This window comes from Streptopelia decaocto, assembly GCF_964273445.1.
Source record: "Streptopelia decaocto genome assembly, chromosome: 23".
Lineage (NCBI taxonomy): Eukaryota > Metazoa > Chordata > Aves > Columbiformes > Columbidae > Streptopelia > Streptopelia decaocto.
This window is the reverse complement of record NC_138678.1, coordinates 734,448-1,007,180: the sequence shown is the minus strand read 5'-3', so window position 1 is coordinate 1,007,180 and position 272,733 is coordinate 734,448. Positions and strand designations below refer to the sequence as shown.

Genomic DNA, 272,733 nt, shown 5'->3' with positions numbered 1-272,733 from the left:
GGTGCGGATGTGCCCGGGACTCATCTGGCTTCACAGCCAGAGCTGGGCTTAAAATCATAGAATCATTTTGGTTGGAAGAGAAGCTCATGGAGTCCAACCGGTGCGGGGGCATCCAATCACCCCCTTTAAAGCCTGAGCTGGTTTTGGGGTTGTTTTCATTCCAGAACAAGCTCCTTTGGGCTTTATTTTATAATCACAGAACCATTTTGGTTGGAAAAGTCCATCAGGATCATCAAGTCAAACCATTCCCACCCCTGTCCCTGCCCCATGTCCTGAGAACCTCATGTCCGTCTGTCCAACCCTCCAGGGATGGTGACTCCAGCACTGCCCTGGGCAGCCTGTTCCAATGCCCCACAGCCCTTTGGGGAAGAAATTGTCCCTAAATCCAACCTCAACCTCCCCTGGCGCAACCTGAGGCTGTTTCCTCTCGTCCTATCACTTGTCACTTGCTCCATTTTATTGCTTTTGTTCACCACCAACCCACAGGAGCACTTCCCAGAGCCACGCTCGGCACATTTCCACACCAAGCTCTCACTGGTGTGAACTGGGAGGCACCGGGAGATGCTCTCTCTGGTGTTACCCCAGTACCACCCCAGTAACCAGCACTCACCAGCCTGATGGGGTGCATGGAGCAGATGGACGGGTCCTTTGCTCCCCACGCCTTTAAATTGGGCCCAGCGCCACCCACAGGCTCGGCGGACCGCCCTAATGATTCTCGACCAATCCGGTGCTCCCAAATTCCCCGCTATTAGCCAATCACAGCCTAGTAGGGGGTATATAAAGATTGGTGAGGGGGAGTGGCGCTTCCTGTCAGGCGAGGCCGTGGGAGGTGGGTGCTTGTTTACACTAGTGGTGCTGTATTGAGGGGATTTTCACACTCTGCAACCATCCTACCTGCCCGATGTGTGTTTTGATATCCCTCCCCGGCTTCAGAACGTAGGGATCATCATCGAAGAAAGGCTTGGAGTAAACCAGCCACCTTGCTCCACTTTATCGCTGACTCTCTCCTTTTCCTTTCCAGCCCTTCAGCCATGCGGAGGGGAACCCAACCAGCGGCCCCTCCACCACCGTAGCGGCACCCCAGGCCAACCTGAGCCCGCCCGGTGCCCGCGCCCCGCTCCTGTCCCTCGCCATGGGGCTGCTCGCAGCTTTCGCCCTGCGCCTCCGCTGACCCCGCGATGCCACCCCCAGGACGGCACCCGCTGCCCCGGCTCTGTCCTTCTTCAGCCTCAAAATCACACCCCGGAGCCCCCGTTCGGGTTTGCTTCGGGGCCCTGAGGAATAAAGTGCTGGTGTAGAGGCCTTTGGGTCGTCTCTGCTGCAGACCCCCGACCCCTCGATTTACCGGGGGCCCCGAGCCCGGCCCTGAGGCGCGGCCCCGGGCAAACGCCCGGGGCCGCGCCTCAGGGGCGGGCCCGGGGCCCAGCGCCACCCACAGGCTCGGCGGACCCCCCTAATGATTCTCGACCAATCCGGTGCTCCCAAATTCCCCGCTATTAGCCAATCACAGCCTAGTAGGGGGTATATAAAGATTGGTGAGGGGGAGTGGCGCTTTCTGTCAGGTGCGGCCGTGGGAGGTGGGAGGCGGGTGCTTGTTTACGCTAGTGGTGCTGTATTGAGGGGATTTTCACACTCTGTAACCATCCTACCTGCCCGATGTGTGTTTTGATATCCCTCCCCGGCTTCCAGCCCAGGGGTTGGGCTGGGTGAGCTCTGAAGATCCCTTCAACCCAAACTACTCTATGATTTGATGATGCATCTGGAATATTGTGTCCAGTTGTGGCCCCTCAGTTCCAGCAGGACAGGGAACTGCTGCAGAGAGTCCAGTGCAGGGCAACAAAGATGCTGAAGGGCGTGGAGCATCTCCCGTGTGAGGAAAGGCTGAGGGAGCTGGGGCTCTGGAGCTGGACAAGAGGAGACTGAGGGGGGACTCATTCCTGGGGATCAATATGGAAAGGGGGAGTGTCAGGAGGATGGAGCCAGGCTCTTCTGGTGACAACCAGTGACAGGACAAGGGGCAATGGGTGCAAACTGGAACACAGGAGGTTCCACTTAAATTTGAGAAGAAACTTGTTGGGGGTGAGGGTGGCAGAGCCTGGCCCAGGCTGCCCAGGGGGGTTGTGGAGTCTCCTTCTGTGCAGACATTCCAACCCGCCTGGACACCTTCCTGTGTAACCTCATCTGGGTGTTCCTGCTCCATGGGGGATTGCACTAGATGAGCCTTCCAGGGCCCTTCAACCCCTGACATTCTGGGATTACGTGATGGCTGTTGCCACAAGCCAGAGCAGTCACTGGAGACACCTGATTGAAGGACCTTGGTGCACCCAAATCTGCCGAGGAAACCTCCCGAGGAAACAGCGCTGCCCGAACAGCCCCGTTTTGCCGCGGGGTTGATCAGCGGTAGCTGCCCTAACACGGTGACTCTCCCCAAACTGGGCTCAACCTGCTCAGCAAACCGGGCCCGCGCCGGCAGCCTCTCCTCTCCCCGGCAGTGAGGACAGACAAGAAGCTCTTGATGTCTCCATGTGTGGGATTTCTCACCCCATGTCCCCTCTGGCTCTGAGTCACGTTCCCAGGGAGCTCCTGCCCTCACCCGGGTGAAGGAGACTGTCCCGGGGACACTGACGATGAGTGATCGGGGCTGTGATGCAGCTCTGCAGCGCGGACACCGACCGCGGCTGACACAGAGCTCACCCGGGTGACATGGCTGGAACGCCCGAGCAGGATGGGTTCCCACTGGTTCTCAGGGGGTCACAGCCTGGCCTGTGGCCCCTCCTCAAACCCCACATCCCCGGTGCTGCCCGTGGGCTGTGAGCACCAGAGGGCACCGGGATTCCATCCTGGGAGCAGGATCAGGCCCTCGATGCAGAGCTGGGGGGGTTGGAAGGTGTGAGCCCCCCCAGAATAAGGGCTGCCAGGCTGCGGCCGGTGCAAGGACAAGGACACCAACCACCCAGAGCTGGCCCGGCCGAGCGGGGCCGTATCTTACACACGTACATAAATACAGTTCAGGGGCGACGCTGGTGGGGAAGGGGCTCTGCTGCTTTCCGAAGGATCATGTCCATGGGGTCCTTTGTGAGCCACGTATGGGGCCCCCCAGGGGAGAGGTGGGGGATTCCCCTTGTGGTGCAGGGGATCGTGATGGTGGTGGTGATGGTGACGGTGACGGTGATGGAGATGGTGATGGTGATGGTGACGGTGATGGTGATGGTGACGGTGATGGTGATGGTGACGGTGATGGTGGGCATCCTTGACCCCAGCACCCAGGGCTGAGGGGTGTTTGGGGTGCAACGTGCATGGGGTAGGAGACAGCAAGGTGTCCCCATCCTGCTCTGTGGCACTTCTGGGTGTGAGGGCCGCATGTCCCCCCCTCATAGCACCTGTATGTCCCAGATCTGCGTGGGCCTTTCCTCAGCCATGTCCCAAACGATGGCGTGGTCCCGGTCATAGGATCGGCCGCCTGCGGAGCAAGGGGAGGGTTTGAGGAGCACAGACCTCGCTCCTGATGGCAGCGAGGGGGTGGGTGCTCCATCTCACAGCCAAATGCCATGTTTTGGGGTTTCTTGGGAAGGGTGCCGAGGCCTCACCCTTTACATCGAGGACCATGTCCTCGAACATCTGGCTGTGGATCCTTCCCTGAGAATCGATGCTCCAGGTCTGACGTGGCATCCGGGTCTCGGACCACAGCACGGCCTTGGCGCCCTTCCCGGCCGGCCCGATGACCTGCAGGCTCATGTTGGGGGCCACCTGCAAGGAGCGGTGGTGGCCAGGTCAGCCCAGTCCCCTCCAACACCCGCAGCAAAGGCTGGGAGCTCCGAGGGGTTTCTCTGTAAACACAGCTGCTTCTGGGCTTAGACACCGAAAAACCTCTTGGCGAGAGGTGAGGATGATTAGGGTGATGAAAACCCCTCCGGGGAGCCAGAGATGCTTTCAGGTCTCCAGAGGAGACTCAGGGAGGAGACAATCAACTGGTCTTTGGGGACAAGGCTGAGGGCAGACACTGGGAAAACCTGTTAGAAGCCCTCGGAGGTGGCTGTGGGGTGGGGAGCACCCAGCCGCCGTCCCGCCAGGGGCTCCCCGGCCCTGCGCAGCCCCGGCTGTCACACACACGAGCCCTGACCTGGTTTTTGATCAGCCCATCCTCGTAGTACCAGACGGAGCTGCTCTGCTCGCCGAGGCCGGACACCACCACGCGTCCCGCTTTCATGTCCTCCACGTCATCAGGGACCGAGAGGTAGAGCTCCAGCTCCCTGCTCCTGATGCGGAAATAAATCCGTCTCTGGAAAGAGAGAAACCTTTATTTGCACCAAAAAGAGAGTCCTGCTGCCTGCATCACCGCCCCCACGTGCTGTGGTTTTGGGGTTCACCCCCCTGGGTGTCAGCGTCCCCGTCCCAGCGCTCACCTGGCGGATGGGGTAGAGGGACGCCACGTGCTGGATCCCACTGTACGTCAGCCAGTTGGTGATTTCGGTGCAGTCCAGCAGCCACTGGCGCCCGCGGAAGTCACCGTGTTCGCACAGCACCCAGCTGAGGGGACGGGATGGAAGGATAGTATGGGATGGGATGGGATGGGACAACATAGGATAGGATGGAATGGGTGGGATGGGGTGAGTGGGATGGGGTGGGAGAAGATGGGATAGGACAAGATATGGTGGGATGGAGGTGGAATGGGACAAGATGGAATGGCAGAGGAGAGAATGGAATAAGATGAGATGGGGTGGGATGGGATGAGATGGGATGGAATGGGACAATGTGGGATAGGATAGAATGGGTGGGATGGAATGGGAGAGGACAGGATGGGATGGGGATGGGATAAGACAGGATGGATTAGGTTAATATAGGATAGGATGGAATGGGTAGGATGGACGGGATGGGATGAGTGGGATGGAGGGGATGGGATAGGATGGGATGGGATGAGTGGGATGGGATGGGATGAGTGGGATGGGATGGGATGAACGGGATGGGATGAGTGGGATGGGATGGACGGAATGGGATGGGATGGGATGAACGGGATGGGATGAGTGGGATGGGATGGACGGGATGGGATGAGTGGGATGGGATGGGATGGGATGGGATGGGATGGGATGAACAGGATGGGATGAGTGGGATGGGATGGACGGGATGGGATGGGATGGGATGGACGGGATGGGATGATTGGGATGGGATGGGATGGGATGAACAGGATGGGATGAGTGGGATGGGATGGATGGGATGGGATGAGTGGGATGGGATGGGATAGCATGGGATGGGCAGACCACAGTCGCCCCCCGGGCAGGCAGACACCACCCAGCAGCCGGGGCAGGACCAGGGGTCACTTACATCCCGCCTTTGACGCGCACGGACAGCACGTGGTTGTTGAACCCCTCGGCCTGGAGACTCCGCACTTCGCTGTTCAGCTCAATCTCCTTCCCCTCGAAACACTCCAGCCCGTGCAGGAAGATGGAGGGTTCTGAGAAAAACTGCGGGATGGGGGAGAGGCGCCGGGGGGTGAGCGGGAAGAGCGAGCGTCCATGGGTGCAGAAGGGCTGGAGAGGCAGCACCGTGGGAGGGGAAATAGGGGGTTCCGGGGGGGGGTCTGCCCCAGAGCTGGTGGGAAGGGAAGGGAAGGGAAGGGAAGGGAAGGGAAGGGAAGGGAAGGGAAGGGAAGGGAAGGGAAGGGAAGGGAAGGGAAGGGAAGGGAAGGGAAGGGAAGGGAAGGGAAGGGAAGGGAAGGGAAGGGAAGGGAAGGGAAGGGAAGGGAAGGGAAGGGAAGGGAAGGGAAGGGAAGGGAAGGGAAGGGAAGGGAAGGGCTGGCACCCACCACTGGGACCTTCTTCAGGGAGCGGATGGCAGTGGAGGAGGGGCAGCCCATGGCGCTGAGCGTGGGGTACTCGCCCTCGGACAGCACGTGCTGCTCCCCGGCGAAGGCCTGGCCGTCGAACAGGATCCAGCTGGCGGGAGGAGCGTGCGTGGGCTGTCATGGGGGGTCCATCCCTCCTGTAGCCCCCAGGACCCCGTCACACCCGCCCTCCTGGGGACACCCAGTGGGGCTGCTGGTCGGGGTGATGTCCCCGTCCCCAGCCAGAACACCCTACCTGCCCCCGCGGACTCTGCAGGAGCGCGGGACGAAGGCGGCGGGCAGGGTGTCCTGGTCCTCCTCGAACAAGACGTGATCCCCCAAGAAGTCGGGCTCTGAGAAGAGCAGGATCTGGGGAGGGGGAGCAGAGGGGCTCAGTGAGGTGGGACAAAGCATCATCACCGCCCCACAAGGAGCTGTGTCCCCTGGGGGGCACGTCCCGGTCCCCTTCCACCACTCCTGACCTTGGAGACGAAGTGGAGGTTGTGTTCCCCGACCTGCAAGCAGACAGAGCGGGGCTGGTTGTGGTCTCATCGCAGCCTGGCCCCCACCAGCCCCATGGGGTGAAGCGGGGGGGTCCCCGGTGCTCTCACCTGCAGGATGGGCTGCACCGAGGCGATGCGGCAATCCCCCGCACCCCAGTCTTCACAGTTGCGGTACACCCCCTTCTCCAGGACGTACTGCTCGCCAGAATAGTTGGTGCCCTCATAGGCCACCCACCTGCCAGGAAAACGTGGGTGCTGGCTCAGTGCCCCGCCATCCATCCCCCTGGCCCCTTGTCCCCTGTCCCCGCGCTCACACGCCGCTCAGCACGTGGATGGACTGGGTGACGGTGCCGTAGCCGGCCAGCTGCGTGTCGGGCAGCGCCTCGCTCAGCTCCACGCTCGCACCCTCCTCGAAGTCCATGGCCTCAAAAAGCACCAGCGCCGGGTCGGAGAAATCCTGCGGGGAGAAGGAGCCCCCGAGGCCCTCGGGCTGTCAGGGGAAGGGACCGCGAGCCGGGTGCTCTCCGTGCCCGTAGCCGGGGTCCGGGACCCGAGGGAGGGTGGGAGCAGCTCTGGGTTCCCAGATGTGATGAGTTTGGGGGTCTCAGGCCATGCCCAGCTCCCTTTGGGGGATGAGGATGGGGTGGGATTGGGGAGGTTGGCTGTCCCTGCCCGCACTGGCTCTGTCCCCAAGCGATGCCACCACCCTCACCGTCCGTATCAGCCGTAAGGACACCAGCTCGTTGCCGTAGCCTCCCCAGTGCCTCCAGTCCGGGTACTCCCCTTCCTCCAGCAGGTACTGGTGGCCACGGAAACCCTCCTTCTCGTAGCCGACCCAGCTGCGGCACAGGCAGACATGTCAGCGAGGGCTCCGGGGGACGTCCATGTGCCAGGGGACACAGGGACATCGCACCTCTCCGGTGCCACCCTCCAAGCTGCCCGTGGCCACCCCAGCTCCGGGCAGCCCTTTCCCAGGGGTGACCGTCACCTTCCAAGCTGTTTTGCCCACCCCGTGCCACTCACCAGCCACCCAGGACACGCAGGGAGCCCACGGTGGCCAGTGCCGGCCCGGGCAGGCGCTTCAGGTCGTAGATGTCTCGGCTGAGGGTGAAGCTGCGGCCATGGAAACCCGCGGCCTCGTAGATCAGCACCTGTGGGGACGCGGCGGGTGAGCAGGTGGGGACACGGCAGGTCCCACGGCCGCCCCGGCCCCACGGCACCCCCGGGGCTGGTCGGTGCTCACCTGCGGCTCCCCGGGTCTCTCCACAACCGGGCAGCCCTGGAAGGAGAAGGAGACCCGGTGAGGCTGTGGTGGCAGGAGGGGATGGTGCAGGGGCATCCGATCACCCCCTTTAAAGCCTGAGCTGGTTTTGGGGTTGTTTTCATTCCAGAACAAGCTCTTTTGGGCTTTATTTTATAATCACAGAACCATTTTGGTTGGAAAAGTCCATCAGGATCATCAAGTCCAACCGTTCCCCACCCCTGTCCCTGCCCCATGTCCTGAGAACCTCATGTCCGTCTGTCCAACCCTCCAGGGATGGTGACTCCAGCACTGCCCTGGGCAGCCTGTTCCAATGCCCCACAGCCCTTTGGGGAAGAAATTGTCCCTAAATCCAACCTCAGCCTCCCCTGGCGCAACCTGAGGCTGTTTCCTCTTGTCCTGTCACTTGTCACTTGCTCCATTTTATTGCTTTTGTTCACCACCAACCCACAGGAGCACTTCCCAGAGCCACGCTCGGCACATTTCCACACCGAGCTCTCACTGGTGTGAACTGGGAGGCACCGGGAGATGCTCTCCCTGGTGTTACCCCAGTACCACCCCAGTAACCAGCACTCACCAGCCTGATGGGGTGCATGGAGCAGATGGACGGGTCCTTTGCTCCCCACGCCTTTAAATTGGGGTACCCGCCCGGCTCCAGAACGTAGGGATCATCATCGAAGAAAGGCTTGGAGTAAACCAGCCACCTGCGAAGACGGGGAAAGCATCTCACCTGCTCCAGCCCGTGCCGGAGCACCCCCAGCCCCACGGACACACTCACAATCCCGAGTGGACGATGATGGAGGCGGCAGTGAGCGCCTGGCCCCGCGTCCGCGTGTCCTCGGCCGAATCGCTGAACCGCAGCCGCGTGCCCTCGCCGTTCTCCTCAGTGAACAGGCTGATCTCGGGGGTGCGGTAATCCTGGCGCGGGGCAGAGCTGCGTCACGGGGGGGCTGGTACCCCTGCGTGGGGCTGCGGGACGCTTGGGGGGTCCCTGCGCTCACCCGGACGACCCTCTTGAAGGAGCCGATGCGGAAGGGCCGGTTGCCGCAGGGCTCCCCGCTCTGCCCGTACGCCGTCCAGGGGTTGTCGATCTCCACGTCCCCCTCGGCCAAAACGCACTTGCGCCCGTGGAACCGCGGCTTCTCGTACATCACCCACCTGCGGGCGGGAGGGAGCAAGTTATTGAGGGAAAACCAGCCTGGTTTAACCACAGCCATCGGGAGCCTGGGGGCAGAGTGTGGGTGGGGATGTCCTGTCCGTCCCGTCACCGCTGGATCGCAGCCGCTGTCATTCGCACCGGCAGGACGGTCACTCGCCCCCCCGGCACAGGCAGCCCCCTGAGCCCTCCCGCCGCGTCCTCGCCCTGTCGCCGTCCCCTACCCGCCTCGGATGACCCTGATGGAGATGGTGTGCGAGAGCTCCCAGGACGTGGCATCAGGGACGTCGCCCCAAATCTCCCGTTTCTGGCCCGCGAATCCAGCCTCAGCGAAGAGGATGATCTGGGAGGGGTGACACGGGACAGGTGCTGCCACACTGCGCCGTGTCCCCCCCGGCCAGCCCAGCCCGGCCCCCACGCTCCCTGTACCTTGCCAGGTCTCGTGTTGATCTTGAAGCCATCCTTGTCCTCCTGCTGTGGACACGCGAGGGGACGTGAGGAGCACGGAGGGACATCGGCCGCACCAGCCATCTCCCCGCAGCCCAAAGAAGCCGCAGTCGCAACCTCGCGTCTGGTGTTTACTGCTCCCTCCCACCGCCCCGAGCAGCCACACCTGAGCATTCCTGCACCACGGGGACCTGCCTCCCGTCACCCGCCCGGGACCTCCTGTCACCACCCTGGGACCCTCCCATCATGCTTGGTGCCACCCACACATCACTTGAGCTGGTACCCTTCTGTCACCTGCCCTGGTACCCTCTGTCACCCATCCCGGAACCTCCCACCACCAATGCCAAAATGCTCCGTCACCCATCCCAGTACCCTATGTCACCCGTCCTGGTACCTCCCACCACCCATCCCAGCACTGTCTTGTTGCACCGGGGGCTGTCACCCCATGTCCCCTCTGATGGGGAGCACTCTGGGGGTTCAGCCCCCCCGTCACTCACCAGGACATCCGCAGGGCACAGGGCCATGACACTCTCCAGCTCTTCGGTGACAAGAGGGATGCAGCCGGCACTCGGAGCCTCCAGCACGGCCATCTCGGGGACAGGGTGGTCACCAGGTCCCAGCCCGTTGTGGTCCCCGGGGGTGGGCAATCCTGTGTCCCCGCCATCTCTGCCGGGCAGCTCGAGCGGGGCGGCGCTGGGGGCCATGAAGCGGCTGTAGAGCACGCTGTTGTCCAGCCGGGAGTACGGCTTGAGCTCATCGGCCGCGGCCGCCCGGTGCTCCAAAAAGTGGGAGAGCAGCGCCATGCCCTTGAGGACGTTCCCTCGGAAGAGGACGCTCCGCTCGGCCAAACCCCCGGCTGCCGCTTTGGCCTTTTCCTCCGCTCCCGCCTGCCTCAGTTTCCCCAGGAGCGAGTTCCCCTCTGCCCGGCTGTCACCGGCCGCGCTGTCCCCAGGTGCCCTGCGGAGGGTCCTCGCCAGCGCCCGCTCCTCGGGGCTCAGGTAGGGGTTCTCGATCTCCTCCTCCTCCTCGGGGTTCTCGTCCCGCCGCCCCGCCGGTCCCCGCGCCAGCAGCTCGCGCAGGGCCTCGGGCAGGGAGATGGGGGCCCGGGGGGCCACCCGGTCCTCGTGGATGGGGGGCAGAGCGGCACAGCGGCCCAGTGACGACGGCCGGGGCTGCCGCGGGGTCTTGGGCGCCTTCCGCATCTCCGAGGGCTCCATGTTGCGGAGCGTGTCCACAAAGATCTCCATGTCCACCAGCAGCTCGGGGTCCTCCTCGGTGGCATCCGGGGGGCTCTCGGCTGGGGGGTCAGGGGCTGGGGGCTTGGCAGGAGGGTCTGGGCTGGTCTTGGGCTCTTGGGTTGTTCCCTGGGAGTTCCCCGTCGTTTCGCCCCCATCCAACTCAACCTCAGCCTTTGGAGGTGCAGGTGCTGGTGCTTCGGGTGAAGGCTCTGGAGCATCACTCCCCTCCGAGAAGGGGTTTTCGGGGGTGTCACCAGGATCATCGCTCCCCTCTGAGGGGTTTTCGGGGGTGACACCAGGACTATCAGTCCCCTCTGAGGGGTTTTCGGGGGTGACACCAGGGCCATCGCTCCCCTCTGAGGGGTTTTCAGGGGTGACACCAGGACCATCGCTCCCCTCCAAGGATGGGTTTTCAGGGGTGACACTGGCTCCTGATGGGCTGTCTGTCCTTGTTGGTGTCACTGAAATGCTGTTGTCCCTGTCTGCCGTGCTTCCCTCTCCCGCGTCACCCGGGCCGGCCTGGCCGCCGGCCTCCTCCGAGGGACACTGCGCGGAGCTGGTTATACTGGTTTGCGGGTCCCCCGGCCTGTTGCCATCTCCCAGGGTTGCGTTCACCGGCGTGGCTGCGGCTTGTGGTGAGTGTTTGTCCCCAGGGGATCGCTCGGCAGCCTCGGCGGTGCCCGGTGAGCCCTCGCTGCCCGCTGCGTCCCCAGCGAAGCCACCACCCTCCTGCCCGCAGCTCTCCCGCGGTGGCGGGGCCGTGGTGACACCGGCAGCGTCGTGCATCCCGTTTTGGGTTTCCCTTCCCTCCGCCAGCCCCGGCTCTGTCCCGGCGGCGTCCCTGCCCGTCCGCAGCACGGTGACGTGCCTGGCCCTGGGCACGGCAGGGGCGCAGCCGCGCTCGGCTGCGCACGGGGCACCGGGACTGTCACCAGGAGCCCCCGCGGGACACTCGGGGGGTCGGGTGGGGAGCAGGGTGCCGTGCACGTAGCTCTCCCTGTGCACGGGCGCACCCACCGATGGGGAGATGCCACCGCCGCCGGCACCGGTCCCCACCTTCCCCCTCTCGTCCTGCCGCCGCGGCTTCTGCGCCGGGGAATACACCTGCGAGAAGATGGGGCCGTGCGCGGTGAAGTCCTTGAGGAGGCTGATGGAGGACGAGGAGCGTTCCCGGTGGGTCAGGGTGGTGGGGCCGGACCCCGTCTGCTCCACGATCTCCCTCTCCCAGGCCTGCAGCAAGAGGGAGACGCGGGAGGGACTCCCGTCCCGGCCCCGCACGCTCCCCGTCTTCTCCAGCCGCCGCGACACCAGCGAGACCTTCTGGAAGCGGGACCTGCCCTCGGTCCCCGGCGTGCTCGGCACCGCTTGTTTCATGCTCAGCTCGGCGCTGGAGACAAAGCCCCTGGACTTGGTGTGCCGGAACGGTGAATCCATGCCGGGGGGCCGGGGAGCGGGGGCTGCTGCTCCGTAACGCCCCGCACCACGGCGCTCGGCCCCCACGGATGCTGGGGAGCTGTGGGGAGAGGAGGAGACGCTGGGGGGCTGAGAAGAAACCACCTGCAGGAACCAGCCCCAGAGTCCAAGCCAGTCCCTGAGACCCCCCCCAGACCTGCTGGTGGTCCTGCAGGGCATTTTGGGGTGTCCCGTGAGCATGAGAGATGGTTTTGGGGGTTCTATGCAATTCTTGGGGTGCTCATGACACCCCTCCTGGCACACATGGGTGCGTGGGGGGACCACTGGGCCCTCCGCTTGTGCATCCAACAGAGATGCTGGGGAGCTCAGCGATGCCATGGTGGTGGCTCCAGCAGAGCGCGGCGCAGCGCGGCTGAGCATGCAGGATGCGGCCGGGCCGTGCCCCGAGCGGCGGGATGAGTCAGGAGGGCGGCCGGGCTGCGCTGAGTCAGCAAACGCAGCAAACAAACAAGCCCAGAAAACAACAGGGCAGCAAAAGGGCCCGGCCGGGGCAGCCGTGGGGCTTGCGGAGGAGGTGGGGACCTGAGCAGCATCTGCCCTTGTCCCTTCCCTGTTGCTGCTGGGAAACACGGGGTGGCTCCAGCCACCTCTGCAGCCCCATCGGCAGGAGATAATGAGCTGCGCTAATTACCTGCCACTTGCACCCTGATCCAGGCTCCCAGCCCTGGATGCCCCATCCCTGGAGACATCCCAGGCCAGGCTGGATGGGGCTCTGAGCAACCTGGGCTGGTGAAGATGTCCCTGCTCATGGCAGGGGGGCACTGGATGAGCTTTGAAGGTCCCTTCAACCCAAACTACTGGATGATTCTGTGATGAAGCTGGTACCCAGCATTCAGCCCCTGTGCCTGCTGCTGCAGGGTGGGCTTCGCTGCGGTCCCTGGTGCTCAGGGCAGGGGACAGGGCAGGGGACAGGGCCACCTGTGCCACCCCAGCTTTGGAGGGGACGCCGATGCTGTGCCGTGGCCGAGTCCCTGCCCCGGGAGGGTTTTATTGCTGGGCTGGGGCTGTGGAAGCTGCTGACGCAGCAGGTGCTGTGCAGGGAGCTGGGAGTGGGGCAGCGTATCCCCAGGTCCCAATTAGGAGCTGTGCAGTGTCAGAGAATCATAGACTAGTTTGGGTTGAAGGGGCCTTCAAATGTCCCCCAGTGCCCCCCCTGCCATGAGCAGGGACATCTTCACCAGCTCAGGTTGCTCAGAGCCCCGTCCAGCCTGGGCAGTGCAAGGGACGGGGCTTTGGGCTCAGCCTAAAGACAGGCTGACTTTCAGGTGTCCCAGGTGGGAACGGGGACACCTCCCTGCACACCCCAGGGGGCTGGGTTCCCAGGGGACACCTCGGGAGAGACCCTCATCCTGCACCACCTGGAGCTGGGTCCCCTCCCACCATGTCACTCCCAATGGCTCCAGTCCCTAAGGGGGCTCGGGGGGGCAGGGGCAGGCAGGAAGGCGCGGGGTGCAGGCAGCTGCCTGCCCCTTCTGCCCGCCCGCCACGCGCCCTCCGTGTCTGGTTCTCCCCGGCCCGGCAGGTCTTTCCAGTACAGATAGGAAGGGTTGGTGTCATCTTCCAGGAGGAGATGAGACCTTGTCTGGGACAGCCAGCGCGGCTCCAGGCTGGGACCAGCCTGGCTGGGGCCACATATCTGCATTGGGAAAGCCTCATCTGCCTTGGGAAATCCACAGCTGGATCAGCAAAGCCACAGCTGGATCCCCAGTGTCCCAGCTGGATCCCCAGGGTTACAGCACCCGCCAGTGGAAGAAGGATGGGTGCGCACCACAATGTGGAGAAAAAGCTGCTTAAATACACTGGGGACAATCTGGGTGTCAGAGAAAACGGGTACGAGCGGGTCAGGCTGGAGGGAGCCCCAGTGCCCCAAGCTGGGGACTCTGCGGTGGCACGTGGGGACACCCGCGCTGGGGACGCTCCTGCCAGGGCAGCACGGTTTGCACAGGGATGTGTCTCCTCTCTGCCCTGTGATGTGTCCGTCCCTGGCACCCCGTTGCACCCCAGGATTGCTCCAGTGCTGGTTTCTCAAGCACTCGCTGGCAGTGCCCGGTCCCGCCGTGCCCATGGCCCTGGGGTGGCACTGGGCTGGGGACACCAGTTCTGTGTCACACGGGGCTCTGGGGGGAGGTGGGAGCTGCTGACTCAGCATCACGGCTGCCTCTCGCCCGCAGCTGGATTTCCAAAGATCTGCTCGTCTGTTGTTCCCATCCCAGCCCTGCAGCTGGATCCTGGGCCACCCAGTGCCACCCTGGGCCACCCAGTGACCCACCGGCCCTGGGGAAGGAGTTCGCCCTGGGGTCCTGTGCTGCCTCAGCACCCCAATTTCACTATGCTCTTTTCTAGCACAACAGTAGGTCAAGTTCACAAGGACATGAGGACACAGCTCCTGTCGTCCCTGCCCGCCAGGACACGTCTCCCACTGGTGTTGCCACACCGGGGCACCTGGCATGGCTAATTAATCCCCCCCGGCCAAGCCAAACCAACCTGCTCAGCTCTTTTGCTGCCTCCTGTCATCCCGAAGGGTCACCCAGCACCCAACCCCCGTCTCCCAGCACCCAAGTAAAAGGCACAAGGTGCCATTTAATAATCAGAAGGGACAAGGGGACCGAGGGCGGTGGCTGCGGCTGCCTTTGAGCCGGTGACCACGGGTTAAGCCGAGCCTGGGGCCACGCCAGGCTGAGCCCAGTGGCCGCGGGCTGCGAGCGGACCTGCCACCTCCAGGAAAATCAGGGATTTGGGTTGGGCGGCTGCTCACGGGTGGGGGTCACAGGGAGGGCAGGGGAGCCGCCATTGCCCCGCGCTGCCCCGTCCCCCCCCTGAGCTGTGTCACCAGCAGCCACATGCTCTGCGGGGAGAGGGGACAGGGGTGACGGGGGAGCCCCGCTGTCCCACCAGCCTGCACCATGAGACCACTGGAGTTGAAGGAGCCCAGCTTTACTGGTGGCCCTGGGAACACACTTTGGTGGCAGGAGTGGGGTTACAAGCCCAGCAGCCCCCCCAGATTCAGGGACCGGAGGTGAGAGGGGCAGAGCCAGTCTCAGCCCCACCTCCCCTCCCAGTGCCCCCTCCCTGGCTGGTTCCGATCCCCATCCCAACTGAGCAGGGACCCATCCCAGTCCCCGCCAAGCCGGGGCGCGGGTCCCAGCACCGGGCAGCCCCCACGGGTGGCAGCCGGTTTGGTGTACCGGTGCTCTCCAGCTGGAAGCCGCCCTCCCCACCAGCACCCCTGCAAGCCGGGCTGGCCCGCGCAGCACCCAGTGTCCGGGGTTCCCCACCCTGCACCCCCATGTACCTGCCAGCCGAGGGTCCCAGCGGGGAGCGGGGCGCCGTGCCGTGCCGAGCGGGAACCGGGGTGCTGCTCCCTGCACGCCGCGGCTGGGCGGACCGGCAGAGTCACCCAGGGAGCACCCAGCCCTGAGCACCCAGCCCTGAGCACCCAGCCCTGGCGCAGCGCAGGTTTGGCATTCCTCAGGTGCTGACAGCCGGGGAGCCGGTCAGGCTGGTTCCCCAGCACCAGCTCCGCCGTTTGCTCCGACTCAGCAGCGCCCGGAGGGAGCCTGGACAGACTGGGTGGCTCTGAGCCTCCCCCAGACCCCTGCCCGGACACCCCCTCCCCGCCACCCATCTCGCAGAGGGTGATGGTGACCTTGGAGGGGACAGCACTTTGTCACCAGCTGGGGCACCACACTGGCCAAGCCACGGGGCTGGGGGGTCCCAACACGCTGCAGCCCCCAGGGATGTGATCACACCTGGATTCATCAGTTGAGGGGGGTCCCATGTGGAGCCCCCACTCTGCAGCGCATTCCTGGGAACCTCCTGCTGTGGGGGGGGGCTCCAGGTCTGGGAGAACTGGGGCTCTGGAGGGGATTGGGGACACAGGGACACAGGGCCCTTACCCAGCCGGGCTTGGGGTGACAGCAGAGCCAGCACCAGCCCTGTACCCTCGCCCTGCCCTCTGCTCCTGCCCAGCACCCATGGGTGCCCCAGCAGGGTGCCAGCCTCACCTTGGGGCCACCATCCTGGCTGCCAGGAGCCTCCTCGGCCACCACTGGCCCAGCACAAGTGGACACTGTTGGGCTCTGGTTGGGCTGCCAGGGAAACTGAGGCAGAGCCGAGCTGCCTCTGCACCTTTGCCAGCAGCACCGGGGTCCGGAGCTGGTGAGGGGCTGGAGCGCAAGTGTGATGGAGACTGAGGGACCTGGGGGTTCAGCTGGAGAACAGGAGCTGAGGGGAGACCTTCTGATCTCTGAACTGCCTGAAAGGAGCTTGGAGCCAGGGGGGGTCGGGCTCTGCTCCCCAGGAACAAGCGCCAGGAGCAGAGGAAACGGCCTCAAGTTGCGCCAGGGGAGGCTGAGGTTGGATTTAGGAACAATTTCTTCCCCAAAGGGCTGTGGGGCATTGGAACAGGCTGCCCAGGGCAGTGCTGGAGTCACCATCCCTGGAGGGTTGGACAGACGGACATGAGGTTCTCAGGACATGGGGCAGGGACAGGGTGGGGGAAGAGTTGGACTTGACGATCTTGAGGGGCTTTTCCAACCAAAATGGTTCTGTGTGTGTACGTGCCCGAGCAGCCGAGTCAGCAGCCGTGGCTCTGTGGAAGCGGCTCTGCCGGGGCCGGCCGGGGAGGGTTTAGTCAGCGCTGGGGAGGGTCCTCCCTGGGGCAAAGCAGCGCCCCAGGCACCGGGGGAACTGGAGGGACACTGGGCTGAGCCCGGGCCTTGAGTCACTGTGTGCAAAGGGAGGGATGAGGTGTGGGGCAGAGTGTGGGGACGGGCTCAGCCACAGCAGCCGGGACGGGACATGAGGCTGGAGGGTGGCACAGGGGGTCCCTGCTGTCACTGTCCCTCCAGGCAGGGGAAAAACGGAGGTGACAGGGAGAATGGGAAAAAGGGAAGGGGAAGGGGAAGGGGAAGGGGAAGGGGAAGGGGAAGGGGAAGGGGAAGGGGAAGGGGAAGGGGAAGGGGAAGGGGAAGGGGAAGGGGAAGGGGAAGGGGAGGGAAGGAAGGGCTGTATCAGCTGCAGGCAGATGAATGGGTGAACACTGGGTGCCCCCACCCTGTCCCTATGGAACAGGCACCTGGAGGGTGCTGCTCTGGCCACAACTGTAATGAGTTTCCAGGTCTCAGCACTGGGGAAGGGGCGGTGTCGGCTGCTGCTGCCACCATTTGGAGGTGAGGGGCTGTGGATGCACCAGCCAGCCCGGCTTCCCCAGGGTCACCCAGCCTGTAACTTTGGGTGCAGGGGTGTCTCTAGCACCCTGAGAAAGAGTTTTCCATCCCACCAGTGAGAGGAAGGTGATGCAGGCAGGCGGGTGCTTTGGAAGGTGAGATTCAGCCACAGGAGGAGCAGCTCTGACCCCTCTTCTCCACACCATGGCCCCCCCCAGAGCAATTTTCTCTCCCCCCTGCCTGGGTTTTGCTGTTGGGAGGAACAAGGCTTGGGGCAGGATTGAAGGGGCAAGGGAAGGATGGTGAGCCCTGGTCTGCTGGAGGCCGCTGCCTCGGAGGAATATCTCGTTCAGCTATCGATTTCCCTTTATCAGCGAGCAGGAATATGTATGGGGCTGAAATCCTGATCAATCCCCACTCTGCAGCCCATCGATCAGCTGCTGCCCAAGGGCTTTTATCAAAGGGGAGCTGGGGGTGCAAAGAGGAGCTGCTGAATTAGGAAAGGCCAGGACTGACTCTACCTGCCTGTACCCCCTCCTGCCTTATCCGAAAGGCAGTGGAGCTGCGGGGAAGCCTGGGCAGCGTCCCAGCACCAGCAGCATCCCTGTGGGTCACCCCCTGGCAGGTCACCCGCAGAAACGCTCCTCACCCTCCCTTCCCCAGTGCCGATGCCCCAGGGAGCCCCATTTCTGGCAGCAGCAGGATGGCCACGCTCCGTCCCCACCACGGGCACCCTGAACCCAGAGGTGTGCAGCACCCACTGACACCCCAGAGGTGGAAAGCAGCCTCAGGGAGACATTTTTGGGGGTGTTGGGATGGGGATGCCTGGTCAAGGGCTTCCTTGGGAGCACACCTGTGTCTCCGGTAGGTTGATGCACCCCCAGCCCCATGTCCCCAGCACTGGGAGTTACCAGAGCGTTCCTCAGTCCCAGCCGGGCTTGTTGGCGGCAAGGGGTGAGTGGGGGGCGCGGGGGGCCGGCAAGGGGGAGGAGCGGCTCTGTGGCCTCCGTTATTGATTGCTTCATAGCCAAAGGTCAGCGGCGAGCATGCAAGGACGGGGAGGAGGGAGGCGGGTGGCTCTGGGATGCGAGGGGCTGGGGGACAAGTGCCAGCCGTGGGGAGCACAGGGCGCTATGGGGAGCCTGGCGTGGGTTGCCCTTGCACAGCCACCCACTGGCCACAGATGCCCATTGTGCCTCAGTTTCCCCAGCAGCAGCTCGGGAGGCGAGGCTGTGGCAGTGCCGTGTCGGCAGCGCCCTGGGCTGTGCTGGGGGCTGCGGGGGGACCGGTGTCAGTGGGAGGGAGGTGGGTGATGTGGGGCTGGAGGAGGTTTGTGTGTGCCTGTGGGATGGGCAGGGAGTGGGCTCAGCTCTCCCCAATGGAGACTCGGAGGCTGGTCTCTACCTTCCCAATGGGCAGGTGGTGATGGTGACAGTGCTGGGAAACGGCGCTGGAGCCACAACTCCCGTAACACCATTCCCAGTGCCCTTCAGCTTCCCGGGACCAGCCCCTCACGGGCTCTGCAGCACACTGGGGGCAGCAGACCCCATCTCTGCCAAAGCTATGACCCATGTGCCCAGGATCTGTGCATCCCCCGGGCCTCATCCTGCTGGGACAGGACCTGGCCGCCCCCAGGCAGCACCGCGCTGCCTGCACAGGGGTCTGCGATGCCAAACTGGGCAGCAGCGCCGGCACGGGGCTCCGGCAGAGCTCTGCCTGCCCTCGGCGCGGCTGTGCCGGGAGAGGGAAGATTTACAGGCTGTCATAGCCAGGGCCAGAGGTCAGCAGGGGTCAGAAAGTCCATTTCGGAGAGGTCACTGTCCACTTCTTTCAATCTAATGAAGCCATTATTTGTGAAAGCGGCCGCTTTGCTGGCTATTCCCTTGAAGCCGAGCAGGGCACAGCGACCGGCTCTGAAAGAACAGGAAGGAGTCCCCTTCCCTTTCACATTTGCCATTCAACAGGCCCCAAAAAACAAATACACCACACACAGAAATATGACATGGGACTGTCACCGCTGCAGGGCTGTGTCACCGGGGCCGGGGGAGATGAGGTTGAGAGGTAAAGAGAAGCCGCCTGGAAGCGCCGTGCTCAGGGATGTGACTGTGTCGCTTGGACGGAAAGTCACGGAGGATAGGCAGAAATTGGGGGATGCTGAGAAACCTGCTGCTAAGTTTAAATAGAATAGAGTGTCGCTAGGGGTTGCCAGTCCCTCCCCTCACTCAGGAAGGGGCTGGCGGGAGGAAACTGGTGCACGGTGATGGATTATTTTTGAAGGATTCATTTTGGAGAAAGCAAGGGCTGATTCCTCACCACATCCTTCCCCCGTGCCTCTGCCCACCTCCCGCCCCACTGCAGGGAGTCCTGCCCGCGCAGGACACTGTCCCCAGGCTGTGTGGGTGCTGGCATCAAGGTGTCCCCTCTGGGGACAGAAGGGACAAAGCCGTTTCTCAGGGCTACTCTACAAACCTTGGCCTCAGCGCCAGGAACTTGTTCAGGTGCTTCTTATCCCCCATGAGCGGGCTGGGGGTCGCTCGTGGGGTTGTTTGCAGAAGCATGGGAGTGACATGCACAGCCAGCCAACTGCACCCTCCCCAAATCCCAGGTGAAAGGAGGCAAACGGAGAAGGAGATGGGCTGGAAGGAGGGATGAACCAAGAGGAAAGGAGCGACCTGGAGGGGTCTCCTGCAAGTCTTGGGGTTTTTTTCCCTCTTCTTTCCTCCTGCAAACAAGAGGAGGAGAATAAATGCGACCCGCGGCCCTGGCCCTCGCTGGCCAGGAGAGGGGGCCAGATGCGCCCCGGCTCCCGCAGTCCCGGGACGGTCCCGCAGCGCATCTCCGCCCCGGGAGGAATGTGGGTGCCGGCAGGGAGAGGGGGAGCGGGGAGGTGAGCACAGGTGAACACGCACCGTGGTTTCCTTCTTGCCAAGACTGTCCCCAGCCCGGCGTCCCCTCCCGTTCCTGCTGGAGCAGGAGGGGGATCCCTGGAAACCCCCGCCAGACCCTGCGCTCCTCTGGTGCAGACGTGGGACTGCTCCTCGGCTTTAGGGACTTGACTCAAGAGTGATGTTGTGAACAAGAGACCAGGGGAGTTTTCTCCCCGCGCCCCCATCTATCCCCGTTAAAACGAGCATAAAGATGAGGTGACACCCTGTGAATGTCACAGAATTATTAACGCTGCTGCAGGCTCCTTCTGCTCCACCCGAGCCCCATGGGACCCTGGTTCACCTCTGCCGCGGGAGATGGCAGAGCCCTGGGGGTGGCAGTGGGGGCAGGTTTGGGGACATCTCTTCCCCAGTCCCGGCCGCCTCCTCCCGAAGGCTCATCCCTCTCCCTGCCCTCGGGGTACCCATGCAAAAACCACCCTCCTCTTCCTCCTCCACCCTCACCCTGGGCCCGCGGGTGGGGTCTGTGGGACTGCTCGGCTCTGCGGGGAAGGGGCAACGCGGAGCCCCCGGCTGTGGGGAGTCTTGGTGTGGGGTGTGCGGGGCAGGAAGAGGAGAAGGGCAGGAGGAGGAGAATGGGCAAGAGGAGGAGGAAGGGCAGGAGGAAGAAGGCAGCGCCCAGGACCCTGGACAGGGGCGCTCGTTCAGCACCACGGCCAGCGCCGGCTGCCCTGGGGGCTTCGTGCGTGGCCGCCCCACGCGGGACGTTACCGGCAGCACCGGGCCGGGCCGAGGGGACCCTCCGGGTGGCACCACGGTCCCCAGCACGCCCAACCGCCGCACGGTGCCACCCCCCCGCTCCGCTCAATGGCACCACGCGAGAGGCGTCCCGCGTGGGGCAGCCGCGCTCAGTTCAAATGTCCCCCCAGCTCATCCCTGCGGCGGGGGACGGGGTACACTGTCAGTTCCCCCTAGTTTGGGGGCGGTGGCGGGGGCTCCCCCCACGCACACCCCACAGCGCCCGGGAGGGGCGGCGGGCGGCGCTGTGCCCCCACGGGCCAGGGCATTGTCCGCCCGCCGGAAATGGAGCCGCTGGTCACTCGCCCTTTGTTCCCGCCCGGCCCAGGGGGCGACGGGTCCCCCCGCCCCCGCCGCGCCCCCCGCCCCGGCACCGGCACCGGCACCGCCTCGGCACCACTCCGCCGCCGGCGGGAGGGCGGCCTGTGCCGCCGGGCCGGAGGGACACGGCCACGGGGGGGACACGGCCACGGGGGTGCACGCCCCACTCGCGGGACATGGGATGAGGCTGAGGGCGCAGGAAGATCCCGGTGTCCCGGAAAACCGGCCCTCCCCTGCCCCAGTTCCCTCGCCCCGCCGCGTCCCGGGGGCCGTGGCTCGCAGGTGGCTCCGCTCACGGGGACAGCTACGGGGGGGGCGCGGAGAAACGACGTGGAAATTCCCCCCGGTCCTCGGGGGTCCCACCTCCCCCCACCCCCGGGGGTCACGTCTTCCCTTGACAGGTGGCCTCGCCCCTAAGCGGGGGGGGTGGTCAACCCACCACCCCCCCAAATCCCTCTCGGAATGTTTCGCTATTACCGGGGGGGGCGTTAATTAGGATCACGTGGGGGTAGGATGGAGGAGCGGGGCCCGGCGCCCCTCGGCCCCGCGGGTGGGTCCTGGGGGGGGGCGGGGGCTGCTATTGTCTGCGAGAATTTGGGAGCCTTTGAAAAAACCCTCCCGCTCCCTCCCACCCCTATTGTTGGAGTGAAGATGGAGTCAAACCTCTCCCGGCTCCCTCCCGGCGGGGTCTAAGCTGGGGTTTTTTGTTGGTTGTTTTTTTTCTCTCTCTTTTTTTTTTTGGCCGGTCTGATCCCCTCAAAGCTGGCCGAGGAGGAGGAGGGAGGAGGCGGTAACAGCCACAACTCGGAATTTGCAAGCGAGTGTCGGGATGGGGTCTGTTTCCAACCAGCAGTTTGCAGGTTAAGTTATATTATTGTCGCAGCCCGCCTCGGCTCCGCGATTATTAATAACGACGGCTGAGCCCGGCCGGGGGGCGCAGGGACCCCCCCCTCCCAGCGCCGGCCCCCCCAGCCCCGCTGCGCCCCAGCAGCGCGGCCGGGCCCGGCGCGGTCCCGCTCCCCCGCTGCAGCTCTTTGGGGGGCTCGGGGTGGGGGGTGATTTATATATTTACCCCCCCCCTCCCCTCCAGCCTCAGGATGAGCCCAGAAGTTTGGGGCCGGTGGCGGCTGCTGGGGTTGTTTGGGAGCGGGGGGGTCCCCGTGCAGCGGGGGGGATGCTGACGGCAGGGGAGACACTTTCTCCAGCGTGGCTTGCTGGGGACAGGGGGATTTCGGGTTGGTATTTTGGGGGAGTTTTTTTCCTTTTTTTTGTGGTTTTTGTATTTTTTTCATTTTTGCCATTTTCCCCCTTTTTTTTTGGTTTGTTTGTTGTTCACGTTTTTGACGGGAGAACGGATTTAGGGCCCCCACTCCACGCAGCGCCCGGGTCGTGCCGGCAGGAGCTGCCTTCACTTCCCGGTCTCCCGGGGTGATCCCGGCGCACACGTGGAGGCAGCGCTGACCGCTCCGCTCGGCTTTTTGGGGACGGTTGGGATTTTTGTGTGATTTTTGTGGGGTTTTTTTTCGTTGTTTGATTCGGGGTTTTTTTGTTTGTTTATTTTTGTTTGGTTTGGTTGATTATTTTCTTTTTTAAATTTCTTTTCGAGCCTGGGGAACCCCGGCAGGATTTGGGGCTCCTGCCGCGGGCTGCCCGGTGGGGTGTGGGCTGGCTGGGCCGGGGGGATCACAGCTCCCCCATCCTCTCGGCTCAGCCGCTCGGTGGGTCTTTCCCCAGGTGAGAAGCCGGGCGAGGAGCCCGTCGGAGACTCGCCCAAGGCCGAGAACGAGTCGCAGCCCCTGCACGGCTCCGGCATCTGCAAGTGGTTCAACGTCCGCATGGGCTTCGGCTTCCTCTCCATGACCGCCAAGGGCGGCGCAACCCTGGACTCGCCCGTCGATGTCTTCGTGCACCAGGTACGGGGCCGAATCCTGCGTGGGGCTTTGGGGAGAAAAGGAGGCGCAGCCCTTAGCATGCCCCTGGGAGGACGCGACATGGGATGGGGATCCCCACGGCTCCCCACATCCCAGCCCAGCATCATCCCGCGGGAGCCGGGGTCCCCCAGGCTCGTTTCCCGTTGCGAGGCGGGTGGCGAAGGGCAGCCCCGGGCTCCTCTCCGGGGACCGGCCCTGTAAGCTGATCCCCGAGCGATTTCATTTTCCCATCATGGTTCCCTGGGGAGCCAGGGATCACGGATCCAGGGGAGCAGGTGCCCACGGGATGTGTCGGAGCGGGGATGCTGCTCACCCCACAGAGGGACCCGGGGAAGAGCTGGTTTTCCCTCAGGGACCAGGTTCTGGGAGCTCTGAGCCGCGTAGGGATGCAGGGTTGGGCTTCCCCCAAATGTAGCTCATCCCCAGGTGAGGGAAATCTCTGTCCTGTCCCCTCGTTTCGGCTGCGGCTGGCACAAAAACCTGCGGGGTCACATATGCGCCCCAATGGATTCAGTACGATAGTGACAGTCTCGTGTCCGGATTTGACCCGCACACACCTTGCTGAGGGGGAAGCCCCACGCGTGTCGGTGATCTTGTGCAGAGCGAAGTCGTGGATTTGGGGCTGCGGCTGCTTGAACCCACCCGGTTGGCAGGGGAGGATCTGCTGGGGGACCCCATTTAGGGGCTGGTGTTTGGAGGTGATGCCCAAAATCAGGGCAGGCGCTGGGATGGAGATGTGGGGCTCAGCACCGACTGCCGTGTAAAGGGCTGGGTGTGATGAGTGTGCCCTGTGTCCCCACACGGCCAGGGAGCAAAGTGACCACAAGTAAAGAGGTGTTGGGGTCTCCGGAGCAAACATGAGTGATTTGGTGGGTACAGTTGGGAGCAGCCGTGCAGGATTTGGCGATGCCAGCTCCAGGGAGGCCCTGGACCAGCCAGCTTCAGTGGCTGTCACTCACCACGGGCCCAAACCCTCCAAAATTGGGGTCTGTCCCATGGAGGAGCTGAGCTGGGGGTACAGGACGGAGCTGAAGGGGGGGTCTCTCAGCCCCTGCCCACGAGGCTGTGGCTGCTCCAGGCAGGGCTCCGCTGGTTTGGCAAGTGAGTGATGATCAGCGGAGAACAAATCCCTTCTCCTTTGGCTGCGGTGTGGTGAAAATGCCTTGGTAGGAGCTACCGTCCCAGGCCAGAAACACTGCTGAGTTTGGAGGCAACAGCTCCAAATCAGCTGGGGAAAACAGAGATTCTGCTGCTTCAGAGGCAGCAAATGGGTCTTTGCATCTCAATGTAGCACAGCGGGACCCAGTGCCCATGTGGGGAAGCCTCCCGCCCTCCCTCCCTTTTTCCTGGGGTTTATTGCCCCCAGACAGTCTGGTTTCCCGATTGCTCTCGCTCGCATTCCTGCAGAAAAAGAGAATTAAGCGGGGTGTCTCTGCCGGGAGCATCCCAGTGCTCGGGGAGTTGTGCAGGTCCCTGCGACCTGCCGTTCCGGGGCTGGGGGAGCCACGGGGTCCCGTGCGCAGCGTTTGCTGTGTTCGGGCGGTACGGTGAATGCTGGGTAAAAACGGGCTGTTTGGGGCAGCAGAGGGGCAGCGTGTGTTTGTGTCATTCCCCGCCCGGTGCCGCGCTTTGCACCACCAGAAGCGGGTGGCTTTGGGCTGGTGCCTAATCTTTCTCCCCCCGGGTTGATCTTCCCCTCCTGCCCCGCTCGCGGGCGGCACAAAGTCACCGCTCGCCTGCAGCGAAACAGCCGGGGCTGATGCCGGGGGCTTTGCCACCACGGAGCGTCCCGGCAGCTGCGCAGCCCCTCCTCTCCTTGGAGAGGGACTGAACTCCCTCCCTCCCTACTTTTGGGGAACGGGCTCTTTTCCCGATGCTCCCCCAAACCTGGTGCTTCCTGAGAGCCCGTACCAGCTCCACTACCCGGGGAGGGGTCAGGTCTGGGAGGGCAAAAGCCGTCACTGGTGGGGGATGATGACACACGGGGCTCAGGATGCTGTTCCGGGCACCCACTGCCAGCACCCCACGCAGCACCCCAAACCAGCCTTTGGGGTTTAACACCCCAGAGCCCCCCATAACTCACGCCTTCCCCTCTTCATTTACATATGTGAATGATGACCCACAGGAAGTAATTGTGGGAGAAAGAAGGGAATTGGCCTCTTTAGATCTATTAAATCACTTTATTACAGGAACCAGGTCTGAATGGCCCTTCTCTGCAGGGAGCGCGTCTCCATCTCCCTCTCCCTTTATCTGATCACAAAGAGATTAAAATCTCGGCAGGACAGGAGACTAACAGGGCTCCTCGGGGCTGCTTTTCCCTCACATTGTGAGCTAAAAATGAGGCATTTGGGTTCAAACGCCTCCCCTGGACACTGGAGATGGATTCGCTTGGGGGCTGTGAGGAGACAGGGGAGATGAAGCAGGGAGAAGCAGAGCAGGTTGTCCCCGGGGAGGTGAGGGGCTGAGCAGCACCCGTGAAAGGTTGGGGGTCTGGGGGTGGCAGAAACCAGGCTGGTGCTGGGGAAGACCCCAAAGCTGTGTTTGGTCCCCTGGGCTCGCACCGCAGCTCTGGGCATCACTCCCGGGGGTGTGGGGCTGCTGGGGAAGGCAAAAGCCAACCAGCCTAAATCCTTGATGAAAGCAATGTTAGTTGGGGGTTTTAGTTTCTTCTTGTGATTTTGGCAAGAACACTGAGAGCCTGTGGCTGCCGTGGCCATGGGACATTTGGTCACACCTCGGTGACACAGTCACACGTGTCCTTGCGGGGACATAAGGCTGTACCCGTGGTTAGACCCACTGGGGCTGGGATGTGGCGTTCCTTGAGTGCCCAGGGTGGTGTGGGCACAGTGGGGCTTCAGTCCCCCGTGGTCCCCTGGGTGCTGCCGTCCCCAGGAGCCTGGCGGGGGTTGATGGAGGGGACAGGGCGGAGGGTGATGACAGCTGCCACTCGGCCACGGGTTTCGGCTGAGCCACCCTGGGCTGTCCCCCACCCGCACTCGTGCTGTCCTGAACAGAGCCGGGCAAGATGCCAGCGTGACGTGGGGTCTCAAAAGAAAACACAACCCCAAAACACGTGTTTAGAGGCAGCTCCATCCCTGAGAGTGCAGCAGAGCAAAGGCACAAGGGAGGATTTCTCTGTCGGGGAGCAGGGTCCTGCCTTGCAGGGTCCCCCCGTGGGGCAGCGGGGCAGGATCCGGCCATGGGATGCAGTTTGTGCAGAGCTGGGGGGGCAGTGGTGCGAACGGGGACCTGCTCAGAGCAGCGGTTTGAGTGAGCCCGTTGGTTCTGCGATGCTCCTGGAGGCACAGGACACATCTGATATCTCACGTTTACTCCTTTCTCATGTGCACCATCGCTCCTGCGTTCGCTCTGCAGGACCTGGGACCCCTGAAGTTATGTGTGGTAGAGAAGTGTCCTCACCCTACGCATCTCAAAGTGTGTCCCTGGGGAAGGAAGTTTTTGGGGTAGAAATGCAGGCTGCCATCCCTGCTTTCGGGAGGCGGGGGAGACGCAATTTTTGTTGTTGTTAATTTTTTAAAATAACTGCTGGAATAAAATCATCTCGCACCGCTTGTGCGCCGCGTCCTGATGGCAGAGAGGGAAAGAGAGCGGCTTTATTCCACCCCTGAAGCTCCCTCAAGATGCACACACACACAAAAAAAGCCTCCTGTCTCTGTGTAAAGATTAACTGATGGCTGCAGGCACATCCCTTCCCCCAGCTCCCCCTCCCCGCCCCAGGGCATGGAGAGAAAACACCCTTAAATGGTCTCCCAGATAAAACGGCCCAAATGAATGGGATTGCGCCTGTTGGAGCCGGGAAGGGCCGGGATGGAGCCGCTGCCTTGGCGACCCCCGTCCCTGCTCCCCCCAGCTCCGATGTTTCCTTTTCCGTGTTTACTTGGTCCTAAGAGTAAGTGGGTTGAAGCTGAAATCAGCCAGGGAAGGTGTGTGCTGCTGCCCCCGCTTTAAGACGGGACTATGAAATTATTATGCAGCAGCTAATCCTAATTAGCTGCCCCCTGGGAAGCGCAGGAGGGTTTTGGAACCCTCAGGGTGGGGAAAAATCCAGCTGAAGGAGTGGGGATTTAGGGCAGGTAGTTGATGGATTAAACTCTGTGGCACATGTTTTTTTTTTTCCTTTCCAGAATTAGTGTATGATTTTGCTGGCTTACGGTGGGAAATTAAGAGCAAGCACAGTCAATTTGGCAGGAAAGCGGCTGTGCCCCAGAAGACCAGGCATCAGCCCCTGCCCACCGGTTTATTCCCGGTGCAGGAGCAGAGGAAGGGGCTGCTCGGAGCCCGCTGTGCCGAACCTGAGCCCCGAGGGGCTGCTCCCCCTGTGATGTGCCTGACCCCCCACGATGGGTCCTCGGGCGTCATGGGGTGACAAAAGTGTCCAGGGCACGTGTGGCTCCGTGGGTTGTTGCATCAACCGCAGCAGCTGGGGGGGTCCAGCTTTCCTGGCCCCTGTGGCCATTTCCCCTGCACATGTGGGGGAAACTGAGGCACGGGCACTGCCTGCAGTGGAGCTGTGCTGCCCAAAACGCTCTGAGCAGAGTTTGGCATCGCCGCTCGTGCTCCCGCAGCCCAGCATCCCAAAATGACTTGTTTTCGGAGGGATTTAAGCGGCTGCAATGCTGTGGTGCGGGTAGCAGGCGAGGTGCAGCGGCCGCTCCGCCCCAGGCCCCTCCGGACACAAAGATGGTTTGATTGAGTGGCCAGGGCTGGCTGGGAATAAACGTCCCCTTGTGTCGCGCTGGGGAGGCCGCGGGGACAATGGTGACCCCGGGGCCGCTGAGCCCCTCTGGAGCCCAGCGGGGTGGGGGTGAACCAGCGGCCGGATTTGGGGAGCAGTGGCCAGATTTGGGGTGCTCCACGGTGTCACCCCTCCGGGAGGGGACGCAGGTCTAACGTGGGGTCTGTGATGAGGGATGAAGAGGAGGGATGAAGGCAGCCACGTGCAGGTGGGGAAGGGGTGAGGGTGGGGGACAGCGCTCGGCTGCTCATGTGCTGTGTCTTTGTTTGCCGTAAATAACCACGGAGCTGCCAGGGTGCCGGATGGTGGGGGGATGCAGAGAGGTGCCCACCATGCTGCCTGGCAAAGGGGGGGGCCTGGCAGGCCATAGGGAGCTTGGGAGACGTGGTGCCAGCTCTGCTGCTGTTCCTTTTCCCACTGGTTAACTCTGGATCCTAATGACAACGAATGAAATCCTTGCTCTAGGATATACTTTAAACCAGTTTTATTCTGAGGATGGCAACACTTTGTGGTCCCAAGCCACGGGTCATCCTACACCCCCCTGGTACCAAAACCATCCTCCCCCAAGACCAACCCCTGAGCTCAGCCCTGGACCCAAACCGCAGCACCCAACAAGGGCCGTCTGTCCGTCTGTCCCGCGGCGGGCGAGCTGGGCGCAGGGCTGGTGCGCAGAGGGGCTGCAGGGGGTCAGAGGGGCCTCGGCCATGCCGACCACCCTTCCTCCCCCCACCGTGGCCTGGAACTCCTGGAATTTGGGCAGCGGGAGCGCGGCCGCCGCCGGCCCTTTGTTCTCGCTGGCCGGTGGCTCCCGGCCCTGGCCCTCCCCTGCGCTCCCCCATCCCCAGCATCCCCGGCTCGCTCCAATCCCCCCTTCCTCTCTTTATTTTTTTGGGGGGGGTGTGTGTGTGTGGAGGCCTGGGAAGGCTCGGGCTTTGTGTGTGGTGTGGGACAGGGGCTCTGGGCCCCTTCCTTTCAGATGCAGGAGGTATGCAGCTAATTCAATGGGCTGCAGTTTGATTACCTATCTGATAACAGAGGAATGCCAGCAATGTGTGTGTTTTGGGAAGGGGGCAGGGGGGGGATGCGCAGGGGCCACCAGCCACTCTGCAGCCTCACATCAAAAGGTTGCGGTGGGGGGGGAGAGCTGGGGGTGCCCTGGTCGCTTCCCCCCCCCCTTCCCTGGGGAGAGGGCGTTTCCTTTGGCCTTTTGGTGGAGGTGGTTGTCATCCTCACCCGCTCCTGGAAAATAAATCGCTTCCCCCCACCCCATCATGTTGCGGCAGCTTCTGCCTCAGCCCTCCTCTTCCTCTAGAAATTTGGGTAACGGATGGATCATGGGGGGACGGAGCTGAACCCCAGCACTTTGGTTGCCTACAGGTGGTGATGCCCAAGGCACGGGCTGAGCTGGGGGGCATTGGGGTCCCCCCATCAGGGCTTGGCTTTGTCCCAAAGCTTGGGGCTGTGTGCCTGGGAGTTTTCATCTCTGCAGTGTAAACACAGCTGGGGCTGTAAACACCCCCGATAAAGAGGATCTCTGGCTCTCGTCCCCCTGCCGCAGAGTGATGCTCACCATGGAGTAATTAATGCTCACCACGGAGTGATGCTCACCATAGAGTAATTAATGCTCACCGTGGAGTAATTAATGCTCACCATGGAGTGATGCTCACCATGGCGTGATGCTCCTTGCCCCCAAAACGCTGCAGCTGCTGCTGGAGGGGGGTAAATTCACCATCCACGGCAGCCTCATCACCCAAACCACCTCACAAAGGGGTTTGAGAGGGACCATGGGGTGGCACATTGGGAACGGGGCAGGGTTAGTGACCAACCATGAGGTGCCAAGGCTGAGCTGCGCACCTCCTGTGTTGTGCTGGCAGCTGCTATGCACACAGAGCTTGGTTGATGCTCAGCATCCTCCCAGCGATGCTCAGCACCAGGGGAAAGCTGACGTGGGGCTGGGGAGCAGCCTCTGGCTGTTGTGCTGAGCACAGGAGGGTGTTTACCAGCGGAGGGTGGTGATGGGACTGCCCAGATCGGCCCTGGATGGGCTGAGGTTGCTGTGAGACTCTGTCACATCCTTTATCTCACTGGGGACCTTGTTGCTGGTGGTTTGGCTCACCCTTTTGGGAGCAGCAGCAGGTCAGAGCGCAGGTGGTCCCATCTGGACCGCCCTGCACCCCATCCCCACAGGCAAGTGGGCTGGGTGAGTGTGGGTGACTTGGCTCATCCCCAGGGCACAGAAAGGGCAGAAAAGTTGCAGAAACAGGGGCCTTGAGGACTGTTCCTCGAGCTTTGCCACGTTCCCACTTCCCTCATGTGCCCACAGACACACACACGGGTCCTGCTGAAAACAATTCACTCCTAAAAAACAACAGCTCCATTTCCTCCCTCTTGTAAAAACAGAGATGGGGTGTTTCCTCGTGGGTCCTGTGGGGTGGGAGAGGAGAACTGACCGTGCCCGCCCGTCCACGGGCAGCGTGCGCACGGGATCGCGCTGTGGGAAGAACGGGCGACCGCGGCCCCACGTGATGGGAACTGGCCGGGCCATGAATGGGAAAGATGCTCCATTCATAAATGCAGGTCCTGCTGCAGCCGTGGCGCCGGCTTTGCTGGGAATCCCCAGCCCGCGGGAGCTGCTCCTCCCTCCGCCAGCAAATCCCCCTTAACTCTTTGCTCACGCTCGTTTGGGCTCCGCTAACGAAGCCGAGCAAAAGCGCTGCTGTGAATCATGGTCCTGCTCACGGGGGGGCAAGAGATGACGGCTACATCGCCCATCTCAGCTCCTCCCGAATTGGTTCAGCTCAAAAGGACGGAGCTCGTGAAAGTGGGGTGGATTTTTCTGTCATCTCACAAACCCAATCCCGAGTCTGAACTCCCGGCTTTGATTGCACAGTGATGAGTGATGTGGTGATCCTGGGCAGGACAGGAGATGCTCCCAGGAGCAAATGGCTGCTTAATGAATGACTGGGGGTATTTAAAGGGCTTGAATCGAGGTGAGCTGCAGTGCGGGGGGTGGCTGGGACCCTGGGGTGACAGTGCCACCTCCCAGCCTCCTGGTCCTGCTGTGGGTCCTGCGTGAGCAGGGTTTCATGCGCCTCTGCAAAGCCTCAAGATCCTTTTGTCTTTTAAAAGAGATATCTTGGGTCTCCCATTGAGCATCCCCAGGCCGGGGTGGCACGAGGTGCAGGGGCAGCTCTCACTCCCCAGCCCGGGGTGTCGGTGGGAGAAAAGGGCTGTTTCGCAGTGCTGAGAACCAGCGTTTTACAGCAAATACTGCTGAAATTGGGTCAGGGCTGGCTCTGCTGGCCCTTGCTTGCCAAACCCATGAGCCCCATTCCGCCAGGTGCCCCAGCTCACTGAAGTCCCAAATTTTTGGGGAGATGAAGGTGCCTGGACGAGCTTGGTCCCCAATGTCTGTCCCCTCACACGGGGCAGGCACAGGGGGACGTTGGCAGCCATGGGAGGTGTCTGCGGGGCTGGGGGTTGTGTGAACACCCCATCTCAGTGCTGACCCCCATCCTTTCCCTGTGCCACCCCAGAGCAAGCTCCACATGGAAGGTTTCCGCAGCCTGAAGGAGGGAGAAGCTGTCGAGTTCACCTTCAAGAAGTCATCCAAAGGTTTGGAGTCCATCCGGGTGACCGGCCCAGGGGGCGTCTTCTGCATCGGCAGCGAGAGGAGACCCAAGGGCAAGAGCCTGCAGAAACGCAGATCGAAAGGAGACCGGTAAGGTGTGGCTGGGGCTGATCCAGGACGGGGCCCGAGCCCATGGTGCGGGGACGGGCCGGGGTCCGCTGGGCGGGCAGCGACCCTTCCTCGGGGAAAGCGGCTTCCTGGGGCGGTTAATGAGCGGCAGATGCAGTTTGGTGGGGAAAGGGCAGCAAAGCAGGAGCGAAGGGGCAGAGGTCAGGGACACCCCTCGTGTGGGGGAGCCGCCCTGGGCAGGGGTAATTTTCTCAGAGATAAAAACCCTTCCTTGTGGGAAGGAAATGGCCGGACGTCCTGGCAGCGTCTCCCACGGTGGGGAGCCCCAGGGCAAGTTTCTGGCCAGCCCTTCATCCCTCCCTTCCTCTCCATCCTCTCCATCGCGGCTGCCCAGGAATGCCTCATCCCGGCTCTCCCAGCGGATGCCGCGCTCCCCACTTGGCTCTTTTCACGAGTGGGTTTTGAAACGGGTTGTAAAGGAATTGGGAAGGAAAAGGAAAGAGCAAAGGGTTGTCATTGTCCTAGAGAGATGCAGGATTTAAAATGGACACAAGGCATCTCCCTCTGCCCACACGGCTCTGGTGGGAAGGTGGCACACAGGGGACAAGTGCTAAAAGCTGTAAGAAAAGCCACTTTTGGGGTTGTCCCCACACTGATGGTCACAGTCCCTGCAACCGTTCTCCTGGCTCTCACTTGTCCCATTGCCTGTTCCTGCTCTGCCCAGGCTCTTGGTGCACAGTGTGTAACCTGGCCGGCTGCAGGGTCCGTGGACACAGGAGCCAGAGGGATTGCAGCCCCCAGCGCCCGGGTTTGTGTCCCCCCGTGCCTCGGTTCGGTGCAGGGGTTTGCTGCCATCTCCTGGGTACCAGCAGCACCACCGAGCCAGGTCCAAACTGGCCGTGCTGGAGCTGGGGGTCTGAGGGGACCAAACCCACCAGCCGCCCCCAAACAGCAGACCCCACATTCCTGCAGAGGCCGGGCCATGTTGAGCTCCTCATGACAAGAAAGACCTTGAGGTGCTGGAGCGAGTTCAGAGAAGGGCAACGAAGCAAGTGACAGGATGAGAGGAAATGGCCTCAAGTTGCGCCAGGGGAGGTTGAGGTTGGATTTAGGAACAATTTCTTCCCCAAAGGGCTGTGGGGCATTGGAACAGGCTGCCCAGGGCAGTGCTGGAGTCACCATCCCTGGAGGGTTGGACAGACGGACATGAGGTTCTCAGGACATGGGGCAGGGACAGGGGTGGGGGACAGTTGAACTCAATGATCTCCTTTCCAACCAAAATGATTCTATGATTTTAAGCCCAGCTCTGGCTGTGAAGCCAGATGAGTCCCGGGCACATCCACAGCAACATCCCACCTCATTTTATTTCTCCTCCTCGAATCTCTTTTCCTCCCCCCTCTGGCAGATGCTACAACTGTGGGGGGCTGGACCACCACGCCAAGGAGTGCAAGCTCCCGCCGCAGCCCAAGAAATGTCACTTCTGCCAGAGCATCAGCCACATGGTCGCCAACTGCCCCGCGAAAGCACAGCAGTCCCCCAGCTCCCAGGGCAAACCCGCCTACTTCCGAGAGGAGGAGGACATGCACGGCTCGGCCCTGCTCCCCGAAACCCGGGAATGATGGTGGGTGACAGGGAGGGGGGGGCGTCCACCGGGATGAAAAGGCTTTGGCAAGGCAACGGGCAGGCAGGGAGGGCAGGGTGAAGGGCTCGGGGAGGGAGGGTGGCAGCACTAACAGTGGCGACCCGGCGTTGGGACAGAAAGGTCCTGCCGCAGTGTCCCTGCACGGAGCTCATCCCATGTCCCCAGCGTGCCAAAAGCCCTGCTTTAATTGGGATGGCTCCTTCCAAAAGTAGGAGGAGGCAGCACGCAACACACCTTAAAAAAATACTCATATTTGATTATTTTCCAAAACGAAGCCAGTAATGTGTCTGGGAGGAGGAGCGGAGAGGCAGCACCTCTGGGATTCGCTTATGGATCCTTGTTCTCCTGAGCTTCAAACAGGCTCCGGCACAGCCTGGGTGAGCTGTGGGGACCCGCTCGGAGCCCGTCCCGGCCCTCTGTGCCCCACGGAGCGGGGCGAGAGGGACAAGGGGGGCAGGCTGGCTGCAGAGCGCCGGGGAGATGCCCGTGGGCCGGCCCCACGGGTCCCTCTGCTCCTCACAGCTTCTCACTCGCAGGTCGGTGCGAGGATTCGCGTTTTTTTTCTGTGGTCGCTCCATTGCTGAAAGCAGCAAAGCCCAGGTTTGGAAGGACACGGGGCATCTCTCAGGGCTGGGCTAACGCTTCAGGGCTGCGAGCCGAGGCTTGGGGAGATCAGGTCAAAAGAAAACCACTTTATTTTTAAAATGTTTTTCCCCTAAGGCTTCCCAAGTGCCAGCCCAGAGAGCACAAGGTGTTTCCTGCAGCCAGCTCTTCCCCTCTACGGCTTCTCCCTGCCTCCGAAACGCGGAGCCAGGGAGCGCGAGGGCATCATGAGCAGAAATGCTCTTGGTTGAGTTTTGGGAGCTGGACACGGGGCAGAAGCGGCTCCCGGGGGTGTTGCTGGCAGCGTTTCCCACCCGGGGCTCACGCAGATCCAGGCTCCCCAGGTCTGCGGATCAAACCCACACAGGACAAAGAACATGCACGTTTCTGCTCCTCCTGCCCATCCCACGCTCCAGAAACGTCCCCAGGGGCACAAAAAGAGGGTCCCTAGGGCGTTAGCAGCTGCTGCCCTCCCTCCCCACCAGCCCCCCAAGTCTTGCCTTTATTTATTGGCCCCGGTGACAGCCCTTCTCCGGGGCCGCCCCCCCGCCTGTGCCGAAGCCAAGGCCAAGTGAAACCTGCACTAGGACGTGCGTGAATGACGTATCTTTGGGTTTATTTGTTGTCTTTGTTTTGTTTTCTTTTTCTTCTTTATTTTTTTTTTTTAATATAAATATTCTGGGTTTGTATTTTTGTATATTTTAATCTTTAAGGAAAAAAAAAGAAAAAAAGAGTGAGAGAAAGGACATAATTCCTGCAACTTATTCTCAGGTATTCGAGCAATCTCAGGGATAAAATGCCTCTGTAGCCCAGTGCTGGACAGAGAGGAGGGTTTTTCTAACAGCACAAAGATGTGACAAAGTTTGTATTGGAAGCGTAGATCTACCTCACTGGATGTTCTCTAGGTGGACTGACGTGTCATCAGGCTTTTCAGTTGTGGTTTTTGGTATGTTTGGGCTTTGTTTTCTTTTTATCTGTATTTTAATAGTCTCTTTCCCTTCTCCACTGGACTGAGGAGGAGTTTGGGTCTGTAGACCCGTGTGCGGGGAGGGAGAAGCCAGGCGGTGCCACGGGGCAGGGACAGCTGCTAGAGCCCACATCGGCTCCCCAAAATCCAGACCCGCTCCCAGCCCGGTGGCTTTCGAGGACTGTCCTCCATTTCTCTCTCCCGCTCACGGTCCCACATCCCCTGCCCACCGTCCCGGTGGGAACGCTCCAGTCTGCCCCGTGTCCCCCATCGCCGGGATGTCACGCGGGCTGTGGTCAGGAAGCCAGGATGGGGGTCCCAGCCCCTTCAGGGGGACACGGCAAGAGCTGAGGTTGTTGGGAGGCTGAGGGTCACCCTCAATCCCTGTCCTCTGGCAAGGGGACCCCCTGGGACAAGGGATCCGGCACCAAGATGCACCCAAGTCCAAGGGAGGTGCAGCTGCTCCATATTTCTCCTCCCTTCCTGGCTTTTTCCCCCCAAATGTCGGCTGGGAAACTCCGAATCCCTGCTTTTGGGGCATTAACACCCCAACACTCCACTTTGCATCCCCAGGGGGCCGGCTGGAGCCCTCCCGAGGAGACGTGTCGGGCCGTGGGCACGGCTTCTGCTGGTTTTTAGGTAGCGATAGCTTTAGATGTAGAGCAGGGCTGGAACAGACGGGGAGCATCATCTCCATCCTCACCAACGGGCATCACCGGGGGGGGATTTTTGAGGATGCTGGAGCCCCGTGACCCCTCTGGGGCTTCTCTCTGTCCCACGAGACGCAGTTTTGGGGGATGGAGAGCGGCTCCCCCGCCGCCTTCTCGCCCTGCTCCGGTAGTTTTTAGGTGAGGTGGTGGTCTCTTCTTGGGAGGCAGGGGGGAAAGACTTTTTAGTTCTCGACTAGAGACGGGAATCTATACAAAACTGCTTCAGGAAAACGGCTTTTTGCCTGAACGGGGTAAATGCAATAGAGCGTCTAAGCCTGGGCCTCGGTCCCGTTGCTGTGTTGCGGGGGGGCTGTTGGCCTTTCCCTGGTGCCTCAGTTGTGCTGGGAAACTGCTGCCCCCCCTAATTCTTGTATCTGTCTTGAAGAATCACGTAGGACCTTCCCCCCCTCTCACCCCCAGTTTAATGGCTTGGTGATTTAATTTGTTTTCTGCTAGATGTCTAGTGTGTGTAAATACCTCTGTAAATCTTTCCAGTTTCTCTCAGTATTCTCCTTGATTATTGTTTACAAAAGTAAGAGGAAAAAAAAGGAAAAAAAGATTAAAAATAGCCAAAGCATCTAATAGGTTATGGACCAGGGAGACGGGATCTTCTCTGGGTACTCTGCCTTGCAGCTCAGTGTGGGGATAAGAGCTCTGTAACCATCCCTGTCCTAGGCTAAAGCAAATGGCTTAGAGAATCACTCAGGTGTCCCCCGGGGCCAGCGTGGACCCGGGATCCAAGAAAACAGGGATTTTTGTCTGTAAACGGAAGCCACGTTGGAGAAGATGGGATTGACTCACATCTTCTCGTTGCGTTTGCCACTGTGGTTCTTCCCGTGTCTTGCCAATAATTAATTAAACTGCTGCATCATCGCCCACCCTGCCCATGCTCGGCGCTGGGCACTATGCATTACGGGACGGTGCATCGCGGGCGGACGAGGCTGCTCAGGGTCCTGCTGTGGGGCGGGAGGGTTTGAATGTATAAGGAAAAGCCGCGTGTCTCTCATGAGGGGGCGTCTGCCCCGGCGCGAACGCCTGGAGTCACAGGATTGTGTACGAGGAGACGGAAGAATGTAATCCATGTTTACTGCTAGCAACCAAAGCTTGTGTGTGTCAAACTCGGGGAATCTTTATGAAGTGGGTGGGAGGGAGGGAAGAACTGGGGGGGTGTGTGTGGCTCGGGGGTTACCCCGAGTTGTGCGTCCCAAAGAGATTTTCCTGCGGGAGTCCCTGCGGTGAGACCCCCAGTTCCTGTTCCTGCAGGCTTTTCCCCCCCTCTTTATTATTATTATTTTTTTTAATTTGTTTTTGTACCATCTATGTAAAATGTGATCGTTTGCTTTTATTTTCTTTTCTGGAAAAACAAAAAAATAAAGACCATTGGCAATGGCTGCTGGTTATGTTCTGTGTGTGGTTGCTCTATTTTTTATTCTCCCCTGGGACTGAGAAGCCCAGGCACCAAATGGGCAGGTGGGGGGAGTGCTGGGAACTGGGGTACCCGATAACCAGCCTGGCTGTGCTGTTAGCCCCAAAAAAACACCCTGACCTCACTACCAGCCTGTGGCACCTCACTGCGCCCCACAGATCCCCACGACCTCCCCGGCTCCACCATCCCAAGTGAGTTGAGGGGAGGGAACGGAGCTGGTGAGGGGCTGGAGCACAAGTGTGATGGAGACTGAGGGACCTGGGGGGTTCAGCTGGAGAACAGGAGCTGAGGGGAGACCTTCTGATCTCTGAACTGCCTGAAAGGAGCTTGGAGCCAGGGGGGTCGGGCTCTGCTCCCCGGGAACAAGCGCCAGGAGCAGAGGAAACGGCCTCAAGTTGCGCCAGGGGAGGTTGAGGTTGGATTTAGGAACAATTTCTTCCCCAAAGGGCTGTGGGGCATTGGAACAGGCTGCCCAGGGCAGTGCTGGAGTCACCATCCCTGGAGGGCTGGACAGACGGACATGAGGTTCTCAGGACACGGGGCAGGGACAGGGGTGGGGGAGCGGTTGGACTCGATGATGTTAAGGTTGTTTTCCAACCAAAAATGATCATTTTAACACGACTCTATAAGCACCACAGCCCCCCCGCCTCACAGCGCGCATGCGCACAAGCCCCGCCCCTGCCCCGCCCCGTGCGTCAGCGCCTGCGCGCACCTCCCGCTCCGGGCGCGGGCGGGTGACGTAAGCGGAAGGAGTCGTCACTGTCCGGTGAGGCTGAGGCGGCGCCGCCAGGCGAGGTAACGAGAGTTAACGGGGTAACGGGGAGCGGGGCCGCCGGTCGCCGCGGGGCGGGCGGGGAGGAGCGGGACCCCCTCTGCGTGGGTGGTCGCTCCTTTCTCTGGGTCTCCACTTTCGCCGGGTCTCCCCTCGGCCGCCGCTGCCGTCCCCTCACGGAGCCGGGAGGCCCGAGGGCCGCCCCGTGAGCGGGGGATCCGGCGGCCTCTCCTCACCTGCCCGTGCCCGGCGGGACGGCCCGAGGTTCGGCAGGTCTTGCCTTGTTTTGTGTATCTGAGGGTGCACATCCATTCCTGAGGGCAGAGGCAGAGGAGACCCGTCCAGAAAATCAACGCGGTCAGTGTAATCTGAACCTGCCTCAGTCCCTGGGTGAGTCCTGGGGCTGGTCTGGACTGTTGCCCCCACAGCTCTTTCTTCACAGCTGCTTTACCCACGTCTCTGCCTGAGAGAACTTAACATCAATGTGGAAGTTTAGCAAGCTCTTGTATCGTGTTACCTCAAACCAGATATTAATATATGAAGAGCGGATAATATGGTAAACCCAAATATTTTTACGTGTCCGGAGGCTGAAGTTCTCAGCTTGTGAAGGAAAAGTATCGGTGGTGACAATGTTGGGGGGTAGTTGGTGATATAGATGGTGGCATTTGAGCTCCCACACAAAAGCACAGAAGGACAATTCGTGCTGTCACCACCTTGTGACTCACCTGGCGTGGCCGAAATTGCGGGTCTGTGCGGATCCTCAGCTGGTTTGGCTGGAAGATGCAGTGATGTTTTATCTTGCTATCAGCTCGTCCAGAATCCTCTCTGGCAACGTATAGCTGGAAAATTCCAGAGCTCATTTCTGAGCTCCCTCATTGTCTGCTTACCAAAGTCCTTGTGCGGATTATAAAAAGGGCTCCAAAGCAGCTAGTCAAGGCTTATATTTTCCAAGGTGATGATTTCTAGCATTGCTTGGGGCTCAGACGGAATCTTCTGTACCTCTAACCCCCTTGTTTTCGTCTTCCCGTTAAAGAAGCAAAGGAGCTCTCGGTAAAACATGTCGTGGATCAGAGAAGGCGAGCTGACCATCATAGAGAGATTTTGTGCCAACATCATTAAGGTAAGGGATTAATTTTGTTACCTGTGGTAAAGAACTGGCAGGTTCATTGGGTTTCAGAGTGGAATTATCTGTGTGACTGCTCTAGAAAGGTGGTGTCACTAGCAGGAGTACATATTAACGCTGGCACTGGATGTATGTTCCTAAACAGCATTCGGGGATGGAAAATTACTTAAGCTTAGCCTTGCAAATGAGCAAGGCTGGAGCACTTGTCAATAATGAGCTTACACTCCCAGGCTTCCATGTTTTGTGCCCTTGCTGATGAAGGGGGGTGAGAAGCAAGGTGGTTGGATTATGCATCTAAGAAACGAAACTGAGTTGCTGCTGTGTAGAATAATAACTCACCAGTTCCAGGAAAACTCTGTCCTTGCCCAGCAGAGTCTGGAGGCTGCTGATGTTCTCCTTCTCTACGTAGACCCAATGAGATCAGCGGAAAGGAATACTCTTAAGTGAGCAAAAGCCTCATGACTTGTTTTGTTTTCTCGTAAGTCATGTCTGTGAAAATGCCTTGAACTCTGAAATAAAAAATACTTAAATTTACAGCAGCATTAAACTCGAAGCGGGGAGACGCTCACAAATAAGCGGCGCTGCCGGGAGCAGCCAGACTGACCTCTCGGCAGCGCGGGGCGCCAGCCTGGCTGTTCGCTTGCTTTTCTCTTGTGTTTCTCTTTATTTTCTAGGCAGGTCCGATGCCCAAGCATGTTGCCTTCATCATGGATGGCAATCGCCGTTATGCCCAAAAGTGCCACGTGGAGAGACAGCAGGGACATTCGCAAGGCTTTGAGAAGCTGGCGCAGGTGGGAAGGGTGTTTGCTGCATTTGCGTTGTGTGTAAGGTATTATATAATTTATACTGTTATCTCCAAGAAGTGCTTTCCTTGGCTGGATTAGTCCCGTGTTTGTTATAGATTCTCATCTTTAGGTGGTGGTATTTTTCTCCCGTTCTTTAAAATGAGTCTGAAATTCTAATCAAGTGCATTTCATTGTCAGCTCTTAATGGTTGTTTCGTTTGATCCAGTCTTAGTGTGGTGGGAGATGAGGGGAAGGTTTTAGCTGTGGAGAAACTGGGTCTTGCAGACCTGATTGTCTGCTTATCTGACTTGGGTTTTCCATTATGTTTTGTCTTGCAGACACTAAGGTGGTGCTTAAATCTGGGCATTCGGGAGGTCACTGTTTATGCCTTTAGTATTGAGAACTTTAAACGTTCCAAGGAGGAGGTGGATGGACTAATGGAGCTGGCAAGACAGAAATTCAGCCGCCTACTGGAAGAACAGTAAGAATCCTTTCATGTCTGTATCCCGCAGAGTGGAACTAAAGCTAAACTTGATTAAAAGGTGTTACAGGGATGTTACGAGTTGTGAAAATGGATTAGATGAAGGAAGCTGATCTCCCCCTCCAGCTGGAGATGTGTGTCCAGGGGCTCTGCCTGCCTGGGTGGGATGTGCAGCTCCTGGCCACGCACAGTCCCCTCACACACCAGATCGGTGTCTGTGTCCTGCGGCTTATGGTGGAACAATCCCATCCAAACAGTCGGAATACTCCAGTTTTCAGATGAGCACAGCACAATCAGAAATTCCCTCTTAGAACCAGAGTGCTGGGTGCCTTGTTTTCATGAAGTATCTGTGATCGTTTCCTAGTCCTTTGGTGATGTCTGTACCTCAGGAACTTCTATGGGGAATGATCTTTTTCCCTTTAAGGAATGGTTTGGGATGATCAAATCTAAGCCAGCTTTCAATGCCTAAAAAACATTTGGTCGTTTTGCCTTTTTGTAGCTCTCAGTTTTGCCCAAGCTATGCCTGCTGCATGCCTGGTTCTGCTTTTTGGTGGACGTTACACAAGGCAAATGTGGCACTTGTGCAGCAGAGACCACTCTGTGTTCTGTGGTCCTCACTCTCATTATTTGGCGCAGGGAGAGTCTGAAGAAGCACGGCGTGTGTATCCGTGTCCTCGGGGACCTGCCGCTTCTGCCCTTGGATATTCAGGAGCTGATTGCCCAAGCTGTGCTGGCAACTAGGAACTACAACAAGTAAGTAACGCAGTTTAAAGCAGCTGATACCTCACGTCTTCCTCTTATACCTGAAGGCTGAGACTTGGCAGACATAACTGTCATCTAGTGGACTTCCCTTGGGTTAGTCTTTCACATCTTTCTCCTCTTTTCAGATGCTTTCTGAATGTCTGCTTTGCGTACACGTCGAGACATGAGATCAGCAGCGCTGTGAGGGAGATGGCGTGGGGAGTGGAACAGGGGCTGCTCGAACCCAGGTAACTCTTGTCGTGCCGTGTGAGGTTTCACAAATGAAAACCGCCTGTCTTCCGTCCTGTGCCTCATTAAAAACCTCTCAGAAGCCAAGTGGCTTTTAAATAGACCTCATTAAACCAGTACGACTGGAACAAATGACTTAAAGTTACTATGCAATGTTTGCTTTTTATTGGTTTGGTTGCCGTAGTGATAGATACACAACCAAGACAGAAGAGAAATGAGGTCTGTGTCTGAAGTTAGTTTAAATGTGAAGGCAGATTTTAAGCCACAACAATTGGCTGCTTGGCTGGCAGTTTTAGCTCTGAGGTCAAACAACAGATGAATCATGAATAGCGAACTGTTCCTCCACCCTGGAAGAGACGGAGCACTTAGCGCTCTGCTCCAGATGGAAGTCCTCACAGTCCAGTTCCACCACTGGATTATGTTTCAAAGAGTGGGGGCTGACAGAGCATTTGAAATAGCCTGTGGAGCAGGGTCCAGCAGAAGCAAGTTGGTGACTGGTTGTGGTACAGCTCCACCGCTCAGTTTTAATCTGCAGTCCTGTGTTTATAAAAAAACCCTCAGTAATTCTGATTTAGTTGTGCCACCTCTGTTGGCTCAGGAAAGTGATCTTAATAAGCTGCAAACAATGACCTGGATATTGCTGAAAGGAGGTTGTAGCGAGAGGGTGTTGGTCTCTTCTCTCAAGTAACAAGTGATAGGATGAGAAGAAATGGCCTCAGGTTGCACCGAGGAAGGTTCAGATTGGATATTAGGAAAAAATTCTTCCCAGAAAGGGTTGTGGGGCATTGGAACAGGCTGCCCAGGGCGGTGCTGGAGTCACCATCCCTGGAGGGTTGGGCAGACGTATAGATCAAATTCTTAGAGACATGGATTAGTACCAGGGTTGGGTTATGGTTGGACTTGATGATCTTGAGGGTCTCTTCCAACCAAAATGATTCTGTGATTTGTCTTTCTTAGTGATGTGTCTGAATCGTTGCTCGATAAGTGTCTGTACACCAACAACTCCCCTGACCCAGACCTCCTGATTCGAACCTCTGGAGAGGTTCGGTTGAGTGATTTCTTGCTCTGGCAGGTAAAGTCTTTGTTTTCTCCTTGAAGTATTCCATCTTCGCATCAGAGAGTGTTCTACTGACTGCAGGCATGAGCCAACACGAGGGCTCTTCAACTCTCTCTGCCAGGGGTTGGGTAACTTCTTGGGTGGACTCAGTGCTGGGGCACCTCTGAGGAACCTGTTTCTTGTTCTGTGATTGCCTAAAATACCTCGCAGCAAAAGTCTGAAATTGCATCATCCTGAAAACACTTAACAAGAAATGTCCTCATGATGTTTTTTGTATAGAATTGACACTAAGGTTGTCTATATTGTTATAACTTTGAGTCACTCAGAGTCCTTTTAAACGATTTTATAGTAATGGTCATAGGAACATGCTGATTTGAAACTTTGAGGGACTTGATGGCAAAAATAGCTTTTAAGTTGGAATCTTGCATCTTTCAGCTCTAGGATATCTTCACCACAACTTTTAGATTCATTAAGCACTTTAAATGCCACGAGTGGGCAGCAAGGAATATCATGAGATGTCATTTGATGAATGGCTTAAATGTCACGTCCTGATCCTCAGTTCATCTGTTACTCCCTTACCTCAGCCCTTGGTAGTCCAGTGTTGCTATTTTAGTTTTATTATACGTCTGTGATGCTTAAGCTGTTAAAAATACCGCTGTGAAGATCAACATAGTGTTAGAAAGAATTCTGCTGGTGTCCTGCAGGAATGGATGACTAGTGTCCCAGCATTAAAAACTAATTAATAAAGAGACTCTACATAGTGCAATTTCAAACTTTCCTGGCTAGTATTTCTTTAATTTTAAGTAGAATCTGATAACACAGCCTAGGTAAAATCTTTGTCAGACAACTGGCAGAGTTTCACCAATAGAGCTGTATCTCGATGACATCTCACTAGATGATTAAATCGTTGGTGATGTTGTTTTTGCAGACATCCCATTCCTGCCTGGTGTTTCAGTCAGTCTTGTGGCCAGAATATTCCTTCTGGAACCTGTGCGAGGCCATCCTCCGCTTCCAGATGAACTACAGCGCTTTGCAGGTAAGGGAAATGGAAAACTCGAGGCAGCGTGTTCCTGCACAGCCGTGTGCTGGAGATGGGCTGAGGGAGCGCAAAGTGGGAGCAGCAATTGTTTGTTGACTGCGGTGAGGTAAGATCTGGTTGCAGTTGCAGCTGATGTCAGGTGTGTTGCTTCTCCTGCGCACACGTGGGTTGTTACAGCGTCATAGCAGGTGGCCAGGCTCTCATTAGAATAAGGATTTCTTCTTGCTTGTTTGAAAGGCCAGCATTCCCTAAGCGTGTGTGTGTCAGGTTATCTCACTGTGACTGGTTTTATTCTTTAGAAAAATGAAAGCTTAATATTCTTGCATGGAATTGTCTTTTTGCTGGTGGAGGCTGCAGGGCAGGATATGTGCAATGAGAAGAAATCCAGGAGAGATGTTTGGCAAAAATATTTCAGATACTTGAAGGACAGGCAGGGTAGCTACTGCCTTTACCTTTCTCCTGCCCATCCTGCTATGCCTCAAGCCAGTGAGTTATTAGATCACAGGCATTTGGGAATGCTGAGCCCACTCTTGCTTATTTACTGGAGCTGATTAGCTTGATACCTGTCAAAGAATGACCCCATAAATCAGTGTTCTGAATCCCCTAAAACCTTTCAGCTGCTGTGTGAACAGGATCAAGGATTCTGCGTTGACACTGGTGCCGACAGCTTGTGTGCACATCCTTGGTTTGAAAGTCCTCTTGTACGCTGCTCTGATTCTGGTAGCTGAGGAGTTTCCCACAATCTGTCATGACCTTTGTCTATTTGAACTCGGGGTTAATGCTGTCAGCAGACTTGTATCTTGGGGAAAAGGTCTTGTAGGATATCCCTGTATTTTTTTATAACCAATCAAGCAGGATGCCTCAAAAAGTGGAGGAGGCGCACACAGAGCCACCCTTCATTTAACCTGCAGACTGATGGCCAAGCAGAGGCTATTTCTTCCATAACCTGTTCTGCAGATGAGCTAAAAGGCCTGATAAAGTGCTAACGCTCTACTGCTTTTCACTCTAGAAGGCGAGAGACTCCTACATGGAGGAAAGAAGGCGACAAGAGATGGAAAGGGATCAGGATTACGTGACAAAGAAGCTGCAGCAGGAAGGGTTTGCGTCCCACGGAGACTCTCGGCGCCGACGGACACTGTTGCAGAAATGCACCGCCATGCGGGAAGAGAGAATCCAGGGCTTCCTACAAGCACTAGAGCACAAGAGAGCGGACTTCTTTGAGAGATTGTGTCCGGTGTCCGCGTGACATGGGTGCTGGGGTCTTGGGAAGACAACTTTTAGCCGTGTGAGAGGGAACGGCTGCTGCCCAGAGGGGTTCGCTTGGTTTGGTGCTGGGCTGCTCTAGGACTTCACGTCCCCGCTGGCCCTGTCTGAGGGTACTGTGAACCTTTCTAGTTCTGTAAATGCTGCTGAGGAAGGAAATGCCGTCCGTCTGTCTCACCTTCCTGCCCTGACGATGGAGAACACACACGCTCCACCATATCTCCAGTGCTCGGTACCTGGCTGCGACAAGAAGTGACCTAAAATGAGTCTGCAGTTCTGTTTGACTCCTTGTGAACTGCCCCAGGCAAATGATTCTGTCCTGTTAAATCAGTCTGGACTTGAATTCTTCCCAGGGCTTTGCAGCAGCAAATCTCCTGTTGAGGTTTCCTCTGCTGTCCTGTACGGGATCCTCACTTTCCAGAGGGAGAGGATTATTCCTGGTGAGAAAGGGAGCCCCGTGCTGAGCAATGGCAGAGATATTCCCCGCTGCCCTGCTTTGTGACAGCATCTTGGCTTTTCCCCACTTCGCCTGATGCGCTGTATCTGCTCTTGGTTTCCAAAGAGCTAAAACAAGGTGTTGTCAGCCTTGATGTAAAGAAAAAATAACTCAAAAGTTTCACCAGGCCCTGTGATCACTTCTGAGCGCTGTATGTGGGGAAAACCCAAATGCTGAAGATGTTGGCACAAACTCTGCTTAGGAAAAAGGCTCTGAGCCAGCAAGGAAAAGTATTGGTTGGGAATTAACTTCGTGGCTTAAAAAGAAGTTAGTTAAACCCAAGTGATGGGTGCAACATGCCAAATGGCCGCAACCAGTGTGATCCCACCCGCAACCAGTGTGATCCCACCCGCAACCAGTGTGATCCCACCCGCAACCAGCGTGATCCCACCCGCAACCAGTGTGATCCCACCCGCAACCAGTGTGATCCCGGCCAAACTGGGGCTGTTGACGTGACTGTACTGGGAGCGGCTGGAGCAGCTGGGGAGGGTTTGTTCTGTTTTCCGTCGGCAGGGAGGTGGACAAGCTAATTTCCAAGATTGTTTCCGTCTTTTAATTTCTTATGTTTTCCGTCCCCGTGGTCAAAATAAGATAAAACGTCTTGATTTTTGTTTCCAATGCAGGTGCAGCAGCACCAGCTGTTGCTGGTTTTTTAAATCCTCCTTTTTCCCTCCAGGTGAAAACTAGAAAATGCAGATGTAAAGGACTTTGTACTTGCTGAAAACTCAGCGGTTTCAATGATATTGTGAAGAGGATAAAGACATTATCAAATCCCGAATAAAAATATTCATCCATCCTTATCCGCTCGGCCTCACCCCACGTGACCCCGGCGGGCCAATGGGCGGGCGGGGATCCGGCTGGAACCGGTTGGGCCGCGTCGGGCTCGATATAAAACTTTATTATGAATAAACACCGAATTGAAATTAACGGGGTCGGGAGTGCGGGCCGCGCTCCGCTCCCCCCTTCCCTCCCGCCGCCCCGACGGAGCGATGCCCAAGAGAAAGGTACGTGTGGCTGCGGCCGAGCCCCCCCGCGCCTCTCACGCCGTTGGGCCCGTCCCGCCGTCATCCTCCCCCCCCGTCCCGTCCTGGTCCGATCCGGCCGGTTGTGGCGGGAAAAAGCGGCCGCGCTGGTGGCGCCAAAACCGCCGCTCCGCGGGGACAGCGCGGGAACGGGGCCGCACTGACCGGGCAGCGCGGCTCCCCCGCTCCCCCCGCCCCGGTTGGGCGGACCCGCCCCGCTCTGGGGCTCCCGGCCCGGGGATCCCGGCTGGCGGAGCCGCCGGTGGCGCCAAAACCGCCGGTGCCTCCCGCCCCTCCCCGAATCTCGGCGGCCTCCGGCCCGCCCAGGGGTGGGTGGTGCTTATAAATACTTATACAATAATTGACAAATCCAGTTGAAGCGCTTCAGCTCTGAACTGTTTTGAATTCCTGTCCTAAAACGTAAATATATTTGGGTGGAGTTATTTGTTTAAAAATTGTATGTTTTTTTTAAAAAAATAATGTAACGGGAGGGTTTTTTCTCCCTGGCAGAAGCCCGCTCCTCCAAAGCCAGAGCCTAAACCTAAAAAGGCAGCTCCAAAGGTAAGGTGTTGTGTCAGCGCTGTTGTTGAGATGTAAATCTCAGAACTGTTGCAGTAAAACTTTGCTGCATTGTCACCTCTGTGAAGTTACACTGAAAACTTCTGAATTTTACAAAACTTGCATTAAAAAAAAAAACAAAGTGAAGATTTCTCGGTCTCTCAAGGATGCAAACGTTTGCGTGTTATGTTCTTTTTGGGCCAATGCCCAGTGCTGGTTTTTACCATTCTAGTTTTTGGATTCTTGTGGCTTAACGAGCGGCCGTTGGTAATTGTAACGGTGATGGTGGTTTTGCATTGACAGAAGAGCGAGAAGGTGCCCAAGGGCAAGAAGGGGAAAGCTGATGCTGGCAAGGAGGGAAACAACCCTGCAGAGAACGGAGATGCCAAAACAGACCAGGTACAGCAGCACCTTCTGTTACGCCAGCAAGTTATTTCTTTCCATGTCAAGCCTAAACAGGTTTAGACTTGTGCCAATATTGCTTGATTATTTCGACCTGTTGCTCATGACACCAACACATCAACAGGTAGTTGAAGAGTTAAAGTGTCTCTTTGCCAGTTGAAGTTATTAGGTTGGTGCAAAAGGAATTGTGGTTTTTGCATCGTTGAAATTTGCCGTTTGATATTGGAGCACCCTTATGTTATACCTCATTTTAATATACTTTTCTTGATTTATGTCTTTTTGCTACTGGCTTAAAACTTGCTGTTTGTATTTATTTTAGGCCGCGGAAATGACGCTAGACAAAAAGGAATTGCGAGCGATTTTCTTCTTGGAGTTCAAAATGGGTCACAAGGCAGCGGAGACGACTCGCAGCGTCAACGCGGCGTTTGGCGCAGGAACCGCGGACGAGCGCGCGGTGCGGTGGTGGTTCCGGAGGTTTTGTGAAGGAGGTGAGCGAGGCGGCCAACCATCGGAACGCGACAACAGCCGGCTGAGCGCCGACCCCCTGACAACCACACGAGAAGCTGCCGCACAACTCAGCGTTGACCACTCTACGGTGGTTCGGTGTTTGAAGCAAATGGGAAAGGTGGAAAAGCTTGAGAATCAGGTGCCTCACGAGCTGACCGAAAATCAAAGAAATCGTCGTTTCGAAGCATCGGCTTCTCTCATTTTACGCAACAACAAGGAACCGTTTCTCGATCGGATTGTGACATGCAACGAAAAGTGGATTTTATACGACAACCTCCAAAGCGCTTCCCAGAGTCAAACAAGGTCATGGTGACTGTTTGGTGCTGCGCGGCCGGTCTGATCCACCACGGCTTTCTGGATCCCGCAGAAACCCCCACATCGGAGCGGTACGCTCAGCAAATCGCCGAGATGCACCAGAAGCTGCGACGCCTGCGGCCGGCGCCGGGCAGCGGGAAGGGCCCCATTCTCCTCCACGACAACACGCGGCCGCACGTCGCGCAGCCGGCGCTTCGGAGGCTGCACGAGTTGGGCTACGAGGTTTTGCCGCGGCCGCCGCGCTCGCCCGACCTCTTGCCCACCGACTACCACTTCTTCAAGCATCTCGACAGCTTCTTGCAGGGAAGCGCCTCCGCGACCGGCCGGATGCAGAAGACGCTTTCCGGGAGTTCATCGAATCCCGAAACGCGGATTTTTACGCTATGGGAATAAACGAACTTACTTCTCGTTGGCAAAAATGTGTTGGTTGTAACGGTTCCTATTTTGATTAGCGAAGATGTGCTATGATTAATAAATACGTATTCCTATTTTGTTTAATATACATGTGTTCCTATTTTGATTAATGTATTTGAGCCGTGTCGTAATGAGTTAAAATTCACAGTGCAGAACCGCAATTACTTTTGCACCAGCCTATCTCCCACTCTCCCGTCGTTTTTTATTCAGGAAAACGCGGGTTTGCCGGCCCCGCGGTGCCCCCGAGCGGCTCTGCAGCCGGGGGGGGCGGTTTGGGGGTCCCGGTGCCCCGGCTGGTGCTGAACGAACAGCTCCGCTCCCCGCGCAGCGCCCGCGGGGGCGGACGGGGGATGCTCCCGCCTTTCCCCGGGGCCGCGGCCGCGCTCCCCATCACCCCGGCAGGGCCCTCCGCTTTCTCCCTTGCTGATTTTTTCCTTTTTCCCCCTTTTTTTTTGCCTGCCCCCCTTTCCCCCCCGCCCGGGTTTTCCCGCCCGCGGGGCTCTGCGCGCCGGGGGGGGGGGGGGGCGCGAGGCCCAATTGCGCGCGCGCCGCCTCCTCAGCACCTCCCTCCTCCCCTCCCCGCCTGGCCCCACCCCACGTGACTCCGGCGGGCCAATGGGCGGGCGGGGCGGTGGGGATCCGGCTGGAACCGGTTGGGCCGCGTCCGGCTCTATATAAAACTTTATAAACACCCGATTGAAATTAGTGGGGTCGGCAGCCAGCGGAGCCCGCCCGGAGCCCGCCCGGAGCCCGCCCCGCCGCCCGCCCGCGCCGCGCTCCGCTCCCTCCGTCCCTCCCTCACCCCCTTTCCCCGCGGCTCGCCGACCGAGCGCGCCCGGCCCCCGCGCCCCCCTCCCTCCGCCCGCTCCCTCCGCCCCCTCACGCCGAGCGCCGCTCTCCCTCACACACACACACACGCACACACACACACGCACACACACACACACACTCACACACACACACACACAACGCGGCCGCACGGAGCCATGCCGAAGAGAAAGGTACGTGGCGCCGCGGGACCGGGCCGCCTCATCGCGCCCCTCACGCTGCAGGCCCCTACGGCCCCGCCGCCCCCCCCGCGTTACCGCCTGTGGGAGGGGGGGCGGGACTACGCGCTCATCCCCCCCCCCCCCGTTCGGGGCGGTAACGGCTGCGAGGAGTCGCGCGAGGCCTCCCCGGGGGTGGGGGCGGGGCGGCGCGGGGACCGTTACCGGCCGCGCGCGCGGGGGCTAACGGCCGCGGTGGGGGAGGGGCGCGCGCCGGTGCGATCCGGTTGGTTTTGGCGGGAGGACGGGATGAGGCGGGGGAGGGAAAGGGCGGGAAGCGGCCGCGCTGCTGGCGCCCGGGCGGCTTTGCCGCCAAAACCGCCGCCCCGCGGGGGCAGCCGTGGGCGGGAGCGGGGCCGCCCTGAGGGGGCAGCGTGGCTCCCCCGCTCTCCCCGCCCCGGGACGGCCCGACCCGCCCCGCTCTGGGCTGGGTCGCTGTGGGGCTTCCGGCCCCGGGATCCCGGCTGGCGGCGGCGCTGGGCCCGCCGGTGCCTCCGGCCCCTCCCCGAATCTCGGCGGCCTCGGGACCGCCCAGGGGCAGGTGGGGGCGGCCGGTTAACCCCCGGGAGCGCCTGGAGAACGTTTCCTTTCCACATGGGGGGGTTAAACATAACGGCTGGTGCCGGTGCAACTTGTCGCCGCTAAAACTTGTGTCTCCCGTCCTAGGCTGAAGGAGATACCAAGGGCGACAAGGCCAAAGTTAAGGATGAGGTAAGGAGTTCAGCATTTTCAGAAAGTTGGATTATAAAGTGTTTATGTTGGACAGTGAGATTTAACTTCGTCGAAATAACTGCGGAGCAAGGAGATGATTGGTTGTAATTGAATCGGGCTTTTCGAAGTATTAACTGTCTTTTAACCTTAATCATGAAAAGTCTAGTTAACTAACTTAACATGAGTCTTATGTTTTGTGAGGACAGAGAATAAGGGAAGTAGAAACGTAAAAAATAGCACGGGGAATTTATAGGTTGGAATAAGAGTTACTTTATGAGGTTTTGAGAGTTCATGTTCCATTAAATTCAGTCATTTTTCTCTTTAAACAGCCCCAGCGGAGATCGGCGAGGTTATCTGCTGTGAGTATTCTCTTGTTGAGCAGAGGTGTCCCAAAACTCAGTAGTTTTAGGCTTTAGTATTACATACTATATCTGTGAGAGCTGCGGGTGTTCTGCAGAGACGCGCCGTTCAGCAGAAGGAAAGTTGCTGGCTTAGTGCGCTGCCCCATTGTGTGGTGCTATGGGAGGGGTAGAATAATTGACAAATCCATTTGAAGTGCTTCAGTTTCAAGTGGTTTGATTTGCTTTCCTGAACTTGATAATGTTTGAGTTGAGTGTTTTGAAAAAGTTGTATGTTTCTCCTAAAACAATCTGAGTAACAGGAGGGTTTTTTCTCCCTGGCAGAAGCCCGCTCCTCCAAAGCCAGAGCCTAAACCTAAAAAGGCAGCTCCAAAGGTAAGGTGTTGTGTCTGCGCTGTTGTTGAGATGTAAATCTAAGAACTGTTACAGTAAAACTTTGAATAACTTTGAAATTGAGCTGCATTGTCACTTCTATAAAGTTGCACCAAATACTTCTGAATTTTACAAAACTTGCATTAAAAAAAAACCAAAGTGAAGATTTCTCGGTCTCTTAAGGATGCAGACGTTTGCGTGTTATGTTCTTTTTGGGCCAATGCCTAGTGCTGGTTTTTACCATTCTAGTTTTTGGATTCTTGTGGCTTAACGAGCGGCTGTTGGTAATTGTAACGGTGATGGTGGTTTTGCATTGACAGAAGAGCGAGAAGGTGCCCAAGGGCAAGAAGGGGAAAGCTGATGCTGGCAAGGAGGGAAACAACCCTGCAGAGAACGGAGATGCCAAAACAGACCAGGTACAGCAGCGGCTCCAGCACCTTCTGTTACGCCAGCAAATGATTTTATCCATATCAAGCCTAGACAGGTTTAGACTTCTGCCAGTAAAGAGGGGTTATTGCTTGATTATTTCAACCTGTTGCTCATGACACCAACACATCAACAGGTAGTTGAAGAGTTAAAGTGTCTCTTTGCCAGTTGAAGTTGCCACATGAGAGTTGTTGTTTCACCTTGTTCTGAAAATACAGAAAGTTTGCACACAATGAAGCAACTTCAGGTTGCCTTTTATGGTACTTCAAATGTTAGATTTGTTAAAAATTAGGGTGCTGCAGCCCAGACAAGGTTTCTTCTGTTCAGAGCATTGCTAATTAGAGAAATGAGTTATCAGTTGTTTGTTGCAAGTCTGTGGTGTGTATTGACTGGTTCCTCTTTTTCTTTTAGGCACAGAAAGCCGAAGGTGCTGGTGAAGCCAAGTAAAAACGTGTGAATTTTTGATAACTGTGTACTTCTGGTGACTGTACAGTTTGAAATACTATTTTTTATCAAGTTTTATAACAATGCAGAATTTTGGTTTACTTTTTTTTAAGCTATGTTGTCAGCACACAGACCGCTTCGTTGTTGTGTTTTGGGGCGGGGGGGGGGAAGGGAGGGAGGGGGCAGTGGGGACAAATGTCACTTAGTCTATTTCTTGGAACCTAAATTTTAATAAGAGAAGTTTTTCCTGGTCCCCCAGTTTTTGGAAGAAGGGCTCTTCCTGAGTAGAGGGGGAAAGGATTCCCTTGTGCTGCACGTCTGTTCAGTCCTGTGAAGTGCATACGAGTGAACGTCCAAGCTCCCAAGATGCCTATTGCCAACTTCAAACCCGCAGTTTGTAACGGTGTCTGTATTTCCTTCACGTCTTTGCTGTTTGCGTAGAGCCTGTCACTCCAAAATCCGCCACAAACGGCATTTTGGGACTTAACACTCGAAATGCGTTGTTGGGTGATCCGGACTTCTGGTGTCCAATTTGGGATATAATGGCTCGAAAAGGAGCTGTACGACTTTTATATTGTGGATCTTCAGATTAAGAAAACCTGCGTTTTAATTTTTTTGTTCCTCTAAAAGTTAGGGTAGGTTTGTGAAGAGTTGTTAAACAACATGCTAAATGTGAAAGTGTCCACCCTCACTCTAAACTTTTCCCTTTACGAGTATGAAATGAAGATTCTTCGGTTTTATAGCAACTTTTATGTTTTGGTAGTCCATGAAGGGAGGGGAGTTTGACAGTTGTTGTAAAATGTTGCAGATTGTAGCCCATGTCCTGCCTAAATTACCATGATTGTTTATGAAAAGTACCTTTAATAAAGCTGGATACGGTTTGGCTTGGACTGTTCTTAACGCCTTTCTAGTTGCTCTTGCCTTTGTTTCGCCTCTGCTGTGGCTGATGGCAGAACTCCCTTGCTGCACGCCAGGTATGCGTTTGTATTTAGGCGACGTTTTCCTAATGGCCAAGGCTTGGTTTTAAGCCTCTTAATTTGGAGAATTAATTCAGACAATTCACAAGTGGAAAGTGGCATTTCCTGACCTGAAAGTTAGATCGCTGCAGGTCGTTTTGAAACTTGAATTATTAGGAGGCCCAAAGTGGAGTGTGGAAGTGAATCTACTGCAGTAAATTATCTTTGTTACTGGTTTTAAAGTCCTATACAAAAAGGGGAAGAATATGGTAATCTTGAAGTTCCTGTGGAGAAAAAGAAATTTTGGTAAGCTTTTCTTGGTGGTGAAACCAGAACTAGCTCCCAAAAACTGATTATGTATTAGGTTTCTGTGCTTTAGCTTGAATATTCTTGCTTGTGCTAATGAAATACAGACTTCGCTGTGGCGGTGACTAAGCAGGACACAAGATTTGAGTAAAAATGCACCGTTTTTCTAGTCCGTACTTACACTAGAGACAGAGCCAAACCAAAAACCCCATGTGTGATTATCTCCTAGAGTAACTTTTCTCAGACTGAATATTTTATGCCTCTGCTTGGCCTTTCCTGGGACTTGAGTGTCTGTTCTCGATTAAGTTCTGTGACCTGTTTCAACCTGTGCTGTTTTCAGAGAGAATCCAAAGAAAACAAGCAGGGCAGAGTTTGACATCAAGAAGTTTTCTCTGTCTAGAAAGCGAGAAGTACATTCTAGAACAGCTGGACCTATCTTGCATTATCATAGCTGGTATGTCTTAAATTTGCCCTAGCAAACAGAAAATAATGTATATACCCCACCCAGAAGTAGCTTAGAAATGGCCAACAAGAATAGTGACAATTTTAACTTGGTGCTTCAAGGTGGGAACAGAGTCTAGGATGTTCTCCAAGAGATGCAGCTTGTGGGGAGCCCTGGGACATGGTGTGTGGGGTTGAGATCTTGGGGCAAAGCTGCTCCAAAAACTGGTTCCAAAGGAGTCAGGTGGCTGCTGGAACGCGCTGGTGTTCCCTGCGAACATCTCTGCTTGGAAGGTCCCTTCATCCCCCAATTGTTCCATAAAGTACTGCTAATCAAGTGTAATTGCAGGGTTTCTTTTTTGTCAAAGAACTTGCTGCTTAATTATTAATCTTTTCAATACCTAGAAGTCTAAGCAGAATGTTACTGTACAGGACATTTTTCTCCAGCTAGGCAGGAAAATTACTGTTTTATGGAGTATCTGCTGCAGAAATTTCCCTGTAGCTCCTGAGCTGCGCTGTCTCCTGCTCACCAGTGAACTTCCAAACGCTTTATCTCATATTCTGCATCAACTGCCTCAGTGTCTTTGCCATGTGTTACTTCATGCTCGTACCATGGAAAGTATTGACGTTTTAATTTTTTGCTACAAAGTTCCTGCATTTTCCTTTATCCTGGTCTGGAATCTATTTGCTGATCAGAGCATCCCCTCTGCATACGGAAAAGTTGCTGTAGAGAAGTTCTAACCCGGTTTCTTTGCGTGATGTGCCACACGTATTCGATGCTGCAAGATTTGAAGCTCTTGCTCCATCCGAGGTGTTTCCCACTGGACGTGTCCATGTGCTGCAGTTATTGGCCTGTTGGGCTTGACTTGACATGCAGGGCTCATCTATTCCTCCTTAAGCAAATAGAGGGAAGGGATGCTAAAGACAGTAAATCCAACTAATTAGTTCTGTAAATTAAAAGCTAAAAGAGCAAGCAACCCTCTGCTGCAATCCGTGTGTGTTTAGTGGTTAGAACAGCCACAAATCTGCATCTCCAGCTGCCAGAACGCCTTAAGCTAGAAATAAGTTTTTCTGTTAAATGGTAATCATTTTACATGGAAAACTGTCTCTCTGTATCGTCTGGGATGTGATTTATGCTGCCGGGTGCATTTAAAAAGCTGGCCTGGCAGGTGGTCTTTGCATTAGCATGTGTTTTGTCCTGTTTGTTGGAGCTCACAAAAACTGGAGGCTACCAGAGCCTGGTGGAAACAAAGCTAACGTGAAAAGCGACCCGATGAGCTCCCGTGGAAGGGCACCGGGGCTGTGCAGTAACGTGCAATTATCTTCCAATTTAAAAGACTGAAAGCATCCCATTTGAAATCAGGCTGGGGATTTGAGTGTTAAAACTGGGAAGAGGCAACAGTTCCTACTTGCAGCTGATAATTAGGAAAGGCCGTGGGTTGCACTAAGTTTAGGTAAAAATAAAGTGTCAGGTGCAGGAACGAACTACTATCAGAGCTCGGTTGCATTCCTGGGCTTTGCTCAAGTGTCCTATCTATAAATTTATGTGGGTTCTTTGTGTGCTGTTCTTCAGTACTTCTCAAATATTGGTATCTTAAGGACCAGCAATGACAGTTTTGGAGGCAGCTGGATAATGTTGAAACAGCCTCATCACTTGATTTTGGTGGTTCCTGTGAGAGCTGGGCTGGGCTGTTACACATTGATGTGTCCTGTACTTAGAATAAGACACAAAAGCTTTTTGTCTTTTTGCTAATTACCCCAGTTCTGAGCATTCCCTGTCAATTTACATTATAATTTTTATTGTTCTGCTGTCTGATACCTTTCCCACCTTCCTTTTATCCATCCTTTTACAGAAAATCTTGCACAAGAGATGATATACAAGGAGCCAGATTCAGTGTGCAGGGAGAATCTTGCTCAGAGCTGCAGTTCCTTGTACGCAAAGGGGAGCAGCTGCATCCAGGATCCAGAAAGTCACCGCTGACCGTAGAAAGACAGATGAGCAGGTTCAGTGTTCTTCCCAGGCCTTGACGAAGTACTTGTCTACAAGCATGGTTTAAATCCATGTAAAATTAGTGGCTATGCCACTAAGTTGTTTTTCAGTTGATTAATTTCAGCATAAATTGCCTGGGAAATAGACCCAAACTGCTGTTATCATTTATTTGCCTCTTAATAGGTAAGATTGCAAAGAATGGTGGAGTTTGAAGGCGCTGAAAGCTTTGGCAGCCTTCCAGCAGAGCCTGCGGAGCATCCCTGCTTTCCTAATACTGCAGATTTTTTGCTGGGGTCTTAAGAACATTTAGATTACTGAGAAATGATAGAGCAGAGTCTCTGGACTCCCCAAATCAATTTATTAACACTAAGTGACAATTAAACGTGAGTAGAAGTTAATGTGAGCTGGTTACAGGCCAGTGGGTCACTTCCCATAGTCCTACAGAACCACCTTCACCCCCACCTTGGTTTTATTTTCAAGTGAATGTGGATTGTTGGGCCTAAAAAAGTAGAACAAGGGCTCCCCAGGAACAAGAAGCTCCTGTCCCTGCTCCTCCTAAGGCGGTGCCCTTGGATTAACAGTTTTGAGTTGCAGGATGATTCTCTCCTGCAGCAGTTTTCATCTTGCATTCACAGAGCTCAATTATATTTGGAAGAAGTGACAATCTCGTCCTCCCGTCAGGCGAGCCCTGCCAACGGCGGGTACGAGGAGCATCGAGGGAGGAAAACGGGCTCAGTTTCACACAGTGAATATTGAGTTGCAGGATCATTAGCGTTGGAAGAATCGCCTCCCTTGATGTCACAGGGGTTTCATTGTCCCTAAATCATCCCAGATATGGTAATACCATACCCAGGGACTAATACTGCTGACTATAATTTCTGAGGAATGGGTCTGTATCCTGCAGTTGTAGAGACGAAATGGAGCTATAGTTAAACTCACAATTTACAATATCAGCCTGTCCTCAGTGGATGGGAAGGAGATGGCACAGGGGGAGCCGACTGAGAAAAGTTTGATTTGAGCTAATGAGGAGACAGTGACTAATAAAGAGCTTTAATACGTTGGTGTTATGAAGACTTCTGATGGTTTTTTAAATGCTGAGCCTTTCACAAAATTATCTTGACAGTCTGGTTTTTAACCATCTTCTTGCAAAGGAAATTCTTAAGGTGCCAGGAGATCTGTGGTGTGGCAGAAGAAACAGCAACAGAAAACAGCAGGGAAAACTTCCTAAATGTGAGATCTATTAAAATGCATCGAATCCTCCAAACAAGGGACATAAAACTGCTCTGGAGAAAGTACTAAGGTGGTGGAAGGAATGGACCCGCAGTGGCTGCAGGTGACCTGGTCGCATCCTGTCACTCCACCTCCCAAAGCACCTGCAGGTACTGGCAGATTCTACCTTTTGCTACCAGATACGTAACCCCAAACTTGCCAGGTTTCCCCTTCTGAGCAGATTTGATTGTGGATTTCATTTTCTCTTACTGAATTAACCCACATTTTTAACAAATTTCCCTCTGCGCAACAGCTTTCCCCTGCTCTCAAGCTTGTTGGTTGCCAGAGAGAAATTACTATTAGATTACTATTAATCCAATTACACTAGATTACTATTTTAGCATTGCCCAGACAGGAAATTTTGTGTGCCTTCAGTCTAATAAAGTGGTATCTCTGTGCTTTTTGTTGATGGAAATAAGTGTTATCTCGGTATGAGAACTGAATGTACATATGTTAGGGGGGACTGATTGTAAACTTGGGCAATTGAATTAGTTTTTCTCGTGATTTCCTTCTTACTGGAGATAAAACCAGAGATTGTTACTATGTTGTGGGTATTTGGAGAACAGGTTTGCTTGGACTGCAGCCTGGTTCGAGATGCCTGTGTTTCCCTACCGTACCGTAAATCAAATTAGCTTCCGTGTTGGCAAGCCCTGCAGAAACGAAGGAAGGAAAATTCCATTGATACTGAATTAATTTGTCACGGAAAAATAAAAATACCCTAGGTTTCAAAAGTAAGCTGGATCTGATTGAGGTTGCCAGGAGGAGGTTGGATTGGAAAACTTCATGGTACGTCCTTTCCACAGCCCAGCAGACTCGGGGGTTTGTGTGGTGTTCACCTCGTTAACCACCGCCTTAATTAACAGCCTGTTCCTTCCCTTCGCCACACGGTGGTACCAGAAAACACAGAATCGGTGCTTGGAAGCCAACAAATGGCAGGCGAGGCCCAAAGGCAGCACAAGCTGCCTGGTAACGAACTCGGGAGGCTGGAGCCTGGCTTATCACAATCTCACGTGTGTTATTTGCTTTCAGAAAGCGGGAGAATCACTCTTCCAGCAACCTCCGTGCTCTTCTGCCACCTTTGGGGGATCAGCGTTAGACAAACGATCACCTGAGCAGTGTGAGTCCCTCTGAGCCTCTATTGTATCCATAGAATCACAGTATACAAGCACTTTCAATTTTTTGTTATGTTTTTGCTTGAAATCCAGAGTGCCCAATTCATTATCAATTTACAGGCGTAGCTGACGTCTCACAGGAACCTATCTGTGCTATAGCGAGCCTTGGAACTTAAGCTTCCCAAATTCTATTTTAAGAATCACCAGACCATTCCTTTTCTTCCTCGGGCAGTTATCGCAGCTGCTGTAGCACATGTCCTGAAAATTTAAGCCTAAACTAGAGCTGCCGTTATCTGTCTTATCTGTTCTCAACTGGGGAAGGGATACTGTATCTTAAATCCATGTTTAAATAGGTATCATATAAGCCTGGTCACTTTTAGGCTTGTTGGTACAAATTATAGCATCAGACTTGCTGAATCTTCAGCCTGAGATTACAGAATAAATTGTGTCGTTCAAAGAAATGATGCGTTATTAAGAAGCTTCCTGCCCTTTCAGTCCTGTCTCCTCTTGCTTTTGTATGGCAGTATTTTGAGTGCATGTGTTTTTCTCTACAAGATAAATCTAGGAAATGGAATTGTAATGCTTGTGCTAACTCACAATACTCATCAGTGTGATTTTTCTGATGCTGTAAAACTCTGTGCTCAGTTCACCAGCCAGCAGCTTTGACCAGCATTGCATTTAAGTATCACAGAATGACAGTTTATAATGTGTATTGAGCTGAAGCAATGCCATCAGTTGCAAGAGAGCCGCTTTTCCTTCACCTTTTATGTTATGAAATACCTCAGTCACTGGGTTATTTCCTTCTAACACATGCTTTCCGTGTTTGCCTTTACCAAGGAGCCGCGTGTAAAGCTGGAAAGGAAGCGGCTGCTTCCCAGAGTTGCCAAGATTGCATATGGGGCACTTGACACCCTCGTGATACTTCCTTGAAGTGGATGCAAAACGGAAAGATGAGCTCCTGGTAGGTCAAATTCATCCCTTTAGTTCTCAGGACCTGCTTGGGGTGGGGATTTATGCATTTATTGGATGAAGTGGAGAAAATATCACCTAGAATTAAACGGAAAAAGCAGAGATTTGTAGTCACTGGCAAATATAAATGCTGTGGCATGAAAACATAGCAAACATTGAAACCAAATGTTTCAGGGACATCTGAGTGTACACGGTACTGAAAAATAGGACGTAGATTTGAATCACTTGGCTGCATTAAATAGGCCCTGTCACCATGCCCTGCTAGTTCCTAGATAACAAACCTACAGTGATTACTCAGTGATATTTAAACTAAAGGAGGGAGATTCAGGCCGGATATGAGGAAGGAATTGTTGCCCTGAGGGCGGTGAGAGCCTGGCCCAGGTTGGCCAGAGAGGTGGTGGCTGAACCATCCCTGGAGACATCCCAGGCCAGGCTGGACGGGGCTCTGAGCACCCTGAGCTGGTGCAGATGTCCCTGCTCATGGCGGGGGGGGCACTGGGAGGCTGGGGAGGTCCCTACAACCCAAACTATTCCATGATTCTGTGATGGGGCTGGCAGCCCCACAGCCACCTGGCTGGACTGCAGCGAGGTCGTTTCTGTGCAGCGCCTGCCTCACACGTGAGTAAACGGATTGTTTAAGATAAAACACCCCAATGTCATCCCAAGGTCCTTCTCACTTGCCGTGTGCTCCACACGGGGTCGGTGCATTCGCTGCCTTTGTGCACCAGAGCGGTGAGAAGCGCAAGGACTTATTTTTCGAAATCACAGGTGTTGGGTTCCTGCCCGGTATGAAGAAGCAGTGTCTGAGCAGGTAGCTCATTACACAACCAGATGTAGGCGATGACAGAACCGTGGCTTCTTTGCGCTTCCATGCAGCGAACCCAGCAGCAGTTCTCATGCACGGTTGCCTTATGTAAGTCTGTGTGCAATACTGGGCTTTCCTCGCAAGAGGGATTCTTCCAGCATTGCCACCCGCCCTCGGCTTCTGCAGATTTTTTGCATCTCAGACACAGTCCCCATCTTACACTGGGAAGCAAATAACTCAGATTTTCTGAGCAGCACACAAGAATGAGACAGGTGGATTTGTAGCCTGCTAACAGAAAACCCTTTGGGCTGAACTTTGAATGCCTGTATAGTCACTAGAGAATCATTCTGAAAGAGGATTTTTCTAGTTACAGATCAACAGAGGTGTAAGTACTCTAGGTAGACTCACCGAGAAATGCACCGAGCCTCTCCTCAGAGACAGCCGGAAAATGCCCAACTGGACAGTCCTTCCATCTCTAAAATAAACCACAAGTGCCTCATTTGGAAAGAGGAATGTCTGAAGAGCAGCTCCAAGCTCCTTCCTTAACTCATCGTGAAGGTGAGAGGAGGAAAAGATCAATTTACAAAGCTGAAACAAAAAGTTCCCCCAGCATTAGCAAATTCTTTTTGCTGTCAGGTATTGATCCTGTCCCTGGGGAGGCAAAGAGGGACTATTCTGAAATAACCAAGCAGCAAAGCACCAACCTTGTATTTCTGCACCATTTTACTGTGTGCTGAGAGATGTGCAATGCTGCGAAACATCCGAGAGCTTTGCTAACTCCAGAATCTGGGGGTTTTGCAATGCTGATGAGGGACAGATAGATTTTTGTTTTGCCAGGTAATTGAATTTCTGACATTGCTGAACCTGTTGTGCCTTTGTTTGCTGCCCAACAAGGAAACCATTGAGCACCGTGTAGATGGATCTCCTGCCCGACCGTGCAAGCGGCTGAGTCACATCTGAGCTGCTGCGCTGTGTCTAAAATACAGAAAGCAAGTGTTGTTAGAAGAAAAGCTGCAGACTTGCTTCTTTTTCCCTGAATGATGACGACACCTCTTTCCCACGCCTCTCTAGAAAATCTTGCTTGTATTACATCTTCTTATGTAATACAATTGGTCATTGGGCCAAAATATTCCCAGTCAGGATAACTTCTCAGATTTTGGAAGTTTATTTCTCTGGTTATTTTGGGGATGTAGCTTTTCCAGGCTGGGTGTATGCGACGGCCTCTGTTTTGTAAGAGGACTGAGATGTAAAACACTGCAAGTCATTAATATATCAATCTTGAGCACATCAGAAATACATTTTATTTTATCCTCTAAGGAAAGGAGATTATACGGGGGTCTTTGGGCTTCCAATCTTGAAATGTTGTTGTGATTTGGTTGGTTTTTTTTGGAATGGTGGCATCCCAAACTGTGGAACAGGGTAATTAGGAACAGGTATTTGTGTGTGCCCTCTGTTAAGCAGGACGGGACTTGTTCAGTTACATGATGTAGGCTTGAGGCTGCGATCACTGGAATGACATTTTCCTCTCGCCAGAGCTGAGTTTCTGTTGAAATGTGGGTTTGTTTTCCCCTACCCTGTCCGGAGAAACTGCGACCTGCGTGCTCTGTAAGTAGCACAAAACTCAGGGCATCTGTTTGTATCCACTTAAAAGCCCCATCACTTGTTTACAAGTTCTTAAACCTAAAAGAAACATAAAAACCCACTGTACTTCACCCTGTTGTTTACTCAGCTTTCTCCTTGGCCAGGGGACGGTGGAAACAGGCCTGGCAGTTTCACTTCTGTTTACAGTTTCTAATAGTTTTCTCTTTCATGTTATCGCTCCCTTGCATAGAGCTACAATGAAATGAAGCACAAACGTAGCTGTACGCTAATGAAAACCAAAATTTGCCAGATAACTTACTCTAAATAACTCACCTCCTGGGCTGTGAAGCTGCTTTAAAAACTAAAAAATAATTAAAAAAAATAAAGCAATTGCTTGTATTTTATATGGGGTTTTGTAAAAGCCTTTTTTAGGTGCAGTTTGAGGCACATTTGACCTCTTCTTTTTTTTCCTTTGAAACAGGGAGCTGAAGCCAGTGGAGCCTGCAGAGTTCTGCCCGGGTGTGTGTGCTAAGGCAGCAGCAAGTGTGTGCAGAGTCCGGGACTGTGGCAGCTTGTCATGGATCCAAAAGGCTGAGCGAGAGCAAAGGCTGGACGGGCTGCGAAAACAGCTCCTCCAGGGTCGAGGAAACAGCCAAAGGTTAGGCCAGAACCAAATGCAATTGGGCAGAGCATTATCAGACTCACATAGTTCAAATACCAATAAAGCAAGTCACCTCCTGCTCTCTCCTTGGGTGATGGTAAGAGGAGATGTCTCGGTTTGAAAGAGATGATTTTCTCCTTTTGTTTGGCTGTCAAGGGTTGTGTCCTGCATAGGAACAGGAGTGGACCACCACTCGCTGATTTGCATCCAGGAAAGGGAAGGTAACTGATACAGGAGACCGGCAGCGATCGTATCCATGACAACCAGCAGATATGGCTTCGCTGCCTCGCAGCTCATTCCCCATCACCTCCCCTGCCTTCCCCGGACACATCCTGCCCCGACGGGTCCCTCTCCTCGAGGCACCTCTTGGCTGCGGTTCAATGCTCCTGAGAGACAGGTGCAAAATTCACAAATTAAGCCAACAGCTTAATCAGTTCTGCTAGCAAAACTCTTCCTTGGCTTCAGCCGCGTGTGCTCCAGCCAGGGGTTCCCTGGGAGATGTTTCAGAAGATCTGCTCCGTGGAGGAACAGCATGGTCTATGGTAATACCACGTAGAAGCAGGGTAGGCTTGGCAAGCTGGCAGTTTGCAGAACCAGCAGGCAAAATGCAATATATCATGCAAAAGAAAGCAGTTTCAGCTGTGCTAGACACCTTCAGAAATGCAAGTGGGCTGAGCAAGGTAGCGCAGTGCTCACCTTTGCAGGAAGGCTGAGGTTGAAGGTGTTTGTTCTGTCCAGAAGCCTTCGGTCTGCGCAAAGCCCTCGCAGGGGAGCGGAGCCGCGCTCACCAGGGAGCTCTGCATCGCGCTGCCGTGCGCTTGCTGCGTTCCGACCGCCGCCTGCGCCTGCCGGGGGAAACGCTGGCACCTGAGGCAGCTGCATTCGCACACGGTGCTCAGGAACGGCAAGAAATCTGTCAGAAAAGCAAAATGCAGATCTGCTGTTAAACGCAGCCAAAGTTTCTCATTTCCAGGGCCCCTGTTTTATATCTTCAATGTGATGTTTGTACCACGCTAAGGAAAAATGCGTCCCTGGGCTCAAAACAAGGTGATCTATCATCTCTTCCTTCAGAGTGGAAAAACAAAGCAGAAGAGGCAAGGAAGTGAGGTTGTGAATTGAGAGCTGGGGATTAGGAGACCGGACGTGGAGTTCAAGTTTGACCTTGACAACCTATTGAAAACATGACTCAGTTTCCCTATTAGTACAGCGGGGATAACAATGAACTACGGAACTGATTAGTCAATCTTAAAAATACAAAGAGGGTTGCTGCGAGCTCTAATTAAACCACTCTCTTAGCGTAAACACAAAGCAGATTACACGAGTCTGTAAATTGTAGCAGACGTTTGGGATTCAGCCTTGTGAGTTCTCGTGCCTGCGAGCTCTTTGCATTTCCTTATATGAGTAAAAGCAGCATAGCATGAAGCAGCCAGTTAGTGAGAGATGCTCCCTGGCTTTGCGAAAGAAGAACAGATACGGTGAGCCATGGGAGCGCTGGGTTGCTGTGTGGTTTGGTGGAGAATCGCTTGGGCAGCTTTTGGAACAACAAGGAGAAGAATTGGATCGGGTAATGTGGATAAAGACCAGTTTTGATATGTCCTCTTGGGAAGTGCGGATAACTGGCTTAATGGGTGTTGTCAGCCCCCCTGAAAAGGAAAACGTTACGCACCAAAAGCCAGCCAACTGCAGAGGCAAAAGTATCTGCGATGGTCTTTGAGGAGGTTTTGATGTTTTTAAAAACAAACTCAAACTGCAGCATTTTGAGCTTCCAGCAAATGCAACACGACAGAAGGGCCATCCGGCCGATCTGGAGCCTGCTCACCATAGCAGCACCTGCAACTGCCTCCAAGTGTGTGTTTTAATAACTGTGTTTAGCCATGACACTCACCCAAACAGCGAGTTCTGGTGTTCAATGAACACTTTTTGTACCCTGTTTTTTATAGCTGTTCTTTGGGAAATAAACCACCACCTCCTTTCTCTTACCCGCACGTCCTGCCCTAGACTTACCAGCCATCTCGTGTGGCAGGTTTCACGTTCTGTTAATCAACTACAATTCAGCATTATCTGGTGCAGGAATCGAGGAAAGGTCAGTCTGATAACAGCTTCTATCAGCACATAAATGGCTTTTCTTTGAGTCCTGGAGCTGGGGATTGAGAGACCTTAGCTTGTCTCCCCTGCACTGCTGCTGACTTGTGGGATTTCTTAGGCTTTTTTGGGGATGTTAGTATAATTTTGAGGATAGTGTAGAGCTACCTCAGCAAAAATCCTAGCCTTTAACAAAGTAGCTGCAAAAATGCAGGGAATAATCATGCACAAGTTTTGTTGTCTCCCAAGTATCTTTAATTTGCTGGTTTATTAAAGTGGGCAGGATAATTTGGTGGGTTTACTTAGGTGCAGTGGTACCCATGTCTTTTTCTTCCAGCCTCAAGAAGTCATTGCTCCGTAAAGCTTCATAATTTCTGTTTTTTGTCAAGTTCACGGTCAGTCTGCCTGTCTTGCTGCTGTGAAATATGAAGGACGTTCTGCATCTCCACAGACCCGCCAGGGGATGGAGGCAGCAGCGGCTCCCGTCTCCCTTCCCTCCCTGAACTGCAACAGGCCCTGCTCTGCCTTCCAAACGGTTCCTCTGGATATTGCCTGTTCACCTTTCGCTGTGACCTTGGTAATGAAGTCTCCCTTTTCTACTGGTTACTGTACCACCCTATAACTGCCACTTCTTAACACTTCAGAAGGAATTATCTTATTTTTAACATATTTTTAATTACTATTTATAACGACAGTAGTCAGACATTTGAGACATTGGAGTGAGATATTTCCCAGGAGATAATGACCGGCCTGAGATCAGCCCTCAGTACCCAATCCTGCCTGATGTCCGTGGAATCTGGGAGCTGTTCGGTGCATGATCTGATGGGAAAGGGCATTTGTGCCTGGCCTTGTGGGTTAAATACCCCCTGCGGCCTCATCACCGGGGTGGGAAGCTCCGAATGCTCCGGGATGTGATGTCTGAAGGTTGGATTCGTGGGGCTGCTGTTCAAGCGTGGCAGGTCACCGAGTAGTGGCTCATTTTGTTCTCCTTCCAGAAGGGAGGCAGAGAGCACTGTCCTATTCCTACCCCAGACCCGTCTGCCACGCGCAGAGCAGAAGGAAAGGGAGATGCACTTTGCGAACAAATGAAGAAGGTAAATGAGATGCTGGTATTGACATCACGGTGCTGTTGATGCTGTTTAACGCAGGTTGCAGCAGCTGGAGGGTGGATGTAATGAGATGGCACGCCGTGTCCCAGGCAGTCAGGGAAAATTATGGACAGCTTCGGAGCTGAATGGGTAACTCTCTGCAAGACCTGCTCCGGCTTGCTCTAACAGTAAGTGACATGAGTTTAATTGGCTATAACAGGACCTCACTTAGTGCCAGTCTGGTGGATTTGGGTTATTTAATGCCTTCATCTGGGGCTCCAGCACTCCTGGCACAGAGGGGGCTTGGAGCAGGGGACTCGGAGACAGCAGTTCCCAGGCTGGGCTCCAACATGTGCTGTCACTCTGGGGATTTCCCACTCTCCATTCCCCCACGTGCAGAAAAGCTGACAGCTCCAGCCTAAATCACAAGCAGGGCCTGGTGGTGACTTACAGATGAGCTTCAAGTGCTGTGAGCATTAACGGGAGTTTTTCAAAGCACCAAGCTCTGCCCTAAATGGGCTTTTTTGGAGGTTGCTGCCCTACCTGGGCAGGTTGTGGGCTCGGGGCCGTATAGCTGCCTTCAGAACACAAAACCCCCGCTGTATATGGGCTCATTAAATATTTCCAGCCACACCTTGATGAAGTCAACCCTTAGCGATGCACCCTTTAAAAAAAATAATTTGTTTTTAACAAGTAATTTTATAATGTAACATGAAAACACGGCGCTTTGGTACCATGTGAGTAGAAGGGAACTTTTTCCTATTTGAGAAACCTAGCCGGTGAGAATAATTATGAATTATGAACACTTGTGCTTAAGGCATCTTTTCTCTGAGGATCTCCAGCCACCGGAGAAAGGTGGATGTGTTTTTATCCATGTTTCGTAGGGAAGGTGGGGGGCTGCACCGTAGAAAGGTGGATGTGCTTTTATCCACGTTTTGTAGGGAAGGCGAGGGGCTGCACTGCGGGCGGTGATGAGCAGTGACTCATTGCGCATCTCAAACTTGGAATCCGGATTTCCCAGAGCAGTTTCCTGCTTAGAGCAGCGAACTGAATTGTGTCACCGAGTTTATCCTCACCACCTCTTCTTCTGGTGTTCTGGAGCATCGTGTGAAACTGTACAGGAAAAAAACAAAACAAAACCCCATCTTTCCAAGGCAGAGAGAAGTGGGAACACTCAGTGCCGGGTGGTGTTCAGTGGAGGTTTGCCGTTCCGGTGCTTTTGAGGATTCCTTTGCTAGACCTGAGCGCACAGTGCCTGCCCCCTCACCTTCCCAGCAGCTGGAACCTCTGTTTTCATCCTAAAATCCGAGCGAATCGCACAGGGAAGGGGGAAGCCCTGACCCCCAGCCTCCCCGCGACCCCCACAACGGGGGCATCTCCTCCCCGTTGTCCCTCCATCCCCTCCCCAGGCCGAGCGGTGTTTCCCGGAGGTTTCGGCCCCGCCCCTGCCGCCCCGCCCCGCCGCTCCCGGCCGGCCCGGGGAGCCGGTGCCCAGCGCCGGGCTCGCTGCGAGCCCCGGGCCGCCGGCAGAATGCCGCTCGCCCAGCTGGCCGAGCCCTGGCCCAACATGGAGCTGGTGCAGCTGGACACGGAGGTGAGCGGGACACACCGGCTTGGGGAGGGCTGGGAGGATTCCGCGCCGCTTCCCTCCCGCTTTCCCCGCCACCTCCGGGGGTCTCCGAACAAAGGAGCGCCCGGCCCGGCCTCCCGGAGGGACCCTCCCGGCTGCTGCGGTCACGCCGGCCCCGGGTGGTTCCCCGAGGAGGGGGTTGGTGGGTCCGGGGGGGCGCAGGCGGTCGGGGTTGGGGCGCCGGGGGCTTCCCGGCTGCGCCGCTGCCCTTGGCGTTGGGCGTTCGGGGACGGCGAGCGGCGTGCGCGTCCGGCTCCTCCCAGACACACAGGGAAACGGTCCCTGCTGAAGGCCCGGGGGATAAATTCCTCAGATTTTGGGTCTTTCTCCTCCGGGCTTCCTCGTTATCCGCCCCCCTGCTCGCTCTCCCAGGCCTGCGTTTCAAACTCCGATCACGGTCCTGTGTCACTTTCACTGGATATTTGCTCTTTCCTCCTGCTTTGCTCTTTTCCTTTTAATTAAGACCTCCAAGGCAGATGTGCAGGACGGTGCACAGCATCTGTCCACATCTGCAGGCTTGCATCACAGCCATTTCAGGAGGAAGGGACAGCTTGTAGCAGTTCTCACCCGTCGCAGAGCAGCCAGCTGAGGCACTGTGCTCTGGCACTCTTTAGTTAAACATCTTCTCATCCAAATTGGAACTAGCGGCTCTCCTGGAGAAGCCAGAGGGGTGGTGGGGATTTTGTCCCAGGTGTTTCCTTAGGTCTTGATGTTTTCCACCGTTCTGGCTGGATTCAGCGCTGCCACGCTCTTCCATCGTGCCTAGGGACATCGTGATGGTTCATCGGTCAGATTTGCTCGTTCCTATTTAAAATTGCCTCTTAAGAGATCTGGGTTTTGAGTGGAGGCAGCGTTTCTCCACTGCTGCCGTGGGAGGTGTGCTTGCCTCGTTTTTGTCGGCCAAATACATCACGGCTTCTCCCAGAGCCCCCCGGTGTGGGTGGGGAGCTGTGGGGAGGGTGCTGCGGGTGCCAAGCAGTGGGCACGAAGGTGCGGTGGGCTCAGTGAATCTGCTGTGAAGTCACGAGGGTGGGTTTGTGCTCAAAAATGGGAGAGGAGGCAAGTCCTGCGGTGACTCGATCGCGATTCCTGAAACCACACGGTGCGCCCCGAGCCAGGGTGGAGGTTATTGCTGGGAGACAGGGCTTTTTATTTGTGGTTTTTTCTCTTCCCAAGTAGGAAAATAGCCTGAAAAGCGAGACAACGCAACTAGACTCATAATGGGAGGAAACTAATGCCGGTGCCCAGGGCGGTGAATGCCGTGGGTGAGATTGGTTTACTACTTAATCCCAGGTCTCCCAGGTGCCAGGCGGGCGCTGTGTCAGCATCACGGGATCTCTTCTGCGCGGAAGCGGCTGGGGGGGTCCGGTGTATTTGTCATTTGTGAAGATGGTGGCAGCAGCAAGAGCTGTTTTCCCCATTGCATTAGCGACGGGTGTGTTCATTATAAACTGAAACTGGAGGGCCTGCCTCTGGCTTCTGAGCTGTCCCCTTCCCCCCTCTCACCTTGGCCAGAGCTCTAGGTCAGGCTCAGGAGCCGCTTGCAGGTGCTATTTCTGCAGATCAGTCTTTTCACATCTCAGGATCACAAGTGGGACGTTAGTAATTTACCTCCCTTTGTTTTGAGGTGAGCAGGTACATGCACTTGACTCCAGCAAGGAAAATAACACAGATGCTCTTCACCTCTAAACCTGGCTGCCATCGCTTGGGCCAGGCTTTAGAGGGTTCCCTTATTTCCAGCAGCATATCTGTGAAAAGCAGAGGGGGACTAGGGCTTGGGGTGAGTTTTGCATCTTGAGACGTTAAAAATCACCCAGGGTAGGGGCCCAAGGAGAAAGTTTTCACTGCTCCTGGGCAAGGTGGCACCACTGAGAAACCGAGGAGACTTTTCTGGAACATCAGTTACGTAAATCGCCCTGGGATCGCTGCCATCCAGGTTAGAAACCGGCTTCCTCCAACCTTTGCTTTCTGAGTCATGGAGCAGAGGTGCTGTCACCGCGCCGGTGGAGGCATCAGTCCTGTCATGCCGAGATTTGGGGTTTTTCCACCGTGTTTGGGAAACACTGGCCATCTGCTGCTGGGGATGGGTCCTGTTTGGTGTCCCTTGTCCCCGTTTGGTGCCCTTGTCCCCGCTGTCCCTTGTCCCAGCCTGCTTGGAGCTGTGTTGGTGAAACATGGGGGCAGTGGGAGCTCGAGCTTCGCCCTTGCAGGAGACAAGTCCCTCTGTCCTGAGGGCTGAGCTGCCTTCGTAAGGCTTTTTCTTTCTCCTTTTTTTTCCCCTCTGTTGTCCCTGCTGCTTATATTATTCAGAATATTGCTTATGTAGTAGAAAAACCTGGCTGGGGCAGAGTCCAAGCAATAGAGAGTGGAGTTGAATGACTTCATCGCTATAGCGATGGATACTGTCATCGCGCTGTGCTTTTCTTTAAACTCGGGCCTTGTTGCACAAACGTACAGCAACACAACTGACGTGGGCTTACGCCAAACCCAACCACTTCAAGCTAATTATTTTTGCCTGTATATGTGTATCATCCTTTACTGAGCAGGAGCTTTTAATGAATAACTATCTTTTTCAAACATCTTAGCTGAACAACGCGTGAAGCAACGATCAAAAGGTAGGGGAGGAAGCTGAGCGACTGTCGTCTCTGATATGGCTTGTGTGTGGACTCCTCAGTCTGGTTGGGCTACACGAGTTCTTTTGGAGATCTTTATTTTTGCAGAATCATTTCCTCTCTCTGAACTGCGATAGGGAAGATCTATAAATTCCACTTAGTAATAGTAAGATGTGTCGAAGTAGTAGAAGCTCTGGGGTGAAGGGTTTCTTCCCCCACCCCTTCCTGCTGGAGTGCTTCACGGTTCATCAGCTGGGGCACTGAGCATCTCTGGGTCCCTGGTACCCTTGTTGTGTTGTATATGGGCATCTCCAAAGTGACTAGTCAAAACCTAGAGGCCCAGAAGTCACAGCAGGCTGCCTTTTAAGGAGAGATGTCGATAATCTGGGATGATTTGTGCTGATGGTGCTAACTATAGAGCGCAGCCCTCGATGGCAGCAGGAGCGGGCACGGTCCTGCCAGGGTGAGACCCGTCCTGCTTTCAGATCACAGCAGCTCTGGCCTGGCCTCTAAATTGCTCCCTGTGGTGCGGATTATGTGGAATTAAAGGGATTTAAAATGCAAGATGTCCTAAGATAAATATCTCCCAAGTTCAGCCAGGCTGGCAGTTGCGTAACCGAATACACTTGTTTTCCAGCACACCTTTCTGCACGCGATCGAGAGCTCGTTGGAGCAGCGTGTGTGTGGAAGGGCTTGTGTGTTACCTCTTGGGCGGTTTTAGCTGTCGCTCGCCCAGAGGAGCCATCGCGGCCAGGCTGCCGCTCCACGTGCCCATCAGATTAGCTCCGTAATCCCCATTTCTGCTCGCCCCAGCACTGGGCTGGATGGAGAGCTGCAGGGACAAGCTGCTGGTCCCTGCTGAGGCTCATGCTGACTTCTTGGAGCCCAGACCCTGCTCTGCCACCACCCTGGGCACCCGAGGGAAGGTGTGTCCCCCCCTCCTGCAGCAGGTCTTGCCGACCAGGACACCTTCGGGTTGTTTTTGGAGTGGGACATTCAGGAGGCTCCTTTCCAACCCTGAGAACAATGCGCTGTCAGAGGGTATCTGGCACAGAGGCGAACACACAGGCGCTGTGCGTGGTATGCAGGGGGAGTGCAGAAATAAAGCATTTTAAAGAGGCAAATGTCAAACCGAGAAAGCCACAGACTAGTTCAGCTCTGCCCACGACGTGGCGAATGGCCGTATTTTATCTGGGGAGGTGATGAGTCTGTAGCTGTGCGTGCGTTTCCATCTTGGACGCTTACAAATGGCTCTTGAATTCCATATGAGGGAATAAAGGCTGGTTTTGCTCTGGGGTAGAAGGAAAGCACTTGGCTCTAAATACTGCAAATCTCTCCTTACACATCTGCCTTATGTCAGCTCGAGAAAGTGACTGTTGCATCAGGAGCTTCATCCCTCTGAGACCACGGACGTACACCCAGGAAAGCTCCCTGGGATGGACACTGTTCTCTTCCTTTCCTTGTCCCTTCCATCCCCAGGTAGGCCGGGTTTCTGTCAGCAGCAGGACAAGGATGCTGAAATGCAGCACTCCAAAGGTCTGGCTGATCTGGTGTCTCCTGGCTTATCCTTGAAGCCAAAGGGTTGGACAGACCCTGCATTCCTTAAAGAGCTTGTCCTGGGCATCAACTCAACCTTCTCTTAACATGTACCTTGTAGATTTGTTGTACGGACACTGATTCCCTCTGTCCGACATGGAAATTCTGCTTCTTATGCCTTTTTAGATATAAACAGCCCTCCTTGAGCTATGGTTTTGATTAGCAGTGAGTTATGAATTGTTGATCAGTGACAGCTGAGCCAGTAAACATAAGTATGTTTCCAAGTCTGGTTATCTTGAGCACAGTGTCTTCCCCCTCTTTGTACAGGCTACACATAAACAAAATCTTACTTCACTTCTTAGCTATTCTTCGTGCTAATGGCACCAAGAGCTCCGTGTAAACATCACGGCAACGTTCCCCTGGAAGAACTTGGCTTGCGTGGTAGTGCTATTGGTTTTTTCAGTCATTGGCTGAAAATACTTCGGAAGTTAAGTTGAAGTTGGTAAGAAGGTGCGTTATGGAGCCCAGAGTGGAGCCACAGAAGTGCAAATATTGCAGGTGATTTTCTCCTCGGCTGGTGTGGTGGTTCTGCACTGCATCTCTTCTCTTGGGCTATAACATCTGAAGAAGCATGAATAAATTTGCCTCGTTCTTTTAAAGAAAGAGAAGAATTCCATGTTTTTTGAGCCTGAGACTGTAGTGCAAATAGATGTCAAAGCAAAATCTTCCTGCCCTTGTTTTTCTCCACAGCCTGCAGAAAACCTTTTGTACATGCCTACCCTGCTCTGAGTATCTACGTCTATTTAAAAACCACCCACTTTTGCTCCTGCCGCCTTCTGCAGGCACAGTGCAGCGCTGAACCTGATCAGCGCTTGGTGTGACCGGCCCGGTGCCACTCCGGGTGGCTCAGGTCACCTGCTGTGACTTTGTACAGAGCTCCAGGAGCTGGACGTGCCGGCCAGAGGTGGCCCGGAGCCAAGCGGGTGGTACGGGCTCCCTGCAGTGCTATCAGCTGTGATAGGGTAATAAATAACTGATAAATGCTCATATTAAAGCCAACGTCATGGCAAAATGCCTGTTAAATGTACTCTAGCACTGCTTTCTCATCTTCACCTGATCTTACCTGCTTGCTGCTCCCAGTGGTAACCACAGCGTGGGTGTGGGATGATGCGGGAGGGATGGGGTGATGCAGGAGGGATGGGGTGAAGTGGCTGCACAACTGTGTCTCTAGAGCTTTTTCTGCACCCACAGCCCTGGGGACCCACAGCTGAGGACTGCAGAGGTGCTGTTCACCCCACAAGTGATGGTTGATATATAAACAGCCCTAATTTCATTTGGGGGCGGTGTGGAGAGACTCTCTGGACAAGCGTCTTTTTCTCTTTTTTAAATGAGTTGTTTTGTGCTTGTCGTGTGCTGACGGCGGGTTCTCTTCCTTTGCAGAATGGACAGGCTGCTCCAGAGGAAGGTGGCAATCCTCCAGCCAAGGTAAAAACGCTCTGGGGTCATATCTTTAAGTCACCTCTCTGAGCTGCATTGGGGTGTGAGCCGACTTGGGGAATGGGTCGGGGTCGGCTATTTTTAAATCCTGTAAGCTGCTGCTTTGTAATCTGGATGAGTGCGTGTGGGAGTGAAAGGGACTGGAGCAGGGGAACAGAAAAGACCGACCCTCTGCCTTTCTGTCCCTTTGGTCAGCCATACACATCTGGAAAGTTTCCCAAGGGCCACCTGAACCCAGCATGGAGTCGAGGGATTGCAGGTTGTAGTAGAGGGTTAGGAAAGAGAATCCCTGGGGTGTTTCAGTGCTGTGTTTACACCCTTCTCTATGTTGTGATCTTGCTAGATGGGATGAGAAATACAAGAGTATTTGATGGTTTTGGCACAGCTGTCCTTGCTGAGTGCCTGGTATCTGTTTATTCTCCTGCCTTGGTGGGACTGGGAGAAGCTCCACTTCTGCCAGGGTGACCTCTGTGTCCCCATTGGCATCAGTAGGGAGTGGTAGAGGGAACTGAGCTCCTGTCTTCCACATTTTGGGCAAGGATCTTCATCTGCTGGACCTTCTTCAGACACCGAAAGCTCTTCTTGCTCCACACATGAGCAGCATGATCTTGAAGGACTTGATTTCTCTGACATGAGAAGTACAAGAGCGCTTGTACGTCCAAGTACGAGATGGAGGACTGATGTTTTTAGCATGGGTATTTTCTAATTGTGTCGATAGTTCTCTGCCGTGCAATACAGGGTAGAAGAGCCATATCAGTGCCTGGCAATCACAAGCCTTTCAGGATTTCCTTTTCTGATATGTACATGCTGTAACGGTGAAGAACGACACTACATGTTTGATTTGGCTTGGGAGACCTTGCTGAGCGGGTTGTCAAGAGTTTGTCCTGGATCTTACCCTCAGTGAGTGCCCTGTAGCAGTTGCTCTCTCTGAATCATCGTCTGTGTTAAAGGCCAGAGGGGCTTTATTGCATTGTTTTCCTACTTGGTTACTGTCTATATTTTTAGTAAAAGACATTTAAACTTAAAAAACAATCGACTGCTTTTCAGCCAGTTCTTTTCCAGGAACTTATGCTGGGCTTCTAGCATTGCCATTGCATCTCGGCTCCTTGTTCTGCATTTCTGTCTCCGTTGCTGGACTGGCATTTTTCCAGCGGCCTGCAAAGCAATCTGGCGTGGGTCAGATGAACTCAGGTCAGTGGGACTGTGCACTTTCCTCCCCCGAGAACAGTGGTTTTATGGTTTTCACTGTGCCTGCATCTCTGGCATGGGGAAAAAATAATCTCTGTCTTCTGGTTGGATTCCAACTGGGCTTCTAAGACTTGAGACTTTGCCTCTTGCATCTTCAAACACTCGGCTAAACTGCCTTCCTGTTAGAGCGGCTGAAGGATGTTGCTTTAAAAGTAATTGAAGATTTTTGTCTTTGAAGGACATCACTGGGACAAACCCCGTCTGATTCCATCTGTAGGTGCAGCCCCACAGAAAGATCATGCGATAGAGGCCTAAAAGCACTCGGGGCTGCCCTGTCTGTCCCTCTGTGGGACACAGAAGCGAAGTCCCGTTGCAGCCAGGGAGCTGGAGCACAGCAGCGCCACGTTGCCCAAGGCGGCAGGGAAACCGTGAGAGCCCGGTGCAGGTGTCCCGCTTTGCACTTTTCCAAGGCACCGTGGCCAAAATGCCTGTGAGCGGTGTCCGACAATCCCATTTTCGGTAAATTTTGAGCACGTGAAGCTCTGCTACGCGCTCCTGAAATAACCTCGGCGCGTTTTCCAAGTTTGTACAAGGTACGTTTCCCACCAGGACAGACAAATGAGATCCCTCCTATAAACACATACCTTGAATTTCAGGGCAGACTCTGAACCAGCTGCGGTGCTGCCGACTGGGGCAGCAGGCAGCGCGCTGAGTATCTCTGTATTTCGTTCATTTTGGGGTAGACATTGTCAGCAGCACCTTCTGGCACGGGCTACAACAAGGACTGAAGAAGGAGAAGCGGCAGCGAACATCTGCAGTTGGCCGTTCTCAAGTTGAAGGTTGCTCAGGATCCCTCCCGTGCCCGTCTGTTCTAGCTGTGCGTGGAGAGCTGGAAGGGGAATAGGCACCTTTATTCTGCGTTTATACTTGCTCTCCTTTTGCGGCTAATTCTGTGATCTCTCCTAAAAATAGCCTGAAGCAGCGACAGCGGCGTTTACTCAACGCCCACGCCGAAGTGCCGTCCCTCCCCCTGTCCCTGTAAGCGGGATGCTGCCAGAAGTACAATCGTTATTTGTCTGGGCAATAACCAAAGGTGTTTTGCAAAGGAGGGAATCCAAGAGTTCCTCAAAAGAGTTGGGAACTTTGCAGCTGGTTGCATGAGACCGATGGGGTCTGACGCCTCCGTCATCATCTCACCTGCTGTTGTTGCACATTAGGGTCTTTGGGCATTAGATATGGTAAAATGGTCAATTCAGAGGTAGCGAGGGGATGTTTTAGGCCGGGCAGGCTGTGATCTAGTGCTTTCTAGCTGCCTTTGTAGCTCCAGCTACTGAGGAGAGCTGGTGCGTTTCACAACTTCTTGCGGCTTTTATTCCTGTGTGGATTCTCACCTTTCAAGAACAATTGTGGTACGCAAGTCCCTGCAAGCACCGTACCTCGGTGCGTTTATCGGAGTATCTTGGAAACGCCTGCAAGATCCTACAGGTCGGGCAGAGAGCTGTCTGCAATGTCCGCCGCCCTTCGCACGGTCACGGGAAAGGAGCTGGGTCATCCTAACAGCATTCCAGCTCTGCAGCCATAAGGAATTCCAAGCCAAACCCTCTCCTGACAGTGAGCACGACAATCTAGGAGATTGCTCATACCCAGATTCTTGCTTATCTGGATGTTCCCAGTGCGTCTTTGCTGTAAGAGTTTGCAGTCTCCTGAGCTTGGAGGAGACTGAGGGGGGACTCATTCCTGGGGATCAATATGGAAAGGGGGAGTGTCAGGAGGATGGAGCCAGGCTCTTCTGGTGACAACCAGTGACAGGACAAGGGGCAATGGGTGCAAACTGGAGCACAGGAGGTTCCGCTTAAATTTGAGAAGAAACTTGTTGGGGGTGAGGGTGGCAGAGCCTGGCCCAGGCTGCCCAGGGGGGTTGTGGAGTCTCCTTCTGTGCAGACATTCCAACCCGCCTGGACACCTTCCTGTGTAACCTCATCTGGGTGTTCCTGCTTCATGGGGGGATTGCACTGGATCAGCTTTGAGATCCCTTCCAACCCCTGACATTCTGTGGTTCTGTGATCTGTCAGGCGATCCTGGCCGCATCCCCCAAACCAGATTGCTGATCCAGTGTTGTGTTCAACAGCAGCCTTTGGCAAAGACAGGTACAAGGACGGCTTTTTGCTTTCCTCTCCTCTTTGGTGGTGATGTTTGACCCTGTTTAGATTTGATGTTGGCTTTAGGATGGCAGCGGCATGGTTGGTGCAAGGTTCCAGTGCAATGTCTGTGGGATGCTGAGCACAAGAGCTGCTCTTCCAGGTTCATAGTGATGGTAGAAGAGCAGGACTGCCCTTCTGATATCCTCCACATTTCAGGGCTTGCTTTCTTCTTGTTCTGTTTCCTTTGACACAGCCTGGGCTGACACCAAAGGAGACATCTCCTGTGACAGGCCTGAGTTAACCACAGCTGCGTTTCTGTGCCGGTCGGGAGCTGCTCTCAAACGCTGCTCTGCCCCAGGGGCTAATGATCAGTGCTGTGTGTTGGTCTCTAGGTGCTGAACCTCGTTCTCTCCTATGTTCTTTAGATTTTAATTGTCAGGTACGTTGGAGATCGGTCCTTGTTCAGCTGGGGAACGGCAGCAGAGGGCTTGAATTCAGTGGAAAAATGGAACCTCCCGTAATTGGGGTTTTGCAGCCTGTTCCGCAGCCAGCTTGGCTGAGGGGTGAGCTGGTGCTCCCTGAAGGTGCCAAGTGTGAGGAATTATGCACGAAAGTACAACACCCAATTAGTGAAATCGCTTCATAATGAAGAGCAGAGGAGTGGATTTGCGGAGCTGAGCGTGCCCACTCTCTCTGGAGGTAACGCGGGGAGTGCTGATCGCCTGTTCTTGGGTGATAATCACTGTGCGCAATGAAAACTGGGGAGGTGAATAAATAACCTCTCCCAGCTCTGCTTTGCACCATAAAAGAGACCTTTGAGACGGCAGCGAGGGCTTGCTCTGCGCACCAGGCTCGAGGGGCCCCACCTGCTTAGGCCGAGCCTTGCTGTTAGGCAGCAAACCGTAGCAGGAATGCGCTAAAGAGGAAGACACGGCTCTGCGTGACTCCTGCTGCTCCATCCCGGTGTCCTGGGCAGGTAAAGCTGCAGCAAGATCCTCCCCCACTGCACCTTCAGCAGGAGAAGCTATAGACAGGAATCGCAGACCCTTCTGGCCACAGAAATACCTGCGTCACATCAGCGTGCGTTGTTCTGGGTGAAACACGCTGCTGTAGCGCCCGGGATAACCAGGTGGGAGCAGAACACGTGGAACACGGCACGGTGCTGCCTGGAAATGCGCCTCCCGCTCCGCACCGCGGGGACTGGCCGCGGCTCTCAACGCTCGGCGTTCTCAGCCTGTCAGTGCTAAAGCTCCTGGTTTAAACTGGCTGCTCCGTCTTGTCAGTCCAAGTAATCAAGTGGGTTTGTTTTTAATGTAATGCCTGACAGCTGCTCGGCGTGTTCCTGCCAGAGCGTTTGCTCTTCGTCCTTGGCAAGGCTGGGCTATGGTTAACAGCAAGCTTCTGAGCTCTTAAAAAAAAACAAATACAAATAAATGCCTGTTCGAGGAGCAGAGTCTCTGATGAGCTGCAGACTCTAATGAATAATTGAAGAGGGGTCAGTTTACAGGACTTGCACACGAGGAATGCAGCCGAGTCTGCAGCGCTCGAGCAGCACGACCCATCACAACTGCTCTGTTTTCTTCTCTTCCATTTCCATCCCCCAGTTAACAGAAACCGCCTCAAGCTCTGCCTCCAGAAAGCCTCTTTTACTGGAAAAAAATGGAAATAATCTTTTAGTGTGTGCTGTACCTGGAGGAAACCTGTGTCATCCATCTCCCCATCAGAGCTCCTGAGCAAAGCAAGGGATCCTGGCCGCCTCTCCGGGGGTTGGGGTTGCTGACGTGGGGTTCTGTGTGGACCCAGGAGGACGTGTGAGCGAGCCCAGAGCTCTGCTGGTGCTTCCTGAGCGCTGAGGAGCTGCGGGCTCCCGGCTCTGATTGAGGGTGGTGACACCTCCCTCTGTGCCAGGGACAGCTGACACCCCGGGGGACCCTGAGGAGCTCAGAGAACTTATTCACATTTAATTTTTGAAGGGGTCAGAGTGGGGTGGGATCTCTGGAGGATGCCACCCCAGCAACTGGGAGCTTTGAGCCCCCTTGGCTGGTTTGCTGGGGGGTTCAGTGGCTCAGACACTGATCCAGAGCTGTCCCTTCCATCTCAGAAGCTCCTGCAGCTTTACAAGTCTCAGCTTTATTTGGAAGCAGCAGCCTAGTTTTGACACGAGCAGTGAATTCCTTCCACAGCTCCAGGTGAAGCTGCAATGTATTCCCTCCCTGGTTGCTCTGTGCTGCCTGCCAGGGGCTGGGGACCAGTGGGGAGGATAGTCCCAGCTCTAAGGATTCCTGCTGGGCCCGGAGCCTTTTTCCTCCATCCTTAGGAGAAGCCACTCGCCTGGGGCTGCCTGCAGCGAGGGGAGCAGCGGCATCGCCTCCCAGAAACAGCCGATCTCACTGCACTGATGCTCTGAAGCAAAAAGGGTTTCCCAGTGTGAAATCTCTGCCCTTCCCTCGCTAATCCTGCCGTGCGCAGCCGGGAAATGTCACCCTACAGAATCAGGGCGTTTATCCCTCGCTTGTACTTGCAACCTTGGTCCCAACAAAGCTTCTGGCGTGGCTCTGGCGGTACGGAACAGTATCTTTTTGCGCTCCCGTAAGCGCTCTGAGACGTGGCGGTATTGATTTCCTCGGTGTATTTAACCGGGTGACAGCGCAGGGTGTGACACAGAGGGGAGGCCATGGCTCTGCCACCAGAGCCGGGGGGAAAACCTCCTTAACAGAGCGGATTTTGTGTTTTAGGGGAGCAGGACAAAACACGTTATTCCCAGTGTTCGGGGTGATGGTAATTCCCGTCCGGTGATGTTTGGGAAGGGGATGGGTGGTGATTACGGTGCTGGCCGCAGGGCAGCGTGTCCCTGTGTCACGGCTGTGCTGAGGGGGTGGCCACGCGCTGCATCGGTGTTTTTTACAAGCATTAAATGACAAATTGCGCTTGGCTACGGCGGACGGTCGTCCCGGGGTGCTGGGAAGGCACAGCCCAGGCTGCGTTCCAGACATGGGTTGTTTGCTCTTTTTTCTTTTTAAACTTTGAATAAAATTCAGAACCACCATGAAAACGCGTCACTTCGCTCTCGATGTATCTCGCGTGTGTATCCGTCCTGGAGGGTGGGAGAGAGCTGGGTTATTCCACATACCAAAACACGGCAGATACCAAGAAAAGGCTTTACCGCGTCCTGAGACCACTTTTCATGTGTCTTGCAAGAAGAAAACCGCCAGCAGCATGTGTGCTGTGGGAGGAGTATGGAATTCCTGCGTTCCTGCGATAGGGAATACTTTCCACGTCCCACAATGACTCCGGAGGCAGTAAACACGGCTCCGTGCTCCTTGGGAAGCCTGCGTTCTGTTTTATAATTCAGTTAGAAAGGGTCTCCGTGTCTGTACTGAAAGTATCAAGACTGCCTTGTGCTTCAATAGAGGATATTGATTGAACGCTGGTTCCTGAGAGAATATTCTTAATTTAGAAAAGCCTGGGATGGGGTCTCCTGGTTTTACCATTATGAAAGTTGATCTGAATTTGCTGAGAGCAAACCTTTCCTCCTGCGGGAGGCGAGGCGGTGTCCTTCATGCTTCCTAAATGCAGGCTAATTTGTTCTGGAGAAGCTGCACAATTAAGTCATTCCTTATCTCCTGGCAGTTAAAGGTGTTTTCTCTCTGGCATCTCGTTTCGCTGGGTGCAGAGTCCTGCGGGCGCTTCTCTCGCCGCTGCAGCAGCACTGAGCAGTCACAACGTCTTGGTGGGACTTGGGAAGATGTTCTACCCCGGCTTGTATTTTGAGCCCAAACTGCTCATTTTCAGTTGATCCTGGTCATTTGTGGCTTGTATCTGGAAAGGGTGCAGAGCCTCCAGGAAGCTTCCCTGGTTTGTTGTGGGGGTGCTGAGCCTTCCCACAAAGGTGTTCGTGAGGTGGGTGTTTGTGAAATGGGTTCTTGCTGCTCTTCCCCTCCTGGTTCACAACAGAAACACATTTGGACGTTGAGGATGCTCTGAGTGCCACCTGCTGGAATGTGCTCGGTGGGGACCGGGCAGGGTCCCCTGGGGCTCTCAGCCCCTTGGGGTGACACAGCCTGTGTCACTGCTGCGACCCCAAGGATTTACACCGGCCTGGTTCTCCCTCCTCCAGCAAAAGCTGTTTCTGATTCTTTGATGTCTCATAGGGGTGTGGGCACACCTCTTATCCATCTGCCGCCCGCTTTTATAAAACCCCCCAGAACTGAAATTCTTCTGCCGCTTTTCCTGCTCCGAACGTGGTTGGAAGTGGCCGAGGAGCTCAAGTGAGAGGTTTCGGGTCTTTTCTCCCTGAACTTTTGCAGACGTGGGCATGCATGTGCTAAGCAAAGTAACCCTGTGTTATAAAACGCAGTGAGGCAGCGGCCAGCCCTTCGCTTGGAGCAGACAGCCCTGCAGTGCTGCTGGATCCCTGATGATGCTGGGCTGGGAAAACTAGAGCCCGCAAGGTTTTGTACCTGGAAGGGAGGGCAACTATGGGCTGGGATTGAACCCGTCGGAACATGTGCAAGGGAACAGGACAGAGTCTCCTCTTGGAGAGGTTTTAAAATCTGCTTGAGGTTTCAAATTATTGCTCTTTGTGTTTGTGGTATGCAAGCGAAATGGCTCTGGTGTTTAATCTTTGAATACAACCTTGATACTGCAATAACCACTGAATTAGATGGAGCGAAACTGTTCAATTCTCCCAGGTGTTTGGTTTGGGTTTTTTATGGTGGTGTTTATTTTTGTTTTGAACTTAGCTGAATGAAATCAGTACCATCTCACAAAATGTTCCGCTTGGCCGGACTTCTGTTTTCAACTTCTCTTCTAAGCTGCAGCGAGCGGCAGGGGCCGGGAAACAAAACGTCTCCTGAATAAACAGGGAGAGCAGCACCTGCTCACTCCAACCTTCCTCTTCCTCTCCCGTCCCAGCTCGGTGACCGTAGCACAGGTACACGGTGACCGTAGCACAGGTACACGGTGACATTTCTCAGCTCCCCAGAGGTTCCCCAAACAGTTGCAAACTTCTCGAGAGACATCGCTTGGAGGGCAGGTTTCCTGTGGGGGTAGCTACAGCATCGCCTGCCTTTGCTTTCCTGGAAGTCGGTGGATGGCAGCAAAGCGAGTTAAAATCTGCGGCTGCCGATATGACCTTCTGGTTGCTGTGGGCAGCGCTTCCTCTCACGTCAAAACAGCTCTTTTTTTGAGGCGCAGCTCCCTCCGCTCCGTCCTTGCTCTCCAGACGGGTCCAGCTCCTCCGCGCTGGCTGGTGGGTCCGTTCAGATGCAGGTACCACAAGCCGGAGCCCTTGGCTTTGCAAGGGTGACTCTGTTTGGGGAAGAGCGGTTGTGCTCTGGACAGGTGTCCCAAGAGATCTCTCAGGCTGGGGGTCAAGTCTGGGGGCTCCCAGGAGCATGGGGGTGATCCACCAAAGAAGAGCAGGCAAAAAAGTTCTGGCCAATTCTTTGGTTGCAAATGAGACCAGCCGTCAGCCTTGCCCAAATAAGGCCTTTGCAGGAGGGGAAGCAGCAGCCAGGGAGGTTTCTCTGTTTCTTCCCCTTTTTGAGAACCACCACTTTAAAAAAAATGTTCCAGACAGAGCAGCCTTTGCCTCTCTGCTCCTTACAACAGCAAAACCAGCCTCGCTTCCTCTGCAGAGCTGCAGCGTCTCTTGCTTCCCATTTATTTCAAGCTCCCTCCAGGGACATTATTGCTCTGGAGTAGGTTTTATGAAATAACTTCATGCAAAAGTTCAGGAGTGTGAAGCTTCCAGGCTGGTGAGGGGGCTGCACGACCTACGTGTGGCCGGAGGTTTTCTGCATCCAGAGCTTCCTGGGCAGCAGCTGGAACATCTGCTGGGACGCTCCTCTGGTCCAGCACGGGGACACTGGTCCCGTTTCTGAAGCGTGTTGGTGTGACGGCAGCTGGTCTCTTCAGTTCTTCACACCAACACCTTCCTGCTTGTGAAACCTGGTCCCTCCCTCCCCGATGCCGTTCCCAGTGCTCGCTGGGATGTAAATGGATCCCGGCAGGGGGCAAATGCAGACCCTGGTTATTCAAGTGTCCAGTTTTATTGATGCTGGGACTTAAAATCATAGAACCACGGGATCATTTTGGTTGGAAAAGCCCTTCAAGCTCATTGAGTCCACCCGTTCCCCACCCCTGTCCCTGCCCCATGTCCTGAGAACCTCATGTCCGTCTGTCCAACCCTCCAGGATGGTGACTCCAGCACTGCCCTGGGCAGCCTGTTCCAATGCCCCACAGCCCTTTGGGCAAGAAACTGTTCCTAAATCCAACCTCAACCTCCCCTGGTGCAACTTGAAGCTCCAGCTTCTGTATTTCTCTGCTGTAGACTTGTTGGGAGATCCCTTGTGCCTCCTGCCACCGAGGAGGGAGCGATTTCCCCTGGGAAAGAGGCTCCAGGAGCAGGAAGGAGCATTCGGGATGCTCTGCATGGACACGGCTGCGGCCCGGCAGCCGTTTAACGCAGCAGCACTAAGCAACAGCTGCACAAGTTGCGTGGAGCTGGAAAGAAGTTCAGCGTGAAGCGTGACTTTTCTTTAAGATACAGAGAGGGGACAGTTAAAGGGGTTCTGTAAAACAGCAAAGGACTTTGCAGTGACACCGGTCACACAGCTGGGTAACTTTTGAAACCTTCCAGGGCATCTGTTTTGCATAGATGAAACACAGATGGCCTCTTGACGGGAACCGGGAGGGAGCACGTGGCTCACTCTTTTCCTTGCAAACACAGAAATTGGGAGAGAACTGATTCAGAGCCACAGGGCTCAAAACTTTGTTCCCCCTCCGCTCTGCCACGGGGAAGAAAACTGCACAGGCTCGTGGTTGCTTGTTGCTGCCTCGCGTAGGGACTGAAATTGCTCTTTGTGTGGCTGTTTTCCTCTCTGTGCCACGGGGGACGATACTGATCCTCTTGAAAAGCCTGCTGAGATCTGCTGATGGACAGAGCCATGCCTAAGCGCCCGTAAAGCCACCCAGTGTTTTCATTCGGCTGCCGGTATTGTGCAGCCATCGCCACACAATGCAATTTCCCCGTACGAAACCGCAGCTTCCTTTCAGCAAAAAACTCCCAAAATACATCCCAGTGACGTAACTACTACACTGGGGGTTCTCGTGCGGCTCTGGGTGCTGCAGGGCGCTCCGGCTCCGAAGCCAGTTGGCAAAGAATGGGAGAATAAGAGGCTAAAGCTTTGGAGATGCTGAGGCTCCTCTTTCGCAGCAAGCCCAGGATCCGGGAGGCAAGTGTCTGATCATATCTGCTCTGCATACAGCGCTGTGCTCTGTTCTGCAGGACACAAGCTGGGGAAAAGCCTGACTTTAGAGAGCCAGACTTTATCTAGTCGAAATTAAGGACTTGTCTTTCGGAAAAAGGCTTTTCTGGTGGTAAAACTGCTTTCTTAGAAGTGTCTTTCCTAGGTGCTGCCAGAATTGGGGAGTGTTTTGAGACCAGAGCATGTGTTGAAGCAACAGAAATTAAAACAGCTTCTGGTTAGTTGTTGATGAATAGGAAGCGAAATGCCAAAAGCGTAATCTGTTTCGAGCTCTTGCAGGTTTTTTTTTCTCCTTGCATTTAGATGTGACTGTCTCAACCCAAGTGACAAAACGCGAGCAAAAACAAACCTGTCTCTTGGCTTCTGGCTTGTAAAATCCTTCCTCAAAAAAGGGGAAAGTAGGAGAGAGGGCTTGTATTTTGAACTCGGTGTTGGAAAAACCCCGAACGTACGTCCCCAGCCCCTGATCTAGGATGACTAAGCCATCCGTGCGGTTCGAAGGCGGCGTTGGGAAGTTCAGAAGAACTTGTCTCCTCCTCTGACTCGAGCGACCTCCTCAGCTCTGACACGGCTGGGGGCATCCTTTTGTTTTCCAGGACCAGCAAATAATTCGCGATGGTGCAAGAATCTGTTTAAAAGGGCTGTGGGTGTCAGGAGGTGGCTGGTAGGATGGACCCGCAGAGACATCTGTGCTTGTGGGACAGAAATCAATCGCTCCCCGTCCACCGCAGGGTTTGGAGCCGCGGTGCTCGCCAGTCGCAGCCCCGAAGGAGCTGGTTTTCCTTGTGGGTTTTTTTTTGACGGCTTTTGGGCACTCAGGGTTTAGTTGTCGCTCTGGTAGATGTGTCACCCACGGTGGTGGGACGAGGGACCATGGAGACATTGGCTGCTCGGGCAGCGCGATGGAGGGAGGAAGGGGAAGAGGTGACTGCACGGGCCCCCTGCGATCTGATTCAGTCCTTCCGGAGCTGAAAATCGGTTAATTCTGAGCTCTAATCTCACTGGTTTCATGCAGCTCCTCCCTCCCCTCCAGGCTTGCTTTTAGTTCTCTCGACTCTCCATAGCTCCTGTCCTGCTTTCAGGTTGTTTCACCTCAAGTTGTGCCCGTGTTGATGTTCGTGGCACCGACCGGCCCTGCCAGCACTGTGGGCTCCATCGGGTGACGGGCTGCTCGAAGAGAAAGGAGAAGCTACAGCTCGAGTGTCTCTTAGATCCCTTCTGTCTGCAGAAACAGGGGTTTTATCTCATCCACAGCCAAAGGCTTGAACCTCTCAGAGGAAATGCTTCAAATCTGATTTGATTTCTTTAGGGGGTGATTTTTCTATTTAAACTTAGCTTGTTAGCTAAAAAACAGGTGAAAGAGCACCTAGATGTGGCAGCAAATCTGTGTGTGTTCATTAAAATACAGCAGGCTTGGGGAATGACCTTGCAAAACCTTCCTGACCTTGCAAAAAATTACTTCTTCCCTTAAAGTCTGAGTTTTTGGGGGAGAAGGAGCTGTATTGTAGCTGAGCAGCAGTTCTTTTCTGAGCTGCCTTTAAGTGCTTCTGCATCTGTCTCTGTAAGAGTTCACAGAATTGCACCTGGGCCCAGAGGCAGCACAAACTGACACTTCTGCGGCTTGGGGACCTGCAGAGTGGCCCTGCCCTGCCCTCCAGGGCTGTGTGAGCTGTGGGATTGGAATCTGTTCATCCTGATTGCTTTAGAAACGCTGAGCGTGCCCCCGGAGAGAAGGCCGTGGGGATGCCAAGGCTCCCTGCAGACCCAGGACACCACCACCACCGCTCCTGGAGTTTGTCCAGGTGTAGCCGAGAGTAAAAATCTGACCTAGACATTCATCAACCTGCCAGAAATGTATTCTGTCTCGTTAGCGGTGGTGCTGTGATTGCTGGGAACGTGTGTAACCGAGTGCTGGCACCGTGGCCTCGAGCAGCCGCTGGCTCCAACCGCTCTCCTGGAGCCACCAGCACAACTGGGAACCGCGTCCCGAGGAGCGATGGCTGGCGGGACGTCACCGCCGACAGCCAACAGCTCGCCTGGTCTTGCTGGACAAGTTTGTTGGGAAAACTTCAGTGGAGTGTCACAGCCCCTCTGTGCTGACGCTCTTTTATTGTCCCGCAGGCAAAATCAGAGATCACTTGGATAGAGAAAGACCTCGTGGACTCAGCAGACAAGGTAAGAGAGCCTGCTGCACGTAGAGTTGTAGAATCATTTTGGTTGGAAAAGACCCTGAAGGTCATTGAGTCCAACCATTCCCCACCCCCGGCACTGCCCCATGTCCTGAGAACCTCATGTCCGTCTGTCCAGCCTTCCAGGGCTGGTGACTCCAGCACTGCCCTGGGCACCCTGTTCCAGTCCCTGATGTGCATCTCAGACTCGTGCATTTAATTTGCGCTTTGTTCCATGACGTGTTGTCCCACATACATGAAGGTGTAAGTGGTGCTCGCGAGAACCTCTCGCAAACCAAGCCCTCTCGCAGCACGGCCCTACCAGCCCATCTCGGCTAATACAGAAAACAGCAATTACTCACTTGCTCACATGACATCCTGGACTTGACTTCATCCTCCTCCTCCTTCCTCCCCACACCAAACCCCTTTCCGTGCTGTCATTTCTGTCTCCTGTGGCTTTGTGATCTTGTCAGCTTGCTGGGGCGGGCGCTCCCGCGTTTTAATTGCGTGGACGTACAGTGGGGATTTTTGATTGCTTTTCTGAGGCTCTTCTCCCCGTGCTGATAACAAAACATGCAAAATGCTCTTGGCTGGGACAAGGTTTATCAGATATGACCAGGCCCACGCAGAGAGCTGGCTGCAGCTCCTGCACGGCTTCACCGAGCAGCCTGAAAACTTCCTTGGGAGCGGTGATGCTCATCTTTGGGCTGCACATTGTGGACACGGTTTCCACTTCACCGGGACTGTGGCAGAATGAAGGAGACGTCAGTGAGACCCGGTTTGTGCTCAGCAGCTGCACTGGGCTATTCGTGCTGGCATCTGCTCCCAGCTCCTTTGCTTTGGACCTCTTGAGGTTCCTCTGCAGAGCTGGGACCAGCTGCCTTGCTGGTGTTAAGTCATTTGTTTCTTTCATTATCGGTTCTCAAAGAGCACAGAATGAGGGTGGAGGAGGCCAGACAGTCATAAGTCGTCTCTCTGGGTCCAAACCAAGATCTTCTTTTCATGCTCTATGCTCTGGAGAAATTCAGAAATCAGTGCTGACAAGGGGTTATTTCTAATTGCGAAGGTGCGTGGGTGTCTTTTTACTCATTTCAAGGGGTTTCTTTCTTACCCGCAGTCTCTGGGGTCGCTGCAGAAAACATCTGTCTGTCCTGACCCCATGGGGAGGTGAAAGGGGAACAGGTTTGCAGGGGGAAGGGGGCAAAACAAGTGATCTGAGTATCTCTGTCCTGGCAATAAATCCGAGCAGTGGGTTCGGAAGCTGCTTCAGAAACGCCCTTAAAAACACCTCACATGGGTGGCTCGGGATAACTCCATGGCAAGGACTCTTGTGCGGCATGAAGCAAACGAAGGACTAGATACAAATCCTGGTGATACCAGGGGATGTGCCCATGGGATGGATGTACCCTGAACCCCATCACGGGTGCTCCATCATCCCTGTGTCAGTGTGAGAGCAGAGATGTGCAGCTTTCTCGGGCAGTGTCAGACGTCTGTGTGGGCTTTAATGAGTTTATCTCTTCCTTTTTGAAGAGTAAGTGGCTTCTCAGAATATCCTTCATTGTGGAAATACCCCCAAACCTCACAGCCGGGCATGAGATTCATGCAGCACTGGATGGAAATCACTTTAACTACACCACAGAATCACAGAATATCAGGGGTTGGAAGGGACCTGGAAAGCTCATCCAGTGCAATCCCCCCATGGAGCAGGAACACCCAGATGAGGTTACACAGGAAGGTGTCCAGGCGGGTTGGAATGTCTGCACAGAAGGAGACTCCACAACCCCCCTGGGCAGCCTGGGCCAGGCTCTGCCACCCTCACCCCCAACAAGTTTCTTCTCATATTCAAGTGGAACCTCCTGTGTTCCAGTTTGCACCCATTGCCCCTTGTCCTGTCACTGGTTGTCACCCAGAAGAGCCTGGCTCCATCCTCCTGACACTCCCCCTTTCCATATTGATCCCCATGAATGAGTCCCCCCTCAGTCTCCTCTTGTCCAGCTCCAGAGCCCCAGCTCCCTCAGCCTTTCCTCACACGGGAGATGCTCCACTCCCTCCAGAATCTTGGTGGCTGCGCTGGACTCTCTCCAGCAGTTCCCTGTCCTGCTGGAACTGTTTTCTGTCACCATCTTGCCTGAACCAGGGAACCCAAAACCCCAAATATGAACAAGGAGCTGTGAGACTTGTTTTTTTTTTTAAAAAGCAAAACCAAAAAAAACAAGCCCCAACCACAAGCGCTGTTGCTGGGGAGTGGGAGTGTGAACCTGCCTCCGTGCGACCGAGTGGCTCGTCCGCACTGCGCATCTGCCAGCAGGGCTGCAACCACCTGTGTCTCCTGCACCCGCCAACCTCGCGGCACCGCGGGCGCCTCCCCGCTCGCTCACGGGGGGTCGGTGCCGGTTACCGGGGCTGTGCCATGTTGATCGGGATGGGAGAATGGACAAGGACCCGAAACTTCCTCGCATCTGCGCGTTCCTGGCGCTCTGGCTGCAGAGGAAGCAGCGAGCCAAGCCCTGCAGCCTGCCCGCACCCAGCGCGCTCGCCAGCCCGGTCAGTACCGCTCACTTTGCTTCGCTTCGTGCCGCCCGCTGCCCATCCAGGCTGCGCATGGATGCTTGGAAAAGCCTGGTTTGCTTTTGCTTTTCTGCCTTCTGGCATAGTTCGCTTCATGGCACCGTTGGAAGGGACTGATCTCGGTGCAAGCGAAGGCTGTTTGTGCCCCAGCTCAGCGGCACGCGGGTGTTTTAGTACAACTTGTTGTGGTTGTGCCGCTGAACAGGCTGGAGGAGCTGGTCAACTGAATCCTCAGGGTTGAATTTACACATTACTGGCTCAGCCCACGGGAGGAAACATCCCTCGTGTCAGCAAGATGCCAAATGGCATCTCAGAGCTTTTCTCAGCTATCAATAATGTGTCGGCTGATGGCGTTTTGGTCTGGGTGGGGTGTGTGTTCGCTGGTGTGGTGTGTTCAGGCCGCGTATGCAAATCTCTGCCTGCCCTGAGGTGCAGCCTGGGCTGCCGAAACCGCTCGCAGTTAAACACCCTGGGTCTTGCCCTTGGCCAAGGTGAAGAATTCCCACAGCTGTGAAAATGCGTCGCCCCGCAGCTCCTGGAGCGCGGTGGTAGGGACGGGTCCCACCTTGGAGGTGTGGTGGATACAGGAGTTAATGTTAAATATTCCTCTCGGCTTAGGTGTGGGATGCTACAGAGCGAAATATGCAGGTTGTACATATGCTGATGCTCTGTAGACCTGGTTTCTAGTGTTTTCATGAAGATGAGGGGTAGGGAAACAAGGCCACAACCTCCAGGGTCTCACCCTGAGAGCTGAACGACGTGGCAGGACGAGCAGGAGGAGAATTCCTGGCTGGAAGTGGGAAGCTGTTCCCAACCAACATCTCTGTGCCAGGGACTAAAGCCTCCAAATGAAACCAGAAGCATAAGGTGGCTGCTTTAAGCTGGGAGATCACACAGAAGGTGGAAACTTGTTGTTACAGAGATGATAAGATCTTACTTGTCTGTGATCACCGAGGACGCGGGGGAGCTCGTGCTCGGGCTGTCCGTGCTGAACCGCTGCGAGCGGGGCTTCTCTGCCGAATTGTAGCATCTGAACAATGCGGGATCTTGAGAAAACGAAACTATGGCCTTGGAAACAAAGTCCCATCCTAATCTAGAGAGCAGCCGAGCAGGAGAGCGGGCAGGGAAGGGTGCTGGGTGCAGGTACAACCACATCCGCGGGTGCTCGGCAGGGCCGCCGGCCCCGATAAGGTGCTGGGAGGGTGGGGAGCGAGGAGCCTGAAACCTGGTTCCTGTTGTTTTTGAAAAGCTGCTTTAATGAGGTGGGTCCCAGACCCACGGAAGAGTTTTAGAAAACAAAGCATAACTTTGTTTCCCCTCATCTCTGCAAAGAGTAAAACTAAATTCTTGCCTTGATGGCAAAATCTGCCTTCGGGTCAGAGCAGCTGAGTTTAGTCCCCTTTGGGACATAACCACTGGCCTTCACGTCCAAGCTGCAACCAGATACATCTGACGCTTGATAACGTGGGACTGAAGTGCTAAGAAGCCCAGACTTGCCCTTGCACGATGTGCAGCTCCCAGGATTTCTGGCCGCAGTGTGATTTGTGGCTGTAGAATTGGGACGCTGAGTGGAACCTCCGCCCTGGTCAGCCGGGAGAAGGGCTGGAACGGGTCAAGTTCACAGGAAACCCAAGTACAGTTACATTGGCTCAGTATGGTCAAGAGACACAGAGGGAAAGGCACAGCTGGACAACTAGTAGGATAACAAAAATCTCTTTATATTGGGGATGGAAATAGCAGCAGAATGTGTTTCTGTTGAGCTGAACCCTGAGCTTTCTGCCCCAGAGGTCTGGACAGTTTGCTGGGGTAGGTTTCAGCATCACCTCGGGGTCTGTGGCTGTTCTGCGCTGGCTTAGCTTCGTTGGTGAGTTTATTCTCGATACTGCTGACTACATCTCTTTTTCCTCTTTATTTTTTTAAATAAAATAATGTGTTTTAAACAAAACATGTGCCAGAGACCTTGGCTTCCCCTCAATCTTCTTGAAGGCTCGAGTCTGTTGAAGCATCATCTGTATGTGCTGAAGATGCACTAAGGCTTATGCCGCGGAGTTGCTCAGATTGCTGAGCAGATGGGCTCCAACATGTCTGATTTTTACCAGCCCTGGCCATGTTTTGACAACAGTGCCGTATTTTTGTGTTGTGGGATTTTTAGTGGCATAAACACTCCTGGGTTTGCCACCGGTGCCTCAAAAAGGATGGTGCTTTTCAAGGCCTCTTCTGAAACGCAGTTCAAAGCAGCGCAGCACCTGCGGTGCGAGGAGCTGAGCGTTCGGGGAGGGCGCAGGATGTTTAACAGGGCTGCTGGTGCAAACCTCCCGGCGACTTATTTATTCCAGATGTTGCAGCCAGGAGACACCTGTGACAAGCGCCAGCTTTTATAGTTCTGTCAGACGTGGTTCCTGTGAGTCTGTAGCTCCAGTCCTTGTTCCTTAATCTGCTAAGGCTTCCCCTTCCTCAGGAGGGTGCTCCCAGTCAACTCTGTCCCCTCTTTTTCAGGGCGAAGGGGTTGTGAAAGAAATCAACATCACGCACCATGTGAAGGAAGGCTCCGAGAAAGCCGATCCTTCGCAGTTTGAGCTCCTGAAGGTGCTGGGACAGGGCTCTTTCGGCAAGGTGAGCTCACTTCTTCCTCTGTGTCATACCAGATAAGAGATTTTGTTGACAAAAGGGACTGTCCCCAATGAAACCACTTCCCTGATTCCCACCAGATCGTGAGAATCTGACTGATGAGCCCATTTAGCAAATGGTTGCTTCAAACTTGGACGGCAAGGTGCCTTCTCCTAAGGGCCAGCCTGTGCATCCAAAGCTCCCCTGTAATTCTTTCTTCAGACGATGTTTTTTCTTGTGAAAGCAGCCGTCACGCAGGGCAGAGCGACCTCCTGCAGCTCCAGCTGTCAGTGGAATTGAGGACTTGGAGGACTCGGCCACGTTCCTCTCTTCTCAGAGAGCTCTGGTTTTGTCCCCTGTTTACGGTCCAGTTTCCCTTCTGTGAAAGGGGAAGGAAATAGCCTTAACTCTTATCTGTTTCAATGTGTAAATAATCCAGGTCTCTTACAGACCATCTGCTCACACATTAAGTTTGTGTCAATCAGTTACCAGCGCTAACAGTGGGGGCTTGTACAGGACTGTGTGCTGTGACCTGAGCAGATGCAGCAGTGCTTTTATGCAAAAGAAAGGTTGTGTGTTTTTGAAGCTGCCTGGGACATCAGGGAAGGGTAAAAATCCAGAGAGGATGCAGGACCTGGACAGTACGGGGTTGATCTGGCTGTCAAACCAGCAAGTCTCCAGGAGGTTTTGTGGTGTCCTGAAGTGTCGGTGCTTCAAATCCCAGCTCTGGGCATCAACCACAGCCCCATGGGAACTGCGGGAGTGAGCAAGAGCTGTGGGAGGTGGGAGATGAGGATGTAAAAGGGAGATGCAGTGTAAAAGCCCGAGTGCTGAAATGGTTGGAGATGGGAGGCGAGAGGACTCTACATGCAGCACCTTCCTGAAAACCCCACGGGTTTCACATGCGGAGCTTGAGGGACATCTCACCAGCCCTGCGGCCAGCTGCTCTGGGGGCTACCTGAGCTTTGCTGCTTCGGGAGCCATCCAGCTCCTGCTGATGTCTGGTGCTTGGCTAATGCGGTGTTCTTCTGCCTCAGGTTTTCCTGGTGAGAAAAATAACACCGCCAGACAGCAACCACCTCTATGCCATGAAGGTGCTCAAGAAGGCGACGCTGAAAGGTAGGAGACTCTTACTGTGACGCTTTTGTCCTTCGTGTCTTAAAGAGCATTGGGGAGATGTCACAGCAGCCACTTCTGGGTGAAAGAGAAGTACCTTATCTCAACCAACAGCCTCCTTTTCTGTCCATCTGTAAAAAACCCTGTTGCCGTGCTGGAGGTGGGAAAGTTCTGGCTCGAGCTGCCTGGTACTAAAGGGCTTTAGGCTGGTACTGGGGTGCCCTGTGTCTTCTTCAGCATCTGAGCTGTTCCTCTCTCTTCCCACAGTGCGTGATCGAGTAAGGACAAAGATAGAAAGGGACATCCTGGCTGATGTAAACCATCCCTTTGTGGTGAAACTCCACTACGGTGAGTGTGGAGCCAGTTGGGACGCTGGGAGAGGGGCTGCAGGCTCGCACAGACACTGGCTGCTTTTAAACACAATAAAGATGCTACTACAGGCACAGCTGCTGTGAGCAGGTTGATGAGCACGAGGCATCCGGCTGCTTGGAGGATGCTGAGAGACTCTCATGGTCCTTAACAGGCTTCTGGAGAGTCCTGAGGTGGAGAAGAGGCCTGATCAGTCCGTATCCCTCAGTGGCTGCGCTGCTCCGGAGCTTTCACAATCCCCTTAGCACAAATCCTTCCCTGGAAAGGTCTTTGGTCCCATGCCCTACTGCATGGGGAACAGAGCATAGACTGGGAGAGAAGGTTTAAACATCAAATCCTTGGGATTAAAACATTAAATCAGGAGAAACTGAGAAAGCGGAGTTAACTAGTGAAGGCAGAGTTTGGCAGGATCGATGCTCTGACTCTGAGGAAGGTGAGGACAGCTTCTGTCCCTCTGAAGTGCCCAGTGCCTCTCTGGGGAACAGCCCCTTCCTACAGCATCGCTGGCTGAAAGGGAACCAGCCTCCGTGAAATGGGGGTTTTCTGCAGCACCAGAGTGCTCGAGTGAGCTCCCGTTTCAACATCATGGGCAGGAAATCTCATTCACCCCAAAGAATTAGTCCTGTGTTTAACCTAGTAACCACGCAGGGCATCTGCACAACCAAAGCCGTTGGGATTTAAGTGATTAATTTAACACGGTGGAGCTTTCCCTCAGCAGAGGGGTCTGATGGCTGCGCCGGCTTGTGTTTCAGCATTCCAGACGGAGGGGAAGCTGTATCTCATCCTGGATTTCCTCAGAGGAGGTGACCTTTTCACTCGCCTTTCCAAAGAGGTGGGTGTGCTCTGGCATCTCGGTGGGTTGTGTCACCTCGCTGGGACAGAGTGAGGATGGGTAACAAGACGTTGTGCCAGGGGAAGACAACTGAGAACGTAACCTGGTGAATGTAAATGAAGAGTTTTCAAAAAAACCCACCTGCTGCTTAGCAGCCTGGTTTGGTTTTTGGTGTTGATGTTCAGGATGGTGGGTGAAGGCAGTGAAACTCGCGTGGAGCAATGTGGATATGAAAGGTCCTGCGTGGGTGCAGTGGAGGTGGTCACTGCTGGCGTTGTGACCCTGCCTGTCCCCTTCCTCCAGGTCATGTTCACCGAGGAGGACGTGAAGTTCTACCTGGCAGAGCTGGCTCTGGGGCTCGACCATTTGCACAGCCTGGGAATCATCTACCGGGATCTCAAACCAGAGAAGTACGTGCGGCACGGCTGCGGTGGGGAGCGGAGTCCTCCATCAGTCCCGAGCCTGTGGCCAGCAAATGCTGTCATCTTCTGGCACAAAACCGAAGCCAAACGATGCCCCTGGGCCAGCCAGCTGGACAGTGGCAGTGCCAATGTCACGGCTCTCGCTCCTCAGATCAGCAGTTATGGCCAGGAGCGCTGTGGAGGCAGCATTAATCCCTGGCAGTCTCCAGGCTCCAGCTTTAAGCAATCAAGAGCCTTGGGAGGGAAAAGACACCAGGCTGGGTCTCTGCAGACATGTACCCGCTGCAGGAGTTGGTTATTGTTACCTGGAGATCAAAGGTGGTGTAACCTGGGTGGGTCGTTCATTCAGTGTGAAGTTGAGGGTGTAAAGAGAAGGGAGCTGCTCCGTGTCCTGCTCATGTCTCGGTGATGGAGCTTAAAGCGCTGGGGGAAGGGACAGGAAACTTTTTCCTCTGGGAGATCTCGGACCAGCCTCTGCTGCGTGTGCTTCTCACCAGCTCTGACTGCAGACAGTAACTTCTTGTCTTTTTCATTCATGCTGTAGCATCCTCTTGGACGAAGAAGGGCACATCAAACTCACAGGTAAGACCCTCCACAAGAACCTTGTGCTCCAGCAAGCTCAGTTCTTGAAATACAGAGCTTCCCTTAGGCCTGCGTGATGGCTCAGAGCACGTGGGCGCCTGATGACAGCTTTTCTCTTCTGTAGATTTTGGCTTGAGCAAGGAGGCTATAGACCACGAGAAGAAAGCCTATTCCTTCTGCGGGACGGTGGAGTACATGGCGCCAGAGGTGGTGAATCGCCAGGGCCACTCGCACAGTGCAGACTGGTGGTCCTACGGGGTGTTAATGGTGCGTACCTGGTGCCCAGCTGGGACCTGGCTCAGCAGCTGCTGCCGCGGCAGCTCTGAAACCCCCTGGAGTGATTCTGTGTGTCCAGCAGACGCGCTGAGCTGGGGGTGTTCTCCGAGCTCCCCGGAAGGGCTGTGTCCAGAAGCGCAGCCTGCATGGCATGTTCCAGGGCTGGCAGAGCCCCTGCGGCCTGGGGGTGTCCGGGGTGTCCGTGCAGAGCTGGTGCCACCATCTGGTGGTTGCTGGATCCAAGGGATCTGCAGGTGCTGCCTCAAATATGTTCCCATTGCAGACCTTGTGAACCAAGCTCACTCTGAGAAAACATGATGTCTGCAATCTGTTTTTAGAGCTCGGCTTTTGATCCCTTGCGAGCTTTTCGCCAGCTTTGGAGAGCTCCCGGGTGAAGGTGCAGTGGGATCTGTGCAACCTTCAGACTTGCTGAGATGTGACCTCCCCTTCTTCTCTTTCTCTCCCAGTTTGAAATGCTGACCGGCTCGCTGCCCTTCCAGGGGAAGGATCGTAAGGAGACGATGACCCTCATCCTCAAGTGAGAGCACAAGTGTGATGGGAGCGGCTGAGGGACATGGGGGGTCACCTGGAGAACAGGAGCTGAGGGGAGACCTTCTGATCTCTGAACTGCCCGAAAGGAGCTTGGAGCCAGGGGGGGTCGGGCTCTGCTCCCCAGGAACAAGCGCCAGGAGCAGAGGAAACGGCCTCAAGTTGCGCCAGGGGAGGTTGAGGTTGGATTTAGGAACAATTTCTTCCCCAAAGGGCTGTGGGGCATTGGAACAGGCTGCCCAGGGCAGTGCTGGAGTCACCATCCCTGGAGGGTTGGACAGACAGACATGAGGTTCTCAGGACATGGGGCAGGGACAAGGGTGGGGAATGGTTGGACTCGGTGATCCTGAGGGTCTTTCCCAAGCAAAATGATTGAGGAGTTTCTCTTTCATGTATGTATAGGAGATGAGCTTCTGCTCTTTCTCTGAGCGTGTTGCAATTTGGGGGTTCTTGCAATTTAATGGCATTATTTGGCAAGCAGTTTTGTCCCAACAGTTAGTTTGAAGGGTGCAGTGTAAATGCCAAACAGATGACTGTACTTTCGGGCGTGGAGGTGCTGCAGTCAGCTTGTGGGTTGACTTCTTTAAACCTGCAACCGATTGCCTAACTTCCTCTGCAGAGCGAAGCTGGGCATGCCGCAGTTCCTGAGCTCTGAAGCACAGAGCCTCCTGCGAGCCCTTTTCAAAAGGAATCCAGCCAACCGATTAGGTAAGACATTTTTTTTGGTTTCTGAGTACACCTGATGCTGTATCGGGGCCTCTCACATCCTCGTGGGTCAGCAGCATGTTCACACTTGTGCTCGGTTAATGGGTTCCCTGTAATACCCTGTGTTGCGTACGCTGGAGTAACCTTTGCTTTGTTGACGGTCCCGATTTAATGCAACACGTTCCACGGGTGCATCTTTCAGGTTCTGGGCCAGATGGGGCAGAAGAGATCAAGCGCCATCCTTTCTACTCGACCATTGACTGGAATGTGAGTATCAGAACTATCAGATCAAACTTTGACACCGCTCACGCCAGTCGGTTCTGCCGGCTGCAGTAACACCGCAGCCAGCTGCCCGTCCTTGTTTCCAGGAATCCTTCCCAAATCTAAAATTCTGTCATGGGAATAACTGTTTTCCACCTGAGTTGCCTGTGTCCTCACCTCGGTTTGAATTGACTCATCTCTCAGCAGTGAGGTGCAGGTTTTAACTGGGGTTCGGCACCACAAGGATTGTCTTGCAAAAAGGGGGGAGGAATCGGGGAAGTGTTTCTGGCAAGGAAATACTTTGTTTTGTACAGAGAAGCAGGATGGCAGCTGAACTGGCATTTCCCAGTTGCTTCTGGTGAACTCCCTGTTTTACCACATAAATCTGTTTCTTCCCCGTTTTCCCTTACTGGGTAAGGGATTGTGGAGATCAGAGTTCTAATGCTTTCGAGGCACCCAGCAAACTGCCAGACTGATCCTCCAGCAGTGCTGGGAGAGCTTATTTCACAGAATCACAGCATCCCAGAATGTGAGGGGTTGGAAGGGCCCTGGAGAGCTCATCCAGTGCAATCCCCCCATGGAGCAGGAACACCCAGATGAGGTTACACAGGAAGGTGTCCAGGCGGGTTGGAATGTCTGCAGAGAGGGAGACTCCACAACCCCCTGGGCAGCCTGGGCCAGGCTCTGCCACCCTCACCCCCAACAAGTTTCTTCTCATATCCAAGTGGAACCTCCTGTGTTCCAGTTTGCACCCATTGCCCCTTGTCCTGTCACTGGTTGTCACCAGAAGAGCCTGGCTCCATCCTCCTGACACTCCCCCTTTCCATATTGATCCCCATGAATGAGTCCCCCCTCAGTCTCCTCTTGTCCAGCTCCAGAGCCCCAGCTCCCTCAGCCTTTCCTCACACGGGAGATGCTCCACTCCCTCCAGCATCTTGGTGGCTGCGCTGGACTCTCTCCAGCAGTTCCCTGTCCTGCTGGAACTGAGGGGCCACAACTGGACACAAGATTCCAGGTGTGGTCTCCCCAGGGCAGAGCAGAGGGGCAGGAGAACCTCTCTGACCTACTGACCACCAATTGTTGCTTCAAGAAGCAATTTTAAAAGGCTGCTTGTGGGAGTGCTGGGATACAAATGTCATCCTGGGGCATCTCCTCAGGCTGTCCCTGGGGAGATACGTGTCAGCAAAGCCCCAACGGGGATCAGGAGGAGGTGGAAGAGCCTGGCGAGGTAAATTCTTCAGGGATGCTGCTGCTGGATGGGGCCAACCTACACAGAGAACTGTTTTTTGTTCTTGATTTAATATATGGGAGAACTTGTATTTCTCCACAAACTGCCTCAAAAGCACCCCACTAGCCATGAAGTCTTCCCTCAGACTGCTGAGCTGTAGGTAAATGCTGTCACAGAGCTGTTTGTAATGTCACCAAACCTCTCCTTGGCCTCTCGTTCCTTGCGAAGCCTTTGCGCCTTCCGAGCGTGTATGAGAGCGTTGATCTGCCCGAGCACTTTGGAGCTGCCTTTGTTTTGCAGAAGCTGTACCGCAGGGAAATCAAACCGCCCTTCAAGCCAGCCGTAGGCCAGCCGGATGACACCTTTTATTTTGACACAGAATTTACGTCGCGTACACCGAAAGGTTGGTACGGATTCACGCAAAGCCCAAGTTCCCTGTGTGGACTGATAGCTGGACGGCTTCCCGCTGGTTTGCTGGTGCCAGCAGGGCAGGGTTTGCCTCCAGATGGCTGCAGCACCGAGGAGGTGGCCCAGCAACCAAAATGTGGGGTGGTTCTTGTCTTGAACAACCTAAAGAGGAACCACAGCTCCTGGGGAGCGAGGGGAAGGCTGCTGCCTCCCCAGGGCTAACACGCTCCACGTTGTCTCTGTCCTGCTGTTGCAGATTCCCCCGGCATCCCCCCGAGCGCCGGGGCCCATCAGCTCTTCCGAGGCTTCAGTTTTGTGGCGACTGGGTTGATGGAGGACGGGAAGGTGAAGCCTGCCCAGTCACCTCTGCATTCGGTGGTGCAGGTAAAGCGCGGGGACGGAGGAGCAGCGGTTTGAAGCTGCAGTGACGCTCCAGCGTGGGGCTGCGGGACCTCAGTACCATCTGGAGCAGAGTTAACAGGCCGCCTGAAGCAGCGTCATCCTGTTTCTAATTCCTGCACCCTGTTCTTTCATTTCTATTAACTGTCGCGTGCAGGGGTCGGCAGGGCAACGCGAGTCTGGTTGCTTTCAGCTCCCCAGGTGGACCCACGCGAATGCGCACGGCTTGATAAGTGTCACCGAAACGCACCACGCTAGGTGCGGATAATGTCAGCACACTGACCTCCACCTGCCTTGTTCTCCTCTGCTCCCTGTCCCCAGTGGGAGGAGCAGCTGTGGGAAGCACAGACGGTGTCTGTCAGTCGCTCTGCGTTGCAGTTACTGCTCAGGTTGCACAAACCCTTCCCTGAACCCTTCCCAGCTCAGCAACTTTCCACTCTCCTCTTGCAGCAGCTGCACGGCAAGAACGTCCAGTTCAACGACGGCTACGTGGTGAAGGAGGCGATCGGCGTCGGCTCCTACTCAGTGTGTAAACGCTGCATTCATAAAGCCACCAACATGGAATACGCAGTCAAGGTCTGAGATTTACCGTCAGAACTGCACTCCCCTCTTAGATTTCTCTTCATCCCCAAAATAACATCCAGGAATGAAATTGCTTCCCCTGCTTGTGTAGGGACTAAAGGAGTAATTTCTGTGCTGCTGGGCATGTAACTGCACAAGCTTTCTTGTCTAGGAGTAGCGGGGAAGCAGCGTTCCCTGCCAGGGAGGGGCCCGTATCTCACCTCTCTTTGCAGAGCTGTGTCAGCTCTTAACAAATAAGCCAGACATAAAACTTTGGGATTTGGGGATGCAGAACTGATGAAGCAATCAGGGGATTTCTAGAGCTTATTGCTGAAGAGGGCAGGGGACAGGGAGCAGCGATGGCACAGGGTCTTTGCAAAGCTCAGCTCGTTTGCTTTGTCCTGTTCCCTTTCCCTCTCCATCGTGGCTGATGCTCATCCCTGATCTTGCAGGTTATCGACAAGAGCAAGAGAGACCCGTCTGAGGAAATAGAAATCCTCCTGCGATACGGGCAGCATCCAAACATCATCACCTTGAAAGATGTGAGTGTAACTTGAATCACGTCCCTGGATTTTGGTTTAGGAAGCGCAAACTGGTCTACAGGGCGGGCGAATGCAGCTGCAGCGCCCAGCGGCACCGCTCAGTGTGTCACTCTGGGCTGGGACGGCATCCCCACAGCCCCTGATTCCCGTCTGCTGCTCGGTACTACAAGTACCACAGGGAAGCTCTGGAAGCGCGTTTGGGTTAACCCCTCTGCGTTTGCTTTGGTAGGTGTATGATGACGGGAAGTACGTGTATCTGGTGACTGAGCTGATGCGGGGAGGGGAGCTACTCGATAAAATCCTCAGACAGAAATTCTTCTCAGAGAGGGAGGCCAGTTCGGTCCTGCACACGATCTGTAAAACGGTGGAATATCTGCATTCCCAAGGGGTGAGTGTGGTCACATCATTTTCCTGGGAAGCTGTCTGGCGTTGCACCACTCTCCCTCTCCTCCTGGGAGTAACTCTACCTGCCAGGACTACTATTTCTTGCTGGTGTTGCTGTCTTGGCAAACCAGATGTGGGGCCGGAGCAGGGGCTGAGAGTCCTGATGCAGCTTCAGACCTTTGTTTTCCTGGGGTACGAGAATGGCCCTTTCTCTGCTCCACAGGTGGTTCACAGGGACTTGAAACCCAGCAATATTCTCTATGTGGATGAGTCAGGAAACCCCGAAAGCATTCGCATTTGTGACTTTGGCTTTGCCAAGCAGCTGAGGGCTGAGAACGGCCTTCTCATGACTCCTTGTTACACGGCAAACTTTGTGGCACCCGAGGTAAGCGCCTGCTTGACCTGAGACCCTTGGGTAGCTCTCGTGTCCCTCCCCAGCCTGTGCTCTCATTTCCAACTTCCATTCTACCCTAGAAGAGGTAATTACAGAAATACCACTTGTCATAATGAACAAATAGGGGATCTCGAGTGCGGTTACTGTGCAGTCCAACTTGTACTGTCCTGATGAGGGGCTCTGCCTTAAGGTGGTGAGACTTTAAAACCCCAGGGATTTTCTAGGCTGCTTCTCTTCCTGATGAACTGACCTGTTAAAACAGATGGGATGATTTTCTTGGTGTGGAAGGAAGAAGAGCCAGCGTGCCATGGGGCATGCGCGCGGTGTCACCGCACGGGAACATGGCTTCTGTCTCACTTCTCATTTTGATGTGCCTGGGCAGTTCCTCTGTTCCATGAATCCAAAATCTGATGTGAATCCCCATCTTTCGTCCAAGACTTTGCTGTTCAGCAGGGCTCTTGGAGCTTTGCCTGCAGACCGCACACAGGGCTCAAGCTGCTTCTCACGAGCTGAAATGAGCTCAACGACAAGAGCTGAACGCACTCTTTTTCTTTCCTTTGCCTGTCGCGTTCAGGTACTAAAACGCCAAGGCTACGATGAGGGCTGTGACATCTGGAGCCTGGGGGTTCTCCTGTATACGATGCTGGCGGGGTAAGTGCCACTGTCTCGCTGGAAGGCGACGTCTGGAGCTGTGACCACCTCAGCCGGACCTGGCGGCCTCGGTCCCTGGCTGCATCACAGGATGGGAAATGAAACGCTCTCTCTTCTCTCCTCAGCTGCACCCCATTTGCAAACGGTCCCAGTGACACTCCAGAAGAGATCCTGTCCCGGATAGGCGGCGGGAAGTTCTCCGTCAGTGGGGGCAATTGGGACACTATTTCTGACATGGCCAAGGTGCGGTTTGATATTCGTCTGCGTTATGTTAAAGGGTTGAGGTCAAGCATGGCCAGTTCTGTGAGACAAGTTCAAGGCAGGTTGGGGAGGGAGGAGAGAGGAGAAAAGCAGCAGTGTAGCTGCTCCTAGGTGTACTGAACTAGTATTCTATACAAAAAGGGATTGATGTCTGGGGACTCTAAACTTGGCCATTGAATTTAAATCCTGATTTGGGGATGTACAGGTGGTATTTCTGCATTTGAAGTGTGAAATCTTCTGAAGTCTAACTTTCTAAATGATGTCCTTAGGATCTGGTATCAAAGATGCTTCACGTAGATCCTCACCAGCGTCTAACGGCCAAGCAGGTCCTGCAGCACCCCTGGATAACCCACAAGGACAGCTTACCCCAGAGCCAGCTCAATCACCAGGACGTGCAGCTTGTCAAGGTACAAAGTCTGGGCTGGGCCTTCAGCTGGTTCCTGGTGTCCCTGGGCACAGGTGTCCCAGGGCTGTGCTCCGGGCGGGTGACGGGGCTGTGGGCCGAGCAGGACGGCAGGTTGGAGCTGGGGGGCTGGGGAGGCGATACAGACAAGCCAGCAGGAAAACCTGGGGAGGTTCTTTAACGGCATGTCAGCACGGGAGGGAGATGTAAAGAAAAAGGTAATATGTTTGTGGGCCTGGCTACTCTGGTCTCCCTCTCTGCTCCGCTCTGGTGAGACCCCCTTGCAGTGCTGCGTCCAGCCCTGGGCCCCAACATCAGAGGGACATGGAGCTGTTGGAGAGGGGCCAGAGGAGGCCATGGAGATGCTCGGAGAGCTGGAACAGTTCTGCTGGGGGACAGGCTGAGAGAGTTGGGGTTCAGCCTGGAGAAGACTCCAAGGAGACCTTAGAGCAGCCCCCAGTACCTAAAGTGGATCTACAGGACAGATGGAGAGAGACTTTTTACAAAGGCGTGTAGTGACAGGACAAGGGGTGATGGTTTAAACTAAAGGAGGGAGATTCAGGCTGGACATGAGGAAGGAATTGTTGCCCTGAGGGTGGTGAGAGCCTGGCCCAGGTTGGCCAGAGAGGTGGTGGCTGAACCATCCCTGGAGACATCCCAGGCCAGGCTGGACGGGGCTCTGAGCAACCTGAGCTGGTGAAGATGTCCTTGCTCATGGCAGGGGGGGCACCGGGTGACCTTTGAAGGTCCCTTTAACCCAAACTATCCTATGACTCAACGATCTCGTAAAGCCATGTTTCTGAAATAACTCTTCCACACCTAAACAAGTTCTCTTGCGCCTTCTCTCCAAGGGGGCGATGGCCGCCACGTACTCCGCCCTGAACAGCTCCAAGCCGAGCCCGCAGCTGAAGCCCATCGAATCCTCCATCCTGGCGCAGCGGCGGGTGAAGAAGCTCCCGTCCACCACGCTGTGAGGCCGGGGGGGCGGCAGCCGCGTGGTGCAGCCGCACAGACTTGGCACATCTGCCCGACACGGGGACGGGAGGTCGGGCGGCCGATGCCAGCACAGGAGCCCCCTCGAGGACGACGTCTCAAAAGGCCACGTGCCTTTGTGTTGCTGACAGACTGGCTCCTCCTCGCCTGGACTGATCTTTGCTGAGAGAACTCCACTGTAAAACCTTTTTTGAAGTGTAAATTGTCAATTTTTAAAGACATCCATCTGTGTAGATGAGAACTAGAGTGTATAACATGTCAAGAGGCACTAAAAAGCAGCTCTGATTCACCCTTTCCTGTGTAGGGCCAGAGATTTGTCATAGCTACATCATTTCTTAGGAGCGATCCTCTCCAACACCATCGCAGCTGGAGGACTGTGGAACATTCGGGGTTTAGGCTCTGGGGTTTTTCCTCCCTTGAACCTTTGGGATCCCATCCCACAGTCAGCCCTGCAGCCTGTGGGCCGGCAGCACCCATGTTTGTGAAGAACTTCCCTTCGCTCCCTGTGCGTGTTCAGAGTGTAAGTTGGTTTCTCAGGCTCCGTTTCCTCCCCAGTGCAGCCGGCAGGTCTCCGAACAGAATAAACCAGGCGTTTTCGGAACGCCCCCGCAGAGGCTGGGCTGGCCGGACACCTGCTGCCTTGGGCTCATTCCTCCCATCGCCGTGTTCTCCCCGTCGCTCCGTGGGGACTTTGTCACCTGTGCATCGGGGATGACAAGGGAACCTTCTTGGCCACGCTGGCTTCACGCCGGCTCTGGCTGCTGCTTTTAGCATTTTGGGGTTTCCTTTCCTTCAGCAGGAACCTATTAAACAAACCATCCTTTTTTTTTTTTTTAATTTAACTTTATTCTACAGCTGGTAACTCAGGGTTTCTTTCTGAATTGTACAATAAATGTGTCATTCGGTTGATGGGTTTTTTTAATCAACTTTTAGCTGCAGAACAAGCGGCCCCGTCGTTTCCCCAGGTCTCGGGGTGATGACTCTCACCCGCCTTCTGGGAGATCTGCAAAGCTTTTCCACCTGGCCCTGGATGGAAAACCAGCCGTGCTGTAGAAGGGCTGCGTATTATGCCACCTTCTCTCAGGTGCAATACCTCATTAATAATTAATTAGAACCAGTTACGGAATAAGGCAGTGATCAGCAGGAAAGAGGCCAGGCTGCTGAGGGGAACTTCTTATTCTCAGGACATTTTAGTGCTAAAAGAAACGAGCACTTGGAGGCAAACTGTGCAAGAAATCAATTCCTGACCCGTTCCGGCTTGGGAATGGCTGGAGCTCCCTGGGTGGTTTGTCGGCAGGAGCAGGGGAGCGCCGGGGACTCAAACGCAGCGAAGGTTCTGCTGTGAATTCTTGCTACTTTGGGCTGGGTCTTAAACCAAACACCCACCCTGCTTGGATGGCAGCTGGTGTTTGTGTGAAATTGTAAAATGTTTTCAGAGATCAGTCAGGAGAAACATGACAACCTTTGCTTCATCCTCCCTGTCGCGGTGCTGGTGTGAGGACCCCAAGGTGTGTAGGACAACTCAGTGCAAGCTCTGTGGGTACAGGGGAGCTGCAAACTCTGCCTGGCCATAAACAATACCCAGGGCTTCAAACCTCGATAATCGGGGCATCAAACCCCAATATCAGAGCATCAAACCCCGATATCGGAGCATCAAACCCCGATATCGGAGCACCGAGCCCTCCGCCTCGCTGGGGTGTTTGTGTTCGGTGCAGCTGCGGCTCCTGCAGAATAGAGTGAACAAGAAGGGCTACACCTTGTGTTCCGGGGTGTTTTTAACCAGGTTGTTTCGAGCGATCCTTCTGTAAGTAAGAATAAATCTTGATTTTTAGTTCCAAATCAACCAAGTGGTGTTACTTTTTTAATTCCAGTGCTCGGTAAAAATGGACTTGTTGTTCTTTCTGTAGGTGTTTGTAACAGGTTGAGTGTGCCCCCCTCGTTCCCTTTCTGGTTTTGTCCTGACAATATTAAACCTTTGCCAAAATACAGTTGAGACCAACTGCTGTCATCTTAACCGAAATTGCATGATTTGAGGTGAAAGTTGGACCTGCGTTGGGCTGGGTCTCCAGTGCCTGTTGGGGGGAGCGAGACGGTGTCCTACAGGAGACCAAATAATCCGCGCTCCCAAGACTTCATTCAGCTTTAACTCAGGACAAAGAGGATGTACAGCTTAACGTTGTCTTGATGTGAAAAGGGACAAACAATGTATTTTAACTTTCATACGTAAGGAAATCCATACAAGGAAAGCTGCTTGTGTTATTTCAGGTGTTGAATAGTTGACTTGACCTTTAAGATTTAGTCCTGTACATCCCTATGAAAGCTCAAGGGAGCAGAAATCCCGGAATCCAGCCTCTAATAGCTGAGTCTACCTGGAATTAACCTGTGCGGAAATAGCGTGTTAATCCACAAACGAGGAGCCTGAAAATAATACTGAGCAGCTCTATATAATACAGCTGCTGTATAGGAAAAGTGAAACTTCCCTGTTTTGGGAGGTAAAACAGCAACGTTTTCAGTTGTAAAAGAGGTTGACCCAGCTGAGAGGCTCTTTTCCTTCTTCCCACTGTGTAACGTAGTCGTGCCTTCCTCTTAATGATGTGGTGCTGACCTCTGTCAAATTAATCGGAGCATAAATAAATGTATTTTGGCCTGATAATTGTTCCCACCATGATTTTTTAGGCTCTTTAAAACCAAAAGCCAGTAGCTTTCTCAGCAATTATATTCTTCTTCTTTAGTGAAACTTCACGGGGCAACTGACCTGGTCTTTAACTTCCCATCCAACTGATGCAAACACCCTTGAGTCCCCACCTTCAAGTTAGTTCATGTAAGTGTTTTTTCCTGCCTTTTTGCCACCGGTGGCCAGTGAACCACGCAGCCGGTGGCCTCCCGGGTGCCACCAGCTCCTCGTGGCCGCCGCCGCCTTCCCGGGAACGTGGGAGGCTTCGGAAATACCCGGCGACTTCAAACGCGTTTGACGGTATGTGGGGCGGATGCTGCGCTTTCATGTAATATTCAACAATTTAATCCCTCTTTGAACGCGCAGAAAACATTGAAAACATTTCAAGGTCGTCTTTTGCAAGTACAGAAGGGGCTGTGAATAAAACCTTCATTCACGCCGTGGAAGCCGGGGGTCCGCTGCCACTCCATTTCCTTGGTTATTAAAACATCAATTTGTCTTACTACTTAAGCTGAGCTAAGGCGCTGCCTTCCTCCCTTTGTGTGGCGCTGGAACACCTGCCATTAGAACTCATTCTACTCCGGAGACAAACTCCCTTTCAGATATGCTTGTCTGAAAATAAATTGACATGTAAAGGTCCCTTTTGTGGAGAAGCGCGTGTAAAAGTGCCGGGGGAAGGAGCCGCTGGCTCACAAAAGGAGGCGCTGACTCTGAATGGTGCGTGTGGAGGGGTCAGAAGTGGGAAATCTGGAGGGCGATGGTGTAAACGGGCTGTCGTGAGGATCGCGCAGCTGCATCCTGGGTTTGGTGTTAGACTGGAAGGTTTGGGGTGATTTTTGGCTCAACCCGTGGCGATAAAACCGCTGCGTTGTCTCAGGGTGAAAGGCTGCGATCCGTTGTTATTAAGAATACCCCCCTTGCTTTTTAACACGTGCAATGAAAACCAGGAGCATTGGTGCTGAGTCTGGTGTCCAAGTGTAACAAACCCCAGGGCTCTGGTGTTTTCCTGCGGCAAAAACGTGTATCGCTTTCAATTGGGAAGCAGTTTTGAACCCTTGGTTATTTATTCTGTCATACAGGCAGCAGCGTGAGACAGCAAAAGTTAAATATATTTAATGGAAAGAACTATTTGCTTTGAGTTCCTCGTACCCTGTGAAGCCGATGGCTCCCTCCTAAGAAACAGTTTGTAAGTAGCTCTCTGGGTCAGGATTTGGAGTGACGCTGCTTCCAAATCTGCTTTGGCACTGAGAAGACGGATGGGTCCTGTGACTGGAGGAAAAGTTCAGTTTTGTGGGGCTCATTGGGCTGCTGCATCTTCTAGTGAAGAAATAACTCACCTCATCATTAAGATCAAGTCAAAATATGTTCAGGGTTTGAAAGAACAAAAGTGAAACGGGCCAATTAATCCTAGATGAGCCGGTGCCACTCCTGGCTTATCAAACAAGTACAAACTTGCGTGCTGCTCGGCTCAAATGCTGTCTTAGTTTTAAACAGCAGATGGTGTTAGAAACCTGTACCAGGTGGAACCTCTTCGGTTTTATGTGAGAGATCAGAAGTAGCAGCAATTTCTCCTTTCCCAAGGGGTAGTTCCTTCACGAAACAAACCGCAGGCTGGGCCTCTGCTTGGGCGTTTATTGCAGAGGGAAAAACATGTATCACATATGTTCATATTCTGGTTTGACTTATTCTGGTTCTAATAAAAGGTACCTGGTGATGGTCTCCATGATCCTCTAGCAGAGATGGAGCAGGAGAAATGAGCTGTGTTTGTGCCTCAAACTCCAGCTCCGACTGCCGCGGTCTATTGGTGTCTTGTCTATGATAGCAGCACTTCGCATGTTTAAAGTGTTTTATAAACATTTAATTACTGCAGCATTTGACTCCAAGCCAGGAATCTCTCATCCATCCGCATCTCGCAAGGCTTGTGAAAACGATATTCAAACGATATTCAAATCACAGAATTGCAAGAAGGGCTGAGTTCAAACTTCACTTAAAGAAACCTCCAGTAGTTGGGATCTATGAGCATCACCTCATTATTTGATCAAAGTCGCTTTTTCTCCCACGCACCAACCACTTGTAATTTTAACACATGTTCTCCACCCCAGCTCCCAGCTCTAGTTTTTAAAAATGGTAGAGAAATGCAGACTTACAGCATTTTTCACTGCGCCCGCCTTCCTCGGGCAGCTCAGGGGCTCAGCCCCTGGTCTTCGTGGGGTTCGTGACACCAAGTGGAAGCAGCAACTACAGTTTAAAAAGCATGCATTGGATTAATAATTCCTATCTGAGCATCTGCCTCTTTCACCAGCTCCCTTTCCTGGACGGTTGTTGAATGCAGACAGGGTGTGCAGTAATAGAAATCTTTTATTTTCCATGAAAAACAAAATAAGAGAGAGCTGTTGGTGGGCTGTGTGCGTGTTTTTGGGGATGCACACAAACAATCGCTTCAGGCTGGGGCAGAAAACCCAGATGAGAAGCTTTTCCTCTCCAAGACACATATGAGCTTGATCTCATTGCCTTGGTGAGGGGTTATTCTAAGCTATCAAGGAGAAAACCAAGTTCTGCAACTGTAATTCTGAAGGCTTATTGCGAACTCCTTTTAATAAATGCCACTGCTGGTAATTAGACCCGTTTAATGAGACAGATCCCCAGTTTCAAGGCCCCGGATCACTCGCTCTCAGCGCAGTGATTTGTGAGCACACGACGAGCAGCGACTCATAAAGTAGAGCAGGATTCCCGTTCCCGCGCTGGTGAAAGCCGGGGCAGGGAGCTCCTGTGATGTTACATTAAAGCTTTTCTCCTTGTGGCAGAGCAGATTTAATCAGACCCGCCTCCCAGTTCCAGCTGCTGGGTTTGAAGGCTCTGATCTGTGCGCTGGGTGCACGCCTAATTATGGAGGCAATTCCCATGGATACCAAGAAGAATTGTCTGTACTGGCAAAAATGATCCCAGCTGGGAAAACGGAAGGAAAATGTGTTGAAATATTCCGGAGGAGACTTCAAAAGTTTCTGGAAATGTAAGCGAAAAACATTTCCAATGTTCTTGCACCCGAATGTGTACATTTTAGTTGTTTTAAAACTAAGATACAGGTTGTTTTCATTCTGGTTTGCAGCAGTTGCTGCTTTTTGTGCTGCCGAAGGATTTACCAGCACAGCAAAACTGAATTTAGCCGCTCGCTTGTTACCTGCAGCCACTTGCGGCTGCTTTTTTACCCTTGTTTTTGTCCCCTGCAAGGTTCCCTCTGCTCACCTGTACAGCACAAGAAGTGTGTTGAGAAAACGGCCAACAGATTGTGTTTCCGTAAGGGCAACACCCAGGGGACGCCTGGCTGGTAATTCTGGTTCCGTCTGCAGCGCTGGCACATGGGACTTCGGTAACTTGCTCCCTTTATGCCTCATTCTTCTGAAATGTAAGAATTTAAATAGCTTATTTCTGTGTAAGTTAATATTCGAAGCGTCTGTCCAAGGAAAAAGAGCACTGCTTAGTTAAAAGAAGAGGGGGAAATAGCCGGTCATGCACTGCTCAGATGTGGAAAATTAAACAAATGTGATTTAAAATTATTTTGCAATTGTTCAGCTGATGTTCAAACTGCACAGAAACAGCTGATTCTTTTGTTTAACTACACAAATACAAAAATCTTTTTGAGGAGTTTTTTTCTTTCACTTTGTTTGGAGGCTTCTGGGAAGAACCCAATCAACTACACAATGATTCTAACTTGTATTTATTTCCCTAATTTATCTGCAGCAGGAGCTCAGCCACTTTTTGAGATGTTACAAGCTAACGCAAACACAGAATCAGGGAAGCTGTAGGACTGTTGGGTTGGATTTCCATCCCTTTCTCATCCAGGGCACCTGCTCCCCTTTCCCTCCCCCCCACCCAGTCTTCCCAGCTGTCTGTCTGTCTCATTTATGTCAATTAGAGACTCAATGCTGCCTGATTTAATTGGCCTGACTTTCCCCTCTAATAGAAAGCTAAGTGCAGGCAGAGCAGGCAGCTCTCCTGCCTGACTGGGGGAGGATTCTCTTTCTCTCGTGGTTGGGAGGGCTGGGGCTCGTTTGTGGAGCACAATAACCTGTTTGTTACAACCACCACGGAGAGGCTGGTGACCTCCTAATGGGGATGGGACCCGGGCAACGATGTCATTTGAAAGCTTGGGGGTATTTCTGAGTGGTTAAGGAATTTGTGTGACTGGTTGCTCACCTCAGGTTGGCTTTTTGTGTGTTGCAGAGGTTGAGGTTTGCTGCCCGAGATGGTGTTTCCTCACCAAGGTCACTAAAGCAACGCAACTTCCACCACCTGCAGCTGCAGAGGGCTCGACCCTCCTCTTCAGCCACTGCCAGAAGCACTTAATCGTCAGTGAGGTTGACAAAGACCTGTGTTTCATGGGATTCACGTGAGGGGCTGGCTCTAGAATAGAATAGAATGGCATGGGCTGAAGGGACCTCCCCAGCTCCCCCAGTGCCCCCCCTGCCATGACAGGGACATCTTCACCAGCTCAGGTTGCTCAGAGCCCCGTCCAGCCTGGCCTGGGATGTCTCCAGGGATGGTTCAGCCACCACCTCTCTGGCCAACCTGGGCCAGGCTCTCACCACCCTCAGGGCAACAATTCCTTCCTCATGTCCAGCCTGAATCTCCCTCCTTTAGTTTAAAACCATCACCCCTTGTCCTATCACAACAGCCCCTGCTAAAAAGTCTGTCCCATCTTTCTTATTGTCCCCTTTTAAGTCCAGAAAGGCCGCACTAAGGTCTCCCCAGAGCTTCTCTTCTCCAGCTGAACACCCCAACTCTCAGCCTGTCCCCAGCAGAGCTGTTCCAGCCTCAGATCATTCCTGGGGCTCCCCTGGCCCCTCTCCAGCAGCTCCATGTGTGTCCTGTGCTGAGGACCCGGGGCTGGACCAGCACTGCAGGGGGGTCTCCCCAGAGCAGAGGGGCAGGATCCCCCCTTGACCTGCCAGCCCCTCTTTGGGCAGCAAACCTGGAAGCAAAGCAGCTCAGATGAAATCTTTTCCCTCCCTCCGCTCCCCCTTCAACAACTGAATCCCAGGAAGCAGAGCTGACCTACTTCTCCCTGGCTCCTCACTGGCGGCTCCCTGACAAACCACACGGCCCCTCTTCAGCCCCCAGCAGAAATGTGAGTTTCCCAAATAAGCTGTCCCGCGGAGGTGACGATATTAAACAGCAACAGTACCATCTAGTGACTTAAACTTACAGGGAGCACCATTTAGAGGGGGAAGAGGAAACCTGGGAATTTAGGGAGGCCAAGCAAGGGCCCAGATTTGCAAATGAGATCTTATCTCTGGGTTAATTTGGATTTAGAAACCAAATTGTGCTGATGCTGCAGGAGTCTGTATTTTGGAGAGCTGTGCTGCGATGCTTCCTTGAGAGAAAGTCCCATTTTTAGCCTCCTGAGTCCGCGCTGAACCCAGCCCTGCCCCACGCTCCCTCTGCTGGTAACCAGCTAATTGATTTAATGTGTTCACAACTTCTCGCACACCCACTCGCGTACACGCCAGCAAATCCTTGCAAACGCTTGAGACAAAATTTAGAGCTATGGTGATTTCTCAGTCCAAATAAATGCGCACCTTTTTGCTCTGGTGAGCCGCTGGTGAAATCTTGAATTGGACACACAAAATAAATAGATATAATTCCATTTATCGCATCAAAACCAGGCCCAAAACGGAGCATAAAGGTCTCACTCCATGCAGATCTGAAATTACATACTCTCCTTCACAGCTGAAGGGAGAAAATCAAATTAGAGTATTTGTTTTTCCATCAAAGGACATTAGTCCTGATACAGGATTGTTACGCCTCGCCATCGTTTCTTGTGTGGGGGAGTTGTCCCTGTAAGAATTCCAGCTGACCGAGACATCGTTTGGAGGTACCTGGTTAATGACAGGCTACAGGGTGTTCTGTGCCTTCGGTGCAACTTTTTCCAGCTGTTTTTCAACACACATGCGTGTGTTACATCTTTCCCAGAGAAACAGGCCCTTATCACATACACAAAATCCACCAATTGAGGAGAGGTGACACAAAACCCAGCGCTGCGGGACTTCAGTGCTAAAACACTCTGTCAAGCCTATTAAACGCCATCGGTACCGGCAGGAGAAATTGCTTTGCTGTCTAATCAAACGTGTCCCCTCTTTGCTGTCAAGAGTGCAGCGCTGCCCTGAGCCCGCTCAGCCTTGCTCGTGGGCTGATGAGCGCCTGACAATTTTCTGGTTTCAAATTAAACAGAAAACTAAATTAACAAATTAATTGTTTGCCGTGTTTTCCCTCGGTCGGTAGCAGCCGCCTCAGGACCCGCAGCCAATCCAGGGCCCCTCTCCGCAGTCCCCAGCAGAAGGTGGAGCCCTGCGTGAGTTCCTGCTATCTACCAAGTGTCAGTCATGTTAATTTTAAATTACTTTTGTACAGCTTGGTGTCAAAACGATTAAAGCATGAAAAGAAAAACCGAACTAGAGAGAGGGAAGTGGGGGGAGAGAGAGAGAGTGAATAATTTACCTTGCATTTACAGCAAGGACACTTGGATTTCTTTAACTCCTCAGCTCTGAGAAGCCTGAAACTTTGATTTCCTCGACTGTAACCTGCTTGGGAGTATTGCCAACAACTGCTCGCAGCACAAAGCCGTGATTTTATCTCAGTTTCTACCCAGGTAAGACTTTTCTCCCCACTGCACTCACTGTTTGTTGCAATCACCAACACAGACAAACCCACCCACACGCAGCCCTTTTCTCCCCTTCTCCGCGCTCCGCTCCCAACTGAGATTACTCCATAACCCGCACGTACTCTGCTAGATAATTACATACTCAGAAAATATTGAAATAATCAGATACAGCCTTGAACGTGCAAGAATTAGAGTTGTAGGATCACAGTGTAATATCCCTGTATCTAGTTCATACACCCAACCCAAGCACATTGTGACAATTCTGGGTTTGGGGCACAGGCTGCTTTTATTTCTCTTCTGAACTCCATCCACAGCTTCTTTCTCTTTCCAGCTACTGGATGGTATAATCTGAGGTCTCTGAAATATCATTTTAAATCTCTTGAGGCCAGAAGAACAGCAAAAAGCTTTGTAAGAGGGGAATTGGACATCAGAAAACGTAAAGCAAGTTTAGCTGCTTCTGTTGATGTTCACTGTGTTTTCAGCTTATACACAGGAGCATCTTCCATTCATTTAAAAATGGGGTATATTTTGGATTATTTGGAAACTTCTTCCTCCTTGGGCTCAGTAACCCCCTCCCTTCCCCCTCGTGGCTGCAGTTCCTGTGACCGTACTCTCCGGCTTTCACTCACGCACGCAGACATGGAAACGTTTCTTTCATTAATAGCGGGATTCCCTTCACATGACAATGTTTCTTCAGCTGCTGATTCACAAATACATCATTTAAATGACTTCTTTTTTTTTCCCATTTGGGAAACTCCTGTAAACTTCCCTCATCCTCCACCAGAGGCCTGGCAGGAGGCTCCAAAGATGAAGAGCAGCATCTCTCGCAGAATCTTTCAGTAATATCACTTCAGACGTGCCGTGTGGGAGTACCGAGTATCACATACTCCGCTCCGATAACCACAGCTTTCCCTGTTTAATATGTGCTTAACGCCAGAACAGCAGCTATATAAAACTAACACCTTTTTTACTAGATTCTGCTAGTCCAGATTGAGTGATCTCTGCTCACTCGAGTAACTTTAAAAATAAAAAACGTCATCAGCTGGAACATTAAAAATAGAGGTGTAAATACTACAGTGTATCTGGTAATTATTTCAAATAAAGCACAATTCTCAACCAGATTATCTTTTTCTTCCCTAAGCAAGCAGGCCTGGCCTTCTCCCTGGCACTGGGGAGCTGGTGTAGCAGCAGGAGAGGGATTTGTGTTGGATCCATCACCAATTGTACTGCTGTATCACTTCCAACTGCAAAATCCTTATGTATCAAGTATGAAACAGTTTCAAATTCTAAATTGCCTGCCGGCTTGACAATTAACATCATTAATTGAACGAAATTCAGCCAGAATAATTGATTCATACTTTGTCACAGAGCCGGAAACTTTTCAAGGTGTATTTTTCTATCACCTCAGAGGGTCGTGCTGAGCGTCCCTGTGCTGGGCTGGGGGTGCAGATGTGTTATCGCTCACGCCGTTCTCAGGAATCACTAAAAACACTCAAATGGGTGATATTAAAGTGACCAATACTGGGGTGGCTGCCATAAAAACAAGAGGACGAACCATGACTTGCTCAGACTAGAGCACACTAAAAGGACATCTAGGAATAAAACACTTTTCCTCAATTAAGAGTTCGCGAAATCAGGGAGCCGGGGGCTTTTTTTGTTCCTATCCAACACTTGAATTTCCAGCAGTTGGACAATAAGAATTTAAGTTCTTTGTTTTAATGTGTTGAGGGGTTTTTTAGGCTTTTGATAATCTTCCCATGATAATTTAAACTATCTACCGGGCAACATAAAGCTTTTCAGTCCAGATTATTGAATCAGCTCTTTGTTGGGAGACACTTTATCCCCTTGAAGTATCCAGGATGATTTATCCTTATGGGACATGTAGACAAAGTGACATTTTCCTAATCTCCTGCTATCTAAACACAAGATTGCAATTACTCCAAAACAACTCGCATCAGGATGAGGTGCGCTGTCGGCTTTTCAATAGCGGCTGTTTATTAGTTTTCCCCAGGACCTGTCCTTTTTATTGAGGGGATAAAGAAAAAGAACCTGGAAACAATCGATTCTCAGCCCAAGTTTTTTGAAGGAGTTGGTTTTAATTTGCTGACTTGCTCCAAAGAAAGCTGTCTGTGTGTAAACTCACAGATCCGCTGATGAGTAATCAGTGAGGTTTTGTGCTTTAATATTTTGATGGTAGAAGGGAAGCAGCACAAGCCTGACAGAGTAAATATATATATATTTACAAGACATTCTGTACTGATTGGAGTACAAAGCCCAGAATAATAAAAGTACAACGAAGAGAGGAACTAACTCGAAGTCAGATATTAAAAGGGAGATGAGGCCTCAGTCAGAGCACAGATCATCTTTAGCTGACCGCTGGAGGAGCGGAAAGCTGATAGATATTTCCCTCTTTGTCCTCAATAGCTGGAGCTGTTCTTCCCAGTAGACCCTGAACTACAAAATTTGGAGCTAAAACCAATGAACAAGACAGCAAAGACATCGGGAGGTCACCCTCCATTTACATTTGGATTTCAGGTATGTAAATTAAGCCATATACAAATTTAGGGAATGGGGATAAGGAAATGAAATGTATGAAAGGTGCCGGGCATCTGGAATGGGGAAGTTTCTATGGAAATGCTTGGTCGCTAACAGGATTTACGGGTATCTACTTGCTATAATGGATCTTTTTCTTCCACATAATTTCATTACATGTTGCCTGCTTTCCCTGAGTAGTCCCAGCATCCCCGAAACTCACAGATTCAGCAGAGGAAGGCAGGGAGGTTTGTGTCAAGAGTTGCATTTCGACACCAGAGAGGATCAAAAATTCCACATTTAAAGGGCGGTAAACTCTGGGAACTGGCAGAGCTGGAGAAATGAACTTGAAAAGGAAACAAGGTAGGGAAGGCAGAGGTAAGTATTTAACTGTTCGGCAGAATCACTAAAGCCCATATCTAATGAACCACACAGTATTTATTTATTGTGCTCGTCTGTGTATTACAGGCATTTATCAGCACGCTTGCTTTCCCTTCCAGTACTTTTGTCTTTTTTTTTTTGGTGGTTTGCATAGACTGTGTATTTTTACTCTTGTGTCATTAAATAATGCAAGTACTAAGGTGCAGACCCCAAAGGCCTCTCAAAGGCCTCCTGGTGGACAGCAGGGTGACCATGAGCCAGCACTGGGCCCTTGTGGCCAGGAAGCCAATGGTACCTGGGGTGGGTTAGAAGGGGGTGGTCAGTAGGTCAGAGAGGTTCTCCTGCCCCTCTGCTCTGCCCTGGGGAGACCACACCTGCAATATTGTGTCCAGTTGTGGCCCCTCAGTTCCAGCAGGACAGGGAACTGCTGGAGAGAGTCCAGCGCAGCCACCAAGATGCTGAAGGGAGTGGAGCATCTCCTGTGTGAGGAAAGGCTGAGGGAGCTGGGGCTCTGGAGCTGGACAAGAGGACACTGAGGGGGGACTCATTCCTGGGGATCAAGATGGAAAGGGGGAGTGTCAGGAGGATGGAGCCAGGCTCTTCTGGGTGACAACCAGTGACAGGACAAGGGGCAATGGGTGCAAACTGGAACACAGGAGGTTCCACTGAAAGATGAGAAGAAACTTGTTGGGGGTGAGGGTGGCAGAGCCTGGCCCAGGCTGCCCAGGGGGGTTGTGGAGTCTCCTTCTGTGCAGACATTCCAACCCGCCTGGACACCTTCCTGTGTAACCTCATCTGGGTGTTCCTGCTCCATGGGGGGATTGCACTGGATGAGCTTTCCAGGGCCCTTCCAACTCCTCACATTCTGGGATTCTGTATCTTGCAGGTATCCCTTTAGTTAAGTCTGACAGGAATGAGTTTTAGCCCCTTAGGAAAGCCAGTTGTTTGGAAGGGAGGGGAAAGGGAAAGGAACAACTTGTATCCAGACCAAGCAAAGCAACCCAGGTGTGAGGGCTGCCCCATTTCCTCTATTTCTTCACCTGAAAAAACCGACACGTGAGTTTGGTTTCTTTTCTTTCTGGTACCTCAGCCAGCAGCTCAGCGCAGGCGGACGGGCCGGGGGTGTCTGGCGCTGTCCCCGCTCCGGGGGCTCGGCAGGTCCCTCACAGCCCCTACAAGCAGCAACAAGCGGAGTTCAGAGCTGAGCGCCCCCCCGGTGCCGCCCGCACGCCGCAGCCAGGGGGCAGCAAAGAGAGGCTTTTCACTTTTTTTTTCTTTTCCTCTCTTTTTTTTTTTTTTTTTTTTTGTTCTCAGCCCTTTGCAGTTGGAGCTTTCCAACCCGATTGTGCTAAATGCTTGTGTACCAGTGTTTCCATTTACAAAGTCGGGCTCCCCTCCCCCGCAGGAACTCGCTGCCCTCCCGGCCCGCGGGGGGAACCGAGAGCCCCGGGAACACGGGGGGAGCCGGAGCGGTTCGGGAGGGCCGCTGCCCCCCCACAGCCAGGGGGCTGCTGCCCAATCCCCCCCGCCAAGGCCGGGATTTGGGGCTCTTCGCCCGCTCCCCGTCGGTCTTTCGGGGGTACTGAGGGGCGCTCCCCCCCCCCCGGAGCCTGCACGGCGGTTATGAGGGAGTTTATCCCTCACTTCTCCATGCTCCATCTGCACAGGAAGAAGGGGGTGGGGGGACCGGTTTGTCAGCGGGCTCGGGGGCTGACCGGGCTGCGTGTGCGCGACCCCGGTGCGGCGGCGGGGAGGGGGTTGTGCCGTGTGTCCCCCCCGCTCTCCCCGCTCCCGACCCGGGACTCTTTCTCTCCCGCCCCCCCCTCTCTCTCTCCTAAGCGGGAGTTTCCAGGAAGCGCTGAGAAGAGCCGCAGCACCGCGCAGCCTCTCGTACAGTGAGCTCCTTCCGCCGAGACCGTGGCAGGAACGCCAAGTAGTCCCAACCGCCACTTCTCCCTCACGCTGCAAAAGGCTCTGTCCGGCTCTCCCTTAGCGGGACGCGGTTATAGAAATAGGCAGAAAAGTGTTTCCTTCTCCCGCCCTCACCCCGCGGCCTCGGTCGGGATAAGTCAGGAGGAAGCGGAGGGGGGGAGGGGAGGTGAAAAAAAACCAAGCGCCGGCTCCGGCGGAGGGATCCGGCGGCGCGGAGGAGTGAGGAGGCGCGGGGAGCTCTGCGCGAGGGAGGGGGGTGAGCGGGAAAACGCGGCGCGGAGCCGGGAACAGCGCCCCCTCCCCCTCCCGCGGGGGGGCCGCCGCCTCACGGCTCCCCCGGCCGGGGCTGAGCGGCAAAGTTGAGGGAAAACTTTCCCCCCCTGGTTTAGGGACGAGGGTCTGGGGTCGTGCCTCAGCCTCCCTCCGCCTCGCACGACGCGGTGTCCTCCTGGCAGGTGAGCGCCCTCAGAGCAGTTTCCAGGCGGGCCCAGCGCTGCCCGTCCTCCCGCAGCACCGGGGTCGGTGTTTCCACCCCCTCGGTGAGGGCCCGAGGTTCTGTCAGCGCACCTGGGCCCTCCCTCCGCCGTCAGGCCGGGGCTCTGCGCCCTGCAGATAAGGCGCTGGCTCACCCCACCCCTCCGGTGGCCACGGGCAACTTATTGGCTTATTTTTCTGGAGAAACGGCCCTTGTGAGTTGCCGAACCGCACCGCCACGTTGAGGGAAGTTTGCCCGCCGTTCCCCCCCCTTCCAGCCCCGGATGTTTGTCTTCGCACAAGCCCCCACAAATCCCAAAAGCTGCCCCTCGACGAGAGCTTCACATCCTCCCGTTAACCCTGCGGGGAGAGCAGGGCAAGAAACTCTGATCTGAGGCCTTAACACCCCCCATCCCCTCCCCCTGTCCCAGTCACACAGGCTTCGTGTCCCCCTATTAACCCTGTGGAGAGAGGACAAAAGCTAAACTATGATCCTGCTCGGCTTCCCCCATCCCATCCCCGGCTACATGAGCTTCACATCCTCCTGTTAGGGCTGAAAAGGGAGAGGGAGAGAACAAGAGCTGCTGCTGATTGTAAGGCCTCGCTCGGCTTCTCCCCACCCCCTTCCCAGCCCCATCCCCCACTGCAGCTCCCATAGACTCGCATCCCTCCCATTAACGCTGAAAGGGGAGGACAGGAGCTCTGATGGGTTTTTCTCAGGCTCACTCTTGTTTTCTCCCCCCCTCCACCCAGCAATACCAGCTCCCCAGCCCTGCAGAAGTGCAAAGCAGGCAGCTGGCTCTGCCAGCACCGCCGCTCAGTGTGCCCTTTCCTCTGAGCTGCACAGCCCTGCGACAAAAAACACCCTCATTGCCCCTTCGTTTTGCTTATTCATTATAAGGGGGTTGGTAGTGTGCTTTTTAAAACGTGTGATCTCTTGTTTTGGAGGCATCTGTGCTTTAAGAATAACGTTTTGTTTCCTATCATCTTGAATGTGGCTCTTCGTAATAATCTCTTGAAGTGCTCCATTTTTGTCCTTAAAGTTGTATTTTATTACCTCTTGTGAATCAGTGAAGGTCGGTTTAACCCTTTGTGTATGAAAATCAGCAGTCACTTTAGAAAAAGGTTGCCTTTTTCTTTACTAATTCATAGTTACAATAATATTTTATGAGTGAGGTTTTTTCCAGCGCAGTCCTGATGCCTGCTGAAGGAAGCGTGTGCTTCAGCACTGATTAAAGTCATGTATGAGTTAATGAGAAGCTTGCAGAGTATGTGAAGCAAGAGAAAATCTTTAACCAGCTCTGCTGTTCCTCTACATACCACAAACTTGTAAGCTGTAACCAGAAGGTGGATTGAATCCGTGTGAAATGCTGCAGTAGGAGACTCTTGTAATTGCATCACAGGTGGATGCTCACTCAATTAATGTATTAGCATTTTCAAAACACCTTAAACTTGTGTGGGTTGGGGGTTTTTTAAGTGTTTTGAGACTTCATATTTCAAAGTTCATTGAAATCCTTGATGAAAGATGCTACAAGCCTACAAAGTAGTATTTTCTAGATTGTTTTCTTATTTTTAAACAATTATTTTTTCCCCTATGCTAACTGCTTCCTGGATTAACAGATTAATAACACATAAGAGACTCTCAGGTGCTGGAGGAACAGTAGCGGTGGTGTCAATGTTCTAGTTGTGGGACTTCTAATTTAAGAAATGTATTGTCATAAGGAATAAGATCAAGGCTGAATCCTGCTTGCATTTCGGTCCAAATATAAAACACGCTTTGGAAGGAGCCCCCAGTGAACACTCAGAGTAATTAAGTAAAAATAAAACCTTTCACTTCATCCCCCCTCCTTTCCCCTTTTCACACAGACAAGTGAGTGCAACAGTGTTTCCATTCCACCATTTTCATGATGTGTCCTGATATTTCTTAATTTTGTATCGCATCTTAAATCCTCAGGTGACTTATAATTTCTGTGATTTGGGGCTTTTTCTAGACTGTGCTTTTAAAGAAGTCATCTCACTGTGGCCCAAAAGGAGCTATTGAGCAGCCGTTCTCGTAAAAAGGACTGAACTTCTTACAGCTCTGCCTTTCCAAACACCTTTTCTTCTGTAATTTTCATACTTAATTGTTGAATTCCTTTTTTCTTACATTAAGTAAATATTTATCAGTACCGGTTGGATCTTTTTAAAAGAACAGAGCCTTGTCACTGAGACGAGCACTCCGTACCGTATTGAGGAGATGACATAAAAAAAGAGTGAAAGAGAGTTGTCTTGTGCTGGGAACATCAAGGCCATTTTTGGAAAACAATACTATAGAAAATGGAAATGAAAAATGCATTTTATGCTGGTGGGAACTTGTAATGAGGCTAAGAGAGGATTTGATATCTCAGAAAAGCAATCATTACAAGGAAAAAAGCGGGACTTTATCATCCATTTGTAAAAGTTCTCTGGCTGAATATCCTTTTGGGGAACTGAAATTTGGCTCAAGTCTGTTTATGAACATCTGTTGAATGGAATTTTAAAAAGGCACAGATTATAATCTTATTTTCTGTTGGCTGTTCAAGATGATAAAATAAACCAAAACACAAGTATCTGCAAGTACTTTTTTTATAAATAATGAGCTGTGTGAATGTTCTGTAGTCTATACTATGGATTACCTGGTTGTATATGTGTTTTCAATACATTTCCCTTTCTGTAGCTGTTTAATTCAATTTGAATACTGCCCTAGTAAGATTTCAAGTTTTATTTTTTTGTAACAAGAGACTTTTGGGTTTGGGATCTCTGACATTTTTTTGCATAAAGAACACAGCGATATATTGGGGGGGAAATATTGAGAGCTGTTGGGTATTCCCAGAACTGTGGCTGTTTGCTGAGATTCACATCCTGCCCACCTGCCTTCTGCAAGGCTTCTGTAAATGCGGTCGCTTGGTGTCCACTGTCTCTGGATAGCACTAGTTCAGCATCTATTTCTGCAGCGTTTGTGACCTCCTGTTATTCAGGCAGGTCTTCACTGTAATTTTCCTTCCTATTATTTTGCCTCTTTTGCAGCCTGATGTTTTTGCCGTTGTTTTATATTCCAAGCAAGGATCCTGTGAATGCTTCAGCTCAAAATTTAGGTCACCTCCGATGGAAGAAGGAAGACCTAAAAAGTAAAAATAAGGTTTCAATGTGCCTTTAAAAGTACAACTCTTTTGGAAAAAAATCTCATCTGTATTTGGTGGCTGTATGGACTGGGAAATGGAGGGTGCCTTTCTTTATTCCGGAATGAAAGCCAAGTATCTTCATGTGAGTGTGGTTTCTTTCCCATGTGCTTTCCTGGTCCTTTTCATTTTCACACCTGCTTTGAGCTTTAATCACTCAAATTATTCATAGACTTGCCCTGGAAAAAGAAGAGAGTGACCTCTTCCCATCTGGAGTAGATGGATTTACCATCCGTAATTGTAAATGGACTTGGATGACTTAATAATGGTTTTTACGCTTAAAATCTTTAATTCAGTGATTTCATTGCGTTTTAAGAATTCTGCGCCTGGTCTTTTCCGAAACGATAAGTTGAAGTTACACCATAGAGATTTATTTCTTGCAAATTATCTCTTAGCATTGGGCTCCCATCTAGAAAGTGCTGATGATCCCTCATCAACTGCTGAGCCATCAAAGAACACGCGTCTTTTGCAGGACCGGGCCCGTAAGCTGCGCTCTTCTTTTTCCTGTAATTACATACAACATCTTTCATGACAAAGAATCTCAAGACAATTTATGAACTCAAAAGCCACAAAAGTAACGTGGTGCCTGTTGCGGGTTGTGTATTCATGTTGATTCTGATGTAGCAGCCCCTCGGCCCGAGGGTATCTAAGGGTACTTAAGCCAACTGCTTTGCAATTCGTTTGCGTTGCTATAAGCAGCAAGCTGGAGTTGATAGAAATCGGTTGCTATTGCCAGCAACTCTTGTTTTTCTGTTACTGTAGTGGCTTAATTTAAATTATTAAGAAACTTGTGAATCTGTTTTGTTTCCTGCCCTTCCTAGCAGCTATCTGTGGTTTTATGTGTATTAAACGTGCTAAGCTTCATCTGGCTTAGATGTTCAATAAATACCTTAGTAGATGCAGTTAAGTCCAGTTTCCTCTATTAACTCGGAAAAGATTTGTTTCTTATCTGAGTCGTTCCTCCATTCAGAAGGCGAGAAGCCTTGCAGAGCCTGAGTTCGCGTCATAAATCACCCAGACAAATTGAACTCAAGGCAGAAGGAGATACAAAATGAGAATAGTTGCAATTTAGACTCAGTGAACGCTGTGGTGTTCTACGGAAACGTGCTTGGCGTGAGAGCGACCTGTCACCAAATGATCTTCACCATGGAGGGAGCGCCACGAGGGCGACTTTGTGGGCTCGCGAATCACGCGGCGTATTTAGAGAGTTGTCTCGTACTTCTTTGACGCTGTCGTTTGCCTACGGTGCTGCCATTTGCTCTCCATTATGCTTTTTCTGATGCTCAGAGTGCCGTTATATTTTTCGCCAGCTGCAGACAGGTTGTTGGGCAATTCGGTGTCTTCTCAGCGCGCTCTCAGTTCACAGAACAAGGTCCGTTACTTCCTGAGCCCGAATGGTGTTCTCTGCAGCTGCATGGAAGGGCCACCTCAGACACCAGCAGCTCTTCAGCTTCCCAGGTTTTATTCACTGAGTTTAACCTTTGGTGATTAGTAAACCAACATGTTAAGAAAATTTGTGGCCCAGCCGTTGCTCTTTGCAATTCCTGAGACTTGCCAACCAAAGTCTGCACCCTCGTCTGTCGGTGTTTCAGTATCCACCTCATATTATTGCAGTTTTTGGCTTTTCTGTTGGAGATGGAGACATGTAGAGACATCTTTAAGATGACAATATTTTTGATGCAAACATGAATGTAGGTGCTTTTGTAACACCAGGTCACTAGTTCCTCCTTCCCCATCTCCCATATTTGGTAGAATATTCATTGGGATTAATTCTAACAAATTCATAAATAAGTGATGTGTTTTATAGACCTGTCACTGGCTAAAACAAATCTTGCAGGAAAAGAGGATTTCTAATTCTAATAACTAATTTCTAATTTCTAATAACTACTTGAAATACAAACGTTTAGAATAGTTAACCATTTTCCAACTATTCCTTCAACTGAATTGCAATGGTCAACTAAGCCCCACTTCTCAAGTGTGCCTCGCTTTGCCCTTAAGTACATTAAAGTAATATTTGGTGACTTCCCTTCAACAGTATGGGTCTGTTATTGGTAATATTTTATCAAAAGATGATAAAGACCTTCTTGGTCTTCACCCAGACTCTGCTATGATATGCAGATATGTCATTATGTCATCATGTACTCACTATATAATAGAAGACAGGGCTACCAGACAGAAATCTGTGCAGATACAAGAACTCGTGTGACTTGGAGTGCAGGTTCCGTACCAGATCATGCTCACGTACAGGTACAGCTCATCCCAACCCCATAGTAACGCTGCCAATGATTCCAGCTCTCCTGATTAGTTACCAAGCTGCTTTTTGTTTGGTCTTCTGCCTAATATAAACAATTCATCCTGTCTTTATTCAATAAAGGTTCTTTTCTACTATTAGCTCTTTTATAATGTCTTCATTACTTATTGATTACAATTCTGAAATAGTTGGGGATTGAGGGGGTCCTTTTTGATTCAGAGAGTGTTTGATGAATATATTTGCCAGCACCTGCAAACTCTGTCCTTGTTTCCTCCACTCCTTCCATATTTACTGTAAGGACCCTTCAAAACAGTCTCGACTCCCCTAGTTATGATCAGTCTTTCCTTCTGATAGATCAGAGCTTCCTGTTGGTATTTTGTAATTTCTGAGTAAGGCGAGTCTGGTATCTTTCAGCTCAGTTGTTACTTCATCTCCTCTGCTCTCCCAGGGGTCCTGCACGTGCTTTCAGTTCTGCCTCAACGTTTTTGATTTTGTGAGGTTCCCTACTATTTACATTTCTTCACGTATATCCTCTTGATGCCATCTGCTACCTTATGTTTTGCTCATCTCTGAAATTTAGTAACCATATTGCATGCAACGTTGTTCCAGTTTATTTTCTTAACATTTAATTAAAATGTTCTGAAAGAACAAAGCAAATTAGAATTCACCCTTTCTGTGTAGACACCTTAACTGATGAGAGAACTCAATAAACACCTTCAAATGCCCCGACATAAATGAATTTGTAACTAAAAATTTGGTACATTTTTTATCCAAAAGGTATATTATCAAATCAACTAGGGAGGTTTTATTACTGACAAAAGCTAAGGTTAATAATAACCTTCTTTAATAAGGTTTGCTGTTTTCTCTATAAACTCTTTTTCTTTGGAATTCAGAAATTCTCTTAAGTATTTACTCTGGAGTCTGGGTGGCTGTGCCTCGTTAGATAAAAGCTGCAGTATTCCAACTGTTGTACTGAACTTGGCTCTGACCTACCTTGTGAGGCCATGTCTACAAAGGGATGATACATCCAGCTCGTTTGTTTGATCTAATTACAGCTATTTAACTATATTGAGCACAAGTACACTCACCCCACTTTGTTATGCTGATTTAAGGTATTTTCACTGTTAATCGGGTGCATGGTTCTTCCTCGTATTAATTTAGCTCTCCAAATGTTCTGGGTGGTTATCCCATGGAGTGCTGTTCTGAATGGTTTTCTTTCACAGCGTGCTGACAGGGAATTCTCGGGAATGTGGGAATTCTGTGGGTCACCTAACAAATTATTATTCCTTTTCTACTGGCATCCATTGATCTTTTTGCCCACACCACTTCCTTCTCAAAATGCTCGAAGGCTGCATGAAGAAGAAACTGGTAAATCCATTCCAATATGTGTTCCTGTGAGGGCGCACGGGTGGAAGGATTTGGTTCTGTGGTTCTAGAGCTTTTGCTACTTTGATAACAGAAGAAATGCACAAAGAGGGACAGTGAGATGTAACCAACCTGCTGTGTCCAGGATCCCTCTGGATTCCACTGTTGTGGGTGCAGCCCACAAGTGACCGATAGCACAGGGTACTGGTGCAGAACTGGGGTGCCCAGGAGTGGCATCAAACACGGGGGTGACAAAATCGCGTTCCTAGAAACCCGTGCAGATCGCTGCAGAGTCAGAATACAAAACAAAGACGTTCCGTAACATGTTACCTGTGGAAAAGTATCATTTCTGATTATTTCCAACTGAAAACCAGCCAGTTTTGTGTCGGGGGTATTGTCACGGATTTTTTTTATGTATCTATGTGGAGAAGGTGCTGATCTTCTGTGTCATAAAGCTTGGCAATGCATAAGAAAATACCAAGAGCTTTTCACAGGTACAGTCCGTGGATCAAATAAGAGTTATGGGGGTTCATGGAACAAACACAGTCTGTCAAGCCAGGAGAATAAATTTATGAACACAGAGAACAACTTCTTAATAGTTGCACATGGCCTTGCTCATCAACGTAGGTGATTTACCATGGAATGGATGTAGAATGAATGTACAATCATCTTACAAATCTTCTCAGAACAAACTCATTGGAAACTTGAGCTTGCCCTGATTTGTACAACATCTGTAAGAAGCGGGGAAAGCATGTGAGTCTTACATTATCATTTTCTTGCTAGACTTTTTCACTCTCCCGCTATTCACAAGATGAGCAGAATAACTTTGTTGATGTCCCTTTTAAAATATAATAGACATAGTTGCTAGAGGTGAGATGAACCCAAGTTAAATCTGAAAGGCCTGTGAAAAAAGAAGCAAACTGGAAAACTGAAGATGCTTCTTGGCTCTGTGTCCCTGACTGTTGTTGTTCATGGAAACGTGAAGCAGTGGCAGATACAAGGAAGGGCTGTGACAGCGTGGAACACCAGGCGTTTGGAATAACGGGAAACATCTCCAGGGTCGAACAGGTGAGAACAGAAGATCCCAAGAAGGGCAGCCATGGATTGTTTGGTAATGAAAAGTATTGCTAAAGCAGGTACGTTTTGTCTGGAGAGATTAAGAAATCCTAGGTGGAAAGAAATAGGCAATAGCTTGTGCACACTCCAGGCCCAGGTCAGCCCGCGTATGATTCACTCTGTATTTCGTGCTTCTTCACGCTCTTGTGACCCGGATGAATTTAACAGGGAACTCAGCAGAGTGTTCGGTTTTCCTATGGACGGTTCTTACACTTTTGCCCATCTTAATCCAATTCCTCGCACCGTGATGCAGGCTCTAATTAGAAATCAAATCATATAACATGCCTTCTCAAACCCTGTCTCATTCCATGATTTTTTTTCAGATTTTCCTTTTATCTTTGTTATTTGATGTTTGCTTACATATTTTATTTATTGCATATAATTCAAGCGCTGCAGTAAATACAGAATTACTAACTGTAACGGATGTTCGTGACGATCTTCACTATAGTATCTGAATACGTTTTAACCACCACAAATGTGTCTTCTCAATCTTGCAAAGAGGTTTTTCCTCTGATTTCACTGATGCAAAGCAGGGAAATCAATGGCAAAGCCATCAAAGTTCTATACTGTGTCTGTATGTTCCGCAGTGACAATAAACAATTGTTTCTTTACCCTTCCCTATTAACCGTGATGAATTCCCAGTTTACGATCTTTTTGGCGGTTGGTCCCTGTGTGAACAGCCTTGTGCTTTGCATTAATCTCATTACCGCATTCCTCCAGCCCATTCCTGGGGATTCCTGTGCTGTTCCAGAACCTCATCCGGTTCTCCGGTTCTGATATTCCAGTTTTCTGTATTGCATTGTTGTCACTAACCACCTATATTAACACTCCTCTTTCAATTCCTTGTGCTAATATAACTTAAAAGCAATAAATAGCACCAGTTTTGAGGTGGGTGCTGGAGGAGCTCTAAAGCTCTCCAGCCCAAAGATGTTCCAATTTCAACACAATTCAGATGGGGTTTTCAGCCGTTTTTTACCCACGGAACTTTTCTTGCGCTAATCTTCATATTTTCCAGTTTAACTCGTCTTTTCGCATGTGGCACCACATCAAATGCCTCGCTGAATTTTAGGTGGGTGAGATCAACTGTGTGTTCCTTTACCAAGAAAAATCTGCTTTCTTATCAAAGCAAGACATCAGATTTGTCTGGCGTGATTGCCTTTGTTAAACCTAGGTTGCATTTTATTTGGTTATTTTCCTCTACATCTTTCCCCCCTCCAGGGGAAAAATAAATTTTACATCTCATTGAGGTCAGGCTAATTAGTTTTTAGTTGGCCATTACTTTCCAAGACTTTGTAGGATGTCAATTTTAGATTATTTCTGTACCCCTACAAGCGTTAGTAAGAAAAACCCACTTATTTGCATCACGACTCAACTATAGCTTCATGTTTTATTTGTTGAAGGGTTTTTTTTTTGTATTTTCAAAGGTGCTGCATTGTGGCTATTGATGCAGGAAAAGTCATGAGTTTTGAAGTATTGCAAAGTCCTTAAAAACACCCTAAGAAGCTTCTTAATGGACGGCAGCTGAACCCAGGACTCCGTGATCCTGTTGGTCACACCAGCAGATCATTACACCACCGATCACTGACATCCCGAAGTTTCGTTCTTCATGTCGCTTCACTATAATTTCCTGCTGTCTTTCCTGTGTTTAAACAGAAAGTGAAGTGTTGTGACGACTCCACATGTATGTGTAAGGTAGACCTTAAGAAATACAGTCTAAGAATAGACAAAATAAGTGAAACAATACAATAAGAAGGTGAATCTGGAGGGTCGGATGATTACGTGGACCCATGCCACTGAAAACCTAGGTGTTTCGTTATGTTTCCTGGAGGTAGGAAAAATGGTTACTTTTAAACACTTTGGTTCCTAAAATATGTCATTACAGTCCTTACCAGCACATATAACGATTATGAATCTTTCTGAGCACGTTTCACTCAGGTACCTTGTTATAGGAATGGAAGCAACAAACCTTGAAGGCTTGAGGGTTTTCTTGGTTGTTTTTTAATAAATATTTGAAAATTACATCTTTTTAATGATTCTTCAGTATGTCTGGAGCCTCAGGATCCTGGTTTACAGGGCAAGTCAAGAGTTCTGACCAAAGCTTTTGTTTTACTGGAGGTGTGTGTGGTAGTATGAGCCTTTATAAAGTAACATCGCCGAGGTTTGATTGTGGGTCTCTGTGAAGTCACCGATAACCGTTAGATCCAAATGACCATGTTTCACAGTCCCAGTGCTGGATTCCAAAAGTTCCACTGAAGCTGGTCTGAATGTGCTTAACTTTTTGCTTCTAATGCAAGTAAATTTCACTGAGGTATATAACTCCTGAAGCCGGGAATCTTACAGCATGTATGTTTGAACAAAATGACAGGCTGGAGGCCTTAAAAGCAGAAAATCGGTCACATCCCTGCACGCAGAGTCCTGTGTGTGTGAAGTCCTAAAGCTCCCCATGTGGGTTAGATTACAGAATTGACATTTGGAAAATGCACATTTCTGGATGACCGTTGAAAGGTGCACAAGTAGAATTGCAGTCTGACCCATTCACGATGGAATGTTTCAATGCTGGTCAACACCTTGTTTATGTGGAATATTGCAATTTTATGACATTTTCTATCAGTTATTTGTGCCTGCCTTTGTATATCTGAAATGAAGGGATGTTACTAAGTGCGTTCTCCCCCATAGCATGAATATTTAATAGTTGGTGTGTTCTTTCTCTGGATTATGTGTGTGCCTGCAGAGTATCAACAAAATCTCTTAAAATTAAGTTTTGCAAGAGATTTTCAAAGCACATCATATGATTGAGTCGCAGTGCTGCGGAAACTACACCATTGTAGAACTTCACCGCAAATACTAGAATGAATTTGCCCGGTGATGCTCTTGTACAAATAAGCCCGGATTCAGCCGACTTCCCCTAGAGATTCGATTGCAGTGTGATCTGAGTTCCCAGTGCTGATGAACTGGTGTCTTTTAGAAATCAAAAAGGTCTTTGGCCCTTTTCACAAGATTTTCTTTGTTTTCTCAGAGGTACAGATACTCATTTTCTTGACTTAGGAGCTGATATGAGTATTCTGGGCGGCTCCTGCAAAGTGCTGAGTACATGGTTAACTTTAAGGGAGTATATGCTCAAAATCCCCGGGACTGCTGATGTTTAAAATTACGCATAGACTTAAGTACTCAGATGGCCTGAGGCCAGTGGCTTCGCATCTTCTAGGACTGAGCCCTGAGGAGACTACAGCGAACTGAATCTCCTTTCCCCGTTTTAAATATAAGGTTTAACGCACAAATTCTGACAGCCGTTTCATTAGAAATACTTCTTTTAATTGTGAGGAATGCGACGTGCAGAGTCGATACGCCTGGTTTCTCTCTGTCTCTCCCGGCATCCGCGCTCTCTCCTGTACCGCGTTAGTGCAGGGCTGGCAGTTTTCTGTGCTGCTCCGTTCCTGCTTTATCCTCTTCCGTCTTTTCCATCTGCTTCATTCTGTTTGGAAAATGGCAATGTAGAATGTGTTTGGTGTAACCTTAATCCTGACCAGCATCTGGGCTCCCTTTAAAAAAAAAAGCATCTACTGCAGGCAAGGTTTCAGTATATGTTTCCCTGCTTTAGTAAAACAAAGTTGGGGAGGGGGGAGAACACCCCAAAATAACCATAGAAAAATAATATGTATTTTAATGGATGTGTTAATTAACACGGAGGGTTTAATGTTTTCCCGCATACACGGACAACCCATGGTTTTGTACTTTTTACCTCGCCTCTCTCGTGGTCGGTGTCATGTCAGAGGTAAACCAGATTTGGACCCGTTTATAAAAGCAGGGAAAGAAGAGGGGAGATTGTTTTTAAATCTTCTATTAGCTGCCAGGCTGTTAATTACTCACAAATAGGTAAAAGTTAATGCCACCATAAAAAACGCGATGAACTGAAATTCCTGTGTGATGCCTTATGACATCACCCTATTAAACTTTTACAGGCCGTCCAGAGCTCCCCAATGGCGAGGTGATTTTATTAAATGCTCCAGAAGGAAGTCACCGAGATCCAGTCGCGGTGACCTGGCCGTGAGTCCTGATGCTCCCACCGTCCCGCATCGACCCGGCCGAACCGAATCCGGGACCAGGTGGGTGAAACCCGCTGGGCCAGGAGCCGCTCCCCGGGGGTTCCTCCGCCTGTCCTGGGATTTTTTGGGAGAGCTCAGTGGTGTTTGGGCACCGGGAGCCTTTGAAAATCTGGCGCTAGATGTCTCCAGCACCTGGAGATCGCGCACAAGACTCGGTAATTGTGCACCCTGCGGAGTATCATTGTGTTTAGCCACACGTTAAAACAGCCGCTTCAGAGCCAGCGCGGATCGCTGGGGTGGGACTCCTCATTACCAAGCGCAGAATAACGCTTTTCAGCCAATTGCGCTTCCCCGGTGGGTGTCTCTCCCCTTGCCATTTTTTATGCTTTTTGATTTTCCCCGACCCCGAAGCCGCGGTGGCGGTGCCGCATCTGCCCTGCGCCCGCAGCTCGGGGCTGCTCAACTTCGCTCCTCCGACAGCCGCAGAGGTCGCTTCTGAGCAGCACGGAACTGCGCTTTATTTATTTGATTTTTCCCCCCACTAAGGCTCTCGGTCCCTCATGGCCAGAGTGGAAAAGCACATTTAAATCCCGAACTCGGATTTCCCACGTGGTGTCTCGCTGAGCTGCTGTCACAGCCGCTTCCCTCCTGCCCGCGCCGAGATGGTCATTAACACTTTTAACCAATTTCAGGACGCCGCACCAGAAAACCCAAACTTGTGCAAAATGTGAGCTCTCGCTGTCAGCAGGCTCTTGCTCTTTGAATCCACCACCAAGTGTACAAATAAGGAGGGGATTAAAGTTCCGCTCCACCTTCCGTGGGGACTGTTTAAGTGATTGACGTTTGCCAGCGATTTGAGGGTTAATTCAGCCAAGTTCATAGCGTTTGGCATTCGGAGCCTGTGCACATGTAAAGAGCGCGTGTGGTTTTGGAGTGAGGAATTAGCAGTGTTTACTGGGAGACAAAACCAATTGTTTATGTGAATATAGGATATATTGTATATGTGTATAAGCATTAAATTGGGGGGGGGAGGGCTTTTTTTTGGTTGCCTTTTCACCTCATTCCAAGATCATGGTGTTTGAACGCTCCTTGGGGAGAAGAGGAAACTGAGGGCAAGGAGGGGAATACCCAGAGTTGCATCTGTTTTCCAGACCTCCCCGTAATTTCTAGGGCAAGGTGTCCCCTACCTTTAATTATTCCTTTTAAACAGACCTAGAGCACGCCCCATCTTCAAGGCCTTTTCCCCGATGTCTCTAGGAGGCAGCAAGGAGAGAAAATCTTGGCAAAAAGCGCAGGGAAGGATGTGAACCCCTCGGAAAATTCCACTTCCTGCCCAGCAAGGCCTGGCCTTGGGTCTCTCCCTCATTCCCATGCACTTAACGAGGGATTTCTGCCTGAGGCCACCACACCAGCTCTCTAAATAAATGCAGAGAACAGAGTTAATCTGAGCTCAGCACGATCTCCTCTCTTCTACTTCCCTCCATTTTATTTCTCAGCTGTATTTTTTTATCCCTTTTTCAGCAAGCTCCCAACTCTCTCCTGCTGAACTTGCCGGGAACAAAAGGCTCCGTTCCAGATCCAGCCCGCAGTTGCCGTGAGAAACTTCCTCGCAAGGCTGTTCTGTGGCTGCGCTCCCTCCTCCTGCCTCGGGAAAATGAAAATGGCAGAGCCAGAGCTGGATGAAAAGGGGAAAAAAACCTCCTTTCTCAGCGCCTGCCTTGCCCGCAGCAGCCCCCTCCCTGCCCCAGCCGTGACGCCTCGACCCCAACTTCTCCAAAAATACACTTTAAGAGGGCAGAATTTCACGGGAGCGAATATATAGCTATATTTTCTTTTACTTTCCACTGAAAAGAGCAGAGAAGCAGAGGGACGGCTGCTGGGAGATTCTCTGTGCAGGCGAACCCGCTGCTGCTTTCCCCTCCCTGCACATCATCACCACTTCCCAAGTACTTGAAACAGGGTAATACTTTTGCTTCAGTGGGAAAATCCAGGCCCAGAGTTGAGCTCTTTCTCTTTTGGCACCTTTAAGCCTTTTCTTTTAACTCTTCCGAGCGGGGTTTGCAGTGTAAAGCACTTTGCTCTGTAAGCCCACCCGACAGCTCCCAAACCTGGTGGGATTCCGTCGGAAATCAGACGGTTGGCTCCTGATCCAGCACAGGGGGTTTTAGAAACTCTGCTCCGCGTTTTGTTTGATATATAGATGGGGTTTTTTTAAGTAGATTTACTCTTCCTGCCCAGGGCTGCTGTTTGAGGGCGGCTGTGGAGCCCGGTGTGCAAACCCGCCCGTATGCAATAAACGCAGTTTGCTCTTTCCCTGCTCTTTATCCTTGTTTTCCTCCTCGCATTGTCCCTTTTCCAAACATCTCTCATTTCTCTCAGAACTATTAAATTCCATCTCCAGTCTTATTTTTTTTCACCGAGAGCTGCTTTTTCTCGATTAGCCCTGAATCTGCAGATATATGCCTCAAAACTTGCTCTGCTTTTTCCACGCCGGGGATGGTTTAGGTGGGAGATGCGCAGGGGGCGTGTGGCAGCGCCGTGGGACACCAGGCGTGTCCCCAGCCCGTGGGATGTTGTTCTCCACGTCCCTTCCTCTCCGCAAAGTCCGCTCCGCCTTTTCCCCTCCTCCCAGCGAGGGCTGCTAAAATAAAAGCATTTCCTTGAGTCAGGCCGAGTCCACTTTCCTCTTAATATGCACCCAAAGTTTTGCAGCTCCCTGTCAAACGTTCGCACAGAGCGGAGCAGCGCGGCTGGGCCAGGGGCTCGCTCCCTTCCCTCTTTAACCTTTGGTGTTGGCTCTTGGGAAAGCAGCAAAAATCCCTTGGAGAATCCATTCCTGCCTTTGAGCTCTGCTGCTGTCTTCAGCAAACAGTTCCCTCTGCTCCAACTCCAGCTCTCCCCTGCCCCTCTGCCATTGTGTCAGCCTGGACAGGGACATTAGACAAGATCTTGACATTTATACTTTTTAAGGGGATAAATAAGCATTGTCTTGCACAATGCCCGGCACATGAGCCGCTCTCAGCAAACAAATAATTCAAATAATATTAATCTTAGTGGTTGTAAAGCTGCAAGGAGAGCGCTTAACCTAGACCTGACAGCGGTTAAAATACTGGAAGGCATGAGGTGGGCAAATATAAACGTATTTACAGGAAATGTAATTTTCTTTAACAAAACTACTCCCAGAGAAGCTGAGGTGCAGCAGATAAGCTTTCCCTACTCCATTCCATATTTTGCAGCGTGCTCCATGAATTATAATAGACGAGTCTCTTGTTCTTGGGTCCAGTCTGCTTATCTCAGCACACTGTGCCTTTTGCTAAAATGGAAGAGCATCCTTCACCCAACTATACTCATTGCTTCTCAGCCCCTTTCATCCTGGCTTAGTTGCGCCGGTTAATACTTTATTATAGCAACTCTACCCAGTTCCTGCAGCACTAATCCAGTCCACGTTTGTAGCCGGTTGGAAGGCTGGGATAATGATAACTTGTGTGTGCGAGCGTGAGGGAGCGCTGCTGACTTTAGTCCGGTTTCCATGTCAACGATTCAGTCCATATTTGCCATCACACAGTTGGCAGAGCCTTATTTTATTTTTTTTTTCCAGGGGGGGAGACACTACTCCTGTTTCTAGTACTCTAATCTAGACCAGGTTTCCTAAACTGCCTTAGCGCTGGATTAAATGGCATGGCCACCTTCATGAAGGAGACTTCCAGTCAGGAGCAGCTCCGGGCCGGCGCTGGCTGCGGTGCCATGTGAGAGCAGAGCTGGCTCCCCAGCCTATCTGAGCACGCAGGGGCTGAGCCTGTGGGAGAAAAGCCTGCTCAGCACTTGGGGAGCTGGGGAGGAGAGGAGAGGAGAGGAGAGGACGGCTGCACGCTGCTCAGCACGGACCGCTCGGGCTCAGAAAAGAGCCTCGCCATCAAAAGTCTCGTCCGCTTCTGCGGAGCCGGAAAGGTGGTAGTTGCAACACGGGATGACACGACTGGTGGGAGGATTTTCAGCTATTAGGTGGAAATATTAAGAAGCGTGCTGTCATCTGCTTCCCAAACCCCATCGGTGGAATTTCATCCAACGCCTTAGTGTTTAGGAAAGTGCCAGGGCCTCATTGATGAGGCAGATTCCAAAATCTGCTTCAGCTTTCACAAACATTTGCTAAAGTGAGTGTCTCCTTATTGTGTGGGTGGCTGGGGAATCCAGTCTGCTTTTCACATTACAATCAACACCGGGTTTCATAGTCTGCCATAGCGCTCTTTGAAGAAGATTCCAAAAGTCTGACACACGTAGAGAGGTTGTGATCGTGGAGCCTTTATCTGGAGGCACCGGAGCTGACACCTCAGCTCCGAACCCTGGTTGGTCAACTTTTGGTGGTGCTCAGGTAGATGGCGGGGCTTTGCTTCCTGAAATAGCCACTGCTCTGGAGCTGGGGAGATGGTTCCTTGAAACGGTTCTGGGACTTAATGGCAGAATTATCTCCAGGGCTTTTTTAATAGCATAAATGAAATATGTGAAGGATAGCATTGTGGTGCACTATAGCTCGCTATAGACATAAATAAAGCCACTGGGCCTCACTTGTGAGAGTCGAGCCTGATGTGTTGAAGGAGTTTGTCTTTCTAGCAGCCAGGGTTTGATCAAATAGCAGAGGCTCCTCTGAAGAGAGCACACACATCAGCTGTTCTAGCACGTTCCGCAGTTTTCAGACTCTTCTGAAGAAGCGTATCTTGGCAGCACAGACACCAGTCAAGCCGCAGGTCCTCCCTGGTGAGGTTCTAGAGCCAGACTGGGGCTCCAACCTTCACAAAGGCCCTTGAGTACAACAATACCAACGTATTTATGTTTATGACCCTTTTCTTTCTAGTACTTTATTTACAGCTGTGGACAAGGACCAACTGACCAGTTTGCTGGGATGGAATCTGCTGTTCAGGAACCCGCCAGGCAGCTTATTGCTCTAGAATACATTTAAAAATTTGCTATTCATTGCCCTGTCCAGCCTCCCCTCCCACTTTCCAGCTTCAAATATTCCCCGTTGTTCTGCCACCTGCATTCTAGATGATAAATATTTTATATGATAAGTTTTACAATGAGTGTGAGGGTGGAGCTGATAGCAGCGGACACCGATAGCGTCACTTCCTCCACAACAGGCGCACAGCACGGGCACGGATTCACTCCTGTGCTTTGCCTCTTGCTCTGGGCTCCAGTGTCCCCCTGTCACCGCGTTGTTCAAAGGGACTTCTCGTGGCGTGTCCTGCGGATCGTCAGGCTGGGCCCTGTGCTTTTGTCACCAGTGACAGGGGTTACGCCTGCCCCATGTTTTGTTTTGAGGTGATGTTCCAAAATGGCAGTCGCAGACCTCAGAAGCTTCTTTTGAGTCTCCACCCACCATTTTCTGATGTTTTCTCTTTCCTTAAAGTTGTATTTACTTAAACTTCACTTTTCCAAATACTTCTGTATTCCAGAGGAGACACCTGCCTAGATTCAGCACATGGAACCCAGCTCTAAACCCCCATTTTTACCAGGCCACTGTGTCCTAATTTCTGAGGGCTTGGTTTTTATAATCCAAGTAACCCATCTTTGTGTGTTTTCCATGCAGACCCCTACCATTTGAAGTCAAATACGCAGCTACACACCCTGCCGGCATAGGACGGGCTGCGTCCAGGACAGAGTTCCAGGTACGTTTCTCTCCTCCCGGCTCAGGGAAAGGCCACGGGGATGTGGGACGTGGGAAACCGGGTCTGAAACGGTTGCAGAAGCGGATGGCCTAATTCTCAGTGCACCTCTTGACAGCTGGGGAGCTCCGGCACCGCGTTACCCTTTGCGATTGCCGGAGCATCCTGTCCCGTTGCTCAACGTGTTGTGTCTAGACACGTTCAGGTGGTTTTGGTCGTCCCCATCCAGGCTCTCCGAAGGAGTTCCTGGTCCGGTGCCCGCTGCCGTCGCTTTGGCAGGAGCGGGAACCGGACTTTCTTGGACGTCCGTGTGTGCAGTTATAGTTCTGGCGTGCCGCCAACACCTCGTCCAGAGGGACACAACCAGCAGAGAGGAAATGACAACCGCTAAGAGTTTGCAAAGGCTAATTCTAAATGGAATTTCTAGGGACAAAGAAGAGGCGCTTGGTTAACCCACGGGCCATCTTCTCCACCGAACCCCCGGAGCCGCTGGCCCTGCGCCCTGGCCGCTGCCCCGCGGGCCTCCCGCCGCAGGACGTCGCCTGGCCGCCCCGCCACGGTAAGAGAAGCCGCTGCCCCCGCGCCGCCCGCTCCCCCGCGCTCCCGGCCCGGGGCCGCTGCGCCCCTGCCCGCCCCACCGGCCCCGCGCTCGGCTCCGCGGATCCGCTGCGGGTTTTGCGAGCGGCAGCCTCCGCCGCGCCGGAGCCGCCAGCGGCCGGGGCCGGCCCGCTCCTCCTTTGTCACGGGGGGGAGGCTCCCGTCCGGGCCGCGCTCCGTTCCGCTCCGGGTTTGGCAGGCGGCCGCGGCGCTGGGTAAAATGGCAGTGCTGAGCCTCGTGTCGGACTGAGCCCCACTCGCGGACCAGAGTCGGAGCTGCCGCGCGGCTCGCCCAGCCCGGCCCCGCCGCCGCTCGGCCCGGCTCCGGGGACGGCGCCCGCCCGCCCGCCGTGTCCCCCTCCCTCCCTCCCGCCTCTCCCGCACCGGGAGCCCCGTCCCGGGTCCCCCCCTCCTCCTCCTTCCCCCCCACTCCCTCCTCCTCCCCTTTCTCCGCCGGCTGCAACCGAGGAGGTACAGCGGGGCCAGGCCCCGGGAAGCCCAGCCCAGCGGAGCCCTCCCCGCCTCGCCAAGCAGGCCGGGGGGGAATGAGCCCCCGCTGCCCTGAAGAGCCCGCCGCCGCCTGAGCGGGGAGCAGCAGAGCAGCGAGGCCTCACGCCGGCCGGCCAGGCAGGGAGCAGCTCGGGGGGACCGGTCCGGGGGGGGTGGCTGGGTGGGGAGGGGGGGATCATGGCTGCTCAGGTCGCCCCCGCCGCCGCCAGCAGCCTGGGCGCCCCGGCTCCATCCGAGCTGAAGAAAGCGGAGGCGCAGCAGCGGGATTGTCCCCCGGAGGAGGCGGGGGGTGAGGCGGCGGCGGAGCGCGGCGGCGAGAAGCAGGCGGAGAGCGAGGGCCCCCCGGGGAAGGAGCTGCAGGACGGGGCCGAGAGCAACGGAGGGGGCGCAGGGGCCGAGTCCGACCTGAAGAGCTCGAACGGGAACCCGGGCCCCAGGCCCGCCGCTGCCGCCGCCACCCTGAACAATAACCTCCCGGAGCCGCCCGGTGGCGGCGGCAGCAGCAGCGACGGGGTGGGGGCGCCGCAGCAGCAGCAGCCGCCGCAGCAGCCTCCCCCTTCCCACCCGGCCGCCTTGCCCCCGCCAGCCTACGGCTTCGGGCAGCCCTACGGCCGGGGCGCCCAGGCTGCTGCCGCCGCCGCTGCCGCTGCGGCCGCCGCCGCTGCCTTCCACCAACATGGCGGACAACAAAGCCCTGGCATGGCAGCGCTGCAGAGCGGGGGCCTGGAGCAGTCCTACCCGGGGCCGGCGGGAGCCCCCGCGGGGCCGCCCCCTCCCCAGAACTCGCACGGCAGCGCCGAGCACGGCTTCCCCAACCACCAGTACAACTCCTACTATGCGGCCGGGGCCGGGCGCAGCGCCGCTTCCTACCCGCCTCCCCCTCAGGCCTACGCCCTGAGCTCCCCCCGGGGCAGCGCGCAGAGCTCCGCTCCCGCGGCCGCCGGCGCCAAGTCCCCCGCCGCCGCCTTCCAGCAGCAGCGCTTCGGGGTCATGGGGCCCTCGGCCGCCGGCGGCGCAGGAGGAGGGGGCGCCACCCCGCAGCCCACGGCCACCCCCACCCTCAACCAGCTCCTCACCTCCCCCAGCTCCGCCCGCGGCTACCAGGGGTACCCCGGGGGCGACTATAGCGGCGGGCCGCAGGACGGGGGAGCCGCCGCCAAGGGCCCGGCCGCAGCGGAGATGGTCTCGCAGTACGGCGGGGGCAGCAGCCAGGGCTGGGCCGCGGCCGGCGGGGCCCCGCCGAGGAGCCACCACGCGCCCATGAGCCCCGGGAGCAGCGGCGGCGGGGGACAGTCGCTCGGCAGGAGCCAGCAGGTAACGCCGGGGCCGCGTGGGGCGGGCGGCGCGCCGGGGGGGGCCGGGCCGGGGGCGGCGGGGGGCGAGGGGCCGGGGGTGGGGGGCCGGCGCCTCTCCCGCGGGTTCTCCCCGCCGGGCCGGCGCTGCCAGGGAGCTGCCATTGTCTGCCTGCTCGCTCGCTCTAAAATGGCTGCCTCGCCGCCTTCCCTTCCTCCCTCCCCAGCCTTTGTGCGAGGCTCCCGGCGAGCGGCCGCCGTTCCTCCCCGCGGCCCCGGCCCGCTCCGGGGGGCTCCGGCGGGGGAGCAGCTGCGCCGGCCCCGGCGGAGGGCGGCGAGGGGCAGCCGGGGCCGGGCGCGGGGTTCCAGGGCTGCGGGCGGGCCCGCCCGGGCCAACGCGTGGCCCCGGCAGCGCCGCCGCCATCCGCGCCCCCGCCCCGGCCCCGCCGCCCGGTTCCCCCCGCCGGCCCCCGCCCCGGGGGGTCCGCAGCGCCCGGCGGGGAGCGGCGAGGTCCGGCGGGGCGGCCGCGGCTCGACCCGGCCGGTCGGGGCCACGTTCCCCGCGCGGGGCCGTGGGTCGGGGCCTGTGGCTGGGAGCGCTGGTAAACAGCTCGGCGATGGGAGCAGCGAGTGCAGATCGCTTTGGTTTGGGATTTGAATTATGGAGGTAAAATCCTTCTGTCAAAGCCAGGAGACAGTTGGTCTTAGGTTGACATCCTATCTGTGATCTGATTGGCTCCCCATCTCCTGCTCTTGGCCATTTATAATTGCCTCTGATGTAATGGTACAACAATCCTGATGAGCTCATAAACTTTTACACTCGGCTTTTTCTGCCAGCCCCGGACCCACGGCCGCCTCGCCGCTTCCTCAGCCCCCTTCTCCTCGTCCGGAACCGGCCGTGACCTTGAGGCGGTCGGGTGGCAGCCCCGCATCGGTGGGAGCGCGGCCCCAGACAGCCGGCCCTTGTTGCATTGTGCCCGGAACAAAAGAGGAGGCGATGGCATTTTGTTTGTACCTTGGGTTTATTTTGCTTGCGATGTTTTATGCGGCCTGGAAATAAGAGTCTGTGTTGTCGGAACAGTGGCAGGGCTCGCTCTGCACAATGGGCTTGCTGTTTATTTTGGTTATGTGACTTTCCCTTCGGTATAAATGATTTCTTTGATGGAGCTGAGGATGCGTTTGTTCCTGGCTAATTTTGGCCCTTTTCAAAACTGGGGCTCTTTGGATTCTTTATTAGATGGAGAATGTGGGGTTTCTGGGGTGCGTTACAGCCATAAGAAGAAAGAAACCAACCGAACAACAAAACAATCAAACCCAAAGTTGCGGCTAAAGCACCGAAAATGGTGAATTATCGATTTACGGTCAGTATTGCTTTAGTATAGGCCAGGCCTGGCCTCTAGCTGTGTGTCTGAGGGCGCATTTTGACTGACTTTGAGTGAGCACTGATGTGTCTCCTTCCCCCATCAATAAAGGGACTTATTGCGAACATTGAGGTGCTGATTGTGATCAGGCTCAAGTGTCACAACTCTTTGCTTTTCGAAGGACTGAAAATAGGCAAAATGAGCCCGAGAACTAAATGTGGTGGTGTGCGTGTAGAGTTACCTGTTTGCTGGAAATACGGATGGCTAGAAAACGTGCGGAGGGGAGCGCAGAACAGACATTTTAGATACAGGAGAAGAGCTGCTGGCGTCTAATATCTGGAAACCTTGATTAAACCAGGTTACTCTCTGTGCTCAGACGTGCATCTCCAAGGACTGACAGACATCCCTGGCCATTCTGGGCCCTTTGCTCCAACTTCAGGCCCCGGGTCGGGGACATTTGATGCCGTGGAGTGTGACGTGCGGCCTCGCTCAGAACTTCTCTTGTGTTGATCTGAAAAACTGCTTAATTTTTGTTCCTTGATTACCGAAGGCGATGTCTCCTTCAGCGTCTTGAATCACTTAATTGTCTTTTCTGTCAGATTGCAATAGCGCTCTCGAAGAGAGTGGATCTTATCTCCGCTGCGGTCATTAAACCGTCCCGCGGTAGCGAGTGTTTGATGATCCTTGGTGAAAATGTTCATAGAGCTGTGGTGCGTTGGGGTGAATGTCACGGATGTGACGGTGTTTACTTGAAGGTACTTTTTGCATCCTGAAAAATGTCAGTTTATCTAAAGTGTGGGCTAAAATTACGGCCTCAGGTTGAACTCTTCAAGCAGGTGTTTTACTACAGCACGTGCCTGGCAAATGTGGCCTTCCCTCCGTATTCTGGTACGAAGTTGTAAAACAAGCTTATTTTGTCTTGGAAAATGAATTTAACTCGATTCCATGAGCTGTTGATATGTGTGTTAATAATATCTTGAATAACTAATCCCATAAACTGGAATTATTAATGAATGGTTGTTCTGAGAATTAGTTGAACTTTAGGGAGTACAAATAGTGTTTATAACAAGTAAACCAACAACTGCTCCATCCTGAAAACCAAATAACCACCTCGCATTCCTTTTTGTGCCAAAGATTATTGGACTCAAAGTGACAATTTTGCTGTAGAAAGAAGAGACTCATCCGGCACGATGAAAAAAGCTTTCACATGTCATCTGCGCTGCCCACAAGAGTTGGTTGATTAATAATAATACTCCAGCCCTAAATTACAGCCTCGTTTTGCTGTGTGCTCTGTTAAATTCCCTAGGCTGGAAGGATTTAAAGCTCTGTGTCTTGTCTTTGTGTTGCACAGCGATGAACAGAGCGCGTGCTTCCCACCTAACTCCTGAGAAGCCGAGGATGTAATTCGTTGCCCAGGCATTAGAAAGAGCATCTCTTGGTGCACGTTGGAGAAGATGATGTGGGAAGAGCGTGGAGCTCCTCGGGATAGTAAACGTGAGGTTCGGGGACAGGCAGAAAAGAGAAACCCCTTTAACCCTTGCCACGTTTGAGGATTTACAGATGATGCCGTCGTTCCGTCACGTTGCTCGCCAAGCAGGGCAAAGTGATTTCTGGTGCGAGAGTTGCTCTGGTGGGATTTTCCTGTAATAAAATGGGAATACGAGCACTCGTGGAGGGGCACATTCCAGTCTGGAACAGGTCCTGGGATGTGATGCTGAGTGGGAGCGCCACGAAGTCCAACGTGGTCCTCGCGTGTGTGGGGACCACAATCAAAACATCTACATTTATAACCGGCAAACACAGAGCAGGATCCACAAACCAGAACAGCTGTTTCACAGCGTGCGGGCTGAGAAATGTGTGGTTGATCCATCGGAATCACTTGTGCGAAATCAGGCCGGGGATGTGAGTTTTCAGTGTTCCCACCCCATTCCCCCGGTGCGTGCAGCAGTTCTTATTAATCCGCTGCCTTTCCCGCTGTCTTGGGACTTAAGGGAAACTTGTAAGGAGAAAGGACTTCCCTGTTTAATAACAGGGCACACGCTTTGGCTCCTGTAACGGGAGCCGTCTTTGGATCGCATTAAACATTGACGCCTTGGGTAACCTCCCCATGGACGTCCCCGGGCCTCTATTTTAAGCGGTTTAAAAATCGTATGTTAATAATAATAATAAAAAAAAGCGCTTTTGGGCCTGTTGCCACGCAATAGCTATTTTTTGTTGACTTAGATCTCAACTTCAGTAGCGAGCGAGGCATGAAAAATGTTGTCGAAAATATGGTTTTTGCACTGAATTGGCACCGAGCGGCTCCGCGCTGCCAATGATGTCTTGGAATCGGAAATCGAGACCTGGCTCCTGGCGGCTTCTGTCGCTGGGTTTTCCCTGCTCAGCATCGTCACGTTTGGAGCCTTTGAATCGCTCGTCAGGTGCAGGATGCGCCGGATCTTCAATAAAAGGAGAGCAGCACATCTTTTTTAATTGGGGTTTGCTGCCCAACGAGCCGTCTCCGTTTTAGAAAAATGAGGAAAATAGCGCTGGTTTAATTTAGTTGTGAAGTTTTAGGTAGTTTGATGTGGATGCTGGAGGCTTTTTGAGTGGTTTGCGCTCATCTGAAGTGAACTCCAAATTGCCTGATTCTCTTAAAATTTCTTCTTGGTGCTGGGTTTTGAGGTGCCCGATGTTTCCAGGCAGGATGTGTGTAAGTTAGGGGACAATATGTGTAAATTAGGGGACAGCAAATCAGTTCAGACTCTCACCTGGAGCTGATTTTTCTTGCCCTTATCACCACCAGTTCACTGGAAACCTGGAGCAAACCGCAGGATTGGTCTGTAGGATTTTTTCTGGTGGTAAAACAGGGTTAGCAAGGTTTACCCGCCGTTTACAAACTACAAATGAAATGCTCTGTCAATCCTTATTTATTATCCGTGCTAGGAGAGGGTTTCTACATACGGCCTCACTCATAATGGTGTTGATTGCAAGACAGAAATGTGATTTCCAAGAGGTTTTATGGTTGACTTTTGGGCTGTTTTCTGTTTTTTGGCTGGAATAGCTGCTGTTTCCTTCCAACTCGGTCCAGTTTAATTCCCTTTACCTGCTGCGACTCAACAAACAGTTGAACTGTTCTTAAATAATATTAGAAACTGGGATTGGGGAACAAGACGAAATATTCTGTTGCGTTGCTGTGTTTTACTGTTCTGGTTAGCTCGGTGTGTTCATAATATTGTGTTTTTCTTCTGTAGCCTTGAAAAACGGGTTAATTAATTCAATGAAGCGTTACATGAGACCCTTTGAAGGGTCTTACATGAAGCTCACATTAACAAAACCCAGCAGAGAGAAACTCAGGCCTAAAATGAGGCTGAATAGTGCAACTGTTCATTTTACCTCCCAATTCACACGCCGTTTTTTCCCACCCTTTTTCTTCCTGCTCTTTCCAAAGAAGCATCCCCAACTTGGAAATCCAGTTTTCACCCCATGAATCCCAATCTGTGGTCTGGGCAATTAAAATATGAGAGGGGAAAGATGCCCTTTCTGGTTTACACCCGGTGCGTTTGAATTCCTGCATCTGGTCGGGTTGATTCCTCGTTTGAGTTGCGCTCAAGCAGCAGCGGTGGCAAAGCAGGAACCGAATTGTAATGACGGGGGGAATGGAAAAGGGAAACTTGTCGGCATTTAGCACTGCCCTTTCTTGCCTTTTTTCTTCTGCGAGAATGCAAAGTAATATTTCCCTTTTTGTTTTGGTGGAAAAAATAGAAAGGAAATGTTGTTTTTTTCCCTGGGAAAAAAAGGCTTTTGACAAGTCCTGCAAGAAGTTTTTCCGTCGCGGTGATTTCGAGAAGTTCAGGCTTCAGTTTCTCTGTGCGCGGCGGTAAAACTGCACTAGGTGTCATAAATCTTTGGGCAGAAGTGAGTGATGGGAGGAGAAAGCCGTTTTCTTTGGCACGCCGGGCCGGAGCCGCCGTGGTTCTGTCTGGGTCCCTCTGTCCACCTGTTCCCGCTCACGCCAGGAACTGCTGCCTTGTCCCTTTTCATTTTAGCGGCAGGAGAAGCGGAGAATTTGGTCGCCCGAAGAGAGGCCGTGTGGACTGTGCGGCACGGGAGGACCGCGCTGCGTTGGAAACAGTTCCAGTAACGTTCCGATAATAAACGTCATGTCGTCTCTGCTCTATCCAGTGTGTGCTCATCATTCTTAAGGCTGAAATGCTGTAGAAACGAGGTTTCAGGCCTCAGAGGAGGAACATGAGGTCTGAACCTCTTACGGTGACTTTTCCACGGGAGCGGCCGAGATGCTGATGTGGGAACTTGTCACTAAGGCTGGGACGGAAGGTAGAAAATGGGTGTTCTGAGTCTCATCCTGTGCTGTGAGACCGTCTCTCCGCCCCGCTATACGGTTTTAGCTGAATATATTGTTAAGACCCTTTTAAAGCACAAACCTGGCCAAGGCTGGAACAGGAGGAGCCGCTTCTCTCAGCCCTGAGCTCATGTGCATATTGTACCAGTTCCTGGAGTGTCTTAATCAGATGATAATATGGCTTAACATATGGATGAGGGAGGGGTTCCCATTTCTTCGTCTGTGCACCTGCACTCCTGGTGTTAGAACTTTGCAGTTTGGTCGGATTTTGAGTGGTTTTGGGCTACATTGAGAAGAACGTTTCCAGGTTTGTCCTTTCTGGAGTATTTCAGCTCAGTAAGTACTTACACAACATAGACGTGAGTTTTCTGTAGTGAAATGTAAGGGATGCTACATAATGATAGGTGAACTTAATACATGCTATGTCAGAATTTCTCAGCAAATTATTATTTTGCTTTATATATTCAGAGGAAAATGGTAACCATAGCTAGATTTCTCATCATGTTCTGTTTTATTTTGGGGGGAGAAGAAAGGTGACAGGAGCAAATAAAGAGGGGGATTCTCTAAAGGAATTTCTCTATGGGAGGGTGAGAGGGTGAAGATAGGACGTGTATATGTGTATGTTAATTCCTATGAAATTCCCGTGAAAAATCAGTTTGTGTAAATAACTCTGAAAAAGCTCCTGCTCCATTACAGCTATTGGCATTTCATGTGACAACCAGCATGTCATCAATTCCCTAATTGTAGTAATTGAAAGTCTTTCAAGGACAAATTCAGTTGCTAGCAACTCGTTCTATCTTTTTTCTCCCCTTTTCTTCAACTTGGGTAACTCCTCTTCCTCCTGGACAATGAATATTGTGCCCAGGCTGTGCTGAGAAGCTGCAGGTTGTAGGTGGGGAGTTGTTTCTAGAGCAGCCGTGGGTGTTTTGGGTGCGTTTGACCGCGTGGTGAACCAAAAGGGACCAAAGAGCAGCGTTAGGTCTGTACTGGGACGTGGTGGGAGCAGAGGTGACTTCCCATCCTGCGACTCTTCTCACTGACAAATCCTTGAAGTTCCTCGGACTCTGGAATTTCCCCCGGAGAGAATCACCGCGTTAAACACGGTGGTTTCAGCAGCATCAATATGGCCCGAGAAGCAGAAGGCAGAGAAAACAGCACCTGCTCTGAAAATGGTCATTCTGGTTCAGGTTTGCAGTGCTGGCTTTGATGGTTTTGGTGAGGAGGAGCCTGTGCTGCCCGCAGCATCTCGCTGTTGGTTTGTTGCCTATGTGACTGTACTTCTGGTGTTGAACAGAGGTCTGGATCGGGATTGGAAAGGTCGTGCAGCCCGGTGTCCTGCTCGAGGGCAGGGAAAAATTTAATGAAATATTACAAGGGCAAGTGTAGAGTCTTGTATCTGGGCAGGAACAACCCCAGGTTCAGTGTAAGTTGGGAATGACCTATTAGAGAGCAGCGTAGGGGAAAGGGACCTGGGGACAGCAGGGTGACCATGAGCCAGCACTGGGCCCTTGTGGCCAGGAAGCCAATGGGACCTGGGGTGGGTTAGAAGGGGGTGGTCAGTAGGTCAGAGAGGTTCTCCTGCCCCTCTGCTCTGCCCTGGGGAGACCACACCTGGAATCTTGTGTCCAGTTGTGGCCCCTCAGTTCCAGCAGGACAGGGAACTGCTGGAGAGAGTCCAGCGCAGCCACCAAGATGCTGCAGGGAGTGGAGCATCTCCCGTGTGAGGAAAGGCTGAGGGAGCTGGGGCTCTGGAGCTGGACAAGAGGAGACTGAGGGGGACTCATTCCTGGGGATCAATCTGGAAAGGGGGAGTGTCAGGAGGATGGAGCCAGGCTCTTCTGGTGACAACCAGTGACAGGACAAGGGGCAATGGGTGCAAACTGGAACACAGGAGGTTCCACTTGGATATGAGAAGAAAGTAGTTGGGGGTGAGGGTGGCAGAGCCTGGCCCAGGCTGCCCAGGGAGGTTGTGGAGTCTCCTTCTGTGCAGACATTCCAACCCGCCTGGACACCTTCCTGTGTAACCTCATCTGGGTGTTCCTGCTCCATGGGGGGATTGCACTGGATGAGCTTTCCAGGTTCCTTCCAACCCCTGACATTCTGGGATTCTGTGATTCTGTGTTGGCAGGATGGGAAAACAGAATGCAATGGGGCTGCCTCGTTGTCCAGCGCTTGGCCACCCTTAGCGTTGGGCTTTAGGAAAAATATTCCAGCTCAAATTGTCTTAACTGAGCATCTCTCATTGTCCTGGGCTCTCTAGGTGTGCAGAACACAGGCTGGAGTGCACGGTAACCTGCTTTTAAACGTGTGGCTCTCTGTCCATTCCCTGGTTCATTGAGATAAACGTGCTAGTTAAATTGGAAATGTCTCCTTTTCCTTCCAGATGACTCGGGGATTGTCCTCGTTGTCCTCATTGCCACCTGGTCCCTCTGTGCGGGATCCTTCCTGCAGGCCTGGGGAGTTTCGTCCTTCGTAACAGTCTGACGATGGATTTAAAGTCCAAATGACTATAGGACTATGCACCCTGTGTGAGTTTAGGAGGAGAATCTGGTGTTCATTAACTGTATGTAAATAATTAAACCGGTACCAGAGTGGTACCTTCCCTCAGATTCCTTGTGAAATGCTTTGAAGGAAAGTTCCTACAGAAGAGACACTGGAAGGGAGGAAGTGCTGGAATTAGTTAAAACTTGTTTTTTGGTGTTATCTCTGACTTAGCGGCTGGTATTGCTGATCAGGGAGAAGGTTTCCCATCCAAGGCCAGTTTACTGTTCCCAGAAACGCCCTTTTTGTTGCGCTGAGTCGCAGGCTGTTGAGTCGGACCCTTGGGGACGGGGCAGCCGTGTGGGTACGGGGCTATTTTTTATTAAGGAAAATAAACCCAAACTCATTTGCTTCCTGTTGCACGGAGGGCTTGTGGTAATTACGCTTTGGATCCCCTGGAAACAATTTGGGGCAGCTGCGTATAAAAGATTTGGACTTCTTTATTAAAGTTGCGTGGGGATGCTCGGCCGCACTGCAGTAGGGAGTGTGTTTAGGTATCACAGTATCTCCTGGTGGCTCGGTTTATTACAATACACTAGTGAGGCTCCATGTGTCGTTCACCCCATCTCTCTCGTGTTGCCGTATCTCTCAAAACCAAGTTTAATGCTGTAACTCGATCGTACTTTCTGGGCGTGGGGTTACCCTGGAAGAGTTTCCTTTGGTTTTATGAAAAATCACCTTTCTGGGAATGTCATTTAGAGCTGCTGTGGCAGAACAGGCCATGTTGGTGGGGAAGTCATGAGTGTGGATGAGGGTTCGTAATGGAAATGGTGTAAAATGCACCCGCGTTCTCTGGAGGAGAAGCCAAGGGCCTGGTGATGTGCGCTGGACGTACAGGACAGACCAACAGACCTGTATTTAAAGATATTTCTAACCCGCCTTCGCTGGCCTTCCTCTGTGGTTCATGACGGCGCTCCAAAAGCTTGTTTCCTCGTTAATTGTGATTGATTACCTTGCAATCTAGGACAAGATTTCCTTTGAAAAGCTATATGCTGATTCGGTGTGGGGAATTAAAATCAGATGAAGTGATTAGTGTTCTATGAAATATCCCAGGGCAACTGAACGCTCGTCGGTTTTCAGCGGCGTTTTGGCCCTTAACCCTCGTCTCCCTTCTCCGGAGCAAGGTGTAAATCCGTTGTCCGAGGTGAATAACTAATTAGGCGTATTGTATTAGGAGATCGTGGTGTAATTTGCTGCTGAGGTTCAGTGGCTTTAACGCTGAACACGGTGTTGAAGTGCACGTGTCAAGGCGACCGCGATACTCGTACCGAACGGCGAACGCGTATGAAGGTGAGCGTTAAATCTGATCGCTCTGTAAACGGCAATAAACCATTCGGAGCTGTCACCGCTGTCGAGGTACAGTCACGTCTCATCTTCCTTTTCTCATCTGAATTGAGTTTCTCGTTATACCTGTTCCCGAAACCAGCGAAGACTTTGCAGCGTTGGCTGTTCCTCCTCCCCCCATGGCGTTGGCACGGTTGTGAATTTTTGGATCCTCTCGCCAGCTGCCAGCACACGCTCCTTTCAACTCGCCGAGCAACTCCCGCGTTGCTCATTTTGCCGTAAAAGAAAGCTGGAATTCTTTCTGGGCGTAGATGGAATAAAAGCCCAAGGACAGAAGCGAGAGTGGGGTTGCAGGCCCAGGCTTCAAAAATCACTACAACCAAGGGCTGGTGGGCGCTTTTAAATTTACTTTTAATTATTATTTTTAAATAACAATGACGTTGTGCTGCTGTGGGGCTGCGATTCGTGTCGGGCTTGCAAAGTGTAATAAACCCCCTGGTTTGGCTGAAGCTCTTAATTTCTTGCCTATGTTGTCTTTTCATCTCCCCCAACCTCTTACCAACAACAGCAGCTCTGCCTTCGCGATGCAAATGGGTATAAATACTGGAGATGGGTTGTTGCTATAAACTTACCGAGAGCATCCTTGGTAAATGCAGATGGTAACTTGTCATTACTGCAGCTTTAAATATTTTTGGTTCCGTGGAACCCAAGTGGAGTCTTGAAGGCTGAATTTTAAGGCTAAAATAAGAGAAGGCTCAATAAAATCCACAAAAATAGCATCTGAATTTGTCAGCTGCTGCAATGAGAAAGGAAAGAACTTTTCTTCTTCCCATTAGCAAAACAAAGCTTTGTTATCTTGTATCATGTTGGATCCCTCCTATGAAATACTGGAGGGATGGGCAGGGTACTAAGTTGCTTCCTAATGAGGTGACACCAGGGCTAACACTAAATGTGCTGTGAAAGTCAAGGGCTGCCCTGTAACTGAGGAATATTTGAGAGATGCTTGAGGTGATTAGATAATGACTCAGGGCTGTTGGCTGGCCGAGGTGTGTGTCCCTTGGGCAGGTACAGCGGCTGGTCCCCATTACAGAGGGGGCGCCCACAACCGTGAGCTTGAACTGGCGGTCTGGGAGACAAGGGTGATGGAGTTAATTAACCTGGGATGGCCGCTCTCTTCCACAGGTTCATTCCAAACCTCAGACTTCCTGCGTTATTTTGATCTTCCTTTCTGTTGCGTTATCCATGCTTTTCAATAAATTGGTTTATTCTGCAGAACCTGCGTAATGCTGGAACGTGGCTTGGAGAAGCGACAGGTCCTGACACGCAGCTCTTGTTAAAGCCGGCTCTTGTTAAAGCTCTGGACCAGATGAGCTGTGTCTGCTGGGCCGGGGTGGCTTCTGATGGCTGGACCGTTCTTTGGTGACAACCGTGGCCTTGTCACCTCCATCCTGGTGCTGTGTGTGCTGGGACAGGTGGGACCTGTCGTGTTTTAGGGCCCTGACCCGGTCCTGCGATGCCTCTGGGAGATGCTGCTGCCCCCCAGCGTGGTGCAGGTCGTGAGGATTTGCCCGTCCAGTTGAGGCTGTTCAGCCACCGCTTATTTGAGTGTAAAACGAGGCAAATTTGCAAAGTGGTGAGATATTCAAATACAGCTTGAGCTTTCAGACAGAGACAAGTGGGTAGAAACCTGCGATGCTGCATTTACAGACAAAGAATGAGCAAGAAATGGTTTTTAGAAAGCTAAGAGGCCAGGCCAGAGTTGCCTTTTCAACTCTTGACTGTGTACCAGGACCCGTCGGATTTCTGTGCGGAAAGGGCTTTTAATGAATTGATAAAACTAACTTTGTTGTGGCAGATAAACTCTAGTGAGCCTCTTGCATTGGGTCGTCTTCAACTCTAGAATTTGGAAAACATATTCAGTAGCGAAAGACACCTGTCCATGAGATAATAGTGCGTGTTTGGAAGGAAACGGGTTTATGGGGAGTTAGCCGGCTGACTTAATTTTGCCACAGGTCGCTGTTGTCTGGATGTATTTGCGGGGCTTTCAGGTTTTCAGTGATGCTTCAGTGAATATTTTGCGTCTTGCGAGCGATCTGGAACAGCTGCTCTGTTGCCGGTCGAAATTAGATCACTTGAGTGGCGGTGGCACTCGGTGTGATTTGCTCTTCCACCCCAGCCCTTCCTCCTCCTGCTTGTTTTACTGCTTCTCTTGGCCCGGTCCCATGTGTGTGGTACAACACGAGCTCGCTCGCTCCTTCCAGCGTGGAAGTCGGTGGAACGACAACGCTGTAATGAGACGCTTGCCCGGCTTTTTGGTGCCTTGCCTCCAGTTCATTAGAGCAGACGTAGGAGGTTGGCTCAACTTAAAGCCCGGCTTAATATCCAGGAAGGAAGTCTCTATCCATTTTAAAGGGAACGCCACCTCGTTACAACCATCGCGTGTTCCTGGGATCGTCCCCGTGGAGCCGAGACTCGGTCTCGCGTGGATTTGGGGAGGATTTGGAAATCTCAGGGCGAGTTGGTTGAGAAGTGTGTTTGTGAAGTGAGTTGGAGTCTGAGAGCGAGGGGTTAACAAGTTACCTAATTATTTGGATTGAAGGAAATGATGTTTTTGTGTTTAGCTATAAGTCAAAAAGGTTTCCCCCACTCCCAGTTCAGCATACCTCAGTCTTTACAGCATCAGCCGGACCTCAGGTCCTTTCATACTACAGCTTTTCACAGCTCCAGAAAAACGTCCTGTTAATGTGAGCATGCACCTGACTTCGAGAGACCCCCAAGACTGCAGGAAACCTGCTGTGTGTCATCTTCAGATATGATAGCGGTTGAAATATTACACTGAGGGTCGTGAGAGGCACCTAAATAATGCGGTGTGATAAGCAGCGTGACTGCGTGTTGGAGAGAACGGCTGAAATGCAGAGCCCTGATAAGCTGGATTTGTTGAATTTGTTAAGGAGGGCTTAAAGTCAGGCTGGGGGGGGAAGATGAGATCAACAAATGCACTTTAAGACACGGGCGGGCTTGGCGCTTTCTCACCCTCCACCTTAAAAAATAGAACAAAATACCGAATCCTGCTTGGTTTTGGCCACAAACCCTGTCAGGTTATTTCCAGGAGGGTTTGAATTGGGGCTCCCATTTCATTTCCCCAAATCACCTTCTGCTTGACTTCTTTCAGGAATAAAACGTTCCATAATGATGCATCCTGTAAGCAAAACTCGGGTCAATTTTAATCAATTTGAAGAGTATTAGTAAGAGTGGTGCTTGGGAAAGTCCTCCGAGATGTGCCGACTGGCCTCTTGCTGAGAAATGTTAATGGGGTAATTACTGAATTGTGTTTAGCCAGAGACAGTTCACAGTGTAGCTGCTTGGAGAAAACTCGCTCATCTTTCTTCCGCTGCTAAAATTTAGTATCCTGGATTTACAGAAAATCTCCCCAGAGGAACAGATGTAATAAATGTATAATCACGGAACGGAGCCATTTTCAACAGGGCCGATCTTAACTTTCCAGGAGCTCCCGATAACTCTCGGTGAGAAGCAGTTGACCGAGGTAATTTAGAAATGTCCCGTTTTGTGTGCAGCATTTGCTTGTCCTGAGGTCTGTGTGTGAGCAGGGAGCCAGGCTCTTCTTGGTGACAACCAGTGACAGGACAAGGGGCAATGGGTGCAAACTGGAACACAGGAGGTTCCACTGAAAGAGGAGAAGAAACTTGTTGGGGGTGAGGGTGGCAGAGCCTGGCCCAGGCTGCCCAGGGGGGTTGTGGAGTCTCCTTCTGTGCAGACATTCCAACCCGCCTGGACACCTTCCTGTGTAACCTCATCTGGGTGTTCCTGCTCCATGGGGGGATTGCACTGGATGAGCTTTCCAGGGCCCTTCAACCCCTCACATTCTGTGATTCTGTGATTAGAGGAATAGAAAGTGTCTTCAGTCAAACTTGATCTACTGAAACAGTCAGGAGAACAACCAGACTCCCTCTGGTTGCAGAACTGAAACTACTGAGCAGAGGTCAGTTATTTGAATGGTTTGGCAACTGATAATTTAATCTGCATTGATAAAGGGATGATGATGTATTGCTTCTTAGTTATATGTTCAAATCTAAGTTAGATTCTAGATTAGTGGGGACAAGAAGGGGAGTTTTCCGTAGCTTAAAATGGATTTATCCCGCAAGTTTCCAAAGAGCGAGTGTTTGTAAGGCCCAAACCAGCCCTGTACTATATTCCAAAGGTCAGGTTTAGGGTGGTTTCCCAAAGCGGTGGGTGCCGCCGCACGGGCTCTGCGTGTTGTCCGGGTTGTGGAGGAACTCGGTGGATTTCTCAAGTTTAAAAAAGGGAGGGGAAAAGGAAAATAAAAAAAGGAAGCGCATATTTCTGTGACGACATCCTCAGAAAGACACGCTCTTCGTTGGAACTGCCCTGGTGAGACACCCGAGAGCGCATCAGTGTCGTGCTTACTGCCGGGTATTGTGGGTGGTTTGTCTTTTGGGGGCATCTTCTCTACTACAGGAGGAGTTTTCTTTGTATCATAACTTTAGTATGCCCTTGGCCTCTTGTCGCTCTTGAAAAGCAACGCAAATAGGGCGAGAGGCCGTGAAGCGTGACCCGGTGCGCTGGCCCTTCCGAATGCTGTGAAAGGGGTGAGTCCAGGCTGGGGCGCTGACCTCAGCACAGCCACTTGCACCTGAAATAGGTCAGATGAAAGTGTTCCTGGCTGGAAGGTGAGCCCTGTTTGCTCCTGAATGAGGACAGTTGTCAGTTTGTGCTCGTTTCTCAGTTTGAACTCTCCAGGCTGGTTACGGAGCAGTTGGAGTTGCTTGCACGTGGAGTTTGTGGAGATAGGGACAGGCAGGACAGTGTCTGAGCTGCAAACTTGAGCTCTGAAAGCTGGCAACACTTTGCTGGGGCATCTTGTGTTGCCTTCCGGGTGTCCCCAGGTCCCCCCCGCCCCGTTAGTTCTGTCCTGTCAGTGACATCACGCCGTTGCCATGGTTTGGTGATGCGGCAAGGCGACAACTGACCGCTCACTTCAGCCTTTGGTCGCGTGCGTCAGCACAGCGTGGCTGGTTTTGGTGGATCTAGACTTTTGGTGGATCTCCTAGACTTGGTATCGACTTGCGACAATCCCGCGGGCATCATGTTTGTCCGCAACTACCTGTGCTTCGCGTGCAGGTGCTATCACACCATGTATACCTTCATGCCGGTGGTGAGTATGCGCAAAATAGAGTTTATCTTGATGGAGGCGCTGCTGCCTTGATGCCGCAGGTCATGGTGCCCCTTGAACTTTTGAAATATGGCAGAGGTTTAGTTTAGGGGAGGGCTTAGGAAGCAGCGTGGATGCGGTGTGTTCATGGTGTTGGATGTTGGCACCTCCAAGACCTGACCCAGTGTTGGTGTCTCACAGCACCCTGAGCTCTTGGTCGCTCCAGGGGACGTGGAACATACTAGAAATGGCAAAACAGCCTCTCTGCTTTCATTAGGGTTACTTTTTAGAAACATTAATCTCAGTTGATAAAGCCTCTAGTCGGCTTTGCGATCAAGACACAATGTTTTCCCTGTGATTCTCCGTTTGCTGTGACTTTCCCGTGGGGGTTCCCCTGCCTCAGCGAGGTTGGTGTTTCCCAACGGAGTGGAAAACCTGCAGAGTTTGAACCCGGCTCTCTCCCACGAGCAGCCGTAGACGGTACCTGGTGCTGCTGTGGCTGAGTTTCTGCTTCGTGCAGCTCGTTGATTTTGATAGAAATGGCACAGAAGGCTTGGGGAAGCATGGGGAGATTTATTCTCTTGCCTGGTCCAACTTATTCAATACAACAATGATCCCAGGTAACTAATTCCTAACCCCTGACATTCTGAGATTCTGTGATCATCGCGATAACCTCCAGGCCCCTGCAGTTCGCTGCTCCCCATCCTCAGACCAGCCTGATGCCTCTCACTGAATTCCCTGGGCCCGCTCGGGGTTTATGTTTGTACCGGCCTTTCGTTTCGCAGCCAAACAATAGTTATTGCCGGGGCCATGTGGCGCGTCACGTGCGGGTGTTTCTGCGGGGTCCTCGCCCATCTGTTCTCGGCTGTTTCTGGGTTATCAGGCGCGGGTCCAAGTCCTCGCAGGCAGCAGCTCCGTGCGGCCAGAGATTACGAGCACGAACCTTCCTGGCAGGAGCGGGTGGCTTTGCTTTTTATGCAGATTAGCCATGTGCTTCTCACTTGAAGGCGCCGTTTCCACAGGAAAAGCCGTTTCCTGTGTTTGGTTCTCGGTGGGCGGCTCCGACCGCGGTTGTGCCGGCCGTGCCGAGCCGGGCGGCGGGTTCGGGAGCGGGATTACAGCGCGGTGCCCCCCCCTTCCCTTCCACCTCCGCCGCTACGTCACCACAACACAACCACACGCGCTCGTACTGTTGGTGTCATTCATTCAGTGCCAAGATTGCTTTAAAAAATTCCCTTGGCCCCAGTTCAAACAGGAGTACAGCTGGGATGTGTTAGATTTTAGGCAGTCTGCCCTCAATTTGAGATGAGTTATAAATAGCAGTGCCGACTTCCTTAACTACCACTCTCCGAGGTAAAATGCAGGTTAATTACTGTGGGAATCAATTAGGGCTTCTCTCGGTTAAACAGCCGGCAATGCTTCTTATTATTTTTTTATCACAAAAAACGGACAACAGATCTGGTCAGGAAAAGATTTCGGATCCAAGGTGGGAGCTTAGGGCTTTTTGATTATTCTTTTTGGCCTTTCTGTTTTTGGGGGCAGCTGAGGAAACCGGTTGTGGCCAATACCCACGTCTGCAAACCTGTGCGATGCTGATGTGAACTGGAGAGTTCAGTAAATGACTCTCCTCCTTCTCTTCCTCTGTAATAAAACACAAATACGTAATAAGGTAACGGGGGAAAGTCAGAATGACGTTTTTCGGTACAGCTGCGGAGCGTTTGGCTCTGGATTCCAAAGTGGGATTTGCCTCTTTCCTTGTTTTCCTGCTGGGACCATTGAGCAAGTCTCCTCCAATTTCACCAAACTGCTCTTTTGAGAGGCCAAATTTCTCTTCTGCTGGGCAAACGGAACTGTTTGTGGAATCCTCTTGAAAGAATTGTTTGTGGAATCCTCTTGTCTGCTGCTTTTAGGAAAACTCCAGCGTTATTTTTGAGGAATTGGCTGTTTTGGCGCTGCTGTTTCATTTGAGGGTCTGATGTTACACCGATTTGAGAGCTTTTAACTTGGCAATTTCAGCTCACTTTGGGTTTGCTGTTCCAGGCTCCGGCTCTAGAAATACCTGGAATTTCTGGAAATTGTGGAATTTCTGGAAATGGTGAAATTTCTGGAAAGCTCAGCGGTTTCTTCGGGGCGCTGTCTCGCCGTCCCCTTCATTACACACCACACCAAACAACTTTGCTTTCAGAAGCTTCCTCTGGTGACAGGACCGTGTTTTGCTGAGGTTTGGTACTTAACGGTGTTATAAAACAGCAGAGATAGCGAGATTGAAGGGAGAATAGAAGCAATTTCTATGAATGCAAGGAGGTGTAAGCAGGGGGTCTGGACTCCAGTGATCAAGGAGCGACACTTTCTCTCAATTATGTCTCTCTGTGGCAGGGCCTTTGCTTTTGAAGTGTAATCACAGTAATCTACTCCTGCGGTTTCCCACTGAAAGGATTTCCCATGTATCAGTCCAGAGAGGAATCCGCAGCCTTTTGCAGCCGGGGTTTGGTATTTCCTTATTTATCCCCAAGTGTTGTGCAAGCGGCTGGTGGAACACGGGTGTGCAGCATCTCTGCCCCCCCAAAACTTCACAGGAGCGCCTGGATCCATCTGCGTTTCACCGGTTGACTCTTCTTTTCTTGAGTAGTGAAATTCCCTCAAAGGACTGAGATTCAAGTAAATCTGATGGTAGGATCTTTAAGCCAGAGCAACGCTGCTAAGACAAGAGCAGTTAAACCCCGTTGCTGAAAGAAATGCATGTCTTTAATGGGAGATTTTGCAGCGTTTGAGATACACGCGGCAGCCCCAGGGAGCGCAAATGAGCCTGCACGGAGTCAGGAGTATGTGTATGAAATAGCTCCTTCATTAGAGATTAATTGGCGTTTACGTTTCTTCTGTTTATAGAACTTTATCTGCGAGGCTGTAGTTCAGAGCGATGCTCTTCGTGGTTGTTTTCAGCATCCCCTGTGTATTAGGGCCTTGTGCCGGTTCAAAGCGCCGTGAACTCCTACGCCGAGCAGTCCAGGTGACGACTTGGTCACATCCTGGAAATACGTTTGGGTTTTACGTTTTGGGTTTGTTCTTTTGTTTTTATGACTGCGTACACGGTTCCAAGTATTCCTTGAAGTTTTTTTGTCGTGCTTCCTGTGGGAGTTGTGGAAAAGCGGATCTTCCCCTTGTTTCTCTCCATCCTGAAGGTACAGTTAGTTTTGTGGGTGACCACAAAGAAAATCTGTGCAGAGGCAGCGTGTGGTTCGTATTTAAAATTAAACTACAAAAATCCCCAAAGAGGAGCGTATTTGAGAAGCTGCCCTCGCTGCGGAGGTGAGGCAACAACCGGGAGGAAGCAAGTAACCAACGGAAGAGATGCGGAAACGTTCGGTCCGTAGCCCCAAAGCTGCGCTTGGTGGGGTAGAAGAAGAAAAGAGGTGTGAGGTGAAAGAGATTTGAGCTGTGAAAGCTGGGGGCTGGGAAACTCCTTTTACATACCAAAGAAGATAATGCGGGGAGGGGAGAGATGTCAGGGTGGAAGGTGATGCCCACAAGGCTCAGGAAGCATTAGGGACAATCCTTGAAAGATGTAAACACGATTTGCATCCTTCGGATGTATGGGAGCTCCGCATGGGTGCTGCCATTCAGGAGAGGAGTCACTGCGGCTCTCAGCGTTCAGGCCACAGCCATCAAAGGCATTGGGGTTTTTTCCTCACGCCCTCAATGGAAGCTGCTCTTAAACACGGTACAAAACCCCGTGTGGGTGCGTGGTCTGTGGGATCCAGAGCTTCTCCTGTCCTCTGAGCTCCTGCTGCCTCCGTGTTGCTCCTCAGTGGTATCACCTGCGATAACTTGAGCATAAAAAGTGGAACGTTGCTTTCTCAGAACTGTTTTAGTATCAATATGGACTCAAAGGGAAACGTCCAGCACATCTGAGCACACAGGGCATCAAAAATCTGCCTCAATAAGAGCATCGCACTGGTGGCTGGTTGTGAGCGGCTTCCGCAGGATGGCAAACACGGCGCCGGGGCTGAGCTGAGTGAAGGCAAGGACTCGGACCTGGCTCTTAATCGATTTGTGCGAATTTATCCAAGGGGGCCTGATCTCAGTTGAGTTAAGTCCCCCACTTCCCAAAACCGGGGTGATTTTCCTGCCGTCTCCATTAAACCCCCAGAAGCACCATTAACTCCCTGTGGTGCCACGTCCCCCTCCTTGGCAGCCGCTCCGCTTGCGTCTGCTCAAACCAGCCTCTGCAGGCCCTGCGTGCTGGGACTCCAAGCTCTTGGGGGAGGATTTTCTGACGTGTAGCACGCCGCACCAACTTTTTAGTGATCTTTTTTTCCCCTAGGAGGGGTGGATTCTGCAAACGTAATTGAAACACTGCGCCGGTCCCCGGGATCCTTTTCCAGCAGGAGCTGGGTTGGTTGGGGCGATATTTGCTTGTGCGGGCCTGTAGTGCAAGAGGGGTGGATCTGCACAAATACCAGCCTAGGGCTAGGTGCGGCGTAATAGAGAGCCCATTGTCATGGTGATGGGTGGAAAACTCTCATTGCTATTAGTTAGGTCATCGGGAGATCAGCGGACGATTCTTATTCAGTCCCAGGTTAAAGACGGCGCCTGCGATTCATTTAGAGGTCACTGATTGCAGCAGGTCGGTGTGGGGATAGTGCTGCCTGGCTAGGAAGGCTGGATTTTGAGGTTTATAGTGTTTTCAGGAAATTTGATTGACTGTTGTTATGTCTCGGCTCCGGGCAGGGGTAGCAGAGATTAGGAAGTTCTAGGAAAGTTGCATTTATTCCCTCATCGCGTCTGCTCTAAAACTCGGCAACCCGGCTTTTAAGGCTGATGCTTTTTTTTCATGTACCCAAAGAAATGTGATTTAGAAATCTTTATTCTACAAACGGCAGCAGGCACAAGGCACGTGTTAGAAAATACGGCAAATACTGCGGCCTCAAACGCTGTGTCAGTAGCACTGCCCGGTAGTATTACTGCATCAAGATGGATTAATTGAAATGCATAAGTGTAAATTAACAGCCCGTAGTGTTTTGGGAGACCTTGTTATATGTGAAGGAAGCAGTGTTTCTTGTGAATATTTAAATTTTCAGCCTAAATTTACCTTGTTGTGGAATACCTGGACATTAAACTACTACCTACTATGGGGAAAAGCCACTTACGCTGATAATTCATCTTTCTTAATGATCTTTGCCCCCTTCTTTCCTGTCCTCCCGCCATGGGAGATTTGTCAGCATAAAACATCTTCTCATTGGGTTTGTTCTTTGTGAAACGTCTGCGGGTTCGAAAGGGCAGCGGGAATCCCGCTGTGGTTCCCAATGTAACGGTGGGGTTTAGCACCTGAGAAGACGCAGATGAGCTTCTGCTTCTCTGCGCCAACCCATCTGAGTTTTTCTTTGGGGTTTTTTTGGGAAGTCGTGAGTGATTCCTGGAATGTACATCGTGTGTCGCAACTTGCTTTGCAGCCTTCGAGCCCGATGGATCAGATGGGGAAGATGAGGCCTCAGCCGTACGGAGGAAACAACCCGTACACGCAACAACAGGGAGCTCAGGCGGGGCCGCAGCCAGGACACGGCTACCCGGGCCAGCCCTACGGACCACAGGCTCCCCAGAGATACCCCATGGGCATGCAGAGCCGGACACAAAGCGCCATGGGCGGCCTCTCATATGCGCAGCAGGTAGAGCACCAAGCTTCTGTTCTCTCTGTATAGCAGGGGCGGGCAGAGGAGCAGCTGAGAACCTGGAGGGACCAGCCTCAGAGGGTTGGGATCCGTTCTTGGGTAAAGAGGCGTATTGCTCCGCACCTGGATCTGGGTGTGACGGGTGTACAGGGGCCTCTCGCTTCCAAGAGAGGCAGCGACAGAGCGGTGAATCAAACAAGGGAAAACTCAATAGCGAGGGCAGTGAGATACTCTTGCCACGGGTTCTATTAAAGACGCAGCAGCTCTTTACAGGGCAGTTTTGGTTCTCTGCCTGATCCACGTGGATCATGCTGCACTGTTTGCAGGATTCAAAAGGCTGCCTTTTGTTTCATGGAGCAAACAGTCTTTGCTTTCGATGTTACTGTCACTGGAGGGTGGTCAGATAGGGATTCCTAAAAACTTAGTTATGGTGCCTATTAACATTTTTTGTTACTGCCAAGGATAATGAATGTCATACACAAGTGACTTTTGCTGTTGTCTGGGAAGTAGCTGGGCAGCGCATTTCCAGTACGTTCCCAGCTAACTGCTTTGCACGTCTCTGAATTTTTTCCTCTTGAAAATAATCTGTGTGTGTGTGTGTGTGTGTGTGTGTAAAATACCTTTGTAACTGATGTAAGCTCACCCTCCTCTTCGGCAGATTCCTCCTTACGGACAGCAGGGCCCCAGTGCGTATGGGCAGCAGAGCCAGACTCCGTACTACAACCAGCAGAGCCCTCACCCGCAACAGCCGCAGGCTCCGTACTCGCAGCAGCCGCCCTCGCAGACCCCGCACGCTCAGCCCTCCTATCAGCAGCAACAACAGCCTCAGTCTCAGCCGCCCCAGCTCCAACCGGCGCAGCCGTACCCCCAGCAGCCGGCTCAGCCGCCCCATCAGTCCCCGACCCCCTATCCCCAAGCGCAGCCTGCGGCCCCGCAACACCAACAGAGCCAGCCGCCCTACGCGCAGCAGCAGGCGCAGTCGCCCTACCAGCAGCAGCAGCAGACGCCGCAGGCGGCTTCCTCGGCTCTTTCGCAGCAGTCGTCATCGTACCCCCCGTCGCAGGCGTCGCAGCAGCAGTCTGCGTACTCCCAGCAGCGCTTCCCCCCTCCTCAGGTAAGCCGTCTCCTGCTTGCTTGCCTTCTGTAAACGTTCTTTCTTTTAAAGAAACTTGGGCGAATCCTTGTCTTCGTGCATTAAAGGCAGTTGAAGTCAGCAAGCTGGCTGGAACGATTACGGTAATAGATGTGCTGCCTTGTCATACCTAGTTCTGTATCTACACAGAGATGTTATGGTGCTAATACTGCAGATTTCAAGACTAGTGTCGTGTAAATGCTGCTGGTTGGCAATACCAGTCTAGGGGAGTTCATACTGGGATGGTTGTCACGCCGCCCACGTTCTCCAGGTGGTCCCAGAGCCACTTGGTTTAGCACAATAGCAGAGCTCAGTTTGTCGAGTGGCATGTGGAGGGTGATGGAGGATTTTGCTTTTAAATGTAAAACCTGGCTGTAGGAGGAGAATAAAGCAGCAAGCGCATGGAATTGAAGATAAAATCATGAAGCTTTATTTTTTAACTATAAATTTTATTTATTTTTAGCAAGGCTTAATAATATTTTAATAGTTGCGTGAAAAGGGAGTTGGGACCTTTCAGCCAATGCATCGAAGGCAGCTTTTGGAAGGCTGAGGATTTTAACGGAGTTGCCTTGTTTGTGCGATGAAGTACTTAGAGCTATCGTGAGCTGTCAGATCCGGAAGCCGAGCGGGCATCCTCCCCGGGCAGTCACTGTTCTTCAGGCTCTGTGATAGGAGAAAACGGGAGAATTACTGTTTTGTCATGTTTTAGACATCACTCCCAGCCCGGCAGCGTTGGTAGGCGTGATGCCTTCAACTCTTTGCTCTCATCACTGAGGGCAAATCATTCTTCCACAGTGTGAGAATATACCAGAATGATTCCGGCAGAGCCTTTATTTTATTACCGTATTTATTTTCGTCGTTTCTTGATGTTTCAGGAGTTATCTCAAGACTCATTTGGGTCCCAGGCATCATCTGCTCCCTCCATGGCTTCCAGTAAAGGGCAAGACGACATGAACTTGAACCTTCAGTCCAGACCTTCCAGCCTGCCGGTGAGTGCTGAACGGGGCGAGGGGAGAGACGAGTGGAAACGGGGCTCGTGGAGCCTGTGCCTTTTACTAAGTCATTAGCTTTCGGCTTCCCACTGGAGATTAAATGTAATTTACCAAAGTAATGGATTTGAGGGTAAAGTTTAACCCTAAATAGTCCGCATGTTCTAGCTAAAAGATTTTTTGAGCTGTCCGTTTGCAGAGTCTGAACCAGCCGACTGCCTTTAGAGCAGAGCCTGAGCTGCGGGGAAAGGAGATCATTTTGATCGTATTTTCTCGTTCTTCAGCCCACAGTTGGTGCTTTGCAGCCTGGTTCCCTTTCTGTGTCATTGGATCCTTGTACTGCTCATTTAAGCTGCTTTGGTCCAATCTGACTGAACAGTTGGTGAAAAAGACAAGTTTATTAGTACCTGGAGTGAGGAAGATCAGTCACAGCTCCTTCCTTGGCAGATGGAGAATTATATTCTCTTTTGCATTCTGCATTTACTTGCTGTATGTCCAGCAAACAGTGGGATGTGTGATAGTGCCCAGTGTTCCAGCAGCTTTTGGGCCAGAATAGTTTAACTTCGGGTTAAAACGTCACCAAGAAAATGGAGAAGGGTTACAAGTTAAGATTAGTTTGCACAAGTTGGTCTTTGCCTCCGACTTGGAACGTCCTGAGCTGCCGAGTTCTGATTTTGCCGATGATTTCATTGTAACCGGTAGGAAGTGAGGGAGCTTTTCTTTCTTTACTCGGCCGCTGGCTGAGTCGGTGTTGGAAGCTGCGCTTGGGTTGGTCAGAGGAGGGTGAACAGAGCAGAGTTATTTCTGCTCTCCGCAGCGAGAACGGTTCTGTTGTGAGCCCCTTGAAATAATTCCTTTGGATTGCGGGTACAAATTGTCACCCAAAACACAAAGTGACTCTAGTTCTGACCACCTAGTTGTGGGTTGTTTCTTTTTTTGCTTTCTTTTCTCCTGCCGTTTGGACCCCGATTACAAAGATTTAATTTGTTCTGAGGCCTGGGGAAAAAATCCTGTTAAATAGCATGTTTCTTTCCACTCTGCCTCTCCACAAGTTCTTCCATGTGACCCATCTTTTGGCCAAGAACGTAGGAAAAGTGAAGCCACTGAAGTAATTGAAGAAATTGCCCTGGCTCGGAACGGTGGGAAGTCGCGTTGTTGATAGAGCTCCGTGAATCCTCCCAATCAGCGCCCTCTGACTCAGATTATAGGAATTAGCTGCTCTGCTTAGCACAAGTGGCTCCTTCTCAGCACCAAGCGGGACTTTGTTTTATACCGTGCGGTTATATGTATATTGGGCCCTTTGCGAGTTTTCCTTTTGCCCAAGATGGAAGAAAAGATCACCGGATCCCTAGAAATGAGGGAATACGATCCTTCCTGTGTAACCTCATCTGGGTGTTCCTGCTCCATGGGGGATTGCACTGGATGAGCTTTGAGGTCCCTTCCAGCCCCTGACATTCTGGGATTCTGTGTCATTCTGGGATTCTGTGATCTTCTTTGGAAGTTTTAAATGTCCACCAATTTTGATCAGATACTTTAGAGACACAAATCCAGGGTGCAGCTGTTAGAGTAGGCCCGCTATAAGCTCCCTTCTGTTTGAAACACCTTGTTTACCTGACTTGATCACCAAATAATTAGCATTTAAGACATCCAGCAGTCTTTAGCTTGTTGTACTTTTGGACCTTCTATTCCTCAGTAAGCAAAACTTCAAAACAAGGAGACCCCCCTGCAGAAACTCAGCTTTATTCTTGTAGGTGTCCGGTGGTTCTTTGTCCTCTAGTTGGGATCTGGTAGGACAAGCCCAGCGCCCGTGTCTGTGAATTGAGGAAGCAGCAGAGCGCGATGCTGGGGACGATGGGGAGACCCTGGGAGGTGTTGGAAGCCGACTCTTCATTTCCGTGATCAATCTCTTGCACAAAGTTTGACCTGGGAGTGCTTGGAAACAAAAGAGCTGCGTGGAAGGGCGCTATCAATTTCTTTTTATCTTCCTTCTATTGCTCGAGTCTGTCTGCTTTAGGAAGTTTTATCCTGCTCAGGAGGATTCCTGGCTCCCTGTTTTGCCATTATGGATGACTTACAGAAGCTTAGTTAGTTTTGTGGGCTTTTAATTTTTTCTGTGGAGTTCTGAGCCCCTTTCCGAGCCTCGGGGGGTTTTAGGAGTGGCTCGCTGGATATCTTAGAATGGGGCAAATCGGGCCGTGTATCATCTTTAATTAAACGTAGATCAGCTCCAGCAGGAAAAGGAGGTTGCTGCTTTTTTAGGTGCTTACGAAGTGTGAAATTTATGTACCCTGAGCCTTTACGAATCTTTGGCCTTTACACATTAATATTGTACATCAACACTAATGCTGGAATTCAAAGCAATGAAGAGGGGATCCCCCTTGGGTCCTGTCACCGTTTCAGAAGTTGCTGATCTCCCAATGGTGACGTTGTCGGGTTGTTGACTCCACGAGCTCTTGTTGGCTCTGTCAGGGTCTGTCTGAGAATGTCACGTTGATTGTTCTGTGGGGGGGTCTTCACGATCCCTTCCCGATACATATTCTTACGTCACTAAGTTTTTCCTGACGATGCTCCCATACTCACACTTTTAACAGCAGTAGAGTCAAATCACTGATTTCTCTAGCTGTAAGTAGCAAAATGCCTGGTCTTCCATATCTACTGGTGCTGTTCCAGCTTAATTATGTGTTTCCTGGTTTCTTGTTCTCTTTCTGAAGATTGTATTTGCTGCATTTTGGGGGCGGATGCTGTGCTACCTTGAGCTCAGCGATGTGTTTCACAGCGTCCCCGCGAGCGGCCCGGCTGCTCCTCTTTCCCTAGGTGAGAACTTCTCTGCGGAATCTGCGGTTTCCCCAGGGAGGCTCTGTCAGGATCGCAGCGAAACTCAACCGCGATTGCTATTGTGTACGGGAGAAGCGAAGTGCCGTCTTTTGTCTCTGGGTGTAATAGAGGAATAGTCATCCTCAGTATAAATGTGTTTCTCCCAGGAGATTCCTGACTCTCTTCTCCTTAGCAAAAGAATTCTTCCCAGCGAGTCTTACCCAGTTTATTTGGTGTTTTGCCTTTTGAGGTTTAGGTTCTGGGTTTCTAGGAGTCACATATTTCCAGCTATTCATTACCTTCTGCTTAGATGTGGAAGGTGCTGATATGGGGTAGCAAAGAGGGTGTTAGGACACCCATTTGGGGTTGGATTGCTGATCAGTTCTGCTGCAAAGTTCTGCAGACTTCTGGGCTGCTTGGGAGGAATTTTATATCTCATTAGGAAACATGCAACAGATTGTTCTGTTGCCTCAGTCTGTTTTATGGGCTGTGTGAAGGAGTTGAGTGTGAGTTCCTGATGGTTTGAGATAGATGAGGACTTCTAGGTCAGCCCCAGAAGCAATTTATAAGCAAGACTGATTTGATAGCAGTATAGACTGGCTTGTATTTGCTTTTCACTGGACCTTCTGGGCTTTCTCCAGTGACGTTTTCCTCTCTGTGGAAAGCAAAGCTGATGTTTTCGGTGGTGCTTCCACAGGAAAGATCCTGCGTGGGGTGGGACTGGAGGAGGGATTGGGAGGTCCTGAAATAGCTATGTTGCCTTTGGGTTTTTGTTGCAGCAAATATGTGATGAAGTGAAACTGGGGCAGCTTGGACAGAGGTTCCAGAATTCCCACCCAGAACGGCCTTAGTTTGGTTTGGTCAATGCGCTTGTTTTGGTCAATGTGCTGCGTGGCCTGAGGGAAAAACCCCATCCCGTTTGTGGGCAACTTGGTTTTGTCTTGTGGGGAGAGTGGGAATTGTTTCAATCTCAATATTTTACACTATTGGAAAACCGTTCTGCTCATTCAGCTTCATTTCGTGTTGATTCATCTCTGACTTCAGGTCTGAAGAGTGTCTTGTCAGTGGCAGGAGAAATAGAACCAACCCAAACCAAATTCCTGATCCGTATTTAGCGTCTCAGTGTGCGTTCTGGTCTCAGATCTCTGCAGGATGGATGTAGCAAAATGAAGTTTTGTGGAGAGGGGTGAGAATTGAGGCTCAGAGTTTGGCTTGTGCGCAGGAACTCAGCCGTCAGTACACGGAGCGTTCCTTTGGTCACCTCTCCCCCTCTGGGGATCAGTGGCTTCTGAATTTGGACACTGTGGAGGTTGTCAGGGAAGCACCGTTTGGATTTTCCATTCTTCCCAAGTGGTCATTGCAACGTGTGCTTGGCAGGCACTTGAATAAAGTTGAGCTCTGTCAGCTGCGTCCCCTGACCTGGAAATTATCAACGCAACAGGCTGAACTGCAGCAAAAACCTCTCTCAAAGCTGCTGTGGATGGGGAGAGAGATGCAGCCCAGGAAATGAATGTTTTCTTAAAAATTCTTTGAGCTCAAAATGAATCATTTTGACCATGTATTTCTGAGGAGGGGAAAAGAACCTTTAAGAGTTGAATTTGCTGGTTACTTCAGGCCTTTTTAAGTTATTTTCCGTGTGGGACTTCCTGCTTCTCTTTGGTTTGTATTTGGCCTTTTGAGCTTGTCTTAAGAGAGGGATTAGTGCAGATGCATTTCAAAGCAGGGCGGTTGTGCTGGGTGCCCGGGCAGCACACTGGATGTGCAGATGAACATCCCAGGAGCACAACACCCGAAACACGATATAGAGAGATGGGTGCGCTCCAGGTGATGCCCATACGAAGGCTTCTATCCCAAGTTATGGCAATACAGGGAGTTGAAAGTGTTGTTTTCCTGACCAAGGCTCCTCCACCCGAGCTTTTCCCGGAGCGTAGGGGAAATGGACCTGGGGACAGCAGGGTGACCATGAGCCAGCGCTGGGCCCTTGTGGCCAGGAAGCCAATGGTACCTGGGGTGGGTTAGAAGGGGGTGGTCAGTAGGTCAGAGAGGTTCTCCTGCCCCTCTGCTCTGCCCTGGGGAGACCACACCTGGAATCTTGTGTCCAGTTGTGGCCCCTCAGTTCCAGCAGGACAGGGAACTGCTGGAGAGAGTCCAGCGCAGCCACCAAGATGCTGGAGGGAGTGGAGCATCTCCCGTGTGAGGAAAGGCTGAGGGAGCTGGGGCTCTGGAGCTGGACAAGAGGAGACTGAGGGGGGACTCATTCATGGGGATCAATATGGAAAGGGGGAGTGTCAGGAGGATGGAGCCAGGCTCTTCTGGTGACAACCAGTGACAGGACAAGGGGCAATGGGTGCAAACTGGAACACAGGAGGTTCCACTTAAATTTGAGAAGCAACTTGTTGGGGTGAGGGTGGCAGAGCCTGGCCCAGGCTGCCCAGGGGGTTGTGGAGTCTCCTTCTGTGCAGACATTCCAACCCGCCTGGACACCTTCCTGTGTAACCTCATCTGGGTGTTCCTGCTCCATGGGGGGATTGCACTGGATGAGCTTTCCAGGTCCCTTCTTGTCCCTGTGATTCGGTGGTTCTGTCCCCACACCGCCCTGTGTGGAGGCTCCACCACCAGTAAACATCGTTTCTGAGCCGCTGCTGTTGGGAGCCGCTGGTGCAGCTCTGCTCGGTGCCGGGCTCGTTTCCTGTTTCTATTCTGGTCGCGAGCGGCTCAGCTCTGCTTCCTGCCCGCACGCCTCGCACAGATTCCCCGAACCCCCCGCCTTGTGTTTTATTAGGAACAATTTCGCTCACGGACCCAAGCGAAAGAGGAGAGGGTGACCCTGCGGGGAGGCGGGCGAGAGGGCCGGGATCTCATTCTCTCAGGCCAGGCCGGAGCGAGCAGGCAGGTCAGTGTTTAATCAGGAAATTGCTGTAGGATGACCAGTTTCTGCTCTTGGATCCCGAACAATAGTCTGTGCTCTGTCGCACGCACGCGGATGGAACGCGGAGCTGCTCCTCGGGTGTCCGCCGAACTGCGCTGTGTGACGTGACCGCTGCGAAACGCGCTTTCTGTAAAACAGAAACGGGTTTTTTGCTTCCTCTTTGCTGCTGACTCGGTGTCATTGGAGACTCTTTAAATGGCACGGAAGCCTCTTGTCAGTCTGACGTGGGACGGTGCAACCTCGTCCTCCTCCCTTTCCATCAAACCGCCCCACCTGAGGTCGCACACTCTGACCTTCTGTGCCATGCGGAGCGGTCGCGGGGATAAACGAAGGTGTTTAACGTTGGCCCGCAGCCCCGCCTGTGTTTTAGATGCTGCCACACCTGAGCTCTCGCTTTCCAGGCATCGTTTTCCTGCTGGCGTCCTTTGGGCGTGCTGGATCGACTCGTCTCGGAGATGCGCACGGTCAGAAACGCCGCCGAGAAAGCTGTTTCCACATGGCGCTGAAATGTGGGGCATGGCAGGGGCCCAGGGCCGAGCTCCGCCAGCACCTTGGGGATACGAGGCGATTTCAGACCAGTCCTGATAATTGGAGGAGGAGCTGTAGAATTGGTTTTAATTACAATTTTGAATCGGGTCTTACCCAGGAGAGTAGTAACCTCTATTTACCAAACCAAACAAACAGCAAGTTGGATTTCCTCAAGTGCTGTCTCTAGGAAAGGGCTGTTCTGGCACCCTGGCCCTGCAGGTAGCGCCGGGCGCACGCCAGCATGTGCCTGGGCCAGGTTTCCATGGTTCTGTCGCCTCTTCCCGTGCGCGCTCACCGCTCTGAGCCGGGGCCAGAGCAGAGTTTCTGTGGTTCTTTCCAGTGTCTGTCCGGTTTCTCTGTCCCGTGGTACCCGGGTGCAGCGTCGCAGACGGTTCCTGGTGGACGCGGTGTCTCTAGAGATGCCCCAGCTGGTGTTGGGCGCTCAGCGCGGCCCCTCGTGTCCCCACAGCGCCCAGGGCCTTTGGGAAGGAGCTGCTGGATTTCAGCTGTCTCTGCAGCAGCTTCTTCCAGCCAGAGCAGATTCATCAGCCTTGCAAATACCTGATGCCTTAGAAATCTTCTCTCCTAAATCTTCTTGCCTTCTACTTTTTGAGGAATTGATTCTGTCACTCTTAATTGTTTCAAAGAGGCTGATAATACTAAAAGCTGTGAATTGTCTTAAAATCCAAAGCATTGGCCTGAACTTTTAAAATGTTTTAACTGTTTCAAAGTCCTGCCTTTGCTGCATTTCTTCACCCACCCGAACTCGTGCGGTGGCACCATCGCACGCCAAGTGACTAAATGCTTCGGAGTCTAAATGGAACACAGGCTGGAAAACACCATCCCGAGGGAGCTGGAAGATCCTCCCGGCCGGCGACAGGAGGGACAACTAACGCTAATGGAGCGATTTATATGATCTGGGGTTGGTCTTCAGACTGAAGCAGAATGCTGGAAAACCTCTAGAAGATGAAGAAAGCTCTTTATTTAAAGGGTTTGTGGTCAGTCGTGTGAGACCTGGGCCGGGTTCTCACCTTCGCAGGGTGGGATCGGCCCTGCTGATGGATGCGATCGATATGTAGGTCTCTTTCCCCACGCATCCCCAACACCCTCCAAAAAATCAGCGTCGCCAAGAGCATCCTCAGGCGCTGCTGTGATGCTGCTCGTCGTGCGCAGCGTCCTCCACGTGTTCTTCCCGCAACTCGTTTTAAGGCCAGCGTGTGGCTGGAGATTTTGTCCCTCAGTGTGACAGCGCTGCTGGGTGGCGCTTCGCTGTCAACCCAGGTGACACGACTCGGAACGCTTCGTGTCGTATCAACATTTAGATAAACCTGGCGGTGCTTTTTAGAAGCTGAGCGGCTTTCAAAGGGTTAAATGGAAACTGGAGAGTTTTGCTGCTGTGTTTCCCAGGGTCCTCGGAAGAGCTCTGGTGGGAACGCTGCCCTTCCAGGCTGGGGCTTTTCCCTTCGGCGACATCTTGTTCTGTGGATGAATCACATCGCTCCTTCTACACTTGGTGCTGCAACTACAGCCTTCGAATCTCTCCAAAGACCGAGAATATGAAATCTGTGTTTGCTCAGTGGTCGGAGAGGGGAGAAAAACCCCTTTGCCTCCCAGTCTCCCTTTTTGTTAATTTTATTTGGAGGGGGAACAACCAAGGGGGTGGCAGAGGGGTAGGAGCAGTAGATGTGATTAAAGCTCCTGCCGAGTGGATCCGTGGGAGTGGAGTATCGACCTCTGAAAAATCAATGGCTGCTGCGGTAGCAACGCTGGCTGTTCCGCACGCTCTCCCGTTGCAGGAATGTAGTAAAGCCAGCGGCGCTTCCGTCTGCCGTCCTCTCTTTATTTTGTACCTGCTTTCAGCCGAAGAACCGGACCCTCCTAGATTTACCGAGGTGGATTAGAACCGCAGCTTATTTTTGCAACCGGAGTGAAATTCCTGGTGAGGCAGCGAGCCCCTCCTCCCGCGGCTCCTTCCAACGCTCCTTTCCTGCAGTGCAGCTACAGCTCCTACCAGCTCCTCTACAGCCAGACGGCAAGAACGAGCTTTTCAGCTGCTTTTTGAGCGAGGAAACTGCACGAATCTCTCTGGCACATTCTAGTCCCCATCTTAGGTTTGCTGTTGTCAGCGCTGATGCCCGAGAGGAGCTTCAGGAAGGGAATATGGATTCCACGTAGCAGAGGCTGACGCCGAGATGGTGTTGCCTTCCTGATACTTGTTTCAGTGGGCAGGTGGTTTTCCCTTGAAGTAGGAAAGGTCTAGTGCCCATTTCCTTTACTGAAGGGCTGCTTGGGTGAGTAAGTGGCACTTCAGAGGTCCCGAATGTCCTTATGCTCAGTCTTGTAACCAGGATCCTTGGTTTTCCTCCACGAGGTTTTGCTGCAGATCCCGAGACCTGTCCCGTTTCTGGTTGCTCACGTGTGGTCCTTGCTCAGATCAGAGGTTGAGCCTCCAGGGACGTATCTGAGGGGCCAAACACTCTGATTTCATTGCATCATTAAACCCCTTTGTTCCTTCTGCTGGCTGATCTTGTCCCATTTTGAAGGGAGATAGAAGAGGCGAGGCTGTGAACTTAAAAAGCTTTAATGAAACATAGGAGTGTATTGTGCAGCTCACACTAGTGTGACACTGATCTCCTTTCTGGGCATCCCCTGGTTTTGGTGCCAGGAGAAAGGGCTCTTGCCCTGTTAAACTAAACCCAGACTTTGCGGTGTCTCAGAGGTAAGAGCCACATGGCATTGGGGGAGAGCTCTATATGGTCAAGAAGAAACCAGCTTGTGTTGCTAGGCTTTGGTTTTATTTGTCTTTAATCATGTTGGGTAGCCTGGGAATGTGGATGAACATGTTTCTCACACATACGTGAATCAATAACAGGTAAAATGGCAGCTTAAAAATATTTATTTTTGGGGTTTTTTTTACCCCACTCCTCCCAAAGTGCGAGAGGGTGCAGAGCACACGGGAACAGAGCGTGAACAGGATCTTCCGCTCGCTTTACATTCCAGCAACGTTCGAGGTGTGGAGGGAGGTTTTATTGGAGAGACGTCCCGCACGCATCCTGCGTCCGTTGTCTCATCCAGCCCCTCCGTGCACCAGGAACGATGCTCGTCTGGAAGGTGCTTTTGGTGCTGTAAAGGTTGACTTGGTGTCACCCACACAATAACCGCTGGTGCAAGAGCAGACGGTGGTTCTTCCTGGGACAACCTGTGTGTTCTGGGGACGGGACAGGACCTGCAAAGCTACTTTGCCTTTGGAGCAGCACTTTTTCAACTGCATTTCTGCTGTAGCTTGTGTTGCTCAGCTCCAGCTTCTGGTTTCTCCAGGGGAAGCAGTTCTGTAGCCTGGTGTCAATGGAGCGTGGTCAGGTCTCCAGGCCGCGTTGTGAAGCACCAGATGCAAAATTCCGTGGTCTGTAGCACAGGAGGAGGAACGAGCCTCTCAGTTTCCCCAGAACAGCAGGGAGATCCTGGTTTGCCCATCAGCCATGTAAATTTTGTGATAGAGCAACCAAGGTATCTTGCGTGTGGAAATAAAGGGAAAGGAAAGGACAAGCTTGTGATCTTTAAGCCTTGAATAACCAAAGAAGAAACTGCAGGGAAAAGGAAATTCTAATAGAAAGCAGCTATTTCAGTGAGAAGCAGTAGAGAGGCTTTTTCCCTTTCAGAAAGAACTGGGGAATAAATGCAGCCGTTGTTCTCTTGCTCGTAGCATCTTTACACAAACAGCTGCCCTTATGGCATTTATAAGCTCCACCACACGCCCGTCTCCAGGTCGTAATTTCCTCGAGCGCTGTCTGGTGATGTGGCAGAGCCCATGGTCCCCGTGCTCTCCATGCACATCGACACCGAGGACGGGCAGGGGAAGGGCCGGTCCCCACGGGGACACCCATTTGCGTTCTGGCTGGTCCTCCCGCTCTTCCAGCTTTGACTCTTCCCTCCTCTGGGATTTCATTACCTTGATCTTAAAGTATTTCTCGTTGTTTCATCTCGGTGTTTGTTTAACAAACGAGCGCCGTATCAGATACAGCGAAATGGTGGCTCCTCTTTTCATCTCAAAGAAACCTTTGCTGTTTGCAGCGTGAACTAACCGGCTCCCAGTCCTGCCGGGACTTGCAACCTTTTCCCTGCAAGAGTTGAACTCCCCTGACCCTCCGTCGGGTACCAGATCGTGCGATTTCAGGTTTGTTGTGCTGTGACGAGAAGGCGCGAGCGGCCAAGTCCCGGTTTGCCGGCAGCACCGACACACCACGCTGGCACCGGGCAGCCGATCGCAGCTGGAACGGTTATGGTGGCGGGGTCCCCGTGGGCTTCCCGCTATCGGGTCACATCCCAAAATAACACCGGGCAGTATTTCAAGTGAAGAAAAGCCCGGCTTTGGGGCTGCAGCCAGCCGGGAGTGTGAGATTCTGTGTGAAATAGTTGGAATCCCTCCAGCGTGGTTTTTTTTTGATCTGCATGGCAGATGAGCAATAAAATGCATTAAAAAAAACACATTGGAAACACGTGAGGAAATTCTCCAGCCCCTGACGTTTCCGTGGAGTTGGCAGAGTTAGCGCTGCCGGGGGAGGGGACGGGGGAGCCGTGTGTTCCAGGTCGTGTCCCGATGCTCGTGGGAGGCAAAACCACCCCCCCCAGCCCCTCCTCTTGGGCTTCATCCAGAACGCACCAGAGCTCCATTAGTCAATGAGCTCCTCTTTATTTTTACTAAAGGCATCTCTGCTCCCTCCATCCTTCAAACCAGAGAGAGACTGAGATTTTTTTCTTTCCCCTTAGTTTTTGGGATGCAAAATCCGAGCTGGATGGCGTCCTGTAGGTTTAGTTAACAAAGCAACACTGTGGCTGGATGGTTGGCATCCTGAGGAAATAACTCGGTAGGTGGAAAACAGCTCCTTACCCAAGAGCTGCTGGCGCTTTGGTGTTCGGTCCCTGCTTCTCTCTTCCTCTTGCAGGAGTTTTGCTCCTGAGAAACCTCATCCTGCTGAGGAACAGGCTCAGAAAACGCTGCTGGGAAACCACTTATTGTCGCATTTCATACAACTTACAGGTGAAAGTCACTTTATGAGTGGCTTGATTTTTATGGTCCTGTTGCAGTTCACGTCCAACACCCGCGAAAGGTTGATGCGTGGTTCGCTTTTCACTCGTTTCAGCTGATGATCTGAGATGATGCGGGGGGCTCGGAGGCGGTTTTTCCGCCGTGAGCTCCGCGATGGTATGTTAGCAATGCAGAGGGGCCCTTGCTCGCATGTCGAAAGCAACCCTGTATTAACCCGCTTAATTAAAACGGAATGTTTTTAAATGACTTGCAGCGCTTCACTTCAGCTTTGATGCATCGGCAAGGTCGAAGACATCAGCTTCAAAGATCGTTATCTAGTTACTTAAGGAGTTAATTTCCAAACAGTTTTTAACGTTGCTTCGTTTTCTGTCTTGCAGATATTTCGTGCCTGATGTTACCAACCCATAACCTCTTAGTTTGCCCCGTTCGTGTATGAATGACGCTCATACCGTGTAGCAAACAGTGACCTCCTCAAATCCTGGAGGCAAAACCTCCTGTTTTACCTCTGGGAGAAGCCTGTCGCTTGTACTGATAACAGAAGGAAGTTTTCACATCTTGCTCCATATCTGCCCTTCCGTGCTGCTATTTTGTCTCCGTTGTACATTTACAATGCGTTTTATTTTTCCTTAGAGCCTAAAAATCTCTCATTTAAGCAGCTGTAGGTTCTGCCCCACTGGTGTGAAGGTTTAACCGCTCCAAGCTCGTGGTGCTGGGGATTTGAAAGCCGCGCAGGGTTTTGGCCTCCAGCTCCGTTTCAGTGATAGGAATACACCGTTTGGATGCATTTGGTGATTCAGACTAAAAGAACCATAATGTACTTAAGGGAAATAGCAGTATTTCCAGCCAATTTTAGACCGGACTGAATTGACTTCTGGACATTCTGATCCCTTCGCTGACTTAGGGGATAGAGACATGTGTTGTAGCGGTGGCTGAAATTAGTGAGTGCTGGGGAGGAGCGCTCTGCTTTTGTTTGTTTGTGTTGGTCGATGCTTTTTAATGCACCATTTTGGAAATACCGTCTCTTTCGTCCCACTTCGATGGTTTCCACAGGAGGAATGTGGGTTTGTCATAGTCATCCGGGGGCAAAAAACCCACGTAGCGGCATAAAGGAGCAAGATGTTACAACAGGAAGGTAGCGAAAATGGCGAGAGCTCTTAGATGCTATTTTTAGGCTTTTTGTGCCGTTTTTTGAAATAAAACAAAGCTGTGTTGGTTTTTTTTCTCAGGAAGGTTATACTCCAGCAGTAATCAATGCACCGATGGGGCTGCTGTGCTCTCAGATGCTCTCAGATGCTCTCAGACAGGAGCGGTAATGGACAGGGAGGATGGACACACCGTGCACTAAGTCGTCCCACCAAGCGACTGGTGTTTGCAGCTCAAATTGGGCATTTGCCAGCATTTGTTAGGAGCGTTTTGATCAAATTCTGCTGTTAAATAGATCACATTGCCCTGGTGCAGCCAACAACCGAGTGTCAGGCCCAGCTCTCCCCTTTAGTCTTTCTGAACGTCACTGTCCATCCAACAAGCGTGAGGAGGTGCTTGGGGATCTCCTGGCTTTTATTGCTCCATAACCCCGGTTTTCCATATCCTGGGGTGCGGTGACGTGCTGTTCTCCAGCTTAGATGCTGGGACGTGCCATCAGAGCCTTTTCTCACATTACCTACCAGACAGGAGTTGTTGAAGTGTTGTCGAAGCTCTTAAGTTGCTAAGTTTGCGCTACCCTGTGTCCGAGGTCCTCCCGCACCGCACAGACCTGGGAATACGTTACCAAACTGCTGCTAAACGAGCCATTTTCCACTCAGCGTGAACGACACCGGGGCGTCCCAGTTATTCATCAGTTGGCTCGGCCTTTCCGCGCGGTGTTTTAAATGGGGCTGGCTCCGTTCACACCGTCCAGCTGAATTCTGCGCACAGGGAATTGGTCCGAAACGCCTTCGGGGCTCAGTTTGGACACTCTGAGACAGGTTTGGTCACTCAGAAAGATTCGCAAAGGAGGGATGAAGCCCTGGTGAGCTTTGCTCTGACATTGCCATGATCCTTCGCATCTCTGGCAGAGATTTTACAAGTTACAACTTCCCAGCTTTCTGTTCAAAGTGCCACCGCTCACCCCGTCTTGGACTGTTACTCATTCACTCGGGGCCAAGCCTGAATAATTAATGCACCTGATTATCAAGCAGCTCGTGCAGTTGTGAACGTTGGATCTGCTCATCGTCTTCTTGGAAGCGTCCCCAGTTTTCGGGCTTGCCAGCTGATTTTTGGTGCCGTTGCTTTGCAGTCGCTACTGTGGCAATTGGAGGTTTCAGCTTTTCGTGCTTTTCATGTTTTCCAGGGTGTTTTCCGGCCTTGCCTTCAAGAAAAGCTGAACTTCGCAGGCTGATATCGTAACTGCTAATTTTTGCTATCTTTGAAGGAAGGGAAGAGGGAACCCTGAAGAGTATTTTATGGTTTTCTTTTAAATCTCTGTTTAGTTTGTTTTTATCCATCTCCAGTGAGTCGTTTCCCAGCTCGTATGAGGTTTATGAATTAATTATGGCGAGGCAGGAGTTTTGTCTTTCAGAGGCTGAGCCACGTTTCTCTTCCAAGCCACGATCGCATGGACCGTCACCTCTGTTTGCAGTTTTACGGGTGTTATCGATGTTGTTCTTTAAGTCCTCGCCTCTAAACTGAATTAAAAGCAGCAAGTAGAATTAGCCCGTTGTTTGGACCATCAGCAAGCGCTGAGCAAACCAGCTGGGGAACTCTCGGGTTCAGAGACAGGCAGCGGGATAAGACACATTTGGCAGTTCCCTCAGTCTGCAACATCCTTCGTTCCTGACAATAACTTGAACCGAGGTCATTGATTCCTATTTGTAGCGCGCCTGAGGGAGAAATGCACTCTTCCTTAGCGGTGTGTGAGAGAACGGCCCCGTGTCTTTTTATCCTTGCCTGACGTGTTTCTCTGTGTATTGCAGGACCTGTCTGGTTCAATAGATGATCTCCCCATGGGTACAGAAGGAGCCCTGAGTCCCGGAGTGAGCACGTCAGGGATTTCCAGCAGTCAAGGAGAGCAGAGTAACCCAGCTCAGTCTCCTTTCTCTCCACATACCTCTCCTCACCTGCCAGGCATCAGAGGACCCTCCCCATCCCCAGTTGGATCTCCTGCGAGCGTTGCTCAGTCCCGCTCTGGTCCGCTCTCCCCGGCCGCGGTTCCAGGTAACGCCGCTCGCGTCCACCCCTCGCTGGGGCTGCAGCTGGAGGGGGAGTCAGAACAGCCAGTGGGGAGGAACTGGCCAGTGCCAGCGCTGTGTGGTTATTGAGGTCTTGTGAGCTCATTTTGTTTCCTTTAAAACGTCTGTAACTTTTCAACGACGGGTGGGACGGCTGGTAAACCAGCGAGTGTCATTTCGTTAATGTGACTGATCTTGCTTTTGTTTTTCTTCGCTGTGGTTAAACGTGGTCTTCTCCTCAAGTTGTTTGTAGTTCTGGTGTTTTAATACTCTTGTATCCTGGGGTTTGTGGTCTGCAATTTTGGTGATTAACCGCTTTCCTTTTTGTGGTTTTAGGCAATCAGATGCCGCCCCGACCGCCCAGTGGCCAGTCGGACAGTATCATGCATCCTTCCATGAACCAGTCGAGCATAGCGCAAGATCGAGGTGCGTGACATGAGTTAAAACAGTCAATTGCAAAGCTAGATGCGTCGGTAAAAATTACCTGGCCTGATTACACAGTTTCTGTGGCAAAATAGCATTTAAAAGCTGCCCCAGGTTTATAAGCTGCAAGTGTTCAGGCACCTTCCAGTCAATTCAGCTGTTGCTGGTTGTTTGGCCTCTTAATGTTCCGTCCAAGTGAGTAGTTTGGCTCGTAAGATGTTTTCTCTGGCTTTTGACACGCTTCCCTGTGAATGTTGCTTGCCCAAGGCCCATGACCTCAAGCTTCAAAACGAGGGGTGCTCGCAACGCTACTGCGTTCCCTTTCCACCTAAGAGAATAAGGTTGGCATGGGTGAAAATGCATGTAGAGTTTCAGCTCTCATGGCTGAAGGAATATAGTTTTCACCCTGAGAAAACAAAACCAAGCAAACAAAAGCCAACAAGCTCTTAGGATTGGTACTGTCTACTGCTGTGACACCAAGTTTTGTTGTGTTTTTCTGGTTAAAACAGGAAATTGGATCTGTTATCTTAGCAGATAACACAGGCTCCTCAATAGCAACCGCTGTAAAATCTGTCTGGGCTGTTGCTGGAAGGATTTTGTTGGTGGATCTGGGGGGTTGCTCTTACCCAAGAACACTTGTGTCCAGTGGCACCCCTGGATACTTTGCACTAATAATTGTCTTCTCCGCTCACTGGGCGACCAGGTTACATGCAGAGGAACCCGCAGATGCCCCAGTACAGCTCCCCCCAGCCCGGCTCAGCCTTATCTCCCCGCCAGTCATCCGGAGGACAGATGCACGCCGGGATGGGGCCGTACCAGCAGAACTCCATGGGCAGCTACGGACCCCAGGGTGGGCAGTACGGACCTCAAGGTGAGTTCACCATCGTGGGAACTGAGCTCAGCAAATACACGGGGGCTCTCTCTGTTGTAACATCTCGGCGTTGAGAACTGGTTTTATTTTTCCACTCTGAATGTCCTGATAATACAAACCAGTGTGCTGGTTACGAGCTGGAAGGAGCTGTGCTCTGTTCATGTTGAGATCCATGAAATATGTTGCTTTCAGGGCTAGTTATAAATGTAGGATCCTTCCTCATTTAAAAATACATAGGTTATGCATCCACTGTAATAGAGAAAAGTAGAGGAGAGGAAGAAAACGTTTTGGAAAGGGTTAAATGAGATTTCTGCCTCCTATCCTGGACCGTTTAGCTCACTCTGCTCGGTTGAGGTTTGGGAGAGTTTCAGGCAGCTTTTGAATCGATGTTGTTACTTGGCTACGTCAAAACACATTTTATGTGGCTTATAGCCAAGTTCTTTGACTTTTTGTTGAGGTGTTAACACTCCCCCTCATCTCTGTTAGTGATCTTTAAATATTTGCTGATAGAAGATTTTTATGGTGATTCATAACAATGTTGTATTCCCCTCTCGTTTTTTATCTCCTCAGGAGGTTATCCAAGGCAGCCAAACTACAACGCGATGTCCAACGCCAACTACCCCAGCCCAGGAATGGGGGGCAGCATGAACCCCATGGGTGCCGGGAGCCAGATGCACGGGCAGAGCGGCGTGCCACCCTACAGCGGCCTTCCTCCCGGGAGGATGAGCCACGGCGCCATGGGGAACAGACCCTACGGGCCCAACATGGCCAACATGCCCCCGCAGGTGGGGTCGGGGATGTGTCCCCCCCCGGGCGGCATGAACCGCAAAGCACAAGAAGCGGCTGCTGCCGCCATGCACGCGGCTGCCAACTCCATCCAGAACAGGTGAGGAGGGAGATTTGCCTTTGGTAAAGGTCCCCGTATCGAAGCTGGGTGTCAAAGCTGTTTATCCTGCCCCTCTGCTCTGCCCTGGGGAGACCACACCTGGAATATTGTGTCCAGTTGTGGCCCCTCAGTTCCAGCAGGACAGGGAACTGCTGGAGAGAGTCCAGCGCAGCCACCAAGATGCTGGAGGGAGTGGAGCATCTCCCGTGTGAGGAAAGGCTGAGGGAGCTGGGGCTCTGGAGCTGGACAAGAGGAGACTGAGGGGGGACTCATTCCTGGGGATCAAGATGGAAAGGGGGAGTGTCAGGAGGATGGAGCCAGGCTCTTCTGGTGACAACCAGTGACAGGACAAGGGGCAATGGGTGCAAACTGGAACACAGGAGGTTCCGCTTAAAGATGAGAAGAAAGTTGTTGGGGGTGAGGGTGGCAGAGCCTGGCCCAGGCTGCCCAGGGGGTTGTGGAGTCTCCTTCTGTGCAGACATTCCAACCCGCCTGGACACCTTCCTGTGTAACCTCATCTGGGTGTTCCTGCTCCATGGGGGGATTGCACTGGATCAGCTTTCCAGGGCCCTTCCCACCCCTCACATTCTGTCGTTCTGTAACCCAGTGCTGGGTTAATACTGAACACGCACATCACTGAAAATGTGCCATTTTTGGAGGCTTTTTCATCCATCTTCAGTGTTAAAAAAGAAAGCGTAAAGCTTGGATAAGCAGTGTGTTGGAATACATCATCAGTGACGTCCTTAGGGAATTTTTAATATTCATAGGTGGAATCTGTTGAACTCTGAGATCCCTTCAGTTGTTTTCGCTCTGTGGTCTTTGTTACATGGGTGATTTAAAAGACGCGGCGTGTGTGGTAAAGCCCATAAATCTGCCAGACAGCCATCCAGCTGCGTTTGTCTGAACCACGGCATTGCTCGTCCGGCGTAATGAACTTCTTCCTTTTACGGCCTCGATGAGCAGCTGTGGGAACGGGAGCTGGAATTCAGTGCTGAACTTTGCAACTGTTTGCTGTGGTTGAGTTTTTGGTTTTTTAATTGCACATTTCAGAGTAGGTGCATGTGGCTCCCCACAGTGCCACGAGAGCCTCCAACTTGCTTATAAATCGGGTTCCCCCAGTAAAGCTGTTAGATACAGTTGTCGTCTGGCTGGGCATTGTGCTCTTTATCCTGATTTAAGGGCCATTTCTGCAATGCGCTGTCTGATGGTACCTGTGACTGCCAAGAGGTCAAGTTCCCAACGCAAATAAGTCATAGAATCGTTCTATGAATAAAGACACCAAAGCTCGTCCCTTTGAGGAATGAGTTTGAGCGGCGGTTGTGTATGAGGTTTTCTGATACATGTAAAATAATGTCGCTTGTGCAGGTAACAAAAAGGAAAGACAGATCATTAAAGGCGGCTGCAGCACTGCCCTGTTCGTCTATACAAATAATGTATTCTCCCTTAAATACACAGGGCTGCAGCATTTGCAGATCGTTCTTGTAAAGGTGACTTAACTGAAAGCAAGTTCAGTTTGGGGATGTAGTGGAACGAGATGAAGGGTGGAAACGCTCAGAACTGAAGTCTCTCTTTCAAAATGGTTTGAGTCCCCTTTGCTTTTGAGAATGAGACTTTGGCGCGAGCGTAGCCGAGCTTTAAAAGAGCATCTGATCTTTGGTCTTTTGCTGGAAAAGTGAGCTGGAGAAAGTCACCTTATTCCTTTTGTAGGAGGTTTCTTGTAGCAAACCTGCTTTGTTAGAGGACAAGATCTCAATCTTTAGTATGTGGAGTAAGCGTCTGTTTCTTCCTTGCCTTCTCTAGGCCTCCTGGTTATCCCAACATGAACCAAGGGGGAATGATGGGCACTGGACCTCCGTACGGACAGGGAATTAACAGTATGGCTGGGATGATAAACCCCCAGGGCCCACCCTATCCCATGGGTGGGAATATGGCGAACAACTCTGCAGGTAAGGCAGGGCTGGCTGTTGGGCATTTCATCTATTTTTTTCAATCCATAATGATGAAATCGGCCTTAAAAACCTCTTTTTAACTTCCTAGGGATGGCAGCAAGCCCTGAAATGATGGGACTTGCGGATGTCAAACTAACGCCTGCGACTAAAATGAACAATAAGGCAGATGGGACGCCAAAAGCAGAATCCAAGTCAAAGGTAAAATGTACCAGCAGCTCGTTTTGTGATACCTGTGTCAACACTTGCCTGGCATTGATTTGAGCCAAGTGGAGATCTAATATAAAGCTGTTCTCAACGTTTAACAGCAGAACTTTGAACTCTTACCTGGCTGCTTTTTTGAAAGCACCGTGGATGTGACCGAGCTGTTTTTGTGCTGCTCAGTCCTGATATCTCTTTCCTTCTCCCAGAAGTCCAGCTCCTCTACTACGACCAACGAGAAGATCACCAAACTCTACGAGCTGGGCGGTGAGCCCGAGAGGAAGATCTGGGTAGATCGTTACCTGGCCTTCACCGAAGAGAAGGCCATGGGCATGACCAACCTGCCGGCCGTGGGCAGGAAACCCTTGGACCTTTACCGACTCTACGTCTCCGTGAAGGAGATCGGAGGATTGACTCAGGTGGGTGTCGGGGTGTTTGCGTTCAGCACTGCCCACAGTCGCGAGTCAATAGGCAACACAATTCAGAGTTAGATTTGTAGCTAGAGGTAAGCTGCACCTTTCCATTTAGCTGTGTTTCTTTTTTAAATAACACTTATAAACCCCAGCAGCCTTTAAGTGAGCCAGACATCTGCTCTGCTGTTGTTTGGTTGAAAAAAGTCTGCGGTGAGGTTCGAGTCCTTTTTCTCCCTGTTTTGTCCAGCGCAAAGACGAGTGACGCTGTCTTTGTCCTCGCATCTGGCTGTCAACTGACCTCGTGGTTCATTTGCTTTGCAATCTGTCCCAATTTGAAAAGTTTTCTCTCGTTTTGGGGTTTGAACACAATTATATCTGATGTGCTTAGCCCTTCTCGCATCCTTGTTTCAGCTGAGAAGTGTTGATTGCTCCCCAGAAAACTTCTTGGAGGGAGAAATAGATTTGGAGTTCAGAGCCTCTTGTTTGGTTGTGCAGGTCAACAAAAACAAGAAATGGCGCGAGCTGGCCACAAACCTCAACGTGGGCACGTCCAGCAGCGCAGCCAGCTCTCTGAAGAAGCAGTACATCCAGTGTCTGTACGCCTTCGAGTGCAAGATTGAGCGAGGCGAAGACCCCCCTCCGGATATCTTCGCAGCTGCCGATTCAAAGAAGTCTCAGACTAAGATACAGCCTCCGTCTCCAGGTGAGTTTAGACGCTGGTTTAAGGTGTGCAATTAATGTTTTAACCAGAGAATCTCTGTGGAGAATAACTTCACAGTTTGCGAAGCGAGTGGGACGTATTGAAGCCCCGTGATTTGGATGAAGGGCTGTGTCATCCCACAGGCACACGTGCTTTGCTCTCCTCGCAGACTTTATAACCTGTTGGCACAAGCTTGCGCTTCATTTCAGCCTGTTCTGCCAAATGAACTTCTGCGAAACTTTGTGAGTGCTGAGGATTGCGCTCCCTCGTTCTGCGTTAATGCTTTTTGAGGCTGCAGAGCATCCAAAGCCCATTGTGGGCAGTTGTCTGGGTCGAGCTCTTGGTGCTGGAGCTGTTTTCCTTGCAGCATGCGCTCATAACCCACAAAAAATCCAAAGGGTGTACAGAAAGGCCGTGGCTGGAGCCGACTGGGTATTGCCTCGTGGGCACTTGGCACGGGATTCCTGCAAACCTCCTTGGGTTCCTGCTCGCAAAGTGCAGCGTGTCCCCGGGGAGGCGTAATCAGTCTGTCGTTGGGTTTTAATTCCCAGAGCGTGGAACTGGCCCGGCTCCAACTGTGTGTAAATTTGTGAGTGGGAGGGACGGCAGGGGGTGGGGACAAACACCAAATGGCAGCGACGCGGGGAATGTCTCGAGGCCTCTTCCTGCCGATTTCAGCCTCGCGAACCCAGGCGAGGGGCGGATTCCTGGGGGAAGCGAGCGGAGCTGAACCGCCGCTGATGAGCGAAGGAGAGCGGCGGGGAGGGCCCGTGAATGAAACTCCCCGCTGAGCTCGTCTCGGCCGTTCCTTCTCCGGAGCCCTCCCCGGCCGGGAGGGCGTCGCGCAGCACGGGACAGGGTGCCAGGAAGGTGGGGTGTAAACAAACATGCCCTGGATGTGACCTCGGAGGATTTTAATGAATAGCTGAAATGAGTCATCAACCAGCAGGGCTGAAGCTGAGGGATATCGGGTGCTGGGGATGGTAACTAATGGAAACATTAATTAAGAGTTCAGCTCTTGCCAGCTGCGGGGAGCAGATGAACCTGCGAGCTGTGGCAGCGATGCCGGGGCAGGGGAGCGCTCCTGGAGCTGCCGGCACAGCTGCACCGCACATGACGGCCGGGCTTTCTGATGAAAGCTCACTGTAGCGTAAAGCAGCCCGCGCAGAGCCGGGGAACTTGCTGGACGGGTTTTGTTGTTCAGTGAAAGATCCGGCATCTCCGGCATTCCCTGTTCCAGGAATTCTTGGGAGTGGTGCTTGAATTAACCTGTGTGAATTAACTCCTGTTGAAGGGTAGAGCAGGCAGAGGAGCCTCGTTCAGAGTGACTTCAGCTCATGTCCTGGAGTTTCCATCACTAAAAGGATTGGGAGACTTGAAGGAGGGGGCTCAAACCTGCCTTCTTTCTGGGTAGAAAGGGAATGTGAAGGTGATGGGCCCATGGTTGTCACTTGGCAAGAAGGACCGTGTTCTGTGTTGCGTGGTGCACTGTAGAGCATCAACCTGGGCAACCCAGACAGTGGTTGGCTCCATATGTAAAAGGGAGAGTGGTTAAGAGTGAAGGTGTGATAAAAACGAACGTATCCTCCCAGCTTTGTGTTACTGCGCTTGTTTCTCCTGGGAAGTCTGGCCCAGTAGGTCCTTGCAGTGTTGAGTTCCTTGCACCTTCTTGGCCGTTCCATCTGTGTCTTTTTTGAAGGACTGTTTGCTCTCCTTGGGGCTGATGTTCTGGGAGGTTCTGGGTTGCATCTCTAGTGTACAAAGCTGCTCACACCCACTGTTCTTGCAGCGGGTTCAGGCTCAATGCAGGGACCTCAGACACCTCAGTCCACCAGCAGCTCCATGGCAGAAGGAGGAGACCTGAAGCCACCAACTCCAGCGTCTACGCCACACAGCCAGATGCCCCCTCTGCCAGGCATCAGGTATGAAACCATCGCACCCTCCTCCGCTCTGCTGGGGACAGCGGGACCGTGAGGTTGCGTCTGGGTCGCTGCCACCACCCGTGGCTGTTTTGGTGGAGCTCTGTGCCTTTGCTCCTGTATTAACAGCTCACGTTAACGTCATTGACTCTGCATCTGTGTGTGAATAATCATTACTTTGGGGATTGGGGTTGAGGACAGTATTGCAGAAGGGCAGTTCGTGGCTATGTTGGAGGATCGTAACTGTGGTCCTTCTGGGGAACAGCAACACCTGAGAGAGTGAACGTGTGGGGAAAAGTATCCCAAGGAGCATCGTGGGCCTCTCTCATCCTGTGTTTGTGGTTTTTGGGTTTTCTTATCCAGGAGTAACTCAGTGGGCCTTCAGGATGCCTTTGCAGATGGCAGTGATCCTACGTTCCAGAAGCGGAACTCCATGACTCCAAATCCAGGGTACCAGCCCAGCATGAATACCTCTGACATGATGGGTCGCATGTCTTACGAGCCAAATAAAGATCCTTACAGCAGTATGAGGAAAGGTGAGGAGGTCCCCGTGTGCTCCGGCCCCTTTTTCCCTTGAGCACTGATCCCTGTGTCTGGCCATGTGCTGTGGGAGACCTTCTGCTCGCTTTTCTTCCCCACAAGATGGGATGTATCTTTGTAATGCAGAGGTAAGCGTGCTTATTAGTCTTTGTTTCGATATTTCAGCTCCGGGAAGCGATCCCTTCATGTCCTCAGGGCAGGGCCCCAACAGTGGTATGGGTGACCCTTACAACCGTGCTGCGGGTCCAGGGATGGGTAACATGGCCATGGGACAGAGGCAACACTATTCCTACGGAGCTCCTTACGACAGAGTCAGGTGCGTATTGAACCAGGGGAGACCCTGATTTGCTTGAATTATTTTCATTATGATGATTTTTCTGACCACATTATTTCCGTTCGATGAGCAACCGTGAAACGTGGGGGTTTTGTGTTTGCTCCCGTGTAGGACGGAGCCGGGGATGGGACCCGAGGGCAACTTAGCAACTGGAACCCCGCAGCCCAACATCATGCCTTCCACCCCCGAGTCGGGGATGTACTCCCCCAGCCGCTACCCCCAGCAGCAGCAGCAGCAGCAAAGGTCTGTCCGGGTGTTGCCACAACCAGCTCTTCCCAATTTCAAGAGCTCTGGGACTGGGAAAGTGAAACGTGCGTCGTATCAGATGAGTAACGCATCTGTTTTTCCTCCAGACATGATTCCTATGGCAATCAATTCTCCACTCAAGGCACATCCTCGGGCACCCCCTTCCCCAGCCAGCAAACTACCATGTACCAACAGCAACAGCAGGTAAGTCATCAGAACGTTTCTGATTTGACTGGGACAAAATAGCTTTATGTGGTGAAATTTGTAAAAGGAACAGGATGGAAACTCTTCTCCCTGTGCGTTTGCTTAATGAATGTGTAGAATTAAGTACCTTGTACAGGAAATGTCTTTTTTCCCAGTTTCCAAATAGTTTCAACAAGTTTTCATTAGCATTTCCAGTGTTGCGTTAGCAGAACAATGTTTGAGAATGGCAGTTGTGCAGTTTGCAGACGCGCATGCTCTGGTCAGGCAGCCGGAGATCAGGAAGCTTTAGCGGGCTTCTCTGGAACTTTCTGCATCCCATCGTGTTTCTGTAACACTTCTGGTGCAAGCGATTGCGTGGCTTTGTTGGGAGCGAGTCCTTGAGCGTGCTGGGAGCTGTTTCAGGTGGATCGTTGTGCACAACCCAGGGGTTTTTTTGTCTTTGCCTCCCTGAGCCCGCAGACAGAGGCTCCAGACCTGCCTCCTACTCCTCGTTCTCAAAACCAGCAGGTTTGTTTCAGGACAGAGTTTGAACGAACATATATCTCCTTCCATAATCCTTATATATGACTTGCTCTTTGTATCAGTGCCAAGACCCATAACGTTTTCCTGATAATTTTGAGTCCTGGTTTAGGGGAGTATAGAGAGGGCACTCGCTCAGCTGTGCTAAGAATAATTCCAACTGCTCTGCACTTTGGCTCTGCAACCAGAGCCACGGGGCCCTGAGCCAAGAGTTCGAGTTACTCTGGTACTTGTCATCTTGGAAGCCCTAGAGCTCCATCTGAAGCCAGTCGTGACCGCCGAGCTTCTGAACAGATAGAGTGAGCTTGGGTTTTAATTTTGTCTTGCCAATTGAGCGTTTTCTACGTTTGCACTCAAGTAGAGGGGCAAATAGTTTTTGCTCCTTTCAGCGAAGTGTTTTGAAATCTACAGGAAAGGAAGCAGGAAGCACATTAGTTTTTAGTGCTTCTTGTTTAATGCTTCAGCAAAAACCTCTGTTTTCTGGGAAATGTATATAAGAGAAATAGGGTCTGATAAAATACTTGGATGTGAAAGGAAACAAGCACCTGTGCCCAGTTTGGTTTGTGGTGGATGTACAGCGGAGCTGAGTGTTTTCTGCAGGAAAGTCCTTTCTGTGGGCAGACTCCTGCCCCCTCGCGTCCTCAGAACCCGCAAGGAAACTGCCCAGCCAGCCGCAAGGAATTGGTGTTGGCTTCTGAAACAGAGACCGATCCAGCTTTGTGAAGGAACAAGAAAAGTCTCGCCCTCTTACAGGCCACACTGTGAGCCTGATCCTCTGGCTCTCAGTGGCTCTACCCGCTGAGGTTTGGGTTCCTCGTTTCTAAGTAATCTCATATGGTCATTGCTTTTGTTTTCCCCATAGAATTACAAGCGAGCGATGGACAGCACCTACGGCCCACCCGCGAAGCGACACGAAGGGGAGATGTACAACGTCCCGTACAGCGCCGGGCAGGGCCAGACGCAGCAGCAGCTGCCGCCAGCGCAGTCGCAGCAGCCCAGCCAGCAGCAGACGGCTCAGCCATCCCCCCAGCAGGACCTGTACAACCAGTACGGGAGCACGTACCCCGCCGCTGACCGCCGAGCTGCCGGGGGGCCGCAGAACCAGTTCCCCTTCCAGTTTGGCAGAGACAGGGTCTCTGCTCCCCCGGGCTCCAACGCTCAGCAGAACATGCCCCCTCAGATGATGGGGGGTCCTATCCAGTCGGCTCCGGAGGGTCCGCAGCAAGGCGCCATGTGGCAGGGGCGCAACGAGATCGGGTACAGCTATCCGAACCGGCAGAGCGCCGGCTCCGCGCCCCAGGGACCCGCGTATCACGGAGTGACTCGAACAGACGAAATTCTGCATTCAGACCAGAGGGTCAACCACGAGGGACCGTGGCCATCCCACGGGAACCGGCAACCTCCTTACGGTCCCTCTGCCACCGTGCCCCCCATGACAAGGCCCCCCCAGTCTAACTACCAGGCCCCCCCTAGCATGCAGAATCACATTCCTCAGGTATCCAGCTCAGCACCTCTGCCCAGACCTCTGGAGAACCGCACTTCTCCCAGTAAATCTGCATTCATGCACTCGGGGATGAAAATGCAGAAGGCGGGACCGCCCGTCCCCGCCTCGCACATCACACCAGCAGCTGTACAGCCGCCCATGATCCGACGAGACATCACCTTCCCTCCGGGATCCGTAGAAGCTACGCAGCCTGTGTTGAAGCAGAGGAGACGGCTGACGGCAAAAGATATCGGTAAGAGGAAACTCCTGCTCTTCTCCTTGTGCCTGGCGAGGGGATGGTGTTGCCATTACCCTTCGGTTCACTGCTGTCAAGCGGAACGGCTCCGCTGGCCTTGCAAGAATTGTATTTTTGCAGGTTAGTTGTGTTTTCAGGCGTAATTTTGGTGTTGTTTGTGGAGAGATTGCTGGTACAGGCAGCCTGTGCATCATCTTAAACAGGCTCTGCTCTTTGTGGGTCCAGAAGAGCGGTCTCAAGTATCTCGTTTTTGTTTTGAAACTCCAGGAGCTGGAAGTATCGTGTGTTTATGTTACAGGAACTCCTGAAGCCTGGAGAGTGATGATGTCTCTGAAGTCTGGGCTGCTCGCTGAAAGTACGTGGGCCTTAGATACCATAAACATCCTGCTCTATGATGACAACAGCATCATGACCTTCAACCTCAGCCAGGTGGGTGCAGATGCTCTCTTTGAAGTGCTAATTTTGGAGGGTTTTCTGTCAGCGAGAGAGCAACAAACAGCTCGTGCCCTTGTAGCGCTGGAGTCCAGACACCCCTGTACCTGCAGAGCACAGGCTCTGGGCAGCTGTGCGCTGATTATTCTTTGGTCTGTGTAGTTTAGATGTCTGTTGGTGTGCAAGCGTGTGCGTGCGCTCCTCTGGTGAGGCGCGTTACCTCTGTAACAGGGGAAGTGAATGGCGGCAGGGAGGCCATGAAGGATTTAGAGCGAGGGTGCTGTGAGAGGCTGCTGGCCCTTGGGCTGTTGGTGGCGTTCGTTCGGCTCTGGCTCTGTCCGTCCCAGCCGGCGTGCGGTGCCGATCGAGGGACCAGCCTTCCCCAGCGAGCTGCCACTGCGGCTCCTGTGAGAACCGCTTGGTAACACTGCTAATGGCTGTTTGGTTAGTGCTGCCCTTCCCCTCCCCGTGTGTTAACCAGAAGGGAGAGAAAACCAAGAGCACGTGTGTGTCTACACGGGTACGTGTGTGTTGGCGCTGGTACATGTGTGTGTTCGCACAGGTACGTGTATGTGGATGGGAGTCGGCTTGGATACTGACAGTCAGTGTCTGGTTTTGCCTTTGTTCCCTTTCTCAGAGGACTGAAAGCGATCTTTTGCAATCAGTTTATTACAGAACCCATTAATTATCATCGCTGCTTCAATCCGTATCCCTTTATGCCCCGCTTTCCCAGTTGCTCACGTTGGCCTGAGTTGTTTTCTGATCACTGTTCCTTTCCTTCCTTCCCCTCCTGTGTTTCTTCTCCCCCGTAGCTGCCAGGCTTGCTGGAGCTCTTGGTGGAATATTTCCGGCGCTGCCTGATCGAGATATTTGGAATCCTGAAGGAATACGAGGTGGGAGACCCAGGGCAAAGAACACTATTAGATCCCGAAAGGTTCCGTAAATCTTCAGCTTCCTCTCATGAAGAAGGGGAGGAGGATGATGAACCGCGGAGCATGAACTGTGAGGAGGAAGAAGAGGACGAGGAAGAGGAGGAGGCTGCGTTTTCGAGCAAGGACAAAGCACCTCTAGAGATCAACGAGGAAAAACTAGTTAGTAAATTTGACAAGCTTCCAGTCAAGGTTGTGCAGAAGAACGACCCGTTTGTGGTAGATTACTCAGACAAGCTGGGCCGAGTGCAGGAGTTCGACAGCGGGCTGCTGCACTGGCGGATCGGCGGTGGAGACACCACCGAGCACATCCAGACCCACTTTGAGAGCAAGATGGAGCTGCCTTTGACTCATAAACGAGCTCCCTGCGCCGCCAGCGCCAGGAAACGTTCGGCGGCTGAGATCAGCCCCAGCACGAGGGACGGGGAGACGGCTCCGTCCGACAGCTCCTCGGAGAAGAGGATAACGGCCACCATGGACGACATGCTCTCGGCTCGTCCCGGGTCCCTGCCCGGGGAGGAGGAAGAGCTCAAAGCTTCGGAAACGACGAAGGAAAGCGGCAAGTTTCCCTTTGGCATTAGTCCGGCTCAGAGCCACAGAAATATAAAAATTCTGGAGGACGAACCTCACAGTAAAGACGAGACGCCCCTCTGCACGATCCTGGACTGGCAGGACTCTCTGGCCAAGCGCTGCATCTGCGTCTCGAACATCATCAGGAGTTTATCGTTCGTACCGGGCAATGACTTTGAAATGTCCAAACACCCCGGGCTGCTGCTGATTCTAGGGAAACTGATTCTCTTGCACCACAAGCATCCGGAACGCAAACAGGCACCCCTGACCTACGAGAAGGAGGAGGAACAGGACCAAGGGGTGAGCTGCAACAAGGTGGAGTGGTGGTGGGACTGCTTGGAGATGCTGCGTGAAAACACGCTGGTCACGTTGGCCAACATTTCTGGCCAGCTGGACCTGTCCCCCTACCCGGAAAGCATCTGCTTGCCCATCCTGGACGGACTCCTCCACTGGGCCGTGTGTCCATCCGCGGAGGCCCAGGATCCCTTCCCGACGCTGGGCCCCAACGCGGTCCTTTCCCCTCAGAGACTGGTTTTAGAAACACTCAGCAAACTCAGCATCCAGGACAACAATGTGGATTTGATCCTCGCGACTCCCCCTTTCAGTCGCTTGGAGAAGCTGTACGGCACCTTGGTGCGCTTCCTCAGCGACAGAAAGAACCCGGTGTGCCGGGAGATGGCCGTGGTTCTGCTGGCCAACCTGGCGCAGGGGGACAGCCTGGCCGCCAGAGCCATCGCTGTGCAGAAGGGCAGCATTGGCAACTTGCTGGGCTTTCTGGAGGACAGCCTGGCCGCCACGCAGTTCCAGCAGAGCCAGGCCGGCCTGATGCACATGCAGAACCCGCCCTTCGAGTCGACGAGCGTGGACATGATGCGCCGAGCCGCCCGGGCGCTGCTCGCCCTGGCCAAGGTGGACGAGAACCACTCGGAGTTCACGCTATACGAGTCGCGGCTGTTGGACATCTCCGTGTCGCCTTTGATGAACTCTTTGGTATCACAAGTGATTTGTGACGTACTGTTTTTAATTGGCCAGTCATGACAGCTGTGGGATCCGAGCCCCCGTGTGCGTGTGCGTGAGTGGAGAACTTAGAAAAACTGACTGTTGCCCTTTATTTATGCAAAACCACCTCAGAATCCACTGTCTGCCCCGCGCTGTCCTGCTTCTCCCTTGGGGAAACTTCCCCGTTCCCTCTCCCCTTCCCCTGCCCTTCAAATTTGTCCTGAATCCCTTATTAAAGGAGACAAAGTTCTGCCTACATAGAAGACTTTTTTTTTTTATTTTAACCAAAGTTACTGTCGTTTACAGTGAGTTTGGGGAAAAAAAAACGACTTTGCCGCGTTATCACATTGACAGGCACCACTTTCCTAACTGTTTTTAATGGTAAAACTCTGAAGGACACCGAGCGACTGCTGAACTCTGTGTGGTTTATCGCTGTGCGTTCACAATCTGTCTTGCAGGAACCAAGAAGTTAGCGGTTGTGAACCGAGCCTGGCGGAGGGAGGCCCGTGCAGTAGCGTGTAGAGCTCCATGTACTGTACACCTTATAAAACATACTGTAATAACGTCTCACACGGAAAAGAGGAAAACCAACAACAACAACAAAAAAAAAAAGACGCTGACTCAGCAGCAAGCTGTAGTTTTTAAAAATGTTTTTAGTTAATGTTGAGAAGAAAAAATTTAAAAAAAAAAAAAGGCTTTTCCCCCAAAGTATCATGTGTGAACCTACAACACCCTGACCTCTTTCTCTCTTCCTCCTTGATTGTATGAATAACCCTGAGATCACCTCTTAGAAACTGGTTTTAACCTTTAGGCGCAGCCCGAACGCTGCCACGTGTGTATATATATATGACGTTGTACATTGCACATACCCTGAGACCCCTCGCGGTTTTGTCCCCCTCTCCCTCCCCCTTTCTAGTATGAGGAGTTAACGAGTTGATGACCTGCAAAAGCGAGACACAATTATTTAATCTCTTGCCAGACATCCCTCCCCGGAGGATGCTGTACAGGTCTCTGTGTATAAAGTCATTGCTGTCTCAGCAGCCAATCAACTTATAGTTTATTTTTCCTGGTTTTGTTTTCTTTCTAATCGAGGTGTGAAAAAGTTCTAGGTTCAGTTGAAGTTCCTGATGAAGAAACACAATTGAGATTTTTCAGTGATGAATTCTGCATATTTGTATTTCAGACGATGTAGCTAAAAACTTGATGTAAATTCCTCCCTTTTTTCCTTTTTTGGCTTAATGAATATCATTTATTCAGTATGAAATCTTTATACTATATGTTCCACGTGTTAAGAATAAATGTACATTAAATCTTGGTAAGATGTTTGTAAGGGTTTTCTTTCCTGGCAGCACGAGGAGCTCAGGTCGGCGCTCGGCTCCGGTAGGTGCGATGGTGCAGGTCAGCGCAGACGCCTCAGGGACGTCCAGCAGCCTTTTCGGGGACGACAAAACCCCGTCTTGCTCCGGAGCCCTTAATTCCACGCTTTGCTTCGCCGTTAGGCTTGTCTCAGCGATGGAGGTTTGGCTTAGCGTTGCTTAGGCTGGACTCAGTGCGGATTTACAGGGCGGGGAGTCCGTTCCCTTTGGCTTCTGTGAAATGGAAGATTTGCATTCCGCTCGCATTTGTTTTATCTCCACGTTGTTGGGGGCGTTTGGACTCGGCCGGCGCTCACAGGACGGGCTTTTCCAGCGGACAGAGCCCGAGTTCAGGCTCTTCAGGTGAAAATCTGCACGTTTTTAGGGGTCAGTAAGTAGATACTTTATGTAGCCTGAAGCTTTATCCTCAAATATAACAGAAGCGGGAGCTGCAACTGCACCGAGCTCGTCGATTTAAAACCAGCTTCTCTGACGATTCAGTTCTGTGTTCCAGGAGCTTTGTTTAGTCCGATTCAATTATTATAAAAATGTTACATATTTTCTTTTAACAGACTCGGCAGCAAGATTGACGAAGGTAACGTGAGCAGCTTTTGTGCAGCTTCTGGTGAATTGAATCATGAGCGAAACGTTTGGGAGGGAAAAAATAGTCACAAGTGGTGCTAAGGACCCGTTTTACCTGTATTTGTACAAGCAGTTGGTCAGAGGGGGATGATTCTGCTCCCCCAGCGCGTGTGCGCCTCTCGCACTTTAAAAATGGATAAAAGAGAAACAGCAGAGACGAGGAATCGGTAAAACAAGAACAAGCAGCGTTCACCGTTTGTGATTAGGGACTGAGCTCAGCCTTGTCTCCTGGATTGCAAATCCTTGATGCTTAGGCCTGGTTTTACCCAAAGTTTTCCATTTCCGCAGATGTTCCTCAAAACGCCTCTTTGGCCTCAACCAGCAAGGGGAGAAAACGCGAGTTCTTCCCAAACCGGAGCCCGATTGGAAGCGCTCGGGGCGTCCCCTCGGCACCGAGGATTTATTTCCTTTCCTGTGGTAGATATTCAGGTTGGATTTAGGAACAATTTCTTCCCCAAAGGGCTGTGGGGCATTGGAACAGGCTGCCCAGGGCAGTGCTGGAGTCACCATCCCTGGAGGGCTGGACAGACGGACACGAGGTTCTCAGGACGTGGGGTAATTCAGGTTATGGTTGGACTCGATGAGCTTGAGGGGCTTTACAAACAAAACAAAATAATCCTATATGGTCAGGCTGATACCCTGGAATGTCGGTTTTAAGCCCAGAGTCGCTGCCGCGGTGGCAGCGTGAACCGGACCTGGCACTGTGGTTAAGTCAAGCTTGGTTAAGCCAAGCTTGGTTAAGCCAAGCTTAGTGACGATGAAGCAAAAAGTCACGTCTGCAGCATCACCTAGATGAGATCTTGAGTGCAACCTGCCCCTCCTCTGCTAACAGTGAGTAATTAACAATACCCTGATGCTAAGCTGGTGTTACGGCTGTTGCTCGGTGTGTTGGCAGGTTTGGTGAAGCCGCAGCTGCCGTGCGGCTCCGTTGGAGGTTTGGCAGCTCCAGGAGCGATAGCCAGGTGCCTTTTTTTTATGCTGCCTTTGCTTTTTGTTATCAACCCCTTCACTGGGTGCGGTGACCCGAGGTGCCGCCGCCCGGCCCGTCCGCAGCGCTGCCCGCCCGCGGCCGCCTCGCCCGCCCTTAACAAACATGGCGCCGCCCGCCCCTTCCCCCGGCCCCACGTGACGCGGTGCGCGCAGCGCCGGAAGAGGCGTGGCCGGAAGCGGCGGTGACGGCGGGATGGAGCCGGCGCGGGAGCCGCGCGGCGGGCGCGCAGGTGGGGGGAGCGGGTGGGCGGGGCGGAGTCTTGGTTCCTCCCCCTGCGCGGGAGGCCCCGCCCCCCCCAGGGACCCCTCCCCGGTACCGGGGACACGGGCCCGGCCGGACCGAGCGGTGTCCGGGGGTCCCGCCTGTGCCGAGTTTGGGCTTTTGGGCCATCGCGAAGGGTCCCGGTAGCGACACGGGTCCCTGCGGCCGGTACCGGCGCTGCCCGGGCCAACCCGTCCTGCTCCGGCACCGGCTGGTCCCGCACAGCCCCGGGGGCCGGTCCGTTAACGAGCACACGAGCGTTAATTGTCCCCAAGCCTCGAAACGGCCACGTTAAGCGCTTCGGTCTCTGCGAATCCCCGGCCCGTGGGCGCCGGGGCGAGGGGAACGGCATCTCGGACACGGTCCCGGCATCTCGGACACGGTCCCGGCCCCTCGGTCCCGGCATCTCGGACACGGTCCCGGCCCCTCGGTCCCGGCATCTCGGACACGGTCTCGGTCCCGGCCCCGCGGACACGGTCCCGGCCGCAGCGGCTCAGCCCGCCCGGAGGGACCGGAGCGCGAGTCCCCGGTGTCCCAGCGGCCGGATGCGCTTTCTGGAGCGGGGCCCGTTGGGTCTGCCCGCGGCGGTACCCGCTGAAGCGCCCCGGTGTGTCCCGCTCCGCCCGCCCCCGGTGCCCGCAGCCCCGGCAGCGGCTCCGTCCCGCCCAGCCGAGCGATCGGGTCGCGTTTGACCCAGCGCAGCTTTTGTTCGCAAATTATCACAAAAGACGCACAAACGTTCCCGTTCCCACCGGGGCCGCCGCCTCCGGCCAGGACGGGAGGCGGCTGCGAGGCCGAGAGCTCCATGGCCACACGAACGGCGCTAAACCAGCGCAAAACTCGGGTTTATTTCTTGGGCATCCTGGTTAGAACGGGTTCTTAACTATGTCTGGAGTTGCTCCCGAACCCCGCGGCGGTCGCAGAAGGAGCAGGAAGCCGCTTCTCCCCCGCTTTCCGGGCGGGTTCCCGGCAGGAATCCGGTGCCCGCTCCCGGTTGCGGGGGTTGGAAGGGGCTCGGTGCGAGTTCGTGCTGCCACCGGCTGGACAGCGGCCTCCACTGCGGCTCCCACCCCTCCCGAATTCACCTTCTCATTTACGCGATCATTTACCCGGCATCTATTCCATTCCTATGCTCGTCCTTTTCTCAGCCCATTTCCAGAGCGAGCGGAGCAGAATTCGCACCTGAGAGCAAAGAGAAACGCTGAACGCGGAGCCATCGACACCTTTATTCGTGAAGACTTCGCTTCTTTTCCTACTGAAATATTTTTAACCCGCTTCTGCCGTTTCAAGTCATTTTTCCATCCGTGCAGGTGCAATTTGGGGCAGAATCATCCCAGCTCTGCCAGGACGGCGCATATTTGAAGCGCTGGGACGATTTTTTTAATAGGATTTGCAGCTGCCAATGCGCTTTAATAGAATTTACAGCTGGGCTGTTACTCTTGTGGTAACGTTGCAGCTTCAGATTCGGGAGAACGCGCCTCCCAGCAGCTGCTGCAGCTCTGGAGCAAGAGGAGAATACGAGCAAACCCCAAACTTCTGCATGTGGCTGAATTGGACACGTAACGTAGCCGAGGTCTGGAACCACGAACGAGCGTCTTTGGGTCTTGTTTTTGCTTTGCTGATGTTTCGTGCTTTCTGCTCTCTCCTACAGTTCTTAACCCGCCAGGTTTTTTTTCCCCCATCAGTAAAACAGGAATAGGAAAAACTCAGGTGTTTTTAGATCGTGAGGTGATGGGTTTGGGGATCTTTATGTATCGTGAGGTGCTGGATGAGGAAGGTGGGAAATGGTGCAGGATGTGGTGTTGTGAGAACCCAGCGAGAGCTGCAGCTCTTGTGCTTCTCAAGTTGGCGGCTGCGGAACCGATGGAAGAACCACATTGTCTTCGAAAGCCGCGTCGCAGCTCCTGCCTCACTGGCTCCAGGCCAGTGGTTTTCATATCTGGTCCCAGAACATCAATCAGAATATATAGAAATGAAAGCAGGGAGGCTCCCAGGGTGGTTCAGACCCCGCAGGTGAGGTTTGCAGGGAATGGGTGGAAGTGAAACACCTGTCACAGATTCCCAGAATGTGAGGGGTTGAAGGGCCCTGGAAAGCTCATCCAGTGCAATCCCCCCATGGAGCAGGAACACCCAGCTGAGGTTACACAGGAAGGTGTCCAGGCGGGTTGGAATGTCTGCACAGAAGGAGACTCCACAACCCCCCTGGGCAGCCTGGGCCAGGCTCTGCCACCCTCACCCCAACAAGTTTCTTCTCATCTTTAAGCGGAACCTCCTGTGTTCCAGTTTGCACCCATTGCCCCTTGTCCTGTCACTGGTTGTCACCCAGAAGAGCCTGGCTCCATCCTCCTGACACTCCCCCTTTCCATACTGATCCCCAGGAATGAGTCCCCCCTCAGTGTCCTCTTGTCCAGCTCCAGAGCCCCAGCTCCCTCAGCCTTTCCTCACACGGGAGATGCTCCACTCCCTCCAGCATCTTGGTGGCTCTCTGGGTGGTGAGGGGGGCGCGGTGCGAGCGTCACATCCTGGAGTTTTCGTCTCAGAGCGATGGAGGGGCTGGAGAAACCTTCAGATCCGATGGAGCTCACGGGGTCAGTGCTGTGGAGGACGCCCTGAAACAATCCTTTTTTGGTTTTGGGGTGAAATCTGGGCAGAGAGCAGGAGGAGGCCGCGAGCCCCGGGCTGTGATCTCCATCACAAGTGACTTTCTTTCCATTGTTTGTGCTCTCTCGTTATCAATTCAGGTTTCCTAAAACACAGGGAGGATTTCCCAGATGCCAGCGACATACGGAGGTGACCGGTGAGCGCGGGATGGAGCCGGTGAGCGGCGACCCCCTCCTGCGGGAGCTGCTGCGCTTCGCCGTGCGCTGCCGGGCCCTGGCGCTCCTGCTGCAGGCGAGTCTCCCGTCCCCATGAACGCTGCCACATCGCTTGTTCGCTGCTCCCATTCTGCTGGGTCAGTCCTGCCCTGGGCTCTGCGAGGTCGCTGCTTCTCCTTGGGTGGGCGATCGCCGTCTATTGCAGAACCAGCAGCGCAGCCGCAGCCGGGGGGCAGGGTGCTCTTAGGTAAAATCACAGCCGTTTCTTTATAACTTAGTGTGTTTTCACGCCGCTGTTGCAAGAGGTTTGGCAGCACGAGGAGGTGATGTCTCCGTTTATCTGCAGGAGAGGAACAATAATCTCCTGTGCGTTCCTCCCAAGTCTCATTTCCAGAGATTTTGGGAGAACTTGGCTCTCGCTCCACCTTCCCTGTGCACACAGCAAAGTGTCCGACTGCGGCCCTGGCCCTCCCGGAGCAAAACCAGCCCAAAAAAGCTCCTCAGCAGCGGCCAGAGCCAAGCGGCAGATTGTGGCCCCGCTGCCAGCGCTGTGACCGTCGGCGGAACCAGCAGCCGGGATGGAGACGCCGCGTGCGAGCGCCAGAGCCCCGGTCAGGCCAGATGTGCGCTCGGCAGCCCAACGGCGCCTTTGTGCGGCTTTTAGTCCCAATTTGTTCAGCGTGGCCTTTTTTCCCTCTGCCAGCGCTGGGGACTCGTCCCAGCCTACGTGTGGTTAATCTGCACAATTTACCATCTGAGGCTTTGGGGGTTTTTGTAGGCATATTTTCATTTGGAATGACATTACAATGCATTGGGTTGTTTACCTCCCATCTCGTGAGCTCTCTGGGTTTTTCTCTCACCTGTTAAAATGTGCTCAGCACCACGAGCTCTGCGGGCAGAGTGTGTGTGTTCTGCTGCTCCTCTGTGCAATACAAACCCCTCGGTGTGTGCTGAGCTGGAGGTGGGGCCGGGGAACCAGCTGCTGCTTTCTGCCTCAGTCTGCTCCGGGAAAACCTTCTCTAGTTCTGTTTGCTGTCCCTCGTGCGTGAGCTGGGACGGTAACGCCCCATTCAGCAGAGCGGGTTCCCAGAGATGAGATGAGCCCCAGCGCAGGCTGGGCAGCTCTCCCTGCCCGTTCCGTGGGGATTGCTGTGGATGTGTTTGGTTCAGGTGTAAACGCCCCGCGGGGTTTTGTTGGCACCTTTTCACAGTTTTCCGGGTGTCCTTGCTGCAAACCCCTCAGCCTGGCGTTGTGCTGCCCTTGTCCCCTTTGGAACCTGTGAGTCCTCCCGCTTGGTGCTGGAGTGGAGTGGAGTGAAATGGGATAGGATAGGATAGGATAGGATAGGATAGGGTAGAGTAGAGTAGAGTAGAGCAGAGCAGAGCAGAGCAGAGCAGAGTAGAGTAGAGTAGAGTAGAGTAGGGTAGAATAGAATAGAATAGGATAGGGTAGAGTAGGATAGAATAGAATAGAATAGAATAGAATAGAATAGAATAGAATAGAATAGAATAGAATAGAATAGAATAGAATAGAATAGAATAGAATAGAATAGAATAGGGTAGAATAGGGTAGAATAGAATAGAATAGAATAGAATAGAATAGAATAGAATAGAATAGAATAGAATAGAATAGAATAGAATAGAATAGAATAGAATAGGATAGGATAGAATAGGATAGAATAGAATAGGTTTTGGTTGGAAAAGCCCCTCAAGCTCATCGATTCCACCCCTTCCACCACCCCTGTCCCTGCCCCATGTCCTGAGAACCTCATCTCCATCTGTCCAACCCTCCAGGGATGGTGACTCCACCACCACCCTGGACACCCTGTTCCACTGCCCAGTGACACTTTGATCCCACCTTTCACCAGGATCTCCGCTGGATTCCAACCCTCTCTTCTCTCTCCAGGCTCTGTTTAACCTCCTGATCCCCGACCACACCGCAGACGCCTTCTCCCCTCCTCGCCTCCCCGAGCCCGGCCCCGCGGACCTGCTGCTGGAGCGGCTGCTGGGCGGGCTGTCGCGCTGGGACGCCGAGCATTTCCTCTTCATCGCCGAGCGCGGATACCTGTACGAGCACAACTGCGCCTTCTTCCCGCTGTACCCGCTGAGCCTGCGCGCGGGGGCCGAGGCCGCGCTGTGGCCTTTGCGGCGGCTGCTGCGCTTGCGGAGCCGCCTCCTGCTCTCGGCCGCGCTCCTCAATTCTCTGTTGGCCGTCCTGGCGGCCGCCGCGCTGTACAAACTGGGCTGCGCGGTGCTGCGCTGTCGCAGGGCGGCTTTTCTCGCCGCCGCTCTCTTCTGCGTCAGCCCTGCCAACGTGTTTCTGGCGGCCGCTTACTCGGAGAGCCTGTTTTGCTGCCTGGCGTTCGGGGCCATGTGGCGGCTGGAGCGGGGGCAGCGCTGGCGGGGCGCGCTGCTCTTCTCCCTCGCCACCGGCGCCCGCGCCAACGGGGTGCTCAACGCCGGCTTCCTCCTCTACTCCTGCGCCGAACGCTTGGCCGTGCAGCTCCGGCTGCGCTCGGGATCGCTGCTGTTGTGGAAGCAGCTCCTCCTTAGTGCTGCGTCTTCAGCCGTTGCGTGCGCTGGGGTTATTTTGCCTTTTGTTGTGTTTCAGTATTACGCCTACGTGACGTTCTGTGTGCCCAACGTGGAGCGGGCTGTCCCGGAGCCGCTGCTGCAGCTGGCCCTGGACAAGGGGTATCGGCTGGCGGGGGCGCGCGGGGCTCAGCCCCCTTGGTGCTCCCAGCGGTTCCCCGCGGTCTATCCCTACATCCAAGACGTTTACTGGAACGTTGGCTTTCTGCGCTATTTCGAGCTCCGGCAGATCCCAAATTTCCTTCTCGCTTTGCCCGTCACGCTCCTGAGCTCCTGGGCTGCCTGGACCTACGTGAGCGCGAACCCCCGGCGCTGCCTGACCCTGGGTCTGCAGAGAACAAACAGCGGAGAGGAAAACAAAGCGAGCGCTGGATTTTGCGGCCCCGCTGTCTTCGTGTACGTGGTCCACGCCACGGCCCTGCTGCTCTTCGGCTTCTTCTGCATGCACGTGCAGGTAGGACCTCCCAGGGTTCCAGCGCGGTGGCCGGGGAGGTGACGGTCGCAGCGCCACGTGGCCCAGCTGTGCCTTTCGTCCTCTGCAGCGGCTTCCACAAAGCATTTCCAAAGCCCTCTGTCCCAACAGATCCCAACAGATCCCAACAGATCCCAATTAACTCACATGCCCTGACTCGACAGATGAGATCAGGTGTGAGTTAACTGCGGGTAATTCTGCGCAGCGATGTGAAGTGAATGACGGACAGTCACTCCGGGGGTCCAATTATGAATTTACTAAAAGCACATGGTAGTATAAAAATTACAGCAATCAGTGACTTGGCAAAAGTATGTTATAGTACCACAAAACTTATCGATACATTGACAGCAAAAACCCTTCTAAAAACGGTGGATTGGCAACAATTAGTAAACTGTAATACAGAACTTAACAAGACTTTAGCAGCAGAACTTAAAATGATATTACTTTATATGTTTAAGAAAAAGGAAGAGAAGAGGAAAACTAAGATATCAGAAAGAGAAAAGGAGAGAGAGAGAGACAGAGAGGGAGAGTAAGATGTCACCATTCCACAGGTCCATCGGTCCCGCGACGGCCCCTGGAGGGGGACACGCTGAAGATTTACACACCGCCCACCTGTATCATATGTGAGGTTGTTTTATAACCCAGTTCATTTACATGTGAGATAGGACAGGGCGGTTCGTGTCCTCCCTCTGCTTGCTCTTCATGTTGTCTTGCCCGTCAGGGGTAGCTGTTGGTTCGTGGTTTCTTCTGGTAGTTGATGTCCGACAGATCACAGTATCACAGTATCACAGCATGTTTGGGATTGGAAGGGACCTCAAAAGCTCATCTAGTCCAATCCCCCCATGGAGCAGGAACACCCAGATGAGGTTACACAGGAAGGTGTCCAGGCGGGTTGGAATGTCTGCACAGAAGGAGACTCCACAACCCCCCTGGGCAGCCTGGGCCAGGCTCTGCCACCCTCACCCCAAACAAGTTTCTTCTCAAATTTAAGTGGAACCTCTTGTGTTTCAGCTTGATCCCATTACCCCTTGTCCTGTCATTGTTTGCCACCGAGAAGAGCCTGGCTCCATCCTCGTGGCACTCACCCTTTATATATTTATAAACATTAATAAGGTCACCCCTCAGTCTCCTCTTCTCCAAGCTAAAGAGCCCCAGCTCCCTCAGCCTTTCCTCACCCGGGAGATGCTCCACTCCCTCCAGCATCTTGGTGGCTGCGCTGGACTCTCTCCAGCAGTTCCCTGTCCTGCTGGAACTGAGGGGCCACAGCTGGACACAAGATTCCAGGTGTGGTCTCCCCAGGGCAGAGCAGAGGGGCAGGAGAACCTCTCTGACCTACTGACCACCCCCTTCTAACCCACCCCAGGTCCCATTGGCCTTCCTGGCCACAAGGGCCCAGTGCTGGCTCATGGTCACCCTGCTGTCCCCAGGACCCCCAGGTCCCTTTCCCCTACGCTGCTCTCTAATATGTAATTTCCCAACCTATACTGGAACCTGGGGTTGTTCCTGGGGGATGAACCTGGGGATGGTTCATCTCTATCATCCCAATTAGGCCATGAGGCCTTTCACAGCAACACTGTTAATTGTCCTTATCCTCCAAGGTGCCTTCATGGCCATAAAACTTTGGGAGAGATAAGATGAGGTGTCCTCTATCTCTTCCTCCCAAAGTAACAAAAAACAGGCATTTAAGGCATAACAAGGTCCTTTGTTCTGCTAAGGATGGGGGGGAAGCGCTTCAAGGTTGTCACACCCTCTGACAAAATATTGCCTTAAAATCATGGTTATGTGCACTATTCATTCCCTCACCGGTTTTAACCTTTTTAACATGGGATGCAAAATTTTTCCAAGCCACCCAATTAATTTATACATACAAGTTATACAAGTTATAATAATGACATAATCATTTTTGGTTCAGGTATTTTATAGCCTATTACATCCTCCAAGAAGGATGTTTAATGTGGTTTGTTTGTGTGTTTTTTTCTCCGATACACATTTTAGAATCCCAATCTTCAAACAAACAAACCCAAAAAGTCCTCCCAGGACTACTTTAGTATCTTAGCAAATATTAAAGGAGAAGAATGGCTCCAACTGACAGCAAATTGAATTGTTAATTGCTCAAACTGACAGGAAATTGGACTGTTTTGGGAAACTCTCCATCTTGGCGGTGTTCGCTTTATGGTTGGACTCAATGATTTTAAAGGTCTTTTCCAAGCTAAATGATTCTCTGAGTTCTATGAATCTCCCCTGAAGCTGCTCTGGATGAGGATTTCAGCGTGATGGTGACAATTCGGTACCGTGCTTGTCCCAAACCTGCTGTCACTTGGCTTTGACATAAATATCTTAATAAATAAAGCGGGTTTTTCTGAGGGGGGGTTTCATTTCCACGTCATAGATGCCGACGCCGCGGTATTTCAGTCCCTGTTTGTGATTTTTTGGCTCTCTGCAGGTGCTGACGCGCTTCCTCGGCTCCTCCTCTCCCGTCCTGTACTGGTTCTCCGCTCACCTGCTGCAGGAACACGAACCTTTGCTCTGGAGCGAAGGGACCGATGGCCAACCGGCGTCTCCTGGGGGTGGACATCCCGGTCCCCGCGGGGACGGAGCTGCTGCAAACCCCGTCCTGAGGCTGCTGAGCCGCTGGAGCCTCCTCACCCCGCTCAGCAAATGCGTCCTGGGTTTCTTCCTGTCCTACTGGCTGCTGGGGCTGCTTCTGCACTGCAACTTCTTGCCGTGGACATAGGGGGCTGTCGGTACCGATGGGTCCAGAACCACCGGTCAGAATCAAAACTCGCTTTTGTAAAATCCTCGGTGTATTTGCAAAGGTGCTGTTGGCTCGGTTACAAAGGCGTTACTCCTCGGTGACTTTGTACATATGGAGGTGTCGCTGCATGGCTGTGGCCAAAATGGGCACGTTGTCTTTGCTGCGATGCTCCAGCATCCGGCTGCCGTCGTTGCCACTGGGACAGGGAACATGTGTTGGTTCCTGCGTCTTCTGGGGAAAATGTGGCCTTTGATAAATGATTTTGGCGAGGATGCTCAGACTTTGCAGATCCCCAGGAGCGATTGGCAGCAAACCCGCCAGACTTGGAGAAAAATCAAGATTTTCACCTTCTGCTGTTGGCGATTAGGGCTGGATGTGGGGAATCCTGTGCTCCTGGCCCACTGGGACCTTCTGATCTCTGAACTGCCTGAAAGGAGCTTGGAGCCAGGGGGGGTTGGGCTCTGCTCCCCAGGAACAAGCGCCAGGAGCAGAGGAAACGGCCTCAAGTTGCGCCAGGGGAGGTTGAGGTTGGATTTAGGAACAATTTCTTCCCCAAAGGGCTGTGGGGCATTGGAACAGGCTGCCCAGGGCAGTGCTGGAGTCACCATCCCTGGAGGGCTGGACAGACGGACATGAGGTTCTCAGGACATGGGGCAGGGACAGGGGTGGGTTGTGGTTGGACTCGGTGTTCCTGAGGGGCTTTTCCAAGCAAAGGGATTCCATGATCCGTGTCTGTCAGATCTGTCGGGAACCCCCCGGAAGGTCGGCGTGGGGAGCGGCTCTCGCAGGGATGATCCCGCTGCCCCACACCAGCCCCTGGAGCTCCCCGGTTCCTTCTCCCCCTCGGTCACTGCCCCGGCTCGGGGTGAGGCTGGGGACACCGAGCGGACAGCGGCGGTTGGTGTCCCGGCACACGCACAGCTCCGGTTTACCGGTTCATCCGCGGCACCGGGACGCGGGGATCCCGTTGGGCGGGGGGCGGTGCCCGGCGCGGCCGCCAGGGGGCGCTACCGGGAGGGGCGTGGCCTAATAGGGGGCGTGGCCCGGAGAGCGGGGTGGGGAAAGGGGCGTGTTCTATATGGGCGGGGTGGACGAGAGGGTGTGGCCAACAGGGGCGGGGCGGGCACCGGGGGGCGGGGCCCGGGGCGGGGCGGGGCCGACACGTCCGCCGGGCGAGCGGCGGGGCCGGGCCGGGCGCTGCGGCGCCATGAAGGAGTGCGAGTACCGGCAGATCCCGCCCGGGGTGGCGGCACCGGGCACACCGGGCACACCGGGCACGCTCACCTCCCCGCCTCCCGCAGCCGCCGGCCCGGAGCGGCCCGGAGCGGCCCGGCGGCCCCGGCGGAAGTGGGAGGTGTTCCCGGGCCGTAACCGCTTCTACTGCGGCGGGCGGCTGATGCTGGCGCGGCACAGCGGGGTGTTCGCGCTCACCCTCGGCCTCATCCTGCTCACCAGCGGCCTCTTCTTCGCCTTCGAGTGAGTCCGCGCTGCCGGGCCGGGGGCTGCGGGGCTCTGGGGTGTCCCCTCCATCTGCTGGGGGTCCCTTTGGTGTCCCCCCCCGGGATCAGGGACTAATGGGGTCTGTCCCTCGGGTCGTTCCCCACGGGGCTCTCTGAGCAGCTCGGGTCTCCCCCTTGAAGCTCCTCCCTTTTGGGAGAGTTCCATCCCACCTACACCCTCGTGGTGGGCTGGGGGACACCACTCTCACCCCATGGGAGCCCCAATGTTCCTTCCTTCTTCCCCCTAAGGCATTCCAGCCCCCAGTCCCACACTGCGGATGGTCACTGATTCCCCTTGGCCTGTCTGGGGGGGTTGGAGGGGTGGGCAGGGGCAAACCTGCACCTCGTTTGCTCAGTCTGCCCCAGGAGGGGTTTAACATCCTCCCAGGTTCTCCTCCTGGTCTCTAGATACCCCCCAGCCTCCCCTCTTGCTACCAAGAACTGGTCCAGAATTGCAGACAGGAGCCCCCCGAGACTGATGGATTTGGTCCGTAGCAGCAGCAGGAGCAGCAATTCTGTTAAAGATGCCCGATGACCTTTGGGGTCCCACCTTGAGGGTCTGCGCTGGAGCGAGAAGTGGGACCTGCATCCATCCCAGCCCCCTTTCCTTTTGGAAAGCCGGTCCTGGGAAGCTCCCGCACCCCAAGGGAGCCCAGAGCTCCCCGTTACATCCTGCGCTGCCCGGAGGAGCTGGGGAAGGCGCTCCCTTGGTTCTGCTCTCCTGCCTCCGTGTTTCTCAGGAGGCACCGAGCTTGTTTTCCCCGCGACGCGGGGGGGTCACGGCTGCCTTCGCATCCCGGCGTTATCTCTGCCAGCCTCCCAGTAAAGCTGCCCGCGCCTGCAGGGAGATGAAGGTATTTGCTGGGATTAGAGGTTCTGAGAAGGAGCTGAAAGGGGCCGGCAGCTGCTGGAGGCAGGGAGGGCATCCCGGCACAACAACTCCGCTCTTCGCGTCATCCGTGCCTCTCTGCCAGCTTTCCTGCCGGATCGGGGCTCATGGGCAGCACCAGCACAGTAAGGGCTTTGTACGGGGCCAAGCAGAGGACATCTGCTCTCCCCTCCCTCCTTGCATCATCACTCTTTCTTCATTGAACATGCCCTGGGGCTTTCCAAATTGTTATTTTAGCCATGTGCTTCTGTTGCGCGGGTTTACAGTTTGCTGGATGGACAGCAGATACATCTCGCCTGCATCTACTGCTCGCGGTTTTTTAATGCGATTTCTCGTTGCCTGACAGGGACAAGTGGCATCTAGAGATTCCCCCAGGAAAGGGGCAGCAATAAACTCGCATTTTGGAGGCTTTTCTGTCCCTCTGTCAAGGAGGCGACGGAGGGGCCGGGCAGCAGTGTGGGGCTGAAGGGGTTTTGTTGCTTTGTCCCGGACAGCTGAGCTTGGCGGTTGAAACAAAAGTTGCTTAATCCTCTCAAAGTGCGGCGCAGACATCAGGGCTCAGGCCGCTCGTCCGTCTGCGCTCGACTCCGGGGGCTTATCGGGGCTTATAATAGCAAATCCCTCTGCGGAGCGAGGGCCGGGAGGGGATCCGGCAAAGTCCGCTGTCACCTGTCACGGAGCGGCCCTGCTGTGGGGTGTGATTGTGCTGGTCCCCGTCCGTGGAAGAACAGCCCCAGGTTGTAGCAGAGCGAGCAGCGTCTGCCGAGGTGCCTGGTGGCTGGTGACAGCGCTGGGAGGTGTCCCCAGCCGCACCGCGAAGGGCACGCGGGTCACCCAGGGACAGCAGAGCTGAACCAAAGCCAAGCTCCCCCTTGGCTTCACGTGTTGGAGCGAACGGGATCGCGGTCTCGCCGGTTCGGATCCCTGCGTGTGATCCGTGTGTTCCGGCGCTGCTGTTGTACAAGGCGATGGGGCTTGGGGCAGCCGGCGCGTTTTGGAAACGCAATTCTGTGTCTCAGGAAGGGTGGATTGTGTGCAGGAGCCGGTGCTGCCGACTTTGCACTGAGGACCCTGCCCTCCCCGTGCTGCTCTGGTGTCCTTTGGGCTGGATCTGGCTGTTCCAGAGCTTCAGCGCTTCAGCCCGCCCTCCCGTGATCATCCGCAGCTCGTGTGTCCCAGCTGGCGGCCAGTTCTGAGCCATGGCTGGTGACAGTGGGGATTTCTTTTCTTTTAACAGCTGCCCCTTCCTTGCCAGTCACCTCACCTTGGCCATCCCCATCATCGCCGCCATCCTCTTCTTCTTCGTCATCAGCTGCCTGCTCCAGACCAGCTTCAGAGACCCGGGAATCCTGCCCAGGGCCACCCCCAGCGAGGCCGCGGACCTGGAAAAGCGGATCGGTGAGATTTCCGTTCCCTCTCCTGGGTTTGGCCGGGGGGTGTGTGTCTGTAACACATATTTTGGGCTCAGTCTCTGGAGAGAAGGCCGGAGTATCAGATCACGAGGGAGACCTGATTGCGGCCTTTCCGGACTTAAAAGGGGCTGATAAGAAAGATGGGGACAGACTTTTGAGCAGAGCCTGTTGTGAGAGGACAAGGGGTGATGGTTTAAACTAAAGGAGGGAGATTCAGGCTGGACATGAGGAGGAATTGTTGCCCTGAGGATGGTGAGAGCCTGGCCCAGGTTGGCCAGAGAGGTGGTGGCTGAACCATCCCTGGAGACATCCCAGGCCAGGCTGGACGGGGTCTGAGCACCCTGAGCTGGTGAAGATGTCCCTGTCATGGCAGGGGGGGTTAAGGTGACATTTGAAGGTCCCTTCAACCCACACCATTCCACGATTCTTTCCTGTACTGGTTTCTGACAGCACACTAATGTCTGTCCCCATCACAAAGTGCCACGTCACGCTGTTGCGGTGGTGGCCAGGACGGTGTGGCAGCGGGACGTGTGGACCTTTTAGATGTGAGCTGTAGTAACAAATGGTTTGGCAGAGCTAACGTGAGACAGCTTGGATCTGTCCCACTGAAGGCAGTTGCGTGGCAGTAATTCTGCATCTGACTAAAAAATGGTTTTAAAATCTCCTCAGAGCAGTTATCCGCGTTTCTATTTATAAATGCCTAGAGCAGTAATCTGGCTGCAGATGCTGCCTGATGTGCCAGCTGTTACTGTTAATATAATCCGCTTATTATCCTCTTAGCACGCTCACTGTTACATCTTTATTTCCCAAGACTTCCTCAGAGCTAGAAAGGTGCTTTTCTACGAGTGACTAAAAGGAATAACCACCAAAATTGCCAACGTGCTGCAGAGTTTTTGCAGCTCACGCTTTTACTGAGCAGAGAAACACCCTCCAGCTGCCATCCCCAGTGAGTAATCAAGTGCTAGAACACAGGGGTGCAGCTCCAGTGTCCCTAGAAATCCTCAATTTTGACCTTGGAGAGGAGGAATCCTCTTGTGCTACTAATGCCTGGAGAAATCTGCCCGGAGCAGTTGAGACCCGCTCGCTGTGCTCCTGGTTGATGGAAATCCACCCCTTGAGCCTGGTGATGCAGGTTGTGGGTGGCTGAGTCGTGTTCTGGCAGCGGCACTTCAACCCGAGTCACTCTGTGATGCTGTGATACGAGGGTTTGGGTCTGACGGTCCCTCCCTGGCCCCGCAGACAGCATGGGCACCTCCACCTACCGCCCGCCGGCGCGCACCATGGAGGTGGTCATCAACAAGTACGTGGTGAAGCTCAAGTACTGCTACACCTGCAAAATGTTCCGCCCGCCGCGCACCTCTCACTGCAGCGTCTGCGACAACTGCGTCGGTGAGTCCGGAACGGGGAGCGCTGCTGCCGCCCCGCGTGTGTGTGTGTCCCATCCCACGCCAGGCTGAGCACCCTGAGCTGGTGACGATGTCCCCGCTCATGGCAGGGGTGGCGCTGGGGGGGGCTGGGGACGCCGCTCCAACCCAAACTGTGATTCTAAGCGTGGGAGCTGTGCGTTTGGGGATAGCCGGGGGTGGTCATGACTCCTCTTGGAAGGCATTCGGGGCCGTGTTTGGGTGGGAGCCGTCTGGGGTGCAGACATGTGACGGGTTTCGTTTGCTCTGGTGTCCTGTGGGACAGTCACCGCGGTCCTGTTAGTCTGAAAAGCAGCCCTTTCATTAGAAGGCGGGCGGGAGCGCTTCGAGATCTGTTGTACCTGCCCCAGGTTCCCAGGCAGTTTCTGTGGTTTTAGAGGCGTATCTGTGTAACTTTGAAAACTATTTTCTGCCCCGAAGAAGGTGGCGGGAGCTGACGGGCACAAAGGGAGCGGTGATGCTGCGCACACCCGGCGCTGCTGGCTACCGGAAAAACCGCTGCACTTGCCCCTTTCTCTCTCAGTTTTAATAATGGTCGATGTCACCAGTCACAAGGCTGGTATTTATGCCAGGTTTAGCCTTTGAGACTAAAAAAAGGCATGTGAGCAGGCGGCAGGGCAAGTCCTTGCGAACGTGCCGCTGCAGAGAGGTTCTGGTCTGGGGGTGGTGGGTGGAAGCTCCATGTGTAGCCCCTGGTTTTGGGAGGCTCATTTTGCTCTGTGATGGGGCGCGAGGTGTCGGGAACCCTCACCGTGTCCCTTTTGTTCCAGAGAGGTTCGACCACCACTGCCCCTGGGTGGGCAACTGCGTGGGGAAGCGCAACTATCGCTACTTCTACGCCTTCATCCTCTCCCTCTCCTTCCTCACCGCCTTCATCTTCGCCTGCGTCGTCACCCACCTCACTCTGCGTAAGTCGCGGCGGCGCTGGGTCAGAGCCTGGGGATGGTCTGGGTGGTTTACACCGGGCTTTTTGGGGCAGGTTGCCTGAAAAAAAGGAGGTTTTGGGCTGCAGGGAACCACAAATCCACCTGCACCTCACTGCAGAGAGACCTGGTGGCCGGGTTGTCTCCCAGAGCAAACGAGCTGGTGGGAGCATCCGCTCTTAACCTGGTGGGGAAGGTGCCTTTTGCCCATCAGCCCCAAATCTCCTGGATCTTTGTGTCTTCACGGGCGTTCCTGCAAAGCTACAGGCTGCAGAGGTTTCTCAGGCGGACCCACGCGGCCCACGGGTGGCCGGAGGCGCGCGGCTGCCTGACGGGACGTCGTGCCATGTCCTGTTTCGCTTTGCAGGCTCTCAGAGAGACGGATTCCTCACCACGCTGAAGACGACGCCCGCGAGATATCCTTGTGGTGCCGGCGAGCACCGAGAGGCGCAACGAGCCCTTCGCGGGCTCACCCTGCGTGCTTCCCGCAGTTCAGTTTATCCCTGAGCTCCCTGGTTGGGGTGGGCAGGCGTCTCTTGAGCCGCCAGCTGCTAACGTGGCCAAACGGGGAGGACTTTTAGTGCAGCACCAGGGACTAAGAGTGGGTGACAAACCTGTTTCCCAGTCTACAGACCGTGCCTGTGGAACAGCACCGGGAACGGGGAGTTTGCTGGGTTGGACTAGATGGGTTCTGAAGGTCCGTTCAACCCAACAGCACAGACCCAGAAGCCCTCTGCCTCTCCTCGCAGGGTGACTCTGTTCTTTATGACTTCCTTGACTCTTTATTTCACTGTGCTGGAACTGGTGATCTGTTTTTTCTCAGTCTGGTCTATTTTGGGCCTCTCAGGTTTTCACACTTATTTAGTCGCCTCCAACCTGACAACAAATGAAGATGTAAGTACCTGGATGTTTGTCCTTCTGCAGGGGTGGTTCTGGTCCTTCTAAGGTAGAAGCAGGGGGGTCAGGGCATCCTTGGCTGTGGTATCTCAGTAACGCTGCCTGCATTGCCTGCGATATTCCACTGCAAAGCACTTCCAAGGCTGTAGTTTTGGGTGGCTGGGGGGGGGCAGCAGGACCGCGCGACACGTCCTGCTCGGCCGTGTCAGGCTGTGGGCGTCACACGCTGCGATGTTGGAAACGTCACGTGCGTGTTTTTTCCAGTCTGTATGTGGCCTCGCTTTTAAAACTAGGAGCTCCGAGATGAAAAGAAAAAGAGGGTTGGCCCTAGAGATTTATTTGGGTGTTAACCTGGGACACGGGTGATCTTAATTCAGCACCCCACCTAACCACAGGTTTCCTCTGAGACCCCGGGCAAGTCCCTTTGTCTCTATCAGTTCCTCATGTCTAATAGGCAAATAATGTACAGACGTGTCCTGATGAGCTTTGCCTTAAAGTCTGGGGCGTGTGCAGACTGCGAGGGCCAAACGGGTGCCCTGAGCGGGGCAGATGTATGGAAAAGCAGGATCTGTCTGATCCTCAGAATCTACATTCACCCTTTGGCTAGAAGTGCCTGTAATCCTGGCTGGAAGCTTCCAGCACTGCACAAGGCAGGTTTGCATCCCTTTTTTGCCTTTTTTCCCCTCCCTTTCCCTCTCCATCTCTCTGTTACGCTCAGAGGTGTTGGCAGAGACACACAGCCCGTGTCAGCGAAGCGAACGGAGGTTCTGCGAGCACCAAGCGTGTGGCCCGTGGCCTCTCCGGCTGCGTTGCCCACGTTGCCAACCTTGTGCCGCAACTGCGGAGGGGAAGTTAAAATCAAAACAAAAGGAGGAAACGGGGCGGTGAATGGTTCGCTGCAGCCAGCGGCCTGAGAGCGGTGACAGCATCTGCCCACCCGTGTGCCCGCGCTTGGTGCGAGCGGGTTTCGAATCAGTCCCGGCGGCAGCTGCTCGGGGTGGGGACGGATGAGGCCGTTTCCTCCAGTCACAGCGCGGTTTGGGAATCCCCTCGCTGGTTGGAGCCCGGGAGGGAACATAGGCCAGAGCTCTGAGCTTTCAGCCTCATAGAGAATGAGGAGGAGGTGGCGATGAAGATGGGAACACGGACAAGCGTGGGAGGGACGCAGCTTTGGGGCTCTGCAGCTGCAAGGCTGGACCTTGGCAGAGGCAGGAGCAGCAGGGTGATGGTTTTAAACTAAAGGAGGGAGATTCAGGCTGGACATGAGGAGGAATTGTTGCCCTGAGGGTGGTGAGAGCCTGGCCCAGGTACCCAGAGAGGTGGTGGATGAACCATCCCTGAGACATCCCAGGCCAGGCTGGACGGGGTCTGAGCACCCTGAGCTGGTGAAGATGTCCCTGCTCATGGCAGGGGGGGCACTGGGAGGCTGGGGAGGTCCAACCCAAACCATCCTGTGATTCTATATCACTGTCTCCTCTGGCTGCCGTTCTGCAGTGTCCTGCTTGTCAAAGCGAAGAGAGGGAGGACATTTGCAGTAAGACAAAACCTTCCACCTCCTGAGCAAGGGTTTGAAGCGAGTGCTTTATCATGTAATTAGCTGCTGTCACGTCTTTCCTGTCTTAATCTGCGTGTATCCTTTCCCTTCCAGATCAAAGGGTCCTGGTCAAATAAGAGGGGCTCAGAGTTTGCCAATCCCTACAGCCATAAAAGCGTCCTCACAAACTGCTGCGCGGTGCTGTGCGGACCCTTCCACCCCAGGTGAGAACTTCTGAGCCCCATGGCATTGGGAATCACATCCTGCTCTGTGAGACGGGCCTTGCAAAGGGCAGATTTACCACGATTTAGGGGAGACTGTCAGCACAAACACATCAGCTCCCACATGATGGGGAAACAGTTTCACAGTCTCTGCAGAGAGCAGCTGGAGAAATGTCTTAAGAGACAGAACTGTTGTTTCCCCTGTGTTTGAGCTCCACCAGTTCGGGTCACTTTTGATTGTTTCAAGGATATAAGATAAGACACATCCTGCGGTTGAATGAGGGGAGAGTGATGGCACCAAAGGGCTCAGCAACAGAAGAAATTGTTCCTAAATCCAACCTCAACCCCCCCTGGTGCAACTTGAGGCCGTTTCCTCTGCTCCTGGCGCTTGTTCCTGGGAAGCAGAGCCCGACCCCCCTGGCTCCAAGCTCCTTTCAGGCAGTTCAGAGATCAGAAGGTCTCCCCTCATGATTAAATGCTCAGTAACACCCCTCCTGGATGCTCCCACCTGCAGCACGGGTTTATTTCTCGCTGCTGTGTCACCAGAGGGTGCAATTGGGCAGAGTCGGGCCGGTGTCCCCTTGCCCTGTGCTGCAGGAATTAGGGACCTTCCCGCTCCACTAAATCCAAATGGGATCCTGCAGACGAGTTTATTCACTGGATCCCATTTGGATTTAGTGGAGCGCCGGCAGGGAGGGTGTCCGAGGCTGCACAGCTGGAGTCGGGTGTGTTCCACATCTGGCCCTGAAGCACCCCAAGCTTTTTGTTGGATTCGGAGGCGCTGAAATACCAGCACCTGGTAAATTTGTCAGCTCAGGGAGCCAAACTGTGTGCTGGGAAGTTGTGGCAAGAGAAGAGCGTTTTACTCCGATTCTCTCCTCATTCGTGCTGTTTTCCTGTTGTAAAGCCCCTTTGCCAGTTCCCACTGTGGGTTTGTGGTGACCCAGAGCCTGAGCTGCCCGCAGGCTCTTTGGTGGCTGGTGTGGTAAGGCTGCGGTTTGTCTGCTGGGCCAGGAGCTGTTGTGTGTTACCAGCACCCCCGCGATGCTTCGCTCACGGGACAACCCTGTGAGCTCCCGTGGGGTCTTCATTCCCTGACCCCCCTCCCCGTGCGCCCTTCCCTCTCTCTTTTCCAGCTTGATAGACAGGAGAGGGTTTATCCAGCCAGACGTCGGGACCCCGTCCAGTCCGAAGAGCGAAATCCCGTCCTTCGGAGCCAAACCCGACACCAGCATGGTAGGCAGCGTTCCCTAGCGCCGTGCTGCCGCGCCTGCGCCTCGCTCAGCGGTACCGGTACCGTCCCCTCCGACCGCCTCCCGGCCTCGGGACAGCCCTGTCATGCAGAGCTGCCAAAGACCCGGTTGAGCCATGCGTTGCCTTTGTTTTTGTTGCTATTTTTTTATAATTAATTTATTTATTATTTTTTTGGTTATTTGTTCCACTGTGATGTGGCCGGTCTGGGATTTGAACTGACAGAGCATGGCAGCGTGCAAGACCCTCACATGTGCAGAAAATGGGGGGATTCCTGCTGCACCGGGGAAGAAAATAGGTCTGGGGAGCCCCCAGAGTATCTGCTCCAGGGGTCACTGTGATTCCTGCCCAGAATAGACCGGCAAATGGTTCCTTCTCTGAGCTGGGCTGTCGCCCCTCGTCCTCGGGGCCGGTGGAGGTGTAAGTTGTTCCCTGGTGTCCCCGGTATCTCCCGCTCCTCTGTGCCAGCGCGGGGGCTCCGTTCTGTCTCTCCCGGCCGGGCTCTCACCTCGGAGCAGCTTTTCTTCTCCAGAAGCTGCTGTGCCTCTGCAAGCCGGGGCTGTTCGGCTGGGGGGACATCTGGCATAGATGTCCCAGCTCCTGTTTTTTTGGCTGGTCACTGGGGGAGTGCTAAAGAACTCGTGGTGTTTTGGCCCTGCCGGTCAGCAAGAGAACATTTTGCAGCAAGGACATGAGTTAGGGTGACCCTCCTGTTAACGGGGAAGAAGAAACACACAGTGTTCTGCGGCACTCGTCACAAGATGCTGCTTGGCACGGGTACAGCTGTAAGGTTTGGGCAGCTCAGCTTGCCAGCAAAACCCGGTTCTGTCCCGGCTGTAGGACACCGAAGGGCACCAGAACAGCGGGTGGAATCCTGCGGCTCGCACCCTTCCCGGGTGGAGCTTTGCGGCGGAGGCGGAGAGCGGGTGCTGGTTGCCGATAACCTCCCGTGGCGCTCTGGTTGGGGTTTTGGCCGGCAGCCGAGCGCAGGGCTGTCCCTGAGCACCGCTCGGGGCCTGCGGCGCCGCGACAGCCCTGTGCACCACACCGCAGCGCGGAGACCAGTCGCAGCCCTATCAGCAATACTTGAATTAAAAGCTGCTGGATATTTTTGCACAATTTGTAGAATGTTTTTCCCCTACGTAGAACGTTTTATACTCGGTGCAGGTAGCGTTGTGCGTGTTGGCACCAGGCTTGCGGCGGTTTGTGTCGAGCTGCCTGGTTAGGTTTGTGTGGGTCAGACACGTATCTTAACCTCAGGCAGAGGCAGCACACGTACGGGGGGCTGCCTGTCCCCACCAAAGTCCCCAGCGTTGTGCTTCGGTCACTGCGGTGACTGTACCAGCCCCCACGCAGCTCCAGAGACCTCGCTGCTTGTTTGCTTGGTTTGCCCCCCCGGGAAGAGCCCAGATGAGAACACAGCAGCGGAGGCCGCTGAATCTCTGCCGGACCCTGCCAGCCCTGCAGCTTCGTGCCGTCTCATGGGCTTTAGCATCTGGAGCGGCCACCCTGCCCTTCCGTCCCCCTTCTCCCGCAGGGATGTCCCCAGGAGGCTTGTCCTGCCCTCCAGGAGCCCCGAGGGGAGAGGGTCTGGTGCTGGGGAGTGAGGAGCAGCGTGGGGGGTGTTATCAGGGGCCAAACTCCTTCCTGTTTTTATTTAAACCAGTTTCCTTTTGTTACTCAACATAATAAAATTATATTTTTAAAGAGTTAACCGCTTGGATTATTATTTGATGTCTTTCAGACAGAAGAGGGCAGGTGTCTGGGTGTTTAACGTCGCTCAGGTGCCAGCCGGACTCTATAGGCTACAAGGGATGCTCAGCAGCAATTGCTGTTGCTGTGACTTGCTGGAGCGAAGGGGTTTTTCTGTCCCGTGTGTCCAGGCTGGACAGGGTCTCATCTCTTTCCTCGGAACCCGTCCCCCAGCATCCTGTCCACAGCCACGGCGATCTGCGGTCCCGTCCCTGCCCCAGCCGTCCCGGCAGATGTCAAAGTGCATAATCTCTGGTGTCTTCCCCAGGAGGACGCCTGCCAGGACTTTGCCATTTCCTGCACAGCCTGACGGGATCTGTCCCCTCTGCGGACGTTAGCCCTGCTTTCTGAGGGTTAGCTGGTAAGAAAGCGCTTTCTTCTCCCCCATCATCCACTCGAGCGACCCATCTCATCTCCACTGCATGAGCCCGCCGAACCCGTCGCCCTCCAGCTGTGCGGACACCGTGTGCCACATCCATCCATCCCACCCGCATCCCGCCGGCGCGAGGGGTTTTGGCGTCTCGGTGCGTGGCTGAGGGGCTGCCCGCGGCCGTGGCGAGAAGAAAGGGATGGTGACCCCATCCCCTGGGGCTCGGTGCAGGACGGAGCCGCCCGGTCTGTGTGTGCGTGTGCGTGGTCCTGCTTGGAAATGTTGTCACTGGGGGTTGTGGAGCCCAGGGCCTGTGGATGGCACAGTGTTGGTGTTTGTGCATGGTGGTGCTGCTGTGATGGGCTCGGAGGAAACCGCCTTTAGTGTTTGGAGCGAGCCATGGCCCCAACAGCGGGAGCCTGCAAGCGATTTCTGAACCCAGCTCTGACCCCCTCTGTGGTTCAGGGTTCCCTCCGTCCGCCTCTGCCTGTTTCCTCTCTGTAACACCAGCTTCCTCTGACGTGCCAGTGACCACGGGAAGCTCCTTCCAAAGCACATTGTGGCCGAGTCCTGCTTCACTTGTGGGCACAGAGCTGCCCCTTTCCCTCCCGGCATCACCCCACCAGCTCTGCCTGCTCCCGCCTCGGCGGCAGCGATGGAGACACCAGCACCCTCCTCCATCCTGCGCTGTCCCCGGCCGCTCCGTGCTGCTCCTCACTCCTATTTCTGGCACTAACCCTCTCTTTCTCTTCCTCCCCTCTCCTCTCCCTCGCCATACCTCCCTCCCTGGCAGGATCCAGCCCTCTGCCCCTCGCGGACGCCCTGCGGGGAGCCGGGACACCGCGGGGACCAGTCGGGGCCACAGCCACGACCACAGCCACGACCACAGCCATGACCACCACGAGTGCCTCCGCTCGCCAGGGCTGCGCGGCGGCGGCGCCTCCTTCCCTCCCTCCCGCCGCCAGAGAGGGGCCAAGGCGGCCGCGCACAAGGAAAAGCTTTTCCGACCCCGCCGCGGGAGCCGGGACGGCCGTCCCGTGGGTTCCGAGCTCCAAGCCATACCAGCCGTCCCACCCGCCTGCAATAACCGCAGCTCCTGCTGGCTCCGCCGCTGGACGGACTCCCCGTATCGCCAGCCTGACCCCAGCCAGGGGGTCCCCGCTCCCCGAGGTGCTGAGGGCAGCGGTCGGCGCTCCAGTGGGATTTCCATTTACCGCTGAGCCGGTGGCATTAACACCCCTGACCCCAGCAGCCTCTCTCCGAGCGCGTCCATGTCTCCTCTGCGGGTGGGAGTTAGTGCATGGTCAGAGTTTACCTTGGAAACCCCCCCGGCCAGCTGCTCCTTTCCTCCTTCATCTTAGCTCTAGTTTTAGGGGAAGGGGTTTCAGCCCCATGGGACCTTGACCAGGCGGGTGCTCTGGTCCCGGTGCTCCCAGTGCCTGGACTGGGCGCTGCGCAGCCAGACCTGCCCAGTATAGAGCCCTGTAGGATTCACCATCTATTTATGCCTTTTACTTTTGTAACAGAATAAAAATTTCTCCTATTTACTGTACACTGGTGTCTGGCTGCGGCTCTGCCGGCAGAGGGGAGCGGTTCCCAAACTAAAGGAGGGAGATTCAGGCTGGACATGAGGAAGGAATTGTTGCCCTGAGGGTGGTGAGAGCCTGGCCCAGGTTGGCCAGAGGGGTGGTGGATGAACCATCCCTGAGACATCCCAGGCCAGGCTGGACGGGGTCTGAGCACCCTGAGCTGGTGAAGATGTCCCTGCTCATGGCAGGGGGGGCACAGGGGGGGCTGGGGAGGTCCCTCCAACCCAAACTGTTCTGAGATTCAATGGCAGGAGATGTGTGCTCGCTTGGGCAGTGTCCCCTGGGGCTGGGGCTTCACTGGGTGTCCTTCTTTATGGGACAATTCACCTACTGGTTCTGCTCCTTGGGGCACCCACGGGTGCTCCACGGGGCGATGCTGCAGCTGAGCTCCCCCTGAGGCTCTGCCCTTCACCCACCCCGCCGATTTTTCACGAAACCGGTAGAGCAGAATGTTTTTGCAGCCGCCTCTCAGCCAGCGCAACCAACATTTGGCAGCAGCTCAGCCCCTTTGGCAGCTGAGACGCCTGAGCCGAGGCTGAGCCATCGCACACCCTGGCCAAGCCCCAGTCCTGCCGGGGGGTCCCGTGGGGTGGGGGGGTCTCCCCATGGGGCTCTTTTGGAGCAGAGGCAACATGAGGGGATTAAACAGCCCAAATGCAGCTGGGCGGGTGCAGGAGCAGCCCCAGGGTCTGAAGTTCTTCACCGGGGCTGGGGCTGCAAACCCCAACCCCACCACGTCCAGCTTTGCTGCCTCACCTTTTTGCAAGAGGAGGTGGTTTTTGGAGGGCTGGGTACATCAGGTTGCCCGTTTATCCCCAAGCCCCGCTATGGGGGCTTTTGTGCTTGGCTGAAGCTCTTAGAGGGTCTCAATGGGTCTGGCTCCCCCCAGCGCCTCACCTGGGGGGCAGAGGGTGGGAGACGGGCAGCGGTTTGTGTGGAAAACGCCTTTTGCCGGCTCCGCGGGGCGAAATCTGCTCCCACGGCAGGTCCCGTTCACCTGGGGACAGAGCTCGAGTCGCCCGTGAGGCTCCGCACGTGGGGCGGCCCCGGGGGGACACACGGGAGGGCTGGATGTCCCTGTGCTGCTGCTGCATGTGAACCCCTCCATGGGCAGAGGGACCCCAGACCTACCACGGGCCCAGGGGCTTGGCCAGGAGGGGCTGAGCAGCCCCAAATGCCCCTGGCCAAGCTGGGGATGGAGCGGCATGGAGGCTGGGGGGGGGAGGTGTTTTCCAGAGCCACACGTGTGTGGGAAAACCATCCACGGGTCTTTCTCGCGTCCTCTGTCCCCAGCATCCTCCACCGTCCCACCCCCGGGGACCCAGGCGAGGCGGGGGATGGCAGGGATGGGGCGGCACCGAGCGCTGCTCGCAGGGATGAGTAAAGCAACGAGTCACAATGATTAAAAAGAAATGAAAAGCACCATTTTTTTTGCCGTGGCTGGGCGCCCGCCCACCCTGCCCGCCCCGCACGGTCCCGCACGGTCCCGCACGGCTCCCGGCCGGCCGGGGTTTGGCGCGGCCGCGGCTCCGCCAGCGCAACCGGGAGCCGCCAGCGCCCGGCGTGTGGCAACAAGCCGGAGCAGGTTGGGAGTGAAACTGCAGCGCAAGGCGAAGCCCAGATCCTAATCGGGAAGACGCGTTTCCACCTACAGAAAGCTCACGTCAAAAAAAATTGTAATTTTATTTTTGGTTTAAATCCCAAATAACCCCAAACTCTTCAATTCCAGCTGAAGAGCTGAGCCCAGGTGGGACGCTGGGATGGGCTGTGGGGACCCCCTTGCTCAGCGCGGTTGGGGGTTCCCGGCCGCCGGCCGGATGCCCGCTCGCCCCCACGCCGGGTTCCCCACCACGGGAGCTTTTGGGGGGGTCAGGCCGGTCCCGCCACGCAGCGGCTCAGGGGCAATGGGACCGGCTGCGGGCGGCCCCTCCCGCGGCGCTTCTGCCTCAGTTTCCCCAGCTGTGGGAATAAATACCTGCCCGTCAAGCCCTTGCGAGTTCATCACCATATAGAAAACGACAGTGATATGACTCTTTTTTTTTTGGGAGGGGGAGGAAACCATCTTTACGAGCAGACACACCCCACGGCCCGTTTCTCCGGAGAAGGGGAGTGGGAAGAGCTGAACGTTGCTGCATCTTTGCTGACCCCCCCGAAAAGATAACCCGCACACTGCCCCCCCCCCCCATCCGAGCACTTTTAGGAGTAGAATGGGCGTCCCCTCAGCCCTGGTGTGGGTGTTGGCTGTGAGGGCACCCATGGGTGCTGCACCCACCATGGAACACTCCCCAGGGACCCATGTGGGGGGGTAGGGCGTTGCCCACCCCCCCTCACCCCTTCCCCATCACCCACCGCCCGCGGCGATCGGTGATTCACGGCAATTTTCCTTTTAAGGCCGGGGCTCGTTGGGGAGGAAGCCAAGGAGGAGGAGGAGGAGGAAGAGGAGGACACTCCTTCGGCCTCGCTGGCTCCTCCCGCTCTCGCTCGAGGCTCCCGACGCTCAGCCAAAAACCCAAACCCGGCGCTGGGGCTCGGCAGAGGCTCCGACGGCTCCCGGCCCCGCTCCTCGCCCAAAAAGCGTCTTGGCCCTCGCGCCCCGGCGTCCCAACCATGGCAAGAAACCACCAAGTGCAGAAGGCCAAGCTGGCCGAGCAGGCTGAGCGCTACGAGGACATGGCGGACTTCATGAAGGCGGTGGTGGAGCACGGGGACGAGCTGTCCAACGAGGAGCGGAACCTCCTCTCCGTCGCCTACAAGAACGTGGTGGGGTGCCAGCGCTCGGCCTGGAGGGTCATCTCCAGCATCGAGCACAAAACCGAAGAAGGGGACGACAAAGCGCAGCTGGTGAACGAGTATCGGGAGAAGGTGGAACAGGAGCTGAACTCGGTCTGCAACAACGTCCTGGACTTGCTGGACAAGTATCTCATCAAGAAGGCGAGCGACGCCGAGAGCAAAGTCTTCTACTTGAAGATGAAGGGCGATTATTTCCGATACCTGGCTGAGGTGGCCAACGGAGACAACCGCCAGAAGACGATAGACAACGCCCAGAAGGCCTACCAAGAGGCCATGGACATCAGCAAAAAGGAGATGCAGCCCACGAACCCCATCCGCCTGGGGCTGGCCCTCAACTTCTCCGTCTTCCACTACGAGATCGCCAACGCCCCCGAGCAGGCCATCTCCTTGGCCAAGACCACCTTCGACGAGGCCATGGGCGACCTGCACACGCTCAGCGAAGACTCCTACAAGGACAGCACCCTCATCATGCAGCTGCTCAGGGACAACCTCACGCTATGGACAGCCGAGTGCGCCGGGGAAGACGGCGGCGAAGCTGGCGAAGAGCCCAAGAACTGAGCAGCCGCCCTGCAGCGCGGAGCCGGGGGACCGGCCCCCACCTGTCCCCGGCCCCCAGCCCTTTGGTTTAATTTTTGGGGGTTGGTTTTTTTTTTGGGGGGGGTTATTTTTTGGGGGGAAGGTGTGTTGGCTGCCCCACAGCCTCCCCAGTCTGGATGCCAGGAGCGGGGGGGCCGTGCGTGGTGGTTGCTGGGTGGCTTTGGCATGGACGCCCCCCAGGCTTTCCCTCATCCTCTGGGGAGGGGGAAGGGAGGGAGAGGAGTTGCCTCCCTCCCGCACCCCCCCGCTATTTAACATTTTGGGGGGGGGGCAGCCCAGCCCAGCATGTGCCAACCCCAAACCCCCCCGTCCCGGAGGGTTGGAGCCGCGCCGAGAGGAGGTGAGGGGCCGAGCCGGGGCGATGGGGGGTCCGGGCATCCCCCCCATCCCGAGGAGGGGGTTGATGTTGCCAAAGCCTCTGTGCGTCTCCAATAAACCGTCTCCTGCACGCCTGCTCTGGTCTGCCTCGTCTCTCCCCCGCACACGTGTCCGGGCAGCTCCCGCCACCCGCTTTGCCCCCACCCCGTGGGACAGGGGTGCAGTGGGGTCCCCCGGGTTCTGCCGCAGCGATTCGGCTGCTCCCGATCCCCCCCAGCCCCGCCATGGGGTCTGGGGGTGCCCCGGGAGGCCCGTCCTCGGTGGGTGCAAAGCCACAGCTGGTGGAAGGGCTCATGGGTGGGTTCTGCCTCCTCGGGTGAGGGTTTCGGGCGCTCTGTGGGGTGCACCGAGGTCCCCGACCATACAGCGGGGTGTCCCACCCACTTAGTGCAAACCCACAGTGCCCCAAACCCGCCGCTCCGGTCCCCAGACCTTCCCCCGCCAGCTCTGTGTCCAAGGGTGAGGGGATGGGGGGTTGTCCCCAAAAGCAGCGACACGGAGGGTGTCCCCAAAAGCAGCGATGTGGGGACAGCCGCGGGGTGTCGTCGGGGTGGGGACGTCCCCGCCGAGGTGCGGACGCGCTGGGGCAGGTGAAAGCTCAGCACTTCTGGCCCTGGCGCGCGGCCACGGCGCAGGGCGCAGCTCACGGTCCCCCCGCCCCGGCAGCGCGAGTTTCGACATGAAGAGTAATTACAATAAAATACAGTCACGGCACCCTGGGCGATGAGCTCATCAGATCAAGCGCAGCAGGGCTGGGCAGGAACCGGCCTTTGATGGGAAACGCCGGGTGCCGGGAGGAAACGTGCGGTGACTCAGGACGAGCCGTCCTGGTTCAGCGGGGTCCCCAACTGGGGACATGGGGGACATCGAGGAACATACATAGGGGACATAGAAGCCCTGAGCCCTGGCATGGCCAAACCCCAGCTCATGAGATGCCAGGAGCTACTGAGCTTTGGAGAAACTGAGGCAGGAGAAGGGAAGCAACCCCACCATGGGATGGGGGGCACCAGGAGGCTGCTGGTCCCCATGCAGGAGACGTGAGGAGCTTCCCAGGGCTCTGTGGTGGGAAAGCGCTGGCCCCTGGGGCAGGTTGGGCTGTGCAAACCAGAACCTGTTTGCCTGGGATGAGAAGTGTCACCTGGAGCAGAGCCCAGGCAAGGGGATTAACCCCTGTGAGCCCCACAGCCCCTCGCCCACCCCCCCAGTCCCCATCGTGGCATCTTGTAGAAGCAAAAGTGGCCGCTGAGGTTGCAATGTGCTCAGGAGGTCCCGGCGGTGTCGGGGAGCCCGGTCGGTTTGGGGGAGGGCAGAGAGGGGCCCTGCCGCTTGGCCTCCGCCTGGCCCCGAGTGCTCCCAGCCTGGGAACCAGCCCCAGACCTGTAATTAGCCAGACTGGGGCTGACCGACGTGAAAAACGAGCTGAGGGCTCCCGCTGGCCCTTGACCCGGCTGGGGACACCAGCAGCTGGGACTGGTTAAACTGGGGAGGGTAAGATGAGAGCTGGAGATTGTTGGGAGCCATCCGTCCCTGCTGCTTTTTGGGGGTGGCAGGAGGACAACGGGGCTCCCACCGGCCTCTCCGGAGTTAACTGAATTCGACAGCACCCAAAATTGCTGGGTGGTGCGAGAGGACGATGCTGCCCGGGCACCCAGCTGGTCCAGCAGCCTTTTGGGGCTGGGAGGGAGCCCCCGGGCCCCCACGACACCTCCTGTTGTGCTGCTGGGGCACATGGGTGATCCCTGGGGTGTCCCCCGGGGTCCGCCTGGCCCCATTTCATACAGGGTGATGTCCTCTCAGCTGGACGGGACAAGGGAGACATCGGGACCCCGATCCTCATCCTTGTCCCCTGGCTGGGACCCTGAGGGCTCTGGGTGCCCACCAAGCAGCTGCGGTGACACTTTGTGCAACCAGGGCCCAGCACAGTGATCTGGAGGGAACACAGCAAAGCCCAGCTCAGCGCCTGCACCCGAAGCCCAAATCCTTCGATGACCTGACACGTTCAGCCGTGCCCAGGACAACCCGTGTGGGTCAGGGTGGGCTCAGCCCGTCCCAGCACCGGGCTCAGAGGGGTTGGGGCAGGTAGGACCAGCTCGGCAGAAAGCCTGCCCCCCCCAGGGATGTGCCTCACTCGGGGTGACTAATCCTGGCCCTTCGCCCCGGCTGGTTGCTCAACGGGAGCGACAGGAGCCAGAGTGTCACCTCCCTCAGCCCCGGGAGCCCCGGCGAGGCCGTGTCCCCTCCAGCGTGGGGACGTGGGTGCAGGAGCTGGGTGGCACACAAGGGGTCTCCGGCCATCCCCACCTGCTCCAGGCATTTTCTGCTTCATCCTGCCCAGGAGCAGCATCGTCCCCACTGACTCTCAATTCAGCCCTATTTCCAAACCTGGGCTGCAAAGACCCTTTGGGCTGAAAACTGCGCTTTTCAGGCTGTAGCTCTTTGAGACCTCAGTGTTTCTTGGCTCAGACACAGCCAAGGTTCCCTGAGCTGGGAGGTTTGTGTCACCTTCGATTTCCATTCTCACAGCTGGGGCTGCAGATACTGCCTGGGTATTGAAATAAAAGAGCCAAACAGCCACAAAAGCTTTGATGGCTCTTGCATAACTCCAGCTTGACCTCACAACACCCTTTAAAGCCACCAAATCTCTCAAAGCCATTAAAAAGCCGCCACAAAAATTCACATTTTTGCAACCACGTCTTCCATCCCCTTCCAGGGCTGAAAGGTGAGCAGGACAAGTCCCCAGGACCACAAGTCCAGGGTGGATTTGTTTTCAGCTCTGGTTATGGTTAAATCAGCTTCCAGCCCTTCGGCCCCGGCGAGCGCTGAAATGCAGCCGCAGGTTTCAGCTGGGAATGCCCAGGAACGTCCTCGTGCTCTTGGGAAAAGAGCCCAGGCCCTGACAGCAGACGGGAATTTGACTTTTATATTGGAAATGTCAGCGTAGTCTTTCATTGTGAGCTGATCTGCTTAAAACACAAGCGTGTGTGTGTATGGAAACGTGTGTCTTCTCCCTCCTTCTCTCCCATACCGCCTGCCCACAAAGCTGTGAGACGCAGGAAAATTTAGGTTTAATTCCCCACCCTGCTAAGCAAGACCCCACTGACATCTATATTCAGTGAGTCGGTCATCTGCCATCACTATTGGCCAAACCGTCCTGCGAGAGAGAGAGAGAAGCCACTTTGTTTTATGCAAGGTCTTGGGCAAGACGTGATGCTGAGTCCGCACAGGGAGCCGGGAGCCTCCCTCCCTCCCACTCGGAGATGGAACTGGAGAAAGCAAGCCCAGAAAACGCTGGATGGGAACGGCCCGACATGCAACCGCGCTCCAGCCTCCCGCTGACTCACACAGGGGCTTTTCTTCATCAGGAGCTCACAAAAGCCGAGCTTGCAGTTGGCTCGAGGGACCTGTTCCCGCGTCCCGCGGCCGCTCGGCCCCGCTCCCGCCAGCAAACGCCGATCACAGAGGCGGCGAACGCGGAGGTTTCCGCAGAGCGCGACGCGCCGGCTGCCGTGACGTTCCCACCAGCGGCTCTTGAGCCTCGGGCTTTGTAGCGTGCTCGGTTTTATTTATTCGGGTTCAACAAACTCCCAAGATGAAAGCGAGACGAAGGAGCGTTTTATTAAGAAAGAGCACGTCATTATTTAAAAAAAACAAAACAAAACAACAAAAAAAAACAACCCAAAGAAAACCAACCATCGTTCTGTCCTCCGGGAGGCTCAGCCCGGCTGCTCCAGGGAGCGCGAGGCCCATGCGCGCTCCTCCTGTGCAGAAACCCGCAAGTTTTGCCTCAAATCTCAGTGCAAGAGACGGCTCAGACTGATTTTTCTTTCTCTGGATCTATCTTGGTCATGATGGGGGGGAGAACTAGCAAAGCTCAGCCTCCTTTATCTTGCCTCTCTTGCTAACCGTGCCTTCCCCTGGCTAAATCTCGCTTGTTCCTAAGGGAAGACACGGCTTGTCCTGCCCTCGGCCATCACCTTCCTGCAGAAACGCTGCTCTGTGCATGGGCTGAAAGGCAAAGGCTCAAACCTTTGCAAAGAAGGAGTTCAGCAGGCAGAGCTCTGCCTGGAGAGGTTTCCACTGGGTCTGAGTCACCCAACGCGGAGACGTCCTGGTAGGAGAAGGAGAGGTGACAAAACCGAGAGCGGCTGCTTCGGGTGTGTTACAGACCCATCACTTCTTCCTCCACAGCTTTGTCCTCACATTGCACATACTTCTCCTGCACGGCGAGTGTGCTGATAACGCAGTAATTAAGGAAAACAAGGGGCTGGGCTCAAACACTCCCTTCTGCAAGGAGCTCTGAACGTTCTCAGCGAGGAAGCAGCCCCACATTAGCCCCAAGGCTGCCAGAAGACGGCGGTACCGGCAGCAGCGTGTATCACCCGAGTTAAGTCTGGCTCTGGCTGATCCCAGACCCGACAAGTCCAGGAGAATCAATTGTATGGTTTGGATAAGGTGAAAGGAACCAGCCCAAGAGAGAGGAAAGTTGTCCAAAGATTCCTGCCCCATTCCCAGTATCAATTAGCAACAAATGTGGTGGCTTTGTTGAGGACAACTGTCTGCTGAGGTCTGCGCTGAGCCCTACGGACTCGCTGCCACCAAACAGCATCAGATGGTGCTAGTGACAACCTGGGCCTCCCCACCTCCAGCCGTTTCTTCCCCAAGAAGGAGAAACGAAAGCTCAACCCAGCGTGGGATCGGCAGAGAAGGATACGAAGAAAAGTGGAAATCGGCTCCCACCGCTGCCGACATCAGAGCTTCCAGGCTGCGGTGCTCCTGCTCGCCGAAGGAATAGCCGTTGGCTTTGTCCACCGCCTGCATCACCCGCCGCATGCTCTCCTTGTCCTGCAAGGGAGGGAGGTGACACACAGGGAACCTGGTCCTTCCCTGGAGGCCAGAGCGCACGCTGGGCTCCACCAGGGCTTTTCTCCGAGGCTCCAGGCCACCCAAAGCCCTGAGGATGCCGCCGGCCTCGCTGAGCCCGAGGGGACATGGGACAACCCGAATCCACGCTGGGCTGGCACCCTCCAGCCTCTCGCTGCCTTTCATCACCTCCCGTCTCAGCCCAGTGGCCTTTGTTGACACTTCTGGAAACTACCAGATTCACATTTTCAGCCCTTCTGCCCAAATGTATTCCTCTCAGCCTTCCAATTATTTTGTGCTCCCTCGTTTCACAATGCTGTAGGTAATCCTTCGCCCAGGTTTGAAATGCAGGCACAGAAGAGCTGAATGAAGGGGGAGTCTTAATTCCCCACCCCAGGACACGAGACCCACAGAGCACCAAGCTCATCAGCCTTTTCTTTTCCTTTGACTGCCACAAATCATTTACACATCTGGGTGTGTTTTGCTGTCCTCACCCATCCCCGAGTCTCCTCAGAGCTGATTTTCAGCCCTTGTGGCCCCAAGGAGACATAACCCAGCTGCTGCCAAATGTGCTGATTACAGAATCATTTTGGTTGGATAAGACCCTCAAGATTGAGTCCAACCGTTAACCCAACACTGTCACTAAACCGTGTACCTAAGAACCTCATCTCCACGATCCAACAGTCCCTGCTCATCACCTGGACGTTGAGCGGAACGAAGGACACCAGGCTGTAATCCTCAATCACCTCCACCAGCTTCTCGTTGAGGCGGCGGTAATTTCTGAAGAAGGGGTCAGAAGCCAAATGGTCAACCAAGTAAGAAAGATCCAGGACCTCTGTGTAATAATCCAGGTTGAAAGCTGCAGGGAAACACCAAAAATGCAATTTATAAAGTGAAGAACTCGGTGAGACTTACACCATCTCCCAGCAATACATCCCCATACCCAAGTGGTTAAATTGCACCTAATTCAGCCCAATTCCACGCGTCTCTCTTGCAAAGGCTCTTACCCAACTTGCCGTATTGCTCGATCAGGTCCATCTTGGAGAGGATGTTGACGTGGGGCAGCTCCACGTGCAGCATGGCGGAGAGCGAGGTGCAGAGCACAGAGATGAACTTGCCGGGGTCCGTGCAGTAGTGAGAGTCCACCAGGTGCACGGCAGCGAGCTGGGGAGCAAAGGCACAAAGGGACAGCACGAGGTGAGATCCCTGACGCGTCCGCACGCTTGGTTTTGGGACAGTCTGAGAAGTGGCCACGGGACAATCGGTTCAGATCTGACTAGAACCACACAGACCCCCAGGCAGGCAAAATTACTACCTTAGAAACAGAGAATCATTTTGGTTGGAAAAGCCCCTCAGGATCATGGAGTCCAACCATAACCCACCCCAGCACTGCCCCATGTCCTGAGAACCTCATGTCCGTCTGCCCAACCCTCCAGGGATGGTGACTCCAGCACTGCCCTGGGCAGCCTGTTCCAATGCCCCACAGCCCTTTGGGCAAGAAATTGCTCCCCAGATCCAATCGAAACCTTCCACGCCTGTCTGAACTGTGCAGGTTTTTTGGGGTGGGAGCTGGGCTTAACCCTCCTGAGCACCACGACTGCCTCCGGATTGCCACCTTGCCCACAGGAACACCCACCACTGCTCAGGAGCAGTAACCGCAGCGCACCGCGCTCCGCCGGGACAACCAACTGCCGTGCGGTTTGAAAGAATAATTAATAATTAAATTAACGAGCAGTTTGATTCCCTGTGTTGGGTGCAGCTGTAACAATGCGGCCCGAGATGTCTGTTAAGTTGCTGCCTGTTACACAACGTCACTCAAAATCAGGGCTCTACAGTCAGCTTGGCTGAGTCACAGCTTTGCTTCTGCAGCAAAAAAAACCCAGTTTAAAGCTCACAGGCAAGTGTAAGCACCCAGTGAGCCTCAAAACAGCAGTGTAACTACCTTTTTTTAGTAACTGCAATTTCATGTGCCTTTATTTGAATAAAAATAATCTCTAATGTGCAGATTCCCAGTGACATTCTCAAGCAAATGAACTTGCCCTTCTTGCTCGCACCATACACGGGTTTGCGCGTTCATGGTTTGGCCCAAATGCAAAACAAATGCAACATAAGCAACTTCGCCTCGTTACGGGACTCTTCTCACCTGCGTTTCCCCATCTGCATCTTGCATTGTGAAAGAAGGCAGAGAGCACGTCCAACAAGGCGCAGAGGGATTCGGTTTGGCTGCCGGAGAGCCGGGCAGGGCCTGAGATGACGCCCAAATTTTGCCCAGCGCGCACATTTACCTCCCTGCTCTGAAACACAGCGCCCGCTTGATAAAACACACAAGGTGTGTGAAGAGGATCCTGGGGCACAGCGAGGAAGGAACTCACACTCCTGTTCACAGTAACCCCACTGCGTTAAACGCCTTGAACACGCCGCTCTTTTGCCAATCCCTCCAAAATGATAATTCCCCTCCTTCCCTGATAAAGCCGTTTCACATGAAAAACTAAACAGGTTAGTAAAGAAAACAGCCATCAGGACGCACAATCAGAATTCTTCTCAATGAAACACTTGAGTGCAATGGGTTCTGAAAACATTTAGTTCTGACCCCTCTGCATTCTCGCTTCATTTGTGGAGGTACACAAGCAGCCTCAAACGTAACTTTCAAAACACACTGCTTTTGTACTTCAAAAGATACATCCCCATTTCTTTGTTATATGTATTTTTTCAAGCCTTTTATTCTTCAGTAAGAAATACAGTGCTGACCTGACATAAACGCCTTTCCTGACAGAGTAATCACAATTATCCCGCCTGGGTAAACCTGAGAGCTCTTATCCTGATAGTGCTACCTGGGAGCGTAAAGGCAGAGATTTTATTTGTATATCTTGGAAAAACATGGACTGGCTCATGAAAGAAGATAATCCTATCTTCTCTCTTCCAGCTTCCAAGCCCCTCGCGGGCACCAGGTCTCCCCACGGAGCCCCAAACCTACCCTGAAATTCCACTTGGCTAACTGTGCGAAGACGTTCTTGAGCGCGTCGTGGTGGGTGTAGAGCTCCACCTGCCCCGGGCAGTCGAACAGGTAGTAGTGCCCCCTGAACGCCGCCAGCTTCTCCTGCAGCCAGTCCAGGTTGGCCTCCAGGTACTCCATGCAGTAAATCAACCCCCCGTTGGGTCCCAGCCTCAGGTTCTCCATCACGTCGGGCAGCGTGACGAGCTCGGCGATGTCCACGGCGCACGGGTAGGGGATGGTCTCGTTGGCAGGGTCCAGGTTCACCACCGTCACCTGCCGTCCGATCCTGCCCATGAAGTCCCGCATGCTGTGGCAATACGTTGTCTTCCCAGAGCCCGGCGGCCCGATCACCACCTGCCCGAAGGCCGACGAGTTCCTCTGGCTGCCCTCAGACATGGTGCCTCATTCCTCTTCCTTCTGTTGGCTAACAAAGGAAAATGCTCCTGTTTCACAACACCCCAGAATGTCAGGGGTTGAAGGGCCCTGGAAAGCTCATCCAGAGCAATCCCCCCATGGAGCAGGAACACCCAGATGAGGTTACACAGGAAGGTGTCCAGGCGGGTTGGAATGTCTGCACAGAAGGAGACTCCACAACCCCCCTGGGCAGCCTGGGCCAGGCTCTGCCACCCTCACCCCCAACAAGTTTCTTCTCATCTTTAAGTGGAACCTCCTGTGTTCCAGTTTGCACCCATTGCCCCGTGTCCTGTCACTGGTTGTCACCCAGAAGAGCCTGGCTCCATCCTCCTGACACTCCCCCTTTCCATATTGATCCCCAGGAATGAGTCCCCCCTCAGTCTCCTCTTGTCCAGCTCCAGAGCCCCAGCTCCCTCAGCCTTTCCTCACACGGGAGATGCCCCACTCCCTCCAGCATCTTGGTGGCTGCGCTGGACTCTCTCCAGCAGTTCCCTGTCCTGCTGGAACTGAGGGGCCACAACTGGACACAATATTCCAGGTGTGGTCTCCCCAGGGCAGAGCAGAGGGGCAGGAGAGCCTCTCTGACCTACTGACCACCCCCCTTCTAACCCACCCCAGGTACCATTGGCTTCCTGGCCACAAGGGCCCAGTGCTGGCTCATGGTCACCCTGCTGTCCCCAGGACTCTAACAGGTCGTTCCCCAACTTACACTGGAACCCGTTTAAACATTTGATTTGCGTTTATCCAAAGGCGATCCGGGGGAATTCACACCAGGGTTTAGCTGGGTCTTTCCCGATGTGGCAGCGCTCACACGTTCCCTCCCTCGTCCCAGTGTGTCCCCATGTCCTCCCCGCCCCTGCTCCACATCCCCATGTCCCTTTTCTCCTCCACGTTCCCTCTTCTCCCCATATCCCACTTTCCCCCATGACCCCTCTCCCCATGTCCCCTTTCCCCGCACACCCCCCTTTGCACCCCATATCCCCTCTTCTTCTCCCCCACATCCCCGTCCGTGCCCAGGTGCCCTCGCCCCCCATCGCCCCGTTTCCCCGCTCCCGTTAGGCCGCTCACCGCCCGCCGCTCCCGGTGCCCCCGCTCTCGGCTCCGAGTCCCCGCGGGCCCCGAGCGCCGCGTTCCGGGCGAAGAAGCGGCCGCCGCCACCGCGGGCGCCCCCAGGCGGTCGGAGGGACGCGCAGCCTCCCCACCGCCGGGACTCGAACCTGCGACCCCGCAATCGGGGTTCGGTTCGCGGGTTCGAGTCCCGGCGCCGCCACTTGTCCCTCCAGCACAACCCCACCCGCACCCTCCAAAGGGAAATTACCCCCCGCATCCCCCTCAACACAGCAGTAGCCTTAAGGAAGGTAGACGGGGCCAAGCTGGAGCGTGCCAGCAAGAGCATCCACCAACTCCCATTTGACTCTCCAGTACTGGGTCACTGGGACAAAGGCTCTCCCCTCGCCAGAAAGCCTGTGTCAGGAAAAAAGAAGCGGGGCAGAGCACGTCAGGGAGCCGTGGAGGGAAGCACCCGCTACACCCAACCGCAGGGAAACGCCTCCCGCAGGATTCCTCCGGAGGCTGCCAGGATGAGTCTTTCATCCTGACAAGTTTCTCCCAGGAGTGTGGGATCACCACGCCCAAGCAACGCGGCGCTGCGGGCCAGCAGCGAGCTTTCTGCAGGACAGTCACTGTGCCACAGCTGGCCCTGTCCGTACTTGTCCTTCCCTGGGTCTCTCAACTATAAGCTACGAGTTCTGTTTTTTTAGGCTGACCTAGCACGCAGGCTTGGTTGATCCAGGCAGTAGTATCGACTTTAAACCACCAGTCAAACACAACACCCTTTCCTGTTCCCACTGACCAAACAGGACCAGCACTGTCTCCCCTCAGTGGAATGGTTTAATTAGAATAAAAATAATAATAATTAAAAAAAAAAAACAACACTGAGGCAATTTTTGTTACAAGGCTATATTTTTTCCAAAAATAAATATAGGAACACACTGCTCCAAACCCAGGAGCCAGCCTGGGCTCGACTGGAGCAGAACCAGTACAAAGTGACAGTCTCTGTTCAGTGTGACTGCGCACCAGAGCTCTGCAGAGCCCCGTGCGACGCCCGGACAAACGCCATGTCCTGCCTGTACTTCATGGCAGTGGGCGGCTGGCGCCTGAGCAGCTGGTCACCGCTGTCCTTCGGGTCAGGGTCATCATAGATGGTCGAGATGAGGACAGGAACGTCCCGCCGGGGCTTTTTCACCTTGCTGAAAGTTGGCAGTTTCTCCCCGTGGTACCTAGAGGGAAGCAGGAAATGTGTGGTGTGAGATTGCTGAGGCAGTCGGACACCATGTGCGTCCCGGCTCATCTCCTTCACGTGCTGCAGGGGAGAAGTGATCAAAACAGGGCAATAAGGATCCTGGTCTTTATTCCTGGCTGCGAGATTGCTCTAGAACAAGAGCCAGCCCTCGGCGTGGAACACAGCACCCCACAAACCCTCCAAAAGCCCCCGAGAAGGTCAGGGTGAGGTGCACAGCTGCAGCTCAGGTCACTCGGGCTCTCCCCACCCAAAAACCGCAGCAGAGGGGACCCTCGGCCCTCAAGCACGGCTCTCCCTCTCCTTTCAGGCAGCTGTGGAGCTGCTGCATCAGCACAGGGAGCCTGGGAGAGGCTCTGAACACAGGTCAGCAGGGCAGGGGGGTACTTACCCCAGCCCCCTCTTGCATCTGGGGTTCTGCCCCTCATTGTCCAAAGCTTCGGCCATTCCAGAATTGCTGCTCCCCAGCCCCAGCCCCTCTGTCCAGCCCTGCTGCTCCAGCACCTTCCTGCCGAAGCCCTGGGAGAGGGGAAAAAACAGCACAGAGACGCTGGATAAGCCCATCCTCATTTTCCCAGAGCCCTCTTCCCCACAACACACATCCCCGGATCATCACCACCACCCCAGCATCTCCCCTCCTGCCCCATCCCCTCCCAGAACTCACCTTGGTGTATCTCTCAAAGGTGCCGATCTGTTGTCCTGAAACAGAACCATCCTCCAAACCGTCGCGCAGTCGCTGTTCCAGCCACATCCGGACCGAGTCCCGAGCGTCCTTATCACCTCCATCTAGGGAGAAAGCAGCAAAAGTCAGAGCAGCACAGCTCAGGAAAGCCACTCGCTACCATCATTTCCCCCCGAGCACCACGCAACAAGGAGGCAGAACCTGTTTCTTTCTGGCAACTCTCATTGCCAGACAAGAAAAACGTCGTTTCAAGTACACTGGAGTCTTGGACGCTTTCAAAGGATGACAGAGCCAAAGAGTTCCCCACCACAGAAATTCTGCAGGGTCAGAGTTTCCCAGCCTCCCCGGTTTCCTGGGGAAGGGGGTTTTCAGCCCAGATACCTTTGTCGTAGTAGATGCTCATGTCCACATCCCAGTCATCCGCCGTCTGCTCATCAAAGTCTGCCAAGAGAAGAAAAGCACCAGTTTGGTGACGGTTGTGGAAGTCTGACACAGAAAAGCTGTTTGCTGGTGGCCCAGCTCCCTATTTTCTCCAACAAAACGGGAAGAAAATGGCATTAGAGACTCCGCGAACCACAGTAATCACATAACAGGCTGCCAGCAGGACCCTTGGGGTGCCTGGTCACTGGACTGAACCACCACAGGTTTTGGGATTGAGAGAAGGTTTAAAAAGTGATGGTGAGATGATCAAATCCACAGCTGGTCCAGAACACGTGTACAGGGTTACACCCAATTTACCCCCAGCTCGTGGTTGTTGTTAGTTTGTGGCTCAGCGACACAAACACCAACGTTACCTCCGTTCTTCTCCTGCCAGTACTGAGCATCCGTGTAGAAAACGAGGCCGGAGCCACCTTTCTCCCACTTCAGCTCGATCTCCTCCTCAAACAGCCGCTCCTCCACGCGCTCCTGCTTGGTGACGTCCTCGTGCAGAGCCTCGTGTCGCTCCCACTCCTCGCACGTGTCGTTGTCCTGCAAAGACCCAGTGAAAGGTGCGTGATGCCAAGAGCACAAACGTTGCAGAATAAGTTAAATCAAACTACCTTTTTTAATTGTATTCCATTCTTTAGCTGTATGCTTGTTTAAATAACCTGTTTCAGCATGAACGGCCGGGCTTGCTGCAATTCCAAGCGGCATATTGTGAATTTATCTTAACCTGGTCACTTGGAGACGGGGGGACTTGAATACCAGGACCAGGAGACAGAGAGGAAACTGTCAGCAGAGGCTGCAAACCATCAAGAACAGTTAAAAAGCTGCATGAAGGATGGAGGAAGAGAATCCAAGAAGAAACCAAGAAGCCCCCAGACCCACTGGACCAAAAGGAGCGTGGACAGCACATGAAAGACACATGGAGAGCGGCTGCACAGACTGGGGGGTTTAAAAACCCAAACCTCTTCTGTCTCAGGGTCTGAGAGGCACCCAGTCCGCGCTGCTTCTTCGCTGTAACTTTCCATTTATTCTGTATTCTATTCTCTGATTAAATTCTTTCCGAAGCACAAACATCTGAGACTGTGCTACAGGAAACCTTTTCCTCCCGACAATCGCAGCCCATCGCAACCCCTCCCCGCCAGCTCTGCCGACAGAGCTCGTCTCAACCTGCGGTTTTCAGGCACCGACACGACCGGCGCTGGTGACCTCATTCCCCTGACTAATGCCATTGCCAGAGTCAGCAGAGAGAAGCGGTGAAAAAATACCACATCACACCCACTTCACGGCGGCTTTCGGCAGCGCAGCCGATCCGGAACGCGACGATGCCCATTTAAGGCGCAGGTGTGTGGCGCGGAAAGTCAGCAACATATTAATTCTGCTCCAGTTGATCCCAAAAAAGATTGTGTCGGTTCCAGTGAAGCGGTTCGTTGGCACAGACACAGATCAGCCCGACAGCTTTACTGCTGCCTGCCTGATTTTGGACAGAGCCCTCTGAGGAAAACATTAACTAAGCAAGGAACAGCCAAAAGAACGATGAGAGATCCAGGAAAGAGCCTGTGAGAAAGGGCTGGAGGAGTCTGTTTAGTCTGGAGAAGAAAAGACTGAATAAAAAGTTTGGAAAGGAGGGAACAAAGCGTTCTCTGTCTCTGCTGTTGCTAGGAGAAGCTAATGGGGTAAAATTGCAGCAAAGATTTGGCATCAAAGTTAATTCTGGTACAGCAAAGAAGGGGAACGGCTCGCCTGGGGATTGTGCTGCTTTGGTAATGACAGAGGTTTGGGAGAACAGGCGAGACGGGCGTCTGCCAGGGAGGGAACGAGATAGTCCCCAGAGAGCCTGTCCAGCCTGGTTTTCTAGGAGTCTTTGTCACAAAAGACATTTTTCTCAGCATCACAGAATCATTTGGCTTGGAAAAGACCCCCAAGATCATCAAGTCCAACCATCCCCCCACCCCTGTCCCTGCCCCATGTCCTGAGAATCTCATGTCCGTCTGTCCAACCCTCCAGGGATGGCGACTCCAGCACTGCCCTGGGCAGCCTGTTCCAATGCCCCACAGCCCTTTGGGGAAGAAATTGTTCCTAAATCCAACCTCAACCTCCCCTGGCGCAACTTGAGGCCGTTTCCTCTGCTCCTGGCGCTTGTTCCTGGGGAGCAGAGCCCGACCCCCCCTGGCTCCAAGCTCCTTTCAGGCAGTTCAGAGATCAGAAGGTCTCCCCTCAGCTCCTGTTCTCCAGCTGAACCCCCCAGGTCCCTCAGCCGCTCCATCACACTTGTGCTCCAGCCCCTCACCAGCTCCGTTCCCTTCTCTGAACAACCAACTTCAATCACAGGAACAGTCAAGATGAACCATTTTTACAGCTCCGCGTATTGTTTCCAGCACACTAATGTGCTCCCAAGTCTCTGGTCGCCTCATTTACAAGTAACAGCAGCGCTGGGTCGATCTGCAGCGCAGCAGGATGGAGCTCAGCGTCCGCAGCCCCAACCCCCGCCCACACTCGCTCCCCCGGGCCAAAACCTTTGGACTCAGCCCCCACAACCGGGTGGATTTGGACAATCAATTTTGGAGGTGTTAATGCCCACGTTGTTCATGCGCCAAGGGGCTCAGTGCTCCAAGGTGCAAACAATCATATTTTAACGCCATTTTTAGACAAATGATGCATACAATATAAAAGAAAGACTAAAAATGAGCTCTGAAAATGCTGTATCAGCCCTCCCAGCTTCATGGCTGCAATGGCCAACCTTGGATGGTGCTGGAAAAATGCACTTACATCATCTGAGTGTGACTGTGACTCCTCTTCCTCCTCCTCCTGCCCCTCCTCATCTTCCTCAGCACCGGCCGAGTGAGTCACCTGAGATCCCGCCTCAGGTCCCTCCGTGATCTCATCCCCCGCAGCCGTGTAAACTCTTTCTTCTTCTATAACTGTCTCACTGTCCTGGTATTCAAAAGGCACATTCCCGTACCTGCGGGACGAGCCTGTCTTTGGAAAATCCAGCTGCAGTTTCTTGATGACGCGGGGAGGCAGCCTGCAGGCCCGGATCAGCTCCAGGAAAACTCGCAGGGGGGTGCCCACGTTCCCAAAAGGCATGAAGGAGGGGGGGTTGAACTCGGGCAACCGCTTCAAGTCCGCTTCTGTCACAGATTCGTCTGCGGCCGTCTTGTCCCCGCTGTTGGGAAATGTCTCCGTGCCTGGAGGAGAGAAGGGATGGGTTGAGGGGGGTACAGGCTCCACCAGAGAGGGATAAATCGGGCAGGAGGGGACACACAGACCCTAAACTGCTGCTTCTTGCCTCACAGAGTGGTTGGGGTTGGAAGGGACCTCTGGAGATCATCCTGCTCACGCAGGGTCCCCAGAGCAGATCACACAGGTGGGTCCAGGGGGTTTGAATGTCTCGGAGAAGGAGCCTCCACACCCGCTCTGGGCAGCCTGGGCCAGGCTCTGGCACCTCCCAGCAAAGAAGTTTCTGCTCATGTTCAGATGGAGCCTCCTGTGTTTCAGTCTGTGCCCGTTGCCCCTCACCCTGGCGCTGGGCACCACTGAACAGAGTCTGGTTCATCCTCGGACACCCACCCTGGGGCTATTTATTGATAAGAGCCCTCTCAGCTTCTCCAGGGTGAACAGAATCATTATGGATTTAAGGCATTAAGGAAACTCCACGAGGACTCTTAGCCACCCCAAGCCCTCAGGTTTCCCGCTGGGCCCCGCAGAGGTGGAATCCGGTGCCCACCGAGTCCCCCGGCCCCTCCCCGGCCCGTGATGGGCCCGAGACCCGAACCCCCCGGTGCCCGATCCTACCTGTCCCGGGGCTCAGGCGGACCCTGCGGATGAGGCAGCGGCCGGGCAGCGAGACCCCGCCGGGCCCGACCCAGCGCTTCCCCGAGTACATGCGGACGAGGCGGCGGGCGCGGCCGGGCCGAACGGCCACCGGGCAGCAGCAAGTGCGCGGGGCCGCGGCCTCCCCGGGCGGGCGCTCGGGCCGGTGCCGGTAGTGGAAGCAGACGAAGCCGCCGGCCTCCAGGAACTGGCTGAAGTAGGCGCGGAGCTGTGCGGAGCGCAGCGCGGCCGGGATGCCGCTCACCAGGCAGTACCGGGCGGCGGCTCCGCCATTCCCGGCGCTGGCTCCGGGCGCCGCCATCTTGCCCCAGCGGGACGGAGAGTCACCGCGGCGCGGCGCGCGTTGATGACGTCAGAGCGGGCGCCGCCTGGTGGTGTGGAGGGCGCTGCAGGCGCGGGGGGACGCGGGACGTGGGGGGATCACAGACCCTGGGGGATCACAGACCCTGGGGGTGGCCGGACCCCCAGTAGAAGACACAAGCTCTGGGGATGTAAGGAACGTTTAACGAAGAACTTGTTTTTACATAACTGAGGATCTGGCGCCTGAGCCCAGCGGGGGAAGGACAGAGACACACCAGACTATGAATCCTTAACGTAAAACACAGTCTCTTCCCGGAATATATACTGATAGTACGCATACTGATACCTGTATTTACAAGTTAATTTAGGGGGAAGGACAGAGAGACACCGGACTATGAATCCTTAATGTAAAACATGGTCTTTTCCCGGAATATACTGATAGTATGCATACTGATACCTGTATTTACAAGTTAATTTAGGGGGAAGTGTAGCCAAAGTACCAGGAATCCATATCTTAAAGAGATCGATAAGGGGAAGGGTGTTGTATGTAAACTGCGGCAGGTCGGGTGGTCTGTAAACCTGCAGTACCAACCAATGTGGAACAGGGAGGGGAATTGTAGCTGGAATTTGGGGGATATAATCAAGGGCTTTTTGCCCTTTTATGTGTGCTGACCTTTAGGTAGAACACCCGGTGTTGCAATATCGTTATTTAAAAAAGTGCTTTGCTGAGAGATCTTATATTTGCAAAGTAATTGTTTCCTACAGGGACATCCAGGCCCCATGGTGGGGGGTCACAGGCCCTGGGGGTGGCCAGACCCCAGGGGGGTGACATGAGTGCTGGGGACAGCCAAGCCCAGGGGGGACACAAGCCCTGGGGGTGTCAGGGCATTGGGAGTGTCCAGGTCGCCCCGCCGTGCAGCGCAGCCCCATTGAGGGCTCCTGGGTAACACCCCAGCGCTGTGTCCCCCGCACTGGAGGGGTGTCCCTGCAGTGTCACACCTGCCTCATGGACAGTGACATGGGTGGGTGCCGCACAGGACAGCAGGACCCATAGCGACCCCACCCCGGGGCTGTGGGAGCACCGGGGGCTCCAATGTGTGCCCAAGCATCTCCCCGCCCGGTTCGGGGTGACCCTGGCAGCGGGACGTTGGGGACGCTGTGTGCGGTGACTCAGGGACATGTCACCAGGCTCCCCGTGGGAATCATCCAGTGACTCACGCGCTCTCTCCCCGGGGAAAACGGCTGTCACGGGGCTGACATCACCGTGGGAGCCGCCCAGGCCGTGGGGCAGCCACAGTGAGGGTGGAGGGACAGACTGACACAGCAGTCCGTCCTCCCAATGGGGTCTGCCCAAAATTTGAGGTGTTTCCCTGGGTACAAGGGTGACAATTGACTCACATCCGCATCCCAGCACCACCTCGCCACAGCAGATGGATTTTGTGGGAAGCCCCTTTTCCTTCGAGCGTCGTTTCCACACCGGACCCACAGCCAGTTTTATAACCCCCTTGAAATTTCACAGGTCTCTACAAAGTCACCATGTTCCAAAATGTAAAACGTTTTATTAAAAAAATAATTTACTGCATCTTATATACAAACCGCAAGAACGTTCACTTATAAAATACTGACATCTAATTCTTGCAGAGGCTGCAGGCAGGAGGAGCGAGTTTTCCCGGCTGAAGCTCCAGGGAGGGACGTTTGGTTCGACCGCTAAACCAGCTCCACTCGTCCCCGCAGCGTTCACAGCTCGAGGGGTCACCCATTGTCACCCAAACGAGGTAAGTCCCCAGCACGAGAGGTCCGGGTGCTCTGAGGGAACCCCTTGCTCCGTTGTGTTTTGTGGCATTAAGGAGAAAAGAGACAATCTAAGAAAAGCAAGGAGGGGTGAATCTGCGCACCCCATGAGATTTAATACTCTATCTTTTTCCTTCTTGGTGCCTGAGGAAGGACCTTTGTGAATTTTTGTATGATTTCAAGCACAATAAACAGACCAATACTTCACCCAGATCTAATTCCATCATTTTTGTGCTTGGTAAGCAATCCCAGTGTTATAAACAACACAGAAACAACCCGTTACTGATAGCTGAGGACAAACCTCATATCTCAGAATTAAAAGCAAAATGCAAATTGATTTAAACAGGACCAAGGATTCATTGAGTAAAAACCGGGACCAGGCTCTAACCCAACCCAGTCTGGAGCCTGTTCACAGGTGGCTGAGCCGCTCCGGCTACACAACAGGGACAGAAATGTGTCACCCACCCACGCTCCTGCACATGGGGACCGGCACGTGCGGAGCGGGAGCTGCTGCCAACATCTGAACCGGAGCTGTTTCTCCCCGCACGCTGCTGCAGCCTGGCTGGATCCTCCAGCCACAGCCCTACCGAAACGCGCGGTTCCCCGCGGAGTCCGGAGCGTTTCTCTGGTTAAATCCCCATTCCCAGATTGGCTTCACCGCCCAGCGAGTTGCAGGGAACATCCAGGAGCTGCTCAGTGCGCGCTGGGAGCCAGCGGCCGGCCGGTGATTTCGTACAGCATTTCCGCGATGAGCTCGACGATGTCCGCGTTGCCGATAACGGGGCGGAAGAAGAGATCCGTGATGAGAGCGGGAGAGATGGATTTTAAGGTGGAGGAGATGAGCAAAATGCGGGCAAAGCGGCCGCGGTCGTGGGGGTGCAGGGGCTGCAGGAGCTCCTGAAGCGCTCGCTGGGCTTCCCGCTGGAGGCTCTCGATGTGCAGGGAGGCCCTGAGCCCAGGGACGTCTGCGAGGGAGAGGAGGAAGAGCTGGTGATGAAGGAGGCTGGAAAACAGCCCCAGGTTTCTCCCATTCCCACCCTTCTGTGTTTCTCAGAGGGGATCTCTGAGGCCGTGCTAGTGGGATGTGCTACTGAGATGTAGCGATTTCAGGAGGGAGCAAAAGCAAATTCCTACTTCACAAATTAAATCCCAGGGTCCTTTATAAGGGCAGGCAAAGGTCTCTCTGTCTTTTCCCATCTGACATCCCCCCTCTCCCAGTGCTCCTGGTAACACAGAATCACAGAATCATTTTGGTTGGAAAAGCCCGTCAGGATCATCGAGTCCAACCATCCCCCAGCCCTGTCCCTGCCCCCTGTCCTGAGAGCCTCATGTCCGTCTGCCCTGGGCAGCCTGTTCCAATGCCCCACAGCCCTTTGGGGAAGAAATTGTTCCTAAATCCAACCTCAACCTCCCCTGGCGCAACTTGAGGCCACTTCCTCTGCTCCTGGCGCTTGTTCCTGGGGAGCAGAGCCCGACCCCCCCTGGCTCCAAGCTCCTTTCAGGCAGTTCAGAGATCAGAAGGTCTCCCCTCAGCTCCTGTTCTCCAGCTGAACCCCCAGGTCCCTCAGCCGCTCCATCACACTTGTGCTCCAGCCCCTCACCAGCTCCGTTCCCTTCTCTCAACTCGCTCCAGGACTGATCAGGGTTCAGGATTCGGGAGCCTCTCCACTCTCAGAACACCCCCATGCCATGAGGGGTGTGTGGAGCTGCCGTGGGCTCGGGCACTCACCGGGGTTGAAGAGAACGGCTCCCTTCAGGTACGCGTATTCCTTGGGGCTCAGATCCAGGCTCCAGAAGCTGTTGAGGCAGCACTGGAGCCGCTGCACAGCTGCCAGTGTGGGCTGCATCCGCTCCGGCTCCTGCCATTTGCTTTGGCCATCAAGGAGGATTTTTTTGAGCATGCTGGGAGCCGGGGTCTCCATCACCTCGAAGGTCACCATCTCCTGGACCAGCCCCAGGAGGAACAGGGGAACCCAGCAGCTCTCCAGCAGCAGGAGCTGATCCTCTCGCGGCAGCAGGCGGAAACACGGGAGGTTTTTCATGAAGCTGACGGTTTTAACCAGCACATTGGAAGCCGCCTGGCAGGTGACGTGGGGGTCGCGGAGGCAGACGGTGCGGCGCTGCTGGCACAGGCAGCGCTGCTGGGCCGGGCTGTGGTGCAGGTTCTGGCTCAAGAGCGTGTAGAGGATGGCGGTTTGATTGTCCTCGCCATGGCACCGGCACCTCTTGCAGTCCACGTCCATAACTGCTGGATCCTTGGCGAAACAGCTCCTGTGACAGAGAGATGTTAAAATCCCTTCCAGTCCCTCTGTCACAGGCTGAATTGTCCCCGTCCTCCCCGCCCGCGGCTGCTCAAACCACCTCTTATATGGCTGGGTCACCAGTGAAACACCCACAGCAGCCTTGACCGCTCTGCCTAATTAAAAAGAAACCAAACAACACAAGGAACTCAGCTGTCCCTGGGCTGATTGGCTGGGGCAAATGAGTTTGTGAACAGCCGTTTTCTCAATGAAACGGGGAAGGGGGTGGCAGGTCAGGCGGCCTTATCGCGATTACCCAGAGAGGATAAACAGAGTCATTAACCCAGGCTGTACCATGGCACCAAGGCCCCGCTGTCACCGCGCAGGTGTCACACACACACAGGGCGCCCGTCTGGGCCCCGCGTTTAATGACCCGAGCGCTCTGGCCTTGGACGGAGCCACCTGGAAGTGGTTTTATCAGCGGCTGTTTGCCCAACCTGGCCGAGAGGAGCCTCGTGGTGTTCCCGCTGATTCAACCCCAGGCCGGGCCCGTCCGTTTGTGTCTCTCAGAGGAGAATTCTCACATTCTCACCTGGATTCACCAGCTGTTCTGATCCAGGGCTTGCGGAGCTGATTCCTCCTCACAGATTTCCCAGTGAAGAGAAGCTGCTGAATTAATGTGTAGTATGATTAAAAGGCTTATCCATCATTAACCAATCGACATGATAAATGCTTTCTGACCACCTGCAAAACAAGCAGATGTTTTTCCAAGTTATAGATCCTTCTGCAGGACAAGATGGAGACAGAAGATTAAGTGATACATTGTTTAGAAGTAGAATGCTTAGCTTATATTTAACTAATAAATAATAGACGTAAGTAAGAAACTAAACAATTATAACTAACATCATCTATTATTTCTTAGCATAGATGTATTGTATGTCAACATTTTCAAAAACTGTAATACATATGCGATGATTATTTGAATATAAGCAATGCAAGGGCATCCGGTCTTTGGGGTGCTTATGGAGGATGATCTCCAGAGCTGATAAAATAAAGAATGATGCTTGACAGTATAACTAAGTCTGCTGTTAAGTTTATTTCTTCGATTCACAAGGGTTGGTGGCCAGGTGAGGGATTCCTGCAGCTGAGAGGGAGAAACCCCTCCAGGAAGGTGGCCACAGGGCTTGGCCTGTGTGGGGCAGGACATGGAGCAGAGGGACCTGGGGGTCCTGGGGACCAGCACTGGGCCCTTGTGGCCAGGAAGCCAATGGTACCTGGGGTGGGTTAGAAGGGGGTGGTCAGTAGGTCAGAGAGGTTCTCCTGCCCCTCTGCTCTGCCCTGGGGAGACCACACCTGGAATATTGTGTCCAGTTGTGGCCCCTCAGTTCCAGCAGGACAGGGAACTGCTGGAGAGAGTCCAGCGCAGCCACCAAGATGCTGCAGGGAGTGGAGCATATCCCGTGTGAGGAAAGGCTGAGGGAGCTGGGGCTCTGGAGCTGGACAAGAGGAGACTGAGGGGGGACTCATTCTGGGGATCAAGATGGAAAGGGGGAGTGTCAGGAGGATGGAGCCAGGCTCTTCTGGTGACAACCAGTGACAGGACAAGGGGCAATGGGTGCAAACTGGAACACAGGAGGTTCCACTTGAATATGAGAAGAAACTTGTTGGGGTGAGGGTGGCAGAGCCTGGCCCAGGCTGCCCAGGGGGGTTGTGGAGTCTCCTTCTGTGCAGACATTCCAACCCGCCTGGACACCTTCCTGTGTAACCTCATCTGGGTGTTCCTGCTCCATGGGGGGATTGCACTGGATGAGCTTTCCAGGGCCCTTCAACCCCTCACATTCTGGGATTCAGAGGGCGGGGAGCGCGTCGGTCACAGCCCGGGGCCGCCTCCCGAGGCCTCTCTTCCCGCTCGCCGTTCGCACCCTGACCCCGCGGGGTCACAGGCCCCGCCGAGGTTTCTGGAAAGGCCCCGGCCAGGCTGTCGCCATGGGAACCGGAGCCAAAACCTCGCGTCCCGCCTCCTCCCGGCGGATTGGACGCGGCCTCAGTCAATCTGCAAAGAGAGCGTTGTGAACGGCGGCTTGGGGAAGTCCGCGCGTGCTTCCGTTCGCGCCGCTTCCGGTTCCGGGTGCCGGCGTGAGGGAGCTGAGGCGGCCGGCGCGGCGGGCAGGATGGGGCTGAGCGCGGAGGAGGCGGCGGAGCAGGAGGACCGGTTCGACGGCATGCTCCTGGCCATGGCCCAGCAGCACCAGGGCGGCGTGCGCGAGGTAGCGCCGCCAGGCCCGGCTTGGGGCGGGGGAAGGCGGGGCGGGCCCGGGAGGAGCGAGCGGAGGCGGGGGGGGGCAGCGCGGCCTGCCGGGCCGGGCACGTGCGGCACCGGGGGCACGTGACCTCCGCGAGCGGCCATACCTGCCCCGGCAGCGCCCGCCCCGGGCAGCGCGAAGGAGGCGCCAATTAATTAATTAATGCGCCGCTAATGAGGCGCTGAGGAGCTCCGGGCCGCGCCCCCACCGCGGCCTCGCACCTGCCGCTCCCGGGCTGCCCGGTGTGGGTTCCCAGCCCTCGGTGAGGCCGAGGCCGCTGCCCCCACGGAGGTTTCGGGTTGCACGGGCAGCGCCTGTGCCGGGTCCCAGCAAAGCAAAACGCGGTGGGGGACGGTCGAGCCCCTCTGTGCCCCTTTCCCAGCGCAACCGTGCGTTACCAGCCCCCCGAGAGTTTAGGCTGTGACCGTGAAGGTGCTTGAACTTGAACGTGGGGCCCTGCTGACCTGCGGGGGAACTGGGGCGTGTGGGAACATCCCCCACACAGACAGTTTGGGGAAATAACGGTAATAATGGCTCATCCTGCTGCACTGAACCCTCTGGTTGAACTACTGACCGGGCTCAACTCCTGGGAGATAAAGGAGAGAGAAGCCAAGTGCACTGGGCATATGGTATTCCCCAGGGGGATCCCCCCAGTCTGGGGGACAGCATTTCATAACTGCTAATTCATCAGTGATAACCTGGCAGGCAGCGAGGAATTATTTTATAAAAATAAACTGGAGGGTGAGTTTGCACACTGGGGGGTTTAGGTGGGCTGAGAAGCAAATTAGGGTGTATGGATCTATGGGTCTAAATGCATGTGTCCATACATACATACCCAGATTTCTGCTTTGGATGGATCTGTAGAACAATGTGGGGTATCAGAGCAGGTGAGAACCTTCAAGGTGACCTGAGAATAAACTGCTTGGCCATTCTTCCTGTAAACCGCATGAATACCCCTTCTGAAAACTGGGAATCCAGGAGCTGGATCTCCACCAAAACCACTGGCAGCAGTCCCGGGGCTGATTTCAGCGCAAGCCTGGCACTGAAACAAATGGGGAGTGCAAAGAATAAAGGCAGCTCAAGATACGTGAGATGGCTTGGAGTGATCTGGTCTCATTGCTCTTTTTCTCTCCACCCCTTTCTCCCACCTCCCCTCCCTGTTTCTCCACCAGCTCGTGAACACATTCTTTAGTTTCCTGAGGCGTAAAACGGATTTTTTCACTGGTGGAGAAGACGGAGTAGCAGAGAAGGTAAAACCCCCAAATCCTTAAGCTTTTACATCTTCTAACATACACACCACCCATGTCTGTGTCACGCTAAGACCTCCTTGCCTGAACAACTCAAAACGTCAGGGTGCACTTGGGGACTGACAGCCTGTGATCCTGATTAAATATTTCGCCAAAACAAGGTAATAACAAGCTGCCCCTCTCTGAAGTGAGGCACACGATGGTTTGTTCCAATGGTACTGGCAGTGCAGGGTTTTTTTTTTGTCACGGTGTGGCCAAAGGCTTGTTTGGAAAGCAAATCCGCCAGACTTAACGGTGACAGACACCGCGGTGTTGATAACCCCGGGTTACCTTGTTTGTTCAGCTCAGGAAAAGCACAAAGTCCCATGTCTCTGCCCACGTCGCTGCTCTTTTGTCTCGGGGCTGCGGTGCAAGAGCTGAAAAACTAAATTGTTTGACTATAGGGAAATAAGAACCAGAGCATTCAAACGCAAGACGAAGATTTCTTGTTCGCGTGTGCCCGTAGAGCAGCCGTTCTCTTCCTGGACTGCTGGAACTCCACCAGCAAAGTGGGCGCTGCTGCCCCATTAAATGCATTAGGGCAGATGTTAATTACTAACGCGGTGCATAACGGTCTCTGTGGCAGCTCTAAAGTGGCCAAGGCAGGGAAGGGACGGGATGGTTTCCGAATAGGAAAGATGAAGCCTGCTGTTGTTTTTCTTAGACAAATCTCCCCAAATTCTTGGGGCCTGTGTGCTCCCAGGGAGTGAAACCCTGAGCAGCATTTCAGAGCTGAGCACCAGCTGGTGCTTTGGGGTGTCCTGGCTACTGTTGGTGGTGATTTCAGAGCAAATCCGTGTCTGTAAAAGGGGAGTGTTTGTGTCCTTGGGTGGTATTGGTGAAAATGCTTTATGGTCTTTTGAAAAGGTGTGTATGTGCTGACAAGCTCAGGCGATGTAAATAGTTTGCTCATGGTGGATCATCGTGTGGTTTAGAACAGGCTGGGAGATGCACGTCTTGAATTCTGTATCCTAGGAGATGCTGGACTTGTGTTGTGTAAATAAATCTCGCTTTCCCCTTTAAAACAACACAGAAAAATGTGGTGGCTGGTTACAAAACTGCAAGGTGTGGATGCCTTGAGCTGCCCTGGGAAGGTGCTGAATCCCCCCAAGAAGTTTCTGGGGTATCTATATCAACCATATATTTGAAAGCCCCATCTGAGAACTCTCTCCACTCTGATTGCTTTTCTCAGATGCTGCCTGTAGAGTTTCCTGGAGCAGATCTCAGTTCTCATACGTGCCGCTTTGCACAGCGCTGCCGGTGTTATCGGCCGCGGGGCGGTTGCTCTGGCTGCCCGTGTGCTCAGCTCAGCCCGGCGCACCAGAGACCTTGAGATCCAGCATTTCTTAGTCACAATGTGAGAACTTGGAGTAAGTTTTGAAGCAAAGACTTATGTAGGAACTTGCCCCTAAGTGTAAAACACCGAGCTTTTCAGATGTTTCTCCTCTAAATCATGATGCTGAACCTCCATCTGGCGCCCAGGGGAAAGTCCGGTTGTGGGAAAGGTCAGAAGTAGCTACAAAAACTTGAGTCCAGTGTCTCCGTTCTTCCAACACGTACTGGGTTGGGCATCTGCTCATCCTGTTGGATTTGCACAGAGGCCAAATCAAATGGCGAATTTTTATTTCTCTGTTATCTCCATGGAAATCCCTGTGTAGGGAAGAGCCAGGAAGGGGTTACATTTAAATACTTTGAGTTTTCTCCTACTCTAGATTTTCAGTCAAAAGATTAGAGTGAAAACAAAGGGGAAAGTCACAACATCTGTATGATTAACCAATGTTCTTGTGCTCTGGGTAGACAGTGGGTTGGCTTCACTTGGGTTTGAGAAAGTGGCAATTCTTTAAAACTCTTTGACATCCATTCCTGTCGTTCAGCTGATCACAGATACCTTCAACCATCACAACAAACTAGCTCAGAAGGAGCGGAAAGAGAAAAAGGCTCGACAAGAGGCGGAGCGGCGTGAAAAGGCAGAGAGAGCCGCAAAACTCGCTAAAGAAAAGCAGCAAGAGGCAAACGAGCCAAGGATTAAGGAGCTTACAGATGAGGAAGCAGAAAGGCTGGAGCTGGAGATCAACCAGGTGAGATCAATGTCTGGTGTCTGCAGGTACCATCTGGGTCATCTCCTGCCTTGGCCTGTGGAGCTGGGGTAGCAGCAAGTGGTTCGTAGAAGATCATAGAATCATTTTGGTTGGAAAAGATCCTCAAGATGGAGTCCAACCATCAGCCTGCCCCTGGCACTAACTCGTGTCCCTGAGAACCTCATCTCCACATCTGTTCAACCCCTCCAGGGATGGTGACTCCAGCACTGCCCTGGGCAGCCTGTTCCAATGCCCCACAGCCCTTTGGGGAAGAAATTGTTCCCAAGATCCAACCTCAACCTCCTCTAAACCCCCCAGGTCCCTCAGCTGCTCCATCACACTTGTGCTCCAGCCCCTCACCAGCTCTGTTCCCTTCTCTCAACTCACTCCAGCACCTCAAGGTCTTTCTTGTCCTGAGGGGCCCAAAACTGACCCCAGGATTCAAGGTTTGGCCTCCCCAGTGCCCAGCACAGGGGAAAAATGGCTCAGACTTGTTCCTTTGCACTGTCTGCACCACCAGACTGATGTGCTTCAAAATTAAACTAGCGGAGGCCAAACCATTGCATTTTCATGTGGATTCTCCCATAACTCCCTTTGCCTTTCTGCCTTTAGGAAGCTCTCCGATGGCAGCAACACCCGCTGCTCCCGTCCTCACCGTGTGCACACCAAGGGACTTTTCCACTGTCCTGTAACCCTGTTGTAGGGGCTGAAAATTCCCCATCAGTCTTGGGGGTGCAGTTCTGGGTCCTGCTCTTTAATTAGAGGCCACCTAGTGTCAGATCAGCGAGTGACACCAATGGCCAACACTTGGCTGAGCGTGTTCCTTCTCTTTTTAAGCAGAAGAAGGAGGTGCAAGGACAGACGAACAGTGTCCCAGTGAAACCCTCGGCGGATGAAGGTGAATCTTTGGATTCTAACAAACAGGTAAAGCTCATCTAAGGACTTGATTTTAGGCTGAGAGAAATATGTTTCTGGACAACCATGAGAACTCCTGCAAATGTGAGGGCATGTCCAGTCCGAGTTTCTTTAAGAATACACACTTAAAGGCTTCATTATGGGGTGGTTTTTTGCTCTTATTTTTTTTGTAATTATGTTTAACGGAAACATTCATTTCAGCCTAAATTTACGTGAATATCAAATACATGCAACTGACCTGAAATTCTTATAAAATCGAAGAATTGTTGATACAAGTGATATATGGAAACTTGAAAAACTTCTTTCTTTACACTTTAAATTGTGTGCTTAGGAAACAGATGATGAAGAGGAAGATGAGAAGGATAAAGGAAAAATTAAACCCAACTCCGGCAATGGAGCTGACCTTCCCAATTATAGATGGACACAGACTCTTTCAGAGCTGGATGTAAGTTTTGTCTTATTGCCGGGATCTGAGGAATCTGAGATGGGGAATAAGCAGGTGCTGGTGAAGCCAATGTCCTGTATCTCGGTTTCTCGTGGAGGATCATTAATTATACTTAACAGCAGCATTTCAATAGCTGGGGAGAGCTTGGTAACTAAATAAAACTCCCAGAAGCTCTAGTTAACTTTGCTAAACTTCAGGTGTGTTTTAACAACACATTAAAATCAGCTTTACTTTTTTATGGTTCCTTTTTGTTGGCCAAACTTACTCTTGTATCCTCTCACCTCCCGCAGCATCCCAAAGAAAATATTACTGTTCAGTCTTAGTCTGGTTAAACCGGGGCAGAAAGTCTTAGAACAGCGGCATGAGAGGGTGAGATTTCACTGCTCAGCTCCTCAGATCTGCTCTTTGTCTGGTCCAGCTGGCCGTCCCGTTCAAGGTGAACTTCAGGTTGAAGGGGAAGGACGTGGTGGTGGATGTTCAGCGACGACGCCTCAAAGTTGGCCTGAAGGGCCATTCGCCCGTCATCGATGGCGAGCTTTTCAATGAAGTGAAGGTGGAGGAGAGCTCCTGGCTGATCGAAGATGGGAAAACCGTCACCGTGCACCTGGAGAAGGTAAAGCAGAATTAAATCGGAGTTAGATTCCAACAGCTTTTTCCTGTGACTGAGACGTAAAAGTCCAGGGAAAATTAACTATTTTTGCTGCGTCATCCTTCAGATCAACAAGATGGAATGGTGGAACAAACTGGTCTCTACAGACCCTGAAATCAACACCAAGAAAATTAATCCAGAAAACTCAAAGGTAAGAACTCCCCACATTTTACTGAATGGAGCCTTCTCAGAAATGTGCTCGTACTCGGCTTCTTGTGTCTTTTTTATCGGTGTCTTCTATGTCTTTCTTTTTTTACGAGCATAAAAGGAATACTGGGAGTACTGCTGCATATGATGCCATCATATAACAAAATGCCCCTAAAACTTCAAATGAATGAAGCTGAATCTATAGATTAGTGTCTGTATAAGTATTTCTGCAGCCCGTGCAGACGGTGTAGCATAAATGCAGTGTATTCATGTTCTCTGCAGGTGGGGATGGGACAAGTTATTCCCATTTTGACACAAGTCTTTGCTTTTAGTTGTCAGACCTGGACAGCGAAACCCGCAGTATGGTGGAGAAAATGATGTACGACCAACGACAGAAATCCATGGGCCTCCCCACGTCTGATGAACAGAAGAAGCAGGACATTTTGAAAAAGTGCGTAGACCTCATTAATCCATGGGTATTTGCTTCCCAAGCCCTTCTCCTCTTCCTCTTTGACACAAATACGTGAGCAGAAACCAGGTTGGCCTTCAGTCATACCCGTGTTCACATCTGCGGTTACACAGTCAGTGCATTGTTGGGCAACTACCAGTGTCTATAAAAGGGGTAGAAAGCATAACGGGAAATTCTTGGAATAACCCTGCTCTGGAATTGTTTTAATCTGCCGATTTCAAGTCCAGAATCTGCTGATTTCAAGTCCAGAAAGCACGTCTGGGGCTGGAGGTGCCATCTCTACTGAACTTTAACATGGTCTTGATTGTTTTCTAATCTCCCTCGGTTTGGTAGCCCAGATAATGGCCCCTCCCTGCACACCTGCCACCAGACAGATGTCTCTGAGCCAACAGCATTTTTATGTCTTTATGACCCTGTTTGCCATAAATGCCCCTTGGCAGGGAAATTATTCCTGGAGCTCCCAAGGCCGTTTGGGAAGGTGTGGAGGCAACTCCGGGTCATGCACCTTCTTCAGCAAGTGCAAACCCACATCTTATCTCGGGATTGGAAGGATTAGTGTAGCAGGCCTGACTTCTTCTCTTCCTTGGCTTATCTGCAGTGGCAGAAGCTCCACTCTGACTCACGCACTGATCACAGCATAGGGTACGACTGTTGTAGAGCAGAGACCAACCTTCGGTAGCGCCTGTTTAGCAGAGCGGGAGGTCGCCCTCTCCTCCTGGCATGTCCACGTCTAGGGTATCTTGTTGGCAAGGTCACTTGTTCATTGCTCTGGAAGTTTTGGCTGGTAAAGAATGGAGAGGAAGTTTAGACTTTGTTCAGGCCAAAGGAGACTCGGTGACACCGCGTTGGGTCCTGATCTCCGCCACTGAAGCCCTCCTGGTGCTGAACAAGGACGCTGCTCTCACGGCACACAGATCATGGAAAATGGAAACGCTGCGGTGGCGTTTCAGGGGAAACCATGAGGCAGGAGCATGGAGGAAGATGGAGACCTGCCCTTGTGCACTTTGCGCACAAATCCTACATGTGGGGTTTTTTATACATTCTATCCCTTGGTGAACAGGGCAGAGGAGGAAGCCAGGAGCTCTGCCTGCACTCATCACTCAGAGCACAGTGTATTACTCCCAAAACTTTCTGATGCGGCAACCTGAGCCCAAATAGTCCTGGCTGCAGGAATTACATTTGAGATCAGGCTGCACCTGGTCTGAAATCAGATTTCTCCAGTCACGTCCTTCACGCGTTTTCACTGTCGCAGCACTGGAGGTATCCCCCACGTCTCCAGTAATGCTTCAGTGAACAAATTTGAGCTTAAATCACAATCAGCCCTCACAATCTCCCCTCTGCCCCAGAATCGGTGTCATAGCTGCTACGTGCCTGTCCAAGAGGCAACAGTTAAAGGGTGTGTGTCTGATAATTAATCACTCCCGTGTGGCTGGACTTGCTGACCTTGATGGCTGGAAGGATTGCTGATACCACTGACCTGAGGAAAAGTGTGTGTAGCATGGGGAGTGTGTCCCGAGGAGCTCGAGAACAGTCCCTGCTCTGAAGTAAACCTGACAGTGCAGGAAGCAGGGACACCATTCTGGGGCTCCTGCTGACTCGTACCCAAGCTCTTGTCCTTGTTTTCCTTGCAGGTTCATGGAGCAGCATCCAGAAATGGACTTTTCAAAGGCTAAATTCAACTGAGCCCTCCCCTTCTCCCCCCTGGTTCAGCCAGCCCATGGAATGGGGCAGGATACGTGTTGCTGGATACCCCCCACCTTGGGCAAGTACCACTTCCAGCGTCCCCCCCGAGCTCACTGTGGAGGTGGCTCCACCAAGTCATCCTGGGTTGTCCTGTGTCACACGGGGCCACAGAAGCGCCTTGCAGCAGCTCCCGTTAGAGACATCTGCAACACTTCCCAAAGGGCAGACAGGAGAGGAAGGGTTACAGCAAAAAGAGTGTTAGGAAAGAGCTGGGGAGGTTTTGATGCCTACTCTTAATGTACATCTCAGCTTCACCTCCTGGTTCCACGCTTTGCCACTTCAGTTTGGCAGCAGGTACTCTTGAATTTTTACTCCCTTCCCCTCGGCTTTCCTGCTCTCCTGTGAAAACAAGGGCCAGTTTATAAAATAACTCTCCTTCTGCCTCCTTGGGAAGGGAAAACACCAGTCTAAAAATCCGGCTGTTGCTCCTCCTTGCTCTTGCTTGTTTTCTCGCCAGAAGTGGAACAGACTGAGCCCCGCAGGGCTTGGGGGGGTTGTCCTGCTGTCCTGGGGCAAGGGGAGGCTGAGGGCGGGGAGAGGAGCTGGGGGGGCTTTGGGGGTGCTGTCCTTGCTGGGAGTGTCTCCTGCCTCTTTTCCAAGAGCCTCTCTCCCTGCTGACTCCTGACAGGCGTCGCTGCTGTCTCTCCCGAGTCCCGCTGACACGTGGCGTTTCTCTGCATGTCCGTATCTTTGTTAAAACTGCAGTGCAACATAAAGGAAAAAAAAAAAGAAGAGAGTGGTGTATTTCCAGGTCAGAGCGTGCGGTTTCCCCCACAGAAGGGATCTGCCTGCCTGGAGGGGCTGGCAAGGGGCAGCATCTGTGGATGAGGGTGCTGGGGGTGCTGTGGGCTGGGAGTTGGGGGTCATGCTCTTTGCAGCTGCCTGTAAATAGCATTTGGGCTCCCTGCTCTGCTCTGGTGTTCGCTCCCAGGCTAAGGAGAGGCTTGGAGCTGCGTGTCTCGCTCAGGACAGTTTAAACACTCGGGAAGGAGCGAGGCTCGTTGCTCCAGGCTCCATCTCCACGTAGCAGCGCGTGACTGCGCTGAGGAAACCACCCTTGCCCCAGTCTCCTTAACAATGAGCTGATGACGAAAGTGTCATGAAAGGCTGGGCCATGGGCTAGACAACCAATAGTAGGACCAGGGGCAATGGTTTCAAACTGGAACACAGGAGGTTCTGCTTAAAGATGAGAAGAAACTTGTTCCCGGTGAGGGTGGCAGAGCCTGGCCCAGGCTGCCCAGGGGGGTTGTGGAGTCTCCTTCTGTGCAGACATTCCAACCCGCCTGGACACCTTCCTGTGTAACCTCATCTGGGTGTTCCTGCTCCATGGGGGGATTGCACTGGATGAGCTTTCCAGGGCCCTTCAACCCCTGACATTCTGTCATTCCTGTCAGTCCCTTACAGGCCACCCCAGAGCCCCGCCGCTCTGGTTCATGTCCCAAAACATTTCCATCTCCTACCAGAGGGAGCGGGCACAAATGGCTGAAAAACCTGTGTGGGCAAAGTCCAGCTTGGCATTGCACCTGGCCTGTTTGGTTTTTATCATCTTTAATAGTAGGACATTGTTTGATTTAAGTCTCCTGGTTTTATGGGGTCAAAAACCAGCACCCACCCAGCTGAGCAGTGACCTTGTGGTGAGAAAGGACCTGGATCGGGGCAGCTGCCTCTGCTCTGGCTCCTCCTGCCTGTTCATCTTCCAGCTCACCCTGCACACGCTTTCCTGGCTCTGCTTTGGCCCCGATAACACAACAGGGTCTCCTGTTCATGAAAAAAAAGCCAGATTGAGGGGTGACTCATTCCTGGGGATCAAGATGGAAAGGGGGAGTGTCAGGAGGATGGAGCCAGGCTCTTCTGGGTGACAACCAGGGACAGGACAAGGAGCAATGGGTGCAAACTGGAACACAGGAGGTTCCGCTTAAAGATGAGAAGAAACTTGTTGGGGGTGAGGGTGGCAGAGCCTGGCCCAGGCTGCCCAGGGGGGTTGTGGAGTCTCCTTCTCTGCAGACATTCCAACCCGCCTGGACACCTTCCTGTGTAACCTCATCTGGGTGTTCCTGCTCCATGGGGGATTGCACTGGATGAGCTTTCCAGGGCCCTTCAACCCCTGACACTCTGGAGTTCTGTGAGAACAGATGTTGTGTTCTGCACCTGCAGCAGGATCCGCAGCCCTCGCCAGCCGCTCCTGAGGATCAAGCACAGACCGTGTGGTTAACGCACCACCCCAGCCCAACCCGTAGCTTCGTTATTTCCCTGTTACCGCCTCAGCCCTGTCACCAACACCAGAAACCCCCATTCTGCCCCAATCTGATCGCTGGCGTCTGCCTGGATCCGGCAGCAGCCGCAGGATCAGCGGGTCCGTGTTCCACAGCCTTGTGCTGCCCGTTCAAAGCACAGAGATCCCTCGGTGTTGCCAAAACCCAACTCTTGGGGCTGTTTTTGTTCTCGGCCCCCACTGGGTTGTGGCTTTAGCAGCCATGGCAGCCGTGGGGGTGGTGACAACTGTGAAACTGCTGATTGTTCCAGTTCAGAGCTGGTTGGTGTCAGGAGGCAGCTGGGCAGCAGCTGAGAGAAAACACAGTTAAGACAGAGAAAAGGCAGCAGCAGGAACCCCAGAGGAAGCCAGGGGAGATTTTCAGGGGGTGAAGGATGGTTGTTTTGCCTTCCAGGCAGGTGAAGGGAAAACAAACAGCCCCACAGCTCCAAACGCCGCGGCAGGTGAATGCCCGGGGCTGTGTTTGTGAATGTGGCTGATCCCAGCGCTACCCCTGGACTTCAACCCCCCGGCCAGCGGAACAGAAGGTGTTTCTCCTGCTGGCCTTGTCCTCTGCAAACATCCAGCTGCCACCAGCTTTCCCCGGCCTCAAGGTGAATCACAAACACCCTTTTGCTTCCAAAAAGCAGTTTCCCCTGCACTAAACCAGGGCAGGGCACGGGCCCAGCACCTGCAGAGGTGGCTTAAAGAATGCAAAGCCGCACTTGGTCTGAGTTACTGGGGACCATGGACTGTGGCCTCGTGCCCGCAGCAGGGAACTGAACCCTACAAACACATCCTTGTGGTGACTCCAGCAGGTGTTTCCCTGCCCAAGGGCCGCGCAGGAGGGTGGCAGGTGGGGAACGTCCCTTTCAGGTCACCTGGAGAAGCCGTTTTGGTGCTGCCACCCGCCGGAGTCACAGCTGCCAGCACAGCCCGGAGCTCCCGCACCCGCCTGCTCGTGGCTCCCTCGCGCTGGGCCCCTTCTCGCGTCCTTAAAGTACAGAACCTTGAAGGCGCCCGGGCCCTGCAGAGAGCTTTCCATAGGGTCAAAGTTTCCCCTGGTCTTTTCCTACCAGCAGCTCCTAGCTCAGCTTTTATTAATGAATATCACAGCTCAGAGCATTTGGGAACTGGCCCAGACTGCAGGGCTGCTTTGGAAAGAGCAATGAAACAGCACAACCCCAAAGAGCGAAGCGAACGCACCGGGGATTTCACATTATTGCTTTGAGGAGAAGCCGCAGCTCCTGTTGTAAAGAATTAGGGTCAATCCATCTGCTTTCTAACTCCTAAGCCACACCACAATAAATAATTCAGTAGATCAGGGTGTGGAAGATGAATTTCTTTAACACTCAAAGCCTGGTGCATCCGTTCCCAGCAGAATTACTGTTTGTCCTCAACCCGAACCCAGGGAACCCCGGCAGCGCAGAACTCGGATCCCACCCAAGTCACTGCACTAAAGAGCTTGTGGCGCAGCGAGGACTCGGACACCGCGAGGCTCTGGGGAGTCTCCTGACAAAACCCAGCCAAATAAAACTCACACGGCGTCTTTGGGAAAAGCGGAGTGCTGAGTCAGGCTGCCAGAAGGAAGCACCTGCGCAAAAAGAGCCTGTTTGCACGCAGGCGGGCGGGTAAAGCGCTCTGGTGTTTGTAAGATCCCCACCTGGGCAACCGAGTCTCTGCCAGGTCACTCAGCACTAGCTCAGTGCAAAACCCACGCCAGCAACAGCCCAGAGCTCGAGCGGGAGCAAACGCCACCTTCAGCAGACAAAAACCCCCGTGGATTCATTCCTTGTGAGCGAGGAAACCCATATCCATGTAGAAAACAGCAGCAGAGTTGCTGAGCACAGGACTGACAGCACAGATCGACTCATCAACGTTTTAAATGCAAAGTCTTCAGATCTTTCCAGAAATGGCAGCGGTTTTGGAGCAGCAGGGGAGGAAGCAGCGCGATGGGGCAGGGCTGAGCCCCCGCAGAGCTGCACCGAGCAGCCGGTGCACCCAAAGCCGCCAGAAACAGCTTTTCCCCAGGGATCCAATGTGCCCAAGAGAAGCAGAAGTGACATCGTGTGTCACCGCCACTCGGTCACCCCGGCTGCTCCACCAGCGCCCAGCGGGCACGAGCCTCTTCCAGGAAAAGCACTGGTGACATTTAAAGAGGAAGGGTAGGCAGAGGGCAGAAAGCACGGCCCAGACTTGCAGGAGGAACAAGCAGAGCAGCTCAGGAGCAGGTGGGGACAGCGGTGACACAGCCACAGCACAGGGTGCCAGAATTGGGCCAGGAGCTGCTGCTGGCAGCATGTGCTCCATTTCCCTGGGGAACCGGCCAGTCTGAGGGCTCCAGACACAAACCCATCTCCTCTGGAGACCCTTCCCAGATGAGGGACGGCGGCATTTACCTGTTCACAGCTTTGAAATCCATCGGGCAACACATCGTTGCACGGCCGCGGTGGCCTCTGCCTGCTGCCCAGGGGTGGCTGGCCGGGTTGAACTTGGTCTTCATTTAACAAATCAGGACAAGTTTGGGCTCAGTCTTCTGCCTCTCTGCATGGATAAGAATCATGAGTCCTTACAGACCAAACTTAAGGGAAAAATAAAAAAAAGAGCATTTAGTGCCGATCCTTCCCACCATCCACCCTCTTACCTCACAGGCGAACAAGGAGAATTGGTTTTGTGCACCACAGGGACAAAACACCCTCAACCGTGTCCCCACTGGTGTCTGCAGCGGGAGAGCGAGGGAGGGCCAGCCTGGGGAACGGGGCTCCGCGGGGCAGCGGCCGAGGGCTCGTAGCAAAATTAGAAAGCGCAAAACTGGTCCTTCCAGTCGCAGGGCGAGAGACGGGGCGGCATCGCTCCCCACGCAGGTCCTGCCCGCGCCCGCGACAGCAGCCGCTCCGCAGGGATCCTTGTGTTTTCTAGCAAGAGCTGGGAATTCTACCCCCACCCAGGCTGTTTATTTGCAGAGCTCAGCTCCAGCATCGCCCCCCAGGGAAGGGCCGAGTTTCCCTGTGTGCAAACAGGGAACACCCGGCTTCCCCCATCCCAGGCACCAGCTCCGCATTCAACCCTCTGAACAAACCCCCCCGGTCACGGGCAAGCGCTGCCGAATGGGCAAAAACACCTTTGTCCACGTGCTGCTGGGAAACTGGGGATCAGGACCCCCCCACGCGAACCCCCCGGCCCCGGATGCTCGATGGAAGCAGGAATGTAAAAGACACAGCGCAGGTAAAGAGCACATCTTTTGCTTTATAATAAAAAAAAGGCCGAATCAGACATTTAAGGGCAAGGAGTGCAAAAGAATCCCACAAGACACCAGCTCCAGGGACTGTCAAGTTGATAGTCTTCCCCTTAAGTGAGTTTTTTGGAGGGGGGGTTGTCTTTTGGGGGGGTTTTCTGAAAGCTTAATCCATACACATTCACTTTTCGTACACAAACTAAATGTAAAAAATGTCCTATTGCATGTGGGCTAGCGATGGGCAGCTCTCGGCGATCCCCTCGTGTCTCCAAAGCTCCGGAGCGCAGGGCTCCGTGTCAGCGCGACCTCAGTGCACGGGTTTCGGGAAGCTTGTCCAAATCCATTCAGAAGCAGAAAAGCGAACGGGTCGAGCGGTACGTGCGGCGTTCGGGAGGAGGTGACCACACGCAGCTCCGCGGGGACTCCTTGCTTCAAGTCTTTCCCTTGAATCAATGGGGTTTTTCACAAACCAACGGCTTTAGAAACAAAGCAGGGAGGGGAAGCCGAATCCCAGCCTCAGTCTCTCCCCTTGCTTTTCAAAGATCTCTCTCCGTCACTGTCTCCAGGTGTGGTCTCAGTAATGTCCATGATTTATTAAATCATTCTCTGAAACGCAAGCGGTTCACAAAAACAGGGACATTTCAAAGCGTTTTGGCCGGTTAAATAAGCCTGAATGCTGGCGCGAGGAATAAAATCCTTCCCCCCGACCCAACTGTTTGAAGAGTAATCACAGGCTATGAAATAAAGGCACATTTCAGTCCAATTAAGGCACATTTTAGATGAATTTAGGCACATTTCAGTTGAATTAAGGCCCAAAAACCACAGTCCACACCAAAGCACGGGGCCTGTTTTGCTTTCCCTCTCCCTGAAAAACAGCGGGTGTGTTTATTCTATGGCTGGTAAATTCAACTAAGTGTTTTCTATTCGTGTCCAAGGGCAGCCGGATGTATAAACAAGTCCTGTGGCTTCACGTATTTACTTTCTGATAAACAAGCGGTAGGATGCAGCGTGGCCCCCCAAGGCCACCAGGGCAGCGATTGCACTTCTCCTGCTCCTCACCGGCTGCTGGGGCAGCAAAGGGAAGGAGAAGGACCCTCTGGAGAGGCTTTTCTTTCAAAATAAGCCCCTTCTAAGGCAGTTTCTAGCAGAATAGTCAAACAGCTTGCTGCTTCATTACAAAAAGCTAAAAATGAACCGTTTTCCTTCTGCCACAAGGTGGGTTGAGGGCTCGTCCCGGCAGTCGGCGTGACGGGGAAACGCGGGGGCTCGGCAGCCGAGGAGGAGCCGATGCCACAGGAGTCGCGGTCAACGCGTGGGATCGGTGACAGGTCACATAGGCAGCCACTGCAGAACCGACCCCCATGATGCGCTCGGGAGGTGACAAGGGGGCAGCTGTCCCAGCATCCCACCCCCTGCGACTGGGGAGGATGTGCCAAGAGGCCAAAAGCTAAACGAGCCCCATTACCTGAACCTTCTTCTTACAAGGCAGGAGGAGACGACACCGCTAAGGAGGCAGATCTGGCTACTGCAAACACCACAGATAGAAAACTCGACATTTTTGGGACCGACCCAGGCACTTGAAATGGATTTGAGTCCCTAAAGAGCAGGTGTTTGGCCTTCACCTCAGCATCGGCACAAACACAGAGACACCATCTGGTGATTCCCTGCCCGAGTTAACTTCTGCGATGCCAGAAAGCAAGAACTGTACAACAGACCCTCAAAGGGAAAGGGCTGAGGTCGTTGAAACTAAACATGAAGTATTGAAATCATAAAGGCACAAGCTAACAGATGCTTCCTTGTCCATCTTCTCCTCCCTGGGCACACATTCCACCTCCCAAGTCCATTAGCTCCACAGTTCAACTTCCTTGATATTCTATATTTTCCAAAAGAAAAAAATCCATTGAAATTCAGGTAGCAGGAGAAATTTGGCTTCAACAAAAGATCAAGGTAGACTGGGGGGAAAAAAACCAACAAAACTAGCATAGGATGCTCCATATTGAAAGAGGAGAAATGTGATTGCGGCAAAGGCTCGAAACGCCTGCCGGCTGCTGGGTCCTTCTCCTCAACAATACACCTGAAGCAGAGGCGCCCCGGACGAGTCAGTCTCTGTGTCCTGGAAAGAGGAATCTCTGCTTGTTGGAGAGCCTTGGGAAGAGAAGAGACGGTGACATTAGACAACGTGAGCTTAGGGCAGCCTGGCAGGCAGGCAAGCAACTGCCACAAAAGCTTTTGTGTATCGAGAGGGAGGAGAAAGCCACACAAAGCCCACGGGCAGGAACAGCCCTGCCTGTATTGTAGCATCTTCGAGGAGAGATCTGTTATTACGCAGGAGAAAACTTGCCTTTTAGCCCTGGGCTGCTCGTTGGAGCGGAGCGCACACGCCGCGGGGATCAGGGGACAGCCCATCACTCTGCTCTGCTTCCCTTTCGCACGGTTCCTTTTGTTCCCCGTATAACCCAGCTGTGACCTTTGCCGGTCACACCCCAAATACAGCCCCAAACTTTGTACAGACACCGAAAGCTTTTGGGCCAGTGAGTGCTCTGTACTTGGGTTTCTTTCTTTTGCAGAAGGACCCACCAGCCCAGGCAGTTTTCTGAGCTCCCTTCGCTCCCCAAAACTAAACTCCTTATGGTAACCCGAGAGGCAGGTGTCAGCTCAGCCTCTGCAGATGGGGAAAACCAAAGGCAAGACACCATGTGAGAGGTTCAGGGCATTCCCCTCGCTCCCGTGATGCCCCTGCGGCTCGGACGCCCGGCCGGGTACGTTACCTGCGCTGCTGTGTCGCCTCATGTTCCTGGCCAGCACATCTGCTGGTGTTTCTTCCGATATTTGCACAGCCAAATCTGGAATAAAAACCAAGAGGGCCTGAGAAAGGAAAGGTCGGGCAGCTGTGACTCAGGGGTTCTCCTTCAGCAGGCACCACCCTCGGTGAGAGGAGAGTTACAGTCTGACTCTTCACACCATTGTCTTGGTAATCGCAGCTTTATAATCCCTTAATACCAGGAAGCACCAGCAGCCTGACTGCTAAACTGGGCAGCACAGCAGCCACCCGCTTTCCTCTCTTACTCCTGGGTGTCTCTTTGCCCCCCAAACTCAGCTTGTCAAGGTCTTTCTACAACAAACTCTTACAACCTGCCCTGGAGGCTGAGGCGCTTCAGGCTGCTCCAGAGAAGGAGGAGAGTCCCTGAAAGAGCCACGAGGCACTTGAGCTGTGACAACAGCCCTTCCCTCCGCTTTGCGGGGATATTTACTGGCTGCTGCTCGCCCCACGGTGCAGGGGAAGGCTCGGACGCTCTGTCACGATAGTCAAAGGTGGCATTAGCAAAGGGCGCAGGTAGGACACAGGAAGCCAGCTGAGGAACTGGACATCCCCTGGCCCCAGCCAGCCCGTCTGGTCATACCAGTTAAGTTTGACTCACGGTATTTCTGCCGAGCTCAGGGGTGCGGGGGGAAGGCAGAATCATCGCAGCAGAATAAGCCCTGATATTGCTCAGCGCAAACTTCACCAGCGGTGATAGACACTACTGAGAAACCCACGACACAGTGACTGGTGAGGAGGGGAGGTCTCCAATAACACGCAAGGACCTCAGTTCACTCATCCCAGAAAAATAAGCCCAGACTAAAGACAGACAGCAGCTTCCAACCCTGCTCTGCTGCCACATCTCCACAGCTTTGACAATATAACCCTCTTATTGAAGCGGTAACACCCAAGGAACCCTCACGTACCGTCCTGGCTGATGACCATGGACTCCAGCATCGTTTCGTTCCCACTGTCCGGTGCATTGCCTCTGCTGGACTTCTCCTCGTGGCTCTGGCTGGGGACAGAAATGTGAGGCCGAACTCTGCTTTTCCGGGTGCTGATGCGTATGATGCCGCGGACCAGCCTACACTCCGCATCCTGCTCGTCCAGGTTGTAGTCCTGAGTTATGCTATTGATGAGGTCCGAGATCTTGTTGGTCTTCTCCAGGAAGACAGTGTCTGATGTGCACTTGGCCAGCTCGTCGATCTGGTGGACGCTGAAAAGCTCCGTTAGCTTCTTGAAGATCAGGACGTCGATCTCCCTGCTGGACATAGAGCCGTTCAGCTCGCTGATGTCCAGATCGGACTCGTGGAAGGAATAATATTCCTCGGAACTCCGGTGGCTGCTGGGGAGCGGCGGCTTTTCTATGCTGTTCCTGAAGGGCTTCTCTGGCAGCAGCTCTTTGCAGCAGGAATCCGATTCCAGGTGGTGGCTGGGGCTCCTGTTCTGATAGACGGGAATGCCCTTTAGTTTCACATCTGGGTAACTGAAACTGCTGCCCATGCTGGACTTTTTGATCTGGTTCCCGTTCTTCTCAGCAGGAGAGACGTTGGCGGGGCTGTTGGGCAGTCGCCCGTTATAATCTCCGTTCTTTCCATCATCGGTGGAGGTCTCGGTGGGTCCTGGGTAGGGGATACAGACACTGCAGTCCTGAAAGCAGCCCCCACAGGTCACTATACAACAGAAAACAGCCTTGTACGTGTTCCAGGCCTGAGCCAGAGAGGAACAGCAGAAGCTCTGGTTTGGGGGAGCCTCCGCTGTACCAGAAATAAAAGTAATTGTTTCCGCCTCTCTCCCGTTGGAGTCTTTGAGCTCAGCTTTGCGACCTTTCCTGTCCCGCATCTGCTGGGCTCTGCCGCGGCTCTGCTTGATCTCGGGCGTGGAGCCGCTGAACACCTCCAGACTGACATCGGGCTCCTTGGCCGCGCGGCCCCGCAGCGGCACGGCCTCCTGGCAGGGCTGCTGCAGCTGCCGGTGCCTGTTCACGTCGCGGGGGTGTCCTGTTTTCCGGCCCAGCATGGCTCAGCTCAGGCACCTGGGGGACAGGGAGGTCTCACGTCAAGCGTTTAGAATAGAATCATAGAATTATAGATCAATTTTGGTTAGAAAAGCCCCTCGAGACCATCGAGTCCAAACATCCCCCACCCCTGGCACTGCCCCATGTCCTGAGAACCTCATCTCCATGTCTAGCCCTCCAGGGATGGTGACTCCAGCACTGCCCTGGGCAGCCTGTTCCAATGCCCCACAGCCCTTTGGGGAAGAAATTGTTCCTAAATCCAACCTCAACCTCCCCTGGCACAACTTGAGGCCGTTTCCTCTGCTCCTGGCGCTTGTTCCTGGGGAGCAGAGCCCGACCCCCCCTGGCTCCAAGCTCCTTTCAGGCAGTTCAGAGATCAGAAGGTCTCCCCTCAGCTCCTGTTCTCCAGCTGAACCCCCCAGGTCCCTCAGTCTCCATCACACTTGTGCTCCAGCCCCTCACCAGCTCCGGTCCCTTCTCTCCACTCGCTCCAGCACCTCAAGGCCTTTCTTGTCAAGATGGACCCAAAACTGCTGTTGATCAACAGAGAAGGACCCAACATTCAAATTCAGTGATTCTCAAATTCAACATTTCAATTATCTACAGAAATACTTTGCATTAGGACCCACGCTGCTCTCACTTGTCGCAGAGAGAGGGAATCCAGCCTGTGTTTCAGGGTTCTCTGACTACTCTGCCTTTGCTGCTTCCCTTCAGCAGCTGTTTGAATCAGAAGAGAGATGTTTTAAAAGGACAGTTTAAGACATTGAAATCCCTGTAACCCTCAGAAGATGTTTCCTCAGCACAGCTGGAAGAGTTGCTGCTCCAGAGCAATAAATGAGCAGCACGGCATAGGTGGAGCCAGCTCCGGCTCCAAAGGGAAAGTAGCTTTATTTTTTAAGCAACTTCCCCTTTGTTTTACATTCCTTAAGATTAAGCTGGGCCCTGACAGCGCTTATTATCTATTTCAAAACACCCGTGCCCAGGAGGAGACGACCAGCAATCAATCAGTGCGCAAACTGCCAATTCAGGCTCCAGATTATTTGATGCTCTTCAAATTCAGAGGATTTAGCAGTGACATTGTTATTAACGCTGATGATTTTTGCTCCTCACGCTCAGGCTGTGCTACCTTAAAGGACTTCCCTGGGACAACTGATGTTTTTACCTGGATTAAAGGAAAGATCTTCTCAACAAGTCGGTCTCAAATCACTCCTTGCAGGAGCAAAACCTTTCCAAAAGCTCTACTACAGCAATCCTACTGCACGTTATTTGCTCACCTGTTTTTCTTGTTGCCGCTGCACTAACACAACCACTCCAGGTTGCGCACAGGACTAAACTGCTTTTTACGTCACATTTCAGCTCCGCAGACCCAACACGCAGAGTCTGGCACGTCAAATCTCCTCATTACGAGCAAAGCCACACTGGGCGATGGCAAAAGTCAGGTCAAGGCTCTCACTCCTATTTCTGCCGCTTTTATCCCAAACTACGGTGGGTCCCAGATTTGTTCACAGTTTCTAAGCTGCTTGGCTGACACAGCTTTCACCCCCAAGAAATCCTTTTAAATACTAATTAGGCTAATTAATAAGCAGTGAGAGCCCAGCCACAGCTGAAGCGTTTTTTGACTGTCCCTGCTGCTCTGCTACCACTTTCTATAGGGCACCTCAAGCATGAATAAATCAATCTATCCTACCCTTGTAACAGCATTGCCTCTTTTTCCCTTTTTTAAACCCAAATAGTAGCGCTGCCCCCCCAAAGAACCAGGCGCAGACTGAAAACCAGGCGGTTACAGCACAGCGCTGCTTTCCAGGAATAGTTTGGCTCCGTTAGCTTATAAAAACTCGGAAGCAGCGCACGTCCCCGGCGCTGCCTTTGCACATTCCTGGACAATATGTTCCATATAAAAGCCCCAGACGCTCCAGTTTCAGTGCCGAGCGGGCAGAGCTCCCTGGACTCAGCATCAGCGGGGAGTTTTGACTGTGTTTTTGACTCCGTGTTATGTGTTATTTTGTTACGTAGTTCAAAATTGAAAAAAAAAAACCAAATCAAGAGCATTTGAGCCGATCTAAGTACAGAACCGCGCCCTGGGATGTTTCTCTTAACACTGAGGCCTCATCAAGAGATGTAACCGCTGCACTACAACGATCTTTTATATAATGATATGGAATATTCTGGAATTTCAGAGTGGTTTTGACATAGGGAAGAGCATTATCTCAGCTCTCCAGAAAAAAGACTTGAAGGCTTAGAGGTTAAACCCAACACGAGCCCCCAGCTGCGCCAGGTGTCAGAGACACCTCCAGCGACCCCTCTGCCACAAGCGATGGACTGGACCAAACCCCACGCTGGCTGCGTAGCGCGGCCACCAACAAAAGCTCGGACTAAAATCCCCAGCTGAGCTGATACTCACAAGATCGTCGGGAGCTTTGGCTGCTCTCGGGCAGGCACCGTGTGCGAATGGCGAATATTCTTCCAAAGAACTTCAGCATCTGCTTCAGAAGAGCGAGGAAGGATTCACAAACGGTTTGTGCATCTCAGGGTTAGCCGGGGTCTAAGATCTTCATTGTTCAGAGGACGGGGTTGCCTTTGAAAGTTATAAAAAAGCTCAATTCAGTTGTAAATCTGCTTACCAAAGGTACACTGTTTTGCCAACAACCCTATTGCCACTGTTGCTAGAAGCTTGGGAAGTCAAAGCACTTCCCTAAAAACAGACCTAAACTCAGATTACAAGATTTACGCGTGGATACAACTCCTCCTAAATACACAGCAGCATCAGGAGCTGTTAAGTTTTCCAAGCAGCCTTGCCAGGAGCTGAATGCCGCCCCGAAAAGCTCCCGGACTGTTCTGCTGGCAGCGCCGGAGCCCCCGGCCCAGCGTAACGGATCCGGCTGCTCCCGTGTCCCCTCGGTCACCTCCTGGGGACAGAACAACCCGGCCAAGGAGCCAAACGCTTCCCTGTGCCCCAACGCCCCGGCTCCAGCCAACACCCACGGTGCAGGGCAATCAAATCTGTCCCTTCGTCCTCAAAACGAAGAGCTGCGGGGGGGGGACCCGCCTGGGCACCGAGCAGGGGCCCCTGTGCCCACCCAGAGCCCGGGCAGAGCGATTTTTGGCAGGAGACGAGCGAGTGACACAGAGCAGCCGGTTTCCAGCGGAGCCACCGGCCCGGCCCGGCCACACCTGCCCGTTCCCGCTCCCACCGCGGCCCCTCCAGCCCGCAGGAGCTCCAGGGGAGGCCAGGGGGACCCGAACCCCCCCGAGAAAGCTCCTCCCGGCCCTGGGGCGAGCGCCGGGCCGGTCCCCGGGCAGCGGGAGGGGACAGAGCGGGGACAGCGGGTGGCGGGGCTGCCCCCCAGCCCGGGCGGGGGGTCCCGGGGCACACGGCCGGGGGGGGCGGGGAGCGGAGAAGCCGGTCTCGGCGGGGAACGGCAGCCGGGGGATCCCCGGTGCGCCCGCCCCTCCCTCCCGCCCGCGGCCTGCTGCCGCCCCAGGCCCGGCACCGGCGGGCCGCCCGGGGGAAGCGCGGAGCGGCGGCGGGCGCTGCCGGAGGCCGGGCCGGGGGCCGGGGCTGCGCTCGGGGCCGGTTTCCCCGGAAGCCCCGGGCCCGGCGTTACCTGCGAGCCCGGGAACGGCGGCGGCCCCGCCTCACCTGGGCCAGGTGAGACACGTGACCCGCGCGACGGGCCGCCGCGAGGGACAGCAGAGCGCGGAGGGCGAAGCGGCTCGGGCCGCGCGGCGCGGGGTCCCCGGCCCCAAGGACCCCTTGTCCCCAAGGACCCCTTGTCCCTGCGGATCCCGGCCCCCGAGGGCGCTGTGTCAAAGCATTTCTTTGCCCCAGGATCCTCGGCCCAAGGATCTGTGTCCCAAACTGTCCCTGTCCATGAGGACCCTCCTCCCCAAGGGTCCGCGTCCCCAACTGTCCTTGAGGATCCTCGTCCCCAAGGGTCTGTGTCCCCAACTGTCCCTGAGGATCCTTGTCCCCGAGGATCACCTTCCTCGAGGATCCCTGTCCCCAAGGTCCCCACTCTTAAGGTCTCCATCTCCAAGGGTCTCTACTCCCCAAATACCCCTATCCCAATGGATCCTCATCCCCTAGGATCCTGCCCCAAGGAACCTTCATCACCTAGGATCCTGTCCCAAAGGATCCCTGTCCTCAAGGATCCCTATTCCTGAGGATCCCTGCCCCAAATGATCCCCATCTCCAAGGATCACTGTCCCCAAGGTCTCCAGCCCCAAGGGTCTCACTCCCCAGGGTTTCCTGTCCCCAGGGTCCCTCTCCCCATGGATCCTCACCCCAAGGATCCCGTCCCAAAGGCAGAGCGGCAGCCATGCACCGAGGCTGCAGCCGGAGCAGCCGCTGCTCAACTCGGATGCACCAGCCAGTTTCCGAGAGGAAAAAGGAGAAAAATCAACTTAAAGGATGGTGTCAGTGTCAAGACGCTCACTCCTTCTCTAAAGGGCACAAAGACTGCGTTTATTTATTTAAGCCTCTGGCACATGCTGAATTCCAGCTGGTGTCGTTTCCACGGCTGGGCTTGCATTTGTGTATAACTCAAAGCACTGCTTGGAAATGGCACCGTCTCCTCCTCTGCCGGTGCCTTGAGCACAGATCCTGGCCACAAAACCCCTCGTGGCACTGCCAGGATGAGCCAGGCAGGGCAGCGTGGCCCCCGAGCCCCGCGCCGCGCTGCTGACGCCCCTCAGCTCCTGCGTCCCCTCCCAGCTGAGCTGAGTGCTCCGGTCCCAAACCGCTGCTGCCAGCGTTGCTGGGTCCAGGATGGCGGGCAGGGAGCTGGGTCAACCCCGCAGTCCTGGGGTTTAACCCTGAATTCCTGGTGCAGGATTTCTTCCCCTAAACTGGGCCGGGTTGAGTAAGCAGCGCCTGGGTCCCCCCTCCCCCAGTAACTGGGACACCTGGGGAAGAACCTGCAGAGAGACTGGGAGGGATGGCACTCATATTAATTATTTACTGCCTATAATAAGGCTTTGCTTTTCTGGAGCACATCCCAATGCGAGACCTTAAAGAGGCTGAAGACAAGAGGCCGGCGCACAGCCCTTGGCTACATCCTCCTGCAGGGTTACCCTGCCTTGGGGCAGATCATGGCCGATGTGGGGCTGGCTGCTGGCACGCCGGGGGGAACGGAGCAGCACCGGGATGCAGCGTGTCCCATCCTGCCCGTCAGTGCCTCTGCGTTTGGCTGTAGAGTGCAGAGGCTCATGGACAGGGAAGGGAGAACAACGCTCTCAACCACGCTTTTGCATCAAAGAGGTTTATTCTGAGCGCTGCTAATTTCAGACTCCTCTGCTAAATCATTAATAGCTCGTCAGCCCGGGCAGAGATCCTGCAGCAGCGCGGGAGGGTTCTGGGACTCAGCAGTGACTTACCCCGAGGGGCAGGGGCATTTCTTATATTTTTCTATTATTTGCCTTTACCAGCCTCTGTCTGCTCGTCTGCCGGGATGCATGATGGGCGGCTGGGACACCCTGGGGACACAACGACTGCAGGGGGCTCAGCGACACCCTCCGCCTCACTGGCCAACGCTCCCAGTTCATCTGGCCCCTTCTTATTGCTGAAACTCATGTCCAGGCACAGCTGCTCCCCGTTTCCGTTTCCTTTTCTCATCCTGGACAAGAGACTGATACTGGGAAGGTGACGAGCAGCATGGACTGGGGGGATGACCCAAAAAAGCCATTATTTTATGAGCAGGTGACTGATGGAGCAGGCACCTCCAGAGGTTCCTCCAATCTCAGCAATTCCGAGGTGTCACTTCGGGGCAAGGGGGAAAGCTCACTGCATGACAGTCCCCAGCCTTTTCCCGCTTTGGGGGTCCAGGTTCCACCAAAGCAGAGCAAACAAATCAGAGAGGAGGATGTTCTGCTTAATAGTTGCCCTTCCCCGCAGTTTCTCTGGGTTGTAGGCAGAGGGAGCAAGAGCAGCACTTTGACCCTGAACCTGCCGTGGAGCAGCACCCTTCAAATTCCCAAGCCCCATTTATAGCAGCATTTGCATCCCATACATGAGAACAGCTCAGCCTCTACTTCAGCTTTCCTACAGCCTGACATGCAGCCTGCAGAGCTGGAGCAAATCTCGTGGCCGCGTCTCCGACACCGGGCAGTGGAGACGCGGTGGGAGGCCATGGATGGGCAGGGATGGATGAACAGCAGCGGGGGCCGGGAGCGGTGACGCAGCAGCCGCTGATGCTGCTCCGGTGTCTGGCAGACACGTGGCAGCGTTGGCAAGAGCGGGATTGTGATGCAAAGCAAAAGAGATGGGGGTTTTTCTACCTCCTAAGGTAAGGAAAGCAAAGCCGTCACCAGCCCACATGGGGTGAGGGTGACATCCACCACAGGCCTGGATGTGGCTCTGCCTGGAGCAGAATTAGGCTGGGTTTTGCTGCTGTCTGGGGGTGGGATGAGACCTCAGCACCTGGTTTCTGCCATCCGTTTTATCCTCTCTGATGTGAAGCACCAGCAGGCTTTATCCCACCCACCTACGTGAAGCTGCAGCCGCTGAGCGTGACATCCCGGCAGGAGGAACCCCAAAAACCAGCCTCTCTGCGGGGAGGAAGGTGACAGCGGCACCCTCCCGCTCCAGCCCCCTCCCTGTGCTGCCTCGGCCCACTCCCGGCTGTTAACTCCGTCTTAAATGATAATGACCTTGGCAGTGATATTGCTGTGATAGTCGTGCAACCAAGGACACGCTGTCCTGGTGCCAGTAACCTGTCCCAGTGCAGCCTTTCCCCTGAACCCTTCCCAGTAAACCCAGTATCGCCCCCAGCCTAAACCTTTCCCAACCATCCCTCCAGTAAACCCCCCAGTAACCCTCTCCCAATCCAGCCTTTCCCAGTGACTCCGCATTTCCCCGAGCCCCCCCCCGCCAGGGGCGGCAGTTTTCCAAAGCCGGGAACCACTAACGCCACCGGGATGGTCCTTTACCGGGCCGTACCGAGCCTGGGCTGTGTCGGTGTCAATACTGGTGCCGTACCAGGCTATACGGAGCCCGGGGTCGTGCCGGTGCTGTTCCGAGCTGTACCGAGGCCGGGGCCGTGTCTTTGCTGGTACCGACGCTGTGCTGCACTGGATCGACGCTGGTACTGGCACCGAACCCGTGAGAATGCCGGTACCGGGCCATACCGACCCCGGGGCCGCGCCGGTGTCAATACCGGTGCAGTACCGAGGTGTACAGAGCCCGGTGCCAGCACAGAGCCCGGTGCCAGCACCGAGCCGGTATCGTACCGCGCCATACCCAGCCTGCTGCCGCACCGGGCCACGCCGAGCCCGAGCATCCCCCGCCAAGGCTGTACCGTACCGGGCCGGGCCCGTGTCCGTGCAGATACCGGCGCCGCGCTGTACCGAGCCCGGTGCCCGCACGGAGCCCGGACCCGTGACGATGCCGGTACCGGTGCCGTACCGAGCCCGAGCATCCCCCGCCAAGGCTGTACCGTACCGGGCCGGGGTCGCGCCCCTCCGTGCCGGTGCGGAGCCGGTGCCGGAGCCGCCCCCGGCAGGGCCGAGCCGCACGGAGCCGGCACCGCCCCCGGGCTATATATCCCCGCCGCGGCGCTGCCCCGCTCCCGTTCCCGTTCCCATGGCGGCGGCGGCGGCAGCGGCGGATCCAAGTCCGGCTACCGGCAGCGAGCAACGCCCCGACCGCGGCGGTACCGGCACCACCACCAACCCGAGCGGCGGCACCGGCAGCACCGGCAGCAGCAGCAGCCCCGGGCCGGTGGAGCTGGCGGCGGCTCGGCGGCGGCTGGTGGCGGCGGAAGGTCGTCGCCGGGCGGCGGCGGAGCTGGAGTGCCGGGTCCGGCAGGTTCACTGCGCCCTGCGGCACGCCGAGCTCCGCCTGGCCGCCCGCGCCGAGGCCCTGGGCCGCCTGGGGGCCGGGGTGGCCCAGGCGCAGCTGGCGCTGGCAGCGCAGAGCCAGCGGCTGCAGAAGGGGCTGCGCCGCCGCCCCCGCCCCCGGCCCGCCGCCCTCCTGGCCGCCGCCCGCGCCCTCCGCAGCTGCGTCCCCTGGGCCCCCGCCCGCTCCCGCGGCGCCGCCGCACCGGCCACCGCTGCCCGGCGACTGCCCGCGGCGCCACGCAGCCCCGCATAGCGACCGGCGTCCGGGGAGCTGCGGGTTTGGGGTCCTGGGGAGTGTGATGGGTTTGGGGGACCCAGCAGGGTCTGGGGTCCTTGAGGGGGTGCTGAGGAGTGTGATGAGATGGGAACTTGCGGGCTTGGGGGGACCCAGCAGGGTCTGGGGTCCTTGAGGGGGTGCTGGGGAATGTGAGGGGTTGGGGACCTGTGAGGTTGGGGGGACCCAGCAGGGTCTGGGGTCCTTGAGGTGGTGCTGGGGAGTGTGAGGGGTTGGGAACCTGCAGGGTTTGGGAGATCCTATGGAGTGAGGGCACTCAGTGGGGTTTGGGGTCCTGGGGAGTCTGATGGGTCGGGGCCCGGCAGGGTTTGGAGAACCCTATAGGGTGGGGGGGACCCAGCAGGTTCTGAGGTCCCTGAAGGGATCCTGGAGAGTCTGATGGGTTTGGACCCAGTGGATCAGCAGGGTTTGGGGGTCCCTAGGGGACCCTATGAATTCGGGGGTCCCGAGGGGATCATGCAGGGCATGGGGGGACTTAGGGGACCCAGCGGGGTCTGGGGACCTTGGGGTGCCCTGAAGAATTTTGGGGTCGATTTTCCCTGGGGGACCCTGGGGCTTTGGGTTATTTGAAGGACCCTGCAGGGACAGGAGCACAGGGGTGTGCAGTGAGCTGGTGGACGGGGCAGGGGGGCAGTGAGATTGGGGAACCCAGCAGGGTCTGGGGTGCACGAGGGACCCTGCAGGGTCTGGGGTCCCCAGAGGATCATGCCAGGTTTGAGGGTGTTTATAGGGGAATGTGCTGTCAGCACCCCAAGTCTGGAGTCACCTCCCCACAAGGTAGCAGGTTCAGGGCAGCTGCTATGGGGCAGGGCCCCTTCCCTGTTCGAACCCCGCTGCCCCCCAGGAGGGGACCCCAAGACCCTGGGCCAGCAGGACACTGGTGGGACTGAAACTCACACTGGGACTCGGGTGCAGCCTTCACGGGTCCCTGTGCAAGCCTCAGTGGGGATCGAGGGGGCGCAGGGTCACTCCACTTCCACGGTCCCTGGACAGTGATTTCGACTCTTGACCGTGCACCCTGTGGGGCAGCGAGCAGGAGAGGACTGGTCCTCACCACGGCACCGCTTGTTTCCCACCAAGCTGGATTTTTGGGACTGCTTTGATGACTGACCAGGCAGGTGACGCTTGAAGCCTCCTCGTACTTCTAGCAAGAGTCCTTGGGTACCCGCCAATGTCACCCTGCAGCAGAGTGTCACTGCAGGCTCCGGAGAGGCGAGACGGCACAGGGAGGCAGAGGTGGGCTCAGGATACAGCATCCCGCTCCGGGTAGAAGGCTTGCGCAGGACCCTGACCCTGCCGTCCCCATCGCTGTCCCCAGCAGCCCTGAGCTGGCCTCGGGATGGAGGGCTTGGACCCCACAGCATCGTCCCTTCCGTGCCGGGAGCTGCAGCCGTTCAGCTGGCAAAGCCGTCCATGAGCTGCTCCTTCGCCGGCCCCAGCCGCAGCGTGCACCGGCCCCGGGCTGCACCGTCCTCCGGCTACCGCCGTCCCTCGGCCGAGCCGCCACAACGGGGCCTCGCTTTGCTGCGCCAAGCTTTCGCAGTGACTTTCCCCAAAGGCTGCATGAATCCCTCCCTCCTGCTGGAAAACCATAACTCACCCCCCCTTAATTTGCTTATTTTTCAAATTTAAAACAAAAAACCCACTTGATTTGGGTTGCGAGGCGCGGGGGGGGGGTGGATTTCACTGACTCACGAATGTGCCGCGACTACCTTGGTGTGAGACAGCAGGTCTGTTGTGTAACCATCGCTTCTCGCCCTGCACGGCGCTGCCCGTCCGCAGCGGGGCCCAGCACCATTAAACTTTGATATCTTTTATTCATTACACGTGGTGTCCTTAGGTGCTGGCTGAAATATAACAGAGAAGGTGATTAGAAAGAGGATTAGTAAAAAAGCCCTGGTAATGGCTTGTAATTAATACCAGAGTAGATTTCTCTCATTATTGACCTCTTCGCTCCCTGGGCCATGCAGGGACATGGAAAGTGCATTGGGAGCTGCAGCAGGGTGGCACTGCGGGTGTCCGGGGGCTCTGCCAGGCACTGCAGATGTACATATATATATATAATATATATACACACAGACAGACACAGTCTGTCCTGAAAAATCTGCGTAAGGTCACAAATAAGGTACAACTTGCACCTGAATATGTGCAGAAAATGGGCAGCTGAGAAATATTTGAGCTACCAGCATAACCTCACGGTCATGCACTGGGAGGATGTGTCTTCTATTCATCTCTGGTTTTGAACAATCATTTTGGGTTTTGTGCTGCCCCGCACAGAGCTCACAGCTGCTCTCACACCCCCTGTCTCCTTGGTGCTCCCTAATTTCTGCCCTTTCACTAACTCGCTGCCGCTGGAGTGTTTCCCATGGGCGCAGAGCTGTAATCTGGACCAGGAGGTGGTTCCCCAAATCGGTGGGGAGTTTGCTGCTAAGAGCAGCTTACAGGTCTCAGCCAGGAGAAGGGGCACATTATCTTCTCCCAGGCTTTCAATTAATAGTATGAAATGCACAGCTTGGGTTTAAATCCCTCATTTTTTTCCCCCTCCCTGGTGATTATTTGCAAATCAGCTTTTGACCTGATTAGAGCAGAACCTGCTTAAAGGAATTGCAGGGAAAGACCTTTTAATAAAAAAAAAAAGCAACTCCATTAAACCAGAAAGACCAAAATCATTCGATGCAACCGTTCCTCCCCACCCTTCGGTCTCATCGCACTTTGTGTTCCTGCAGGATCTTTAGCTGGAATGTAACATCAATTACAATTCACACTCCTACTCCCCTTTTCCTAGCGCACAGGAGGGTGGATGGAAGGGTGAGAAGGAGATCCCAGGTGTCCTCACAGCTCCATCCTGTGAGTAAGTGCACACTGAGCTGAAATAAGGATACCTGTGTGCTCCAGGTGCCCAGGGAAAGCTGCACAGGGGTTTCAAAGGATGCGGAAAGGCGGTTGGGGTCCCCTCCATGTCCCAGCGCAGGGCGGTGGGTGTCCCCCTGTTTTCCTTCCAGAGCAGAGGGGTCACCGTAGCCCCCCCAGCCTGATGCTGGAGTGAGATGCGATAAAAAGAGAATAAAACCCATCCGCAGAGAGGCATTACACGGTGTTCGTGGCCGGGATAACACACCTCTGGGGGTGGCTGAGCAGCCGCACAGCCCCGAGCAGCCCTCGCCTCCCGCACCTTCTCTGCAGGTAAATCCTTGTCCAGTGACTTCGGCAGCAGCTCCTGCAAGACACCACTGGTCTCCAGCCCCCCGGGACCTCCGAAGCTGCGCTGTGGGTGCAGTGAGCCCCGTCCCCCAGGCATCCCAGTTCGCTCATGGATGGACAAGGCTGGTCCAGCCACCGGGCAGGAGCATCCACGACTGTCCTGGTTTTGTTCTGTGGGTGACTTGGTCCGTGAACCCCCTGTACCCCACACAGCACAGGAGTCCTGTGCCACCCCGAGAAAGCTCTGGCCGACACTGTCACCAGGCTGCTCTCACACTAAGGGCACAACAGCAAAGTCCTGCTGGAGGGTCCTGGGCCAGTTTAGGGCACGGATTTGGGGACAAAACCCCACGCCACCTTCACCACAAGGTCAGAGGGGGAGCACAGAGCAGAAGCTGATCCTTTGGTGCCTGCCCTGGGGAGCACCCCCTGCCCCGGGAGCGCAGGGCTTTACATAACCCCGCTTGCCTTCCTGCCAGCAATAACGTTACATAAAGAGCACCAACACTTGTTGGTTTTATGAGATTATTTTGTTACAGACTTTCTGGGAAAAATAAAATTAATGTGGCGTGTTAATTCCTAAGCCCAGCTTCTCTCCTTTTCACTGTTAATTCCTTCGGGCTGGTCCTGATGCGGCATGTTGGCGTGAGGCCGGTGCTGGGGAGGGTGACAGGGGTGAGGGGACAGAAACTCCCCAGAGGCAAAATTCTGCTGAGAGGCTGTGATGGGGGAAACAGGGATGGGATGAGAGGGATGGAGGTGGGGACAGGTTGCTATGAGAGCAATGGAGGGGGAACAGGGACGGTGGGAGGGTGGTGGAGGGGGATAAGGATGGGGCAAGAGTGATGGAGGAAGGGATAGGGATGGGGAGAGGGTGATGAAGGGGGGGACAAGGATGGGGTGAGGGTGACGGAGGGAGGACAGGGAAGGTGTGAAGGTGATGGGGGTGGCGGGACAGGGCTGTGCCCGTGAAGGTCCCTCGGCCAGGTGCCAGGAGGCCACCGAGGGTGCTCCGAGCCGCTGCCGCCAGAGGGCGCTGCAGGAGCCCCGGCCGCAGCTCCGCGTCCCCGGGACACCGGGCACGGGGAACCCGGATCCCACCCCGCTCTCCGGCACTGGGGATGTGTCCCCCCCACACTGGAGTCCCCGACCCAGCCTGGTGTCCCTGTCCTCGTCCCCCGCAGCCCAGCGGTCCCCTCCCCGGAGGGCTGTATTCGCACTTAAATTACATTTCCCACCGCCTCCCCCTTAACCCTTTTCCCCCAGGGCTCCCAACCCCCATTTCATGCCCCCTACCACCTCCAGCCTTTACTCCTTTAAGAGGTTGTTACAGCCCAATTAGCCACAGCAGGTGAGAATTACCCCCTCCGACCCTCATTTGAGCCTTGGGGCAGCTGAGCCCAGCCTGGGCTGCCCAGAGTGTTCGCAGCCTGTCCCCGCGTCCCCATCCGGGCTGTTCCCCTGGCTCTGGTGGGCTCCCTGCCCGCGGGACCCGGTTCCTGCCACGCGTGGCTGCTTCACTGTGCTAAACGTGTCTTGGTCCAGTTCCCTATTTCCCCCTAAAGCTCCTTAAGTCACTGATCTGGTTAAACCTCAGCAATCGCTTTGTTTTGCCCCATAAGTTAACGTGCCTAATTCCTGCCCTGTTTCCTCCCGGCACCCAGCACGCAGAGTCCCTGCGCCCACACGGGGACGGGCACAGTCACATCAAACATTTCCCCCCACAGAATCACACAATGTCAGGGGTTGAAGGGCCCTGGAAAGCTCATCCAGTGCAATCCCCCCATGGAGCAGGAACACCCAGATGAGGTTACACAGGAAGGTGTCCAGGCGGGTTGGAATGTCTGCACAGAAGGAGACTCCACAACCCCCTGGGCAGCCTGGGCCAGGCTCTGCCACCCTCACCCCCAACAACTTTCTGCTCATATTCAAGTGGAACCTCCTGTGTTCCAGTTTGCACCCATTGCCCCGTGTCCTGTCACTGGTTGTCACCAGAAGAGCCTGGCTCCATCCTCCTGACACTCCCCCTTTCCATCTTGATCCCCAGGAATGAGTCCCCGTCAGCCTCCTCTTGTCCAGCTCCAGAGCCCCAGCTCCCTCAGCCTTTCCTCACACGGGAGATGCTCCACTCCCTGCAGCATCTTGGTGGCTGCGCTGGACTCTCTCCAGCAGTTCCCTGTCCTGCTGGAACTGAGGGGCCACAACTGGACACAATATTCCAGGTGTGGTCTCCCCAGGGCAGAGCAGAGGGGCAGCAGAACCTCTCTGACCTACTGACCACCCCCTTCTAACCCACCCCAGGTACCATTGGCTTCCTGGCCACAAGGGCCCAGTGCTGGCTCATGGTCACCCTGCTGTCCTGAGTCAAAATTGACATTTGCCAAAATTGACCATGGCAGCCCCACATGCAGGGAGGTCCTGGGCAAATCCCGTCTCAGCCCCGGCGGATCTGTGGCAGCGTGTGACACGAGCAGGACAATGCCCAGTGTCCCCAGCTCAGCCTTTTTGCAACAGCTGGCACCATCCAAGCTGTGATTATCCAGGTTTCTGGTATCTCTGCATCTCGTCTCCACCCCGGGTTTGTCTGAAGTGCCCCTTGAGTCTCCCGTCATGGAGCGGTGTCTCTATTTCCAGCCTGGCTGCCCTAATCCGATCCCACGTCTCCTCCTGTGCCGCAGTCGGCTCCTTCCCAAAGCTCACAGGTGCTTTATGGATCACAGAATCATTTGGGTTGGAAAAGCCTGTCAAGAGCATCGAGCCCAACTGTCACCCCACCCCTGGCACTGACCCATGTCCTTGAGAACCTCATATATTCATCTTTCATGGTACCATCTTGGGCAGGATCCAGCATCTTCTCTAAGACTGTGTCTTCAATGGAAGGGAATTATCCTCCTGCTCCTCCCCAGAGCTGATCCTGAGCATCCCAGGACCTGCACAAGTCTTTTCCTTACAGCACTGGGATTTTCCTACACCCACAGCAGCCCGATCTACAGCAAGGCCTGGAAAGGGTCACGGTGAGAGGACTGCGCCCCAAAATAGCTATAGAATGTGTCCAGCAAAGGGCAAGGTGCGGGCGAGCGGTTTCGCCTTGCTCCCTTCCCACCGCACGGACAGCAGGGCTGGGGGTGGTGAGAACAGATCCCCCCTTCAAACCCTAATATAGATATACGAATAAATTGAATATATAGATATTAAAACCAACACCCCACCCTGCAGTAGGGATGCACAGAGCAGAGAGACGTAGGGAGATAACCCCTTCCCAGCACGTTTCGTTCAGCTGTCCCTGCTAATCCTCGTCAATCCGGCGGGACAGGAGACCTGTAACCTGATCAGGGTTCGTTAAGGGCTTTAAAGAGATTAATTGCCAAAAGCACCAGTTATGACTTGTAGCACCCCCATCCCAGCCTGCTGCCTGCCCTGGGAGGACCTGGAGGGCCCCGGGCTCTGCCCGCTGCGCTGTGTGCAGGGATCCCCTAAAATTGCAGTGGGGTAATGCTCAAAATGAATGAGTTTGGGGTTTTGGGGCTCCCCTTCCAGAGGTGGGGCAGCTCTGGGTGTTCACCTGTGAGATGGTGGCATGTCCCAGTTCCCACGCATGGCACCTTCCCCCATGTCGGTGCGTGTCTGCAAAACAGGGGGCACCCAAACCTCGGCACCCCGAGCCAGGGCCGGCACGCTGCCGTCGCTCCGCGACGTGGGGATTTAAGGAAAAAAAGCCCCAAACTTCCCAACTCTGTTACTTCAAGGAGGATTCGTTCGATCAGCAAAGCTCATCTGGCAGAGCTGGAAATGGGGTGTTTTGGGGCACGACCGATCCCAGTGCAGGGACACATGGGGCTGGTCCTGCTGCCCAGTGTCTGTGAAGGACCGAGCTCCCGGAGTCACGCAATTGTGCGATGGCGGAGCTGAGTGGAGCAAGGAAGGAAGGGAAGGAGGAAAGGGAAAGAAAAGCAACCCCCAGCCCTTCTTTCTCTGCCCTCTCCCACTCGCAGCACGGCCAAGCTCATCCCCGTGCCGTGGGGCGGCTGACACCAGCCTCTCCGGATGGAAATAACCCCCGGGCAGGGCGCTGCACCCACCGTCCCGCATGGGACCCCGGGCACAACGAGGCATCGCGACCCCGCGACGTCCCCGGGGTGCGCCTGCCCAACGCCTGTCCCCCGGCACGGTGACGCTGGGCTGACGCCGGGGACTATATCAGTCGGTGACAGGCAGGAAAGGAATCCGCCGAGGGAAGCCAAGCGCAGGCTCCTCTCGGCTCTCCCCATCGCCTCGCCTCTTATGGAGAGGAGCAGGAGGGAAGAGGAGCCAGGAGCAGCTCCCGTTATGGAGAAGCCCTGGGGAAGCCCTGGCTTGTACGGGTACCCAGCAGGGCCCCAGCAGGACATGGCAGGGACAACATGCTTGGGACATGTCATCATCCATGGGGACAGTCCTGAGACACGGCTTGAAGCTGCCCGGCAGCGGTGGGACAGGGGAGGTGGGTTTTTCCCTGGGAGATGCACTGATTACCCCCAGGTTTTAGGCAGCGGGCAGGCACGCGGGAGCTCCATGGGCAGAGGGACTCGTTGCGCCAAAGCACATGGAGATTTAAAAAATCAGCAGGACCACAGGCAGGATTGACACCTTTACATGACATCTGATGGCTCCCGGAGAGGAGGAGGAGGAGGAAGAGCTGACATCAGGCGTTGGTGCCTTGGCCGGGAGCAGCCAGGCCATTAACCTGGCCTCACCCCGGGGCTTTCCGGGCTCCTAATTCCCAATTAGCGCTGACCCTCGGTGCTCGGGCTCAGCCCGTCTGCCGAGGCACCAGCACAGGACGCGCTGGGTGCTCACGGGGTGCTGGGAGCCCCAGTGTGTTGGGGCTGGTGCCCAGTGGGGTTTTCCAGGGCCAGCTCAGAGCGGTGCCCATTCGCTGGGGTGCGAATTATTCTAAAAACCTCTTTGTGCAAACCCACAGAGCGTAAAGAGACTCGAAACCTGGGCAGCTCAGCACGGGGACAGGTCAGGACACGGCTGAAACCCCCGGGACAGAG

The 272,733-nt window shown here is 53.9% G+C and overlaps 16 protein-coding genes and 1 long non-coding RNA gene across 31 annotated transcripts in view; 12 read left to right on the top strand and 5 right to left on the bottom strand.

Moving 5' to 3' along the window:
• LOC309449293 overlaps positions 1 to 1,299 on the top strand; it is an 11,816-nt gene extending 10,517 nt beyond the window's left edge. For all 3 annotated transcript variants that reach the window (XR_014185927.1, XR_014185928.1, XR_014185929.1), the window contains one exon: positions 1,022 to 1,299. This is a non-coding gene — a long non-coding RNA (uncharacterized lncRNA). The remainder of the gene's footprint in view (positions 1 to 1,021) is intronic.
• A 1,463-nt stretch (positions 1,300 to 2,762) lies between these two features.
• On the bottom strand, positions 2,763 to 11,857 carry CRYBG2 (crystallin beta-gamma domain containing 2; the record flags this gene model as incomplete). The annotated part of the gene is made up of 19 exons (XM_082071551.1): positions 2,763 to 3,460; positions 3,588 to 3,747; positions 4,121 to 4,279; positions 4,404 to 4,527; positions 5,320 to 5,459; positions 5,801 to 5,930; positions 6,075 to 6,187; positions 6,301 to 6,333; positions 6,430 to 6,556; positions 6,636 to 6,778; positions 7,034 to 7,160; positions 7,345 to 7,472; positions 7,565 to 7,600; positions 8,160 to 8,286; positions 8,361 to 8,500; positions 8,584 to 8,740; positions 8,963 to 9,081; positions 9,168 to 9,212; positions 9,683 to 11,857. The coding sequence occupies 19 exons, from the start codon at positions 11,855 to 11,857 to the stop codon at positions 3,372 to 3,374; spliced, it is 4,272 nt and encodes a 1,423-aa protein (XP_081927677.1). The 3' UTR covers positions 2,763 to 3,371.
• Positions 11,858 to 21,897: 10,040 nt separating this feature from the next.
• On the top strand, positions 21,898 to 33,074 carry LIN28A (lin-28 homolog A; the record flags this gene model as incomplete). The annotated part of the gene is made up of 4 exons (XM_082071293.1): positions 21,898 to 21,928; positions 22,803 to 22,981; positions 31,292 to 31,476; positions 32,861 to 33,074. The coding sequence occupies 4 exons, from the start codon at positions 21,898 to 21,900 to the stop codon at positions 33,072 to 33,074; spliced, it is 609 nt and encodes a 202-aa protein (XP_081927419.1).
• A 4,456-nt stretch (positions 33,075 to 37,530) lies between these two features.
• Positions 37,531 to 45,427, top strand: DHDDS (dehydrodolichyl diphosphate synthase subunit). 2 transcript variants are annotated; one of them, XM_082071285.1, is made up of 9 exons: positions 37,531 to 37,598; positions 38,609 to 38,695; positions 39,373 to 39,489; positions 39,822 to 39,964; positions 40,601 to 40,717; positions 40,852 to 40,953; positions 41,912 to 42,026; positions 42,940 to 43,047; positions 44,060 to 45,427. In XM_082071285.1, exons 2-9 carry the CDS (start codon positions 38,633 to 38,635, stop codon positions 44,294 to 44,296), a joined length of 1,002 nt encoding a protein of 333 aa, XP_081927411.1. In that variant the 5' UTR covers positions 37,531 to 37,598; positions 38,609 to 38,632; the 3' UTR covers positions 44,297 to 45,427. The 2 variants fall into 2 exon arrangements, with proteins under 2 accessions (XP_081927411.1, XP_081927412.1); XM_082071286.1 differs by lacking the exon at positions 37,531 to 37,598 and adding an exon at positions 37,615 to 37,965.
• Positions 45,428 to 45,591: 164 nt separating this feature from the next.
• LOC309449286 (histone-lysine N-methyltransferase SETMAR-like) lies at positions 45,592 to 48,111 on the top strand. Its single transcript, XM_082071292.1, has 4 exons — positions 45,592 to 45,813; positions 46,342 to 46,392; positions 46,693 to 46,788; positions 47,111 to 48,111. Exons 1-4 carry the CDS (start codon positions 45,799 to 45,801, stop codon positions 47,609 to 47,611), a joined length of 663 nt encoding a protein of 220 aa, XP_081927418.1. The 5' UTR covers positions 45,592 to 45,798; the 3' UTR covers positions 47,612 to 48,111.
• Positions 48,112 to 48,637: 526 nt separating this feature from the next.
• Positions 48,638 to 52,280, top strand: HMGN2 (high mobility group nucleosomal binding domain 2). The gene is made up of 7 exons (XM_082071300.1): positions 48,638 to 48,941; positions 48,996 to 49,028; positions 49,740 to 49,784; positions 50,114 to 50,143; positions 50,468 to 50,518; positions 50,836 to 50,931; positions 51,353 to 52,280. The coding sequence occupies exons 2-7, from the start codon at positions 49,014 to 49,016 to the stop codon at positions 51,386 to 51,388; spliced, it is 273 nt and encodes a 90-aa protein (XP_081927426.1). The 5' UTR covers positions 48,638 to 48,941; positions 48,996 to 49,013; the 3' UTR covers positions 51,389 to 52,280.
• A 13,824-nt stretch (positions 52,281 to 66,104) lies between these two features.
• Positions 66,105 to 103,038, top strand: RPS6KA1 (ribosomal protein S6 kinase A1). Of its 3 annotated transcripts, XM_082071255.1 has the most exons (23): positions 66,105 to 66,239; positions 71,864 to 71,908; positions 84,642 to 84,695; positions 89,753 to 89,869; positions 90,901 to 90,982; positions 91,247 to 91,327; positions 92,101 to 92,180; positions 92,484 to 92,590; positions 93,147 to 93,184; positions 93,309 to 93,451; positions 93,928 to 93,998; positions 94,629 to 94,717; positions 94,917 to 94,981; positions 96,504 to 96,606; positions 96,868 to 96,995; positions 97,461 to 97,586; positions 98,024 to 98,113; positions 98,343 to 98,501; positions 98,721 to 98,882; positions 99,466 to 99,542; positions 99,668 to 99,785; positions 100,073 to 100,210; positions 101,058 to 103,038. In XM_082071255.1, the coding sequence occupies exons 1-23, from the start codon at positions 66,177 to 66,179 to the stop codon at positions 101,178 to 101,180; spliced, it is 2,259 nt and encodes a 752-aa protein (XP_081927381.1). In that variant the 5' UTR covers positions 66,105 to 66,176; the 3' UTR covers positions 101,181 to 103,038. The 3 variants fall into 3 exon arrangements, with proteins under 3 accessions (XP_081927381.1, XP_081927380.1, XP_081927379.1); XM_082071254.1 differs by lacking the exons at positions 66,105 to 66,239; positions 71,864 to 71,908 and adding an exon at positions 82,357 to 82,487; XM_082071253.1 differs by lacking the exons at positions 66,105 to 66,239; positions 71,864 to 71,908; positions 84,642 to 84,695 and adding an exon at positions 87,028 to 87,232.
• Positions 103,039 to 134,252: 31,214 nt separating this feature from the next.
• On the top strand, positions 134,253 to 188,098 carry ARID1A (AT-rich interaction domain 1A). Of its 2 annotated transcripts, XM_082071247.1 has the most exons (21): positions 134,253 to 134,703; positions 135,672 to 135,900; positions 156,048 to 156,260; positions 156,922 to 157,377; positions 158,271 to 158,384; positions 172,654 to 172,894; positions 173,245 to 173,334; positions 174,035 to 174,202; positions 174,773 to 175,088; positions 176,889 to 177,034; positions 177,126 to 177,235; positions 177,445 to 177,654; positions 178,144 to 178,351; positions 180,138 to 180,270; positions 180,631 to 180,803; positions 180,973 to 181,123; positions 181,253 to 181,384; positions 181,495 to 181,591; positions 182,973 to 183,846; positions 184,148 to 184,278; positions 185,094 to 188,098. In XM_082071247.1, exons 2-21 carry the CDS (start codon positions 135,766 to 135,768, stop codon positions 186,816 to 186,818), a joined length of 5,823 nt encoding a protein of 1,940 aa, XP_081927373.1. In that variant the 5' UTR covers positions 134,253 to 134,703; positions 135,672 to 135,765; the 3' UTR covers positions 186,819 to 188,098. The 2 variants fall into 2 exon arrangements, with proteins under 2 accessions (XP_081927373.1, XP_081927372.1); XM_082071246.1 differs by lacking the exon at positions 134,253 to 134,703 and having other exon boundaries at positions 134,721 to 135,900.
• Positions 188,099 to 189,929: 1,831 nt separating this feature from the next.
• Positions 189,930 to 199,305, top strand: PIGV (phosphatidylinositol glycan anchor biosynthesis class V). 3 transcript variants are annotated; one of them, XM_082071262.1, is made up of 4 exons: positions 189,930 to 189,996; positions 192,770 to 192,920; positions 194,751 to 195,890; positions 198,352 to 199,305. In XM_082071262.1, the coding sequence occupies exons 2-4, from the start codon at positions 192,837 to 192,839 to the stop codon at positions 198,640 to 198,642; spliced, it is 1,515 nt and encodes a 504-aa protein (XP_081927388.1). In that variant the 5' UTR covers positions 189,930 to 189,996; positions 192,770 to 192,836; the 3' UTR covers positions 198,643 to 199,305. The 3 variants fall into 3 exon arrangements, with proteins under 3 accessions (XP_081927388.1, XP_081927389.1, XP_081927387.1); XM_082071263.1 differs by lacking the exon at positions 189,930 to 189,996 and adding an exon at positions 190,524 to 191,601; XM_082071261.1 differs by lacking the exon at positions 189,930 to 189,996 and adding an exon at positions 192,405 to 192,616.
• A 518-nt stretch (positions 199,306 to 199,823) lies between these two features.
• On the top strand, positions 199,824 to 212,387 carry ZDHHC18 (zDHHC palmitoyltransferase 18). 3 transcript variants are annotated; one of them, XM_082071274.1, is made up of 10 exons: positions 199,824 to 200,139; positions 202,289 to 202,449; positions 203,703 to 203,852; positions 204,658 to 204,795; positions 205,178 to 205,226; positions 205,602 to 205,704; positions 207,356 to 207,465; positions 208,599 to 208,698; positions 210,734 to 210,826; positions 211,629 to 212,387. In XM_082071274.1, the coding sequence occupies exons 1-9, from the start codon at positions 199,871 to 199,873 to the stop codon at positions 210,773 to 210,775; spliced, it is 1,122 nt and encodes a 373-aa protein (XP_081927400.1). In that variant the 5' UTR covers positions 199,824 to 199,870; the 3' UTR covers positions 210,776 to 210,826; positions 211,629 to 212,387. The 3 variants fall into 3 exon arrangements, with proteins under 3 accessions (XP_081927400.1, XP_081927401.1, XP_081927402.1); XM_082071275.1 differs by lacking the exons at positions 210,734 to 210,826; positions 211,629 to 212,387 and adding an exon at positions 210,458 to 210,707; XM_082071276.1 differs by lacking the exons at positions 210,734 to 210,826; positions 211,629 to 212,387 and having other exon boundaries at positions 208,599 to 209,696.
• A 2,644-nt stretch (positions 212,388 to 215,031) lies between these two features.
• SFN (stratifin) lies at positions 215,032 to 216,180 on the top strand (the record flags this gene model as incomplete). Its single annotated transcript, XM_082071291.1, has 1 exon — positions 215,032 to 216,180. The coding sequence occupies one exon, from the start codon at positions 215,032 to 215,034 to the stop codon at positions 215,770 to 215,772; it is 741 nt and encodes a 246-aa protein (XP_081927417.1). The 3' UTR covers positions 215,773 to 216,180.
• A 3,599-nt stretch (positions 216,181 to 219,779) lies between these two features.
• On the bottom strand, positions 219,780 to 225,586 carry GPN2 (GPN-loop GTPase 2). 2 transcript variants are annotated; one of them, XM_082071288.1, is made up of 6 exons: positions 225,527 to 225,586; positions 224,024 to 224,468; positions 222,057 to 222,213; positions 221,748 to 221,908; positions 220,901 to 221,031; positions 219,780 to 220,421 (listed from the first exon to the last, which is right to left on the bottom strand). In XM_082071288.1, the coding sequence occupies exons 2-6, from the start codon at positions 224,438 to 224,440 to the stop codon at positions 220,349 to 220,351; spliced, it is 939 nt and encodes a 312-aa protein (XP_081927414.1). In that variant the 5' UTR covers positions 224,441 to 224,468; positions 225,527 to 225,586; the 3' UTR covers positions 219,780 to 220,348. The 2 variants fall into 2 exon arrangements, with proteins under 2 accessions (XP_081927414.1, XP_081927415.1); XM_082071289.1 differs by lacking the exon at positions 225,527 to 225,586 and adding an exon at positions 225,168 to 225,307.
• An 815-nt stretch (positions 225,587 to 226,401) lies between these two features.
• Positions 226,402 to 232,013, bottom strand: GPATCH3 (G-patch domain containing 3). Its single transcript, XM_082071268.1, has 7 exons — positions 231,658 to 232,013; positions 230,632 to 231,050; positions 228,234 to 228,408; positions 227,821 to 227,880; positions 227,422 to 227,543; positions 227,149 to 227,276; positions 226,402 to 226,737 (listed from the first exon to the last, which is right to left on the bottom strand). The coding sequence occupies exons 1-7, from the start codon at positions 231,995 to 231,997 to the stop codon at positions 226,518 to 226,520; spliced, it is 1,464 nt and encodes a 487-aa protein (XP_081927394.1). The 5' UTR covers positions 231,998 to 232,013; the 3' UTR covers positions 226,402 to 226,517.
• A 2,451-nt stretch (positions 232,014 to 234,464) lies between these two features.
• Positions 234,465 to 236,706, bottom strand: NR0B2 (nuclear receptor subfamily 0 group B member 2). The gene is made up of 3 exons (XM_082071290.1): positions 236,620 to 236,706; positions 235,517 to 236,058; positions 234,465 to 234,752 (listed from the first exon to the last, which is right to left on the bottom strand). The coding sequence occupies exons 2-3, from the start codon at positions 236,028 to 236,030 to the stop codon at positions 234,481 to 234,483; spliced, it is 786 nt and encodes a 261-aa protein (XP_081927416.1). The 5' UTR covers positions 236,031 to 236,058; positions 236,620 to 236,706; the 3' UTR covers positions 234,465 to 234,480.
• A 1,437-nt stretch (positions 236,707 to 238,143) lies between these two features.
• On the top strand, positions 238,144 to 246,779 carry NUDC (nuclear distribution C, dynein complex regulator). Of its 2 annotated transcripts, none has more exons than XM_082071283.1 (9): positions 238,144 to 238,294; positions 239,503 to 239,580; positions 241,491 to 241,694; positions 242,532 to 242,618; positions 242,941 to 243,054; positions 243,473 to 243,667; positions 243,771 to 243,854; positions 244,183 to 244,301; positions 245,951 to 246,779. In XM_082071283.1, the coding sequence occupies exons 1-9, from the start codon at positions 238,199 to 238,201 to the stop codon at positions 246,000 to 246,002; spliced, it is 1,029 nt and encodes a 342-aa protein (XP_081927409.1). In that variant the 5' UTR covers positions 238,144 to 238,198; the 3' UTR covers positions 246,003 to 246,779. The 2 variants fall into 2 exon arrangements, with proteins under 2 accessions (XP_081927409.1, XP_081927410.1); XM_082071284.1 differs by having other exon boundaries at positions 242,535 to 242,618; positions 245,951 to 246,778.
• A 4,807-nt stretch (positions 246,780 to 251,586) lies between these two features.
• On the bottom strand, positions 251,587 to 259,628 carry KDF1 (keratinocyte differentiation factor 1). 3 transcript variants are annotated; one of them, XM_082071273.1, is made up of 4 exons: positions 258,767 to 259,069; positions 255,275 to 256,383; positions 254,317 to 254,391; positions 251,587 to 253,693 (listed from the first exon to the last, which is right to left on the bottom strand). In XM_082071273.1, exons 2-4 carry the CDS (start codon positions 256,365 to 256,367, stop codon positions 253,611 to 253,613), a joined length of 1,251 nt encoding a protein of 416 aa, XP_081927399.1. In that variant the 5' UTR covers positions 256,368 to 256,383; positions 258,767 to 259,069; the 3' UTR covers positions 251,587 to 253,610. The 3 variants fall into 3 exon arrangements, with proteins under 3 accessions (XP_081927399.1, XP_081927398.1, XP_081927397.1); XM_082071272.1 differs by lacking the exon at positions 251,587 to 253,693 and adding an exon at positions 259,070 to 259,628 and having other exon boundaries at positions 253,979 to 254,391; positions 258,767 to 258,940; XM_082071271.1 differs by lacking the exon at positions 251,587 to 253,693 and having other exon boundaries at positions 253,979 to 254,391.
• Positions 259,629 to 263,799: 4,171 nt separating this feature from the next.
• On the top strand, positions 263,800 to 264,454 carry TRNP1 (TMF1 regulated nuclear protein 1; the record flags this gene model as incomplete). The annotated part of the gene is made up of 1 exon (XM_082071298.1): positions 263,800 to 264,454. Exon 1 carries the CDS (start codon positions 263,945 to 263,947, stop codon positions 264,452 to 264,454), a length of 510 nt encoding a protein of 169 aa, XP_081927424.1. The 5' UTR covers positions 263,800 to 263,944.
• Positions 264,455 to 272,733: the final 8,279 nt, after the last annotated feature.

Coding starts and splice junctions, on each gene's coding strand:
- RPS6KA1 (XM_082071255.1), top strand. CDS start 66,177: ATGCCGCTCGCCCAGCTGGCCGAGCCCTGGCCCAACATGGAGCTGGTG. Junction 96,607..96,867: donor TACGTCGCGTACACCGAAAG/GTTGGTACGGAT, acceptor CTGCTGTTGCAG/ATTCCCCCGGCATCCCCCCG. Junction 96,996..97,460: donor CTCTGCATTCGGTGGTGCAG/GTAAAGCGCGGG, acceptor CTCCTCTTGCAG/CAGCTGCACGGCAAGAACGT.
- LOC309449286 (XM_082071292.1), top strand. Junction 46,393..46,692: donor CTAAAAAGGCAGCTCCAAAG/GTAAGGTGTTGT, acceptor TTGCATTGACAG/AAGAGCGAGAAGGTGCCCAA. Junction 46,789..47,110: donor GAGATGCCAAAACAGACCAG/GTACAGCAGCAC, acceptor TATTTATTTTAG/GCCGCGGAAATGACGCTAGA.
- DHDDS (XM_082071285.1), top strand. CDS start 38,633: ATGTCGTGGATCAGAGAAGGCGAGCTGACCATCATAGAGAGATTTTGT. Junction 40,718..40,851: donor GCAACTAGGAACTACAACAA/GTAAGTAACGCA, acceptor TCCTCTTTTCAG/ATGCTTTCTGAATGTCTGCT. Junction 40,954..41,911: donor CAGGGGCTGCTCGAACCCAG/GTAACTCTTGTC, acceptor TGTCTTTCTTAG/TGATGTGTCTGAATCGTTGC.
- ZDHHC18 (XM_082071274.1), top strand. CDS start 199,871: ATGAAGGAGTGCGAGTACCGGCAGATCCCGCCCGGGGTGGCGGCACCG. Junction 203,853..204,657: donor CGTCTGCGACAACTGCGTCG/GTGAGTCCGGAA, acceptor CTTTTGTTCCAG/AGAGGTTCGACCACCACTGC. Junction 208,699..210,733: donor CCAAACCCGACACCAGCATG/GTAGGCAGCGTT, acceptor TGTCTTCCCCAG/GAGGACGCCTGCCAGGACTT.
- HMGN2 (XM_082071300.1), top strand. Junction 49,785..50,113: donor AGGCCAAAGTTAAGGATGAG/GTAAGGAGTTCA, acceptor CTCTTTAAACAG/CCCCAGCGGAGATCGGCGAG. Junction 50,519..50,835: donor CTAAAAAGGCAGCTCCAAAG/GTAAGGTGTTGT, acceptor TTGCATTGACAG/AAGAGCGAGAAGGTGCCCAA.
- GPN2 (XM_082071288.1), bottom strand. CDS start 224,440: ATGTCTGAGGGCAGCCAGAGGAACTCGTCGGCCTTCGGGCAGGTGGTG. Junction 222,214..224,023: donor TAGCCAAGTGGAATTTCAGG/GTAGGTTTGGGG, acceptor TTTGCTCCCCAG/CTCGCTGCCGTGCACCTGGT. Junction 221,032..221,747: donor TCGTTCCGCTCAACGTCCAG/GTGATGAGCAGG, acceptor CCTCCCTTGCAG/GACAAGGAGAGCATGCGGCG.
- PIGV (XM_082071261.1), top strand. CDS start 192,573: ATGGAGGGGCTGGAGAAACCTTCAGATCCGATGGAGCTCACGGG. Junction 192,921..194,750: donor CCCTGGCGCTCCTGCTGCAG/GCGAGTCTCCCG, acceptor TTCTCTCTCCAG/GCTCTGTTTAACCTCCTGAT. Junction 195,891..198,351: donor TCTTCTGCATGCACGTGCAG/GTAGGACCTCCC, acceptor GGCTCTCTGCAG/GTGCTGACGCGCTTCCTCGG.
- NR0B2 (XM_082071290.1), bottom strand. CDS start 236,030: ATGGACGTGGACTGCAAGAGGTGCCGGTGCCATGGCGAGGACAATCAA. Junction 234,753..235,516: donor AGCCGTTCTCTTCAACCCCG/GTGAGTGCCCGA, acceptor TCTCCCTCGCAG/ACGTCCCTGGGCTCAGGGCC.
- NUDC (XM_082071283.1), top strand. CDS start 238,199: ATGGGGCTGAGCGCGGAGGAGGCGGCGGAGCAGGAGGACCGGTTCGAC. Junction 242,619..242,940: donor CTTTGGATTCTAACAAACAG/GTAAAGCTCATC, acceptor TTGTGTGCTTAG/GAAACAGATGATGAAGAGGA. Junction 244,302..245,950: donor AAGCAGGACATTTTGAAAAA/GTGCGTAGACCT, acceptor TTTTCCTTGCAG/GTTCATGGAGCAGCATCCAG.
- GPATCH3 (XM_082071268.1), bottom strand. CDS start 231,997: ATGGCGGCGCCCGGAGCCAGCGCCGGGAATGGCGGAGCCGCCGCCCGG. Junction 227,277..227,421: donor CCTTTGAGAGATACACCAAG/GTGAGTTCTGGG, acceptor CCCCTCTCCCAG/GGCTTCGGCAGGAAGGTGCT. Junction 226,738..227,148: donor AGATGCAAGAGGGGGCTGGG/GTAAGTACCCCC, acceptor GCTTCCCTCTAG/GTACCACGGGGAGAAACTGC.
- ARID1A (XM_082071246.1), top strand. CDS start 134,764: ATGGCTGCTCAGGTCGCCCCCGCCGCCGCCAGCAGCCTGGGCGCCCCG. Junction 135,901..156,047: donor CGCTCGGCAGGAGCCAGCAG/GTAACGCCGGGG, acceptor CTTGCTTTGCAG/CCTTCGAGCCCGATGGATCA. Junction 156,261..156,921: donor GCCTCTCATATGCGCAGCAG/GTAGAGCACCAA, acceptor CCTCTTCGGCAG/ATTCCTCCTTACGGACAGCA.
- KDF1 (XM_082071272.1), bottom strand. CDS start 256,367: ATGCTGGGCCGGAAAACAGGACACCCCCGCGACGTGAACAGGCACCGG. Junction 254,392..255,274: donor CATGGTCATCAGCCAGGACG/GTACGTGAGGGT, acceptor TTTTTATTCCAG/ATTTGGCTGTGCAAATATCG.